The sequence below is a fragment of the Pristiophorus japonicus genome, chromosome 1, assembly GCF_044704955.1.
Source record: "Pristiophorus japonicus isolate sPriJap1 chromosome 1, sPriJap1.hap1, whole genome shotgun sequence".
NCBI classification, from domain to species: Eukaryota; Metazoa; Chordata; class Chondrichthyes; family Pristiophoridae; genus Pristiophorus; species Pristiophorus japonicus.
The window spans coordinates 166793524-167036881 of NC_091977.1; the positions used below are offsets into that span (position 1 = coordinate 166793524).

Here is a 243358-nt window from a genome sequence, read left to right on the forward strand (position 1 = left end):
AAAATAAAACCATACAATATATATTATTATGTTACAGGGCACTGAACAACAATGAAACTTCTTTACCGCCGCAAATTTCGGCTCGGGCGCACAAATTCCGTTGTGTAATGCCTGACTTGACGCCAATGATCCTCCAACGTACATTTTCACCGAAACTTGCAGTCGGAGGTGCAAACTATTTTCAGGCGCTAATTTTAACACCCCGCCGCGATTAACGCTCCAAAATCCAAAAAGCCCAAAATCCAGCCGATTAATTTTCTATTATCAAAATATACCACCTTACATTTACTGCCATTGAATTCTATCTGTCACTCATTAGCTTTGCTTTATGTTTGCCAAATCCTAACAAATGCAGAGCAATGCTGAGAAAAAATGTTCTACTTGAACCAGGATGTATACTTGCTATGTATCTTACTGAATTGCCTGGTGATGGACAAAAATGATCAACTTAGAGGAGACCCACTCATATTTAACATTTTACGAAGCATACATTTTGGAAGGAAGAATAAGGAAAAGAAATGTACACCTTGGAAATTTTGCATTTACTGCCGTGATTATTTGCTTGTGGGCGACAACGAGTTGCACATTCAGGGAGTTGAATCCCTATCAGTTCCGAAACAGCTGAATCCTGAAAAGGTGCTCGCAGGGCGATGTGCATACAGTCTATTGCTCCCTGCACCTTGGGGAAGTTTGCTATTCTCGAGAAACCCAAAGCCCTCTCACTCTGTGCCTCCCCGGTCATAGGGAAGTTTATAACGTCCATCCTGCGAGCGTAAGGGGCTTCAGCCACCTGTCGAATGCAGCAATGTGTGGCGTGCTGAGAGATACAGCAAATGTCATCAGTTGAGGCCTGAAAGGAGCCCACTGCATAGAAGGAAAGTACCGCAGTAACCTTGACCTCAGTGCGATCCTGATGGTACTGGTATGCTGCAGGTCTCCCTTAATTAGCTGGCATATCTCACTGATGACCTCTTTTCAGAAGCGCAGCCTTCTAATGCACGTGTTATTGGACAAGTCCAGGATTGATCGGTTATCCCTGTAAATGCGTTGGGTGTAAGGTCTCCTCCTCCTCCTCAGCAGTCTGCCACCTCTTTGATTGGGCACATAATGCTCTTCAATAAACCTTCTCCCTTCTTTATTCTGCAGCATCTGAGTAGTCATCAATACTATTACTCTAAATGGCCTATTCTGTCTTCAAAATTATTAAATTGTCCTTACAAATGCAATAGAAACTCAAAATTCACCACAATGTGATTAGATGGTTGTCAAGAGATTTTAAAATGACCTTAAAAGCACTCACAAATTACTTCAATGCGCCCATGAACTTGAAGCAGCCTTTTATGAAAAGTCCTCCGAATTACAAAATGGCGTCCAGACCGCTGAGTTAAGGTTTGGTGAGTGCAGCTTTTCTTGAACGTCTTTTTGGGTGAGCGATCATTTGGGCGGTATATGGGCTAGATGCCGAAAGTAGCGCTCGGCGATAATCTGGGCGGTATTTGGGGGTTAGTTTCCATTATAAACAGTCTTCTGGGCGGTGCACGAGTGATGACGTCAGATTTTATTTTAAAAATATGGGTGGGCGGTTCAGCTAATTCCCGGCATTAATTGTATGCCGAAAGTTATGCCAGCGATAACTGGACAATAACTGAGCGTTTGTTTCCATTTATAATCAAATATGGGCATTGAACTCAATCTCAGCAGTTAAATGGGCAATAAATGGGCGGATGTATGATGGAAGTCTAGCCCTAAATGGTAAAACTTTGAGTAGACGAGCAGAGACACTGGGGGGCTAAATTCGATTAGGCTGGAAAACAGGCGCAGGGATCGCGATGCGCGATCTGCCCAGATCCATTGAAAGTAGTGCAGGCAGTATGCAAAATTCGTGCTGCCCTCTCATTATAATGATTGGAGCACTGAACTTTGCTAAACGTGCTGCTGGTTGGCTCAGCGCTTAACATTTAAAGGTTGCCTGCAGAGTCATAGGCTCTTCTCAAAGGGGAGGTGCTCCGAATCAGAAGGACTTCATTGTTGGTGGAGCTGGTCATTGTTGGTGAAGCTAGTCATTCTTGGTAAAGCTAATTAGTCTTGGTGGAGCTCGAGCAATAAATATGTCTCAACAGGACAGAGAGTGTGCACCTCGGTTCTCAGCAGCACTGGAGGCCTTGGCGCAGGGAGTGTACACGAGACAGGTCCTGTCCCCGCAGGGGGGGGCAGGAGGTCTTTCAGACATGCTGTGTGAAGGCAGTGGGAGGAAATAGCAGAAGCCGTCAGTGCCATATGTGTTTCCCCCAGGACAGGATGGCAGCTCCCTAGGGAGCTCTCCCTGAACAAATTTCCCCCTGGCCATCTGCTGCCATCCTTCACTCTTCTCTCCCCCAATCTCCCTCTGCCACCCTTCCACCCCCGGCCCTAATAGTGGGTGCATTTTCTACCCCTAAAGTATATACCCTACCCCTAAGACCCGTGCTGCAAGGGCAGCTACCTGGGCCCACAGCCCATCCCCCAACCATGCTTCCTCACCTTCATCTATGGGCATCGGACTTACCTTCCAGATCGACCTTCCTGCTGCCAAGACTTTCCACCTGGGCCTTCCTGCTACTAAGACTTTCGCTCCCCACTGGACATGGCAGATTCAGCTGCTTCACCCAGTGAGCATCAAGGCATCCAGTGACCCTCCGATCAGCTCCGACCACAGGTCAGATGAAGGGTTCTGATAAAGGATCATCGACCTGAAACATTAACTCTTTTTTTCTCCACAGATGCTGCCTGACCCACTGAGATTTCCAGCATTTCTATTTTTATTTCAGATTCCAGCATCTGCAATATTTTGCTTTTGATGCAGTCAAAAATCTTCCTTTACGAGCCAAAGTTTCCCAACTTTTTAAATATCTTACACCAAAGTACTATTCAAATAAACTGGACAGGAACCAGTACAAAAGCAAAAAGCAACTTACCTGTTATGCTCATAATAAAGTAATGTAACTGAATACTGTAGACATGAGCAAGTGTGACCTTAGCTCCTTTATTCAAACTCCAGAGTGTTGGTACAGTGTGGGTGGGCTGCTTATATACAGTGCTCCCAAGGGATGCTGGGATCCCTTGGGACTCCAACAGGTATGCCCTCTGGTGGCGGTATGATACAGGTTACCTAGGGTTGCATACATAATAACCTCAAAGTTGCATTATGTCCCTATAAGTAGTGCTGGTGGATGGTCCATCATATGCGTGCTTAGCAGAGGGCGTGCAGTGGAGCAGTGACGTCTAAAATTGCAGGCCGTGCGTCAAATCAGCTGATCTGTCACATTTGTATTGTTCTGCCACACACAGGCAACGGCCACACTAATATGGCAGAAGTGTGGTGAGCTCCAATTTTTTTTTCAAACCAGCCTTAACAGCCGGCGCTAAATATGGGAATTTCGCAGTCTTAATGTTTCAAATACACAAATCTTTAACAGCGGGAGGCAATTTCAAATTCACACCATCCCCCCCAGTTGTGTCCAGCTTTCCTATTTTAGGAAGGATATCAACGCCATGGAGAAGGGGGGGTCACTAACGATAATACAAGGGATGAGAGTCTTTAATAATGAGGAAGTCCTTGAGAAACTGAGCGTCATTTCATTAGAACAAGAAATTTAAGAGATCTGACTGAGAACATAAGAACATAAGAAATAGGAGCAGTAGGCCATTTGCCCCTCAAGCCTGCTGCACCATTTAATAAGATTAAGGCTGATCTGATCTTGGGCTCAGCTCCACTTCCCTGCCTGTTCCCCATATCCCTTCACTCCCTTAAGATGGCCAAAATTATGAGGGTTTTTAATAAGGTTAAATCAGGAAAAATTATTCTATTAGTTGCTGAGTCAGTAGCTAAATGGCTTAAATTTATCATCACCAAAAGAACAATTTTGTTTTTTACACACGGATTGTTAGGACATGGGATACCATCCCAGAAATAGTGATAGAAGCAAAATCCCTAATATCCTTTAAATGGGAAGTGCATAAATATTAAAAATTTAACTAGGTATGGGGAATAAGCAGAGGAATGGGATGGAGTGGATGATGCCTTCAGAGAATCTGCACAAGTATGATTGGGTGAGTGGCCTCGTTCTATGGGGCTGAAAATCCGTAGGGATTTTGCTAGTCTCCCACTGTAACTCTGCTGGGAAACCGGTGGAACCTCCTGAAAAATGGCAGAGACCTGGTTGCGCTAGGAGATCTTCATTTCCAAGAGTTTACCACATTACTTGTAAGGGCCAGAATCTCCACCTGTCCTGTAAAAGGCAAACATCGTCAATGGTGGCAGACCCAGGAGAGGGTAGTCCCTATGCCAGTAGTTCTTGCAGGTCAGTGCGCTGAGTGAGTCGAGGTGTACTGGTGTCCAGATGGGCAAAAGTGGACTCTGCCATTGGGGTCCAGGCCAGCAAAGTGCTCTGGACCCCTGAAGATGGGGTATATCATTTTATTTTCTAGATCAGCACCCTTTCACAGGGTGTTGAGGGGGACACTTGCGTCAGCCTACCTCATGCACATTACGTGCCCTCATACTGACCGTGTCAACTCCAGCAGAGTCAGCACTGGAAGGCATCGGCAAGCGCAGTGCCAGGATCACGTTCTGAGAAGCTTGGGGCCCTGTGAGTCTTTGATTTATATTTGTGAAGAAATCATTTGAAAAACATTCTGGCTCTAAAATTATGCTGTGGATTGATGAGTCCAAATGCTTAACATATTCGTGTGGAATTCATAAGAACATAAGAATTGTTAAACAAAAAAAAAATCAACATCCATCTAGCTCGCTTTCTACCATCCTGGTAGTTGCATGATACAACAATAATGGAGTTGTTGACTAATCATAGCAATGAATCTCTATCACTAAATACACAACAGACCCAGACATGAAATGAGGAAGACCCCAGTGGTAGAAAAAAAATTCTCCCTCTGTTATTTCAGTGGCTCTGTTAACCCACTTATTTTACCAGGGTAACACCTTTACTAAAATAATGTAGAGAGGAATCATAGAAATTTATAGCACAGAAGGAGGCCATTTCGGCCCATCGTGTCCGCCCCAGCCGACAAAGAGCAATCCAGCCTAATCCCACTTTCCAGCTCTTGGTCTGTAGCCTTGTAAGTTACAGCACTTCAAGTGCATGTCCAAGTACTTTTTTAAAGTGGTAAGGGTTTCTGCCTCTACCACCCTTTCAGGCAGTGAGTTCCATACCCCCACCACCCTCTGGGTGAAAAAAATTCCCCCCAAATCCCTTCTAAACCTCCTACCAATTACATTAAATTTATGACCCCTGGTTGATTACCTCTCTACTAAGGGAAATAGGTCCTTCCTATCCACTCTATCTAGGCCCCTCATCATTTTATACACCTCAATAAGGTCTCCCCTCAACCTCCTTTATTCCAAAGAAATCAAACCCAGCCTATCCAATCTTTCCTCATAGCTAAGATTCTCCAGTCCAGGCAATATGCTCATAAATCTCCTCTGTACCCTCTCTAGTCCAAGCACATCTTTCCTGTTTTATTTCACTATTATTGAATTGCCTTTTGTTCCATTTTTCCTCAGTTCTTTAAGCAGTACTACCTTAATTTGTGACTAATTGAATTCAGTTAGGTTTTCTGGATAAATAGTTAGCTTCAAACATTAAAAAATTATTTGGATTCCATTCGTTGTCATATAAGTTCACAAGACTTCCATCTTTTGCAGGAGGCCGAATATATTTTGCATCTCCTATAATATAATCGCCCACGACATCTCGAGCAAGAAACATTGCTTTAAATTGTAACTTCCACTGATGTGGTGCAGACGAGGACACCACCACCCCCGGAGGTTGCAAGGGTGACCTGTGCTTCTCATCAGTATGGCAGTAATAGCTGGAGTACAGAGAGTCACGAGCAAAATAAATCCCTTTTCCGTATACTGTAGCATGCACTCCATTTATTCTCCAGTCAAAATTCTGTGAACATATTGCTTCTACAAATTTGTTGCCCGTACCATGAAAAAGTATTCGCTCATTCAGTTCAATCCCATTTCTCATCTTCTTCAAATGAACTTTTTTTCTGCAATAAAATTCCCACAAGTCTAAATTATGAATTCTTTGAATTTGCTTGATTCGATTCTGATCCATTGTTTGTCCAAAGAGATTTGCGACTTTCTGATATTCATTTGAAGCTTTGTGCAATGGACTAAGCCGATAAGGCTGTCTCTGTCTATATTCTCCCAATGTAAAGGTATGTGGACTTCTTTATTTCCACATATTAAATTGAAAGCAGTGACAGAATAGGCCGTGCGTTTCACTGGCCGCTGCTTCCCTGTTGCTGTATTGGTTTGCTGCATTGTTCTGAAATCTAATGTGTTTTGCAGTGGAAAATGAAACACTGCGATGTGAATTCATCCTGAAAAGCCTTTCAATATCTTCACAGCTCACAGGAATTTCAGATGAACATATTACGAATGAATACTATCCCACTGTGTAATTTTAAGACCCCAGTGTGTATTAAGATGACATTTTCAGTGTTTAATCACTGTGTTTGTCTTATTTATCTGTGAGCTGCGAATCAGCTGATGGATCAGCTATTGCCGTGCTATCTAGCAAGATCATTCACAACCAATCTGCTGGGTCACAGCTCACAGCCCATGGCTCCAATCAGCCCTATCACAGCTTTCACTGTGCTGATCTCAGCACAGCTGCAGGTCTATAAATTCAATTTCCCTGCTGACAGAAATTTAAATCACGAGACCATGGAAATGTAATCTTCTAAAAATGGCAAGTTTTCAGCAGTTGATTTGGAGGAAATAAAAATGGGGCTTAGAATTTAAAAAAAAGAGCAGCCCACCTCCCAGGTACCTGGGTGGTCGAGATAGTGAGACATAAATTGTGTCATTAACATTGATTTCACAATTGAAATGTAAAAAGATATCAAATTAACCAAGGACATTAATGTGAAATTCCATTGTAAGCTCTATTGCGTTCCTAACACAGATGAGACTGCACACAGGGAGGTTAAAGTAACAGCGACCTCAGTCTTTAATAAGACACTCCAGGGTGAGGAACAGACCTTAGGGGCCGGCTTATATATAGTGCTCCCAAGGGATGCTGGGATCGCTTGGGACTTCAGGGGATGAGCTCCCTGGTGGCGGAATATGGGAGTGCATGCTTTACAGATACACAACAAGCTTCCTTTTAGGAATAAGAATTCAGAAGTTGACTTTGATGACATTCACATGCATAATGGCCAAACTTTAAAAGTGGTCAATTATATGGACTCAATGAAGCTGAAGATGGATGACCAGAAACCTGAAATGTTTGGTTTCAATTATGTGCAGTAGAAGATCTGAAGTTGAGCCTTATTTCCCTTTCAGCACTAAAATGCCGTTACAGTTTTGAAATTATGCACATTATGGTTATAGAAGTGTGTAGTAACCACCAGAGGCACACCAACAAGGAGTAGACACACTCCACAGTAATAATTGGGCACAAGCTTATTTCTACTGAAGAATTAAGTACACAATGGCTCAAAGCTGTGAGGGCAGCCTAACCTTTCAAAGCTAAGCTGTTTCAGGCTTTTAAGACAGACAGCTTCTTGTTGCCGCTACAGAAATACAGACCACTCTGTGTCTGAGGGAGAGAAAGTGAAAGCTCTCTTGAACCTCCACCGTTTAACTGATGAGATGGGGTCCAAGTCCATCATGTTAGGGTAAATGCCTATCCATTGATATATGAACAGGAGGCTCTCTAGCACGACTTAGCTGTACAAATGGAATGGAACAATATGTAGACTTAGGTATCGTTACATACTGATCTATTCACAATAACAAATGTTTGAGACTGTACATAATGACCCGATATTTGTAGATAATATTTAACATTTCAACTCCCCATTGTGAGCCTGAACATTTCATGATGCTGGCTTATTGTTGAGTGTCAGCTATGGCTCAGTTGATAGCACTCTTGCCTCTGAGTCAGAATGTTGTGGGTTCAAATTGCACTGTAGAGACTTGAACACAAAAATCTTGGTTGACACTCCAATGCAGTACTGAGGGAGTGCTGCACTGCTGGAAAGTCCACCTTTCAGGTGAGATATCAAGTCTCTCAGGTGGACGTAATCGATCCCATGGCGCTATTTTGAAGTACTGCAGGCGAGTTTTCCCTGGTGTCCCAGCCAATATTTATCCCTCAATCAACATCACTAAAAAAAAAAAGATAATCTGATCATTATCACATTGCTGTTTGTGGGAGCTTGCTGTGCACAAATTGGCTGCTGCATTTCCTATCACTCTTCTTCTTAGGCCATCCCCCAGAGTCGAGGATGACTTGCTTCCACATTAAAATTAGTTCTAAGATGACTGATGCCTGATGTTCCAGGTCCCAAACTTGATTTTAAAGGGTGGAAAATGCCTGTGTGTGGATTATATTACAACAATGACTACAAATCAAAAGTACTTAACTGGCTGTAAAGCATTTTGGGATATCCTGAGGTTGCAAAAGGTGCTGTATAAATGCATCCTTCTTTTTGAGAATAAGTGCTGAATCTAGCATTACAGAAAAATTGGGAGAATTTTAACCCCCGCCCCCCGCCCCCCAGGACATGGTGAGTGTGTCAGGGGCAGGTAAACCTCGGAAAAACCTGAAACCTGATCCCAGCGTGCCTACTTCCGGTTTAATTGGGGCGGTTGTTGTTGGCCGGGGGGGGGGGGGAAGTGGCAGCTGAGTAACCTGCTCACGGGAGGCAGGCCAGTAATTTACATATGCTAATCAAGGCCCTGTGCCAGATTGTAACAGACCTTTATACTTAATGGCTGCGGGGTGGGTTTCCCAGGATTTGGGAAACTCGGCAGCTGAATGGAGGCGAGAACAGCCAGATGCACCAGGCAAGTGCTTTTCATCACTGCTCGTGGGCAGGAGGAGCAGGAGTTTCCCCTAGCCTCCAAAATAACTTGTTGCGACCGACCCATTATCTGCCCCGACCCGAATTTCCTGCTCTCTTGCCCCTCCACCACCTCCAACAATCTCTCCCTCCCTGCCTCCTCTCCGCTCCTCAGCTGTAGCCTTGTACCACAGGCCTTCCTGCCCAACAGCCTTCTAATCTGTTAGGCTGCCGGCTGGGAAACAGCGAAAAAAATTCGGCAGGACCTCTGCATTACTTGCATTTCTGGGTTTACTGGCCGCTACAACTCTGCCGCTCCCCAACCACCTCCCCGGAAATATCAGGGCCATCACGAGTGAAACAAATCCAGCTCAGGCAACCCAATGTGCCAAAGTACTAAGGTTATTCGTCATGAGCATGGGTGATATATGCATTTATCTGAACACTGTGTCAGTCAACCTTCTCGATCCGCCTCAGGGCTCACTCCATAAGGAGCATAAGGTCTTTGCTCAAAGGTCTGGCCTCTGTTTTGCCATCTGGATTAGTAACACCTCAGGTGGTAGGAACCTTGAGATTGGACTTTTCCTTTCCCAGGAATGTGGTTGTGTCCTTGTCTTGCAGGAAATATGTGGACTGGCCAATGACCATTGCCTCAGGTTCTGTGGTTACTATATAGTTGGAGGGTCTATTGGCCCAGATATGAATGGGACCGATCATTAATCAGGACCTACCTACAGTTGAGTTGAGGTTTGTTCAGGTATCTGGGTCTGGAAAAAGATATGTTAAGGGATCTTTACATTGGCTTGTGGAGTCAGTATATATTCCTCAGAAGTTGCATAGTGCTGAGCCCCAGAGCATCCTCAAGTCTGTAGGTATATCCCTGAATGCCTTACTCGGAACATGCAGAATCGGTGCTCAAAATCTCTCTGGCAGCAATGATTTGTGCTTCCTTTCTGAGACTCACCAATTATGTGGAATTTATAGAGATATGGAAATTGATCATGCAATTGTGAATAGCTCGCGGCATCCTTTATTTTCCAATTATATTGTTCGACATTGTTGGGAGTTGAGGCGACTCCAAGGTAACACAACTAGTATTGGAAATTTGAAACCAAGTGAATACTGTGTGGCAAACTCGATATTTTGAATCAGGCATTTCTGCAGCTCTCCAGTGCAGTTAATGATTGGCCAGCTAGCCCGGCTCACTAATGGAACCTGGAGAGTAAACCCGTCACTGGAGGTTGATATTTTTCCCACTTCACTCATGATAACCTTGTAAGTCACTGTTGTACAGATAGTGTGGTCCGAGTTGGACAAGCAGAGCAGTGTTTACTAATGGTCTTTTTTGTAATTTTAGTTAAAACTTCAAAAGTACCCCTATCCCTAAGCCATGGCTCTGCCAACCTACACCCAAGTCCGGCCTTAGGTAAATGTGTTATGTACCTATAGGGGGAAGTGTGTACGCTGTATTAGAAAGACAGAAATACTACAGGTACAAATTTCTTTGTTATTTGCTTTCGAGACTCAAACATGGTAATGGCTTTCTGTACATGTCAGACACCCTGCTGACCAAAAAATAATTTTCATTTATAAATATTTGTGGGTTTCTGAAGATAACAGTCATTAAGTAGAATTTGAACAGCACATACAGCTATAGAAAATGTGAAATTGTTCTTTATATTAATTCTCGGGATATGGGCACTGATGGCAAGGCTGGCATTTATTGCCCATCCCTTGAGATGGTAGTGGTGCACCTTCTTCTTGAAGCACTGTAGATAGCAGTTTGATGTTAGGCCACTGAATTGCTGGGCCACTACAGAGGGTAGTTAAGAATCAACCATGTTGATGTGGGACTGAAGTCACATATAGGCCAGACCGGGTAAGGATGGCAAGTTTCCCTCTATAAAGGACATTAATAAACCAGTCCGACAGCTTCATGGTCAGTTTTACTGAAACCAGCTTTTTATTTTCAGATTTCTTTTCAGCTGTGTTCAAAATGCCTTTGTGAAATAAATCAAAAATCTGGAATACTTGACTTCAGCTCTGGACTCAGACCCATTACTCGTCTTTCTCTTTTTTTCTCTTGACCTCTCTATTTCCATAGTTTTGATCACAGACAAGGTCATCTCTGACAACATCCTTGCATCCCTCATCACCCACATCCCCCTATCCCTTTAGAATATCATCTCCACCCCAGAAAAACTCTCTTCAAACTCTCTCCCCTCCACCTTTGATGCCTTTGTCCCTAGCAAAATCTTACTCTTTAGTCTTGTGCATCCCCTGTTCCTTTAGCCCCACCGTTGTGCCTTGAGACGCCTAGTCGCCATGCTTTGGAATTCTTTGCCTGAATCTCTCCATTTTTTCTCCGGTTTTAAGACCCTCCTTAAAATCTACTTCTTTGGCCAGGCTTTTGTCATCCCTTCTAATATCTCCTTCTTGGGTTGGCATTAATTTTTCTAGGTTACACCTTTGTAAAGCACTTTGAGATGCTTTTCTATGTTAAAGGCTCAATGCAAATGTACGGTGTTATTGGAATAGACGGAAGTGAGTTCCATCTTCAACTGGTGGGATTGGAGGAGGAGGAAATGAGTGCCAGCTTGAAGTGGGGAGAGGGAAGAATACTGCAAGTTTGAACAGAGTGAGCGGGTAGAAGAGTGCAGATTGAATTGGAGGAGAGGGAGAAGGGGAGGAGTGCTAGATTGGATTGAGAAGGAATGGAAGAAGAGTGCCAGTATGATTTAGAGGACGAGTGTGTCTCCGTGAAGGGTAGAAATTGGATGGGGTATGGTGCCTCTATGAACTGGTTTGAGTGAGGGAGGCAGGGAGTGTGTGTGTGTGGGGGGGGTGATATTGGAGAGACTGAATGTTAAGATAACCTTTACGGAAGTAATAGTCTAGTTGAAAATCCAAATGTCAACTTTATTTTTTTTTAATATTAAAAATGTGTCAAATACTTAAAATTAACCAGAATGTTTAATTTTTAATGTAAAAGCTCAACATTTTCCAGGACAGCAATTCTGTGCCTTCAACATTTGGATTACGTTCATCAGGCTTTCATTTACTTGTGTTTTTCTCTAATTCAAATGGCATAAGGTATAAATAATTTACATCACAGGTTTATAATCAGGGGCATTCTCTGGTTTTCAGCTTTTTTGACACAATTGGTCAGATTTTGCTAATTTGCTAGATCACCATGTATGATACTGATCTGAAGTCCTATCTTAGAAGGCAGAAGCTCAGGTCCCTTCTTCCTCACTTGCACACACGCATCAGAATTAAGTAAAATGCTCTATTAGGTTTACACATAGTTTTGCATAAATGCCACACCTTCTCCTTTGTAACGTATTTCGCAGTTACCTATATGATACGTATATTGCTCAGGTAATAAAACAAATGTCACCAATTATTGGTGAAGAGCCACGGGACCTTTGCTTGCACACCACTGAGAAGTGGCTTCAGAAGACTTTGACGAGCCACGTGAGTCACTTCATCCCAAGCATTGCTATTTTCACAGACATTGAAAGTGGGGTTAACCGGATCCAAAACAAAAGGTCTGGAATTGAAAACAAACAATATTATCATTTACACTTATTTTAATGTTTGAAATTCTCAAGTAAGGGTCCTAAAAGCCCTGAGACCAGCAATCTTGGCACTTATGCCAGGAACCTTCAATGCCAATCAGTGAACTTCCTCAGGTGTGGGGAAGGTTTCCTAATTTACTGACAAATGGTGGGCATCTATGCCACTAGGGGAACATGGCCTTTAAGACTCTGGAAATACTGGAAGCTGTTGTCTGGATCGGTCATGTATTGACCGATTCCCCATCTATGGCAGATGCACAAGAAGCGCCCATGGGTGCCTGCTGGCAGTATTCAACTTAACTGACCCCGCTCAGATGCTAGATATTTTGGTGATGTCGGGAATGGAGGTTACTGATACCTACACTACTGCACTTCTGCACTTCTGCTAACGAAGCAGGGCCAAAGATATTTAGCCCCTTTGTCTTCACAATGTGGTGATCACTCCTACTATTGCTCTCATGGTTAGACATATCTGCAATGGTTAGGTTGATGTGGATGAGGTCAGGTAGGCTACTGCTCCATGTTGGTTCTTTCGTCACCTGATGCAAGCCTAGTCTGGCAGCTTTCACAACTTGACCAACTCTGTCAGTGATGGTACTACCACGTCTCACTTGGCAATGGACATTGAAGCCCACCATCCAGAGTATAATATGTGCTTTTGCTTCCTTTGGTGCTTTCTCCAAGTGGTGTTCAATAATTGAGATGGGGGGGGCATGAAATGTGGTGATCAGCTAGAGGTTTTCTTGGCCTTATTTGATCAGCTAACTCAGCATAGACCAGGAATCAAATCTGTGATACTCTGGTTTGTATGGCCTAGTGTCGTATCGGGCAATGTCTTTACCTACTCGGACTCTTGGGCTAGACTTACTAAACTTATCATAGGTCATCTAAACACTAAGAGGAGGCAAAGTATAACATAGTAGGAGGAACTCAATGACACTAATTGTAACTGTACATACGTGCTATTATTGCATTTAAAGGAGCACCTGAATTAGAATGTTTTTTTTCTAAATGAGTGCAGAGGCTAATTCAGACCACTGTAAATTCATGCTTCAGTTTTGTTAACTTATTCTTAGTTATTTACCTGCTTTGTTTCTGAAGAACTTTTTTCACAATATGAAAGTTTTCATCATAGTGATCACACCAGATGATAAAAATATCAGTGCAATTTACTAGGAACTTGAGTACTGCTTGGAGGCCTTGGACAAAGCTGAAAAATATGGGCTTTCCTGCCAACTGCCAGACATAGATGGTGATGAGTTCCATGGCATAGGAAGAAGGATGCCTCCGGAATCTATGAAGAAATATTAAATTGACTCAGTAATGGGTATCATACTCATATCAGGTTGAGAAACTGGCTTTATTTTAGAGCCAAAAAGGGCACTACTCCATCTAATACATCAGCACCTTAAGACCACTAATACTGCATTCAGATTGATTGCCAGGAACACAATTCTGCTGAGCATCTTTTAACTAGTGACACATGCAGGACTAAGAAAGAGGTACTTTTGAGAGAGTTTGAACAGCAGAACCACAAAGGTAATAATCTCTGCATTATTACCTGAGCCACGAGCAAATTGGCATAGGGTCAATAGAATCAGGGAGATGAATGCGTGGCTCAGAGTTTGGTGTGGGAGAAGTGGGTTTCGATTCGTGGGGCACTGGCACCAATACTCGGGAAAGAGAGAGCTGTTCCGTGGGGACGGACTACACCTGAACTATGCTGGGACCAGAGTTCTAGCGAACCGACTAACTAGGGAGGTAGACAGGGCTTTAAACTAAATAAGGTGGGGGGAGGGGGTGCGTGGGGGAGGACGGTCGCAGTGGAGAGAAATCTAGAATGCTAAAGAGGAACGAAAAGGAAGCAATGCAGGAAAGTGATTGTGGTAATCACTTATGTCAGGAAGGGACAGAGCATACAAACAAAAGAAAGAATGCACTAACAAATAGGGTCCAGGTAAGAAAAAATAGTGATATGACAAATAGGGCTATAGTACAAAATAATGTTAACATGTCTAATAATGTTAAAAAGACAAATCTAAAAGCATTGTATCTGAATGCACGAAGCATCTATAATAAGGTAGACGAATTAACAGTGCAAATAGATGTAAACGGATACGATATAATTGCAATTACGGAGACATGGTTGCAGGGTAACCAGGGTTGGGAACTGAATATCCAAGGATATTCGATATTTAGGAAGGGCAGGCAAAAAGGAAAAGGGGGTGGTGTGGCGTTGTTAGTAAAAGATGAAATCAGAACAATAGTGAGAAAGGATATTGGCTCAGAAAATCAAGATGTAGAATCAGTCTGGGTGGAGCGAAGGAACACTAAGGGGCAGAAAACATTGGTGGGAGTTGTCTATAGACCTCCAAACAGTAGTGGTAATGAAGGTGATGGCATCAAACAGGAAATTAGAGAGACATGTAACAAGGGTATTACAGTAATTGTAGATGACTTTAATCTACGTATAGACTGGCCAAACCAAATTAGTAATAATACTGTGGCGGATGGATTCCTGGAATGTGTACGAGATGGTTTTTTAGACCAGTATATTGAGGAGCCTACTAGGGAACAGGCTATCCTAGACTGGGTATTGTGTAATGAGAAGGGGTTAATTAACAGTCTTGTTGCGCGGGGTCCTTTAGGGAAGAGTGACCATAACATGACTGAATTCTTTATTAAGGTGGAAGTGAAGTAGTTCAATCCGAAACTAGGGTCCTAAATCTAAACAAAGGAAACTACGAAGGTATGAAGAATGAATTGGCTATGATAGATTGAGAAGATTCATTAAATAGGCAGTGGATAGGCAATGACTAACATTTAAGGAACGAATGCATGAATTGAAATAGTTATACATTCAATTCTGGCATATACACACAAAAGGAAAAGTGACCCAACCATGGCTAACAAAAGAAATTAAGGATAGTATTAGATCCAAAGATGAGATATACAAAGTTGCCAGAAAAAGTAGCAAGCCTGAGGTTTGGGAGCAGTTTAGAATCCAGCAAAAAAGCACCAAGAGATTGATTAAGAGCGGAAAAATAGAGTATGAGAGTAAACTTGCAAGGAACATAAAAACCGTGCAAAAGTTTCTACAAGTACGTGAAAAAAAAAGTGAAGACAAATGATGGTCCTTTACAGAGAGAAATGGGAGAATTTGTAATGGGGAACAAGGAAATGGCAGAACAATTAAATAAATACTTTGGTTCTGTCTTCACGGAAGAGGACACAAATAACGTCCCAGAAATGCTAGGGAACGAAGGACCTAGTGAGGAAGAGGAATTAAAGAAAATGATTATTAGTAAGAAAATAGTGCTGGAGAAACTAATGGGACTGAGGGCCGATAAATCCCCAGGGCCTGATAATTAATCTGCATCCCAGAGTACTAAAGGGAGGTAGCCATAGAAATAGTACATGCATTGATTGTCATCTTCCAAAATTCTATAGATTATGGAACAATTCCTGCAGATCAGAGGGTGGCAAATGTAACCCCACTATTTAAAAAAGGAGGGAGAGAAAACAGGGAACTACAGACCGGTTAGCCCAACATCAGTAGTAGGGAAAATGCTAGAGTCTACTATAAAGGAAATGATAACGGCACACTTAGATAATATCAATGGGATCAGACAAAGTCAGCATGGATTTATGAAAGGAAAATCATGTTTGACAAACCTACTGGAGTTTTTTGAAGATGTAGTTGATAGAATAGATAAGGGAGAAATAGTGGATGTAGTGTATTTGGATTTTCAGAAGACCTTTGATAAAGTCCCACATAAGAGGTTAGTGTGCAAAATTAAAGCACATAGGATTGGGGGTAATCTACTGGCATGGATTGAAAATTGGTTAACTGACAGGAAACAGAGAATAGGAATAAACGGGTCTTTTTTGGGATGATGGGCCATGACTAGTGGGGTACCATTGGGATCAGTGCTTGGGCCCCAGCTATTCACTATATATTATATAAATAAATGATTTGGATGAGGGAACCAAATATATTATTTCCAAGTTTGCTGACGACACAAAACTAGATGGTGTAGTGAGTTGTGAGGAGGATGCAAAGACGCTGCAAGGTGATTTAGATAGGTTGAGTGAGTGGCAAACACATGGCAGATGCAGTATAACGTGGATAAATGTGAAGTTATCCACGTTGGTAGGAAAAACATAAAGGCAAAGTATTATTTAAATGGGGATAGCTTGGGAAATATCGATGTACAAAGGGACCTGGGTGTTCTTGTACACCAGTCATTGAAAGCAAACATACAGATGCAGCAAGCAGTTAGGAAGGCAAATGGTATGTTGGCCTTCATTGCAAAAGGATTTGAGTACAGGAGCAAGAATGTCTTATTATTGTTATACAGGGCCTTGGTGAGACCACACCTGGAGTATTGTGTGCAGTTTTGGTCTCCTTACCCAAGAAAGGATATACTTGCCATATAGGGAGTGCAACAAAGGTTCACCAGACTGATTCCTGGGATGGCAGGACTGTCACATGAGGAGAGGTTGGGTTGACTAGGCCTGTATTCACTAGTTTAGAAGAATGAGAGGGGATCTCATTGAAACGTATAAAATTCTGACGGGGTTGGACAGACTGGATGTGGGAAGGATGATTCCCTTGGCTGGGAAGTCTAGAACAAGGGGTCACAGCCTCAGGATACGGGGTTGGACATTTAGGACCGAGATGAGGAGAAATGTTTTCACTCAGGAGGGTTGTGAACCTGTGGAATTCTCTACCACAGAAGGCTGTGGAGGCCAAGTCACTGAAATGATTTGAGAAGGAGATAGATTTCTAGACATAAAAGGCACAAGGGGTATGGGGAAAAAGCAGGAATATGGTGTTGAGATGGAGGATCAGCCATGATCATATTGAAAGGCAGTGCAGGCTCAAAAGGGCCGAATGGCCTACTACTGCTCCTATTTTCTATGTTTCTATGTCAAGGCAGCCTTAATCACATTCACCTACGACATTCTCTGTGACAACAACTACTGTGTGCTTTCCTACCCTGTCGTCTTAAGCCTCTCCACAAAGAGCAACACAATCAATGACTCCATCCTACTCCACTATCTCTCATTTTATTTTAACTTTGGGGGATTGCGCTCAACTTGTTCCACTCCTTGACCCAACAGAGTCAGTCTGCAGTAACAGCTAGTCCTCTCACCCCTGCAGTCACTTCCAGAGTGTTATGTATGGAAACAATACCAAAGTGTAAGACTTGCTACCAGTGGGCGCACCTGAGGGAGACCCAGGGGTCACCTGCATACCCTGGGCAAGGAAGGATAAAAGGCAGACTACCATGCTGCCTCCGCACTCTGGAGTTACAATAAAGAGACCAAGGTCACAGCAGTTCGAGCTTAAGATATACAATCTTGTAGAGTTATTCTAAACGTAACAATTGGTGACGAGTAACAGATCACGAACTTTCACATAGTTATGGCTGCCGTTGGTATTCTTGAGAGATTTGTTGAGGGTGATTATTGGGAAGCCTTCGTTGAGCGTCTTGACCAGTACTTGGCCAACTAGCTGGAAAAGGCAGAAACCGCGATCAAGTGCAGGGCGATTCTCCTCACCGTTTGCGGGTCCACGATATATGGCCTCATCAAAAATCGGCTAGCACCGACGAAACCAACAGACAAGACATATGAAGAGTTGTGCACGCTGGTTTGGGAACACCTCAAGCCGAAGGAGAGCATCTTGATGGCCAGGTATCGTTTTTATACGCAGCATCGCTCCGAGGGCCAGGACATGGCGATCTATGTCGCCGACCTAAGACGCCTTGCGGGACTATGCGTATTTGCTGAATTTTTGGGGGAAGTGTTGTGAGACTTTTTCATATTTGGAATTAGCCACGAGGTCATTCTTTGCAAAATGCTGTCTGCCGAATCCCTAGATCTGAGCAGGGCCATCACGATAGCCCAGGTTTTTATGTCCACGAATGATAACACTAAACAGATATCATTGCAGCATCGGAACTCACTGGCAAGTACTGTGCATAAAATAACGCCTTCAACAGGCAGAACTGTACATGGCAGGGCCTACACGACCGCAGAAGCCAGACCTAGACCAGAGTCCACCGTGGAGTGTGAATGTGAATCCATTAGCACCGTGTTGGTGCTGCGGGGGTAATCATCGAACCCATCAATGTTGATTCAAGCACTAAGTTTGCAAGGGCTGTGGAACAATGGGGCACCTCCAGCGAATGTGCAGACGTGCTGCGACTCACCACGTGGCAGAGGCGGCAGAAGATGACCGATCCGGCGCGGATCACGCTGAACAAGTAAGAGAGGCAACTCAACCCGAGGCTGAAGAGGAAGTGTATGGGGTACACACCTTCACCACCAAAAGCCCTCCAATAATGTTAAAAGTCAAATTAAACGGCATTCCAGTTTCCATAGAATTGGACACGGGGGCGAGTCAGTCAATTATGAGCCAGAAGGCTTTTGAGAAATTGTGGGGCAACAAGGCACAAAGGCCAAAACTAAGTCCGATCCACACCAAGCTGCTCACTTACACCAAAGAGCTCATACCAGTCATTGGCAGTGCAGCAGTGAAGGTATTGTATGATGGAGCTATGCATGATTTACCACTATGGATTGTGCCAGGCGATGGCCCAACGTTGTTCGGCAGAAGCTGGCTGGGAAAGATCCGATAGAACTGGGATGACAAAGCACTGTTTTCGAAGGATGACGCCTCGTGCGCCCAAGTGCTAAACAAATTCCCGTCGTTATTTGAGCCAGGCATCAGCAACTTCACATCAGCATCTGCGCCAAAGTGCAGATCCATCTTGAATAAAGAATCTGATCAGATACTGTAAGCTTAAAGTAATGTGAGACCATAGTCCTTTAATACAGGTCTCCCAGGGTGCCTCTCCAGCCTGTGAGGCCTCCTTATGTACAGGTGCTCCCAAGGGATTGTGGGATCCCTTGGGACTCCAGGAGATGAGCCCTCTGGTGGTTAAACAAGGTATTTACAGGTTTACATATATAACACTCTTCCACCCACTCCCCCCCCCCCCCCCAAAGTCAATAGCGTAACTATTTACAATGCAAGTTGATCTGGGGCCTTCCTTTCCCTGGTTGATTGTCTTGGTGCAAATGCTGGTTTTGGTGGGTCTCTTGTTGGGCCCTCGCTGGGCTGCTGCGCAGCTGGCCTTGCTGGGTGTGGTGAGACCTGCTGGGCTGCTGCAGGTGATGGGTTCTACTTTGTGGTCAACCGCTGGGTCGGTTGCCACTTGTGTGTTGGGGGGGGGTCGAAAAAATGTAGAGTCTATTGTGGGTTGTTCTGGATAATCCGTGAATCTGAGTTTGGTTTGGTCCGGTCCAAGTGTTTTCTGCAGGTGAGTCCATTTGAAAGTTTGACCAGAAACACCCTACTCCCCTCTTTGGCCATGACAATGCCGGGAAGCCACTTGAGACCTTGTCCATAGTTCAACACAAATACAGGATCATTAATCTCAATTTCGCATGACACATTTGCGCGATCATGATACGTATTCTATTGAAGCCGCCTGCTCTCTACCTGTTCATGTAGATCAGGGTGGACTAACGAGAGCCTTGTCTTAAGTGCCCTTTTCATGAGCAGTTCAGCGGGGCGAACCCCAGTGAGCGAGTGGGGTCTTATGCGGTAACTAAGCAGGACTCGGGATAGGTGAGTCTGCAGTGAGCCTTCAGTTACCCTCTCCAAGCTCTGCTTGATTGTTTGTACTACTTGCTCTGCCTGACCATTGGACGCTGGTTTAAACGGGGCAGATGTGACATGTTTGATCCCATTGTGGGCCATGAACTCTTTGAACTCGGCACTGGTGAAGCACGGCCCATTGTCACTCACAAGGACATCAGGCAGGCCATGCATGGCAAACATGGCCCGCAGGCTTTCAATGGTGGCAGAGGAAGTGCTTGCCAACATTATCTCACATTCAATCCATTTGGAGTATGCATCTACAACCACAAGGAACATTTTTCTCAAGAATGGGCCTGCATAGTCGACATGGACCCTGGACCACGGTTTGGAGGGCCAGGAGCATAAACTTAGTGGCGCCTCCCTGGGTGCATTGCTTAACTGCAAACAAGTGTTACATTTGTGCACGCAGGACTCTAAGTTTGCATCGATACCGGGCCACCACACGTGGGATCTGGCTATCGCTTTCATCATTACAATGCCTGTGTGGGTACTGTGGAGGTCACTAATGAAAGTGTCCCTGCCCTTTTTTGGCACCACCATCCGATTACCCCATCGGAGGCAGTCTGCCTGTATGGACATTTCATCTCTGTGCCGCTGGTACGGCTTTACTTCTTCCTGCATCACTAATGGGACACCAGACCAACTCCCGTGGAGCACAGTTTTTTTTACTAAGGATAATAAGGGGTCCTGGCTCGTCCTAATCTGTCGGGCGGTAACAGGTGATTGCTCACTCTTGAATGCTTCCATTATCATAACTAAATCTGCGGGCTGTGCCATCTCCACCCCTGTGGTGGCCAATGGCAGCCTACTGAGAGCATTGGCACAGTTTTCTGTGCCTGGCCTGTGGCAGATGGCGTAGCCGAATGCCGACAACGTGAGCGCCCATCTCTGGGTGCGGGCCGATGCATTCGTATTTATCCCCTTACTTTCAGAAAAGAGGGATACAAGTGGCTTTTGGTTGGTTTTCAATTCAAATTTGAGCCCAAACAGATATTGATGCATTTTCTTTACCCCATAAACACAGGTGGAAGGCTTCTTTTTCGATCATGCTGTAGGCCTTCTCAGCCTTAGACAGACGTCTGGATGCATAAGCAACCGATTGCAATTTCCCAGATTCATTAGCTTGTTGCAATACACACCCGATACCATATGACGATGCATCACATGCTAGTGCCAAATGCTTACATGGATCATACAACACAAGCAATTTGTTTGAGCATAAGTTTCCTAGCTTTCTCAAATACATTTTCTTGGCTTTTACCCCATACCCATCTATCTCTTTCATGCAGTAAAAAGAGTGCAGTGGTTCTAACAATGTGCTGAGACCGGTAAGAAGTTACCAAAGTAGTTCAGGAGTCCTAGAAACAACCACAGCTCAGTCATGTTTTATGCTCTCGGTGCGTTCTTGATTGTCTCCATTTTCGAATCGGTGGGCCTGATGCCGTCCAAGCGTTTTAACCTGAGCCCCACACGATTAAGCCGACTAAGAATCTCCTCCAGGTTCTGCAGGTGCTCGACGGTGTCTTCCAAGATGTCATCCTGGAAGATGTTAATTGCCTTGCATTCACCACCCTTGATGGTGGACTCCGAGACATCTGCGGATGTGCAGCGGCTGTCATGTGAGTCCTGCCCTGTACGTTACGATTCGAAAACATTACTTTGTTCACAGTACTTGCAGCAGCGCTCGTGTGCTGAGAGATTTATTTGGTATTGTCACTGGTGGCGAAAGACGCCTGGGCTATCGCTATGGCTTTACTCAAGGTTGGGGTCTCTACAGTCAAAAGTTTGAGAAGTATTACTTCATGGCCAATGCCAAGTACAAAGAAGTCCCTGAGCATGTGCTCCAAGTGTCCGTCAAATTCGCAATGTCCTGCAAGGCACCTTAGCTCGGCGATGTAGCTCGCCACTTCCTGGCCTTCAGACCTGTTGTACGTGTAGAACCGATACCTCGCCATCAGAATTCTTTCCTTCGGGTTTAGATGCTCCCGGACCAGTGTGCACAAATCATCGTACGACTTCTCTGTGGGTTTTGCTGGAGCGAGCAGATTTTTCATGAGACCATACGTTGGTTCCCCGCAAACAGTGAGGAGGATCGGCCTTCGTTTGGCAGCGTTCGCTTCTCCTTCCAGCTCGTTGGCCACGAAGTATTGGTCGAGTCGCTCCACGAAGGTTTCCCAATCATCTCCCTCCGAAAATTTCTCCAGGATGCCCACAGTTCTCTGCATTGTTGCGGTGGGGTTTTCATCTGTATCTCGTCGCCAGTTGTTATGTCTTGAATAAAGAATCTGACCAGATACTGCAAGCTTAAAGTAATGTGTGACCGTAGTCCTTTATTACAGGTCTCCCAGGGTGCCTCTCCAGCCTATGAGGCCTCCTTATGTACAGATGCTCCCAAGGGATTGTGGAATCCCTTGGGACTCCAGGGGATGAGCCCTCTGGTGGTTAAACAGAGTATTTACAGGTTTACATATATAACACATCTAGTCCCTGCTGCACAACCCGTTCATCACAAGGTCCGAGCAGTTTCATACATGATGCGAGAGAAAGTCGAGATCAAGCTGGACAGACTTCAATGAGAGGGGATCATATCGAAAGTCGAGTTCAACGAGTGGGCCAGTCCAATTGTTCCGGTGTTGAAGAGCGATGGGACAGTCAGAATCTGCGGGGACTGCAAGGTAATGATCAACCGAGTCTCGTTACAGGACCAGTACCCACTACCCAAAGTGGATGACCTGTTTGCAACGCTATCAGGGGGAAGTCGTTCACCAAGCTGGATCTAACCTCTGCTTACATGACATAGCAGCTGGCTGAACCTTAGAAAAAAGTGATGTGCATCAACACGCACACAGGATTGTTCATATACCATAGATGCCCCTTTGGGATTCGTTCGGCGGTGGCCATCTTCCAGAGGAACATGGAGAGTCTGCTGAAATTGGTTCCGTGCACCGTGGTGTTCCAAGATGACATCTTCATCACTGGCTGCAACACCACCGAACACTTGCACAACCCGAAAGATGTTGTCAAGTAACTGGACAGAGTGCAACTCAGGTTGAAACGCTCCAAATGTGTTTTCCTGGCGCCAGAGGTCGAATTTCTGGGGAGAAAGATTGCGGTGGATGGCATCAGACCCACGGACTCAAAGACGGAGGCCATCAAGAATGCACCCAGACCATAGAATGTGACGGAGCTGCGTTCACTCCTGGGATTCCTCAACTATTTTGGTAACTTCCTACCGGGGTTGAGCACTTTGCTGGAACCATTGCATTTATTGCTACACAAGGGTGACGACTGGCTTTGGGGTAAAGTTCAAAAGACAGCCTTTAACAAGGCCAGAAACCTGCTATGTTCCAACAAGTTACTTGTATTGTATGACCCGTGTAAACGTTTAGTACTAGCTTGTGATGCATCTTCGTATGGGGTCGGTTGTGTGTTACAGCAGCCAATGGGTCAGGTAAACTGCAAACGGTTGCATATGCGTCCAGAAGCTTATCTAAGGCTGAAAGAGCCTACGGTATGGTTGAAAAAGAAACATTAGCATGCGTATATGGGGTTAAGAAAATGCACCAATACCTATTTGGGCTCCGGTTCGAGCTCGAAACTGACCACAAGCCGTTCATTTTGTTCTCAGAAAGCAAAGGTATTAACACCAATGCTTCATCCAAAGATGGGCACTAACGTTATCTGCGTATGATTATGTAATCCGCCACAGACCAGGCACAGAGAACTGTGCGGATGCCCTCAGTCAGCTACCATCGGGGTTGAAATGGCGCAACCCGCAGACTTTCTCCTTGTAATGGATGCTTTTGAGAGCGAGGCGTCACCCATCACTGCTCACCAGATCAGGACCTGGACCAGCCAGGACCCGGTGCTATCACCAGTAAAAAGCTGTGTCCTCAATGGGAGCTGGTCGGCGGTCCCAGGGGCAATGCAAGACGAAATTAAGCTGTTCCACCGACGCAAGGACGAAATGTCCATCCATTCAGACTGCCTCCAATGGGGGAATTGTGAAATTTTGCCAAAAAAAGGCAGGGAAGTGTTTATACGCGACCTTCACAGTACCCACCCAGGCATAGTCATGAAGGAAGCTATCGCCAGGTTGCATGTTTGGTGGCCTGGCATTGACTCGGAATTGGAGTCATGTGTACACCAATGCAACACTTGCTCACAGTTGAGCAATGCACCAAGGGAGGCCCCACTGAGTCTGTGGTCATGGCCCTCCAAACCGTGATCAAGGGTCCACGTAGATTTTACTGGCCCCTTTCTAGGAAAGATGTTCCTAGTAGCAGTGGACGCTTACTCTAAATAGATTGAATGTACAATAATGTCGTCATGTACCACTGCCACCATTGAAAGCCTCCGGGCCATGTTTGCTACCCATGGTTTGCCCGACGTCCTTGTTAGTGACAATGGACCATGCTTCACCAACTCGGAATTCCACGAGTTCATAACCCGCAATGGCATCAAGCATGTCAGGTCTGCGCCGTTTAAGCGGAATGGGCAGTCTAAACCATCAAGCAGAGCTTGAAACGCGTGATGGACGGTTCCCTACAGACCCGGCTATCTCAGATTCTGCTCAGCTATCGCACGCGACCCCACTTGCTTACCACGATTCCCCCTGCAGAATTGCTAATGAAGAGAGCACTCAAAACCAGGCTCTCCTTAGTCCACCCAGATCTCAATGATCATATAGAAACCCAGCGTCACCGGCATAACATGTACCACGATCGTGTGACATTGAAGTTAATGACCCTGTGTTGGTTGTTAATTATGGTCATGGTCCCAAATGGGTTGCTGGCACTGTGTTAGCCAAGGAGGGGAATAGAGGGTTTGTTGTCAAACTTTGGATCAGACCAAACTGCGGTTCACTGACAACCAAGAACAGTTTGAAGAGGACATTACCATCATTGATTCACCCACACACACCCAACCAGCAATCGACCTCGCGGTCAGCCACGAGGATGAACCCACCATGCCCGACAGTCCGATCAGACCAGCCACACCGCAGCGCAGCAATGATCCAACCGACTCACCCATGCCAGGACTTCAACTCAGGCGATCAACCCGGGAATGCAGAGCCCCGGATCACCTCAACTTGTAAATAAGACTTTTGGGGGGGGGGGGGCGGCGGAATGATGTTATGTGTTATGTATATAAACATTACCAATGTGTAAGACTTGCTACCAGGTGGCGCACCTGTGGGAGACCCAAGGGTCACCTGCACACCCTGGGCAAGCAGGTATAAATGGCAGTCTACCATACTGCCTCCTCACTCTGAAGTTACAATAACGAGACCAAGGTCACAACAGTTCGAGCTTAAGATATACAGTCTTGGAGTTATTCTAAATGTAACAGAGTATCCCAAGTATCCATTCTTAGAACAGTCCTTTTCCTCATTTATATGCCACCCACTGAAAAAACTATCCACGGATATGAGGTCCGTTTCGATATAGAAACATAGAAATTTACAGCGCAGGAGGCGGCCATTTCGGCCCATCGTGTCCGCTCCGGCTGACAAAGAGCCACACAGCCCTTGGTCATCAGCATCATATGAAGGTTACATATAAACCTATGAACAATGAACAATGGCGGAAAGGTAAAGACCACACAGCCCAACACAACTGCGACACTCCTTGCACTGAAATGTTCTACACTCCACCCCGACTCTATGCTGATGACATTCAACTCTACTTCTCCAACACCACCCATGATCCCAAAATAGTTAGTGTTGTCTGACATCAAGTATTAAATAAACTAGAAAGAAAAGACTTGCATTTATATAGCACCTTTCATGACCACCGAACGTCTCAAAGCACTTTACAGCTTTAAGTTCTTTTTTTTCCCAAGTGTAGTCACTGTTGTAATGTCGGAAACACGGCAGCCAATTTACGCACAGCAAATTCCCACAAACAGCAATGTGATAATGACCAGATAATCTGCTTTAGTGATGTTGATTGAGGGATAAATATTGGCCAAGCACTGGGGATAACTCCCCTGCTCTTCTTCAAAATAGTGCCATGGGATCTTTTATATCCATCTGAGAGAGTAGACAGGGCCTTGATTTAACATCTCATTCGAAAGATGGCACCTCGGACAGTGCAGCACTCCTTCACTACTTGAGCCTAGATTTTTGTGCTCAAGTCTCTGGAGTGGGACTTGAACCCACAATCTTCTGACTTAGAGGTGAGAGGGCTACCAACTGAGTCAGCTGAATATTCAGAAAACTGAAGTCACCTTATGTGACTGCTGTCAAAAATGACATCTCCTTTTGCTCTTGACTCTACTTCCTTACCTAACTTCTCAGTCAAGCTGATGCAGATAACACACATCAGTATGCTGCTTCACACTGAGCTGAGTTTCAAATCACTTGGCCTATCCATTGCCAAGACAGCATACTTCAACCTCCATAATACTGTCCACTTTTATGTGTATTTCTCCCCTCCACGACTCAAACATTTATTCATGTTTTTTTTAACCTCAAACTTGACTTCTTACTGGTCTCCTGAACTCCTCCCTATATAAATTCCAACTTGATCAAGATTCTGCTGACTGTATCCTGTCCTGCATTAGGTCTCGTTCGCCCATCAACACTGTCCTTACTGGCCTTCACTATCTCTCTGTTGCTGAATTTAAAATCCTTGTTCTCATTCACAAACCCCCTCAATAATTTTGTTCCATCCAATCTCTACCGACGCTACACCCAACTTATCCCCTATGGTTAACTGAAAGCAGGTTAAGTTATTAGAATTTTGCATCTTTTATATCTTATATCTATGTTTCAAGTATATTTGCACTGGCAGCAGTACTAATCATCTTCATACCTGGATGTGATAATGAAGTAGTATTTTTTCCTGTTACATTACCTCAACTAATTTTCCTTTAATTAAATGTTTGAAATAATTTGAAAGATTATTGCCTCAGATTGTAACTGATCTATTCACATTTAATATTTGAGATACAGGAGATGAGAGACAGCAATACTAGAACTTCAAAAGTATTGAACTACCAGGATCATAACCATAGGGTGGTAAGTACTGTTGGCGATGTTATTGTGCAGACATTTAATTTGCTTGTATCAAATTGCTCTCTCTGCAATTTCTCTACATTACAACAATGAATAAACTTCAAAAGTATTTCATTGGCTATGAAGCCTTTATGACATCCTGAGGTTGTGAAAGGCACTATATAAATGCAAGTTCTTTCTATGAATGATCATATTAAATCATTTATTTTTTAGTAGTTTAATGCCTCCGTGAATATGGTTGAGAGGGTTCTGAAACAGCACGATCAGCATTCACATAAGTAATAACTATTATATTTGATAGTTTACCAATTTGATATCAATTTTCTAAAGCTAAATAATCTCATTGTACTTTTATTAAGCATTACAATATAAAAATAATCTAGTGCAAATATATACAAACCTATTAGCGTCAGTGGGCTTAGCGAGTGAGGTCTTAAACCAGTGTTTAACCAGACGAATCAGATCCTTTACACCAACAGTAGATACCTTCACAAAATCCACCTGGTATTGCAGCAAAGAGATTGAATAAAGCTGGATTTTTACATCGTCCCCACAATTGTACAGTTGTCGATATAAGCTTCTTTTAACATCTGTACAATAAAAAATAAACCCGCTTGAAAAAGATATCAACATCTGTTAGAAGAATCTCAAAGATCTGCACAATTAATTACTGTGAAGTGCGACAATTGCTTTTAATGCAGAGACAAACAGAGCATCCATTTTGCACACAGCATCCTACAGACAGTAGAGGAATAAGCAGTTACAATCTATTTTTGGGGTGCTGTGAGAAATCCCTGCCCTTTTATAAATAGTGCCATGGAATCTTTCATATCCACCTGAGCAGCAGGCAGCTTTGGCTTCAGTTTAATAATTCACTTGAAGTACAGCATCTCTGACAATGCAGCACTCCCTCACACATTGAAGTGTGACTATATTATCAGTTTAAGCCCTGGAGCAGAGTTTGAGCTCTCAATCTTTGACTCAAATGCAATAGTTCCAATAAAGCCTGCATTTAAGAGGTAAAATAAAAGTGATAAAACAAAAACAAACTTGCCTATTTAGTTTAAAAACAAAATAGTTATGAAGAATCGTGATTTACTTTAACACCCAATTTTACTCTAGTGTGAAACATAGCCTACAAGTGCAGCAGAAAGGAAGTTGCATTGAGGTCTTCAGCAGGTCAATCTCAGGAGTTAGCTACTTTGAAACAAGGACTACTTAAGTCACAGGAGGCACCTATAGCAACTCAACCACCTCACACGGCATTGGGATATCGCACAGATGAACCAAAAGCTAGGTTTAACAGCACATTCTTTATACACTGGCACCAAGGGAAAGCAGTGTAAGAAGAAACACAAGGCGCACACATATGATTTCACATTAAAAGTAGGGTTGCATTCCATTTGTTGTGCATGCAGATTGGCATTGCAGTAATCAGATATTATAGTAAAGTGAAGGGGGCCGAAATTGCCCACTACTGGAAACAGGCCGTTTCTAGTATTTTTACCACCATGATGGATGAGGTGGCTTTGAGTGAAATTTCGCTCTTTGGCTTTTTTTAAAAACCCGGCGGTCACTCATAATGGGGGCGGATATGCAGCGGTGAGCACACTAGAGGGGCAGAATTTGGGGGAGGGGTGTAGTGTCCGTTGCTGTCCGTCATCAGCATAGCGCTGATGATGTCATCATGACGCCGCATCACCACGGCTCTCCTCTTCATTTAAAGGGGAGAGCCTTCGCAATTTTTAAAATTTGGTCCACTGGGCCACCAGGGAGGGTTTCGGCCAGGTCAGCAGCCTGGCATCCAAGAGGGGGTGCCGGGCTGCCAACACCGACCCCAGGGACATAATTGTTGGGCCGACATGAAAAAAACATGGTGGCAGTGAGTCTTCCTCTTTAATGGGAGCCGTACTGCCATTTTAGAAGACCACATCCTCACAGGAAAAGCAGGTTTTGGCACCGCCCAGCGGGAGGAGGATTCTCTCGGTGGAATTTCACCATCGGGGAGTGGGGGGGGGGGGGACATCGGCGGTGCACACTCTGATGACGCACTTATGACGGCTTGGCAGCAGCGGAGCAGTAGTGGGGGTTAGTGGGGTGGGCGAATTTTGCTAATGGTGGCCATTGCACTCCGCAGCATGTCTGCCAATTTCCGGTGATAACAGGCGTTAAGGGAAGGGGCAATTTTGGTCCCAAAATCTTTTGAATAAGTCTCTTGGAGTTTGCAATGGGTTGTTTTCTGCTACTCTTACTGAACATCTTGCAAGTGAATGTTGGCTTCTCTGGGAATGGCCATGATGCCTTCATTTTAAGGCAATCATGCCAGAACTCCTTGAAAACTGTCTAGTTTTTGACGCCACAACCTGAGCACTAGTATAGTGAGGCTCCATTTCTCCACCATAATCCGAATTGACTAACTAAACTATGAGAAAGTGAAATATTTTTCTATTGACATAGACTGAGGCATCTATGACTCCTTGGACCTCTGGGAATCCTGCCATTCTCTAAAACTGTTGTATCATGTCGCACTGCTGCCAATTGCCTATTGGGAAGGAATGGAAACTTCTTGCTCTGACAAGCAATGCATCTGTGACTTGCTTAATGTGTCTGTACACAGATATTGAAGTTCCGCATCTAGTGACAGCCTGAAATGATCCCATTGTATGAAAGTTCAGGACGGTTGTAGTTATTGTAGTCAAGAGAAGGTTTCTAGTATGAGAGTAGCATGAATGTCTGTTGAAGATGGCAATAGGCTGTCCTCTGCATCATCTTCAGGCTTCTGCTGCTACTCTTGCTGCTTGTACCTCTGAAATTCTATCATGAAGACTAGATGGGCACACAAAAAAATTCAGGCGACTATTTTGGGAGAGCAGGGGAGTGTACTTCTGATCTTGTGTCATCACCCACTAATAAATATGGAAAAGTAGCAAGGAACAGGAAAAAAGGCAAAGCATTAAGAAAACATTAAACCAAGATCTTATTTTACACAATAAGTTAAAAGTAAAAATAGCCGTATGGATAAAAATACAGTAAATAAAATGAAGTGACCAACAAAATAAAATATTACACAAATAAAATAAATCACAAACAAAATCTGCTGGTATACAAGGAGGAATATGCCAGAAAATAAATTACCTTCACTCCCATGTGATGAGTTATTGTTTAGTTTAATTTATTTTACAAATTGAATAGCGATAGCTATCCCATTCAAAGAAAAAAAACACCTCTTGCATAATAAAAAGAAGATAATGGGAAGAGTTAAATACAAGTGCTGAAGTCACAAGCAGGTTATGAGGGTCTTTCTCATTTATGGAATATACCTGATCTCTCACTGACTTGGAGAATGAGTGTTGCGAAAGTAAACCTAGGAAATGGGAGGTCATGTTTTGGTATTCCACGTGTGCCTTAAATGGAGAAAAATTAAGGCAATAACAGCTCTACTTGGAAGCTACCATGGAAAAAAGTATCATATTAATTAATTTGCTGCGAAGAGTAAAATATTTCCCCCAAAATGTGTATAAAAAGCCATCATATGAAAGATATCATGGAGTATTTCTTTCATTGTTCTCAATCTGTTAAATAGCTTGAATATGTTTTCAAAGCTGTATTCCTTTGAATACTTTGCCTACAGCAAAATGCATTATGTGCTCAGATGTAAATAACAGTGGGAAATAAAATGCAAACCTTGGGATGGAATGGATCCTAATAAATCATAACAAAGCATAACATCAAAGTGGTGAATATGCAGATCTTTGAAACACTTGAACTGAAATCGAAGAGAAAGTGAAGCCTTCTTTTCCATCAATATCCTGAAATTAATAACAGTTTGGATCATATATGTGTGCATCACATTTAAGGTAATGGGCTGATATTATTGTGCCTTCTATATATCACACAATGCATTCATGAAATGTACACATTTTGTAGTTAGGGTGTGGGAATAGGCAAAAGGGGTACATCTCCAATGAAAGGGTTTGGGAAGAAGCTTGTAAGAAATTGCCTCAGAGACAGAGGTAAAATTTCCTTTTGATTGAAAAGTTAAGTTTTCATACTCCTCTGTAGAGGATTTGTTGTCTCAAAAGATGGAAAGAAGGGAGCTTTTCTTTGGGACTGAGGGAAAGAGGCCAACAAAAGAAATGGTCCAATCACAGTGGAAGGAGGTGACCAGTCATGCTCCTCTGTATTTCATGGTCTACCTTCCAAGCATCAATCTAGACACACCCACCTGGGGGAGCCTTTAGTGAGCCTGAGTGTTATACACGGGGTAATGTGCAGGGCACGAGTGGCTAGAAGGAACAGGGATGGATGATAAGAAAGCACTTATTGTTGACTGGAAGATCAGGGGGATATCTGCTTTTGGTTAAGGAGCCTTGGGGACCAGATCTCAGGGGTCTGACATTTAAAATAAGGACATGTGTAAAGCATCAAAAATAAGTACATGCATTGGGGATGGTGTCCCGGAATGTGCTGAAGTTGGTGACTCAGTTGAAGGAGTCATACTAACCATATATGCTACATCATGATGGATGTGCGCTCAATCATGTGCAGTCAAATATGAGCACATGGCAACTCCAGAATAATCTGTAGCAGAGGCCTCCTAAAAAAGGGTCCCAATGACAGTTGTATCTTTTGGCATTGAAACTATGGCTGCTGCTCGATACAGTCAGTGGGAGGCAAAGTAGTTTCAGCTGTTTTTTTCACTTCTAAGTGATTGGGGTTGGAATACAGATAACAGCTTTAACAATCTGATTGGCATCATTGGCTATTGAGTCTAGTGGCAGAGACACCAATCTCACAAACTGCTATGTCCTGGATAGTGTCAAACTTCTTAAGTGTTGCCACAGCTGCACCCATCCAGGTGAGTGCTGCGTGTTCCATCACACTCCTGAATTGAGCTTTGTCGATAGTGGAGAGGTCAGGAAGTGAGCCATTTATTGCACAGTACTCAGCCTCTGGCTTCTCATGTAGCCATGTTGTTGATATGGCTGATCCTGTTAAGCTTCTGGACAAGGTGACCTTTAGGATGCTGATTGTTGGGGATCGGCGATAGTGGAGCTGCTGAAGATCAGGGGAAGATAGCTGAGCTTTCTCTTGATCATGATGGTCATTATCTGGCATGTATGTAGAGTGAATGGTACCTGTCTCTTGTCAACCCAAGTCCGAATGTTACCCAGATCCTCCTGTAGACTAGCATAGGCTGCTTCATTATCAAAAGGATCTGAATTCTGTGGAATTATCAGTGAGTATTGCAGAGCTCCTCATATCTATCAAGTAACCTGAAGCACTCGTTTAGAATGTCAATAGTCTGTTCTTAGGATTTTGGTGCCACCATGACCATAACAAATAGGATTAGGAGTAGGCCATTTGGCTCTTTGAGTCTGCTCTGCCATTTAATAAGATCATGGTTGATCATTTACCTCAACCCCACATTCCCGCACTATACCCATAGCCCTTAGTATCCAAAAATCTATTGATCTCTGTTTTGACTATACTCAACGACTGAGCATCCATAGCTCTCTGGGATAGAGAATTCCAAAGATTCACAACCTTTTTAGTGAAGAAATTTCTCCTCATCTCAGTCCTAACTGGCCGACCCCTTATTCTGAGACTGTGACCCCGAGATCGAGACTCACCAGCCAGGGGTAACATCCTCCCAGCATCCATGTTGTCAACCCCTTTGATATTTTCTATGTTTCAATTAGATCATTTTTCATTCTAAACTCTAGGGAATATAGGCCTAGTCTACTTAATCTCTCCTCATAGCGCAATTCCCTCATCCCAGGAATCAGTCTAGTGAACCTTTGTTGCACTCCCTCGAAGGTAAAAACTATACACAGTACTCCAGGGGTGGCCTCACCAAGGCCCTATATAATTGTAGCAAGACATTTTTACTCTTATACTCCAATCCCTTTGTAATAAAGGCTAATATATAATTTGCTTTCTTAATTGTTGTTGTAGCTGCATGTTCACTTTCTGTGATTCATGTACAAGGACACCCAGGTCCCTCTGAATACCAACATTTGACAGTCTTTCACCATTTACAAAGTATTCTGCTATTCTATTTTTTGTACTAAAGTGGATAACTTCACATTTCTCCACATTATATTCCATCTGGCATGTTCTTGTCCACTCACTTAACCTGTCTATATCCCTTTGTGCCCTCCTCACAGCTTACTTTCCCAGCTAACCTTGTAGTCACCAAACCTGGATACATTACACTCGGTCCCTTCATCTAAGTCATTGATATAGATTGTAAATAGCTGAGGCCCAAGCATTGATCCTTGCGGTCGTCCACCAGTTACAGCCAGCCAATCTCACAATGACTTGTTAATTCCTACTCTAAATTTTCTGTCCGTTAACCAATCCTTAATCCATGCTAATATACTACTCCCAATCCAATGAGTCCTAATTTTGTATAATAACCTCTTATCAAATGCTGTCTGAAAATCCACACACATTACATTCACTCATTCCCCCTTATATATCCTGCTAGTTACAACCTCAAAAATCTCCAGCAGCTTTGTCAAACATGATTTTCCTTTCATAAATCCATGTTGACTCTGCCCAATCACATTATGAGTTTCTAAGTGCCCTGTTACCACATCCCTAATAATGGATTCTAGCATTTGCCCTATTACTGATGTCAGGCTAACTAGTCTATAGTTCCCTGTTTTCTCCCTCACTCCTTTCTTGAATAGTGGGGTTACGTTTGCCACCTTCTAATCCATAGGGACCATTCTAAAATCTAAAATCTGGAAGATCAAAACCAAGGCACACACTATCTCTGTAGCTTTTAAAAACCTAGGATATAGGCCATCAGGACCAGGGGATTTGTCGACTTTTAATCCCATTAATTCCTCCAGTACTATTTCTTTACTAATAATTTCTTTAAGTTCCTCATTCTCACTAGACCCTTAGTTAACCAATATTACTGGAATGTTATTTGTGTCTTCTTTCCATGAAGACAGATACAAAGGGGCCAAAATTGATGAAGGCCAAGCCCGTCCAATTGCCGCCGAGAGACCGGGCGGTACTTTGCCTGGAAGATTCCTCTAAAAGAGGTGGCAGTACCGCCTGGTGACCAAACAACGGCTTAAGTCATCAATCTGGGCCGACAGCAGGTAGGAGCTCGAAATCTCGGCAGCAAAGGCTCTTGCCGCCGAGGATGGAGTTTGTCCCAGGAAGGGTGGAAGAGCTGCAAATAAAAATCATAGGAAACCAAAAAAAACCCGGAACACCTTCAGGGGACCCCATCCAGGTAAGTCTCTGTAAAAAAAAAAGTTAAAATATTTTCACTAACCTTTTTTTCCCTTCTTCGTACTTACTGTCGGGGTTAGAACAGCCTCCATGCAGCGATCCTTCCCCCTGCTGGCGCCGACTCCCGCCCGGCACCAATCTGACATCTCGGCGGGCGGGAGGCCATTTGCGCTACTTGGCTGCCAGAGGACGTCAGCGGGTGGTTCCCGGTGGTACTCCCCTCCCGTCCGCTCCAGCCCAAGTGGAAACTGGGAGAGGGGGGAAACCGGAGGCAAAACTCGGCGGCAGCAGGCCACCAATATCGGGCCCATAGTCACCATTTCTCTATTCCCCATTATAATTTCTCCTGTCTCTGCCTCGAAGGGAACCATGTTTACTTTTGCTAATCTCTTCCTTTTTATATATCAATAGAAACTTTTACAATCTATTGTTTTGTCTTTTGCAAGTATACTCTTTTCTCTTTCTTTATCAATTTCTTGGTCATCCTTTGCTGAATTCAGGCTTACTATTTTTTTACAACATTATAAGCTTCTTCCTCTGATCTAATACTATCTTTAACTTCTCTTGTTAGCCACACAGTTGGACTATGAATTCTATGGGATTTTTATTCCTATTGGTAACCAATTATGAAGCTCTTTATATCAGCGCTCAACTGAGGCCCTACTGAGCTGAATGTGGGTCATAGGCACTGCTGCAGAGGGTAGGCCTAATTTCTAAGGAGCCACCCACAAATCTGCCTATCAGCTGCAAATAGTGGCGGAATAGTGACAGAGGGTGGAGAGAACACCCGACATAACACAATACTACTAAAAATAGATAATACTGGAAATGTACAAGCAGGCCTGTTAACCTCCCTTTCTCTTTCTGATGCTAACTGATCAGTGTGATGAAGAATCCCACCTGAAATATTAACTTACCTTTCCAAATGCAACAGATCTGCTTTGCATTTCCCTATTATTTTCTATTATTATTTCAAATTTCCAGGGATAAAAATTGGCCAGATCAAAAGGTTACTGCACAAGATAAAAGTTCACGGGGTTGGGGGTAATATATTAGCATGAATAGAAGATTGGCTGACAAACAGAAAAGAGAGTCGGGATAAACGGTTCATTCTCTGGTTGGCAATCAGTAACAAGTGGGGTGCCGCAGGGATCAGTGCTAGGACCCCAACTATTTACAATCTATATTAATGACTTGGAAGAGAGGATTGAGTGGACTGAGTGTAGCGTAGCCAAGTTTGCTGATAATACAAAGATGGGAGGAAGGGCAATGTGTGAAGAGGACATAAAGAGGCTGCAGGAAAACATAGACAGGCTAAGTGAGTGGGCAAGAATTTAGCAGATGGAGTATAATGTTGGAAAGTGTGAGGTCATGCACTTTGACAGAAAAAAATCAAAGAGCAAGTTATTATTTAAATGGAGAAAGACTGCAAAGTACCGCAGTACAACGGGACCTGGGGGTACTTGTGCATGATACACAGGGGGATGGTATACAGGTACAGCAAGTGATCAGGACGGCCAATGAAATCTTGGCCTTTATTGCAAAGGGGATGGAGTATAAAAGCAGGGAAGTCTTGCTACAGTTATACAGGGTATTAGTGAGACCACACCTGGAATACCGTGACAGTTTTGGTTTCCATATTTACGAAAGGATATACTTCCTTTGGAGGCAGTTCAGAGAAGGTTCACTAGGTTGATCCCGGGGATGAGGGACTTGACTTATGAGGAAAGGTTGAGTAGGTTGGGCCTCTACTCATTGGAATTCAGAAGAATGAGAAGTGATCTTACAGAAACATACAAGATTATGAGGGGGCTCAACAAGGTGGATGCAGAGAGGATGTTTCCACAGGTGGGGGAGACAAGAACTAGAGGGCATGATCTTACAATAAGAGACCGCCCATTTAAAACTGAGATGAGGAGAAATTTATTCTCTGAAGGTTGTGAATCTGTGGAATTCGCTGCCTCAGAGAGCTGTGGAAGCTGGGACATTAAATAAATTTAAGACAGAAATAGACAGTTTCTTAAACGATAAGGGGATAAGGGGTTATGGTGTGCGGGCAGGGAAATGGAGCTGAGTCCATGATCAGATCAGTCATGATCTTATTGAATGGCGGAGCAGGCTCGAGGGGCCTTATGGCCTACTCTTGTTCCTATTTCTTATGTTCTTATGTTATTTTAACTCCCCACCTTTTCTTCGAAATAGTGTCATGGGATCTTTTACATCCACCCGAGAGAGCAGACGGGGCCTCGGTTTAACGTCACATCCGAAAGATGGCACTTCCGACAGTGCAGCACTCCCTCAGTACTGCACTGGAGTGTCAATCTAGATTTTTGTGCTCAAGTCTCTGGAGTGGGACAAGCCCAGAATCTTCTGACTCAGAGGCGAGGGTGCTACCAACTGAGTCACTGGCTGACTTTTAAAAACAGTCCTTGATCTCACCTGCTGGTCATTACAGATATCTTCAAATTATTCTCCAGGCCACATAGCACGTATGATATCTTCTCTTTGCAGTCATCAATGCTTGTAAATGAGGAACTAAATATCACAACATCAATATCAGACCAACCTCTGGTGTCTGTCCCTTTGAAGTAAGAGCCACCCTGTGAAGATTTATTACATAAATTATAATACAGGAGAGAACAACTTGCATTTATATAGGACGTTGCATGACCTGTGAATGTCCCAAAGTTCTTCACCGCCAATAAAGTACATTTGAAATGTAGTCACCGTTATAATGTAGGAAATGTGATAGCTGACTTTCACACAACAAGCTCTCATAAACAGCAATGAAATAAATGACCAGATCAATTTTAGGTGTTGGTTGAGGGATAAATATTGGTCAGGACATCGAGAGAACTCCTCTGCTCTCCTTCAAATAGTGCCGTTGGATCTTTTACGTCCACTTCAGAGGGCATTTGGAGCCTCAGTTTAATGTCTCATCTGAAAGATGCATCTCCAACACTGTAGCCTCCCTCAGTACTGCACAGATATGAAGGCCTAGATTATATGCTTAAGTCTCTGGAATGGGGCTTGAACCAACAGTCTTCTAACTCACACTTTCCAAACCCATTTAAACAATTCCTGTAAATATATCAGGGTTATTGTACAAGTAGCATTCCTGGTTTATTTTATAAGACTCATGGGGCCGAAATTGCCCACCGCCCGAAACTGGGCAAACCTACTGATTTCGATGAGTTCCGTCCGCCCCAATGCATGGGTTGGGTCGGAGTAACCGCCACTAGCGGGGCAGAAGTGGGGGCGGCTCGGAGTGGCCACGCACCAAGTCATCAGCGCTGCGCTGATGACGTTATCGTGCTGGCCTGTCACAACGTCCTTCTCCTTCAGTTAAAGGGGAGGGCCGCTGCTAACTCGGCAGCCACTTTAGTGGCAAACACTGGGCCACTAGGGAGGGTTTCAGCCGGGCCAGCGGCCTGGCACCCAAGAGAGGGTGTCAGGCTGCCTGTTGGCGGCCCAGTTGAACCTGCGAGCATAACTGTCGGCCCGAACTGGCAGTCGGCCGACAAGAAAAAATAAAATGGGAGTCATTGCCAGTGCCACCTGCCCTTTAGGAGTAACCATGCCACCCAGCCACAAAGGGTACCGACAGAAAACGCTGTCAGGAGCAGCAACCGGCGGCAGCACCGCTCCTGCAAAGCAATTCCATAAAGGGGGTCACCGCTGATCGGTAAGGGGCCGACGTGTGCACAATGCAGCAGGAAAACATGCGGGGCAGTTCCCTACACTGCTCCAAGACTAAAGGAGGGCACTATTCAAAATGGCAGCCCCTCCATGGTAACTCAGCAGCCAATCCACACTGACCCATGACCTCTGCTTTCAGGCAGCCATGAGCCTCATCAAAAGAGGCAATTTCAGCCCCATAATTTACAAATCAAGTTTTTAGGAATTTAGGTAAAGGTTATAAGTTAACAGAGCACTTAAATTGTTCCTAGCACAAACATCTCCCTGTGCATTAGCTGATAACAGTTTAGTCCGAAGTCTCTTTATCCTTCTGTTGTCCATCAGATAGCTAGAGGCTTGTGGTGCATCCCTGCCTGTAGCCATCTCTCTGGTTCATCTTCACTTCCGGGCACAGCTATCCAGCAAGGTTACTGCAGTAATATGCCTATATCTCATATCATACTCAGAGGCCAGAGTTTAAATACTGTGGTGATAAATGCTATGAGCTTTACTTCTGCCAGTTGAATACAAAGCCTCTATTCAGTTTACAACTCCAGCTCTTAAAGCTGGTCTTTTTGGCTTGAATTCACTCTGGTAACTGGATGTAGACTTTTAGCTTGCTCTGGGCCTGACTTTACCGAAGTGCTTGACTGCTGTGAGAAATACCCAACCAACTTACTGACTTCTGCCTCCTGCTACTAATTGAGTAAGTCAACTGTCTGAGCTGACTGAACAGACTGAGCTGAGTGAACTGACTTCAATCGACAGTCCTTTATAAATCATAAATTTCACTGATGAACCCTTTTTCCATATTCAAAGCCCAATGCCAGTTAAGATGGATTAATGAGGTCACTGAATCACATTCAATCTACCAATCAATTCTGAAAAGGTATATGTCAGAAACACAGGGGCTCAATTTTCCCCAGTGATTTGTGCTGGTTTTTGGCGGTGTGCTGCTTATTTTGGCCTCAATGTAAAGATCCAAGTTTCCCCAAAGATTGTGCGCCAGCGTAATTCAGTTAGTTATGATTTTTTTTGCGTCATAGGGGGCCGTAACCTGATGTTTGCGCTAGTTTTTCACATTTAAGCAAGTTTGGCCAATTTACAATTCTCCTAGGACGGAGTATATGACCACTCCCAAAAAACCTTCTGGGCACTTAAGAAAAACCAGCGCATATCAAAAAATCAGTGCAGAAAGACGCCATTGTTTTTAGGCGAAGTTTTGGAGCGAGTCAAGAACACAAATATGCATCATCAAGCTTAAATTTTTCCAACTCAAAACGCAGAAAATGGAAGTTTCATTCAATTCTTTAAGTTTGGATTTTTTTTTTTATAAAGTGCCACGCCACCACCGAAGTGGGCTCGAGGGTCGGTCGGCAGAATCGGTCCCTCGCCCGGACACGGGGGGGGGGATGAGGAAGCTGAACTGAAGGGATGAGAAGCCTTACACTATTCAGCAAGCAGCATCAAATGAAGCCCAGGGGGCTTGGGGGGGGGTAGAAGTGGAAGCCCTATATAGCAAGCAGCATCTAATGAAGCCCGGGGGGGGGGGCGTTGTTTCCCGATGCAAGCCCATTGTGCATGCTCAGATGTGGGTGTGGTCCATATTAAGGCGGCGACCTTGGGGAAAGAGACAACAAAGAGGCTTGTCCTGCCTGCCATTTTGAGCTTCTTGCAACGGTACAATTTAAGCATGGGGGCAATATTGACAATGCCATACCTCGTGCAAGCCTTCTGCATGATGGTGCTGCAGAGGCGACAATTGATTTGATGTCATCGCATGAGGGACCTCAGAGTACGTCGGATGCTGGGCAGGAGGCCTTACCCACATCGGGTATATCGAGACAGGCGTTCATACCTGCACCCAAGTGATGCAGACTGTGTCAGAAGGCTGCGTTTCTGCAAAGAAGTTGTAACTGAGATCTGTGAGTTAGTAAAAGCAAACCTACAACCTATAAGCATCAGGAGGACTGCTTTGTCAATTGAAGTGAAGGTTACAGCTGCACTTTCATTCTATGCATCTGGGTCGTTCCAGACCACAACTGGAGGTGTGTGCGCCATTTCTCAACATGCAACACATATCTGCATTCGGCAGGTGACTGCTGCACTATATGCCAGGAGGAATGATTCCATAAAGTTCCCCATGACCGCCCAGGCAATGCTTGAAAGGGCTGTGGGCTTCTCCAGGATTGCTGGCTTCCCAAAGGTACAGGGCTGCATTGATTGTACTCACATTGTCTTGCGAGTACCCTTGGATGATTCCGAGATGCAGAGGAACAGAAAAGGCTTCCACTCCGTTAATGTGCAATTCGGGTGTGATGACATGCATTGCATCATGTCAGTTGATGCAAGATACCCATGCAGCACCCATGATGTGTTCACCAGACGCGAAAGCGTTATATCTGCCATGTTTCAGCAGCAGCCAGAAGGGCAGAGCTGGCAACTGGAAGACAAAGGGTACGGGCCTCGCCACCTGGCTCATGAATCCCCTACGCGTAATCCAGACGGAAGCTGAGCGGGAATACAACATGTCGCATATTGCGACGTTCAGCATAATAGAGAGGACCATTGGCATTTTGAAACAGCGTTTCCGATGCCTGGACCATTCCGGAGGCTACTTGCTACACCGACGAGATTGTCGGTCAGTTCACTGTTGTGTGCTGCATGCTGCATAACTTAGCCATCATGAAGCAGCAGTAGCTGGTAGTAGAAGACCCACCTGAGGTGAGAGTGCCTGATGATGAGGAGGAAGATGCAGATGTGGATGAGGAGGACGACGAGGACAAGGAAGCCATGGAACTACCTGAACACTGAGCACGACAGCAGAGGAGGGCGGGCCGTCATGCCCCTTTAATGACTGCTCGAGCCTTGTGCCAGCAGCTCATCCTCAACGCTTTGCTGCCTGAAACCTCAGCAGCAACTATTCTAAATGGACCATGTTTAGTGTTTGTGTAAAGTCCTGACCCTGCAGTACAGACTTACATGAGGCATATGCTGAAGTCAAGGTCACTCTGCACCTGCACCTTTATTTCACAGCTCTGGAATGCCTCACTTGCCTGAGACCTGCCTTTATATACCTGTGTGGGACAGGTGTGTAGTGTCTCCTGCAAGTGCACCCCTGGTGGTAAAGTATGCTTGTGGTTACAGGTCATATCTAGTTACAGTCATGTATAGCATGGTGAGATAGTTATATACAGTGGTGTGAGATACATGACATCACCCTCCCCCAAGGTATTATTGTCTTTATATTCAGTCTCTCAGGTGGTCTATGCTCTCGCGTGGAGCATCTTAGTTGTGGTTCAGTTGTTTGCCTTGGTGCCTGTTTTTCTTTCAGTGATTGCTGGTATCTCGCCTGGGCTGTCTGTTGAGATTGCCCTTTCCTCAGGTTGTTCCCTCTGTCTGTCCACCAGGTGTGGTGTGAGTTCCACATTGTAGTCTGCCTCTGGTTCTGCAGTGTTGTTGGTGAATCTACTTTTTACTTGGTCTACATGCTCCGGCAGGTTTGGCCTTTGTCCATTTGTGCAACCAGTAGCCTGTTTCCTTCCTTGCCTGTTACTGTCCCTACAAGCCATTTGGGACCCCTGCCATAGTTTAGCACAAACACTTTGTCCCCCCCATCTCATTCCATCTCCCCTTGAATTTAGGTCATGGGACTCAGTTAGCTTCTGGCGCTTTACCTCAACAATTTCATGCATGTCTGGGAGGATTAACGAGAGCCTAGTCTTTAAGGTCCGTTTCATCAATAGCAGCGCGGGGGGAACCCCAGTCAACGAATGCGGATGAGATCTGTATGCCAGCAGCAGTCGTGACAGGCGGCTCTGCAGCGTGGGACCTTGGATTTTAAGCATGCCTTGTTTAATGATTTGCACTGCTCGCTCCACCTGGGCATTGGAGGCCGGCTTGAACGCTGCCGTCTTAAAGTGATTTATGCCGTGGTCAACTATAAAATCTTGGAATTCCGCGTTGGTGAAGCACGGGCCATTATCACTGACCAATGTCAGGAATTCCATGCGTTGCAAACATGGTTCTAAGGCTCTCCACAGTGGTGGAGGTGGTGCTCGAGTTTAAAATGGTGCATTTGATCCACTTTGAAAATGCATCGACGACTACGAGGAACATTTTGCCCATGAATGGGCCTGCATAGTCTACTTGCGCCCGCGACCACAGTTTGGTGGACCAGGGGCGCCTCCTTGGGAGCATTGCTGAGTTGGGCACAAATGGTGCACCGCCGGACGCAGAGCTCCAAGTCCGCGTCAATGCCAGGCCACCAGACGTGGGATCTGGCTATGGCCTTCATGAGAACGATCCCCGGGTGCTCGCGTTGGAGCTTCCGGACAAACGCCTCTCTGCCTCGCAAATGCATGACTACTCGGCTGCCCCACGTCAGGCAGTCTGCCTGTAGTGATAGTTCATGCATGCGCCTATGGAAAGGTTTGATCTCCTCGGGGCAGGCATCACGAGCCTCTGCCCAGTCACCAGTTAAAACACATCTTTTTACTAAGGATAACGTGGGGTCGCTGGTCGTCCAGGTTCTGATTTGGCAAGCTGTCATGGGTGAACCTGTGGACTCAAAGGCATTGATTGCCATGACCATCTCACAGTCCTGTTCGTCAGACCCTTCCGTGGTCACCAGGGGTAGCCTGCTAAGCGCGTCGACACAGTTGTCTGTGCCTTATTGTGTAGTCGTAAGACGCCAGCAGTGAGTGCCCACCGTTGAATGCGTTGCCGTTTATTGCCTTGCTCTCGGATAGCAGGGACGTGAGGGGTTCGAACGCGAACTTGGCCCCGGAAAGGTATTGGTGCATCTTTTTGACACCATACACGCACGCGAGCGCCTCCTTCTCCACTATACCATACCCGCGCTCTGTTCGCAAAAGTGACCTGGAGGCATAAGCAATGGGTTGTAATTTACCCGCACCATTGACATGCTGTAAAACGCACCCAACCCCTTATGCTGACGCATCACATGTAAGAACTAGTTTTTTTTTTTTACCAGAGTCAAAAAAAGTCAAAACACTGTTGGAACATAGAAGGTTGCATGCCTTATTGAAGGTGCGTTCTTGGGCGTCCCCCCAAAACCAATCGCACCCCTTTCTGAGTAGCACATGGAGGGGCTCCAGCAGCATGCTCAAGTTCTGCATAAAGTTCCCAAAGTAATTGAGTAGCCCGAGAAAGGTGCCCAGTTCTGAGACATTCCTGGGCCTGGGTGCCAGACGAATTGCTTCGGTTTTGGATTTGTTGGGCGGATTCCAGCAGCGGCAATCCTTCTGCCCAAAAATTCAATCTCAGGCGCGAGAAACAGACATTTGGATTTCTTAACTCTTCGGCTACCCGATCCAATTGCTTTAGTTCTTCTCCCAAATTGCAGAGATGGGCATCGGTGTCCCTGCCCATGATGAGTATGGCGTCTTGAGACACAACCGTCCCCGGGATGGACTTGAGCAGACTCTCCATGTTGCACTAGAATATAGCAGCTGCTGACCTGATGCCGAATGGGCATCGATTATACATGAAAAGGCCTCTATGTGTTGATGGTGGTAAGTAGCTTAGACTCTGTCAGTTCTTGCGTTATATACGCAGATGTGAGATCTAGTTTCGAGAAAAGTTTTCCTCCAGCCAATGTGACAAATAGGTCTTCCGCTCTGGGCAGCAGGTATTGGTCCTGTCGGGAGACTCTGCTTATGGTAGATTTGTAATACCCACAGATTCGTACGGATCCATCAGGCTTCATGATGGGGACAATGGGATTTGCCCAGTCGCTAAATTCCACAGGTGAGATAATGCCTTCCCGCAGAAGCCGGTCCAGTTCATGTTCAATCTTTTCCCTCATCACATAAGGCACAGCTCTAGCCTTGTGATGGACCGGTCTGGCATCCTGCGTGATGTAGATTTTAGCTTTAGCCCCTTTGAAGGTGCCCACACCTGGCTGAAAGATGTTCAAAATCGACTTCGAACTGTTGAGCAGGAGGTCCGTTCCTCTGACGAAATGGCGTGAACATCATCCCATTTCCAACTTAGTTTTGCCAACCAGCTTCTCCCCAACAGTGCTGGAAGATCTCTGGGGACAATCCACAGGGGAAGTCGGTTCACCGTCCTTTTGTGTGTGACTGAGAGCATGGCGCTGCCAAGGACTGGGACGATTTCTTTGGTATAGGTCCTTAGGTTGGTGTCAACCCTTGAGAGTTTTGGTCTGTTGCTTTTGTGCGGCCACAGCTGTTCAAATTGTTGGACGCTCATGAGAGATTGACTCGCTCTCGTGTCCAGTTCCATGTTGACGGATATCCCGTTGAGTAGGACCCTCATCATTATTGGAGGCGTCTTGTTGTAAGAACAGTGGACATTGATCGTGTTGACCCACTGTACCTCGGTGTCCCAGGCACTGTCCCCACCATCTTCTGGTCCGCTTTCCGACCCTTCCGATTCGTATACCAGCCGAGCTGCTGTTTTTCTGCACATGCGGGCCAGATGCCCTGTATAGTTGCAGTTTCTGCAAACGGCATGCTGAAATCAACACCCCCTTGATGAGTGCCTTCCCCCACATCTCCAGCACAGACCGCTTCCATTGTTTCCGAAGGATGAATGTGTCTGGCTGATCTCTCTTGAGCTTCTCTCAGTCTGTAGTTGATTGCTCGCATTGTGGGTTGATGAGGTGTGAACGGCCGTTCATGTGGCCCTTGATGGCTTTTGGCGCCACTGCCTGCTGTTGAAGGCCTGCTCTCCTGCCTTTGTCTGTGTGTGGGGGTAGCGGCTTGTTTCACGCTGTGACCCCCTTGTTCCGATGTTTCGTTAGTTGTCGTACCCGCAGTGTAGATCAACCTCCTTTCTTCTTCTCCCTCCAAGAATGCCTTTGTGACCAGTGCTGCTGCCTCTCGGGTCAAGTTCTTGGTCTCTGTGAACTTTCGGAATATGCCTGCGTGGCCTATTCCTTCAATAAAAAAGTCTCTGTACTTCTCTCCTTAGTTCATCGGAGAACTCACATAAACTAGCCAGCCTCCGAAGTTCCGCCACAAAGTCGGGTATGCTCTGGCCCACACAGCGTCTGTAGTTGTAGAACCTGTGTCTGGCCATGTGTCGGCTGCTCGCTGGCTTCAGGTGGTCTCTCACTAGTGTGCTCAACTCTTCAAATGACTTGCTTGCTGGTTTCTAGGGTGCCAGCAGGTCCTTCATTAAGGCGTATGTTTTCGAGCCACAGCTGGTCAAGAGATGGGCTCTTCTCTTGTCTGCCTTATTGTCGCTCAACCAGTCTTTGGTTACAAAGCTTTGCTGGAGCCTTTCTATAAAGTCCTCCCAATTATCTCCAGCATTGTATTTCTCATCTGAGCCGTTGGTCGCCATTCTGTGATCCCGTAACTCGTCGCCACTGTAAAGTCCCGACCCTGCAGTACAGACTTACACGAGGCACATGCTGAATTCGAGGTTACTCAGGACCTGCACCTTTATTTCACAGCTCTGGAATGCCTCACTTGCCTGAGACCTGCCTTTATATACCTGTGTGGGACAGGTGTGCAGTGTCTCCTGCAAGTGCACCCCTGGTGGTAAGGTATGCTTGTGGTTACAGGTCATATATAGTTACAGTCATGTATAGCATGGTAAGATACAGTTATATACAGTGGTGTGAGATACATGACAGTTTGGACCTGTTCCATAATGTTGTGTTGTGTTAATGGAACAAATAATGGAAATGATTCAGTTATAATTTAAAATATATTTTATTCAAAAGTTTAACATTTGTTTGTACCAAACTTAACTTTAATAAAAATATTCTTGTATCAAACTTGAAAGCTTTCAGATAAGATCATTTAAAAACTTTTAAACTTATAAATTTACATAACTTACAAAAAACTTTTAATTTGAGAACAGTTACAACAGTAACAATAACAACAACAACAGCGGCAAAGAAAGCCTGCACCCATCTCTCCTCCACCTTATTCTAAGATCGCTCGCTGCGCTTGGTCTTGTTAATTCCGCCCCGGCCCGCACGCAGTGGCGCAGCGTTTCTCGGGTTATTATTCTTTCTCAGCTCGGGTAACACGCACTTCTTGATGGCGGGGGAATGTAGGGGGCAGCCGATAATGTGGAAGGCCCGGCTTGGGCCTCTTCAGAGGCTGGCCTGGGGATTGGAGTGGGAGTGGCAGTCGATTCCGTCAATGGGCACAGGGTCTGGGCATGTTCCCTTATTGCAACAGCTAACTCCGACATTTCCTCCCTCACGTGCTCAGACAGTGTGTCAACTACCTGCAACATTCTCTCTCTCATGTTCGCCAACAGTGTCTCAGCTACCTGTGACATGCCCTCCCTCATGTTGAGCAACAGTGTGTCAACATTCCCTCTCATGTTCACTGACAGCACATAAGCCACCTGCGACATTCCCTCACTCATATGCATCGACATTGTATCCGCTTCCTGAGACATCCCTCCCTAATGTTCCCGGACAGAGTTCCCATTTCTCGTGAGATTGCTGTTACTTCTCCCGACACCTCATCACCCCCCCACTGATGGTGTCCAGGAGTGATCGTGTAAGGTCAATGCTCTCCGCACTCGTTGCCATCATCTGACCCACATCTGTTCGATCCTGCATCTCAGGAGAGCGCTGTCAAGCTCTCCTTCCCCTCCTCACCCTGGGTGTGGCTCGCTGCATCCCACTGGGACCCGCAGCCTCAGATGTTGGGGCCTTGGGTGTGGGCTCACTGCATCCCACTGGAATCCCCAGCCTCGGACTGTGAGAAACCATGGAATGCCCCAGCAACACTCGTACCACTCAGGAAAGGGGCTGGCACCTCAATGGGGGGCACCTGCACCTCCTCCAAAGTGAGTATAACAGTGGGGGCTTCATCCTACCCCTTCCCCTGACCCCCATGTTCTTGGTCTGGAGGGTGGGATTGGAAGATGTTCTCCTCTTCAGGCTCGTCCGCGTCTGAATTTTCTTCTGCATCGTCAGGGTTAGCCTCTAGTTCTGCCAAATATAACAGAACAGACAAATGGTTAGTAGCAGAGGAGAGGACAGGATGGAATGAGTAGGCTCACACAGCGCAGGCAACAGATTCATTTGAAAGACCACGATGAATGATAGCACATTGCATCAACCGAAGCGTAGCTGACAGAGACATCCCCAGGAACCGAAGCCTGGCTAGCCCGCGCAGTACTTAACATTTAGCAAAGCCAGACTGTGGAATATGCAGGACTTACCCTCTCCCTCGAGTGTGGGCCCAGCTTGTGCAATGGTGATTGCTTTTCTCCAGGCAGGACCCATCAAAGCAGCGACCCTCTCTTCCAAAGGTGCCAGTGGGTGCAGATTTGCCGGGCCTCCTCCTGTTCGAGTTCTTTCTCGTTTGTCATATGCCACCTTCCTCTGCAAAGATGAAAATATAACTTTTTAGAGCGGGTGTCTTTCTGCTGGGTGGGACATATACAGATGGTCACATTTACAACTGGAATTCCACTGAATAAATGAAAATATTACTGACACTGACTACTTGACCAAGGTCCTGCCAATTCTTTTTGCACTGGCCTCCAGATCTTGGGGTGGTCACAGTAATCTTCTGCAAGTTGGTTCCAGCGTTTCTTCATTTCTTTTGGTGAAACTGTTATGTGACTTCTGCTGGTGTCCAGCTCGTGCCACCTGGCCTCAATTATAGTAACCAGTGCCTCCACTTCATCCTGTAAGAAATTCTTGGTCCTTGAGCCATGTTGCATCTTGTATTGCAGCTCCGATTTTTCGAATGAGAATTAAAGTTCTCACACACATCTGGCTCTTTAAAATTGGCGAATGCACACCGGGAGCTATACAGGGCATGCGCGCCCATGGCAATCACATCAAAAACGTCCTTTTTTTTCGCGCATGCACAGAAGTGGGGGCATCATTTTTTGGGTGCAGACATTAGGCTCCACCTCCCAAAGTTACAGGACAGGCTGCTCGGCGCCAATTTCAAAAAATAGAATGGGGAAACTTGCTACTTATTTTTTTTGGAGTAGTTGGGGCCAAAAAACACAGGCGTAACTCTGGCAATGCGCCAAAAAACGGTGTTGGGGAAAATTGAGCCCAATGGATGGTTAATTGTTACATACACTGATGAGAGCAGAAATCCTGTCCATGTTTTTATCCTTTTACTTCCAAAAGCATTTTAACCACAACTGCAGCCATAAAACTGCCTTCGATGTTTTGGTAAAGGCCAGCTCTGCAAGCTGCTTAACTGGTTTGAGAAACCAAATGATCCAGATATAACCTTAGTGGCCCCAAGTCATCTGTTGCCTGCCTGCGAGAAGTGCCGCTTCTTTCTCAAAGTTGTTTTCTCAGAATTCAGCATTAACCCTTCGTGTTTCCCCAAATCCCATAATGTGATTCAGAAAGTACACTATGCTGAGCAGGGCTCTGTGCTGGTACCCCAGCTCTTTACTATATACATTAATGATTTGGATGCAGGAATTGAGTGTAATATCTCCAAGTTTGCAGATGACACTAAACTGGGTGGCGGTGTGAGCTGTGAGGAGGATGCTAAGAGGCTGCAGGGTGACTTGGACAGGTTAGGTGAGTGGGCAAATGCATGGCAGATGCAGTATAATGTGGATAAATGTGAGGTTATCCACTTTGCGGGCAAAAACACGAAGGCAGATTATTATCTGAATGGTGGCAAATTAGGAAAAGGGGAGTGCAACGAGACCTGGGTGTCATGGTTCATCAGTCATTGAAAGTTGGCATGCAGGTACAGCAGGCGGTGAAGGCGGCAAATGGTATGTTGGCCTTCATAGCCAGGGGATTTGAGTATAGGAGAAGAGAGGTCTTACTGCAGTTGTACAGGGCCTTGGTGAGGCCTCACCTGGAATAGTGTGTACAGTTTTGGTCTCCTAATCTGAGGAAGGATGTTCTTGCTATTGAGGGAATGCAGCGAAGGTTCACCGGACTGATTCCAGGGATGACTGGACTGACGTATGAGGAGAGACTGAATCAACTGGGCCTTTATACACTGGAGTTTAGAAGGATGAGAGGGGATCTCATAGAAACATATAAGATTCTGACGGGACGAGAGAGGTTAGATGCGGGAAGAATGTTCCCGATGTTGGGGAAGTCCAGAACCAGGGGAGACAGTCTTAGGATAAGGGGTAGGTCATTTAGGACTGAGAGGAGGAGAAACTTCTTCAATATGTGTTACACTCTTGATAGAGATTACTTTGGATCCTGATTATGAGACACCATTTTGCTGCACGTTGATGTACCTGACATTTTTGGATCAGGTTGGTAGGTCTTTACATTTCTTATCCTCTTGACCGAGAGCACCTAATCAAATTAGGAGGACCAACTTCTTCTCAGAGAGTTGTTAACCTGTGGAATCCCCTGCTGCAAAGAGTTGTTGATGCCAGTTCATTGGATATATTCAAGAGGGAGTTAGATATGGCCCTTACGGCTAAAGGGATCAAGGCGTATGGAGAGAAAGCAGGAAAGGGGTACTGAGATGAATGATCAGCCATGATCTTATTGAATGGTGGTGCAGGCTCGAAGGGCCGCCGAATGGCCTACTCCTGCATCTATGTTTCTATGTTTCTTTCCAGAATTCATTACTACGTTTTGGGGAACCCACTATGCTACAGTTTCTACCCAACAGGCATATCACCCTCGGCATACCTATAGCAAACCAGGGTGCCTCCTATTTCACAGCAAAGCAAAGAGTACCACAGACATCTATGAGTTTTGAGGAGGAAAGACTACATGGTCCTCCTAATTTGATTACATTTCTTATCCTCTTGACCTAGAGCACCTAAAGACCTACCAACCTGATCCCAAAATGTCAGGTACATCAACGTGCAGCAAAATGGTGTCTCATATCAGGATCCAAAGTAATCTCTATCAAGAGTGTAACACATATTGAAGTAAGTTAAGTTCAACTATAAAGGCAATTATTACCATAATTTCTTCAAATTGTAGGCCAAATCCATAAAAAGAGAGAGCCATATTTCCCCCGGCACACATCACGAAATTAGGACCACTAGTGGTACAGATGAACTGGTGTATAGTAGATCCAATGCAGGATTGTGAACTTGCCTTTATGTAAATAATTACGTGTGTAAATTTTTGGGAATGGCTGTCTATATACCCTTCCAATTCTCAGCTGAAAAGTTTGTTAAAATTGGCCATCCACATCCTTTGAAACTAATAACTATCGAACTATGTCCACAGAAAGCAAAATAGTGCTATTTCCATAAAAAAATACAGACCAAATGCAAATTGTCTAACATTTCCCACAATTCACTGCCCCCAAATACAACATTTTTGAAGATTGCACCCATTACCTTGATGAGTCGGGTCACAGATGTAGGACAGCACTCTTGAATTAAGTCAATGAGTTTTTCTACTTCTCCAGCACAAGCCATTCTCATGAGTCCAATCTCTGGTCGAAGGTATGTTTCCATGAATTTTTGTAATAGCTGTGGGCTTGTGTGATCCAATATACTGTCCAGAGAGAATGCTGTTGACATTCTTGCTATAAAAATGCAGTCAAAAATTCAATTTTTTGTTTTAAGAACCTACATAATTGGTAAATGAAAGCTACTTAAAATGCTTAAAAATAGAAAAAGCACTTTGTATTACCTATTTGAAAAGCTGCCAGTTTGCATCAAAGATCAAGTTGTACACCTTAATCCTTGTGTTAACTAGCACAGTTCAATCCCTAGAAATACTCAACTATGCTGCTAATAAATGTTATATTTGATTTGGAATGCACCATACTCCATTTAATTATATTATTCAGTCTAAAAAAGAAATATGAAAATACTGAACAAAAACATTTTGCAGAAACTTATTCAGATGTCTAAAATGCGCAGCTGTAACTGGGTGAAAGTTAACAGTGCGCTGACTCAAGAGTATACCGAAAATTCAGAAATATTTTATATTTGTGTTTTAAGTTTCATGTTTGGATTAATAATAGAGTATAACAGAAATTAATGGGAAGTGGTTTTCTGCACTGGAATTCCCGGTTTAGATTGCTTACTATGGGGGTAATTTTCTGCATGTGCGCTGTCTTGTGCATATCAGAAAATCACAGGCTCAACACTGGGGAAGACCAAAGCCATAGACTTCAGTCTCAAATCAAGGTCTCTGGCCGAAATAGACTGTTTACAATCTTGGTGCCCAGTTTGACCTCAATTGAGATTCAGCTCCCATATCCTCTCCATCACAAAGACTCTAATTACAGCTCTATAATACTTTCTGACTCCACCCCTACCTCTGTGCTACATGTGTCAGTGAAACCCTTGTACAGTACATGCCTTTCTCACATTAGACTCAATTATTGCAACACTCTCCTTGCTGCATATCCTCCACCCCCATAAACTACAACTTGTACAAAACTCTGCTGCATGTATCTTATGCCACACTAAGCCCTGCAAGTCCATCACACTGTCCTTGCTAACCTACATTGGGTGCCCTTCCAACAACACCTTAAGGGGCTGGATTTTTGGTTCTTTTGCACCTCTGTTTGCGCCCCAGTGGGGCGGTAAATGCTGTTTTTAGGCGTTACGCCAGGCGTCCAGCTTTTAGCGCCTGGCCAGTAAATACGGCCCCGCCCTCTAGTTTCACTGAGATCATGACGTCAATCGTCGTGCAACGCTGCGCTAGCGCCCCGGATGCAAAATGCGGCCCCAACCCCTCATTAAACGCCTGCCCCAGGATACATCTGAAAAACCAGGCATTCCCAGGGTGCAGCAGGCAGTATTGGCAGCGTATTTAAATGGAGGGATGAGGATCCTACATCGCAGGTCACATTGACTGCAACGGTTGTGCACAGCACGCTGCGTGAAGCTCCAACTTGCAAACAGCCATTAGTGTCCTTACAAGGTGAATGAGAAAATTTAATGGGGGCATTACTAGTTCGCCAGCATATCATTCTCCATGTAATTGCCAAGCGACATCAAGCTAGAAGAAGGGCTCTTGGCCATGTCGGATGAGAAGAGTCCGAAGACGTCTGGGGAGGAGGGATTACCCCCCCATGGGTTTACAGGCACCAACGCTCATACCTCCAGCTCTCTGAGAAGCAGTATGTGAGAAGGCTGCACCTCCGAAAGGAAGTGCTAACAGAGATATGCCATTACCTACAGGCAGACCGATGCCAGGATCGCTCTGGAGGCAGCCTTCAATACTCCCCTCAACAGGTATCCAAATTCATTGTGGCGTGCTGCATGTTGCACAACTTGGTCATCATGAGGGGCCAGGTATTGTCAGGAGGGATTGCAGGCCCACCTCAGGAGGAGGAGGACGATGAAGAGGAGCCTGGCAAGGCCTCCATTGGATAGTCACACCATCCATGGGGTAGGCAGCATGGAGATGCTGCCGGACCAAGAGTCACACGTTGCAGCTCATAATGGACTGACTCTCCTAAATGGAGGAAATTGAGGGATGGAGCTAATACTGGACACGCTATGTGCCCCCATAAAGGCACATCCCCGGTGAACGTTGGAATGATGCACAAGACACCAATGGCAAATGATGAACCATAAATTTTACTGCAACAAAGTCATAAAAACTCTCCCCACCAAAATAAAACCATATAATATACAACCTTTTGTTGCAGGGCACTAAACAACAAAACTTTTTTTTTTTATAAAACGCTGCGATTTTTGGCTCAGGCGCACAAAGTCCATCGTGTAATGCCTGATTTAATACCCCCGATCATGGATCCTCATTTTTTGCTGAATTCCCCAGTTGAGGGTGCAAATTTTTTTTCAGGCAGTATCTTTACTGCCCCACCACAATTAACGGGAAATCGGGAAAGCCGAAAATACAGCCCCTTAAGTTTAAAATCCTTATTTACATCTCTAAACTGTTCCATGGCTTTGCCCCATCCTATCTCCACAACCCCCTCCAGCTCTATATCCCCAAACACTTTATTCCTCTGACTCCAATCACCTGTGCGTCTCCCTCCCTTTCACCTCACCATTAATTTGCAAGGCCTTCAAGCACTGGGGTCCTACCTTCTGAAATTCCCTCCACCTTTCTCTCCCCATCTACAAATTTCCTCAGAAATAATTTGTTCAACCAAGCATTTGGTCACTCTTCATTATGCTTGAGAGTCTGTTTCTCATTCACTTATTCTGCAAAGTGCCTTGGGATTTTTTTTACATTAAAAGTGCTATATAAATGGAAGTTATTGTTCTCCATTTTAATGGACAGAGAATCATAGCGAGTATCGCATGCCCACAATTTATTGATATGCCCAGCTGGTCCCCTCGTTAGTAGTATCAACTTAGAAAAGTGGCACTTATTCATTTCTAATTGATAACGTACCATATTGAAAATAAATTTATAATTTAAACATTCAACTTTACACAGGAAACCAAAATAAAATGATCACATTTTATTTTCAAAGACTATTTTATAATAATTTAAGAACAAACTGCTTTATTTCCCCCCTCCCATTCCCAGCCAAAAGGCAGCGAGGTCACCTGCTTTTACATTCCTTCACGTCAGTTTGGTTAACAAATTAAATGATTCAGCTTTTTTGTTTGCCAAACTTTACTGCTCTTTTCTCCCGAAGGCCTTGAATATTAATGGGTTACAGTTCCACAGGCATCAGATGTTAAATGTAAATGTAGATTATTTTCTCTCAATCTGGTTCAGTGAAATTACTGAGTCGAATACCGATTGTGCTTTCAACAAAGCAGTCTTTATTCTCCGGCCGGCGAGACTTATCAGACAGAAGGTATACTCTCTCGGTAGAGCGTACACACTTCCAACGGATAAGCAAAGTTGGTGAGAGGCGAGAGCGGCCTATAAAAGGCCCAGCGGGAGATCGAGAGACAGCGGCAGTTGGAGAGAGGCGGGAGCGGCCTATAAAAGGCCCAGCGGGAGATCGAGAGCCAGCGGCAGTTGGTGAGAGGCGGGAGCGGCCTATAAAAGGCCCAGCGGGAGATCGAGAGCCAGCGGCAGTTGGTGAGAGGCGGGAGCGGCCTATAAAAGGCCCAGCGGGAGCTCGAGAGTCAGTGGCAGTTGGTGAGAGGCGGGAGCGGCCTATAAAAGGCGCACCGGTGCAGCTACAGCGGGAGAGAAAGCAAAATAGAAGTAGAAAGGAATCAAAAGGTGACGTCACAGCCAATGGGGTAAGTGATTGGTGAGTAGCTTTTCTTTTTATTTTTTATATCAGTAAGTGAACTGTAACATTGTTATTACCAATTTAAGGGTATCTAAGGGTTAAGGCATGGCAGGAGAGCTCGGTCACGTGATATGCTCCTCCTGTGCCATGTGGGAACTCAGGGACGCTTCCGGTGTCCCTGAGGACTACGTGTGCGAGAAGTGTATCCGCCTCCATCTCCTGACGTACCGCGTTGCGGAATTGGAACTGAGAGTGGATTCACTCTGGAGCATCCACAATGCTGAGAATGACATAAGTGGCACGTTTAGTGAGTTGGTCTTACCGCATGAGAAGGAGCCACAGCCAGTTAGGGAATGGAAGACCAGCAGGAAGAGTAGTACAAAGAAAGTAGTGCAAGGGTCCCACCTGGTCATCCCCCTGCAAAACAGATACACTGCTTTGAGTGCTGTTGAGGGAGATGACTCATCAGGGGAGAGCAGCAGCAGCCAAGTTCATGGCACCGTGGCTGGCTCTGTTGTACAGGAGGGCATGAAAAAGAGTGGGAGAGCGATAGTGATAGGGGATTCAATCATAAGGGGAATAGATAGGCATTTCTGCGGCTGCAATCGAGACTCCAGGATAGTATGTTGCCTCCCTGGTGCAAGGGTCAAGGATGTCTCCGAGCGAGTGCAGGACATTCTAAAAAGGGAGGGAGAACAGCCAGTTTTCGTGGTGCACATTGGTACCAATGACATAGGTAAAAAAAAAAGGAATGAGATCCTACGAGACGAATTTAAGGAGCTAGGAGTTAAATTAAAAAGTAGGACCTCAAAAGTAATAATCTCGGGATTGCTACCAGTGCCACGTGCTAGTCAGAGTAGGAATCGCAGGATAGCACAGATGAATATGTGGCTTAAGCAGTGGTGCAGCAGGGAGGGATTCAAATTCGTGGGGCATTGGAACAGGTTCTGGGGGAGGTGGGACCAGTACAAACTGGACGGTCTGCACTTGGGCAGGAACGGAACCAATGTCCGAGGGGGAGTGTTTGCTAGTGCTGTTGGTGAGGAGTTAAACTAATATGGCAGGGGGATGGGAACCAATACAGGGAGACAGAGGGAAACAAAAAGGAGACAAAAACAAAAAACAGAAAAGAGATGAGTAAAAATGGAGGGCAGAGAAACCAAAGGCAAGAAACAAAAAGGGCCACTGAATATAAAAGGGCTGCAGGAGGGGTAAAAACTAAAAATCATGGTTTAAAAACGAAGATGAAAACACTCTACCTAAATGCACGCAGCATTCGAAATAAAGTAAATGAGTTGACGGCACAAATCATTACAAATGGATATGATTTGGTGGCCATTACAGAAACATGGTTGCAAGGTGGCCAAGACTGGGAATTAAACATACAGGGGTATCTGACGATTCAGAAAGATAGGCAAGAAGGGAAAGGAGGTGGGGTAGCTCTGTTGATAAAGGATGATATCAGGGCAGTTGTGAGGGATGATATTGGCTCCAATGAACAAAATGTTGAATCATTGTGGGTGGAGATTAGAGATAGTAAGGGGAAAAAGTCACTGGTCGGCGTAGTTTATAGGCCCCCAAATAATAACTTCACGGTGGGGCGGGCAATAATCAAAGGAATAATGGAGGCATGTGAAAAAGGAACGGCAGTAATCATGGGGGACTTTAACCTGCATATCGATTGGTCAAATCAAATCGCATGGGGTAGCCTGGAGGAGGAATTCATAGAATGCATACGGGACTGTTTCTTAGAACAGTATGTAACAGAGCCTACAAGGGAGCAAGCCATCTTGGATCTGGTCCTGTGTAATGAGACAGGAAAAATAAACGATCTCCTCGTAAAAGATCCTCTCGGAATGAGTGATCACAATATGGTTGAATTTGTAATACAGATTGAGGATGAGGAAGTTGTATCAGAAACGAGGGTACTATGCTTAAACAAAGGGGACTACAGTGGGATGAGGGCAGAGTTGGCTAAAGTAGACTGGAAACAAAGACTAAACGGTGGCACAATTGAGGAACAGTGGAGGACTTTTAAGGAGCTCTTTCATAGTGCGCAAAAAAAATATATTCCAGTGAAAACGAAGGGCGGCAAGAGAAGTGATAACCAGCCGTGGATAACCAAGGAAATAAAGGAGTATCAAATTAAAAACCAATGCGTATAAGGTGGCCAAGGTTAGTGGGAAACTAGAAGATTGGGAACATTTTAAACGACAGCAAAGAATGACTAAGAAAGCAATAAAGAAAGGAAAGATAGATTACGAAAGTAAACTGGCGCAAAACATAAAAACAGATAGTAAAAGCTTTCAGATATATAAAATGGAAGAGAGTGACTAAAGTAAATGTTGGTCCCTTCGAAGATGAGAAGGGAGATTTAATAATGGGAAATGTGGAAATGGCTGAGACCTTAAACAATTATTTTGCTTCCGTCTTCACAGTGGAAGACACAAAAACAATGCCAAAATTTGCAGGCCACAGGAATGTGGGAAGGGAGGACCTTGAGACAATCACTATCACTAGGGGAGTAGTGCTGGACAGGCTAATGGGACTGAAGGTAGACAAGTCCCCTGGTCCTGATGAAATACATCCCAGGGTATTAAGAGATGGCTGAAGTTATAGCAGATGCATTCGTTATAATCTACCAAAATTCTCTGGACTCTGGGGAGGTACCAGCGGATTGGAGAGCAGCTAATGTAACGCCTCTGTTTAAAAAAGGGGGCAGGCAAAAGCCAGGTAACTATAGGCCGGTTAGTTTAACGTCTGTAGTGGGGAAAATGCTTGAAACTATTAAGGAAGAAATAGCGGAACATCTGGATAGGAATAGTGCAATCAAGCAGACGCAGCATGGATTCATGAAAGGGAAATCATGTTGAACTAACTTACTGGAATTCTTTGAGGATATAACGAGCATGGTGGATAGAGGTGTACCGATGGATGTGGTGTATTTAGATTTCCAAAAGGCATTCGATAAGGTGCCACACAAAAGGTTACTACAGAAGATAAAGGTATGCGGAGTCAGAGGAAATGTATTAGCATGGATAGAGAATTGGCTGGCGAACAGAAAGCAGAGAGTCGGGATAAATGGGTCCTTTTCCGGTTGGAAATCAGTGGTTAGTGATGTGCCACAGGGATCAGTGCTGGGACCACAACTGTTTACAATATACATAGATGACCTAGAAGAGGGGACAGAGTGTAGTGCAACAAAATTTGCAGATGACACTAAGATTAGTGGGAAAGCGGGTTGTGTAGAGGACTCAGAGGCTGCAAGGAGATTTGGATAGGTTAAGCGAATGGGCTAAGGTTTGGCAGATGGAATACAATGTCGGAAAGTGTGAGGTCATCCACATTGGGGAAAAAAAAACAGTAGAAGGGATTATTATTTGAATGGGGAGAAATTACAACATGCTGTGGTGCAAAGGGACCTGGGGGTCCTTGTGCATGAATCCCAAAAGGTTAGTTTGCAGGCGCAGCAGGTAATCAGGAAGGCAAATGGAATATTGGCCTTCATTGCGAAAGGGATGGAGTACAAAAGCAGGGAGGTCTTGCTGCAACTGTATAAGGTATTGGTAAGGCCGCACCTGGAGCACTGCGTGCAGTTTTGCTCACCTTACTTAAGGAAGGATATACTGGCTTTGGAAGGGGTACGAGACGATTCACTCGGCTGATTCCAGAAATGAGGGGGTTACCTTATGATGATAGATTGAGTAGACTGGATCTTTACTCCTTGGAGTTCAGAAGGATGAGGGGTGATCTTATAGAAACATTTAAAATCATGAAAGGGATAGACAAGATAGAGGCAGAGAGGTTGTTTCCATTGGTGGGGGAGACTAGAACTAGGGGGCACAGCCTCAAAATACAGAGGAGCCAATTTAAAACCGAATTGAGAAAAAATTTCTTCTCCCAGAGGGTTGTGAATCTGTGGAATTCTCTGCCCAAGGAAGCAGTTGAGGCTGGCTCATTGAATGTTTTCAAGTCAAAGATAGATAGATTTTTAACCAATAAGGGAATTAAGGGTTACGGGGAGAGGGCGGATAAGTGGAGCTGAGTCCACGACCAGATCAGCCATGATCTTATTGAATGGCGGGGCAGGCTCGAGGGGCGAGATGGCCTACTCCTGTTCCTAATTCTTATGTTCTTATGTTCTATCATGACCATACCCAAATGGTCATTACTCATATGAGAGATTTGACTACGGTGTCAGCAGTGTATTTGACATAGGGGGCATTACAGCTGAGCATGATCCTGTCCTCACACTCACACTCACACTCACACTCACACTCACACTCACACTCACACTCACACTCACACTCACAACCAGTAAGCTTGGCCAGAACCCTACTACCAACTCAGCACAGATTGGGGGATTGATTAAGAGTCCTTCCTGACCTGCATGGTTCAGCTGCACTTGCTGAGCCACTGGAGCACCTATCTCCAGTTTTCTAACCCTTTACTGTAACACAGTCGTAACATTAAAGAAAGTTAATTTCCTTCTTTCCATAGACTTCTAGGTTTTCATAAAAATCTACTATTAGAGCATTCATTCTGCTGGAGAGTTTAGGTTTCCATTATTTGATTTCCCGTAACTTGAATGGTTATTTTTCCAATGCCTTCTTGAATCTTAATGCAATTTCTTTCTTTTTAAAAAGTGACTTTTTAAGCAAATCCCAAACAGATGTGCAGCCGGATTCATTACAAAAAAGTAGAAGACGCCAAAGGAAACTAAATGACATTTTTATATCAAAAGGAGATAAGGGCCTCAATTTCCCCGCTCCCCCCCCCCCCCGTAAGAGTTGATGGAGGGTTATTGCCAGAAGTGCGTCAGGAAAGCACTCCTGCTTGCTGATATGAACTGCTCTGACCTCAGTTGCATTCTCTTGGGTCAGTTTAATTTTAATGCTTTGGGCAGGCTGTCAGTGATATTCCCTTATCTAAAAGCAAAATACTGCAGATGCTGGAATCTGAAATAAAAACAGAAAATGCTGGACATATCAGCGGGTCAGGCAGCATCTGTGGAAAGAAAAATAAAGTTAACTTTTCGGGTCGACGACCCTTCATCAGAACTGCCAAATGTTCGAAAAGAGCACATTCTTAAGCACTGAAATGGGGAGGGGAAGAAAGAACAAAATGGAAGGTCTGTGATAGAGTGGAAGACAGGAGAGATTAGAGAGACAAAAGGGATGATGGGCTGTTGGGGTAAAAAGACGACTTTTCTTCAAGGTGGACTTCCTGAAATAAGGGATCGACACCTGTCCATATAGCGGTCACGGAATCAATCAGACGAAATCTTAGATTCACTTTTTCAATCTTTATTCAAGCATATGCAGGGGAAGCATTCCAAATGAACCTTCCATGATTGATAGTTTTAGTTATACAGTTCTGAGGTGTGCGACCCGCTTGCAAAACCTACTATGACCACCGGTTGGTTTACAGCTGATTTACGAAGCTATATTGATTCATTAACCCTCATCAGACTGGCTGCCGAGTGGTTTCGCAACCTCTCCATCTCATGGGCCGATCTCAGCCTTTTGGAATGTGTTGTTCCACAGTCTTAACCTTGCTCTGGCGCATAGTGGTGAGTGTGGATCCCACGATGTGGCGAGAGCACTGGTTTGAGGAACGTTAATATTCCCTTTACTGGGGGAGCTTTCCATGGGTGGTGGGCGGGGGAATATGGTGCAGCATTTAATTGGCTGCTGCAACTTAAATTGGTAGGCCAGCCATTATTTAATTCAAGAAATTGTACTATTGTCAGAAAAGAAAGAGGACTAGAAATTGCGTAGTGCCCCGTTTGGGGCAATAACTTTTGCGAGAGTGTAAAGTATCGGCAGGTGCTACACAATTGATTCTGATGGAGACTTCTGGTTTAGCACTTCAAGAGGGAAGTGGAGTGTTAAATCAAGCGCTACCACTTCCCTTCGAGCACCACAGGGAGTGAGAGGGGCAGTATCGGCAGAGCTCTGTACAATGTTCCGTGCAGCGCCGACAGTTTTACAGACTCCTTCCCTTCCTTAAAGGAAAGGGCTAAAGCAGTGTTGATTGAATCCTAAGGCTGTCAATGTTGGGCGAAGGCATCTGCGATACGCGCATAGCAGCCCCAATCACAAGAGTGCAGGGCTGTGCAATTGTGACCTACAAGAAAAGCAAAATCTAATACACTGGGAACAGAATTAAATGTTGGCCTATCTGACCACCACTGCCTTTAATTATCGTTCCCCAAGCGGCCAGCCAAGGTGACAATGCCTCCTGGAGCTGCCGTTGTTGACGCCTGGCAATGTTGCAGGGGGCGGAAGTTAATATTACATTGGGCAATGGGGCGACGCACACCGGATGACGCCATGATCTCCGGGGTGCAAGAGATCAAGGTGGTAAGTCTTAGCGCCAGCGCTAACCCGCCGTAGAAGTTCGCGGGCATCGGTGATTCCGCCCCACCCGGTCGGTAAGCCCTGAGTGCCCCGTCTCGATCGCCGGAGGTGCTAATGGAAGATGCAACGGAGGCCAATTTCTCCCCCAGAATATCTGACACTGCTACATCAGATCACAGAGTCCCCAATTTTTCTGATTCTTTCATTAAAGGTAAAGTAAGGCAATCTCTGGCACTGAGGGAAGCAGACCAACTAAAGGGACGGCGCATGCCCAGTGAATGGAAGTGTTCGTAATTGGGTTGCTAACTCTGGTTGGAGGCATTATTGGAAGTTTGATCACATGACATGCTGATCACATGACATGCTGACCACATGACACCTACAAATGTTAATGCATTTATCTTACAACGGTTGTGTTCCCTGTAGTTGAGTATCTTTGCTCGTGGTTCCGCGCTAGTAGATATCGTGCAAGAACCAGTAGGCCACCAGCAGGTGACAGAGGGAAACCGAGGGTGGGGGAGGGAGTCGCAGGGGGAAACCATAGATGGGAGAAACTTTGATTACACCAGTAATTAATAGTAACTCAATGAAATTGCATTGATGATTAATTGCAATAGTGGTGGCACTCAGATTATTCTCAATCAAAAATAACTCACTGATAGTCTATAGATAACTGGTAGCAATATATGTATCCGATATCCGACCTGCAATTAACTGTAATCCTATAACCCACTTATATTCACTCTATAACTACAGCCTAATTCTCCCTGCACTGCACAAGGTGCGGTCAGGCTCCCCAGGCGACACCATCTTTAACAAGTCCCATCTCTCTTCCTATCTCCTTGGGTCCTGGTTTGGACAGGTTTGTGAAGGTGACAACTTTGAGCTGAGAGCCTCAGACAGCACCAAGAAGTACTTGGAGTTCACATGTCAAAACTGGCCAGCACAGGCTGACCTGAACCAAACAGAGATCTCTCACAAAGGGCAGTGGACTCATTGTTTGGGGGACTTCTCACAGGGCACATTGTATTGAAGCATCCCATGGCCCTCAGTGCAAAAATCTTCCAGTGGGAATCCTATTTCTGTCCCCTTGTTCCCCATTCACCCACCAGTAGAATCAATTTTTCGCAATGTACCCAGAGTAAAGTCCCAGGTCTTAACTCACACCTTTAATGACTGATCCTTTCTCTGCGCTGCTCTCACTTCCACATTGTTACTGCTGCTATTGCTCTGAGCTCTGCAAGAAATGCTGAACCCCACACCTGCCCCATTCCCCAGTCCCACTCATTCCCCTGCCTGAACCAGCATGGATTGGTTGGGCCAAATGGCCTGTTTCAGTGCTGTATATTCTATATAATTTTATGTAATCCCAATGCCTCGATCCCCATTCTCCAGTCCCAACTCCCCCAAGTCCCCATTTTTCTAAGTTAAAGGTGCTATATAAATACAGGTTGTTGTTGTTGATGATGAACTATGCATTTCAAGCAAACAATACCTTACATATCAGCGGACAGTTAAATTTCTGATGTTGTATATGTCCCTAATACAGCCTGAAAGAAACTGCATAGAAGTTGAGTGTCATTGTGACTTTGACTAATATTGGCAATTTAGTGCCTCTGGCAGAGGTAGGCTCCAGGTCTGCACTAAACTGATGGAATTACTCCTCTATTGCCTCAATGGAAACCAGGGCCAAAATCGGCCTGGTTGGGGGCGGTAACCTTTCCGAGGCTGCACATTCTGCACCCAGCGCAAAAATGCTGCCCCAGAAGAGAAATTGGGCTTACTGCCCGACAAGAAGGAGAGAGCAATGTCACGTGTTCCACTTTCTCTCGGGGCGGAATCGGGGGCATTACCCAAGCGAACGTCGGAATGCTACACAGTCTCTCCGCTCAGCGCTGATGCATTCCCCAGGCCCTCCTATTTCCGTTAAAGGGAGGGATGCTGCGAGCTCTGCAGGCCTTTTGGTGGGCCTCCACTCTGCCACTGGGGATGCGAAGTGCCATGATCTCAGCCCGGTTCTGAAATGGAGTGCCGGGCTGCAAGATCATGGCACAGACCCCGCAAAATCAGAAGAGAAAGGGCTGACTGGCACGGCAGCCGCACCTCCCCTTTAAGTTTCGCCCCGCGATCGGTGTGCGGCCCAGTTCACAATTCACAAGGCTGGCGCTGATATTGCCTGCGGCAGCCTCACAGGCCGCTGCCCAATTTTTGCTGCGGGACAAAAACAGCCCGCCACGGGTCGAACAGGGATCTCCGTGTGCAATGATGACATCATCATCGGAGGTGCAGCCACCCGGGCGCTACCAGCGGGGGATGTGGCACTATCGCTAACTCCCATTCAATTTCACAGGAGCCAGTTGCACCACCCCACCTCCCCCCGGAGGCGCTAACAGGAGGCACACAACAGGGGAATTTTGCCCCCGCAGTCTTCTTGTGTTCTACTGATTGGAGAGGTTTAATTATCACTGGGTGTAACTGTAAATATAGAAGTGTGGGTGCCAGACACTTCCAGTCATGCTTGATCAGCCTAGCTTCCCTGCATTGGCCTCCTGATCTTTCTCTTTAAAGCACAGGTAAAAAAGAGTTCCAAATGGAAACAGTGTGTTCTGTGCTTATGGTGAAAAATACAACAAAGCACAGCAGGAGCAATTCTAAATGTATCCACAAGCTCGAGATGGAAAAAGCTGAAAAAATAAAATAGATACATCTTCAACAGTAAAGTAGTCGCTACTATAAATCTTCAGAAGATGGCCTGCATATCCACATCCACCTGTCGGAATGCCTCTTTTATATTGGTGTTGTTTTTTTTTTTAAAAAGAGGTGAGTCACAGGCAACAAGGGATGGAAATTCAAAATGGGATATTAATGTAAAATGTAAGTACAATTTGCGTGCATCGAATTGTATTTTAGCAGGAGCTAGATGGTCATCAATATCGTTTTCAGAGGAAAATTGTCACGGGCTATCTATGAACAAGGAGTCAGCACTGCAATTTCTTCCAGCCACCCTAAATCCACCCCAAAAGCAGATGGTAATCACAAGGAAAAACTAGGTCTATGAGTTAGAACTCTTAAGTAACAGTAAAATTTTGAGTTAAGTTTACCCACACCAAATGGTCTCCTTCCTGATAAGCTTGTACATAACAAAGTAATGGGATTTTTTGAATGTAGTTTACCTCTTTGGCTGGCTGTAAAGTGATGATGTTGCCTCTCATGTTGCTCCCTGCTGTGGATGGTTCCAAACACTCTGCCACACATCCGGCAAGACACACACTTTTCTGATGCCACAAACTTGTCCTCTCGTTGCAGGGGTTCATCCCAGTATGGATACTCATACGACAAATTACATTTATCTTTGTAATGTACGGTCTACAGTTGAAGCACAATATATTGACTACATATAGTTTTAAAATATTACTTTCAGCTACCAATGTACAAAACAAAAAAGTTAGCAGTGTGCTTACTGGTTGTGATATTGTACAGTAATGAACATATTTCCTGTGCACATTACAAAGAAATTGCAATTTTTTTGCCTCATTTTATTGAAATCATTACATTTTCACAAAGATGTTGCATAAATACCTTAACAAAATGCTGGCAATTTTTCTAAGTAACGCTTAAAAAATAGGATTCTGTTTTATTTGCCAATCCTTTTGAGGTCATTTTTAAGGCCTAAGTTGTGCAGTTTCAAATTTAGTTTTCAGAAAACATGGATTTGGTGAGTTAGGAACATAGGAACAGGAGAAGGCCATTTATCCCCTCGAGCCTATTCTGCCATTTAATGAGATCATGGCTGATCTGTGACCTAACTCCATATAGCCGCCTCTGCCCCATATCCCTTAATACCTTTGGTTATCAAAAACGTATCAATCATAGATTTACATAGGCTTACATAGGATATACGACGCAGAAACAGGCCATTCAGCCCAACCAGTCCACGCTGGCATTTATGCTCTACGCAAGCCTCCGACTGTCTTTCCTCTGCCCGGGCACTTCTGACCAGAAGAAGTGAGAGCCCCTCAAATCATCAACTGACCCAGCATCAACTGCCATTTGTGGAAGAGAGTTCCAAACTTCTACCACCCTTTGTGTGTAGAATTGTTTCCTAACTTCACTCCTGGCTCTAATCTTTAGGCTATGTCCCCTAGTCCTCGACTCCCCAACCAGCGGAAATAGTTTCTCTCTATCTACCCTATCAGTTCCCCTTAATATCTTAAAAACTTTGATCAAATCACCCTTTAACCTTCTAAATTTCAGGGAATACAACCCTAATTTGTGTAATCTCTCTTCGTAATTTAACTCTTGGAGTCCGGGTATCATTCTGGTAAACCTACGCTGCACTCCTTCCAAGGCTAATATATCCTTCCTAAGGTGTGGTGCCTAGAATTGAACATAGTACTCCAGGGCTAGTCTAACCAGGGCTTTATATAGCTGTAGCATAACTTCTACCCCCTTGTGTTCTAGTCCTCTAGATATAAAGGCCAGCATTCCGTAAGCCTTTTTGATTATTTTCTGTACCTGTCCATTACATTTTAATGATCTATGTTCCTGAACCCCCAAATCTCTTTAGACCGCCACAGTTTCTAGCTTTTCACCATTTAGAAAGTACTCTGACCTATCCCTTTTAGAGTCAAAGTGGATGACCTCACAATTGTCGATATTGAAATCAATTTGCCATGGTTTTTCCCATTGGCTTAATCTATTAATATCTTTATAATTTCATGCTTCCATCTACACTGCTTACAATGCCACCTGTCTTTGTGTCATTAGCAAACTCAGATATGTGGCTTTCTAATCCCATCATCTAAGTCATTAAAAAAATATGGTGAATAGTTGAGGCCCCAACACAGATCCCTGTGGGACACCACTAATCACATCCTGCCAATTAGTGTACCCACCCATTATCTGTACTCTCTGTCTCCCTTCACTGAGCCAATTTCCTAACCAGGTCAATAATTTGCCTTCAATTCTATGAGCTTCAACTTTAGCGAACGATCTCTAATGAGGACCTTTATCAAATACCTTCTGGAAGTCCATATAAATAACATCCATAAACATTCCCCTGTCCACTATTTTTTTTTTTTTTATTTGTTCCGGGATGTGGGTGTCGCTGACAAGGCCAGCATTTCATGCCTATCCGTAATTGCCCTTGAGAAGGTAACTTTAGTCATCTCTTCAAAAAATGTATTAGAAAACCAGATGGCCAGTTTCTTTTAAAATGAGAGAACCTAATGAAAATTGACTACAATGTTTAGTACAATAAAAGAACAGTTGATAACGGAAGAGCAATATGCTCTCAATACCCCACTTGACTTGTATCACATCCTTTACCAGACACTTCAATTGAAATCTCAAAGCCCATTCTACCAACTGCAGGCTCATTCTTGCTGACCACCACCTTTTTCTTCCAGTTACCCTTATTTAAAAATGGATATTTGCATTAAAACAATCAGACTATCAGCATGTTGCTTTGGCAATGATCACGTTAGAATGTTAGAGTTTGTAGCAGTTTTATCACATAACTGGAATTTATAAAAACACAAAACATGATATATTTTTATACATTTCAGCCAATAGTGCAATACTACATTGTTTTCATTAATGTTTCGATTCTTTTCTAAATTCCTGGCTTGTGCATATGTCCATAGAATGGTTATCATCAGCATTTGTTACAACTAAGTGCTTCAAAATTTATTATATATTTGTAGCAAACCGAATGGTCCCAAAATTCCCAGGTTGTGAGAGAGCCTAAGTTTGATGTTCACTGGGGGGTGCCTCCCAGAACATGGGATTGAAACCAGTTCTGCTGGGGTCCACTCTGTTTAGATTAAACCTTCACATTCCAGTCGGGATAGAGCAGTGGGGGGGGGGAGGGGGTTGTAGCAGGTCTTCCGTTGAGTCACCATACGTCAAGGGGGCGCACTGGGATGAGAGTTCTTGGGCTTTGACAAGAAATTCTTCCCTTTACTCCCTTGAAATGTCAGTTGAGACCAAGCACGAGTCCCTTTGAGGCCACAAACCTTGACTGGAATGCGATACCCAATCCTGGGTGATCAATTATCCTCTCTAGCAGCAGAGTGGCTCCCATTGGAGTAAAAAGACTTAGGTATTTTTTTTTCCCTTTGGCCCATTTGAGCCTCTGGTTGTTTCAGATGGACCAGCAAGGCAACGCTCCACCTTAGGAGGATGGAGTGGGATAGGATGGGTTGGGGTGGGTGTCAGTGATGCACTAGGCAGGTGCAAGCAGCCTATAAAAGTAAAAAAGAAAAGACTTGCATTTGTATAGTGTATTTCATGACCTGAGGTCACCCCAAAGCACTTTACAGCCTATTAAGTACTTTTGAGTTATATTTCCTGTTGTAATGTAGGTAACGCTGCAGCCAATCTGGGTACAGGAAGGTCCCACAAACAGCAATGTGATAGTGACCAAATAATTTTTTTTTAAACTGACGTTAGTTGAGGGATAAATATTGGTCAGTACACCAGTGATAACTCCCCTATCTTCTTCGAAATTGTGGCATGGGATCTTTTATACCCACCTGAGAGACGGCACCTCCGACAGTGCAGCACTACTGCAGTATAGGTACTGCACTGAAGTGTCAGCCTAGATTTTGTGCTCAAATTTCTTGGAGTGGCACCTGAACCCACAACGACCTGATTCAGAGGCAAAAGTGCTACCACTGAGCCACAGTTAACACTGTAGCCAGATATACAAATTACCTGGTTCCAATCTGGGACTAAGGCAGGTAGGGGCTCTGCTCTGTTGTACTTACCCAAGCAAAGAAGGTTCCCAGAGATTTTCAGGGCAATAAATTCAGAGTTAGAAAATATTAAACCAGAAAAGAACAGCTGTTTGAAGTTTTAGCAGTATTTCCACAGCATTTTCAGTTCAATTTAGAAAAAGAATTGATATTTAATGTTAAAATGGTGATCTCGGAATTCCAAAAAAAATGTACAGCACAGGACATACTACGCTTCACAACCTTGAAAAGTGACATGCTTTCTCACTAAATGGTCTATGTAGATCTAATCAGGATTAATTTGTCTCTTTTACAATTCCTAACTTTTCTCACTTGTGGAGCTCCACTGTATACTAGATGATAAATCATGGAGAATACTACGGATACACACCTCTTCATGTTCCTTCAGTTTTTCTCGCAGCACTTCAATCCCACACTTGTCACAGTATACTCTTCCAATATGTTTAGCTTGAAAGTGATGCTTTAGGGCTGTTTGACTGGCAAAGTAATTGCCACAACGCACACAGTTGTAGGATTTAATAGCCTGCATTATTCTGTGACACTTCCATCAGTTTCTGAAAACCATCTAGAAATTCTGCAAATATTCAAAAAACATCAGATAAAACAATTATATGAAATGCAAGCAAAATTGTAATTTGATTGAAAATGGCAGAAAAGACTAATTAACTGGGGTTGCTATTTGGAGACAGAAACATCTAGGTGACCCTTCTATATATGCCTTCGGTTAAAAAATACACATCTGCAGAAAAAATTCAAAGCTGATGGTAAAATAACAGTGGTTGAATTTCCATGGGGGTTCTCCCAATCATAAGATTCACAGAAACCTGGAGAAACAACAAGAACATTGTGTATGCCATTCCTCCAGAATTTCTGCAGATCTTGTGTCAAAGTTACAACAATTGGGAGAAGCCCCACGGAAATTCTCCCCCACTTAAGGCAAGGTAAAATATAAAGAAAGAATACAATAATGTATGGAACAAGGAAAGGCCCATCAAGACTATTCCTGCCACAGGCCATGTACAATTTACTCTGTCATGGATTCTGTTTAAATCACCCAAAGATAAAATTCTTAGCTTATCACCTCCAAGTGGAACTGCAGCACAAAATCTTGCGCTACAGTTCCTGACGGGGGCAGGACCAGGGACGCAAAGTTTCCACACTACACGGTGGGACACGTAGCGCTGGTGAGTAGACAGGGCCCTTCCCTTTCATTAAAGGGGAGGGCCAAGCTGCCGACTCTGTCGGCTGGACCACCAGGGAGCAGGGTGTCGGGCTGCAAGATCGCGGCACGGACCCCGCGATCTACAATCAAGAAGGCCACGACCAGTAAGTCGGCCATTTTTTTTTTACTACCGCACCTCTCTTAATTTTCATCCGCGAGCAGTCTACAGCCTGGTATGTGGCACGGGGCGCTATCAAATTTTCGCTCTGGGGTGAAAACGGGTTGCTGCTCACGGTGATGATGTCGCCATCGCTGGCGCAGCGACCCGTAGCCTGTGGAGAAACTGTAAATGACAGACCGCAACTTCCTTCAGGATTTCCGCATTAGGCCGCGCATGCGTTAAACCCTGAAGTTGCGGTCAGTTTCAAAGGCGCAATGAGAGCTGCTAGTCCACCATCATCAGGACCGCAAATTCCGGGCCACTGTTTAAGACCATACAAATTGCACTATAACTTTTAATAATACGCCAGCATAACATACGGATAGCCTTCATAAGTATACTCACTTGTACTGTTTGCCAGCAGTGTGCTGTGAGTTCTGCAGCAATTGCGGTAGCGGAGAGGCCTTTGCCTGCGCTCCTGCTTTGTTTACATCAGTAACCAACACCTGAGCACCAGCTCTCAGCGTTTAGGTGGCGCCTTTATGCAAGCTAAAAAAGCAACCGAAAGATAAGCAAAACAGCGACTGTGCAACTTTAAATGCAGAATCTTAATTAGCAACAGTAATCAGCAAGCCGCCCCGTTGTCAGGGCCAAGTGGAATGAGATAGATCATAAACAGAAATCGGCAGCCGAGCTCCCGCTGGTCACAGCTCTGCCTCCCGGGGAGACCAAGCGACAGAAATGTAGCGGCTCCCCCTCCTGGTGCCAAAGCCGAGAGCAGCTGCTGCTCAGCCCGGGCCACTTACTCTGCCAATATCTCCCCGCACTACTCGCTCTGTGTATGTGTTCGGCTGATGAATGGGTGGTTACAGCTCAGTATTTCCAAGCAGTTCCTCCTGTTTTATTCGCAGATTGCATTTACACACCGAGGCGCATGTTATGTCCTCTCGTCCCTTCACCAGTCTAACTGCAGATCCCAGCTAGTCCTCTGCAGTTCCGATTCACGCCTCCGGGGAACAGCATTCCTGAAGCAGGCGGCATTAAAAAAAAAATCAGTGCGCTTCAAACCCATTCGAAAAACAGGAAGCGAGGGTTGAGAAAAGTCAGTGTAAGTCAGCTTCTCAGCCCTTCAAGGAACTCAGAAGCAATTCACACTCACTGCACTTGGGGACGGGAAATGCACTGTTAGAAAAAAAGTATGGTTCAATTTTTGCTTAATGGATAAAATTATTGTATAGGAACAGGAGTCGGCCATTCAGTGCCTCGAACATGTTCTACTATTCAGTTAGATCATGACTGATCTCTCCCTGGACTCCATTTACTCACTTTTACTCCATAAACCTGGATACCCTTTCACAACAAAAATCTATCGATTTCAGTCTTGAAAATTTCAATTGACCCAGTGGTACATGGCCTTTTGGGGTAGTTCCAGATTGTCACTATCCTTTGTGTGAAAAAGTGCTCCTACAGGGACTTGCTTTAATTTTAAGATTATCATCTCATGTTTGCTCTATTTTCTCTGTCACTATCCTATTGAATCACTATTATTTTAAAATATCTCTATTAGATCACCCCTCAACCATCTAAACTCAAGGGAATACAAGGCAAGTTTCTGGAACCTGTCCTCATAATTTAACACTTTAATCCCTGGTGGCATTCTAGTGAATCTGCAAAGTACCCCCTTCAAAGGCCAGTATATCCTTCCTGAGGTGTGGTGCCCAAAACAGAACACAATACTCCAGGTGGGGTCTGACCAAGGCTCTGTACAACTGAATCATCACTCCCTCACGTTGGAATGAATTCCCCCAGAGATATAGGCCAACATTCCATTAGCCTTTCTTTTTGTACCTGCAGTGATTTGTGTATGTGAACATCTAAATCCCTTTGCTCCTCCACCGCATCTAATCTCTCTCCATAAAGAAAAGGTTCTGATTTATTTTTCTCAGATCCAAAGTCGGTACCTCACATCTCCCCACATTGAACTCCATCTGTCATAGTTTTGCCCACCCACTTACACATTTGAAATGACAGGTATTTCCAGTTTGGTGCAACCTCACCAGAAGTGTTTCATTGATTTCTAACTTTACTACTACAATTTGTATTGATATAGCACCTTTAACAAAGTAAAACATCCCAAAGCCCTTCACAGGTGTGTAGAAAACAAAAAAATTGACAAAAACCTTTGAAACCAAGCCACATAAGGAGACATTAGATGACAAAAAGCTTGGTCAAAGAGGGAGTTTTAATGAGCACCTTATAGGAGAAAAGAGAGATAAAGAGGCAGAGTGCTTTAGGGAGGGAACACCAGCATTTAGGGCCTAGGCAACTGAAAGCAATGCCATCAATGGTTGAACAATTAAAAACAGGGATGCTCAAGGGGGCAGAATTAGAGGAGTGCAGATATCTCCGGGGATTGCGGGGTTGGAGGACATTACAGAGATAGGGAGGGGCAAGGCCATGGGGAGATTTGAAAACAAGGATGAGAATTTTAAAACTGAGTTGTTGCTTAACCAATCAATGGAGGTCAGTGAGCACAGGGGTGATGGCTGAACAGGACTTGGTGCAAGTTAGGACACAGGCAGTCATAACAAAATAAAAAATAGGAGCAGGAGTAGGCCATTTGGCCCCTCGAGCCAAATGAGACCAGTGCAAACTAGACGGTCTGCACGTGGACAGGACCAGAACCAATGTCCTGGGGGGGGGGGGGGAGGGGGAAGTGTTTGCTAGTGCTGTTCAGGAGGAGTTAAACTAACATGGCAGGGGGATGGGAACCTATGCAGGGAGACAGAGAAATAAAATGGAGGCAGAAGCAAAAGATAGAAAAGAGAATAGTAAAAGTGGAGGGCAGAGAAACCCAAGGCAAAAAACAAAAAGGGCCACATTACAGCAAAATTCTAAAGGGGCAAAGTGTGTTAAAAAGGCAAGCCTGAAGGCTCTGTGCCTCAATGTGAGGAGTATTTGGAATAAAGTGGACGAATTAACTGTGCAGATAGCAGTTAACGGATATGATGTAATTGGCATCACGGAGACATGGCTCCAGGGTGACCAAGGCTGGGAACTCAACATTAGGAAGGATAGACAGACAGAGGAAAAGGAGGCGGGGTGGCATTGCTGGTTAAAGAGGAAATTAATGCAATAGTAAGGAGGGACATTAGCCTGGATGATGTGGAATCGGTATGGGTGGAGCTACGGAATACCAAAGGGCAGAAAACGCTACTGGGAGTTGTGTACAGACCACCAAACAGTAGTAGTGAGGTTGGGGACAGCATCAAACAAGAAATAAGGGATGTGTGCAATAAAGGTACAGCAGTTATCATGGGCGACTTTAATCTACATAATGATTGGGCTAACCAAACTGGAGGAGGATTTCCTGGAGTGTATTAGGGATGGTTTTCGAGACCAATATGTTGAGGAATCAACGAGAGAACTGGCCATCCTAGAATGGGTGATGTGGAATGAGAAGGGACTAATTAGCAATCTTGTTGTGCGAGGCCCCTTGGGGGAAAGAGTGACCATAATATGGTAGAATTCTTTATTAAGATGGAGTGTGACACAGTTAATTCGGAAATTAGGGTCCTGAACTTAAGGAAAGGTAACTTTGACGGTATGAGGCATGAATTGGCTAGAATAGACTGGCAAATGATACTTAAAGGGTTGACAGTGGATAAGCAATGGCAAACATTTAAAGATCACATGGATGAACTTCAGCAATTGTACATCCCTGTCTGGAGTAAAAATAAAATGGGGAAGGTGGCTCAACCGTGGCTAACAAGGGAAATTAAGGATAGTGTTAAAACCAAGGAAGAGGCATATAAATTGGCTAGAAAAAACAAACCTGAGGACTGGGAGAAATTTAGAATTCAACAGAGGAGGACTAATGGTTTAATTAAGAAGGGGAAAATAGAGTACGAGAGGAAGCTTGCAGGAAACATAAAAACTGACTGCAAAAGCTTCTATAAATATAAAGAAAAAAAGATTAGTGAAGACAAACAGAGGTCCCTTGCAGTCGGATTCAGGTGAATTTATAATGGGGAACAAAGAAATGGCAGACCAGTTGAACAAATACTTTTGTTCTGTCTTCACAAAGGAGGACACAAATAACCTTCCGGATGTACTAGGGGACCGATGGTCTAGTGAGAAGGAGGAACTGAAGGATATCCTTATTAGGCGGGAAATTATGTTTGGGAAATTGATGGGATTGAAGGCCGATAAATCCCCGGGGCCTGATAGTCTGCATCCCAGAGTACTTAAGGAAGTGGCCCTGGAAATAGTGGATGCATTGGTGATCATTTTCCAACAGTCCATCGATTCTGGATCAGTTCCTATGGACTGGAGGGTAGCTAATGTAACCCCACTTAAAAAAAGGAGGGAGAGAAAGCGGGTAATTATAGACCAGTTAGTCTGATATCAGTAGTGGGGAAAATGTTGGAATCAATCATTTAAGATGAAATAGCAGCGCATTTGGAAAGCAGTGACAGGATCGGTCCAAGTCAGCATGGATTTATGAAAGGGAAATCATGCTTGACGAATCTTCTGGAATTTTTTTGAGGATGTAACTAGCAGAGTGGACAAGGGAGAACCAGTGGATGTGGTGTATTTGGATTTTCAAAAGGCTTTTGACAAGGTCCCGCACAAGAGATTGGTGTGCAAAATCAAAGCACATGGTATTGGGGGTAATGTACTGATGTGGATAGAGAACTGGTTGGCAGACAGGAAGCAGGGAGTCGGGATAAATGGGTTCTTTTCAGAATGGCAGGCAGTGACTAGTTGAGTGCCGCAGGGCTCAGTGCTGGGACCCCAGCTATTTACAATATACATCAATGATTTAGATGAAGGAATTGAGTGTAATATCTCCAAGTTTGCAGATGACACTAAACTGGGTGGCGGTGTGAACTGTGAGGAGGACACTAAGAGGCTGCAGGGTGACTTGGACAGGTTAGGTGAGTGGACAAATGCATGGCGGATGCAGTATAATGTGGATAAATGTGAGGTTATCCATTTTGGGGGGAAAAACACGAAGGCAGATTATCTGAATGGCGGCAGATTAGGAAAAGGGGAGGTGCAACGAGACTTGGGCGTCATGGTTCATCAGTCATTGAAAGTTGGCATGCAGGTACAGCAGGCGGTGAAGGCGACAAATGGTATGTTGGCCTTCATAGCTAGGGGATTTGAGTATAGGAGCAGGGGGGTCTTACTGCAGTTGTACAGGGCCTTGGTGAGGCCTCACCTGGAATATTGTGTTCAGTTTTGGTCTCCTAATCTGAGGAAGGATGTTCTTGCTATTGAGGAAGTGCAGCGAAGGTTCACCAGACTGATTCCAGGGATGGCTGGACTGACATATGAGGAGAGACTGGATCAACAGGGCCTTTATTCACTGGAGTTTAGAAGGATAAGAGGGGATCTCATAGAAAGGTATAAGATTCTGACGGCACTGGACAGGTTAGATGCAGGAAGAATGTTCCCGATGTTGGGGAAGTCCAGAACCAGGGGATATAGTCTTAGGATAAGGAGTAGGCCATTTAGGACTGAGATGAGGAGAAAATTCTTCACTCAGAGTTGTTAACCTCTGGAATTCCCTGCCGCAGAGTGTTGTTGATGCCAGTTCATTGGATATATTCAAGAGGGAGTAGATATGGCCCTTACTGCTAAAAGGATCAAGGGGTATGGGGAGAAAGCAGGAAAGGGGTACTGAGGGAATGATCAGCCATGATCTTATTGAATGGTGGTGCAAGCTCGAAGGGCCGAATGACCTACTCCTGCACCTATTTTCTATGTTTCTATGTTAATAAGATCATGACTGATCAGGACTTGGCCTCAACTCCACTTTCCTGCCTGCTCCCCATAACTCTTGACAACCATGCCATTCAAAATCTCTCTCTCAACCTTAAATATATTCAATGACCAAGGCTCCACAGCTCTCTGGGGTACAGAATTCCAAAGATTCAGGACCCTCAGAGCAGAAATTCCTCCTCACCTCAGTTTTAAATGGGCAACCCTTTATTCTGAAAATATGCCCCTAGTTCTAGATTCCCCCACGAGGGGAAACATCCTCTCTGCCGAGTTTTGGATGATCTGAAGTTCACGTAGGGCAGAACATGGGAGACCAACCAGAAGTACATTGGACTAGTCAAGTCTGGACTTTGTAACTCTGGGACTCATCTAATTTCGTACATTTAAATTTTCCCCATTGCTTCTAACTAACTTCATAAAAATTCTGCCCGTGACCTAACTCGTACCAAGTCCTATTCACCCATCACCCCTGTTCTTGCTGACCTCCATTGGTCCTGGTTGAGTAACGACTCAGTTTTAAAATTCTCATCTTTGTTTTCAAATCCCTCCATGGCCTCGCCCTTTCCTATCTGTAATTTCCTCCAGCCACACAACCCCCACCCCCGAGATATCTGCACTCCTCTTATTCTGCCCTCGAGCATCCCTGATTTTAATAGTTCAACCACATTGGTGACTATGCTTTCAGCTGCTTACTTCGGATCTACTTTGCTGTAACTAACAGAATAGATAAGGGAGGGGGACCAGTGGATGTGGTGTATTTCGATTTTCAGAAGGCATCCAATATTATGAAGTCTGCTTCTGAGCGAGAGATGTGGAATTGTGGGGTCAAAACTCAGAAGTTAAATGAGTGGGTCGGTATCTGCAACCTTAACTCAATTATACCAATTAATGTGACTTTTGGAATTTGCATCTCCAAATTGCACAGCGGGCATGTTGTGCACCTGCATGATGTGATCTCAGCTGTAGTTAAAGTGAGAAATGGAAATTGGAGGTGTTTAGAATAAATGGTGAACATAGAGCAAGGGCAGCACCCAAATTCAATGACACCTCGCTGGAATTACTGCAGGATGCAGTCTGGAGCAGGAGCACGAGGGAGATCAGCTGTTGATGATTCTGATATTCCCATTTCCATCTCCTCCAGACCAATATTCCTTCTAATTTTGTTTGATCCTGTGCGACCCCTTTAAGGCGCTGTGCAGGGGGATTCAAAGTACTGTGCTGGTACGGTTTTTGTATTGAAAAGCCAGCAAGCTGGCTGCACATTTGTGCAGCTTACAGAGAACATTGCTTTAGACTCATCTTTTGTTTCTTTATTTGTCCCATTACCATCTCCTTTTGCCTTGCACCATATTACAGACCTTCCCTTTTGTTCTTTCCTCCCCTCTCTTTCCCTGCCTCTGCACTTGCTTAAAACCTGTTACATCTTTAACCTTTTCCAGTTCTGACCTGAAACGTTAACTTTGTTTCCTGTCTCTCTCCATAGAGGCTGCCTGACCTGCTGAGCATTTCCAGCATTTTCTGTTTTTATTGCAGGAGGGACATACTGCTCTCATCAAGAAGGGGTGGTTGGAGGTGAGCAGGAGCATTGTGCCCTGGTCTTGGATGCAATGTAGGAAGCGGTATAATGATCCAACTGGGTCAGGAAAAGTGAGTACATTTGCTGATTCAATTACATCCTCTTCTTTAAGCAACCCCTCCACCACCCCCCCCCCCACCCCCACACACTTCACTGTCTTGCTAAACGTACCCCATTACATCACTTCTCACTTCCACTCAAATTTCAGCAGCACTTAGCCCTCATTTTCTATGCATTTCATCACCTCCCCATTTATTCATCCACCATTGCGACTCACCCCAATCCTTATACAATGTGATACATGTGTCTCAGTCACCTTCACCAAATGCACTGCATCCATCGGGTGAATACGTCACGTTCATTCACTCACAGGTTTGTTTTTTCGCCCCTTGTAAAAGAGAGCACAAAAAACACAAGCAGACACTGGTGGTAGGGGCAGCTGTGGAGAGTCCGCATTAGCGGGGCACAATATTCTCCAAGCTCTGCTCAGCTGACCACAGATGCTGAATCCCGGGGGCTATCGTTAAGAAGAATGCATCAGCAACTTAGCCAGGTACTGACAGATGTGCCACGCACATTCTCCACAACAGCAGAGGGGATGGGAGTCCAACTCCATCATCGGCAGATTGTAGGCACAGGGAATTAGGAGAATGTCTGCCATGGAGAGTGGCCGCCTCCAAGGAACTTCAAGCGTGGCTCTCAAATGAGTCCATGCAGGACATGATCACGGTAGTGCAGATTTTCAATGCCAATTTGTCTGCTCCCTTAAACAGGATGACAGATACCGTATCCATGGCCTTCTAACGTGTCACTGATCTCCGCCGAGCTGGGCTGCAGCAGACTGGTAGGAGTGATGTGGCCCTGGCCGAGGAGAGGGAGGGAGGGAGGTGAAAGGGGACATGGAAGTGGGAAATCCACTCAAAGCGCTTCCAATTCTTACCCATTGCCTCGGCCCCCAACCCCCGCCCAGGCCATGCCCCACATGCTGCCTCATCTCCCGAGGGCCACGCCTGCCCCTGCACAGGTGGAGCAGTATTTGGCAGGGGCGCTAAAACCCAGAGGGTGTAGGCAAACAGCATCTCAGCAGTCAGGACAGGGATGTGAACAGCCTGCCTCTACTTTGCTGAAGCCACATAGGATGCACCATGTAGAAGTGGTAGGAAGAGTAAAGTCCAGAAATTTAATTCACCAAGGATATGCACATTGGATGTCTGACAAAAATGGTGTTTTTTTTTTTAATAAGCGCATAAAATTTATTGATTAGCATCACTTCCATGTTTTGCTCATTATTACATCCAGTGTCAACTTGCCTGTTCACATGTTTCATGACGATTGTCAATACTAGACAGGACCCTTTGGGCTGATGTGCAATGGGTGGATGAGTGGATGAGTGGATGACGCACGGTTTAGTGCAAAGGAGGGAGTTTGGTGGGCGGAGCGACCGCAGGATTTTATTTCTTTTGTTTCACACGAGATGAACCTTCGTGATATTAGGGCATCCCTGACAGCAATGTAAGCAGCTGGTCTGGTGATGGGTGCCCCATTTTCATCCTTCTGCTCCTGGTCCAAAAATGAGTGATGAGTTCCTTTGTCACCCTCCACCCGCAATCCTCTCTGCTGCGCAATGTTTTGCAGGACGCAGCACACCACTATCATGCTGGAGATTCTGGCAAGTGGGTACCAAAGGGTGCCTCTAGTCCTATCTAGGCACCTGAAGCGCATCTTCAACATTCCAATGGGTTGCTCGATGACACATCTGGTGCTCCTGCACATCACTGATGGGGCTCCTCAGACGCCACATGTGAAGGGGGTATCCTTCGTCTCCTACAAGTCAGCCCATAAGTCAGCTTCATGGAACGAAAAGGTCTGGCATATTTGAATGTCGCATTATGAAGGCATCATGACAGCTACCAGGGAATCTGCCACACACCCGCAGGAACCTCTTCTTGTGATTGCACATCAGCTGTGCAGTGATGGACAAATATCCTTTGCGAGTTATAAAAAAAACTCCTGGTTGCTGCAGTGGTGCTCGGATTGCCACGTGTATGCAGCTGATGGCCCCCTGTACCTGTGGGAATCCAGCTGGAGGTGCGAATCCGAATGTCTGCTCATTCTGGCTATTGTCATCACGGGAAATTTACATAATTGTCAGCCCTGACGATCAATCCATCAGCGACCTGCAGTATTCTCCAACTCGCATTCCTTTCCCTGGTCAGTTCCCTGAGCCCCGGGAAGCCCGCGTTGCACAAGTTAAATTTGGAGTCAAGTTAAAAACAATTTGCTAAAAGCTAATTAACGTCCCCCAAAGACGTTAATTGCGCCACTAAGTATCCGCCCGCATCCAACAATTAAATCACTGATTTCGATGACTAGATTTCTCGCCCGCGTCCAAATGCGCAACCATTAAACCCAGAAGTTGAAGCCAGGTTGTGCTTCCACTCTAAAAAAATCTTTTTTTTTTAAAATCCCCTCACCCACTTCCAACCCACCTGTTAGAGGAGTTAAAATCCCCCCCCCCCCCCCCCACTCCCACTGTGTTGCAGCTACATTTTAACCCTTTCTTACACATTTACTAATGATACCACTTAGAATTTTGAGAACTTGCATAATATTTCTCCTTTTTCCAGTCTAAACATTCGAAGCTTACCTGGTCTGTCCTCCCAGCCCAAGTGTCTAAAGCTCTAGTATGTTCTCACTGTAGTGCAGTGACCAGAACTGGATATTGTACTATCACCTCAAGAAAGGCCTTGAAATAATTAAGTGAGTTACTATTATATAAGCATTTAATTTGGAATTACAAAAATCCTCAGTTCCTATTTTAGTGGAGGCATGAAGATAAATTTGTTAATGCTGCTGCTAAAATAGCAGAGACATTTCAGACAAATCCATTAAGCTACTGTCCTGCAGCATATTTCAAGACTCTTGATTTTATTCACCTTATTTCTACACTGCACTAATTATTTCAACAAATGATACATTGATATCCCCAGATTTCCCTCCTGTGTTGTGTCCTGTACTTCATTCCCGTCCTTTAACTACTTCTCCCCCTTGGAAGTCTCAGCACATTTGCACATGTTAAATTACATGCTACATCAGCCCAATTTCCCACTCATCTTTTAGAGAGTTCAAAACTACATTCTCATTCATTTAAAAGTATTACTCAAGACAAATTTATCTTGATAGGCGTCAAGTGCTGCAGCAGTTCAAGGCAGCACCCATCTTCTCAGGGCAGTTAACGACAAGCAACAGGAGAAAAATAAAAGAAATCTAGAATGTGATTGAAGTAAGAGGAATGTATAGGTATTTTTGCTTATGAGAATGTTTTAGAGGGTAAGACCTTTGGTAAGGCAGAAAGCAGAGAGTGGGTGCAGAGAAGATTTACAAGGATAATACCAGAAATGCGAAGGTATACATACCAGGAAAGGGAGAACAGGCTGGGATGCTTTTTTCTGAAAAAAGGCTGAGGGTTTACTGAATAGAGGTCTTTAAAATTATGAAAAGTTTTGATAGAGTGGTTAGAGAGAGAATGTTTACACTTGTGGGGAAGAGCATAACTAGAGGCAATCAATACAAGATTGTCACCAAGAAATCCAATAGAGAATTCAGAAGAAACTTATTTACCCAAAGAGTGGTGAGAATGTGGAACTTGCTACTACAGGGGGTGGTTGAAGTGAATAAGTATAGATGCATTTAAGGGGAGGCTGGACAAGCATATGAGGGAAAACAGAATAGAGGATCATGCTGATAGATTTAGAGGAGGAAATACAGGAGGAGGCTCAAGTAGAGCATAAACTCCAGCGTGGCCCAGTTGGGCAGAATGGCCTGTTTCTGTGCTGTATATTCTATGTAATACTACGTAAGGGCAATATTAGCAGAGGACACCAAATCAAAGTTCTCTCTTAATCAAAGACCAGCTGAACCTCAACTCCTAGAAGTCAGGGGATTACACCAACAGTAGTGGACTACAGTGAATCAATGCCAATTTTAATATCACAGTATCACAGACTGCACTCAAAGTCTTTTTCGGAGAGTACTTTCAATATATTTGTTGTTGAGAGACTTTAGGACCTCCTGGTTGTCAATCTGGCAGGGGAGTTATCCCCAGTGTCCTGGCCAATATTTATCCCTCACTCAACATAAAAACATATTGGGGCCAAGTTTCGGCCTGAGTTGCTCCTGTTTTTTTGGAGCAACTGGTTTAGAATGGAGTATCTTAGAAATTGCAATTCTCGGCATTTAGTTTGCTCCAGTTCTAGTCAGTTAGAACAGTTTCAGTTTGGAACAGATTTTATTTTTCAAACGGGGGCGTGTCCAGCCACTTACGCCCATTTTGAAAGTTTAGGCAGTGAATACTTACTCCAAACTAACTTAGAATGGAGTAAGTGTAGATTTTTGTACGCTCAGAAAAACCTTGTCTACACTTAGAAAATCAGGCGTAGGTTACAAATCAGGCATAGGGAATGGGGGGGGGGGTGAAAAGGGAAGTTTACAAACATTAAACACTTCAGTTTTACAAATAAAGAGCCATCATCAATAATAAATGATAAAAACATCAATAAATAAAACATTTTCCACTTATCGACTGCAGCACCGGGAGCCCTCCAACAGCGTGCTGAGATGCCCCCCCCCCAGTGTGCCTCGGTCAGTGTATCTCTCTCACTCTCTGTCAGTGTCTGTGTTGCTGACAGCAAGGGGGGGGGGGGGGGGGAGGGGGAAGGGGGAGAAGGGGGGAAGAGAAGGGGGGGAAAGAGAGGGGGGGCGAAGAGAAGGGGGGAGGGGGGAGGGGGTAGGAGAAGGGAGAGGGAGGCTGAACGGGCTGGGCCCAAGACTTCGGGCAGGGCCCGTCCCCAGCACCAGATTTACAGGGAGGTGGCGTTGGGTCGGGTCGGGTCCGGGGTCGGGTCTGGGGGGGGGGGGGGGGCGGAGGGAGGTCGGGTCGGGTCGGAAGCAGGAGCTGGGCATGGGAGGAGCCTTATGCACGCAGCCCCAGTGAGGCCATTCGGCCAGAGCTAGGGGCTGCGTGCTTCGGGCCCCTCCCACACAGTTTTGGGCGCCTGGAGCTACTACACATGCGCGCCCACTGTAGCGCGCATGTGCAGAAGTCCCGGCACTGTTTTCAGCGCAGGGACCTGGCTCCGCCCCCCACAGCTCGTGCTGCGCCGCGCCCAGCTCCAGAGGACCTACAGGGAGCCGGAGAATAGGTACGTTTTTTTTAGGCGCACTTTGTGACGCGAAAAACGGGCGTCCAGGTTGGGGCTGCGCCATTCTAGGCGCGGCCCGAAACTTGGGCCCATTATCTGGTCATTATCACATTGCTGTTTGTGGGAGTTTACTGTGCGCAAGTTGGCTGCCGTATTTCTCACATTACAACAGTGACTACACTCCAAAAGTACTTGCATTGGCTGTAAAGCGCTCGGAGATGTCCGGTGGTCGTGCAAGTCTTTCCTTTTTCTTTCTATTGCATTGGTGTAATTTTATATCTAGTGTACTTTTCTAACTTTGCTCTCCCAGCATAGCGTTCCATTGGAAGCACAAAATCAGATGATCACCCATATAGGGTTAGACTTTCCATTATTTTTGCATGCATACCGCCCACTTAACATCCATTTTAACACTGAAATGAGGTATAATGCCCATATATCGCCCATTTAGCCACAAAATGGAAACGAATGCCCATTTCTCGGCCACTTATCGCTGACCGTTACTTTCGGCATGAACTTAATGCCGATAAAAAATAATACCGCCCGCCCACTTTTTTGGGACGGAAAGATCAGAATGGGTGTTTAATATCGCCCAGCGTTACTTTCGGCATCTAATTAACGCTGAGATTTAATAATACCGCCCGCCCACTTTTTTTGTCGTAAAGATCACATTTGCCAAAACTAACCCCCAGAAAATCAGCAAGCGTTACTTTCAGCACCTCGCACACATCTCGCCGACAATATCGCTCACCGATAAAACTGCTGTGATAAAATTGCGCTCTCCTGAACTAATCACAGCAGTATGGACACCATTTTCTAAATTACAGGTCGCTTCAATTTCGGGGGAGTTTGGATGTACTCTGGAGTTCTTTTAAAGGTGATGTGAACATCTGAACAAACCTATCATACTGTGGATGATTGGAATTTAGTTTAGGTGTCTTAGTGGGGACATTTATTGTTTGTGAACAATAGGTCTATACTGATACTTATTGGAATGGGGCCTGTCATTTCTTGATGTCTTGATGACTATGCACATGCTGCAGACTAGAGATGGCAGGAGGTATATTCAACACCATTATGTGCCCAATTTAAGATGTGCCAGACTGATCAGGACGACAACATCTTACACCCCCTGCACTTACAGGCAGAAGCGGTCTTACCTCAACTTGTCCGATATCACCTGCCTTCGGAGACTGCACTTCCACAAAGAGGTTATCAGTGAGATATGCCAGCTCATCAGGGGAGATCTGCAACCTGCCAGCACCATCAGGACCGCACTGTCCGTCGAGGTCACCGCGGCACTTTTGTTCTACGCGTCGGGTTCCTTTCAGGCCTCAGCTGGAGACATATGCGCTATATCTCAGCATGCCACATATTGCTGCATTAGACTGGTCACTGAAGCGCTTTATGCACGCAGGATGGACTTTATCAGCTTCCCTATGACCGGGGAGGCTCAGACTGAGAGGGCTTTAGGATTCTACCGAATAGCTAACTTCCCAAAGGTGCATCATCATCATCATAGGCAGTCCCTCGAAACGAGGATGACTTACTTCCACGCCAAAAAGTTCACAGATATTTCAATGAAGGACCTAATATTCCAGGTCCCGAACTAAATCTTGAAGGGTGGAAGATGCCTGTGCGTGGATTTTTTGAATATGTGGTGACCATTGCACACCAGCCACCACACGGGCTTGACAGAGTTAGGTCTTGGTTCAGTGGCAAGGATTAACCAAGACGACGGGAGACCAGTTCTACTGCGCGGATCTAGTGCGCACACATATTGCAGTATGGGCTGGGTGGTGCTGCCCCTGGGCCCTCGCCTCTTCTGGGCCCCGAACTCATGCCTCTGCTGGGCACCAACCATGTCGCTCTATGATCACTCGCCTCTCCTGCGTCCCAACCTCGCCGCTCCTGCTGTACCTGACCACGCTCCAATCAGCGACCGAGGTGCATGGAGCAATAGACTGTACACACATCGCGATGCGGGCACTTTTTCAGGATGCAGGTGTTTTTCGGAACCGAAAGGGATTCCACTCCCTGAATGTGCAACTCGTTGTTGACCACCAGCAAATAATTATGGCAGCGTATGCCAAATTTCCAGGCAGCATCCATGATGCTCACATCCTGCGTGAGAGCGCTACATCTGACATGTTTACCAATCAGCCACAAGGTCAATGCTGGATGCTTGGTGACAAAGGATATGGCCTCGCCACCTGGCTGATGACCCCCCCTGCGTGGCACCCACACCGAAGCAGAGAAGTGACACGAGAGCCACACACGATATCATCGAGAAAACCATTGGAGTGATAAGCAGTGCTTTAGATGCCTGGACCACTCAGGAGGCGAGCTTCAATACCACCCTGAGCAGGAAGCTAAACTGTTGGTGGTGTGCTCCATGCTGCACAACTTGGCTATTAGGAGGGGACAAGAATTGCCGGTCCACCTCAGGAGAGAGAGGAAGAAGAGGATGAGGAGGTAGACGCTGACCTCGGGCCAGACAATCAGGCGGACACTGAAATCATGCCCCTGCCCCCCTCCAGACCGCAGGAAAGGGCCCGTGGTGGCTACATAGCTGCAAGATTCTTACGTCAGCAACTCATAAATAAGTGCTTTGCTTGAAAGAACGTTGTTGTTATTTACAAAGCTGCAATACTGCTGGGTGTGCAGTTCATACATCAATGGTGTGCATCACCTTGATGACAGTTAAAGTTTGTTACATAACATAAGAAATAGAAACAGGAGTAGGCCATACGGCCCCTCGAGCCTGATCCGCCATTTAATACGATCATGGCTGATCCGATCGTGGACTCAGCTCCACTTCCCAGCCCGCTTCCCATAACCCCTTATCGTTTAAGAAGCTGTCTATTTCTATCTTAAATTTATTCAATGTCCCAGCTTCCACAGCTCTGAGGCAGCGAATTCCACAACCCTCAGAAGAAATTTCTCCTCGTCTCAGTTTTAAATGGGCGGCCCCTTATTCTAAGATTATGTCCTCTAGTTCGAGACTCCCCTTTCAGTGGAAACATCCTCTCTGCATCCACCTTGTCAAGCCCCCTCTCATAATCTTATATGTTTCGATAAGATCATTTCTTATTCTTCTGAATTCCAATGAGTAGAGGCCCAACCTACTCAACCTTTCCTCATAAGTCAACCCCCTCATCTCCAGAATCAACCTAGTGAACCATCTCTGAACTGCCTCCAAAGCAAGTATATCCTTTCGTAAATATGGAAACCAAAACTGCACGCAGTATTCCAGGTGTGGCCTCACCAATACCCTGTATAACTGTAGCAAGACTTCCCTGCTTTTGTACTCCATCCCCTTTGCAATAAAGGCCAAGATTCCATTGGCCTTCCTGATCACTTGCTGTACCCTGCATACTATCCTTTTGTGTTTCATGCACAAGTACCCCCAAGTCCCGCTGTACTGCAGCACTTTGCAATCTTTCTCCATTTAAATAATAACTTGCTCTTTGATTTTTTCTGCCAAAGTGCATGACCTCACACTTTCCAACATTATGCTCCATCTGCCAAATTTTTGCCCACTCACTTAGCCTGTCTATGTCCTTTTGCAGATTTTTTGTGTCCTCCTCACACATTGCTTTTCCTCCCATCTTTGTATCGTCAGCAAACTTGGCTACGTTACACTCAGTCCCCTCATCCAAGTTATTAAAATAGATTGTAAATAGTTGGGGTCCCAGCACTGATCCCTGCGGCACCCCATTAGTTACTGATTGCCAACCAGAGAATGAAACATTTATCCTGACTGTTTTCTGTTAGTTAGCCAATCCTCTATCCATGCTAAGTTGATTCAAGTTTAATTATACCCTTTCATGTTAAGGAATCACCAGTGTGCAACGGTGCAGCTATCTGAGACAATACGCAACAAGCTAATGTTAAATAAAAAACAGTTAATCCGAACAATTGCATGAAATCATAATTATAACTAAATAACACCCCACCCCATAACAAATATCATCATATTTACATCATTCAAATGGTTAACATTTCCAGCAACACAGAACACAAATGCAAACCAACAAAGTAGCCCCCTCGCCCATTCCCCCAACCCTCCCAACAAAATATCAGCAACAACATAAAACTATACCCAAGACAACACCTGCGGCCATGCACCTCACTTTCTTTCTTCTCTCCCTCTCTTTTCCGCCCCCCCCCCCTTTTCCTCCCCACCTCTACCACTTCCCCTCCTGACTCCAAGCCGCCTGGCTGAGGAGCTCCTCAGGCACTGCTTCACTGGGGGGGGGGGGGGGGGGGGGGAGGCATGATGGCAGAACTGCTGCTTGGACGGATATGGGAGAGGACGGTCCCAAGGTGGGAACATGCTCTGAGCCAGAACCAAGATCTTCCTCCTGGCTCTCACGTGTCGTTGGCAATGAGGGTGCAGCACCTTGGGTTACAGTGCCGCGCTCCAGGACCACTGGGGGGGCCTCTGCCACCAGTGTTCCTGGCTATCAGCTCCAGAGCCTCCACCGTCCGTGGCAAGTACTCAGTCATGGTGGCGGACATGCTGGCCAGCTGGTGGGATATGCCCCCCATTGTCTGGAGGATCTGCTGACCTATGTCAACATTCCTCCTGGACAAGCGTACCATGTGCCTGCTCAGATCTGTCGCTCATGGAGCAGACCTGCCACATTGAACCGACTTTCACTTGGTCGGCGCTGTCCTGGAGGCACCTTGGGTGCCCTGTGGCAAGGTGCTTGGGCCCACTACCTCCACAGTGGAGGTGGGAATGGCTGCAGGAGCACTAGATGTCATCGGTGTCGAATGGATTATGGAACTTGGCGATGCAGGCTCCTCAAAGTCGGTACTGTAATCCGTTGAGAAGGGACCCAGCAGTGCCACAGGCGAAAATCAGAGCTCCTCAGCACAAGATGGAGGATCCTCTGGCGAGTCCGGTCCTGCGCCTCCACCGTGTGGGGTCGGTGGTGTTGCATGGGGCCGCACTGCTGGCTGAGTTGCAAAACATAAATGAGGTTATTAGAGAAGAGGGTGCTAAGGTCACAAGGTGATTCCAGCGCTACACACAGCATATGCATGACAAAAGCACCACCGCTATCAAGATCCTCACAAACATCACATTTCTGGACCATCATCGAATCCTGCATTGCAATGATTCTCATGAGACCATCATTATTTAGAGAACACTTTTATGATTCATCTATCATATTATTGGTCGGATGTAAGTGGGCGTGACATCTATTGAATTTACATCACGCAATGGTGTATACTTTACTCACGTGGCATCACATCAGGTTCTGCAGCCGCATGCGTGGCCGACCGGGGGGTGGCTTCCCTCTAGTGCCAGCACCCGCTCCTCGATGTCAGTGAGGTCGATGATGACTGGTGACCCCCCCCGCCACCCGTTCACCTCTGCTCGGCCCTATTCTTGGAAAGCTTCTTCTGTAAAAGGTAACAGCAGCACGACATGGCATGAGATCATTGCGTGATATCATTGCTAGGTACTGTCACAGAGACTGATACAATACATAACCGACAGATGTAATCATGATTATTATGAAAATTATTCTTTACCTAAAGACGTACATCGTGAGCGCAGGCTTTGAGTACAACATTCCCGGTATAAGTGCAAGACATCACATCTGATTTTAATCACTTATTACACTTACAATTCAAATTATATAAATATATATGTAAATAAATGTAATATTTAATCTGGTGGATCCAACAAGGTCGTTCCAGTGCTTGCAGCACTGGTTGCCCTCACTCACCTCGTTGATCGCCGACGAGACTACCTTGGCTATGTCGGCCCATATCTTCTGGCAGGCCTTTGAGGTGGGCTTCCTTCGCCCTCCCTGGGTCAATTGACCCAGTGTGACTCGACCTCCTGCATGAGGGAGACATTTGCCTCATCCGAGAACCTCCTCGCTCTTTTTCGTCCTCCCAATTGTTCCTTTCCCAGCTCACTGCTTTCGCACAGCGTGCTGTGTCGCCTCCTCCATCCCTTCCATTTTAAATATTTTTTCGACAAAAACTCAGTGCCAACTACTATCTTTGTGCTCATTAGGCTTTTTGTTGCTGGTAGAATCGCCCTCCTGCCTCCCAAAACAGCCAAACAAGCACACATCACACCCACTTTCAGTTCCTCTCTGCTCCCTCGCTCTCCGTCTCCTCTTCTGCACATGTCATGATGATCCCTGACCTCCGAAAACGCGGGTAACGACCGTTGCCATGCCATTGCTATGGACGCCGACACATTACAGCAGAAGGTCAAAAGAAATTAACGCTAACGCCATTTCAGATCGCTCGCGGTAACGCCCATTTAAAAAAATGGAAAGTTAGGATTTTTTAAAATGGGCAATAATCTGGCGATCTCAAATCCCAGATTTACCGTCCACACTGGAAATAACGCCCATTTTTGGGCGATCTGCACAAAAGTGGAAAATCTAGCCCATAGTCTTTAGGGTATAGTAGAGTTTGCCTTTCTCAATAGTTTGCTTTCTGTCATTGAGCAAGAAATGATTCTGCATTACATTTGCAACATGGCTCTTAGCACATTTGTTTGCAAAATGTCATTTTTATTTGTTCTGTTGTACATAGCCTACATTATTATCCAAAAATATAGACATAAAAAGATGAAAGATAATGATGTAAAAAGTGTGCCTGGTGTAACTATATTGGGAATATCACAGCAGTATGGTACAACACAGTCTACCAAAAACATGGCTTTCAGGCTAGAGATTATGACCAGCCCAAGTCATTTGGAGATTTAGCCCTCAACCAATATTTTCAGGTCAAATTAAATAAGTTAAGTAAAATGCAATTATGCAAGAGTTTATAAAAGTATACACAAAACAATTTCCAGAGTTATCTATTCAGAAACTCCATCAAGTAATTTATTTCTACTTCACAAAATGCACCACAGTATTTTTGTATTACATGTCTTGTTTGCAGTTCAGTAATAAGTAAATACATTAGTTCAAAATTCAAATAAAATTTATTAATCTGCTGCATAGGGGAAAGAACGGAAAAAGAATAGTACTTTAAAACATGTTTTCATTGTTTGTAGACCTTACTTATTACAGGCAAATATTGTGCAATCATACAAGCTTGAAAGAATACAAACCAAACAGCTTAAATACATATATAACACTTTGGAAATTTTAATTAAAAGATATATTTGCTTTTTTTTTTTTAAAAAAGAACGCTGTAAATTGAGATTCACATTTTTATGAAAATCTCAAAATAACATGTACGCTTCCAAATTGCAGCACTTCTGTTTTCACTCTAAAGCATTAAACTGCTAAACCACAAACATAATTAATACATTACCACTTTACACCTGAGATGAGCAATGTCAATACAGTAGCAACATTTTGGGTAGGCGCTATTATCTTTCCTTTCTGTTTTTCCAATTTTGTGAATATGGCTTCCATTTAACTTGCACACGTGTAGGGTAAACCATTTACCACATATTTCTAGTTTTACCACCAAAAGCAACTTTAATGATTAGAAAAGCCACTTTGGAAATTTGCTAATGGTAATTAAAGAAAAAAAAAAGTGCTCACCTGATAGGAAAAAAAACCAGGAACAGAGTAACGGTCAATACACAAATTACTTGCCATAATTGTACTTCTGAAGATTAATTTCTTATAATCAGTATCATTTGTACAGGCCCTCTCATTTTCCTCAGACAATTTACTGAGAGCATGATTCTATGCATTATTTGTAACCAGCCTGACTTGTCAGTTAACATCCCATTTAGCATTTCTTAATCCACATTATTAATGAGGTCAATACCTGAGGTTAATAAATGAGCCCAACACTAGAACTAGCTACATTCTTTGCATACTCTTTTAGATCATTCTCATAGTTCGAAAGCAGTGCCCAACTTCTATAATTTGCAAATTTATTTTGCATTGACAACAGAGGATTACTGTTTGTTAGAATAGTTATTGCAGTACATTCTGATTTACAGTACAGAACTAGCTTTTTTAATAATCCTGTTAAATTCTGATTGGTCTTGTATAAATCACAAACACCAATTGTATTTAAAACACAAATCTGTCAAATACATGTAGATGGCTGTCGGTGAGGTGTAGCGCTAATTCAGTTGAGTGATTCTGTTGACATCATAACTCATGATAGCAAAGCTCAATTATTCGTCATAGAACTCTGGGATAAAAACTGCTATCATAAATTCAGAGCTTCAGTTTTTCATCAAATATAGTCTATAGGTTAAAAAAAATTATTTATACATCATTCAGTAGAGACTGCATGAGGCAGGTGATGAAAAACACCGAAAATGTATAAAAGCTAGGGACACTGGTTTGCAATAACTCTATTAAGTCAAATTCTTGTTTTGTGGGATTAAAGGATTTTCTTTTTTTTTTAAACTGTCATTCTTATGATTTTGTTCTTTTCTGTCAAAACAGTGGCTTTGATAAAGATGTAGTAATTGAAGATATATAGGTTCATATGGCTGGTATTTCTAATGCAATACCAGGAAAAGACACCATACACTATATATTATGATTTTTGTTTTTGTGTCATGACTATACTTTACAATGGAGTGAGTCTCCGCTTTGCAGTCGGTCATTATTATGAGGGCCAGCAGCAATATGACACTCAAAGCATTGTCCTAATAAGTCTAAAACTTAATTGCAAAAAGCACCCTTTACTGCAAAGCACATGGTAAGTTAAGTTGCCAGGTCAGCTGAACATTCTGTCTTTATATGCTATATGGCACACATCTTAACCTTCCCACTCACATACTAAATGGTTGGATCCAATAACTCAAGACAGTTTTGCTTAATAAAATGCTTTTTTTGCAAATACCAATACCCATCACCAAAGCTCCGTAGTTTGGTCTATAGCTCCTTGCAATCACAATTAAAATACAATGATCAAACAAATAACAGTTGCCCTGAGCTAACTACAACCCTCCAATAGTGCAAACTGATGTTGTTTCGAGTGACAACTGACTTCATCCTGCTTTATACTACTGCAATTTAGCATCATTTATCACAAGGTGTATTAATTTACTGAAGAGAGAGAATAATTTCTATAGCCACATTTCCAGGTTTTTCAAATTTTTGTCCATCCATTGAATATTCAGGCGAATTATCTCAAGTGCCTCTTGGACAGTCCGCAGTTGTGAACTCTTGTCCGTCAGTGAATCAAAAAATGTTTGGACCTGTGATTAAAAAGGTTAGTTTTATTTAGAAAATAAAATGGAAAATCAAAAAATAATTTCTTGATCAGACTGTAGGATGCAAGAAGATTTTCTTTGAGTGATTATATAAGACATTTGCTTGTGCTCACATCTTTTACTTACATTTAGTACATGCAAGTTCTATAAACTGCTCTATATAGGTAATCTACTGGATAATCTCTGACCAATTTCACAAACTGTCCACATAACCTTACAAGAGATAAGCACACGAGGGAGATTAGTTGGTTAGCTCAGACCAAAGGCAAGTGAAAGAGAAAGATTGTGATACAGGTATTGTCTGGCATCCAGGAGTTGGTTGGGATTCTAGCCTTTTCTATCTGAAGAAAAGATTTTTCTTTGTTCGTGACAGTTGAGGGAAAAGATAATATAATTGTTCTAGTGTTCGGTTTCATAATATAGACCGTACTTGATGCTACCACAAGACAGATAAGCGTGCATGCACGAGAGAGAGAGAGAGAGAGAGGAGAGAAGAGAGAACGAGTGAAAACAGGTTTATATGCGCACACACACACACATATGCATGCATACAATTTTCAGCAAGTACAGTTTTTATTATCTCAAATGTCCTTACCTGGATCAGACTATAATTAATAAGTCCATTCCCACCTGCTCTGGATTCTGTTTTACAAGGAGCTATTTAAGCTATGACTCTTTTGCATGCCATGCGTCGATAAGTATACAGATGGCTTCCTCATGACAGAGCTTATAAGCAGCTAAGCACTAAACCACAATTACTATCCTGAAAAATTCTCAAATGTAATAAATAAATTAGCTGACTGGTCTGGGAGAAGAAAACATGGACCAATCACAGAATTTGCATCCGGTCAGAATATTTTGTTTTATTTCCTAATTTGATCCAGGACCTGGATTGGCTGAGATAAAAGTTAAATATGGCATACTCATGACAAATCATTTGATCTGGGCAGCATTCGTTTCCTTGAGATACTTGACATAACCACTGCTATATGCAGTTTCATCAGTGTTTGTAAGGTAAACCTGATGAGATGATTAATTATAAAAAGCAGGATTTAAATATAAATTTAAGAAAAAAATTTAAAGCACACCATATTTTAAATCTTTAGGCGATAGATCATTCCCCATTCGACAAAACATGCTGGCAACCCCCTCTCCAAGACCTCAGCTATTCTTAATCAAGCTACAGGGATACACACGAGCTTACTAGACAAATTCATAGCACAGTCAATTGAATTCGTACAACACATCCAAGAAAGATTAAAATGTTTAGTAATCTCTGCACAATTAAAAAGCCACTGACCTCAGACAGATGACTCTTTGTTGAAAATTGTGATGTTGTTTCAATAATAATGATTTGAATAGAAAATGATCCAAGGTGAAACCTAATAAGAGTTTGAAAACGTAAACATTTTCATGCAATACAAATTACAGTATGTCCAATAAAAAAGTTGTAGAAAACATTTAAAATGCATCAGGTTAAATACAACAACTTGCATTTATACAGCATCGTTAACGTAGAAAAAAAACATTCCAAGGCACTCAGTGGCACAAGGAAACAATGCATGCCCAGCCAAAGGAGAAGATATTTGAGGATTGACCAAAAGCTTGGTTGATGTGATCTTTTTTTTAAAAAAGTCTTAAAAGGAGATGGAGGTGGAGAGACTGAGGGGTTTAAGGGAGGAATTGCAGAGTATGGCAGCCAATGGTGGGAAAAGGGAGGGGACAAGTTCATAAGAGTCAGTCAGAGGAACACATTTCAGGAGTGAAGGGGTTGTAGGACTGGAGGTGGCGACAGAGATAGAGGGGAGCTCTGAAGGGACATAAACACAAGAATGAGAATTTTATATTTGAAGCTTTGGGGGACCAGGAACCAATATACGCCAGCAAGGATCTTGGTGATAGTTGAGCAAGACTTGGTGAGGTATAGGATACGAGTGAGCTAAAATTTATAAGACAGGAGGCTGCCTAGGAGAGCACTGCAAGTTGAGTCTGGAGGTGTCAAAAAAATTGGATGACTGTTTCAGCAACTGATGGAGGTGACAGAGCTGGAAGCCAGTGGTCCAGGTGATGGAGAGGGTATGAAGTGAGAAACACTGGTCAGGGTGAACAGGACACAGAGGCTGCCAACAGTCTGGTTCAACTTCAGACAATGGCTGAGAAGGGGAATAGAATCAGTGGCTAATGTAAGGAAATGTGGATAATGGCTTTGATCTTACCAATGATTAATTGGAGGAAATTGCAACTCATCTAGTACGAGCAGTTGGACAAGCAGCCCGATAACACAGTGCAGTGTCTGGAGGTTCCGCATAGCCCAGGACAGGCTTTTGAATGGGATGTTTCACATATGCATAAAAGTTTGAATGAACTGTGCAGTCCGTTAAAGGGGGCGTGCACCCAAAAAGAAATTAGGGGGAACATTAGTCAAGAGAGGGGGTAGTAGTGGATATGAGTGTAGTTAGTGTGCATGTGGTGCCTGACTTTGTGGCTTCAATTTTAATGAGCCCATGCTGGGGTGTGGGCAGCTGTTAAAATGGAGCAGCAGCAAGGCTCTTACACCCACTCCTTTCCCACCAGAACTGACCACCTGCAATTTTATATTAAAGATGGCAAGGACACCCATCACACACCATCGTGGCCTGATCTGCCATTTAAACTTATAGTCCGAGCAGGGCTTCCCCGATAGGCCAAACATGGCGGGAACTGAATCAGGGATAAGTTCAGATTTTAATTTTTTTTTAAAAGCTTTCTTGTGGGCCAGGAGGAGTTGGAATGCTCCTTTGGGCCCCGCAAAGATACCTTGCACCTCACCTACTTAGGATTCCGCACCCCACCTCCCCCATCCAGGATTCTCCACCCATCCATCCAACCACTTACCCCAGTGGGGACCATTCACTCAGGTGATGGCCAAACAGGCACAATTTTAATGGCCAGGCAGCTGCTTTCTGCCAACTTCCTTGCTGTTTTGCTCGACAACCGAATTCGAGCTAGCTGTTACAATCAGCTGGGTCTTGACATCACTCTGACTTCCAGTGCGTCAACACTTTGGGGCTTGCATGCACTGTTCCCACACATAAGGGTCTATGTTGTGAGCCATGATGTCGTGGAAGGGCAGCTTGGAGGAATAGGAGGGGGCCAAGGATACATCCTTGGGGACTACAGAGGTAACAGTGTAGGGTGAAAGAGATATCATTGCTGAAGATACACTGGATAATTTTGAGTACTTTAATGCTTATCCTCTTTGTTCAACCTCCATGAACACAGCCGCTGGTGAAGATCTGGAGCCTGTAACTGCATGCATATTCAACCATTTTTTCCCAGCTAACAACTTGGATAGCACCTTTAATGTAGAAAAATGTTGCAAGACGTTTCACAGAAGCGTAGTGATAAAATAATTGACACTATGTAGTTGATTGAGCATCTTATGTTCTGACATTTACCATTGAAAAGCCCCACCTACAGATGTAACAGCTATTGCAGTTAAATGCTGACAGCTTTACAATGGGTTTTGTCATTGAAGCACCCAGCCAACATCCAGAGTGGGAGGGAATAAACAGAAGAAACAAAACAGTCCCAAATTCAAAGCATTTATACATATGAGAAATAGGGATTATTTCCAGAAAATATCATCCTGGGAAGTTAGAAGACGGTAGTAAACCATTCAAACATAGTCTTCAGAGCGTGCATTATCCACATTATGCCTTTTAAACTGAAACAAGGCATTCAGAGGAGTAAACTGCATCTATGCAAGTACCAGTAATTAACAGGTGATTGTCTTTTATGGATAACTATTTGACAGGCATTTTCTATGATGCCAAACAGACCCACATAATTTGCATAATACTGCATTGTAACGGTGCCTGAGAAATAGAGTTAGATATCACAGAGAAGGGGAATGAGATGAGCGATATTAAGATGGATTAAAAAAAACCTTATCCAAGTTAATTAAACTAAAGGAAAATAAAGTGTCAGGGCCCGACGAAGATGAAGATGAGGGGGAAAAATTGCGGATGCCCTAGAATTTATATCTCCGGGCTCTACTGAGTGCTGGAGGACCAGAGATTGGCCAATTTAATATCCAACGTTAAAAACGGACACAGCTCATCCTAGTAATTACAGGCCAGTTAGCTTAACATCGGTGGTGGAGAATTTTTAAAAAAAAATTAGTTCTTGGGAAATGGACATCGCTGCTAAGGCCAGCATTTAGTGCACATCCCTAAGTGCCCTCGAGAAGGTGGTGGTGAGCCGCCATCTTGAACTACTGCAGTCCATGATGTGAACGTACTCCCACTGTGCTGTTGGAAGGAGTTCCAGGATTTTGACCCAGCGATGATGAAGGAACAGCGATATATTTCCAAGTCAGGATGGTGTGTCACTTGCGAGGTGGTGGTGTTCCCATGCGCATGTTGCCCTTCTCGGTGGTAGAGGTCACGGTTTTGGGAGGTGCTATCGAAAAACCGTGGCGAGTTGCTGCAGTGCATCTTGTAGATGGTACACACTGCAGCCACGGTGTGCCGGTGGTGGAGGGTGTGAATGCTTAAGGTGGTGAGTGGAGTGCCAATCAAGTGGGCAGCTTTGTCCTGGATGGTGTCGAGCTTCTTGAGTGCTGTTGGAGCTGCACTCATCCAGGCAAGAGGAGAGTATTCCACCACACTCCTGACTTGTGCCTTGGAGATTGGTGAAAAGGCTTTGGAGAGTCAGGAGGCGAGATACTCACCACAGAATACCCAGCCTCTGACCTGCTCTTGTAGCCACAGTATTTGTGTGGCTGGTCCAGTTAAATTTCTGGTCAATGGTGACCCCCAGGATGTTGATGGTGGGAGATTCGGCGATGGTTATGCCGATGAAAGTCAAGGGGTGGTCATTAAACTCTCGCTTGGTGGATATAGTCATTGCCTGGCTCTTGTTTGGCATGAATATTACATGCCATTTATCAGCCCAAGCCTGAATGTCAGCCAGGCCTTGCTGCATGCAAGCATGGACTGCACCATTATCTGAGGAGTTGCGAATGGAGCTGAACACTGCAATCATCAGCGAACATACCCACTTCTGACTTTATGATGATGGAAGGTCATTGATGAAGTAGCTGATGATAGTTGGGCCTCAGACACTGCCCTGGAGAACTTCTGCAGCGATATCCTGGGGATGAGATTATTGACCTCCAACAACGACAACCTTCTTCCTTTGTGCTAGGTATGACTCCAGCCAGTGGAGAGTTTTCCCCGATTCCCAGTGTCTTCAATTTAACGAGGGCTCCTTGATGCCACACACAGTCAAATGCTGCCTTGATCTCAACACTCTCACCTCACCACTGGAATTCAGCTCTTTTGTCCAAGTTTGGACAGGACTGTAATGAGGTCTGGAGCCAAGTGGTCCTGGCAGAACCCAAACTGAGCATCGGTGAACAGGTTATTGGTGAGCAAATGCTGCTTGATACTACTCTCGACTACACCTTCCATCACTTTGTTGATGATTGTGAGTAAACTGATGGGGCGGTAATTGGCCGGATTGGATGTGTCCTGCTTTTTGTGCACAGGACATACCTGGGCAGGTTTCCATACTGTCGGGTAGATGCCAGTGTTGTAGCTGTACTGGAACAGCTTGACGAGAGGCACAGCTAGTTCTGGAACACCCAGGGCTTCAGTACTACAGCCAAATTGCTGTCAGGGCCCATAGCCTTTGCTCTATCCAGTGCATCAGTTGTTTCTTGATATCATGAGTGAATCAAATTGGCTGAAGACTGGCTTCTGTGATGGTGGGGTCCTCAGGAGAAGGCCAAGATGGATCATCCACTCAGCACTTCTGGCTGAAGATGTTGCAAACGCTTCAGCCTTATCTTTTGCCATCGTATCCTGGGCTCCGCCATCATTGAGGATGGGGATGTTCATGGAGCCTCCTCCTCCTGTTGGTTGTTTAACTAACCACCAACATTTACGACTAGTTTTGGCAGGAGTGCAGAGCTTTGATCTGTTCCATTGGTTGTGGGATCACTTAGCTCTGTCTCTTTATAAAAAGTCTTTAATCTAGACATGTGGTCATTTTATTCTTAGAGAAAATAGTTAGAAGTAGCTGGCACAGATTTCTAACTGAACAATCATGGTCAACAAACCTCAATTGTTTGAGAAGTTAACGGGCATTATATTTGAATGGAAGTAATCTTGGTGCTATGCAAGAGCAGAGGAATTTGGGGGTACAGGTTCACAAGACATTATAGGCAGCACCTCAGCTTGATAAATCGATAACAAAAATAATGGAATTCTATTTTTTTTTAAATCATAAGATACAAAGTAGAAAAGCTAAAAGGGAAATAAAACATATGAATTTCTATGTATAACAGTTTGTAAAGTGATATGAACATTTTCATAAAAAGGATTTATATTATGAATGAATACACAAAGTGAATTTTATTGTAATGAGGCCTTAACGTACATATTTACTGTCAATGCAAAAGAATATCAGTATCAGGAACCTACTTTTTAACCAGATTATCCCAATTTTCCTTAACAAAATCCCAAGCAAAGAGATATCCGACTAGGCTTCTGCTGGAAGCAGCAAGAATGGAGGGTAGTTCCTGCGTCCTTATCACACCATGTTGCAAGCTCTCATACATCAACCTAGGAAATGAAGCAATAATATTCTGTTTAGTATCTACAAAGCAATACCTAAAAGTAAACAGCTTTTAAGGAGGAATGATCCAGAGATATGTGGACTGTTAAAACCATAAGACAATTTAGAAATTCAATCAAAACCTCTGCTCTTGGTCTAATTTGCTTAGTTAAAGATTTGACTACTTAATTTTAAACAGATAGGAGGAGGTTTCCTCTGAGCTATTTGTAGAGAAATTCTAAACTTTTGTTTCCAACTTAGTTACAATTTTGTTAATAGCACAGAGGAAATCGCCATCCAAAATGCCTGCCTTTCCCAAGGCAAATAAATATGTAATTATTTGAGGGTCTTATGAATATTTTTCTAGAAAGCTGAGGACTTCATTCATTACTTGAGCTTTTTAAATTAAAAAATCAATTGCGAGGAATTTTGACCAAGAGCCTATTGTTTTGTTCTGACATCTTCAATCAATTTTTCTAACATTTTGTCTGAACAATGAATGCGAAGAAGATTTAACATGCAGTTATACATTACTTGGGTTCATAGTTTTGTCCATAAGGGCCAATAGTAATAGAGTATTTCTTAAAAAAAAAACAGAAAATGCTGGAAACACTGAGGTCAGTCGCATTTTTGAGAGAAGAGATGAGCTAACATAACACGTATCGATCCTTCATCAGAGTTGAAACGGAACAGAACAGAAAAGGAAAGGGGAAATAAATGCATGTTGGCACTGTTTCTATGCTGATTGTGAATATACTCTTATTTCAACAAATAGTTAGTAGGCATGAAAATGTAGAGTTGGTGTTCTACAAACCAGATCAGATGCTGAGCATTGTTACTTTTTGCCATGGCCATCAGTATTTTCCTTTTCTCTGCCGCCGACTGCAAATAATGATACATCTCGAGTATGAATTTCCAGCCCTCGACGTTACGTGCTCCAACACTGCAGATCGTTGTCGTGAGGTCAGATGGCTGGCTGCAATAAAAAAGCTAAACTGATAAACATACATACATAAAAAAGGACTAGGTGGAATGAACGTGGGAAAACGTTACCTGTACTGAAAAAGGAACAGTAAATTTAGAGACATGGTTGGAAGCTAGGAAATCTGGAAGTGTAATGGAACTTGAGTATCTATTTCACATTAATTGTACACTTATGGAATAAATTGTCTACAAGTTCAGGGAATGTAAATCCAACTGAAGCATTCAAAACAAAAAGGGAGAAGAAGCTGGTGTCTAAACATAAAACAGTCTGAATATGCCCTGAACGTGAATTTAAATCATTCAGATAGGCTGAATGGTCTCTTCTTCACCCCCACCCCCTCCCTCCCATCTTCAGTTTCTATAAAACAAGCTCTTTGAAAGCACAGAACAGTTTTGTTAGCAATGCTGTTCACAGTAGTTTCAGAATTGGGATCAATTTTTGTATTAACAACATCGCAGAAGTTCAGTTACATGTACCAATTGTTTATTTACAAATCTATTTGCACGATTAATATTCTATTTGTGGTCGCAAATAAGAACTAAATAAAATCATCATTCAGGTCTCCCCTTCACAAATACAAAAGTCACCATTTTCAAACAGCTGAGTAGGTCTCTGAAGGTTAGATGCAGCTTCAGCAATAGCTTTCCTATCTTGATAAAAGTGGATATAGCAACGGCCAAAACACATGGCTTTTGGAAAGGTTAACCAGGAACATTCAATTAGTTTGACCAGATACCAAAAAGGTAGAGAAAGTTTTCGCTGTTTGGAAGTAAGGAAATGAGTGTGGCCTGAACAGGAATTTGGCAATGAAAGCAGAGTGGGCCTCAATCTGCAAAAACAGGCAGGTGAGGGAATGCATGCTGACTATGTTGAGAGGATTTAAGTGACTGTACAAATAAAAGGCAATCAAGTTGCAAAAGGCCAGCAGATGGAGAAGGCAGGTGATTTGAGTACAGGGAGTTCGGCCTGAACTCAAGTTTAGCACTGAAACATAGCTGGCTTGAGATTAATGTTATTTGAGTTTCTAAATGCTCCGAGGCCATTTACTGTGGCAGGACAGTGGGAACCTATGTTGTGCAGAATTTACACAATATGCGAGTTTCCGATAACTGAAAGAGTGCAGAAACTAAGTGCCGAGGACAACATTAGGTGTTTCAGGTGTCTCCACTTGGATTCACTGAAGCTGAAAGTTACTGAACTTGAAAAACACTTGGAGAAGGTGGTCAGTCCATAGGTAGAGAGGGATACCGAGAAAGAGGACTCGGGTCGAGAAAGTGCCACATGAGGGTTTGCTGCTCTGATTAGAGTGTTGGTTGCCTATGATGCCGACGAGAACGAGAGAGGAATCACCAGCAATGTAGCAAGTGCTTACAAAAGAGCAGTGTAGGAATGTAATGGTAGTGGGAGATTTGATGGTGAGAAGTGTAGAGAGTTGCTTCTGTAATGTAAACATGAGTTTTGAATGATATATTGCTTCTCTTTCAGGTGACAGGGTAATGAGCAGAACAGCTGCAAATGATCTTGGAAAGGGAGAGACACCAGCCTGCAGTTGTGTATGATGTCAGAGCTATTGATGTAGGGAAGAATACAATTCAGGTCCTGCAAAGAAAGTTCTAGGAATCAGGGGGGTCCAGAGAGTTGAGACTCATCAGCCCTGTAGGATTTGATGAGCATCTCCAGAGTGGTGTTGGGACATTCAAGGGCTATTTAGGGGACTTCAACGACCAAATAGGGGCCTCGAGAGGCAATTTCAGTACTATCATCCGTGCCACACACTAGCCAATGCACAACAGCCAGATCAGGGAGTCAGGAATCTGACTGAATCAGGCAAGACCCTCATTAATCAAAACGGAGTCGTATGAAGTACATAGGACCAATGTTCCCTGTAATTTATTTGGCCCCGCACGGCCCATTCAAAATATCGGGCAGTTGTTAAACATTGAAAAGTCAGCGAGCCGACGACATATGTTCACTGGAGTGCCCTGCAGCCGCACAGCTTAAAGGGAACATTGCAGAGGACACCAATGCAGTTTTGAAGGCCTATTGGTGGAGCGTGCACCATGGACACTCCACTTGGTAAAGCCTCCTGCTGGTCAAGTGGAAGAGGCCCCAATAAAATGATATTTGTGGAGTCAGGAGCAGACTCGGTTTCCCCCCTCCCCCTGACCTACCTTCTTGCTGGCCGATACTGCCCTGGCACGGTGTTGGTGAGCTGCAACTGGGCACCAGGGCATGCATCTCGCTGGTAGCCACCCATTCCCCTCCACCCACCCCGCACTAAATGGACTGGTCCTCCCACTGGAGGGAGCCATTGGCCGGCCTGCCTATTCTGCCAGCAGACCACCTAATAATTAAATTCATCCCTTTTAAATCTAGAGCATAGAATACAAAGGCAAGGAGGTTAATGTTGAACTTGTGCAAGAGCACAGTTAAGAGTATCATGTAGTTTTGGGCACCCCACTTTAGGAAGGATATAAAAGCAATGCAAAAGGTAGAGTAGATTACTAGGATGTTACAAGGGTGAGAGGATCACAATTATGAAGAGATGCGTGAGAAGTTTTTGTCAGTAGAGCGGAGAATGTTAAAGACTGGCCAAAGAAATCTGCTCAATTATGAAGGGTATGATTAAGCAAACAGTAACAAATTGTTTTCAGTGGTCAGCAAGGCAGTAACAAGGGGCACAAACTTAAGATAATCAGAAAAAGAATAAAAGGAGAGGTTGTAAGACATTTCAGAGGGTGGTTGAATATGGAATCCATTCTTGAAGTAGAGTCTGTAAATTCTTTTAAAAAGGAAATTAGATAGTTGGTTCCAAAGGGAAATATCTACAGTTATGAGGAACAAACAGGAGAGATAGACTAGATATCACATATTGAGAAATACGCCGACACAGATTTGATAGGCCACCAAATGGCCTGTTTCTGTGGTGCAACATTCTTGTGTAAATGAGTCTACCAGCTAAACATTCGGGGGCTTAATGCCACCCCCCTTCCGCCAACTGGTGGCGAGTCCCATGGTGTCCTCCATTTTCGATGTCCCGGTAGTGCTGCCAGTAAGTAACAGTGCCCTGCAAAAACAATGGCAGAGTGCACGCCAACTTAACGTCACCATGGCCAACATTGACCCTAGCACTGAGTTCAGCGCTGGGCCATAACCACGCCAGGGAAACCCGGTGTGCAAACAGACTCCGAGGCGCTGTCAGCGCCTCTTAAAAGGGACATACACACCATTCAAATATATAAATGCAAGTCTTTCTTTCTTCAGGTAAGTTTGCATTTAAGCTATTGGACAGAGTTTAAAAAAAAATTATTGAAGTAGTGGCTTACTGCAATAGATGCTAAAAGTTTTTTTTTAAAAAGCATGCAGGGAGTGCTGCTGGTTGCTTTCAAGGTCTCAGATGATAAAGGAAGGCTTCTAAGACAGAAAATACTGCAAATACTCAACGGGTCAGGCCGCAACCATGGAGAGAGAAACTGTGTTCACGTCTCAGGTCGAGATGCTGCCTGATCAGCAAAGTATTCCCAGCATTTTACACTGTCATTTCAGATTTACAGCATCTGGTTGCAGAGGAAAGAGGAAGAAGCAGAACCCCTTTCTGACTGGGATATCCAGGATGGAATCATCTGCCTGTGGTCCCAGTGAACACGAGCCCAATTCCCCTTTCAACATTTGTCCTATACCTAGGCTAGTGATGCAGTTGGTAGAAGGTGGCTTATGAAGGTGGCTTATGAAGGTGCATTCACTGATCTTGACCAATGGTCTCAGGTCATGAAACTTCTTTGGGCACGAGAGCCAGGTGGTGGGGGTGACACTGCTGGCAGTGACTGCTTCGATGGTGTGGTCCCACATCCTTCTTTCTCGGGGGTCCCCAGGCCCCTGTGGGTAGAGAACCTTTCTTGCAGCGTTGACCCTACACAAAGCGGGAGTGCTGCATGCCAGACCCTGGGTGCCCCTTCCCTGGCTTGCTGAGGCATTTGTATTTGCGCTGAAGCACTTTTCCCATTTTTTGAGGTTCGGAAGGGAATTCAGCTTTAAGCATAGAAGAATCCCATTTGGGACTTCTTTTTAATCACTAATTTTTTTTATTGAAAGACATTAAGGATGAAAGCTGCATTTTTTCACTGCATTGTAATTTTTATTAGTTCTGAATGCATTGCCACTTTAATTCATAGCCCCTTTAATTGCCCACTATTCCTTGCGAGCTCCATAGCCTCACTCCCAGAGGATGAAAGAAGCTGCAAAGCCGACTGTGGACCCCACCTTACAATGCAAATACTGCTGCATTCGTCATCATATTGAAGACAATGCATAAGTCAGCCAGGCCAGCTGGATTGAGATTGTACTACTATAATCATGAAAGTCATGTGATTTAATTAACTTGTTAAAATCTGTCTAGATACTCATCGAATTGGGTAGCATATAACTACCACCCCCAAATCTCACACCACAGGGTAATAATTCAGTAATTCAGGCACAGCACAAAGTTAACTAGGATTTTCAACTATGATTTTGTCATGAAATGTTTGATAGTGTGAATTTTCATTGCCTAAGCTTCACATTGTGACAATAACAATCCTCACACGAAAAAAACTGGTTGCCAGCCAGGCTGTAATTGAACGATTTTGGATTACTTGCTGAAGTTTCTGACTTGTGAGGCACCAGTGATCACACAACATGCAAAATCTGTCAGAGACAGTGTGAAAGAGAGTGATAACTCAGTCAAGTCAGCAACACATGCAGTGCAAACCCAGCCAGGAGCACTGGTCATAACACAAGGGCTTCTCCATCTGGCTATGGACATTAGGGTACCACCGAGTATTCCTAAATTTAAAATATAATCTTGTTCATGCATAAGCATCCATTTGAAGGGAGGCAATTTAAATGAGATGGACTCTTAATGATACTATCCACTATAAGTCAGATTTATGACAAAGAATCAAATGTACTAGTGATCTTTTGCATTCTTCAGAAGCAGGTTGTAGAGACTATCTACTAGGTCCTGGATCAGTGGATGGAGCCCTAGGGTAAAAATGGATCTAAGGCAAGTATACTCAGTTGTACAGACCCAAACAGTAACATGACAAATTTTTAGGTACAAAAAAGCAAGTTTCCAACAGACAGCTTGCCAGCAAAAGGCCAAAATCACTAGTTTCCATAAAATATTTAACAAATTGAAAAAAGTAAACCATGATTTGCAAGTACAGTCCCCACCGCTTACAGATAGTGAGATGCTGGCTGATGTGAGATATAAGTGATGGTGTGAAGTAGTGAAATCATAAAAGAACTTAGTTATGTTCAGCACATAGAGAGGGTGATTCAGAAGCCTGCACTAACAACCGATACATATGTCAATTTTTCTGAGATTAAAACCTTGGAACTGTCAGCTGTCTGTTGAAGGGCAAGTTAAAGGGCCGGGTGTGTGCTCTCATCTGAAAACAGAGTTTATAATGTGTCATCTCAATTCTTTATTATTTTTAAGTTGGATCATACTTACTTTCCAAAATTTAAATGTGTCCAACTCAGCAAGCCAGCAAGAGGGCTTGCAGCAATGACATGCATTCTAGAGGCCTTAATCACATTTTAATTGCCAGAAATAGCTGGCCCTATTTCGGGCAGTTAAGTGGCTCTTTTGTAATTGCCGCCTATAGTAAAGATAAATAGTCCAATACAGGTGGCTGTCTGGGATAAGCTGAGACGGTGCAAGTACTGGGGACTACAATTAAATAAACACATAGTTACTTAAGCAGGGTGAATTACTAGAGTCTATGAATTCCCTCTGTACTTCCTCTATATTACATTACAGTGACTACACTTACTATTGGTTATAAAGCTCTGTGGGACGTCCTGAAGTTGTGGAAGGTGCTATATAAATGCAAGTTTTTTTCTCTGTTCTCTCTTTTTGAATTGCACATTAAACTATGGCTGGGCTATACTACACATGCATCCTGGTGATAATATCTCATGGAGATTTTTAAAAAAAATCAATATGTCACATTTGTAAGACACACCGAAGATGACACAGATGAAGTTCAAGTATAAAAATGAAATCTATTTCTACAAATATCAAAAGAAAAGAATCATTGGAGACACAAAGTAGAGCCTGTAGATCTTTTGATACTTGAAAAGGCAAAAACAGCAAAAAATAATGTCAGCTTAATGACTTACAGGCTGAAGTCTTTAGCATCCTTCCACTTCGTAAACAGTTCATTTGCATCCCGGACACAATTACCATAGTTGTAATCACAAGCTAAATCAAGAAGTATGGAACGAAGTTGCCTTTCAGACAATGATCCATTGTTACTCCAGGTTTGCTGATCAATCAGGCCTCCAAAAATATCAAAAATATATTTCTGCAATTGGGTAAGACACACCAAAGTTAAACCAGCTCAGCAGTGGCAATGATCACATTCCACAACACAGTCATATTGCACTACAATTCCAAGTTCTTCCAGAACTACTCAAGACCTCTAATATACTATACAGATAAATATAAAGCCCTCCCCACCTTAGACACTGGAAAGAGTAAAAACTGCTCAGAAACATATTTGTATAAAGTAAAAAGGAATGTTGAGAGAGTGGTTTAAAAATGAAACATTGGCTACCCCCAACTTTGCACTCTAAAAAGTAACAAGCAAATGAGCATAAGCATCATTACACATTGACAAAGTTGAGAAAAAAAACACTGTTTCCACAATTAAATTAACCTTACAGTTAAGATTCAGTTATGTCTATGGAGCTATATGGCAGATAAAATACAACAGTTCCACAAAAATGTTGCACGACTCTGTTCCAGAGACCATATAAATTTACAAGACACTAAGAATAAAAACAGCAAATACCTTCATCCGAGCAGCAAGCAGCAGCATTCCTCTCTTTTGCACAAGCCTATAGATATGGCGGAGTTGAAGCAATGTTTCAGTTATTGGTGCAGTACTGCTTTCATTCTTCATGTATTCGGTCACGGACAGTGCCTTTCTCACTGAAATTTTCCCTGCACTAAGGGTAATTAGAGAAAACACATTAGTCCACACAAGTCTAGAGTCCAAGAATGTATTTTTAAACTGCATGTAGCATGTAAAGCATTATTCACAGCTAGAATAGTATTCACAGAATCATCTCTCTTAGGCAATCCCTCGGAGTCGAGGATGACTTGCTTCCACACTAAAAATCAGTTCTCAGGTGACTGATGAGTCCATTGCGGGACCTACAGTCTGTCACAGGTGGGGCACACAGTGGTTGAGGGGACAAGGTCCGTGGGTTGCATATGCTCCTTCCGCTGTCAACGCTTGGCTTCAGCTTGCTCCCGGGTGATGAGACTCGAGGTGTTCGGCGCCTTCCTGGATGCTTTTCCTCTACTTTGAGCGGTCTTAGGTCAGGGATTTCCAGGCTTTGGTGGGGTGCACGTTTTCCAAGGAGACTCTGAGGGTGTCCTTGAAGCGTTTCCTCTGCCCACCTGGAGCTCGCTTGCCATGTCGAAGCTCCAAGTAGAGCGCTTGTTTTGGGAGTCTCGTATCGGGCATGCGGACGACGTGGCCCGTCCAATGGAGCTGTTAGAGCGTGAGTAACTTTTAACATTGTTGTTGCCAATTTAAGTGTATCTAAGGGTTAAGTCATGGCAGGAGAGCTCGGTCGGGTGTTATGCTCCTCCTGTACCATGTGGGAAATCAGGGACGACACCAGTGTCCCTGACGACTATATCTGCAGGATGTGTGTCCACCTCAAGCTCCTGACGGTCCGCATTGCGGAGTTGGAGCTGAGGGTGGATTCACTCTGGAGCATGACGTATCACGTGTAGCGAGTTGGTCGTACCGCAGGGAAAGGGTCCACAGCCAGATAGGGAATGGAAGACCAACAGGAAGAGCAGTGCAAGGAAGGTAGTGCAGGAGTCCCATGTGGTCATCCCCCTGCAAAACAGATACACTGCTTTGGGTACTGTTGAGGGGGATGACTCATCAGGGGAGGGCAGCAGCAGCCAAGTTCATGGCACCATGGCTGGCTCTGCTGCACAGGAGGGCAGGAAAAAGAGTGGGAGAGCAATAGTGATTGGGGATTCAATGGTGAGGGGAATAGATAGGCGTTTCTGCGGCCGCAACCGAGACTCCAGGATGGTATGTTGCCTCCCTGGTGCAAGGGTCAAGGATGTCTCGGAGCGGGTGCAGGACATTCTAAAAAGGGAGGGAGAACAGCCAGTTGTCGTGGTGCACATTGGTACCAACGACATAGGTAAAAAAAAAGGGATGAGGTCCTACGAAACGAATTTAAGGAGCTAGGAGCTAAATTAAAAAGTAGGACCTCAAAAGTAGTAATCTCGGGATTGCTACCAGTGCCACGTGATAGTCAGAGTAGGAATCGCAGGATAGCGCAGATGAACACGTGGCTTGAGCAGTGGTGCAGCAGGGAGGGATTCAAATTCCTGGGGCATTGGAACCGGTTCTGGGGGAGGTGGGACCAGTACAAACCGAACGGTCTGCACCTGGGCAGGACCGGAACCAATGTCCTAGGGGGAGTGTTTGCTTGTGCTGTTGGGGAGGATTTAAACTAATATGGCAGGGGGATGGGAACCAATGCAGGGAGACAGAGGGAAACAAAAAGGAGGCAAAAGCAAAAGACAGAAAGGAGATGAGGAAAAGTGGAGGGCGTAGAAACCCAAGGCAAAGAACAAAAAGGGCCACTGTACAGCAAAATTCTAAAAGGACAAAGGGTGTTAAAAAAACAAGCCTGAAGGCTTTGTGTCTTAATGCAAGGAGTATCCGCAATAAGGTGGATGAATTAACTGTGCAAATAGATGTTAACAAATATGATGTGATTGGGATTACGGAGACGTGGCTCCAGGATGATCAGGGCTGGGAACTCAACATCCAGGGGTATTCAACATTCAGGAAGGATAGAATAAAAGGAAAAGGAGGTGGGGTAGCATTGCTGGTTAAGGAGGAAATTAAGGCAATAGTTCGGAAGGACATTAGCTTGGATGATGTGGAATCTATATGGGTAGAGCTGCAGAATACCAAAGGGCAAAAAACGTTAGTGGGAGTTGTGTACAGACCTCCAAACAGTAGTAGTGATGTTGGGGAGGGCATCAAACATGAAATTAGGGGTGCGTGCAATAAAGGTGCAGCAGTTATAATGGGTGACTTTAATATGCACATAGATTGGGTTAACCAAACTGGAAGCAATACGGTGGAGGAGGATTTCCTGGAGTGCATGAGGGATGGTTTTTTAGACCAATATGTCGAGGAACCAACTAGGGGGGAGGCCATCTTAGACTGGGTGTTGTGTAATGAGAGAGGATTCATTAGCAATCTCGTTGTGCGAGGCCCCTTGGGGAAGAGTGACCATAATATGGTGGAATTCTGCATTAGGATGGAGAATGAAACAGTTAATTCAGAGACCATGGTCCAGAACTTAAAGAAGGGTAACTTTGAAGGTATGAGGCGTGAATTGGCTAGGATAGATTGGCGAATGATACTGAAGGGGTTGACTGTGGATGGGCAATGGCAGACATTTAGAGACCGCATGGATGAACTACAACAATTGTACATTCCTGTCTGGCGTAAAAATAAAAAAGGGAAGGTGGCTCAACAGTGGCTATCAAGGGAAATCAGGGATAGCATTAAAGCCAAGGAAGTGGCATACAAATTGGCCAGAAATAGCAGCGAACCCAGGGACTGGGAGAAATTTAGAACCAAGCAGAGGAGGACAAAGGGCTTGATTAGGGCAGGGAAAATGGAGTACGAGAAGAAGCTTGCAGGGAACATTAAGACGGATTGCAAAAGTTTCTATAGATATGTAGAGAAAAAGGTTAGTAAAGACAAACGTAGGTCCCCTGCAGTCAGAATCAGGCGAAGTCATAACGGGGAACAAAGAAATGGCGGACCAATTGAACAAGTACTTTGGTTTGGTATTCACTGAGGAGGACACAAACAACCTTCCGGATATAAAAGGGGTCGGAGGGTCTAGTAAGGAGGAGGAACTGAGGGAAATCCTTATTTGTCGGGAAATTGTGTTGGGGAAATTGATGGGATTGAAGGCCGATAAATCCCCAGGGCCTGATGGACTGCATCCCAGAGTACTTAAGGAGGTGGCCTTGGAAATAGTGGATGCATTGACAGTCATTTTCCAACATTCCATTGACTCTGGATCAGTTCCTATGGAGTGGAGGGTAGCCAATGTAACCCCACTTTTTAAAAAAGGAGGGAGAGAGAAAACAGGGAATTATAGACCGGTCAGCCTGACATCGGTCGTGGGTAAAATGATGGAATCAATTATTAAGGATGTCATAGCAGTGCATTTGGAAAGAGGTAATAGGATAGGTCCAAGTCAGCATGGATTTGTGAAAGGGAAATCATGCTTGACAAATCTTCTGGAATTTTGTGAGGATGTTTCCAGTAGGGTGGACAAGGGAGAACCAGTTGATGTGGTATATTTGGACTTTCAGAAGGCTTTCGACAAGGTCCCACACAAGAGATTAATGTGAAAAGTTAAAGCACATGGGATTGGGGGTAGTGTGCTGACATGGATTGAGAACTGGTTGTCAGACAGGAAGCAAAGAGTAGGAGTAAATGGGGACTTTTCAGAATGGCAGGCAGTGACTAGTAGGGTACCGCAAGGTTCTGTGCTGGGGCCCCAGCTGTTTACATTGTACATTAATGATTTAGACGAGGGGATTAAATGTAGTATCTCCAAATTTGCGGATGACACTAAGTTGGGCGGCAGTGTGAGCTGCGAGGAGGATGCTATGAGGCTGCAGAGTGACTTGGATAGGTTAGGTGAGTGGGCAAATGCATGGCAGATGAAGTATAATGTGGATAAATGTGAGGTTATCCACTTTGGTGGTAAAAACAGAGAGACAGACTATTATCTGAATGGTGACAGATTAGGGAAAGGGGAGGTGCAAAGAGACCTGGGTGTCATGGTACATCAGTCATTGAAGGTTGGCATGCAGGTACAGCAGGCGGTTAAGAAAGCAAATGGCATGTTGGCCTTCATAGCGAGGGGATTTGAGTACAGGGGCAGGGAGGTGTTGCTACAATTGTACAGGGCCTTGGTGAGGCCACACCTGGAGTATTGTGTACAGTTTTGGTCTCCTAACCTGAGGAAGGACATTCTTGCTATTGAGGGAGTGCAGCGAAGGTTCACCAGACTGATTCCCGGGATGGCGGGACTGACCTATCAAGAAAGACTGGATCAACTGGGCTTGTATTCACTAGAGTTCAGAAGAATGAGAGGGGACCTCATAGAAACGTTTAAAATTCTGACGGGGTTAGACAGGTTAGATGCAGGAAGAATGTTCCCAACGTTGGGGAAGTCCAGAACCAGGGGACACAGTCTAAGGATAAGGGGGAAGCCATTTAGGACCGAGATGAGGAGGAATTTCTTCACCCAGAGAGTGGTGAACCTGTGGAATTCTCTACCACAGAAAGTTGTTGAGGCCAATTCACTAAATATATTCAAAAAGGAGTTAGATGAAGTCCTTACTACTAGGGGAATCAAGGGGTATGGTGAGAAAGCAGGAATGGGGTACTGAAGTTGCATGTTTAGCCATGAACTCATTGAATGGCGGTGCAGGCTAGAAGGGCCGAATGGCCTACTCCTGCACCTATTTTCTATGTTTCTATGGTCAATGCTTCAACGCTGGGGATGTTGGCTTGAACAAGAACGCAGACGTTGGTGCGCCTAACCTGCCAATGGATTTGCAGAATCTTGTGGATGCAGCGTTGGTGGTACTTCTCCAGTGTTTTGAGGTGCCTGCTGTACATCGTCCATGTCTCTGAACCATATAGGAGAGCGGGTATCACTACTGCTTGGCGCCGGGTTTGAGATCCTGGTCTTCGAACACTCTTTTCCTCAGGCGACCGAAGGCTGCACTGGCACAATGAAGGTGGTGTTGGACTTAGTCATCGACGTCTGCTCTTGTTGACAGTAGGCTCCCGAGGTGTGGAAAATGGTCCATGTTGTCCAAGGCCCCGTCGTGGATTTTGATAATCGTGGAGGCAGTGCTGTGTGGCGGGGCAGGTTGGTAGAGGACTTTTGTCTTACGGATGTTTGGTGCAAGGCCCATGCTCTTGTACACCACAGTGAAGGTGTTGACGATGGCTTGGAGTTCAACCTCCGAGTGTGCGCAGACGCAAGCAACGTCTGCATACTGTAGTTCAATGGCAGAGGATGGGACAACCTTGGATCTGGACTGGAAGCCACGGAGGTTGAACAATTTCCCGTTTGTTCCGCATATTAGCTCCAGTCCAGCGAGGAGCTTACTAGGGATGAGATGGAGCATTACAGCAAGGAAGATCGAGAAGTGCGTTGGTGCGATGACACAACCTTGCTTGACCTCAGTCAGAATGTGAATTGGGTCTGTGGTGGATCGTTGGTCAGGATCACGGCTTGCATGTCATCGTGAAGCAGGCGAAGGAGGATGACAAACTTTTGAGGGCAGCCAAATTTGAGGAGGATGCTCCATAATCCCTCACGGTTGAGTGTCGAAGGCTTTTGTGAGGTCAAAGGCAGCCATGTACAGGGGTTGGTGCTGTTCCCTGCATTTCTCTTGGATTTGCCGCGTGGTGAAGATCATGTCCATTGTACCACTTATTGGGTGGAATCCTACCCCCTTGATCTATCCCCATAGCCCTGCAAAGTTTTCCTTTTCAAGTATATATTCAGTTCCCTTTTGAAAGTTACTGCCGAATCTGCTTTGACTGCCCTTTCAGACAGTGCATTCTAAATCCTAACTAAATTTATTCCACATCTCACCTCGGCTCTTTTGCCAATACTGTAATTGTGTCCTCTGGCTACTGACCCACCTGCCAGTGAAAACAGTTTCTCCTTATTTACTCGATTGAAGCCCCTTATAATTTTGAATACCTCTATTAAGTATCCCCTTAACCATCTCTGCTGTAGAGAGAACAATCCCAGTTTCTCTCGTCTCGCCACTTAACTGGTATAATTCTGATAAACCTCCTCTGCACCTTCTCCAAGGCCTTGATATCCTTCCTAAAATGTTGGGCCCAGAACTGGACACAATACTCCAACTGAGACCTAACCAGTGATTTATAAAGGTTTAGCATAACTTCCTTGCTTTTGTATATGCCTCTATTTAAAAAGCCATGGATCCCATAAGCTTTTTTTTTAAAAAAAAGTGCTCTTTACTTTACTAAAATATCCAAGAAAATTGAGCTTTCACCATTATAAATACAAATCATCATCTGATGGGATGCTGTTTGACCACCGAAGTAAATTTCTTCACATCTCTGGGAATCTGGAACGCCTTTAGAACCCTGGATGCAAGTATAATACTGGAGAAGACCAACATTGGAAGCACAAATTAAAGACATTTAATTTATGCTTCTGTTTGATCTGAAGCTTGATCAAGAATTGCTCATACTGAGAAAACAAATATATCAGGAGTGTGGTCACCAGAATACCGCCACTCTGGTCTGAAGCACCAAGTAAACGATGCTGTTCCAGGGCAGGTGAGTAAAGTATTACATAGTATATACAGCACATAAACAGGACATTCAGCCCAATAAGTTCATGCCGGTGTTTAGACTCCACACAAGTCTCCTTCCACTCCTCTTCATCTAACCCCATCAACATATCCTTCTATTCCTTTCTCTCTCATGTGTTTATCAAGCTTCCCTGTAAATGCACCTCTGCTCGTCACCTCAACTATCCTTGTGGTAGCGAGTTCCACATTCTAACCGCTCTGGGTTAAAAAAAATTGATTCTGAATTCCCTGTTGGATTTATTAGTGACCATCTTATATTTATGTCCTAGTTCTGGTCTCGCCTGCAAGTAGAAACATCTTCTCTGCATCTATCCTATCAGATCACCATTCAGTCTCCTCTATTCTATAAAAAAAGAGCCCCAACCTGTTCAATCTTTCCTGATAAGCATCAGTTTTGTTCTGTTCCTGACAAGTATAAGCTCAGTTCTGGCATCGTTCTCGTAAATCTTCTTTGCACCTTCTTCATTGCCTCGATATCCTTTATATAATATTGGGACCATCATCATCATAGGCAGTCCCTCGGAATCAAGGAAAACTTGCTTTCACTCTAAAAAGGAGTTCTTAGGTGACTGAACAGTCTAATACGAGAAACACAATCCCCATCACTGGTGGGACAGTCGTTGAGGGAAAGGGCAGGTGGGACTGGATTGCCGCACACTTTTTCCTGCACTTGATTTCTGCATGCTCTCGGCGATGAGACTCGAGGTGCTTAGCGCCCTCCCGGATGCACTTCCTCCACTTAGAGCAGTCTTTGGCCAGGGACTCCCAGGTGTCGGTGGGGATGTTGCACTTTATCAGTGAGGCTTTGAGGGTGTCCTTGAAACGTTTCCTCTGCCCACCTTTGGCCTGTTTGCCGTGAAGGAGTTCAGAGTAGAGCGCTTGCTTTGGGAGTCTCGTGTCAGGCATGCGAACAATGTGGCCTGCCCAGTGGAGCTGATTGGGACCAGAACTGCTCACAGTACACCAAGTGTGGTCTAACCAAGTTTCTATACAAGTTTAACATAACTTCTCTGCTTTTCAATTCTATCCCTCTAGAAATGAAATCCAGTGCTTTATTTACTTTTTTTTTTTAAAATGGCCTCACTGATCTGCTTTTAGTGATTTGAGTATCTGTACTCCCTCGACCCCTTTGCTCCTCTACCCCATTTAAACATTTATTTTCCAAGGAGTATGCGTCCTGCTTATTTTTCCTTCCAAATTGTACCATCTCACACTTACCTATATTGAAGGTGTGTGTTATTAGGGTGGCCCCACATGCAAATGGAGCTACAAATACTGGAGAGAAAATTAATAACCAAAAGAATATATCCCCTTTGGAGGTAGCAGATACCTGACTTTAGAAATACAATAAGCAAACTTCCCACAGTTGTTCAGGGCTGAAGGACAGCTTTCATTGTTTGCCTGCTAGATCCAGTTGCAGGGAAGGCAGGTTTTGGGCAAAGGGTAGAAAGCAGCATCAAGACTTAGGATGAGGATGTGCTCTGGGCTGAGGTATGCAGTGTGCAGATTGCAAGGCCAAGCATTGGGGAGGTGAATACATTTAGAAAAAAATGAAATGTAAAAGCTTGAGCCAGAGAGTGGAGCACAGACAGGCCTGAAAGGGCAGTACAGGCAGAGGTTAATGTAGGCTGTTTAAAATTGAATCCAAAGCCAGTGGGGGGAGGGCTTAAACATTTCTACTCAAGCATAAATAGCATTGCAGACTTGTGAAGGTTATCTAGCTGCCTTTTTAATTCCTCAGAATATTTAATTCTAATCAGAATTCGCAACATTTAAATCACCACCAATATCACAAAGCTTTCCTCAAGCCCAAGTTGAAAGGTAGGGTATAAAGGGTCATGGTGGCCGAGTCATGAGGCGAGGTTTTGCTGCAGTGAGATTGAGCAGATTATTTTTGGGGGCCGGAGCGGGATGAAATGGGAAGAAAGGAGTTACCCAGTAAGATTGGTAAATAACTAAAGTATAAAATAACCAATTCGAGAAGTAGAATAACTAAAGACTTAACCAAATGATGAAGAAAAGACATTTAACCCATGAGCAAGAAAATTTGACTCAGACTTGACTGTTACGACAAACAGAAGAAATATTAAAGATACTGATGAAGTCCTTCTTCTATCAACTATATTCTATTTTTATATTAATTAATTTGTTGCTCAACATACCTTGACTGAAACAGCAGAGTGATGCTAATTAACAATCGACAACAGTACAAAAGATATATATACTGCAATGTACTGAAAGTAGACAATAATACTGGAAGATAAAAGGGTCAAAAGCAGCCGATTACCTTGCAAGCATAAAGGCATTATTGATGAAGTCAGCTCGGTCCTGGGGACTGAGAGCTAAATGATTATTTTTTAATAATCCAATTAATTCCTTGGAGGTATTCTCTTCATAATGTACAATGTAATACCCACTCATATTCAAGTTAAACTTCACCCAGGTCACATTTGGTTCTTTAAGGTCAATGGTGTCTAATGGAAAATAAAATGCAGCAACATTTCAATGAAATTGTTAGTTCGCTGATGAAACTCGACTCTAATGAGAAACATTAATAATGTCTGATGAAATTAATTCTAGTATAGAAATACAAAAGCAAAATACTGCAGATGCTGGCAAGCTGAAATAAAAACAGAAAATGTTGGAAATACTCAGCAAGTCAGGCAGCATCTGTGGAGAGAGAAAACCAGAGTTAACGTTACAGGGCGATGTCCTTATGAGAAGGATAATGGTATGTACACAAGGCATCAAAACCTCGACAGGGCTGTGTTTGAAGTATTTAGCTTGTCTGATGGTGCAGAAAATGTATTCAGTGAACAGCTGAGTCATACATACCAGGAAGATGCCAGGTTCAACTTCAGCCAGAGCATGGTTCAATGCTAGAATTGGCCCCAGTGCCCCATTTCAGGGAGGGGAAAATGGGCTGAGCTTCCTGTTCCTGAGTGCTATCCAGCAATCTCTGGTATAAGTCTACACATGTGGATATCAGGGAAGGACATGGTCAACTTTAGCCCTGATGGCCCAGTGGCAAAACTGTACTGACCACAATCAAGGCTTATCTGTAGTTTGGAAGACACCCTGTATCTCAGCAAGACTGCAACATCTTTTGCGGGGTGAGGGGGAAGGTTGGGGAGAAGAGGGGAAACAAAGAGACCAATATATAAAACAACTGGCTGGGAGGAAGACTTAGAGGATGTACCAATGAAGGAGTTTAAATGGAATCGTAAACTGTGAGCACAGCTCAAGTGGGTTATTTAGTCAGAACTCCAAGATTGTGTACAAGTCATTTATCCACTCCAAGTCAGTTTTACAATAATTCTTACAAAACCTTGCCTTTCCCATTATGTGGTTTCCTCTGCCGCTGCAGAAAGGAAGGCAGGGAATCTGCCCTCTGATTTTTGTTAATGTTGCTGTTTTCGCCACGAGGAGGTACAGGAGTGTGGTCTGGGTTGACCGTTGCTTTTACTTTCTTCCTTCCTGGTTGGAAATACATGTTCTTGCTCTGCAAATTCCCATTGTAGAGATTGGCAATTCACCAAGTACAGAATCAGGAGCATGGAGCTGTACGTCACTACTACTCTGGAGTGCAACCTGCTGGAGCTCCAGCAAATGGTGCCACCAAGGGGTCACTCACTGTGATTACATTTTTATTTTAACACTGGCCTGCACATTTTGAATGTCGGGTAGTTATCAACTTGCCACTTTGGATTCAACTCATGTCACAGGAATGGGGGTGGGGTGGGGTGGTGCACAATAAATTCATGACACTGTGTTCTCTCTGGCAGAAAAATCACATGATAGGAACATCCAGTAATACGAGTAAACTTTCTGCAGTGGGTGTATATGTAAAATGTAATGCGAGAGAGTTTGGATGACACTTCACATTAAACCAGAACATTATGTGGTCAATACCACAATGTTCTAATTACTCTAATTATATTCAATTTTAAACATACTCTGCAGCGAGACTGCAAATTGCTGAGCAGTGGTTATCCTCCATAATCAAAAGAAAATAGAAAGACTTATCCTATTAACACCAATCAAAAATATACTTAATTCATGTAATAATGTATAATTTGAAATATTATGTACAATGCAAAATGTTATTACTTTTCAAATTAAATAACTTTCTTTCCTGCTTTGGCTGGATAAATACTTGATCAGCATGGATAAAATAGGGTAGTATACTTTGTTAATACATTAAGATTGAACATTAGTCAACAGTCAGGAACCATTAAAGTGCAAGAATGGAGGATTTATTCTTCAGTCCAATAGGGTAACAAAAAGGTTACATTCTACGAATAAATGAAAATGCTCGTCAACAGTTTAAGGGGGAAAAAAAGTTTGCTTAAAAGTGTAAAATGTTTAATTCTGAACAACGGTATTTAGCTACATACAGAGACTCGGACTTTAAGATAATTGAAAGCATGAGTAGAGATCAGTCTCATATTCCCACACAACACCAGTGTGATCAGTAACCACAGCCCCAGTAAAACTTGCCTGGCCACTCACCAAAGCCTAACTAAAAGCTGCTAAGCAGAGGCTTACCTTTACTGTACTTCTTGAAGTTAAAAATAATCACCTGTTTTGTTCTTAAGAAGCCATGTTTTGATGCATTTGGGTTGGCTATAATTGCTACAGCTGCTGGTGATGTATGTCAGTGGAATATGCCACAGGTAACTGAGAAAAATCAAACCAGAGCTTCAATTAGTTTCACCTTGTTGAAATGACTAAATAAAGTTTAGTCTGGAGAAACAGCTAAATAAACTAAAACATGTCAGAGAACATTGAGAAATGAATTTTAAGTTTTGAGCTGTGGTACTTATAACCATTGGGCTAGAAATTCGGTGGGGTATTGCCCCTTGCGAGAGTTGGAACAGGGGCGCGAAAGGGTTTATAGCCGCAAACGCCGGCATTCACACCACTCGGCAATTTCAGTGTGCCGGAACCAGCGGCGCAGAGCATCACCGCCCAGGAGCGTTGTGCTGGTGTACAACGCCCCCAGAATCGACTCGCAACCAAAATTTGTTTTGCGTTGCACCGGTAGCGCCCTGTAGTGACACGGCCAGAGTGAGCTGGCATGCAGAGCTGTCCCAGGGCGGTAAGGGAAGGAGTGACTGCATGAGGCAAGTGCGATCGATTTTATTTTTCATTTTTTTGAGATTTACCTTTATTGGGGTGGATTATGTACAGGGAATGTTTTTTGTTCCGATAGTTGCAGGGAGGCCTCTCATGGGGTGCTACGAAGCTGGCTCTTTAGTTCGAGATATTCAGTTGCTCATCCGGCCAAGCACCTCAAGATAAGTGTGGAACGCTTCTCTTAGTGCTTCACTCCACTGTCAGGGCGCAACCACTGAATTTGTTGGCTGCCGACGCAACCCATTTCCTAGCGCTAAATTTATCCAGAGCCACATATGAATGCCTTAAAAAAACCTTCAACCTAATTTCCAGCCCATTGTCTCTCTAATGTAGTAGAGAGACCTTCTGTGCTAACAAGTTGTATTTATATACCACCTTTAACATAGTAAAACGTCCCAAGGTGCTTCACAGGAGTATTCTGTGCTGAAGGAAAACATATGAAAAATTTAGTATTTCTATGTACTATTAAAAGGATCCCAACTTAACTAGTTATCATAATATATTAAGTTGTGTTACAATGTGTGGCACCAAAACTCTTAAAATAAAAGTAAAATACCCAGTCTCTTGAAGCAACCCATTCTAATGATGCTTTATAAAGAAGGGCTTCTATATGACAATCATTTGTTGCATCCTCTTCACATTATCCCACGTGTTTCTCAACATTTTAGTCACAAGGTCAATTATAAAACTTGCATTATGGCGTTTGGTAATAATTAATACCAGATGTCAAAATTAAGGGTAGATTGAAACTGAATGCTCTCAGCTGGAAAATAATGGTGTCTGGTGTTTGTAAGTAATTACTTTTCTTCAAAGTTCAATAGCTTAGATAATTCCTCGTATAACATATTTTGACTCAGGAAAGTGGAGATCCAAGTTCTTTTCAAGGTCAGCAATGTATTGAGAAAGAGGTCCAATTCATCAAAAATGTGTTTCGAGTCCACTGATGAGAGGAAGAGTATTGTTGGACAAAGTGTTTGAATAGTTACAATTGGCTAGCCTCGATGCTCCTTTAAACTTGATTTCAGAAATACGAGCTTCCTGTGGCATGAGTGTAACTGTGCTCCTCATACTCTAAATTAGGCTTCTTGGACCAGAATGGGCATTCCAAGGAAATGGCATGCTCCGAGCAGATTTTATGATGCAAGATTTGGATCCATGCCTTTGGAGCTTATATGCATAGCTGTTCACAATTACTAACAGAAATTCACAAACCTTCTTCAAACTCAACTCCAAGGTAAATTTTTTGTAATACAAAAAACAACGTTGCGTACATCTTGGTTTAGATTTTCTTCTATAGCAGATCCTGGCTCATCATCAGCAGTGAAGGAGTTCTGACCATCACAAGGATACAACCTTGACTCTGACAGATTTCCTGGGTTAGGGTCATTCAGGCAGTTGCAGCACAGCCCCTCTACCTCCAACTCCTCCTTTAAGACACTCCTTAAAATCTACCTTTTTGACCAAGCTTTTGATCACCTGTCCTAATATTTCATGTGGCTCGGTGTCAAATTTTGATTTATAATGCGCATGTGAAGAACCTTGGGATGTATGTTAAAGGCACTAAATGAATGCAAGTAGCTGTTGTAGCATGGGATGGCTAAAACACTGATTTTTTAATTTATTTTGACATTAATTTTTCAGAAAGGAAAAGAGAAATATGCTACCCTAGCAAAGCTAGACACGAGGGGGCCAAAACTGCCCCTTCCCATAAGGCTTGTTACCACCACAAATTGGCGGCCACGCTGCGAAGTGCAATGGCCGCCGATTTTTGGGGGAATGGCCGCAATTTTGAAAATTCCACTCCTGCGGCATCCCGACGGTGACCCACTCCCCCCACTACCGCTCCGCTGTTGTCGATCCATCCCAAGCCCGTCATCATAGCTCGTAGCGCTGATGTTCCTCCCCCCACCCACCCACTGAATGCGAAATTCCACGGAAAAAGTCTTGCTACCGCCGTGCGATGCCACCTACAGCTTTTTCTGTCGGTGTACTGTGCTTGGAATGCTTCTAAAATGGCGATGAGACTGCCATTAAAGGGGAGGGCGCATAGCCGTGGCTGGCAATTTTTTTTTTTGTCTGCTGACTGCCGGGTCCAGCCAACAATTATGTCCCCAGGTTCGGCTGGGCTGCCAACAGGCAGCCTGGCACACTTCTTGGGTGCCAAGCTGCTGGCCTGGCCGAAACCCTCCCTGGTGGCCCAGTGGACCCAACTAAAGGAATCGTAGCGGCTCTCCCCTTTGTGAAGGGGAGAGATGTGGTGACGCACCAGCGTGATGATGTCATCAGCACGACGTTGATGAGGGACAGCGGCAGACACTCCGCCCGTCCCCCACTTCTGCCCCTTGTGTGCGCGAACTTCCGCCCACCGCCACACTTCCACCCTCATTAAGACCGACTTACTGGAGAAAAAAAGCAGCCAAAGAGCGGAATTCCGCTCAAGGGACCACCGCATCCACCGCGCTGGTAAGAACAGCTGAAAAAGGGCAAGTGCGCCATGTTTTCGGCGGGGGGGGGGGGGGGCAATTTCGGCCCCTAGGTGCCTCTTGCACCCAGTGTCACAACAACATAAATGTCTTATTTCTGTCACTTACCCACCCATGGGTGAACATCTTTTTGCTTCTCGTCACTTTTGCTAGGGGATCCCAAAAAGTGGTGGGGGCTATCAGGGGAAACCAGGCTGGTGGCTCTCAAAGAACTCCCGCCCAACCTAGACCTTCATTTTTATACATGGAACTGTTTCACCAACAAAATGCCCATTGGTTCTCTTATATTCTAAAAGTGCTCTAAAGATTTTGATAAAGTAAGTCACATGTTAAGCATCCTTAAAAATTAAATCAAAATCAAGTTAAAAATGAGCATTCTGAAAAGCTCATCTACAAAAGTATTAAGAATAGTGATTCCGTTTCATGTTTTCATGGTCCGTGTGCAGCAGGTGCTCTTCAATGTGGATAAGTGCATTTGGGCTTTGGAAACTCCAGACATGCATGTACAATAAAGGGGCGCCCACTAAAGGTTACAGAGCACGTGGGGGACCTGAGATCTTAGTTGATAAATCATTAAAAGTCCCCAAGCAGCTGTGATGAGTTCATTAGGAAGGCAAATTGGGTTTCAGGTTGTATTGTTAGGACAGTGAAAATTAAAACTAAGAGTACTATATTGAGGCTGTAGAAGGCCTTGGTACATTTAAGAGTATTGTACCCAGTTTTGGTCCCCACACGTAGCAGGTGATAGAGACCATGGAGAAAGTACAGAGAAGGGCAGCCAAAATGATAGCCAAGACTGGGTATCAGGATAGGCTGAGAGAGTTGGGGTTATTGTCATTACAGAAACACAGCCATAGGAGACATTATTTGAGGTTTTTAAAATTATGAAGGGATTATATTCTGTCCAATTGGATAGGCTGTTGGTAATTATGATTGGGATGGAAGAACTAGGGCACATGAACACTATGCAAAGACTTAGGTTAGATGTTGGGAAGCATTTTGTTTTCAGAAATGTGTCAGAGTCATAGAATGGTTACAGCACAGAAGGAGGCCTTTCAGCACATCAAGCCCATGCCGGCATGCCGGCTCTCTGCAAGTGCACTTCAGCTAGTCCCACTTCCCCGCAGCCCTGTAAATGTTTTTCCTTCAGGTAAGAGGCCTCTTTAAAAGGCCTGTGGAACAGATTACGGAGGCAAGTATAGATTACCGGCGGTACTTTAAAAGTGTTCTGGACAAATTCCCGAGAGGAAGTAATTTCAAATTATAAAAGATTAATTGCGGAGTTGCTAGGAATAGCGAGACTCATGAGTTACTTCAATCTCTTGGAGATTGCTTAATTACTTAAAGGTTGGACAATAATTTCCTAAATTTGCCACACCATTCTTTTTGGCTTTGTGACCAGCAAGGGCTGGGGGGGGGGGGGGGGGGGGGGGGAGTGGAAAGAGAGGAGAATGAGGGGTCAAAAAAGTATATGCGGCTGCAGTATGTCTGGATAGGACAGACTTGATGGACCAGCTAGTCTCTATGTTTGTATGAAACAACTATATATTTGTTCTTTTACATATACAGTATGTCAGGATCACTGAGATGTGTTAATTAGTACTGCAACCACATTAGTCACAGTATGGAACATTCCACAAGTTAATGCTGGCAAAACCACCTAGAATTGGTTCAAAAAGTAACATTTTGGTAATTTTGAGAGAATGTATTGTGTGAACAGAATAAATGTTGGGGATTTGAAGTTTATTAAAAAATAAACTAATCATGTCATTCACGCCATAACCCCTGAGCATCCTACTGCGTATGTCTCTTATTTCAACATGAATGGAGAAACCAGACATGCAGGCTGCCCATTTTACAGTCCTAAAGTTTTATACTTTTTTTGGTGAACGACTGAACTTGCCCAGGTGAAGGATAACAGAACACATTTTCTATTTCGGTCATCCAAAATTAACACGAAGTACTTCTAGACCAGGTATAGTACAGATTCTAGAGTAACATTTCTTAACCCTAAACTCAAACAGCAACTTCTACTGAATCAAAAGTAGGGCTGTTAATCCTCCCAGCCTTTCTGGTAGTCTTCAACCACTCTGAACAACATGGGATAAATATGCAAGTAGAGTTGATGGGCATGGTCAATGAACCAATGAGAGGAGGGAGAACTTTGACCAGCAGGTGCCAAGAACAATATGGCCAGGCTGGGGACGGGTTTCCAGTAGCAGATTAGGCAGTGCTGGAGCCCGCCATGTTTCTAGTCTCAGGCTATTTGTAGGAGGTCGTTGAGCGCTATAACGGACTTTCATCCCAACATTGACGCTTGATCAATAAAGGGAAGGAATGTTCTGCTGTTGCAAGCTGCTAAGGAAGACTCATTTCCATTGAGGCTGCAGAAACTGCTTGTGGAGGTGCAGAAAATGGTCAACAGCAGCAGGTGATCAAGGTTTCCCAGGTTGAGGAGGTGGCTGTGGTAACACTCCAACAGATGGAGCTGAGGAAGTAAACGGGAATGGTAGCAAAGTGGCTATAAGAACATAAGAAATAAGAGGAGTAGGCCATACAGCCCCTCGAGCCTGCTCCGCCATTCAATATGATCATGGACTCAGTTCCACTTCCTCGCCCGCTCTCCATAACCCCTTATTCCCTTATCGTTTAAAAAAACTGCCTATTTCTGTCTTAAATTTATTCAATGTCCCAGCTTCCACAGCTCTGAGGCAACGAATTCCACAGATCCACAACCCTCAGAAGAAATTTCTCCTCATCTCAGTTTTAAATGGGCGGCCCCTTATTCTAAGTTCTAGTCTCCCCTATCAGTGGAAACATCCCTCTACTTCTAGTCTCCTATATCAGTGGAAACATCCCCTCTGCATCCACCTTGTCAAGCCTCCTCATAATCTTACAGGTTTCGATAAGATCACCTCTCATTCTTCTGAATTCCAATGAGTAGAGGCCCAACCTACTCAATCTTTCCTCATAAGTCAACCCCCTCATCTCTGGAATCAACCTTGTGAACCTTCTCTGAACTGCCTCCAAAGCAAGTATATCCTTTCGTAAATATGGAAACCAAAACTGCACGCAGTATTCCAGGTGTGGCCTCACCAATACCCTGTAGAACTGTAGCAAGACTTCCCTGCTTTTATACTCCATCCCCTTTCCAATAAAGGCCAAGATACCACTGGCCTTCCTGATTACTTGCTGTACCTGCACACTATCCTCTTGTGTTCCATGCACAAGTACCCCCAGGTCCCACTCTACTGCAGCACTTTGCAATCTTTCTCCATTTAAATAACAACTTGCTCTTTGATTTTTTTTTTTGCCAAAGTGCATGACCTCACACTTTCCATTATACTCCATCTGCCAAATTTTTGCCCACTCACTTAGCTTGTCTATATCCTTTTGCAGATTTTGTGTGTCCTCCTCACACATTGCTTTTCCTCCCATCTTTGTATCGTCGGGAAACATGGCTACGTTACACTCAGTCCCTTCCTACAAGTCGTTAATATAGATTGTAAATAGTTGGGGTCCCAGCACTGATCCCTGTGGCACCCCACTGGTTACTGATTGCCAACCTGAGAATGAAGCATTTATCCAGACGCTCTGTTTTCGGTTAGTTAGCCAATCCTCTATCCATACTAATTTATTACCCCCAAACCCGTGAACTTTTATCTTGTACAGTAACCTTACATTACGAGACTAGTAATCCAGAGGCCTGGACTAATGAGACAGGAGTTCAAATCCCACCACAGCACCTGGATGTCTATTAGGGAAGGAAATCTGCTATCCTTACCCGGTCTGGCCTATATGTGACTCCAGACCCACAGCAATGTGGTTGACCCTTAACTGCCCTCTGAAATGACCTAGCAAGCCACTCAGTTGTCAAGAAAACAGCTCCCCACCATCTTCTCAAGGGAAATTAGGAGATGGGTAATAAATGTTGGCTTTGCTAGCGATGACCACATCCTGTGAATGAATTAAAAATAGGTTATTTTCCCTCAGAATGGTGAGGAAGGCACCATCTCCATTTACAAGCTCATTCGATGCGCAGATCAGCATCCTGTATGACTGTCAGAGTGATACCAACACAAAGCATCTGAACCCCTGGGGTGAGTGAAGACATGACACAGATGGCATCTGGCCTCATCCCATCAGCTTTCAGGTGTACATATGCGGTGTCACTGTATTCTTCCCCCTGCCCTGCACCCCCCTTCCCTGCCTCCCCCTCCCCACAGTTGTCCAAGCAGTTCCTTTTTCCATCCTCTTCCCCTACCCTATCCTACCCTCACCACCTGCCCCCACCCCCCAACATTTTGTTACATCTTTTTCTAAGTCTGTAGCCTGTGAGGGAACTATCCCACTGCTGGATATCACTACCCTTCCCCCACCCTTCTGAATAAACTTTTGTCCGTCATTTTTCATTGAAGGAGTGTAAAATGGCAAATAAGTTCCCATTGTTCAGCTCCCAGTGTCTGTGTATGTGTGGCAGAGTTACCAACCCTCCTGCATTACAGATGCTGTCTGACTTGTTGAGTATTTTCAGCATTTTTGGCTCATGTTTGAGGTTATAATGAATTGACTACCTTTGATTTCTCAGAAGTGATGGAAGATCAGAGGGTGAAACTCTCAGGGGTGGTAACAAACTATCCACGGGAACACTCAGGAAATTTTCAATACCCAGTCTACCCCACCAGTGAGCAAAAATATATATATTTTTTTAAAAATAGGCTCATGAGGATCAAAGACATTCAACTACAGGTAAGCAAGTGTCACATCGTCAAACCTCCAGGAATACGCCCAACCAGATTTGGCCATCTTACACCAGTGTGAATTTTTCCATTTCCCCATACCAACTATCCACATGGGTCATGAATAACCAAACTCACTGAATTCACCTACAACTAACTGAAAGACTTTTACTCTGTCAGTCTGAATCTTATTCAAACCCAGATCCAAGGGTTTATACAATAGTGTAGTGCATTTATTTACTTTGCTACCAAACTCCCCTCCCCCCCCACGTTCCAGGTCTACATTCATGAGAAAGGGGAGTAAACACTTCAATCTCTCTGTGTTGATATGTTTTATTTTGCCAGTAAAATGATTGCATGTTATTGGGAGGGGGCAGAGATGCTGGGTTCAAAAGTGACATAAAAACCTACAATGCCAAGTTCCCTACTGGTCAATTTAGAGGAGCAGTGGAATTAGAATAGCACCAGATAAATGTTTCTTACACAAACTCTTCGCATGAGGAGCTCAAAAGGCAGAAGACAGATTTTGAATCTTCAACAACACTTTAAAATTATTTTCAGAAATTGCACGGGTTGTACCTGGAATCGGGAGAGGATGATGGATCCTGTAAAATGGAGATCCTGAGGAAACGTTCTTGACTGAGGTGAATTTTATTGGCAGTTGTATCTAATTTAACAGTGACCACTGGGAACCCTGTCTGCAGTGTCCAAGTTTTCATCATTTCTTTCATATTTAAATCTATACTTTTAACCTGTGAAATAAATACAATGTACTGAGAGATTAGACCAAATCACAGCCAGGTTACTCAGCTGAAGATTAGTTATCTAATCAGCAGCATACAGTATAAATATTGAAAGAAAATGCATTTATTATTTTAACATTGCTTGTACCAAGACTAGTTACTGGTGCAATATTTAGAATTTGATAAATACAATTAAAAAAAGACATGGGATAGAGCTAGTTTAACAGTTTCTAGTATTGAGAATGCACAATACCACCACCACCAACTGAATTCAATAGCACCACTGCATTACCGTGGTTCTCACTGATTTGTCAGCAAGCTTGTGGACAAAATTACAAAGATTTAAAAAAGACCTACACAATCCAGACCTGTTTTCCAAAGTACTTAAATACCAACACCTTTGGGGGATTTTCATTTTCATTCATTTGCCATCTGTGCAGACCTGGTCAAGTTCAGAGAAGCTACTTGAATACCATGCAAGACCCATGCTAGCACTGCTAGATTCCAATGCACAGGTTACAACCCGAAGAAAAAACTGCTAAATTTAACCAGACTGGCAGCCATGAGTACCTATGCAAGCACATGGGAGCCTGTGGATGGTGATATTTTCCTTCTCATTTTTCCCCTCCTGCAGGCTTATGGCTCCACATGCACATTCAAACTACCATTCTTCATGAAGCTGAACAGCCAGCATCAGCAGGCTATTCAACTGGGGTGGGAGGCATCACAGGTGAGCCCAATACCTTCCACGCACAACATGTGCACAAGCACATTTCCATCAGGATTTGTTGGATAGTGGCAAGGAATGGGAAGCCTGGCATATTCCCCTGCCAGCAACCAAGGAGTGCAGAGCAGTTGTAACACTCCTGCTATCTCTACAGCTAAAAGACCAAAGAAAAGCAGGCTCTTTTTTGGCTAGCAAAATGGAATATATAGGAGATATTCTAAATATCTCTTTTAATTCATTGGTTTTGGGGGTGAAGAGATGCTCTTTAAATTCAAGCAATTCATCCTGAACTGTTGAGCTGGTTTAACAGTTGAACTTTTATCAGGCAACATCTTAAGTCAGTCCTAAACTCTTTAACGCAACAGTTTAATATATATGGAATGCATTAATTACAAGACCCTTACCTTAGGAAAGGTGATAAAATTTAAAAGCACACCTACCAACTTCTCTGCACTCATGATTGGTGTGGTGTTTACTTTCAGAAGTATTAGGTGAGGAAAATCTTAATAGAACATTTCCCACTCTCCCGTCAAATACATTGCAAATATTTGCTAGAATTGAAATGGGATAGATTGGTTGAAATAGATGTGCACCCACCCCTCCCCTGCCCCAGAGTCGTACTTTTTCAACCTAGTACCACATATGCTTTCTACAAAAGTTTTCACTAAATGATCTAGGCCGACATATCTGTGCAGTACTGAGGGGGTGCAGCATTTTTTTGTCTTTCAGGTGAGATTTTAAAGTGCGATCCTGTCTGTCGGTTCAGGAAGATCCCACTGCACTAGCCACAGAGGAGCAAGGGAGCTATTCTTTGTGCTCTGGGCAACATTTATCCCTCAACTATCACCACCAAGACAGATGAACTGGTCATTTACTATTTGTGGGGCCTTGCTGTGGGAAAACTGGTGGCCACATTTGCGACCAAACAGCAACTGCAAAAAGTCATTAATTTTATGTGAAGCACTTTGGGATAGTCTGAGAATATGAAAGGCACTATATAAATGCAACTTCTTTCTTTTCTTTATTGAGAAAATACTGCAGGAGCATTTGATTATGTAAACTAGACAGACTACTGCATCTTATTTATTTTGTCATCATTACCAGTCATTGGAAACTGTAGAGTTTAATCCGGTCTACACTATTCTAACCTTTCTAGGAGGTGAAAAAAAAGACATTAATCTGATTTACCAAATCCCTCAGCAGGCACCTTGAGCAGTCATATGCAGATGTGGCTTAGTTCCTATCTGCTGTCATTTAGATTCTCTACATTTGGTTACTAAATAATGGCCTAGAATTTGCTGGAGCGGGGCATCTCGGGGTGTGTCCCAATAATTATTCCCTCACCCTTCAGCTCGAAAAATGTTTACACTGTAAGGTGATGGAAGTGCGAGGCATCTAGGACCTTAATGAACAACAGTGTATAATCTTAATCAATGAGATTTTGGGATTGAGAAAAAAAGTGGAACGACGCAGAAGGAAGGTGAATTAAAGTGAGTAAATTAGTATCAAATCAAGTACAGAAAGAGAAATAAAGAGAGGGAAAAGAAGAGTGGATTAAGTGAGGGAGGTGAAAAAGGGACAGGGAAGGAAAGATTTTTTTTACATTTAAAATGTTTTCAAAATCTAAATTTGCATTTATATACATGCACCCTTAACATAGTAAAACGTTCCAAGGCACTTCATAGGAGCGTTAACAAAATAGGACACCAAGCCACACGAGGAGTTATTAGGACAGGTGAACAAGTTTGGTCAAAAAAGTAGGTTTTAAAAGAGCATCTTAAAAGAGGAAAGAGAGGTAGAGGGGCAGAGAGGTGCAAGGAGGGAGTTTCAGAGATTAGGGCCAAGACAACTGAAGTCACAGCCTCCAATGGTGGAACGATTAAAATTAGGGATACACAAGGGGCCAGAATAGGAGGAGCGCCGCGATCTCGGAGCATTGTAGTGTTAGAGAAGGTTACAGAGATTGGGAGGGGTGAAGCCATGTAGGGATTTGAAAACAAAGATGAGAATTTTGAAATCCAGGTGTTGCCGGACCAGGAACTAATGTTGGCCAGCGAGCACAGGGGTGATGAATGAATGGCATTTGGTGCAAGTTAGTATGCAGGTGGCAGAGTTTTGGATGAGTTTAAGTTTAAGTTTATAGAGGGTGGAAAATGGAAGGCTGGCCAGGAGAGCATTGGAATACTCAAATCTAGAGGTAACAAAGTCATGGATGAGGATTTCAGCAGTTGTTAAGCTGAGGCAGGGGCGAAAGTAGGCGATGTTACAGAGGTGGAAGTAGGCAATCTTGTTGATGGAGTGGATAAATGGTCGGAAACTTAACTCGGGGTCAAATATTTACTAACAACAATTTACTACATGTTGGAATGAGACCCCGCTGTTTAAATTGTTCCCTTTCTGTGCCAGAGATGTTGATTGGCACTGCAGAAACATAAGTGCCATTAAAAAGGTACTTCTGCTGTTAAGTAGCAGCTCTGACTTTCTGCAGCAAATTTAATTGCTAATTAATGTGTAAATGCAGCAACTTCATAAAACTCATGGGGAGATTGAGGATAAGTTGTCATTTTCAGGAGGCTAATGGTACAGCTGCACAAGATGTCCAGCAACTTGTGAAAATTTGCAATTCACGAGGTAGCTGTACCTCGCCACAAGCTACTAGACGATTTACAAGTTAGAAATGGTGTACATCAAACTCGCCAATATTTTGGCACCAAATTCTGGATCAATATTGTTTCATATGAATATCTATTACTGCATTTGAAAATATTAAAATATTTAGTCTGAATTTACAATAAATATTAAGATAAATACATACTTTCGCAATACTGTTCCACAAGTCTTCATTTTTAGCGTTCCCATACTGATGTTCATTCAAGTATCTCACAATCCCTTGCTGGAAAACTGTTTCAGTAAGGAAGTTCTTCAACATTAACAGAATGGATGCCCCCTGAAGGAGAAAAGGAGATTTTTCATTTTAAATGTCTTTCTTCAAATGCAAATTGTTTTGATTCTGAAACAGTTGGACTTTACAGAATTCCACCATTCTTTCCTGCAGTTGCAGGCTCAAAAGCAATATCCTTTCATTAGTGTGGGTTTGTAGACACTTGTATGTTTCTGTTTTTCTGACCAACAGAGACTGCAATTGACATCAAAATTCAATACTGAAATTCAGTTGGAGAATTAATGACAACTTTCCTGAAAAACACAAATGAGGCAGTTGCAGTGCTGTATAGAGAAGACCTTAAAATAAACAAGGACCGAGTCAAAAGGTTGTGGATTTAAGTCCCACTCCAGAAACTTGAGCACAAAAATCCAGGCTAACACTCCAGTGCAGTTCTGAGTGACTGCTGCACTGTCGGAGGTGCCATCTTTCGGATGCTCTCTCAGGTGGATGTAAAAGATCCCATGAAATTATTTTGAAGAGCAGGGCAGTTATCCACGGTGTCTTGGCTAATATTTATCCCTCATTCAACATCACAAAAAAAAACATATTATCTGGTCATCATCACATTGTTCTTTGTAGGAGCTTGCTGCGTATTTCCGATACCTGTATTATAACAGTGACTACATTTCAAAAGTACTTAATTGGCTGTAAAGCGCTTTGGGACGCTTGATGTTGTGAAAGGCACTATATAAATGTAAGTCTTTCTTTTTCTGTCAGCAATAGCACGGCGTTTGAACACTGGCTATATTGAGAGGCTGGTGCACCACCTAAAATTTATCAGTGTACTAATGGAAGCATTTTTGGTGCCACTCAGCTGTATCAATAGCTTCTCAGGGAAACTAGGAATGGGTGATCAATTGGCAGCGACATCCACATCCATCGAATGAATTCAAGAAATACCACTAGCAGTGACTGCTCTCTTATCCTGCTTGTGCTCATGTTTAAGAACGGTATTGTTTGTCAGTTGTGAAATACTGGACCACAGTATATTCCAGCACAAACAAGCCATTTGACCCATCAAGTCTGTGCCCATGTTTTTCTCCATATGATCTACCTGGTTCAACCCTGCTTTTCTGCCATACAAGTTAATATTCATTTTTTTCAACCTACTATCTAAATCCATTTTAAAAGAACGTTTGGACTGCTTGCTGTAGAGAATTCTAAACACCTTTATTTCTTATTCTAATCTTCCCTTTAATTCCTTTGGTCCATCCTAGGAGCCTTCTGCAATCTTCGCTGCAATATGCCTTATCCCCCCACCCCTCCTCCACCGCATGACACAAACTTAGTGCGATCAACAAATTTCAATATTGTTCCCTCAATTCCAAGTCCAAATTATTTATGTACATAGTAAATAAAAATATCTGAAACAGAGACTACTATGGAATACAACATATTAAATTCGAAGAAACTTTGTTTGACTGCTTTGCTCTGCTTTCTGCCCTCCAATCATGTTTATCTCCATGTGGGAAGATTCTCCCCAATTACATGTGCCATTATATTTTCCATAATTCTCTTGTGATCAAACGTTTTGTGAACACAACATAAGAACTAGGAGCAGGAGTAGGCCATTTAGCCCCTCGAGCTGCTCCGCCATTCAATAAGATCATGGCTGATCTGATCTTGGCCTCAACTCCACTTCCCTGACTGTTCCCAATAACCATCGACTCCCTTATCGTTCAAAAATCTTTCTAACTCCAACTTAAATATATTCAATAACCCAGTCTCCACAGCTTTCTGGGGTAGAGAATTCCAAAGATTCACGACCCTCAGAAGAAATTCCTCCTCATTTCCGTTTTAAATGGGTGACCCCTTATTCTGAAACTATGCCCTCTAGTTCTAGATTCCCCCATGAGGAGAAACATCCTCTCTGCATCGACCCTGTCAAGCCCCCTCTGAATCTTATTCGATTCAATAAGATCACCTCTCATTCTTCTAAACTCCAATGAGTATAGCCCCAACCTGCTCAACCTTTCATAGAAACATAGAAAATAGGTGCAGCAGTGGGCCATTCGGCCCTTTGAGCCTGCACCACCATTCAATATCTTGGCTGATCATGCAACTTCAGTACCCCATTCCTGCTTTCTCTTCATACCGCTTGATCCCTTTAGCCGTAAGGGTCATATCTAACTCCCTATTGAATACATAAGAACATAAGAACATAAGCATTAGGAACAGGAGTAGGCCATCTAGCCCCTCGAGCCTGCTCCGCCATTCAATAAGATCATGGCTGATCTGGCCGTGGACTCAGCTCCAATTACCCGCCCTCTCCCCGTAACCCTTAATTCCCTTATTGGTTAAAAATCTATCTATCTATGACTTGAATACATTCAATGAGCTAGCCTCAACTGCTTCCTTGGGCAGAGAATTCCACAGATTCACAACCCTCTGGGAGAAGAAATTCCTTCTCAACTCGGTTTTAAATTGGCTCCTCTGTATTTTGAGGCTGTGCCCCCTAGTTCTAGTCTCCCCGACCAGTGGAAACAACCTCTCTGCCTCTATCTTGTCTATCCCTTTCATTATTTTAAATGTTTCTATAAGATCACCCCTCATCCTTCTGAACTCCAACGAGTAAAGACCCAGTCTACTCAATCTATCATCATAAGGTAACCCCCTCATCTCCGGAATCAGCCGAGTGAATCGTCTCTGTACCCTCTCCAAAGCCAGTATATCCTTCCTTAAGTAAGGTGACCAAAACTGCACGCAGTACTCCAGGTGCAGCCTTACCAATAACTTGTACAGTTGCAGCAGGACCTCCCTGCTTTTGTACTCCATCCCTCTTGCAATGAAGGCCAACATTCCATTTGCCTTCCTGATTACCTGCTGCACCTGCAAACTAACTTTTTGGGATTCATGCACAAGGACCCCCAGGTCCCTCTGCACCTCAGCATGTTGTAATTTTTCCCCATTCAAATAATATTCCCTTTTACTGTTTTTTTTCCCCCCAAGGTGGATGACCTCACACTTTCCAACATTGTATTCCATCTGCCAAACCTTAACCCATTCGCTTAACCTATCCAAATCTCTTTGCAGCCTCTCTGTGTCCTCTACATAACCCGCTTTCCCACTAATCTTTGTGTCATCTGCAAATTTTGTTACACTACACTCTGTCCCCTCTTCCAGGTCATATATGTATATTGTAAACAGTTGTGGTCCCAGCACCGATCCCTGTGGCACACCACTAACCACTGATTTCCAACCCGAAAAGGACCCATTTATCCCGACTCTCTGCTTTCTGTTCGCCAGACAATTCTCTATCCATGCTAATACATTTCCTCTGACCCCGCGTTCCTTTATCTTCTGCAGTAACCTTTTGTGTGGCACCTTATCGAATGCCTTTTGGAAATCTAAATGCACCACATCCATTCGTACACCTCTATCCACCATGCTCGTTATATCCTCAAAGAATTCCAGTAAATTAGTTAAACATGATTTCCCCTTCATGAATCCATGCTGCGTCTGCTTGATTGCACTATTCCTATCTAGATGTCCCGCTATTTCTTCCTTAATGATAGCTTCAAGCATTTTCCCCACTACAGATGTTAAACTAACCGGCCTATAGTTACCTGCCTTTTGTCTGCCCCCTTTTTTTTTTTAAAAACAGAGGCGTTACATTAGCTGTTTTCCAATCCGCTGGTACCTCCCCAGAGTCCAGAGAATTTTGGTAGATTATAACGAATGCATCTGCTATAACTTCTGCCATCTCTTTTAATACCCTGGGATGCATTTCATCAGGACCAGGGGACTTGTCTACCTTGAGTCCCATTAGCCTGTCCAGCACTACCCCTCCTAGTGATAGTGATTGTCTCAAGGTCCTCCCTTCCGAATTCCTGTGTCCAGCAATTTTTGGCATGGTTTTTGTGTCTTCCACTGTGAAGACCGAAGCAAAATAATTGTTTAAGGTCTAACGAACTGGCCTCAACAACTTTCTGTGGTAGAGAATTCCACAGGTTCACAATTCTCTGGATGAAAAAGTTTCTCCTCATCTCGGTCCTGAATGGCTTATCCCATATCTTTAGATTGTGATCCCTGGTTCTGGACTTCCCCAACATCGGGAAGATTCTTCCTGCATCTATCCTGTCCAATCCCGTCACAATTTTATATGTTTCTATGAGATCCCCTCTCATTCTTCTAAATTCCAGTGAATATAAGCCGAGTCGATCCAGTATTTCTTCATATGTTAGTCCTGCCATCCCGGGAATCAGTCTAGTGAACCTTCGCTGCACTCCCTCAATAGCAAGAATGTCCTTCCTCAGATTAGGAGGCCAAAACTGTACACAATATTCCAGGTGAGGCCTCACCAAGGCCCTGTACAACTGCAGTAAGACCTCCCTGTTCCTATACTCAAATCCTCTCGCTATGAAGGTCAACATGCATTTCTCTTCTTCACCACCTGCTGTACCTGCATGCCAACTTTCAATGACTGATGAACCATGACACCGTCTCGTTGCACCTCCCCTTTTCCTGATCTGTCACCATTCAGATAATATTCTGCCTTCCTGTTTTTGCCACCAAAGTGGATAATCTCACATTTATCCACATTATACTGCATCTGCCATGCATTTGCCCACTCACCTAACCTGTCCAAATCACACTGCAGCCTTTTAGCATCCTCCTCACAGCTCACACTGCCACCCAGTTTACTGTCATCTGCAAACTTGGAGACATTACATTCAATTCCTTCGTCTAGAATCATTAATGTATATTGTAAACAGCTGGGGTCCCAGCACCGAACCTTGCGGTACCCGACTAGTCACTGCCTGCCAGTCTGAAAAGGACCCGTTTATTCCAACTCTTTGCTTCCTGTCTGCCAACTAGTTCTCTATCCACGTCAATGCATTACCCCCAATACCATGTGCTTTAATTTTGAACACTAATCTCTTGTGTGGGGCGTTGTCAAAAGCCTTTTGAAAGTCCAAATACACCACATCCACTGGCTCTCCCTTGTCCACTCTACTAGTTACATCCTCAAAAAATTTCAGAAGATTTGTCAAGCACAATTTCCCTTTCATAAATCCATGCTGACTTGGACCGAGCCTGTCACTGCTTTCCAAATGCGCTGCTATGACATCTTTAATAATTGAATCCAACATTTTCCCCACTACCGATGTCAGACTAACCGGTCTATAATTCCTTGTTTTCTCTCTCCTTTTTTAAAAAGTAGGATTACATTAGCGACTCTCCAATCCATAGGAACTAATCCAGAGTCTATAGAATGTTTGAAAATGACCACCAATGCATCCACTATTTTGAGGGTCACTTCCTTAAGTACTCTGGGATACAGACTATCAGGCCCTGGGGATTTATCGGCCTTCAATCCCATCAATTTCCCTAACACAATTTCCTGACTAATAAGGATTTCCTTCAGTTCCTCCTTCTCGCGAGACCCTTGGTCCCCTATTATTTTCGGGAGGTTATTTGTGTCTTCCTTCGTGAAGACAGAACCAAAGTATTTATTCAATTGGTCTGCCATTTCTTTGTTCCCCATTATGAATTCATCTGATTGACTGCAAGGGACCTACATTGGTCTTTAGTAATCTTGTTCTCTTCACATCTCTATAGAAGCTTTTCCAGTCAGTTTTTATGTTCCCTGCAAACTTACTCTCGTACTCTATTTTCCCCCTCCTAATTAAACCCTCAAGTCCTCCTCTGCTGGATTCTAAATTTCTCCCAATCCTCAGGTTTGCTGCTTTTTCTAGCCAATTTATATGCCTCTTCCTTGGATTTAACACTATCCTAATTTCCTTTGTTAGCCACGGTTGAGCCACCTTCCCCTTTTTATTTTTACGCCAGACAGGAATGTACAATTGTTGTAGTTCATCCATGTGATCTTTAAATGTCTGCCATTGTCTATCCACCATCAGCCCTTTAAGTATTATTCGCCAGTCTATCCTAGCCAATTCACGTCTCATACCATCGAAGTTACCTTTCTTTAAGTTCAGGACCCTAGTCTCTGAATTAACTGCGTCACTCTCCATCTTAAATGAAGAATTCTACAATATTGTCACTCTTCCCCAAGGGGCCTCGCACGACCAGATTGCTCATTAATCCTCTCTCATTACACAAGAACTTGTAGGGTGGCCTGCTCTTTAGTTGGTTCCTCGACATATTGGTCTAGAAAACCATCCCTTATACCGTACAGGAAATCCTCCTCCACAGTACTGCTACCAGTTTGGTTAGCCCAATCTTTTTTAGATTAAAGTCACCCATGATAACTGCTGTACCTTTATTGCACGCGTCCCTAATTTCCTGTTTGATGCCATCCCCAACCTCCCTACTTCTGTTTGGTGGTCTGTACACAACTCCCACTATCGTTTTCTGCCCTTAGGTGTTTCGCAGCTCTACCCATATAGATTCCACATCATCCACGCTAATGTCCTTCCTTACTATTGCGGTAATCTCTAACCAGTAACGCTACCCCACCTCCTTTTCGTTCCTGAATATTGAATACCCTGGATATTGAGTTCCCAGCCTTGGTTACCATGGAGCCATGTCTCCGTAATCCCAATTACATCATATCCATTAACAGCTATCTGCGCAGTTAATTCATCCACCTTATTACGAATGCTCCTTGCATTGAGACTTAAGAGCCTTCAAGCTTGTTTTTTTTAAACACTCTTTGTCCTTTTATGTTGTAATGTGGCCCTTTTTAATTTTTGCCCTTAATTTCTCTGCCCTCCACTCTCGTTTGTCTCCTCCCTACCTTTTGCTTCTCTTTGCCTCCCTGCGTAGATTCCTACCCCCTGCCATATTAGTTTAAACCCTCCCCAACAGCACTAGCAAACACTCCGCCTTGGACATTGGTTCCGGTCCTGCCCAGGTGCAGACCATTCGGTTTGTACTGGTCCCACCTCCGCCAGAACCGGTTCCAATGTCCCAGGAATTTGAATCCCTCCCCCTTGCCCCATTCCTCAAGCCACGTATTCATCTGAACTATCCTACTATTTCTACTCTGACTAGCACGTGGCAATCCTGAGATTACTACCTTTGAGGTTCTACTTTTTAATTTAACTCCTAGCTCCCTAAATTCAGCTTGAAGGACCTCAACCCGTTTTTTTACCTATATCGTTGGTATCTATATGTACCACGACAGCTGGCTGTTCACCCTCCTCCTCCAGAATGTGCTGCAGCCGCTCCGAGACATCCTCGACCCTTGCGCCAGGGAGACAACATACCATCTTGGAGTCTTGGTTGTGGCCGCAGAAACGTCACAAGACAACCCTTTCATCTCAGCAATCAACCTCGTTAACCTTCTCTGAACTGCCTCCAATGCAAGTATATCCCTCCTTAAATAAAGAGGCCAAAACTGTTCGCAGTACTCCAGGTGCGGTCTCACCAACAGTTCTAACAGGACTTCCCTACTTTAATACTCCATCCCCCTTGCTATAAAGGCCAATGTTCCATTTGACTTCCTAATTATGTGCTGTACCTGCATGCCAACGTTTTGTGTTTCACGTACAAGGACCCCCAGATCCTTCTGTACCACAGCATTTTGTAATCGCTCACCATTTAAATAATAATTTGTCATATTTTTACTAACAAAGTGGATAACCTCCCACTTCCCCACATTATACTCCATCTGCCAAATTTTTGCCCACTCACTTAGCCTGTCTATATCCCTTTGCAGAATCTTTGTATCTTCCTCACAAACTTGCTTTCCCACCTATCTTTGTATCATCAGCAAATGTGGCTACGTTACACTCAGTCCCTTCATCCAAGTCATTAATATAGATTGTAAATAGTTCAGGCCCCAGCACTGATCCCTGTGGCACCCCACTAATTACTGTTTGCCAACCTGAAAATGACCTATTTGTCCAGACTCTGTTTTCTGTTAATTAGCCAATCCTCTATCCATGCTAATATATTACCCTCAACCCCATAAGCTTGTATCTTGTGCAATAACCATTTATGTGGCACGTTATCGAATGCCTTTTGGAAATCTAAATACACCATATCCACTTGTTCCCTTTTATCCACCGTGCTCGTTACATCCTCAAAGAACTCCAGTAAATTTGTCAAACACGATTTCCCTTTCATAAAACCATGCTGACTCTGCATGACTATTATGATTTTCTAAATGTCCTGCAACTACTTCCTTAATAATGGACTCCAGCATTTTCCCAATCTCAGATGTTAGGCTAACTGGTCTATAGTTTCCTGCATTCGGTCTCCCTCCTTTCTTAAATAGGGACTTTACATTTGTGGTTTTCCAATCCGCTGGGACCTTTACAGAATCCAGGGGATTTTGGTAGATTACAACCAATGCATCCACTATCTCTGTTACCACTTCTTTTGGGACCCTAGGATGCAGGCCATCAAGAGACTTGTCCACCTTTAGTCCCATTAGTTTGCTAGTACTTTTTCCTCTAGTAATAGTTTGAATTTCCCCCCTCCCAATAACCCCTTGATCATCAATTATTGGTATGCTTTTACTGTCTTCTACCATGAAGACCATACAAAATATTTGTTCAAAGTCTCTGCCATTTGGGCATGATCTGATAGCCATTAGAGACTTGATTGCAAGGTGACCAGGACTGGAAACTAAATATTCAGAGGTATTTGACAATTCGGAGGGACAGACAGAAAGGGAAAGGGGTAGCTCTGTTAGTAAAGAATGAGATCAGTGCATTAGTGAGAAACGATATTGGCTCAAAAGATCAAAATGTTGAATCAGTTTGGAGATAAGGAATAATAAAGGGAAAGAGTCACTGGTGGGTGTAGTCTATAGGCCCCTTAACAGTAGCTGCACTGTTGGACGGTGTATAAATCAAGAAATAATCGAGGCTTGTAAAAAAGGAACAATCATTGGCCGATTTTAACCTTCATATTGATTGGACAAAGCAAATTGGCCAAGGTAGCCTTGAGGAAGAGTTCATAGAGTGTATCCGGGATGGTTTTCTTGAACAGTACATTGCAGAACCAACCAGGGAGCAGGCTATCTTCGATCTGGTACTGAGTAATGAGACATGATCTCGCAGTAAAGGATCCTCTAGGATTGAGTGACCATAACATGGTTGAATTTCAAATTCAGTTGGAGGGCGAGAAAGTTGGATCTCAAACCAGTGACCGAAGCTTAAACAAAGGAGACTACAAAGGTATGAAGGCAGAGTTGGTTAAAGTGGACTGGGAAAATGGATTAAAGTGTGGGACAGTTGATGAGCAATAGCAGACATTTAAGGAGATATTTCATAACTCTCAACAAAAATATATTCCAATGAGAAGGAAAGATTGTAAGAGAAGGGATAACCAACCGTGACTAACTAAGGAAATAAGGGATGGTATCAAATTGAAAACAATGGCATACAAAGACTAGTGGGAGGCCAGAGGATTGGAAAACTTAAATGCCTGCAAAGAACTAAAAAAAATAATAAAGTAAAGGAAGATAGATTATGAAAGCAAACTAGCAAGAAATATAAAAACAGATAGTAAGAGTTTCTACTAGGTACATAAAAAGGAAAAGAGTGGCTAAAGTAAATGTTGGTCTCTTAGAGAATGAGGCTGGAGAATTAATAATGGGGAACACGGAAATGGCAGATATTTGAACAAATATTTTCTATCAGTCTTCACGGTAGAAGACACTAAAGACATCCCAATAGTGGATAATCAAAAGGCTATTAGGGAGGGAGGAATTTAATACAATCACTAAAGTAGTAGTACTCGGTAAAATAATGGGACTAAAAGTGGACTAGTCCCCTGGACCTGATGGCTTGCATCCTAGGGTCTTGAGAAGTGGCTGCAGAGATAGTGGATGCATTGGTTGTAATCCACCAAAATTCCCTGGATTCTGGGGAGCTCCCAGAGGATTGGAAAATCGCAAATGTAACGCCCCTATTTAAAAAAAAGAGGCAGACAGTGAGCAGGAAACTATAGACCAGTTAGCCTAACATCTGTCATTGGGAAAATGCTGGAGTCCATTATTAATTAAGGAAGCAGTAGCAGGACATTTGGAAAAGCATGATTCAATCAAGCAGAGAAAGGGAAATTATGTTTTGCAAATTTGCTGGAGTTCTGAGGATGTAATGAGCAGGGTGGATCAGGGGGAACCAGTGAATGTGGTGTATTTGGATTTCCAGAAGGCATTTGATAAGGTGCCACATAAAAGATTATTGCACAAAATAAAAGTTCATGGGGTTGGGGGTAATATATTAGCATGGATAGAGGATTGGCTAACTAACAGAAAACAGAGAGTCGGGATAAATGGTTCATTTTCCATTTGGCAAACAGTAACTAGTGGGGTGCCGCAGGGATCGGTGCTGGGTCCTCAACTATTTACAATCTATATTAATGACTTGCATGAAAGGACCGGGTGTAATGTAGTCAATTTTGCTGATTTTAAAAAGATGGGTGGGAGAGCAAATTGTGAGGAGGACACACAAAATTTGCAAAGAGATATAGACAGGCTAAGTGAATGGGCAAAATTTGGCAGATGGAGTATAATGTGGGAAAATGTGAGGTCATCCACTTTTGCAGAAAAAAATAGAAAAGCAAATTATAATTTAAATGGAGAAAAATTGCAACGTGCTGCAGTGCAGAGGGACCTGGGAGTCCTTGTGCATGAAACACAAGTAGTTAGCATGCAAGTACAGCAAGTATTCAGTAAGGCAAATGGAATGTTGGCCTCGATTGCAAGGGGGAGAGAGTATAAAAGCAGAGAAGTCTTGCTACAACTGTACAGGGTATTGGTGATGCCACACCTGGAGTACTGTGTACAGTTTTGATCTCCGTATTTAAGAAAGGATATACTTGCATTGGAAGCAGTTCAGAGAAGGTTCACTCACTAGATTGATTCCGGAGATGAGGGGATTGACTTAAGATAGGTTGAGTAGATTGGGCCTATACACATTGGAGTTCAGAAGAATGAGAGGTGATCTTATCGAAACATAAAAGATAATGAGCAGGCTCGACAAGGTGGATTCAGAGAGGATATTTCCACTCATAGGGGAAACTAAAACTAGGGGTCATTGTCTCAGAATAAGGGGTCACCCATTTAAAACTGAGATGAGGAGGAATTTCTTCTCTGAGGGTTGTAAATCTGTGGAATTATCTGCCCCAGAGAGCTGTGGAGGCTGGAATATATTTAAGGCGGAGATAGGCAGATTTTTGAGCAATAAGGGAATAAAGGGTTATGGGGAGCAGGCAGGGAAGTGGAACTGAGGGCCCAAATGGCCTACTCCGATGTTCCTATGCCCCGTTTCCCCATTATTAAATCCCAGTCTCATGCTCCAAGGGACCAATGTTTACTTTAGCTACTCTCTTCCCTTTTAATATATCTGTAGAAGTTCTTACTGTCCATTTTTATATTTCTTGCTAGTTTAGTCTCATAAAATATCTTCTCTCTTATTTTTTTTCGTCGTCCTTGTCAACCACATCCATTACATTTTCTTTATCCAACCTGCTATTTTTTGAAAAATTGTCAAGTCTGATCTGCTTTTTAAAATCTACACTGACTGGCTCCAATTAATTTGTGTTTTTCCGATTACTTAGTCATTTCACCCCATAACAGACTCTAGTCGTTTACCAACAACGCAAAGTATTACTAACTGGCTTATAATTTCCAAGCTTATCCTTGTCTCTATTTAAGGGGGGCAGTCACATTTTCATCCTCCAGTTATCTGGCACCATTTTTCTTTCCACGGTATTATGGAAACCTGTTGTAAGGACATCTGCTATTTCTTCTTTACCTGCCTTCTGAATTTTCTAATGCAGAGTCAGGTCCTAGTACTTCATGTACGTTTAGTTTAATTGCCTCCTTTAGTTGGTCATGGGTTCAAGCCACACCGCAGAAACCTTAACATGTAATCTAGGCTGACAATTCGGGGCAGTACCGAGTAAACAGAAGTCCTGTTTGCCTTCATACTGCCCAAGAAATGCTAAGATTGTAAGTGGGGGGGGCCATACAGCCAGAGTTAAATGACCTCAATTCCTTGGATCAAGTGGGAGTTCAACCAAAGTTACTCTGAAGACCAACTGTTTTAAACTGCCATTACCCTCCTGCTCTCTGCTTCTCACATTTGGCTTCCGAATCCCTGGACTTCTCTGGACATCAAGACTGCAGTAGAATTGCCATGTTAGCAATTCCATGAGCTGCAGGAATACTACTTTACATCAGAATTATTCTAGAATTAATTGTAACGATTTTACATACATTCAAAATTTATGGGGGGAAAAAAAAGACTAAAAGATGTTAAAATCCAATAAGCAAATATATATATTTTTTTAAATTTTCATGATTATAATGTCTAACAGTTCTATAACAAACAAATATAAGCTGGGGAAAGGAGTAAAAAAAAAAAAAATCACCCAAAAAGTATCATCCACTGATCCCTTTTGGAAAGTGTGTGCGCGCGCATGGCAATGCCCTCCACTATCGGCTCGCAATCCTTGTCTCGGCAAACACTTGTAGAATGAATATTTGGGAAAGGTGCTTGAGGGCAGCTGGCACCCATTAAAATCATTGATTAGGTGATCAGCACCTCCATGAAAAGAGAGCAAAAAGACGACAAATTTGGCTTCCGAATTCCTGGACTTCTCTGGACATCAAGGTAACGTTTCTGTATTGGACTACACTGGATCACACCACTTCATTTCTGCATTGGGCTACACTGGCTTACACCACTATGCTTCTGCTCTGGACTACACCGCAAGACTCATTTGTTGTGTCAAACATTTGCTGCTAAAATAATGATCTTCCCCACTGTGGGTGTCTCTGTACTGAGCTGGGTGACTCGTTCATCTGGTTTTGCAGCCCTGTTGGTCGCTGTCTTGTGCGGTTTTACATTTTCTCCGCTGCTTCTGATCTACCGTGACCTCTAACTTCAGGTCAACTTTCCCATCATCTTTCTGCACCTCAACCGATTCTCTCATTCCCACGGCAATAACCACCATCCTTCAATGCGCAACCCTTCAAATCGCTTTGAATTTCACTCGCCCACTGCACCAGTCACCAAACTTGGACAACAGTGCGTCGATGCTCCATGCCGACTCCATCCTACCGGTCAGCTTTTGCACTCCATGGCACCTCAGACTTTATCTCTGGACTCCTTACTATTGTCACCAACCTATTCCTGTTACTATCAGGAAATATGCATCCCTATAATTGCTACATAACCAGGCCTATGTAACTTTTTTCCCTGTCCATTTGAATGTGCCACTCCAGACCCAAGCCATTCACTTCTAATTCCACCTCTTTCTCCCCCATTTTCTTTTCTCTCTATCTCTATCTGACCAGTCTCTCCAGTCGTCATGCTGCCTTTCATCTCTCCTCTCTCGGATACTCTGCCCTCCCAAATCCCTACCCCCAAGCCTTCATTACTCTTCGACCTTCCTAGGCTTGACTCCCTCTTCGATAAGCCTACAGCTTCCCTCTCTGGGCATCCTACGAAGGGCCCACCATGGCACTCGTCGCTGTCTCCTCACGATTAGCAACCCCAACTGTCCCCTCCTACTCGCTCGTCGACCTTCCCGCCCAGCACGCCTGCTGGTGACCAATAATGCCAATCTCCTCTCCGTCCAACTCACCCCTCCCAGTGCTGACCCCGTGGATGCTGGCAGTGGATCAGCCATCACCGACACTCTCCACATCTCCCTGCAGAATGTCCGTTCACTGGTGACCAAGGCCCTTGACATCCATAAGCTTATTGTGGATGATTGCATCGACATCATGGCCCTACCGGAAACTTGGCTGTGGGGTGATGACTGCTTACTCTTAAATGAAGCCTCCCCCGCCTGGCTATACCTTCCACCACTTGCTGCGCCCAGACCACCGTGGTGGTGGTGTGCCTCTCATTACCAAATCACACCTTCGTCTGTCCCCCTACTCCTCCCGCACTTTCTCCTCCTTTGAGCATCTCACTTTGTTCCACCCTGCTCATATTTAAAATTCTTGTTCTCTATTTCCCACCCAAGTATGATAAAAATTTTATCATCGAGATATCTTCACCGTTTTCCTCTGCCTCTGCACCGAGCGACTTCTCATCCTTAGTGATTCCAACCTCCATCTCAATTCATCATGCTCACTCTCATCGGAGTTCACTACCCTCCTATCCCTCCCTTAATCTCTCCCTCCATTTGAACTTCCCAACCCCTATTCGCGGCCACCCCCTTGACCTTGCCATCTCTTGTGGCCTCACTACTCCCATCATGTCAATCGCAGAGGTGGTCATTTTTGACCACTTCCTTGTATCACTCTCCAACCACATTGCTTCCCTCCCCCACCGCCCCCACCAACTCGACTTCCTTCTGTGACCGCCCTTGGAAAAAACTCCCTCTCAACTGTCTTGCAACTGCACTTATGAAATCGCAATTGTTCAGCCTTTGGCTCGCCATTCACCACGGCATTTCTACAGCTACCGATCTGCTCAACCACACTTTCAATGCCCTAATCCCTATACAAACCATTAAACTCTCACGCTGGCCGCTCCCCCTGGTACTGCTCTCAACTTCGCTCCCGCCAGTCCAAGGGACGCAAAGTTGAACGGATATAGTGGAAAGCTGGTTTAGCCATTCACCGCCAGATCTGGTTGGACCACAAAGTATTATCGGGTTCTATTCTTGTCTGCCAAAACTGCTCACTATTCCAGGATCATTCTGGAATTCAAAAGGTAAAACTCAGATACTATTCGCTACCACTAACCATCTTCTTAAGCCCCTCTCCCCTGTCCCCCCCACACTCTCCTCCAACAACAAGCGTGAGGAGCTCGTGGACTTCTTTGTCTCCAAGACTGAGACCATCCGATCAGCTCCCTCTGCCACTTCCCTTCCTTCCCCTAGCCCACTGGGCCAAACTTCCTGTAAGGTTCCTGTCTGACCTAGTCTTGAACTCACATCTTTCTCTTCAATCTTCCCTCTTGACCGCTCCATGCTCATCTTGTCCATGAAACCCACTTCCTGCTCCTTCGACCCTATTCCCACCAAACTGCTGAGCACTCAACTTCCTTTTCTAGCTCCCATGTTAGCCGACATTATTAACGGTTCTCTCTCCTCAGGTACTGTCCCCCTCTCCTCAAAAAAACAACCCTTGACCCACTGTCCTTGCAAACTACCCCCCATCTCCAACCTCCCTTTTGACTCCAAAAGTCCTTGAATGTGTTGTTGCTTCCCAAATCCGTGCCCATCTTTCCCAGAACTCCATGTTTGAATCTCTCCAATCAGGTTTCCGCACCTGCCCCAGTACTGAAACAGCTCTCAAAGTTACAAATGATATCCTTTGTGACTGTGACAAAAGTAAACTATTCCTCCTCGTCCTTCTTGACCCGTCAACAGCCTTTGACACGGTTGACCACTCCATCCTCCTCCACTCCCTCTCCACCATCGTCAAGCTGGCTGGGACGACACTCGCCTGGTTCCATTCTTATCCATCGAATCGTAGCCAGAAAATCAACTACAATGGCTTCTCTTCCCACTCTCGCATCGTTGCCTCTGGGGTCCCCCAAGGATCTATCCTTGGCCCCTTGCTATTTCTCATTTATATGCCGCCGCATGGCGACATAATCCGAAAACATGGTGTCAGTTTCCACATGTACACTGACACACCCAGCTCAAGTGGGATGGAGTATTGCAAGGGGGATGGAGTATAAAAGGCAAGTCCTGCTACAACTGTACAGGGTATCGGTGAGACCACACCTCAAGTATTGCATACAGTTTTGGTCTCCTTATTAAGGAGGGATAAACTTGCATTGGAGGCAGTTCAGAGAAGGTTCACTCGGTTGATTCTGGAGATGAAGGGGTAAACTTATGAAGAAAGCTTGAGCAGGTTGGGCCGATACTCATTGGAGTTTAGAAGAATGAGAGGTGATCTTATTGAAACATACAAGATACTGAGGGGGCTCAACAAGGTAGATGCAGAGAGGATGTTTCTCCTCGTGAGGAATCTAGAACTAGTGGGTATAGTTTATGAATAAGGCGTCGCCCTTTTAGAACTGAGATGAGGAGGAATTTCTTCTTCAGAGGGTTGTAAATCTGTGGAATTCTCTGCCCCAGAGAGCTGTGGAGACTGGGTCTGAATATATTTAAGGTGGAGACACACAGATTTTTGAACGATAAGGTGAGTGAAAGGTTATGGGGAGCGGGCAGGGAAGTGGAGTTGAGCCCAAGATCAGATCAGCCATGATCTTATCAAATGGCAGAGGAGGCTCGAGGGGCCAAATGGCCGACTCCTGCTCCTATTTCTTATGTTCTTATGTTCAACCTCAACACCACTTCTCTCGACCCCTTCATGGTTTCTAAATTGTCAGACCGCTTGTCAGACATGCAACACTGGATGAGCAGAAATTTTCTCCAATTAAATATTGGGAAGACCGAAGCCATTGTCTTCGTTCCCCGCCACAAACTCCGTTTCCCGCCACAAACTCTGTTTCCTAGCCACCGATTCCATCCCTCTCCCTACCATCTGTCTGAGGTTGAACCAGACTATTCGTAACCTTGGTATCATATTTGACCCTGAAATGAGCTTCCGACAACATATCCGCAGCATTACTAAAACCGCCTATTTCCAGCTCCGCAACATCGTTGATCTCTGGCCCTGCCTCAGCTCATCTGCTGCTGAAACCTTCGTCCATGCATTTGTTACCTCTAGACTTAACTATTCCAACGCATTCCTGGCTGGCCTTCCACATTCTTGCATAAACTCGAGGTCATCCTGAACTCGGCTGCCTGTGTCCTAACTCGCACCGTCCCGCTCACCCATCACCCGTGTTCGCTGACCTGCACTGGCCCTCGGTTAAACAACGCCTCGACTTCAAAATTCTCACCCTCGTTTTCAAATCCCTCCATGGCCTCGCCCTTCCCTATCTCTGTAGTCTCCTTCAGCCTCACAACCCCTCCCCCATCCCCAGATTATCTGTGCTCCTCAAATTCCATCCTCTTGAGCATCCCTGATTATAAATCGCTCAACCATCGGTGGCCGTGCCTTCAGCTGCTTGGGCCCCAAGCTCTGGAACTCCATCCTTAAATCTCTCTTTCCTCCTTTAAGGTGCTCTTTAAAACCTCTCTCTTTGACCAAGCTTTTGGTCATCTGCCTTAATTTCTTATGTGACTTGGTGTAAAAAGAAATTCTTAAACACGCCTGTGAATCACCTTGGGACGTTTTACTATGTTAAAGACGATATATAAATATAACTTGTTGTCGATGAAGATAAGTGTTTTTCTGCTTCTGTGTCTCCACTAGTTGTTGGTATTTACTAGCAAGGAGATGTGGCAAAGTAGATAGAAGGATACCCTCAGGGGAGGAGAGGGAGATAAAACAAGTGATCACATTTCCTAGCCACAGCAGGCTTACTGCTGACCTTTCAATTCTACCCATAGGGGGAATTAATCTATCTCACTCGCCCACATTGTAACTGCCCTGGGGAATTGAAAGGTCAAACACTACATAATAAAGCTTGGACAAAATAAAGCTTTTGTCATCATAGTGAAATACAAAGCAAACACATATCAACCAGTTTGGATCTTTAAGATCAGTCCTCTGTTCCCTGTGCAGATGGCAGCTATTTCTAATTGTGTAGCCTACGGTTGTAAGTCAAGCTCAACAGCATTTCAACTGATTTGATAAGGGTTTCTCAAACATGCAAAGTCTGCCCCCAATTGGCCGAAAGTGATGTAATAACTTAAATATATATCATAAATTGAGCAATATTAATTTTTACTCACTGGCTATTGCTATATATAAAGCATCAGCAAAGGACAATAAATATAATTGTTCCAGAGCTTGTGCTTGAAATCAGTCAAAATTAATTTTACTTTTTAACCAGTGATCCCAAACAGCTGCAGACACACATCGGTCAACAGCTGATTTTAAATAAAAGAAACTCAAAATGGACGTTGCATTTCAAGGGCTGACCTCAGTTAAATACAGCCGCAGCAGCAACCCATTAACCAGGCAAAATGTGCCAGATGACTTCACGGTTGGACCCAAGCACAAATAGGAGGTTTGGTTAGGTGACAAAAATGCATTTAAAGTTCTAATGTCTGTAAGCTTGTAATGTTTGTAGCTCCACACAAGATAATAAACAGAACCAGGCATGTTCCGGAGGCTTCCGACAGAGCTGCCTGCCATGTTAGAAGCTGTGTGTTGTGCTCTGTGAATATATAACATATGGCAGCGAGATGGGATTTTTCGGATGATTTAAAGCTGAAATTTTGTTGGTGAAGGATCCAGCCAGCCGACAGACACTTTGAAAGCTTGTGTCTTTGGAAAAAGCTACAAAATCCGAGGTAAAATACAGCACACTGTGTGAACAGCTAGAAATTAAAATGGTAGCACCTGCAGGTGTAATGGGACATTTGGGTGAACATGACCGGAAACGTTTTAAAGCGTATGTGGATCGGCTAGAAATGTATTTCACTGCAAATAACATAATTGAAGTTCCAGAGAATGCAGTCCAGAACCAGGCAATATTGGAACGTAAGAGAGCGATCTTATCAGAAGCTGGACTGGAATTGTTGAAACGGATAAATCTGCTTGTACCTGTCGCGTCAAATGACACAACACTTAAGAAATTTTAATGAAGCTGGAGCAGCACTACAACCCCAAACCGTTAGAAATTGCTGAAAGCTATCGTTTCGGTATACAAAATCAAAAGGCTGATGTTGGTATCAGTGATTACATTGTAGCATTAAAAAAAGCTATCGATTCACTGTAATTTCAGAAACTTTCAAAACCGAGCATTACAGGATCGTTTTGTTTGTGGGGTGAAAAATGATGCAATCAGAAGAAAGTTATTGACGACGGATGATTGACTTTTGAGATTGCTTGTCAGACAGTGAGGTCGATGGGCATGGCCGATCAATATTGCCAAGAATTTAATAATAATTGCGGTCCTCAGTCAACCGAGGTAAATCACCTGCAGGTTCAAAGCAAAAGGCGGTAGGGAGCCAAAGTCTCAGAAACTGGAAATGTTAACAGAGCGTCGAAATCGTACTATAGGTGCCTGGGACAACACATTGCTCAAAGGTGTCCACATGTGAAGGCAATGTTTCTTCTGCAGAAAGACTAGGCATCTTGCGAAGGCATGCCGACTGATGGGTAAACCAGTTTTACAAACTAGGAGTAGAAATCCTCAGACGACATAGCATAGAACAACAACAACAGGACATGGAGATGTTAGAGTTACACGTCATCAGAAGCACGAGGTTAACGGACAGCGATTCGGAAGGTATCAAAATCCACATAGATGTTGCGGAATTCAAGATACCAATGGAAATCGACACGGGTGCATCCGTGGGTCTAGTACTGGAGTCGCTATACCTCAACAAATTGCGGGAGTTCCCATTGCAGAAATCCAAGATAGAGCTGCGAGGCTACTCGGGAGAGAAAATTCCTGTGGTAGATCGTATCACCGTACCAGTGAAATATAAGGATCAATTTCAGAACTTGCCTCTAATAGTAGTGAAAGGAGACAAGCCTGCCTTACTAGGAAGAAATTGGTTGAGATCACTGAAGCTGGATTGGAGTGAGAGTTTCCACGTGGAAGCGAGATTTTCATCAATGGATGATGTTATTAAGCGATATCTGAAGGTGTTCTGCGAAACGGGCAGTCCGATCCAAGGCATCAAGGCGAGTGTCAGGGTACAGAAGGACGCTAGATCGGTTTACTACAAGCCACGTTCCATACCATATGCACCCAAGGAGAAAGTTGAGCAAGAACTCAAAAGACTAGAGACTGAGAACATTATTTGTAAGATAGATCGATGTAATTGGGCTACACCCATTGTTGTTGTACCTAAGTCCAATGGTAAGGTAAGATTGTGTGGTGATTATAAAGTAACCGTAAACCAGGTTCTAGAGGGTAATGTCCCCAATACATTGCCAAATATAGAAGATTTGTTCACAACACTGACAGGTGGTCAGATCTTCTCAAAACTGGATCTTACGAATGCCTACTTACAGTTTGAACTAGATGAGTCCAAGTCATGCTTGACTATAAATACTCATTCTAGGCCTATATCAATTTAATAGGCGACGGTTTTCTGCCCCTGCCATATTCTAAGGGTGATGAACCAGATTTTGCAAGGTATTGAAGGGACAGTATGTTATTTAGATGACATACTAATTTCAGCACCGAATAGGTAAATTCATAACAACATATTGAATGAAGTCCTCTCACGGCTACAGAAGCACTGGGTACGACTGTCTGCTTGGAGGGAGAGTTATTTAAAAACTCAGTGGAGTACTTAGGGGTACAGAGTAGACAAAGATGGTTTACATCCAACCATGGGAAAGCTGGATGCAATTAGAAATGCACCCACTCCCAGGAATGTCACTGAACTTCGTTCATTCTTGGGTCTTTTGAACTATTACAGGAAGTTCCTACCAAATTTGGCTACAGTATTACATCCACTGAATGAACTCTGGAAAAAGAACAGGTCCACTGGAAGTGGTCAAAAGAATGCGATACAGCATTCAAGGAGTGTAAAAGCAAATTGGTAGAGAGCACCATGTCAGTTCACTATAACATATCTAAGGAGATTAAGCTAGCATGTGATGCCTCTCCGTACGGAGTTGGGGCAGTGATCTCTCATGTATCACGTAGTGGGGAGGAGAGACCAATTGCTTTTGCTTCACGCACTCAGTGCCAGTGAGAGTAATTTTGCACAAATTGAAAGGGAAGCTTTGGCATTAATTTTTGGGGTCAAGAAGTTTCACAAATACTTTTATGGTCGTAAGTTTACCATCGTTACGGACCATAAGCCCCTAACAGTAATCCTCCATCCAAGGTTCCCAGTTCCAACATTAGCTGCAGCTCGAATGCAGAGATGGGCTTTGATTTTGTCAGCATATATATATGATATTGAATTACAGACGATCAGCTGATCACAGTAATGCTGATGCAATGTCTAGACTGCCTTCCCCATCACAAGTTACACCGGATAGGGAAGAAGTGTTCTATTTTTCATACATTGATGAATTGCCAGTCACAGCTGAAGAGATTGGTAGAGCAACCAAACGTGACCCACTGATGTCAATGGTGTATGATTATATTGCAAATGGATGGCCAAACCAGGTAACAGACAAAGATATTCATCCATTCTTCATTCGAAGGAATGAATTATCAGTCGATAAAGATTGTATCATGTGGGGTGCAAGAGTGGTTATACCAAATAAATTCAGGTCCAAATTATTAGGAGACTTCCATGACCAGCACCTGGGAATGTGCTTGACCAAGAGTTTTGCACGCAGTTACTTATGGTGGACAGGTCTTGATAAAGATAGAGTGTACATCGTGAGTCAGTGTACGACATGTCAATCGATAAGCAAGCAACCACCACCAGTACCATTACAGCCATGGAAATGGCCTCCCAAGGTGTGGCAAAGGCTACATATTGATTTTGCTGAGTTAGAAGGACAACAATTGTTCATTGTGATTGATAGCCATTCGAAGTGGGTTGAGGTGTTTCCAATGTGGAAAATAACAAGTAAAACATTAGACATTTTGCGAAGTTTATTTTCTTCATTTGGCCTTCCACAAGAAATTGTTTCGGATAATGGAGCACAATTTCGTTCCGAAGAATTTGCACAGTTCACGAGCAAAAATGGAGTGAAACATATCAAGGTTCCACCATACCACCCAGCTTCGAATGGTGCAGCAGAGCACACTGTACAAATTGTAAAAAGTGCCCTCAAAACAAATGTTAGATCCAAATCCAAAGAAACGACAGTTGTCATTGGATCATAAATTGGCTAATTTTTTGATTACATATCGTAATACTCCTCACACAACCACTGGTAGAACACCAGCAGAGTTGTTTCTCAAACGACAGCCACGAACCATATTCTCGTTGTTAAAACCAAATTTGGCACAGTCCGTAGAAGAGACACAATTAAGTCAAAGAGAATCATGATAGAGGTAGAGTAAAAGAGAGAAGTGTGAAATTAAACCAGAAGGTGAGAGTGAAGAACCATCACCATAAATGGGTAAAATGGTCACTAGGAAGAGTAGTGAAGATATGTGGTCCTTGCATATATTTGGTAAAGATGTTTGATAATGGACAGGTTAGGTTTGTTCATATTAATCATATTTTACCTACAGACTTGGAAGGAGTTGAAGGTGGGAAATGATTCAATTATTTCTGACTCATCAGATAGGTTTGATAGCAAATCCTACATCCACTGTACTGGAAACAAATCCAAGAGAAAATCAGAAGTCTGAGTCCGAGTCAGGAAAACAAACAGTCTGAAGTTAGAGTGAGTTCAAATGAAAATCAAGGAAATTCTATGGAGGAAAACATTCCTCAGGATGAGCCTCGAAGGAGTTTAAATTCGACACCATGTTTGGAAGGTTCTGTTTGAGATTGAAGGTATCCTCTTCGAAACAGAAAACAAGTGGTTAAGTTAAATTTGTAAATATGGAAAAAAATAAGTCTATATCCTGTGTTTTATATATAAACATGCAAGTTATGTATGATGTTGTTATAATAACTTCTTCATTAAGGAGGGAGAAGTGTAATGTCTGTAAGCTTGTAATGTTTGTAGCTCCACACTGTGGATATGGACGTATTCTGTACTGCAACTACAGAGTTACTAATAAACAGAACCAGGCATGTTCCGGAGGCTTCCGACAGAGCTGCCTGCCACGTTAGAAGCTGTGTGTGCTGTGCTCTGTGAATATATCACAAAAGTCATGAATTTTAAAGATGATTTTAACAGTGGGGACAGATGTGGCAAGGAGGTGATTAAACCAAGAAAGTTTGAATGTGGGAACTTGCTGAGTGAATATGCATTAATTTGCACACAAGGTCCCACAAACAGCAATGTTATGAATGACGAGATACATTTATTTTGATGGTGCTGGTCAAGAGCAATATTGGCCAGGACATTCAAATAAATCCTCAGCCATTCCTAAAATACTGCCGTAGGATCGTTTACATCTACCTGAATGGGAAAACTGCACTGAAGTATCAGCCTAGGTTATGTGCTCAAGTCCTGGGATAGGGCTTAAACCCATGACCTTGTGACACAAATGTCAAAGAACTACTACTGACTAAGGCAGAGGCTACAGGCAGGGTGCAAGACTGGATGAGATGGCTTGAGAATAGTGGAAAGATAAAAAGGGACAAGGTTGCAAAGGAAATTGAAGATCAGGATTTTAAAATTAATGCACCAAGGAGTGGAGATTGGCGATGATTGGAACTGATAGGCAAATAGAGTTTTATTCAGACCAGGATGCAGACAGCAGAGCTCTGGATGATGTTGATTTTATTTAAGGTAGAGCACAGGATGCTAGTGGGTGGGAGGGGTCAGGGTATTGGAAAAGTTGAGTCCAGAGGTGACAAAGACCGAGATAATGATTTCAGGTGCAGTATACAAGACACAAGTTCAAGGATAGTCTGTTTAAGACACAGGGAATACAGCAGTTTTGACAGTGGGGGAGAACAGTGATTGGAGAGAGGAGACAATTGAGAAGGGAGGGATTGCTCTCATGTTTTTGTCAGATGGACTTCTGACGCACATGGAAATCCTTCATGTTTTAAGATCCTCCAAATCAAGCGCTACACCCGCATGTTGGAATTATGTTTGCCCAATTACGGATGCACACTCTTCCATTGAGACACATTCCACTTGCCCACGTTCGCAGAGCCAAGTCTTCAGAGCCCTTTCAAGCTGCTTTCTGCTGCTTGCCCAGCTCTGATCATCCTGTTCATTGGGCACTAGCTTCCAGGGTTATCTAGAATCAGATGGAAAGAATTCCAGGCCCAGTGACAAATCTACCAAACGGCGGTGGTACAGATGTGGAGCTCATCTCAGAGTTTAACATGACAGTACGCAACCTCAGTATCAAGCACAATTTGAGTCACTGCAAACAGTGATCTGCATGCATGGATCTGCTGTTACGAATGGCCATAGACAACTGGAGATTGACGAGGGCATTATAAACTGACTTCAAATATTCTCTCCCTCCCTGCGAAAAAATACTTTGCTGCCAATCCCATTAAATGTCCAACTGCACTCGAACTCCACATGTAGAATCACTGGGTTTGAACTACTTGTCATCTGGAGACAAACCTACAACTTAAATACCAAAAAAATATTATGGGCTTTACTGAAATACCTTTTCATATGAAATTGAATCAAACATTTCTTCAATTTGCTCATCAGTTTTAACTGGAGTGGAGAGCGGATGGGACAAATTCATTGAGTCCTTCTCCATTGCCCTGAAGCGAGTATGCAAAAAGCGGTCACCCTGTAAACAAAGCATAAAAATAAAAAGGAATTTATTAAGGTTAGAAATTAGCAATACTATGTTGCAACTCTATTTGCAACATGCTTCTATGGAGTAAAGTTACCTGCTGAGTGCATGGGACCATTGAAACTTATTCTATAATTTCCAGTGATCACAAAACATAGAAAGTGCAGAACAAAAAAGGCCAGCGAATCAAACCTATCCCTTCTACACAATGTACAATTTGTCCTCACATGCACTCTACTCGTCTTCAGTTTTTGCCTGACCCCTTCTTCCATGCACCCCAAAACAATCAAACAAAATTCACAGCATCTATTTGACCTTTCATCTTACATTATACATCCTGGATCGATTGCTTACCAAAGATGTAATTTCCATGGTTGTAGCAAATGTTTCATTAAAAAAATATCCTATCTTTATATTATCTTTGTACATTTCTCCATAGAATATTCAAACTTCTATTTATGTTTTTAATAGAGTGTATTCGGCATAGTTTCCTTGAACAGTACGTTGCGGAACCAACCAGGGAGCAGCCCATCTTCGATCGAGTACTGTGTAATGAGGCAGGATTAATAAATTATCTCGAAGTAAAGGATCCTCTAGGGATGAGTGCACATAACAAGGTTGAATTTCAAATTCAATTGAAGGGTGAGAAAGTTGGTTCTCAAACCAGGGTCCTAAGCTTAAATAAAGGAGACTTCAAAAGGTATGAGGGCAGAGTTGGTTAAAGTGGACTGGGAAAATAGACTGAAGTGTGGGACGGTTGATGAGCAGTGGCAGACATTTAAGGAAATATTTCATAAATCGAAACAAAAATATATCCCAATGAGAAGGAAAGACTGAGAAGAGATAACCATTTGTGGCTAACGAAGGAACTAAGGCATGGTATCAAATTGAAAACAAGGGCATACAATGTGGCCAAGACTTGTGGGAGGCCAGAGGATTGGGACATTTTTAAAAGCCAGCAAAGACCAACTAAAAAAAATGATAGAGAGGGAAGACAGATTATGAAAGTAAACTAGCACAAAATATAAACACAGATCGTAAGAGTTTCTACAGATACATGAAAAGGAAAAAAGAGTGGCTAACGTCAATGTTGGTCCCCTCGAGGATGAGACTGCAGAATTAATAATGGAGAACAGGGAAATGGCAGAGACGTTGAACAAATATTTTGTATCGGTCTTCACGGTGGAAGACACTAAAAACATCCCAATAGTGGATAATCAAGGGGCTATAGGGAGGGAGGAACTGAATACAATCACCATCACTAATGAAGTAGTATTTGGTAAAATAATGGGACGAAAGGGGGACAAGTCCGCTGGAACTGATGGCTTACATCCTAGGGTCGTAAAAGAAGTGGCTGTAGAGATAGTGGATACATCGGTTGTAATCTACCAACATTCCCTGGATTCTGGGGCAGTTCCAGCGGATTGCAAAACCACAAATGTAATGCCTCTATTTAAAAAAAGGAGGCAGACAGAAGGCAGGAAACTCTAGACCAGTTAGCCTAACATCTGTCATTGGGAAAATGCTGGAGTCCGTTATTAAGGAAGCAGTAGTGGGACATTTGGAAAAGCATGATTCAATCAAGCAAAGTCAGCATGATTTGACAAATTTGCTGGAGTTCGCTGAGGATGCAACAAGCAGGGTGGGTGGATAAGGGAGAACCAGTGGATGTGGTGTATTTGGATTTCCAGAAGACATTTGATAAGGTGCCACATAAGAGGTTACTGCACAAGATAAAAGCTCAAGGGGTTGGGGGTAATATATTAGCATGGATAGAAGATTGGCTAACTAACAGAAAACAAAGAGTCGGGATAAATGGATCATTTTCCGGAGGGCAAACAGTGACTAGTGGGATGCCGCAGGGATTGGTGCTGGGTCCTCAACTATTTACAATCTATATTAATAACGTGAATAAAGGGACCGAGTGTAATGTAGCCAAGTTTACTGATGATACAAAAATGGGTGGGAAAGTAAAATGTGCAGAGGACACAAATAATCTGCAAAGGGATATAGACAGGCTACGTGAGTGGGCAAAAATGTGGCAGATGGAGTATAATGTGGGAAAATATGAGGTTATCCACTTTGGCAGAAATAATAGAAAAGCAAATTATAATTTAAATGGAGAAAAATTGCGAAGTGCTGCAGTACAGAGGTACCTGGGGGTCCTTGTGCATGAAACACAAAAAGTTAGTATGCAGGTACAGCAAGTAATCAGGAAGGCAAATGGAATGTTGGCCTTTATTTCAAGGGGGAATAGAGTATCAAAGCAGAGAAGTCCTGCTACAACTGTACAGGTATTGGTAAGGCCACACCCTGGAGTACTGCGTACAGTTTTGGTCTCTGTATTTAAGGAAGGATATACTTGCAAGAGAGGCTGTTCAGAGAAGGTTCACTCGGTTGTTTCCGGTGATGAGGGGGTTGACTTATGAGGATAGGTTGAGTAGGTTGGGCCTATACACATTAGAGTTCAGAAAAATGAGGGGTGATCTTATTGAAACATATAAGATAATGAGAGGATATTTCCACTTATAGGGGAAACTAAAACTAGGGGGCATAGTCTTAGAATAAAGGGCCGTCCATTTAAAACTGAGATCAGGAGAAATTTCTTCTCAGACGGTCTTGAATTTTTGGAATTCTCGGCCCCAGAGAGCTGTGGAGGCTGGGTCATTGAATATATTTAAGGCGGAGATACACAGATTTTTGAGCGATAAGGGAATAAAGGGTTATGGGACGCTGGCGGGGAAGTGGAGCTGAGTCCATGATCAGATCAGCCATGATCTTGTTGAATGGCACAGCAAGCTCGAGGGGCCAAATGGCCTACTCCTGTTCCTATTTCTTATGTTCTTAGGTTCTTAGGTTCTTAGGGCTCAATTTTCCGCAACCCCTTTTTTCGACGCACTCATCTGAGATGCGCCGACTTTGTGCGTTGATAAAATGTGCCCCCATCCTGGCCGCTCTGTTGCGTGGCCCGTGGCTTGGCGCAGCCTGGCCAGTCGATTGTGGGGGGGGGGGGGAGGGGGGGGCGGAGCTAAGGCCCTGCACCAGAAACTCTGCACCAGCTTTCCGCATGCGCATTGGTGTCGGGTCCGATGTGCGCACATGCTCAGTAGCGCCGAGACTTGGCACTCGGCCATTTTTAAAGGTAATCGCAGCTGTTTTGTTTACGTGCCAGATGGAGTGCCATGAACTGAGAATTGGGTCTTGTGACCTCTCTCCCCCTCCCCCTCCCCCTCCCCGGTTGATTTAAAGGGCAAAATCTCTCTCTCCGCCCCCACTGATGCCACATTCGGTCACTCTGCTTCTGCATCCCCCCCACCCCCGCCCGAGCTCATTTGCAGCTGCCCCTAGCCCTGGCTGACTGGATTCCCAGTGCACGCCTTGCCACCCCTATCCCAGGCCGGCCCGCTGTCTTCCCGGGCTGACTTTAAAGATCGCGGTAGGATTTACTTGATTTCTATTAGTACTTTAATTGTTTGAGCTTTTCCTTGCAATGTTTGGTGCTTGGTTGTTTAGTTTCAGGTCTTCTCCAGTTCCCTTCCCACCCCTATCCAAGGCCGAATGACTGCCGATGTATTAATGTGCGCCGATTTCTTAACTGCCCGCAAGGCTTTTCAGAGCTAGCCACATACGCTGACCTAAGTTAATTTGGAGTAAGTTTTAGCTGGCCAAAGTGGCATAAATGGCCAAAACTGGCATAAGTGGCTGGGAATGCCCTCTTTTGAAAAAAAAAACTCAACTAAAAAAAAATCGTACCTGACTGAGTTACTCTGGTGCAAGTTGATTGGGGAAAGTGGTGTTTTTTTAAACTTACGCCAGAAAAGCCAACTTACTCTTTAAAAAAAAATTGGAGCAAGTCATGTCCAATTTTGAGCCCACTATTACTGTGAGAATCCTTTCCACACTTCCACTGTGGGGATAAATATTGTGATGCCAGTTTTCAATCCAGAAAGCTAACTATACCATTAATTCTATGACCCTTGTCTCACATACAATATTTCTCAATAATGCTTTTAGAATCCAACACAAATGGATATTCGAGCGTTTCCAAAGTACATCGGTCACCGCTCTCTGATTTTTGAGTGCACTTCCTCACCCCTTTCTTCTTTGTGCTGCTGAAGAACATGGTTAAACAGACTGGCTCCATTGATGTTAAAGTTGGCAGCTCCATGGAGGATAATACTGCGAGGCTGCCAATGGCACCACTGGAGGGGACCACATACTTCCTATAGCACATGTTTCTGTAGCTTGGGAACATATTGTTCGGGTTGTGGAGCATTTCTAGGTTAGCTGTCTGGTTTGTTGCAGGTTCTCAGGTGGGTGCATTGGGAGATGTAAGCAGACAGATCAGCTACTTGATCAGCTGTGCAGGGCCAGTTAATTTTTCCAACAGGACCAACAGAGCTGAGCACTGCTAAGAATTAGCAATCACTTCTCCTTCTCTCAATCATTTTCAAATAGAATTGTCCTCAGTTGCACAATGATACCAGCAGCACAGTTGAACAGACTGCCTGCCTCCCAACCAGATGGTCATGGGATAGATTCCAAGGCCAGGTTGTTGCTTAGATTACTAACATATTTGAGAGAGTTTATTTAATTTTGACTGCTAGAATGTCTCAAGCCTTTTTATTTCAGAAACAAAAATTGGGATGTAAAATTATATTCTTGTGTCTCCGTTACTTTTAATATAGACCACACCTAGCTCCATGCATGAACTGTAGTCATGGGGAAGAATCAAAAGAGTCTCAAAACAACCTATTCCCCTTTAATGACAACAAACAGCAGTTAAAAGATGAACAAGAGGAAACGCAAGGTGAAATTTATTTGACTTACCACTTGGAGTTCAGGGAATATTTTTTCAAGTGAAAAATATTCCATAAAGGTGGCAAATCCTTCATTTAACCAAAGGTCGTTCCACCATTCCATAGTCACCAGGTTACCAAACCACTGAGGAGGAGAATAAAACAAATTAAGGAAATGCAACTATTTTACATTCCATGGGCCCAAGTTTCAGATGTCCTCCCAGAACGGCGCACTCGGAGAGGCCCGCCTATTTTTTTTTAAAGAATAAAAAAAGCAGCTAAAACTTACCTCGCGATTCTCCGAGTCCAGCAGGCCTGTTTCACATTCAACGCAGCGCAACACAAGCAGCTGGGGGTAGAGCTACAGCCCTGCACCAAAAAGAGTGCCTCTTCGGCGGCGGGGCCCGCCCAACCAACTTTTCGGCAAGCTGTTGAAGGGCTCCCGGTGCTGCAGTAGGTGAGTAGAGACTTTTAATTTATTGATTGATTTTATTTTGTTGATTATTTTTACTTTTTAATTTAATTTTTAATTTTTTTTTTGATTGATTGATTTATTGGTTGATTTATCATTTATTATTGATGATGGCTCTTTATTGGTAAAAGTGAAGTGTTTAATGCTTTGTAAAATCCCCTAACATCCCTTTAACTTCCCTTCCCCGCCCCCCCACCCCCCGTCGCCCCCACACCCACCCCAAACCTCGCTGCCTGCACCTAATTTATAAAGTGTAAGCAAGGTTTTTCCTGAGTGTACAAAAATCGACACTTACTCCGTTCCAAGTTAGTCTGGAGTAACTTTTCACTGCCTAAACTTGCAAAACAGGCCGAAGTGGCTGGGAGCACCCCCTTTTGAAAAAAAAACTGTACTAAAACAAAACTATTCTAACTAACTAGAACTGGAGCAAACTAAATGCCGAGAATTGCGATTTCTAAGATACTCCATACTAAACTAGTAGCTCCAAAAAAATAGGAGTAACTCGAGCCAAAAATCTAAATTACAATGCAGGACGAATTCCCCATTAAATAGGTTAAGCACCTCAGTGCTGACAAACTCCCTGGATATTTTGGACAATGGTCACCTAGGTCATTTAAATGAAAATAAAAACGAAAATAATTAACAACTTGTACGGTCCCAGTCTTTTTTTGTAAACTTACTCAGTAAAATCTAGGAGAAAGACCACAAGCTGTAGGCATTGGGAAATGTGCATTAAAGCCAGGTGAGCCAGCATGGGGGCATGTCACAACTCATTTCAAACCGATACCAGGATCTCTCGTCTCATCCCTAAACCCATTAGCCAACATCACCAGGGATGTTAAGCAGTCCGTCACTTTGGCACAGGTGGTCAACAAATACATGCCCATTGTGAGGATCATTCTATACATGTGGGCATGGCACAAGGACTCTGCAGAATATGAAATCTGGAAAAAATGGGGAGTTGGTGTGGGTCGACGGACTCGTTTGCGAATCCCTACACAAGGTGGTCAGAATTAACAAAATAAAAAGGAAATCACTGGTCCGGAGCAGTTGGGTTCTAACAAACGACTGACACACACAGCTCTTGGGCTGGAGCTGGAAGCTAAAAATACAGGAGATCTGGTCTTGCGGTTAGCAGAGAGAAAGGAATGCTAATAAACAAATCGGCCCTTAAGGGACAAGACACAATTTTTTTTTCATTGTTTTCAAGGAAATGGAGAGATTAAGTGGAATTTGCTTTGACTGCTAAACTCTATGTTCACTTGCTCTCTGATATAAAGCAGTTCAACAATTCATACTTGGCCTCGTCTTACCAGACTAAGTTTGCCTTCAAAAATATTGGAGAAGCACATGAGAATACATGGAAGAGATATATCATATCATATTTAGATCATAAGGGGATCCTACCATTACACCTCTAAGCTACACTATTGTATAGTTAAATATTGGGCAGTATGGGCACACTCCTGAGCGTAAGACACTCCGACCCATTAAAGGAGTAACTAGCACTTCTGCACGAGAATATCCAAGGCAGACACACAAAACCGTACCTCTGGGCTTGGTGCCAGTCATCAAGAGCTCTCCTGCAGATGGCTGCAAAGTTGCTACCTGCTGCACTGCAATTATGAAATTCCCTCACACATTGCCGAGTGGTTGGACTCACACTATTGTATATGCTCGGACAACCCTTCGTGTCTCAGATGATGTAGTAACGGCCTTTTGCTCATTAATCTTCTCCCTTCTGAGTAGAGGCCTGGTAGGGTACCAGTCCATTGCCCAAACAGCAGTTTAACACCTTGGTTAGGACCATAGATGTTCCGCAGAGGCCATCTCCATGCTCTCCTCCTGCTCACTTGTGATCAGTGCTTCACCTGGTGCTAAAGCCTCAATTTTAACTGGGGTAAGGGGAGAGTGTGGGACCAATGGGGCAAACATCTGATTCACTCCAGCTCTCCCACGCGAGACACAGGCCATTTTAGTGCCCGGGCTTCATTTAAATAGGTATGGCCTGATCACATCAAAACCTCGGGTCAGTGATGTAGTGCCAGTAGACAAACACAGCAGAAGATCACTGTTCTGAACCAGCAGAAACCATCTTTTAGAATCCAACACTTTATTACTATTGGGACCCAAGTCTCGAAAAAGGGGTGGGGGATTTCCGGGGGGCGACTGGGGCATCTCCCGCATGATGCTGCAACTCACAGTTTTCGTTTGCGCCATGTGTGTTAAGTCCCAATAATAATCAAAAAGTGTGCAAAGGTGCGTACACATACCTTGGTGCTCATGATACCCCTAAAATGATTATTCATTTGCCACCCCCAGGCCTGGATGACACTCACTCATCGAGCTACGTCCAGCCAGGCATCCTCAGTAAACAGGGGAAGTTTTTCCAAATATTTCTTTCAAACTTTTTTCTCCCACTTTACAACTATTTATTGTACTTGTGTTCTTTTATCCTCAAAAAAATACCCACCCTTTTAAGGGCAAGCAGTTGCCTTTTGAGCCTCACTGGGTTTTCCTCCACCCCCAAGTAATTGTGCTGACCAAGCCCCAGACACTCATTTAGAGCCCATTAAAATTAAGACAGTCTGGCCTTACAAAATCCAAAGAGGCCAATTCTCACTCCACTGCAAGTAGAAGTCTGACTGCACCAGAGGGGCCACCGCTGATTTGGTTCAATCATCTAATCTGGAATACTGTAAAACTACTAACAGGCCTCAAACAAAATGCACAGTAACTGTTTAACTACCTTCTTTATAAACATATTTGTATTCACAATATTTATATGCATTTTCAGAAGAATATATTTCCCCCCCTTATCGACTGAATCTTGATTTCATCTCATTAGCACTTAACACTTCAAAAGGAAATACATTGTTCAATATATTGATAACTTCCTCTGATCTCTAGCTTCTCGCACTCAAAAGTCAGTGGTTAAAAGCAGGTTTTGATGTAAATGTTTCCCACTTACTGAACATGGCAGCAATTGTTGAGGAGAGAGCATCATACATCTATCAACAACTTAGCAATATCACACTGCCTGCTGAGGTTTGAAATTATATTAAAAGATTGTTAAAGGATGTTAAAAGGCTAAAAATTGGGTTGCTTGGCGCTATCGGGCCGCTAACCGCTTACCGGCCGAGCGCAGTGCTGTCAGTGCCTCTCACGAGCTTCAGTGGAGGTTTAGCGGCGGCGCTAAATTAGTGTGCAATGCCCCGTTAGCGCCGCGATCGCAAACTTGAATGGTTTTGCCTGCCATAGGTCCTGCCGCTAAACCACAAAGGGAAAACCGGCGTTTCGAAGCTCCCGGGGAGATATTTCAACAGATGAGCAGGTGGGTCTTTAAAATTGACTATTTATCTCCATTTAATTTTCTTAGCTGTTCAACACTGTTGCTAATGTAAACATTCCTCCTTCCATTTTTTTTTAAGTTTTCAGGTGGTCCAGCTGACCTTCCCTTTAGGCGCTCGGATGCCTAGAGCCGGTTTCCTAGAGCCACAACTTCATCAGCGCTCCCGCAATAGCGCCCGAAGAACCAGGGTTTGCACCCCAAGGGGAGTGTGGAATGCTTCCCTCTTGGGGCGCTGAAAATCAATGTCCCGGTTGGAAGTGGTAAACATCGCCCGGCGCTGAAGTTCGCGACCAGGCGGTATCACCGCCTCAAACCGGGCTACACTGAATTTTTAACCCATGCTCTCTACCTTTACCCCCACATACTGTTAGTCCTTTAAATCAAAGTAAACCAGTTTCTCAGAATAGACTATACTCATTAAAAAAAAAAAAGGCTTTCCAGACTGACACTTAGAACTTGAGTGTGTATTTTTTTTTTTTTTATTTATTCGTAGCCAATCTTTCCAATTTTTTGTCAAATCACAAACGCCAGAGGTCACCTTGCACACATCAAGGATCACTCTGCGCCAATGCTCTTAGCCAAAAGGCCGAGAGCCACTGCACCGTTCCTGGAAGTACTGCAATACCAGGTTCATGCCATGGAGGTGGATGGGTCAGGCCCCCCACACACCTCCGTGGAGGTGGATGGGTCAATCCACCCCACCCACCTCCTATTTCCAAAAAGCATAGGAGAACGACCTTCCTGATTCAGGGAGAACCACTTTGGGGTCATGGTTACTCCCCTGTCAGGTCAGTTATGCATGATCTTAGCCAAAAGGCCGAGAAGCGATTTAAGTCAGCAACAAGTGTGACACCTGCTACTGTCAAAACAGTTGATAATTAACACTTGCCCATCTAAAATTATTTGCTTTTGTACCGAGCTGAAATGTTAAGTGATCCTGCATTATATTCAGGTACTGAGAATGTTCTCTGTATCACATTGTAATGTTCTATCTGTGGCTTGTACAATGTTAATGGGAGTAGTGCAGGGCACTCAGTACCTGGACTGGAAGGACCCAAGTTCCCAATACCACAGTGCTCAGTTCCTGACCCGAGCCATCCTAAGCAGGGAGATGCACAAAAGACTGATAATTTCTATGGAGGGGAGAGGGGTGGGGATGGGGCAAAATAAACAGAAACAGACAAGATGGTAGCTCACACACTCCAGCATCTACCCAAGGCGGACGCGGGCAGAAGTTTCCAAACAGGCCAACTAAACCCCTTGTCAGGTCAGCTGAACTGAGGAAACACAGGGGTTACTCAACACATGGAACAATATCAAAAATGAGACAAATGTTTATGTTAATAGTGATTATTTTCACTTCTTTATTCTTACAAAGCCATACAAGTAGAACGTCCCAAAACCGGAAACCTCGGGACCGAGGCCCTTCCGTTTTTTTCCGGATTTCGGAGAAGACATCAGATGTCCCGAATCCGAAAACCCTTGGACCTAGTTTCGAGTATTTACGGATTTCAGAGCCAAAAATCCGACTGCCCGAATTCAGAAACTTCGTGGCCAGACCAGGCCGTGTATTTTTCCGGATTTATCTTTGAAAAGGTATGTACAGCTTAAAAGGTACTTAAAACATGAAAAGGAATGTACTCAAAGCATGAAATATAATAAATAAAGTTTATTTGTTAAACAGTACAGGTATGACATATAATAAATAAAGCTTTTTATTTATTAAACAGAGTATAGGTATGAAACAAAATACAGGTACTGTACCCTGTAATGTATAGAGAATAATCTCCCTTCCTATGATGCACTTCGTAAGTAAGCTGCACAGAAATAGGTATAGGTTACAATTGGCTGGAGATGGAGGGCTCAGCTATGATGTCTGGGGCTGAAGATGGGCCAACAATAGGATTTTCAAATGTGGAAATTGCTGGTGTAGTTGCAGGCTGTAGGTCTTAGGCACTCTGTTGCGATACTCTTCGAAACATATCGACTAATTTTAATTAAGTAATTTGGGCATTTGTTTGATTAATTTTTCCCAAATTTTATACACCTGCATTATTTCCTCTTCACTTATGCAGTTTAGTTGCTCTAGGGCAGTAATTCATCTTGACAAAGATCGATAGCTTTGTCAATGGACACTTTTTCGACTTGATCATCACCATCAGCATCGTCACCCTCACTGCTTTCATCCTTTTCCTCTGGATGCAAAACCATGCCTGTGTTTCTTCATCTGTCACTGCATGCACAACGGGAGCATCATTGTCTATGTCCATGTCTTCATTCAATGCTACTGCAGCTTCACAAGTCAGCCCTTTTGCATATTCTAAAAGTTCAGCAATCATTTCTTTCTCCCTGGATACATGAAAGCCTTCAAAGTTATCAGCAACATCTCATCTTCACTAAACATAGTTGGTGGCCAGAGGTTAGGCTAAGCATTGGCCAAGATGTCTCTAGTTACCTCATTCCACGCGTCCGCAGTTACCCATATGGCGTCCTTTAGAGAAACCTTTTGAGAACGCTGTTATTCCCATGCCTCTGTTCACAGCATTAAGCAAACATCTCATGAATTTGTTTTTGTAGAAACACTTCACTGATCTCAAAATTCCTTGGTCCATTGGCTGTACCAGTGATTACATTGGGAGGTAAATAGATTCCATGGATATCATCCTTTACTAGAAGCTCAGCATCAGGATGTGCTGAGCCATTGTCTAGCAGCAAGAATATTTTGCAATTTTCCTCAATGCCAGCTGCTGTGCAATGAGCACACACCTGGAGAACAAAATGCTTCTCAAAGCAGTTCAGAAAGATTACCCTGGTTACCCATGCTTTCTTATTAGCATAATACTGCACTGGGAATACTCTCACGCCCTTGAAACATCTTGGACGCTGGCTTTTCCCGATGACCGTTAGCTTACACTTGTGTCGCAGCCGCATTTGCACAAGCAAGTACACTCAGTCTATCCTTGGCGACTTTTACACCTGATTACTGTGATTCTTCTGCTGTTGCTAATGTCTTTCTAAGTACGTAGCACCAAAAGTGCTGTCTCGTTGGCATTATAGATTTGCTCAACCGAAAGGTTATCAGCAATTAGTTTAACAAACTCATCGATATAACTTTCAACTGCCTCATGATCTACTGAGGCTTTTTCACAACACACTTTCAATTGCCTGATGCCATGATGCCTTTTAAATTTGATTAGCCAACCTAAAAGAGTACTTGCATGGAGTTTCAATCTCCAGTTCTGCGTGGAATATCTTGGCTTGTTACATCACCATTGGGTCAGACAAAGGAACCTTTTCACTTCTCCTCTGTCGCTACCACTTCATCAAACACGAACGATGTCTCCGCAAGATCCTGCAAATCCGCTGGGAGGACAGACGCACCAATGTTAGTGTCCTCGACCAGGCTAACATCTCCAGCATCAAAGCACTGACCACACTCGACCAGCTCTGCTGGGCGGGCCACACTGATCGCATGCCTGACACAAAACTCCCAAAGCAAGCGCTCTACTCGGAACTCCTACACGGCAAGCAAGCCCCAAGTGGACACAGGAAACATTTCAAGGACACCTCAAAGCCTCCTTGATAAAATGCAATATCCCCACCGACACCTGGGAGTCCCTGGCCAAAAACCGCCCCAAGTGGAAGAAGTGCATCCGGGAGGGCGCTGAGCACCTCGAGTATCATCGCTGAGAGCATGCAGAAATCAAGTGCAGGCAGCGGAAGGAGTGTGCGACAAACCAGTCCCACCCACCCTATCCTTCAACAACACTCTATCCCACCTGTGACAGAGACTGTAATTCCCGTATTGGATTGTTCAGTTACCCAAGAACTCACTTTGAGTGGAAGCAAGTCTTCCTCGATTTCGAGGGACTGCCTATGATGATCATTACTCGATCCAACTCACTTTTAGGCTTATGCATAGTTCTTCTCATACTCATTTTGTTTTGAACTCTACTTTCTTGGCAATTGACAATGAATTATGCTTCCTCTTTGCACTATCGGTTTTACCCATCGAGATATCTGTTGGCCTTTTTAACAAGTTTGTAATCAATGGCAAATACCACAAATTCACAATATCCTGTACTGTACCTGTACAGACCTTTAAATTGGAAAAACCACACCGATTGAGTCAGTTTGGGTGGGACCTGATCAAGGGGAGTACCTCGGACAGGTGGGCGTTGGCTCGGGTCACACGTGGGTCAGGATGGGGCATTCCGAAAGGCTCAGGGAGCAGGTCTATACATATTTGCGCCGTTTATAAAAAAAAATGTACTGTTTTCAGAACAGATTTCTGGATTACGGACGCCAATTCTTACGATCTGCCCAATGTCCAGTTTTCGGACAATTATGGTTTTTAGAACTTCGGATTTCGGGCGTTCTACCTGCACTAACAGCAGAGCTGGCAAGTGCCCTACTTGGATCAGCACTATAGCGGTTTGGTGCAAGACTTCACATAATGCTTGGAGGGCTCATGACAGCCACACACTGAACATCCACAGGAAATAAGGCAGCACGTAATCTGCCAGACAATGAGCCTTCCTGGCAGATTGGAAAATTTGAGATGTTTACATCAAAACCTAATTAATGTCACAAAACACTGTCATTTTGTTTCATCATGATTCGATTTGCCAGTAACTATTCCTGTCTAACTGAAACAGACAGTATTTTGTTACAGTAAAAATATTCCTGCGGTGCACTACAGCTTAAGCCCAATGCATGAAAATTTCAAGCAATATAATGCTCAGACACTGAAGGCAAATTTTTGGTAATCTTTACAAAGATATTAATCTGCTTGTACAATAAAGTTCCAAAAACAAACTTCACTAATGGTGATCAAGCAAGGCAGACTAATATAGGTTAATGAGAGATACTAAAAACATACTGTTAAGATGCCTGATCAGCCTCCACAGTCCTATTTCTTAATGAAATGGTTGAATTTTATACTCTTCTTTAAGCAAGACTGCAGTTATATTGCACATAATTTTTTAGTTACTTGTATTGTATGCACTGTAGCTCATGGTTAAATCCCTCATCACCTCACCCCTCCCCATTTTTGTAACCTCCTCCAGCCCTACAACCTCTCACCCACAAAGCATTATTTGTTCCTCGGACTCTGGCCACTTGTGCATCAATCCCCCCTCCCCTCGACCCCCTCCAACCCCCTCCACTCCATGGCGGCCATGACTTCAGTCACCTAGGCCCCATGCCTGAACTCTATTGGATCTGCACCTCCCTGAAGACCTTACTTAAAACCCTTTTTGAATGTTCTTTTGGCCACCCCTTATATTGGGCCTGAAATTCCGATCGAGGTCTTCCTGCAGGCAATCGACTGAAAAAATTAAAAAGGATGCGCACCTACTTGTTCCTGCTGCGCCCGTTCGAACTTCCGAACCGGAGGCCTTCACTCCTACGCATCGGAGCGCGTGCACGTCAGGACGTGCGCAGGGCTGGAGCTGTAGTCACATGGCTCTGGGCAGCCAATCAAGGTACAGTATTTTCTCATTCATAATAATGGGAACGCCGTAAGTTGGAGTTCCCATTATTATGAATGAGAACCCCCCTCCCCCACAAATACACAAAACACTAATTGTAAAAAATAGAAAAATACACTACATATTTAAGAAGCATTTAAATTAAAGTTCTTATAAAAAAAAATATTTTTCTGACTTTTTTTTTTAAAAAGATGCCTTAAAATAAACTTATCGCAGTGGGGAGGGTTTTTAAAACAATAAAATGTGATTTTGTAACTTTAAAAAGACACCAACATTTTAAAATAAATACTTGCGCCTGTAAAAGTAGGCTATACGCTTACTTTTTCATGCACATGATTTTTTTTTGAGGACTTTCGCTGGATAAATATCAGAAATCTTGCCCTGCAAGTATCCTCGCTCCTGATATGCACGAGATCTGCCAAGCCAGAAACTTGACAGATCGGAAAACTGGTTATCAGCACATGCGCATTGCGCGCTGAAACCCTGCTTTTCCAATGCCTTCCTGGGTCCGTAGAAACTTCGTACAGACCCGGGGACATCGGAATTTCAGAGCCAATATCGCCTCCTTTGGTTGGCATCCATTTATTTCTGATTACACCTCTATGAAGCTCCATGTGACATTTTTCTACATTAAAGGCGCTATATCAATGCAAGTTGTTGCTGCACTGGTTTCGGTATGCAATATCAGCCGAAAGGGAGTCCCTCCAATATGGAAGTTCTACTGTATACAAAATATTTTACCTTCGTCAAATTCAAACATTAAATAGAAATGTATTTTGTTTCATGCCAGTATAGGAAATGTATAAGGTGCCGACAGCAAATGTATAACGCACAAGACACATTGGATATAAACAAAGGCCATAATCTTCAAGGCCACTCATTGCAAAGGATTTTTTTTTTTACATAAAGGGGTAGAAATACCCCAGTTTCTGGCCCAGATTTCGTGCTGCACAGTCCACGTGCTCCCCAACCGAGGGCCAGTCCGAAATTGGGCCTGAGGCCTCATTAGCATTTTAAGCGAGTTGCTGGCGCCTGTCATGCCTTCATGGGCAGCTCGCACATTGCAAACACCGAATGTTAGGTTGCTTACTTTTCGTTGGCAGCTGCTGGGGATGCTGAAGAATTCTGAACGGGACAGGCCCGGCACCTGCTCCGCTCAGTCAACTATTTTACAGACGGGTCCTTCAACAGGTGCTTGGCCCCTAATTTAAATATGCAAGGGGCCTAATGCCTGCCTTAGGCAGCTGCCTGCAATGCCACTTACACCAATATAGTGACACTCGTAACGCTGATTGGACTGGAGCCCCAAAATTGGTCCCTTCTGCCCCCATTTTTTGCCCACAAAATGGGTGCAAAGAGGACCAATTTCTATTGCAAAAGGTTATTAAAAGTGAATTCAACAACAAGCCTGGAATATGCAATAAATCTGTCAAATCACAGCATGTGGTTTTATCTTGGTTCGCATTGACTAACTTGTGCAGTTGCCAAAAATATCATGCATATGGTATAAACATTGTACATCCCATAAACACAGTACAGCAGTTAATATTTAAATAGTTGAACTTTATAATTGTTATATTTTATAGTTTCTCCACCCTGATGCAAACTGGTGTGAAATTTTCTATTTCCCACACCAACTATGCCATGGGCTCTCTGAATAAGCTTGACAATTGATGATAAATTAGGTCCAGTGTAGTGCTGTAAATTTCTACCGAGGAGGGACTGGTTGACACAGTCCAACCTAATTTCACAGTGCACCCACATATTTGGCAGAGGGGAAACTCATGCCACCTGGCTGGATTCCAAGACAAATCCCAGAGATCAAATGGTGGCATTTTAATCCTCTAAACCTTCTATCCCAAAATTCCTGGTCAATCCAGCTTTTCAATTAAGATAACAAGTGCAAATATTCTAATCAGTTTCCCTTTTTTTCTACCATCAGCAAGTGTTTACCTCTCTTTCCTAGCAAAGACCAATCCCTTGAGGGAAAGCCAGAGTGCTAAAGTTAGTGTGACAACTTTTTTTCCCCAAGGAGCTTTAGATAGGGCAAACATATTATTGTGTTAGTCAAACACCAACAGGTAGCGAAGAACTTCTGCTATCAGAATGAAAGTTAGCTCACTTTGTAGGCACTGCATTTCTGTAACAAAAGAGGGAGAAACAAAAGATTGCACTGGTGATGTATTTTCTGCAAGTGGAATAATTGAGTTATGGTGCAGGACAGAAGAGTCCTTAGGCAGTCTCAAGATGCATATTGCAACAGGACACAAGCACTGTGCATAGAAGTTAGCACCATCAGAATTCAAGAGCTTTAATCTATAGAAATATTCATGAGACAAATTCCTTAATTAGCTATTATACATCTGTTGTGGTTTATCATTAGCTGTTTAAAACATTTCAAAATACATTATTGGATTAAGCTTCAAATACCTGATGAGCCAATTCGTGAGCTATCACCATGGTAACTATCTGTTTGTCCAGTATTGATGCGGTCTCTTCTCTGTAAAGGAGTGCTATTTCTCTGAAAGTGATTAGGCCCCAATTTTCCATGGCTCCTGCTTCAAAATCAGGGATAGCCACCAAATCTAGAAAAGGAAAATAATATGTTTTTCATCCAAGGAATGACAAATGTGAATGCATTACAGGCAAATTTAATTAATAAAATAATAATCAATACCATGCCTTCCACAAGATTAGTTTAGTGAGCCAGAGTTCATTAATCCCCTCCTAGTCAACAGAATAGTATTTCAAAATAAGTGCTATACCAGCAAAAGATTCTTTTTTGGGGTATCATTTTGAGCTTGTAGCCCATTAAGTCCAGCTACTATCTACAGACAAGGTTTCTTGTACACTATACTCAGTTTAGAATCCAAGGTTGCTGGTGACCCTACCATAATCGACAGGGACAGTGAACAAGGGAAGGGTGTCAAGGGATATGGATCAAAGCAGATCCGCCATGATCTAATTGAATGGCAGAACGGACTTGAAGGGCATACTTCTGCCCTTATGTTCAACCGAACATTGTATCTCGGCACAGTGGAACATCATTCAAAATTCATACTGCATGTCATGTATATGTACTGAAGTTTTCTTGATTTTTGTTTCAAAATGGGCAACAAGAAAGTTTCTTACTTATTTGTCCACTATCTTTAATTTCAAACCTCGGCATATGTAAGCAACTACCGTACAGAATAGCGATGAGCTTGCATGATTCATGCAGATCGATTGATTGATTTCTTTGAACGGTACATGTTTTGAATAGTTGATCAAAACAAGGACACGAGGACAGGAATGATAGAGGTGATGTCCTGGTTTTATTGACAACTACAAGAGTATACACAAAGACTCCAGTTTGACATGTCCTTGCCCAGCAGACTGACAGAGCTATAGAACAAATAGCACACTGTTGAAAGAGGAGCACAAGACAGAGAAATTAAGCTGTAAGAAACCATAGGCCTGCTTTAGTTTGGGCAATAGCTTGTGTGAACAGAATTCAGTAATAGCTTGGCAACAGCTTGTGTGGTGAAACAAGGAACAAGGCTACAAGTAAAGCAAAATATGTTAATGTTAGATATGCTGACCTCAACTGCCAATATTGTATAATAGCTTAAGGCAACCCATATGGGCCAACGGTCAGGCCAACTGTGCTGACCACACTATCTAAAAAGTGACTGATGAACTGTCATCTGATGCTAACCGCAAATGCCTACTGTCTTTTATCTAAAATAAGGTGGACCTGATTGCAACAGAAATGACAACTAATATTGTAAGACTAAATGGAGTGTTTTAGAAGGTGGGAGGAGACATTATACAATGCGTCATGTGTATAAATATCTGTAAACTGCGTATCAATTTGGAGAAGCTTGGCTACAGACAGAAAGCAGGTCGTCTCCCCACGCACGCGAATAAAAATTATTTGAACTCTTGATGTCAGACTTGTGTTGAGTATTGTAAAATATTCCACAACAATTATTATCATGGGTACAGAGATAGTGAAACAGAAAGGCCAACTTCCTTTCTTCCTTAATAATTTTACAATGTCCGCTGCATTTACTGTTCTAATTTGTATACACTTGGTTCCAACCTTTGACCCATATGCCTTTCAGAACATAAGAACATAAGAATTAGGAACAGGAGTCGGCCATCCAGCCCCTCGAGCCCGCTCTGCCACTCATCATCATCATGGTTGATCTGGCCGTGGACTCAGCTCCACTTACCCGCCCGCTCCCCATAAACCTTAATTCCCTTATTGGTTAAAAATCTATCTATCTGTGATTTGAATACATTCAATGAGCTCGCCTCAACTGCTTCCCTGGGCAGAGAATTTCACAGATTCACAACCTCTGGGAGAAGAAATTCCTTCTCAACTCGGTTTTAAATTGGCTCCCCCGTTTTTTTTAGGCTGTGCCCCCTAGTTCTAGTCTCCCCGAACAGTGGAAACAACCTCTCTGCCTCTATCTTGTCTATCCCTTTCATTATTTTAAATGTTTCTATAAGATCACCCCTCATCCTTCTGAACTCCAAGGAGTAAAGGCCCAGTCTACTCAATCTATCATCATAAGCTAACCCCCTCATCTCCGGAATCAGCCTAGTGAATCGTCTCTGTACCCTCCAAAGCTAGTATATCCTTCCTTAAGTAAGGTGACCAAAACTGCACGCAGTACTCCAGGAGCGGCCTCACCAATAACCTGTACAGTTGCAGCAGGACCTCCCTGCTTTTGTACTCCATCCCTCTCGCAATGAAGGCCAACATTCCATTCACCTTCCTGATTACCTGCTGCACCTGCAAACTAACTTTTTGGGATTCATGCACAAGGACCCCCAGGTCCCTCTGCACCGCAGCATGTTGTAATTTCTCCCCATTCAAATAATATTCCCTTTTACTGTTTACCACCCCCCCCCAAAGGTGGATGACCTCACATTTTCCGACATTGTATTCCATCTGCCAAACCTTAGCCCATAGAGACAGAGAGACAGAGCTCTCAGAAAATTTACAGTATAACACAATACACTGTCAAAACAATACAGTGCCACAGAAAACCAATTTCTTCTCTCTCCATTAAGGGAAAATAGAGAGCTTAGTTTCCTGGTTCAAAATCTCCTCAGTACTGATGAAAAAGTAGGAGGAATGTGAGGGATCATTACCCACAATACGTCCCTTAGAGTGCTCCATGTAGAGTTTAAATTATTTGCTTACGATCTCGCACAAAAAAAACGTTTCTTGTTCTGTTTATCTCCAATATCAGTACAACATGCCACGCTTCAAACAAGATAAGGAAAAATGGAAGCTTGAAGCAATTAAGCTGATCAGACACTGGCTCAGCAACTTTCACACTTTTGGTACTAAAATGAAACCATTCAAGTACTGATTATTCAAAACGCATTTCAATTGGGAGACAGTCACGCCAGTGCAATTTTGTGGTTTCCCAATGTATTAAACCTGGCATAACATTAATAAAGGCTCAGTCTCAGTGAGCCTTCAGAGGACTGAAAGAGTGAAATGCCGAATCAAACACTGGCTCTGATTTTACCACAGGGTGGGATCAGTCGGTGTAAGGGACCTGGGCTCGTATGTTGTAACCCAGAGATTTTAACTCCCGAGCATATTTTAATATTCAGTACTCGACTCCAGGCTAAACCCAGTCGAAATCACTTCCTGGCCTGCAGCCAGGAGTAGGAATTCCCAGCAGCCCGCTGAGTATTAAGATGAACTCCAGATGAGATTGCGATTGGGGTGGGGTGGGGCGGAGAACCGGGGTGAGGACGGCCCAGTTTCTTTTTTGGGCCTCAGAAAGAAATCCTCCTAAAAATTAAAACTTACCTTACCCTCTTCTGACACCTTGTGGCAGGTTTGGCCTGGCAGGGGGAGGACAACGATGGGTTTCTCCAGCCTGGGATAGTGGTAGGAGACTAGGAAGGCAAAGGAGTAGTGATGGGTTGGCCACTACTAGGGTGGCTTAACTGTGATGTGACCCAACAAAAAATAAACTGAATTGGCAACTCTCTACCCACCTGCAGCAACAATAAATTTAACTACAATCTCCAAAGAGTGCTATTTCCCTCAAACTACCTCAGAGTGAGGTTACCAGTTTAGTGCTTAATTACAGGTACAGGTGCAACGTTCCTAATCCGTTACAGTTGACATTTAGCAATGCAATTTCTAACATGCAAAATTTAATCTTAAACTCTGAAAATAAAAGAACAGATACTTGCTCTCTTTGGCAACATGGATTGTCAGCCAAGATGAAGTGCACTTTTATGGTGTGCTATGGGATCAAACCATGCAGATAATCCCTGCAAGTGCACATCCCCACACAGAAGTCATCAAAGGGAACATGGAAGTTGGCCAGTTTATGACTCTTCTGCTCACAAGTCCAAATGGTGCTACTTTAACAAACTCAAAATGTTTCACTGCATTGACTTTGCCGAGTTATATTTTGTAAAATCACACCCAACTACTCCATTCAGGCTGAAGATTTTCTTCAATATACTAGAGAACTACACACAAGTAGGGTATACCTTGAAGGCTTGTATGTGCATTCACAAGTTAATATATAGTCAGTAAGCTAAAACTGGAGTGAGATCACAGGCATGATTCAGTTTTAAATCCTCCAGTGTTGGGGCATGCCAAAATTTAATCTGGAGGTACACCATGACATTCCAACACTTTGCCAAATGTCATTCATGCAGTCGACATTAGGGCTATTATCAGTCTCAGTTATGGTCAGGCAGCAGCAGTGTGCTCATGCTTTATGAATAGCTGTTTTTATTTGACCTTACCTAGTTTCTGTAAGGGATAGGATATATTGAAGTAGCCCTCATAAAACTTCAGAAGCTTCACTGCTGTGTCTAATGCATAATGCAATTGATCCATCTTGTCAGGAACAGCATACACAGATACCTAATCAAGTTCAAAGGAATAAGAATATTAGAAGTATTAAATCGGAATTGTCTAACCACATCATCGGAAAACCTCTTGAATGAGATGAGTCTACAGAACATTAGCTTTTTAAATACAAACACTCGTTGCCATGGTCAGGACATCCTTGGTTATGCAGTGTGTCAGTACTGTGCCAAGCTCGAAGCCCAAAACTGAACATCCATGAGTCAATGTGGGCCACAAGCAGCAGAATTGTAGATCATCACAATATGCAACCTCCTGGTCCAGCACATCGCTTATTCCTTGATCCACCATCAAGCCAAGATACCAACTGCAGTTTATTCCAGAGTGTGGAAAGAGCAGCACCAGGCATACCTTAGAATGAGGTACAATTCTCTTGAAGCTACAACACAGGGCGATCTAGATGAAAAACAAAGAGCTAGGCAGTCTCATAATCAGTGAATCAGAGAAAAGAACATAAGAAATAGGAACAGGAGTAGACCATACGGCCCCTCGAGCCTACTCTGCCATTCAATACAATCATGGCTGATCTCATCATGGACTCAGGACCACTCCCCTGTCCGCTCCCCAGAACTCCTTATCTTTTAAGAAACTGTCTATTTCGGTCTTAAATTTATTCAATGACAAAGCTTCCACAGCTCTCTGAGGCAGCGAATTCCACACATTTACAACCCCGAGAAGAAAAAATTTCTCATCTCAGTTTTAAATGGGCGGCCCCTTATTCTAAGATCATGCCCTCTAGTTCTAGACTCCCTTATCAGTGGAAACATCCTCTCTGCATCTACCTTGTCAAGCCCCCTCATAATCTTATACGTTTCGATAAGATCACCTCTCATTCTTCTGAATTCCAATGAGTAGAGGCTCAACCTTTCCTCATAAGTCAACCCCCTCACCAACCTAGTGAACCTCTCTGAACTGCCTCCAAAGCAATTATATCCTTTCGTAAATACGGAAGCCAAAACTGCACGCAGTATTCCAGGTGTGGCCTCACCAATACCCTGTATAACTGGAAAACTGAAGCTCTGCAGTTTTACCATATCCAGTTGAGCACAACCAGGCAACTAGCAAGAAGAGGAGGAGGACAACCAGAAACTAGCAGGAAGAGGTTGAATGAATATCCATATCCTCAGCCTGGTAGAGTCCTGCATGAGTGCACAAGACTAGGCTGAAGAGTATGCAAGTGTCCTCAACCAAAATTACTAAGTGAATGATCCGGCTCAGCCTTCTCTAGAAGTCCCCATTATCATAGATACCAGTGCCCAGCTAATTTGGTTCACTTCACATTAAAAGGAGAAGTGGCTAAGTGCACTGGATGCTGCAACGGCTACGGGTCTTGACAACATCCCAGCATTAATAATAAAGACCTGTGTATAAAAGCTAGCAGCTCCCTCAGCAAATCTGTTCCAGTACAGCCAGGATACTGGTGGAAGATTGCAAGGTATGCCCAATCAACAAAACACAAGAACTCTAACTTGGTGAATTACCACCATAGTGGCCTACTTTCAATCATTAGTAAAGTGATGGAAGGAGTCATCAATAGCACCATCAAGCAACACCCAATCACCTATAACCTGCTCACCGATGCTCAGTTCAGGTTCCATCAGAACCACTCGGCTCCTGACCTCATCGCAGCTGTGATCCAAGGACGGCTGCAAGAGTTGAATATCAAAGAGAGGCGACGGTAGCTGTCCTTGACATCAAGACATCCAACTGAGTATGGCACCAAGGAGCTTCAGGTGGGGAGGAGTTAAACTAATATGGCAGGGGAATGGGAACCAATGCAGGGAGACAGAGGGAAACAAAAAGGAGACAAAAGCAAAAGACAGAAAAGGAAATGAGGAAAAGTGGAGGGCAGAGAAACCCAAGGCAAAGAACAAAAAGGGCCACTGTACAGCAAAATTCTAAAAGGACAAAGGGTGTTAAAAAAACAAGCCTGAAGGCTTTGTGTCTTAATGCAAGGAGTATCCGCAATAAGGTGGATGAATTAACAAATGTTAACAAATATGATGTGATTGGGATTACAGAGACGTGGCTCCAGGATGATCAGGGCTGGGAACTCAACATCCAGGAGTATTCAACATTCAGGAAGGATAGAATAAAAGGAAAAGGAGGTGGGGTAGCATTGCTGGTTAAAGAGGAGATTAATGCAATAGTTAGGAAGGACATTAGCTTGGATGATGTGGAATCTATATGGGTAGAGCTGCAGAACACCAATGGGCAAAAAACGTTAGTGGGAGTTATGTACAGACCTCCAAACAGTAGTAGTGATGTTGGGGAGGGCATCAAACAGGAATTTAGGGGTGCATGCAATAAGGGTGCAGCAGTTATAATGGGTGACTAATATGCACATAGATTGGGCTAACCAAACTGGAAGCAATACAGTGGAGGAGGATTTCCTGGAGTGCATAAGGGATGGTTGTCTGGACCAATATGTCGAGGAACCAACTAGGGGGGAGGCCATCTTAGACTGGGTGTTGTCTAATGAGAGAGGATTAATGAGCAACCTCATTGTGCGAGGCTCCTTGGGGAAGAGTGACCATAATATGGTGGAATTCTGCATTAGGATGGAGAATGAAACAGTTAATTCAGAGACCATGGTCCAGAACGTAAAGAAGGGTAACTATGAAGGTATGAGGCATGAATTGGCTAGGATAGATTGGCGAATGATACTGAAGGGGTTGACTGTGGATGGGCAATGGCAGACATTTAGAGACCGCATGGATGAACTACAACAATTGTACATTCCTATCTGGCGTAAAAATAAAAAAGGGAAGGTGGATCAACCGTGGCTATCAAGGGAAATCAGGGATAGTATTAAAGCCAAGGAAGTGGCATACAAATTGGCCAGAAATAGCAGAGAACCCAGAGACTGGGAGAAATTTAGAACTCAGCAGAGGAGGACAAAGGGTTTGATTAGGGCAGGGAAAATGGAGTACAAGAAGAAGCTTGCAGGGAACATTAAGACGGATTGCAAAAGTTTCTATAGATATGTAAAGAGAAAAAGGTTAGTAAAGACAAACGTAGGTCCCCTGCAGTCAGAATCAGAGGAAGTCATAACGGGGAACAAAGAAATGGCGGACCAATTGAACAAGTACTTTGGTTCGGTATTCACTAAGGAGGACACAAACAACCTTCCGGATATAAGAGGAGTCAGAGGGTCTAGTAAGGAGGAGGAACTGAGGGAAATCCTTATTACTCAGGAAATTGTGTTGGGGAAATTGATGGGATTGAAGGCAGATAAATCCCCAGGGCCTGATGGACTGCATCCCAGAGTACTGAAGGAGGTGGCCTTGGAAATGGCGGATGCATTGACAGTCATTTTCCAACATTCCATTGACTCTGGATCAGTTCCTATCGAGTGGAGGGTAGCCAATGTCACCCCACTTTTTAAAAAAAGGAGGGAGAGAGAAAACAGGGAATTATAGACTGGTCAGCTTGACATCGGTAGTGGGTAAAATGATGGAATCAATTATTAAGGATGTCATAGCAGCGCTTTTGGAAAGAGGTAATATGATAGGTCCAAGTCAGCATGAATTTGTGAAAGGGAAATCATGCTTGACAAATCTTCTGGAATTTTTTTGAGGATGTTTCCAGTAGAGTGGACAAGGGAGAACCAGTTGATGTGGTATATTTGGACTTTCAGAAGGCTTTCGACAAGGTCCCACACAAGAGATTGCAAAGTTAAAGCACATGGGATTGGGGGTAGTGTGCTGACATGGATTGAGAACTGGTTGTCAGACAGGAAGCAGAGAGTAGGAGTAAATGGGTACTTTTCAGAATGGCAGGTGGTGACGAGTGGGGTACGGCAAGGTTCTGTGCTGTGGCCCCAGCTGTTTACATTGTACATTAATGATTTGGACGAGGGGATTAAATGTAGTATCTCCAAATTTGCGGATGACACTAAGTTGGGTGGCAGTGTGAGCTGTGAGGAGGATGCTATGAGGCTGCAGAGTGACTTGGATAGGTTAGGTGAGTGGGCAAATGCATGGCAGATGAAGTATAATGTGGATAAATGTGAGGTTATCCACTTTGGTGGTAAAAACAGAGAGACAGACTATTATCTGAATGGTGACAGATTAGGAAAAGGGGAGGTGCAACGAAACCTGGGTGTCATGGTACATCAGTCATTGAAAGTAGGCATGCAGGTACAGCAGGCGGTTAAGAAAGCAAATGGCATGTTGGCCTTCATAGCGAGGGGATTTGAGTACATGGGCAGGGAGGTGTTGCTACAGTTGTGCAGGGCCTTGGTGAGGCCACACCTGGAGTATTGTGTACAGTTTTGGTCTCCTAACCTGAGGAAGGACATTCTTGCTATTGAGGGAGTGCAGCGAAGGTTCACCAGACTGATTCCCGGGATGGCGAGACTGACATATCAAGAAAGACTGGATCAACTGGGCTGGTATTCACTGGAGTTCAGAAGAATGAGAGGGGACCTCATAGAAACATTTAAAATACTGATGGGTTTAGACAGGTTAGATGCAGGAAGAATGTTCCCAATGTTGGGGAAGTCCAGAACCAGGGGTCACACTCTAAGGATACGGGTTAAGCCATTTAGGACCGAGATGAGGAGAAACTTCTTCACCCAGAGAGTGGTGAACCTGTGGAATTCTCTACCACAGAAAGTTGTTGAGGCCAATTCACTAAATATATTCAAAAAGGAGTTAGATGTAGTCCTTACTACTAGAGGGGTCAAGGGGTATGGCGAGAAAGCAGGAATGGGGTACTGAAGTTGCATGTTCAGCCATGAACTCATTGAATGGCGGTGCAGGCTAAAAGGGCCGAATGGCCTACTCCTGCACCTATTTTCTATGTTTCAGCAAAACTGAAGTCAATGGGGACCAAAGGGAAACACCTCTCTGATGGATGGCATCTTACCTGAGCTAAGGTAGATGGGCCAGTCATTACAACCCCAGGACCTTACAGCAGGAGTTCCTCAGAGAAGTGTCCTTTGCCAACCATTTACAGCTGCTTTATCGATGATCTTCCCTCCACAGTACAGTCAGGGGTGGGGCTGTTCTTTGATAATTTCACAGCATTCAGCTCCATTTACAACTCCTGGTAATGAAGCAGCCAATGTCATCCAGACTGACAAGTGACAGGTTACATTTGCACCACATAAGTGGTGGGTTCTGATCATCTCGAACAATAGAAAGAGCCAAGCCACCTCTCCTTGAACTGCACCACCATCACCAACATCAAATATCCCAGGGATCACTATGCACCAGAAGCTGAACTGGACCAGCCATATCAACACTATGGCTACAAGAGCAGGACAGTGGCAGGATATTTAACTCCTGCTCCCTCAAAGTCTCTCAACCACCTACAAGTCAGAAGTGTGATGGAATGCTCATCACTTGTCAAGATGCACATAGACGCAACTGTGAAAACATTTGACAGCATCCAGTTCACTTGGTTAATGCTCCTGCTACTGGAGTCAACACCCACTCCTTCCGTCACTGGTGCACAGTGGCTGCAGTATGTATACTCTACAAGGTGCAGTACAGCAACACCCCACTGCTACTTTGTTAGCATCTCCCTCCCGTGACCTCTACCACAGGAAAAACAAGACCAGCAATATTGTGGAAACAATCACCTCAAAGTCGCATATCATCTTGACTTGGACCTATATCATCCATTTCTGCATCATCATTGAGTCAGAATGCTGGAATTCCTAGCCAACACCATTGTGGGAGCACCATTAGCACAACTGTGGCAATTCAAGAAGGCCCTCTATCACCTTCTTGGAGCAAATAGGGATGGATAATAACTGCGGCCCTGCCTGCATCACCCACATGAAAAAAACACAGTAGGGGACTTACCAGCGTTCCACTTGCAGTTGCCTGGCTGACGTTCTTCAAATCAGCCACAATAAAGGCCACCAGATAAGTGCTCATGTTAACACTTTCAATAAACGTGTCTTGATACAGTCCATTGTCAACAGGAGTTGTGGTATCCTGGAACACATTGCAAACCGATATATTGAACATTATTGAAAATATCCACAGTGCTTTAATCAGATTTTGCAGTTTTAAAGAAAACCTAGCTTGCCAAAAGGAATATATTTCTTACATTTATTTCATGCTGAAATTGGTGGTTTAGATACAGAGAACTGCATGCTCAGCTGGAGAACTAAATTGAAAGCCCAGTACTGACATTCACACTTGGGCTGAGGCTGGGGGTGGGGGGGGGGGGGGCGGGGAGGGAAGGAGGTGGAGCACCTTTTCACAAACTGTGGAGGATAGAAGGTGTCTGAAGCTTAATTTACCCCTCCATACCTACCCTTTTTGGGGGAAAGACACAAAGCGAGGATTTTTTTGTTGTTAAAATAGTCATTTTAAAATAGGAGCTTTGGAAATTCAATAGTTTTTGTGAACTCTCATCATATTACAGCTTTGAAGTCAAAGTTTGGTTCAGTGTTGTATGCAGCACTAACAATTCACCATGGTGCGCTAGCTTTAGATTTTTTTGGTCAGCCTAGTGTCTGCCACATGCCAAGCCACCACTCCCTACATAGAGACACAGTCATTTACCTAAACCCAGAGATTTAGGTACAGGTTAGACAAATCCAGATTCTAGGGATGCCAAAATACTCAGGAGTTTAACCAATTAAAACTGCACAGCTTAATTGACAGCATCTCTAGTATTGTAGACCTGCCTTCCTCGGGTATCAGATTAGAGTCTGTAACAGAGGATAGAGCCATTTCGCAAATCTCATCACAAGTACCATCTTGGAGCCACTACCACTACCTGGTAATTTTAGACAACTGATATATGTGTTTAAACAAACAGGAACCCATGCTAAGCAGCAGTGAACAACACAACTCACCATAAAATGAAAGATTTTTGGATTAAGCTTCAAGATAGGAGCTTGAATACACATTAATGAACGTACTGAGCACACATACAATTAACATACACAAAGGGTTCAACCTAAATGAAAGCAAAAATGGTTAAAACCACAAAGAGGGTTTGTTACAAGAGGGCTGGAGGCAACTGTGTATTTCCACTGTCACAAATTAGTATTCGGAGTTTACCAGAATCAGAACAATTACAAATATAGAATTTGGTGACCAGTTGAAGGACCACTTGATGGGTGGGGGGCATCGGTGTGATTTTCTGGCACATCCTCATTAATGTGGTAGGCAAGCAGCCAGCAAAGACCCGCTTCCCATAGGCAGCTTGTTGACCTGGGGTCTTCCAAAGGTCCTTCAGCAGCAGTTTAAAGGCGAGATTCATTTTGTGCATGGCACAGAAGAAACAACACTGTGGAGCAGCAGGCAACATGAGTTCAGGACTTAGAGCAGCTACAAGCACTTTGAAATACGGTGTCATTTCTAACAAACTACTAACAAGCCAATGCAAAAAAAAAAATCTCCAAAAGCTCTCGACAGCTTCACTTGTGGACATGTCTTTAGATAATCACTGCACATGGCACCTCTCAACTTGTAGCGCCCATGGTTTTTGGGCAGAAGCAGCAACTGGCAGTAGTCAAACGTTGAGTCCTGAAAATAGTATTGGACTCTGAATTACATCACTTAACCCAAATTTTCACATGTTAGTGAGGTTCCCGCCTCTTTCAGATGGAAGCTCTAGCTGCCAGGGTACACATTTGGACAAAAATTAGACCGCATGCAAAAACAGTAGTAAGTGGACTGGACCAGTAGCCACTCATCTTTGGGCTACTATTATTGCGTTTTGAGTGCAAATGGGGTGGTTTTAACTGGACAGAAATTGTCTCAATTTTTAATTGATTGTCAAAATATATTTTTTAAATCTCTAGATTTGCACAGACACTTTGATAGAACAGGTCAGAATTGCACAATGTGTTTTGATATGCTTAGCTACGACAACCTGTTGATATTCAGCATTTAGGATGATTGTTAATTCATATTTTGGCAAGGTACCAGAGAGCCAACGATGTCCATAGAACCATACCCCAGCAGGAGTTGGCAGATCTCAATATCTGTATTCAGATTTGCATGGCATGGAAAGCAGAGTGCTTTACTACTCTGGTTACTGCTTATTGATTATCTGCAAAAATGGTGTGCAACATGGGTTTAAAAACCCCTGACTTCAGCACTATGGAAAGACCAGCAACATCATATGGAGAAAGGAGTTGCCATTAAGGTTAGCTCGGTCAATCAGAATAACTGCTCCAGGGCAGTGGAAAAAAGAAAGTCCAACCAATAACAAGCAGTCCCAGCAGGACAGGCCATGGCAACATCCAGCTGTGATCTATGTAGGTAACAGGAAGAAGTTCTGGTGCGTTTTGTTGTGCGAGTCAACATTCTCAACAATCACTTTGCTGAAGTCAAAGTACCAATCACAACTGCTGGGCAAAAAACCTAGAAGCTGCACGAAGGTGAGCTGTGTCTGATCAAGTCATGTTGGTTTTCCAAACGTTGGTGAAGAAAAAGAGGCTACATGGTGATATAAGTTTATTTTCAAATAAATATACATATCAAGTACATTAACCTGTATTGCGTGCAAGGTGTTTTCTACTATAAATAAGCATTTGTGGCTAAAATGCTGTTGCCATAGCCACTCCTGTGGCTAATCAGTGACTTTTATTGGGCAAAACAGATTTAGACATTCACTTATTATCCACTTTCAAACATAGTTAACAGAATTCTAATTTTGAGCATTTGCCAAGGCCAAATAAATCAGAACCTGAGCAGTAGTTTCGTCTCTTACCATGTTCTTTTCAAAATGCTTTTTTTGGTCTCTATATAGGACTAGACTTTCGGCACATTTAGCGCCCATATAAGCGCTGAGTTACTGTTTAGCACCCATATTTGATGATAAATGGAAACTAGCGTCCGATTATCGCCAATTTATCGCCAGCGCAACTTTCGGCATACAGGAATGAGCTGACTCGCCCGGCCTATTTTTTAAAAATACAATCCGACGTCATCACTCGTGCAAGGCCCAGAATACGGTTTATAATGGAAACTAGCACCCAGATTATCACCGAGCGCTACTTTCAGCATTTTGCCCATATTGTGCCCAAATGATTGCTCGTCTAAAAAGACGCTCAAGAAAAGCTGCAATCACTTGACCTTAACCCGTCAGTATGGACGGCATTTTGTAAATCGGAGGAAGTTTAATAAAAGGCTGCTTGAAGTGGATGCACATTGCCCTACGAACACCTTTTCAGGATACCAAGGTGTTTCGGAACTGAAAGAGATTCCACTCCCTGAAGGTGCAGCTCATTGTCACCCACAAGCGAATAATCATGGCAGTAAATGCAAATTTTCCAGGGAGCATCCATGATGCGCACATCTTGCGTGAGAGCACTGTCTCTGACCTGTTTAAGAGTCAGCCACATGGTCACGGTTGGATGCTGGGGGATAAAGGATATGGCCTTGCCAGCTGGCTCATGACCCCCATGTAAGCCAGACAGAAGCTGAGAAACGCTATAACAAAAGCCATATAGCCACACACAATATTGTCAAAAAGACAATTGGCGCTTCAGATGCCTGGACCGCTCAGATGGCAACCTACAATACCACCCTGAACAAGTTACCGAGTTCATTGTGGTGTGCTGCATGTTGCATAACCTAGCTATCAGGAGAGGACAACAATTGCCAGATGGGGCTGCTGGTCCATCTCAGGAGGGGAAGCAGAAGACGAGGAGGGAGGGAGGGGGATCTCAGGGAGGACAATCAGCCTGGAGATGAACTCATACCCCCACCACCACTGGAAAAGCCCCGTGGTAGTTACGCAGCTGCAAGACTGTTGCATCAGCAGCTCATAAATGAACGCTTTGCTTGAAGTTATGTTGGTGACAGTTACAGTACGTTTCATCCTTGCCTGGCCTGTTCATTGTTTGCAACCCTTGTATTGATGTTTAACCGTGCGTTATTAGAAGGCACTGCACAATTGGAAAGTTCAATTAAAAAATTTTAATAAGTTAACAATTGATGTAAAAAAATGTATAAACAAACTATAACACTCATCTCCGCCTCACCCCAACAGTCAACAACATTTTTCACCCAACAATAAATTTTAAATAATGATAACACTACAAAAACACCCTCCCACTACCCCCAACATTCAACAAATTTTTAACAACAGGCAACAATTTTAATTAAAATAGATTAGGCCCCGCCCTCCCCATCTGCAGCCACGCTTCCCTCCTCTACCTTTACCCCCCCCACCCCCCACTTAAATCCCTAGTAACGGGGCCAAGTCATCTTGCAGTAGAGCATCTCGAGGGCTGCTGCTGGGGGGGGGGGGGGTGACATTGATCGATTCAATTCAGGAGGCCGAGGAGAAGATGTTTCCGAAGAAATGTCTTGTAAGTCAGAAGCAACTGCTTCCTCCTGATTCGCATCCGTCAACGTTGTTGATGGTACGGCACCTTAGGGTGCAGTGCCGTATCCCGAAACCATCGCCTGCCGCACGGCATCGACAGAGTTGGCGGTTCGCCGCATTGCCACAACCACCTGCCCCATGTCCTCAGAGATTCTAGCAGACAGTGTGGCAATGTTGCCGGTCAACCCACCAAGTGCTTGGAGGAGCTCTCGACCAATGTTGACGCTTGCCCTCGACAGAGACGACATGTTCACATCTGCCCATCGCTGCATGTGCCGACCTCGCCGACCCAACCTCCGCGGGGTCAGCGTGGGCACTGGACGACTTGGAGTGCCCTGCTGTAAGGCATTTGGCCCCGTTACTACATCCGTTGAGGAGGACGTGGCTGCAGGTACTGCAGATGACCCTTGAGGCTCATCATGCTGCTCAGTTGCAGCTTCTTCTTCACCCGTGGTCAGCACGACCTGCAGCAACTGAGGTGATGCTCCAGGGGCCTCCCGTTGCACCTGGAGAGCTGGACAACATAACTGAGAAGGAGAGACATGAGAATGCTTGTGCTGTGCAGGCATATGTACGAGGAGCAACACTACTGCAATAAGTGTGAACGAGACATTTCAAATAATTAACATGAGAGTACAGAAGCTGCATGCATAACATTACATCATTCATGTATTATAATCAAATGGCATTAAATTACTTTACATTACCACTAGTTTACACATTACTCATGTGGCGCAACAACGAGATCTGTACCACCACGGGTGGCAGAACGCTCCTCCAGTTCGGTCAACTGCAAAAGATCTGCAGGCCCTCCTCCAGTCTGCCTTTGCTCTGCCCTATTCTTAGATATCTTTTTCTGCAAACGTGACAAGAGCATGGCATAAGCTAATTGCCTAGGTACCATTAGGGAAACATAGATATTGTAATCCACAATTAGTCATCGCACATGCTAGTCATCGTTAATGTTATATGCTAATACGGTTTGTATGCAATTGATGCATGGTTATAACGTCTACATTCAGAGAAGAAATTTACCAAGATTGTGGTTAGGATCTAATGTGTGACACCAACCCCTCGCGTAAAATCCCCAGGAAAGGCCCCATCTACCGCCTGAGGGGAGGGAGGCAAGTTACTGCAATCGATGGAGGTCCCTGAGGGGGGCATGGAAAAAGAGAGAAGAATCAGGACCACTGGTGAGCTCGGCAATGGCAGGACCATGAGGGGAGGGTGCACCGTGTCCCTGGGCTGTGCTCAGACACCTCCGTGTGGCTGGAGCTAATGTCCCAAGTGTCCCAGGGCAGACAATGAGCCAAGGCAGCTCGCCCCCAGTCCATGCTGGGTCACTGTGTGACTGACAGCAGCAGGAGAGACACTCAGTCTGGGCAAAGTTGAGCGGCCCCCTCAGCGCTCAGTCATGCTCCCATCCACCAACCTAACCAAAAAAGGAGATTGTGCCCAAATTAGAGTTGCTCACAGCACACAAGCAGTGATATAATTTAATAATTCTCCTTCTGAACTAAAGTGGTAGAAATGCCGAATGTTTGCAGTCTGTCTGTTTCCAGTCATTCCTTTGGCCCCAATTTTCGATCAAAGTGTTTAAACAATAATAGTGTTGATTTAGTTTAAGGCATCTCAGCAAGATTATGAATGCACATTTGTACAGAATGGTTCCTGGGCCCTATCCTCTCTGGGTTAGAGTCCTGGGGGCGCAGGTTCCGACCCCAATCCAAATCTTAATAGGGATGCTACCCAAGATTACCTAACTTAATTACAATCCGGTAGATTTACATTCTAATTAATGAGTCAGTGCATTATTACAATGATAAATGTAATAATTTAATACTTACTCTTGCAGATGTCACCAGACTGTTCCAGCACTTGCGGCACTGGTTTGGCTCTCACGCCGTGGATTGCCGAAGTTACCACTCTGGCGAGGTCCGCCCATATTCGCTGGTATATCCAGAGTGGGGGGGGGGGGGGGGGGGGAGGGGGGGTTTCCCACACCTACCCTGGGTTAATTGGCCCCACCGAGTCTCCACCTCGTGGATCAGAGCTTTGTTGGCTTCATCAGAAAAGGCTTTCGCCCTCCTTCTCCCTGCAACCTCCGCAACACTCTCTCCCAACTCACGTTCCATCTCCATTACCTCGACACAACCTTCCTTCTCTCTCTCCCCCCCTCCCTGATGACCCCGATCTCCCGAATCACGGGAAAAGTTAATTGACTGAAAAAAAACCGCACTTGCACAGAACGGCCGTTGCTATGGGCGCCGGCCTTGCACGACTGAATATATCGCTATCGTCCATTTCACATTGCTATGGCTATCGTCCAAATTAAAAAAGGTGAAACCAGCTGTTTTTAAAATAGCCGATATTCCAGCAATACTGAAAAATAAAACATCGGAAATATCGCCCATTTTTGGGTTGTAGCAATAATAATGGAAAGTCTAGCCCTATGTGTTTAGGTACTCTGCTCACTGGAATGGGGGAAGAGGAAGGGGGTTTATTGGTCTTGATGATGGGGGTGGGGTAGAAAGAGTAAGAATCCTTGGAGAATTTCTCCTCCTGATCTCATTTTCTCTGTAAATACTGAGAATCAAATCTGTGTTTCTCCCAGTGGCAGTCAAGAATTAGCAAATTAACTGTTTCCAAATTGCATCAATAAACCTGCATTCCACCACTTTGTAGGCAACCATGCCCAATATAGATTGTTCCTGGCATGCATGAAAGATAATATGCCAAGCACCTGACCCCATTTGACTCCAGCTGCCAAAGATTGTGCTCTTGGTAAAGACCATTATTAATGGCCTCTTCTTGCCTTCAACTATCAAAATATAAAAATACTTCCAATTTTCTCTTCTTACAGCCGTCCCCATCTTATGCGGCATCTCCACTTGGAGTGAAAAAGGCAGACAGACTACCTACTTCTGGGCCTCGGACAATCCTGCTTCATCATAACCTCAAGTTCAAAAGATATTTCAGCACAGAAGTACCACTTCCTCTGCCCACTTTCCTCAGTCATAATTCAATGCTAAAAACAGTTCTGCTGGTTACAAATAAAGAGGTAGAAAAACTGCAAATGCTAGAAATCAGAAATAAAAAACAGAAAATGCTGGAAATACACATCATCTGTAAAGGGAAAAGGCAAGTTAGTGTTTTGGATTGCTTTTCTTTTTGCAGATGTGTATTTCCTGCTTTTGCTTCTTGTGTTTATTCTTAGCTTATTAGATGTGGGGTGCGGGGAGGGGAGGAGGAGATGGTAACACCAAGTAGCTGTTGCTTTATTCAGTGAATAACGAAGTGGAAGCTGCATTTTATCATGTGATACCATCATGGGAAGGTACAGAGTGGAGACAGGCACTTCCCCTACATTGAGGGAAAGGGAAAAGCAAAAAGGTCCAGTCACCCTGAGCTGCTTTTATACTCTAGCTCGTGGCCAGCTACAGAGCACCTTTGGCGTAGGCCTGGGAGGAGGACTCCAGTAAAAATATATGGGGAGCCAAGTACCGGCCTGAGTTGCTCCTGTTTTTTTGGAGCATCTTAGAAATTGCAATTCTCAGCATTTAGTTTGCTCCAGTTCTAGTGAGTTAGAACCGTTTCAGTTTGGAACAGATTTTTTTTTCCCCAAAAGGGGGCGTGTCCGGCCACTTACACCCGTTTTGAAAGTTTAGGCAGTGAAAACATACTCCAAACTAACTTAGAATGGAGTAAGTGTAGATTTTTGTACGCTCAGAAAAACCTTGTCTACACTAAGAAAATCAGGCGTAGGTTACAAATCAGGCGTCGGGAACAGGGGGGGGTGGTTTAAAGGGAAGTTTACAAACATTAAACATTTCAGTTTTACAAATAAAGAGCCATCATCAATAATAAATGATAAATACATCAATAAACCAATCAACAAAAAAATTTTTATTTTATTTTTTTTTTAAAAACAACAAAACATTTTCTACTTACCGACTGCAGCACCGGGAGTCCTCCAACAGCGTGCTGGGATGGCCTCCCCCGTGTGTTTCTGACAGCAAGGGGAAGGGAGCTGGGCGGGGGAGGGAGAGAAGGGAGCTGGGCGGGGGAGGAAGAGAAAGAAAGGAGAGGGAGGCTGAACGGGCCGGGACCAAGACTTCAGGCTGGGCCCACCCCCAGCACCGGATATACAGGTAGGTGGCGTCTGTCCGGGGTCGGGAGCGGAGGTCGGGAGGGTGGGGTCCGGTCCGGGGTCAGCAGGAGTCAAGTCGGGTCAGGTCCCGCTTGGGAGGAAGCAGGAGCTGGGCGTGGGAGGAGCCTTATGCATGCAGCCCCAGTGAGGCCATTCGGTCAGGGCTAGGGGCTGCATGCTTCGGGCCCCTCCCACAGAGTTTTGGGCGCCTGGAGCTACTGCACTTGCGCGCCTCCTGTAGCACGCATGTGTAGAGGTCCCGGCATGGTTTTCAACGCAGGGACCTGGCTCCGCCCCCCACAGCTCATGCTGCGCTGCGCCCAGCTCCAGAGAACCTGCAGGGAGCCGGAGAATCTAAGTTTTTTTTAGGCGCACTTTGTGGCGTGAAAAACAGGCGTCCAGGTCGGGGCTGCGCCGTTCTAGGCGCGGCCCGAAACTTGGGTCCATGGTGTGGAGAGACTGGAGGGGACAACCAAAGGATAAAAGCAAAAACAGACACTACTTGTGCATGTAGGTAAAAATAAAATATCCCTGCACTTTCCCGCGTATGAAATGCTTTGTAATGTTAACAGTTTGGAAAATAGCCTTATCATTAACATGAGGGACCACGACAGCTTTGGTCTTTGCATAATCAGCTATTCCGACTTAACATTTCTAGTTCTTCATAGAATTTTTGAACACTTGTAATAATGATGCAGGTTTTATAATTTTTGCCAGCATCTCATACCAATCTTTATGACAAGAATGTTATCAAGTGAATTTGTTGCCTGATTTAGGTATTTGAAATGGAATGCTTAGTGGAAGAATATTTTAATTTTTTGACTTGTATGAACACAGCGGTTCAAACAAGCGTGGTACATGTTGAACCTCCCTTATCCAGAATTTCCTTATCCGGAACCACCACTCGTCCAGAACAATTCCCGGACACCGGTTGGCGCATGCGCAGAACTCTGAATAAATTGAAGTCTTTCCTCGCTGGCGACTCCCGCAATCACTAGCCTGACCCCGCCATCCACCGTTTCTTCCCCCCCCCCCCCCACTCCCCTCTCCACTGCTTCCCTCCCCCCACCCCATGATCTCTCTGCCGCACTGCCAGCCTCAATCCAGCCAGTCCCGGTACCACCCAATTTAACGTGACCACCACTCGTCCAGAAAAATCCCTTATCCAGAACAGGCCAGGTCCCAAGGGTTCCGGATAAGGGATTCAACCTGTACCAGCTATCGTGGATACAAGACAAACTGCATGGCGATAGCGTGTCACTCCTGCTCATTTTTGCTGATTTAGACACTTCTGTACTAATTACTTGTTGCTCCCAGTTTTATGCTCTAGGGAATGCATTCATTGCAGAGCCATTATTAATTTAAATGCCACATTTCCCTCGCCCCTCACATTTGTGTCAAAAGGAGATTGTTTTGTTAAGTGCAGTATAACAGCATCAATTAAAATGAGCACTGCAGTTCACACATACATTATATATAGTTGCTTCAGTTCTCATCTTTTAAGTGAACTTGCATTGATCTAGCTAATAAAAAACAAAGTACTGCAAATGCTGGAAAACAAAAACAAAAAAGCCTAGAAACAACAGGCCAATAGCCAAGCCGATGCAAGTTGTAGATGCCGAATGCTTTAATCTGATCAATTTGCTCATGAAACACTTATCAGACTCTTGCTAATGTAAATGTTTTAGCACAGTCCTAAACTGCCCTTTTTCATTACAGGAATGTACACGATTACTACCACTGGACTGAGTAATCGGAGTCAATGCCACAATCACTAGGAGACATGCATGAATTAAATACAAGTGAGGGGTTAAAATTTAGTCTCCCCTCTTATTCTTAAGGTATCAATCACGATATGGTACTGTTGTGTGGGTGTGAGGAGCCTGCCAGTATTTTGCTTAAGTAGCCACTTTTCATCAGTGGGTGCAAATGAGTGTTAAGATTACTTGACATAGCTGGGGGAGTGAACATCACAGCAAAACCCAACATCTCAGCTTCATGTGACATCTAAACATGCACTTTACAACAGAGATCATTTGATAGTTGATCAGTTTAGAAATCTTGATGCTTTTTCTTCTTCCTAACCACTTTTTCTTCTTCCTAACCAAAAGGACACTAGATGCAGTTCCAGCATCCCTCTCAATCCAATCTTTATTTCCCTCCCTTTATTTTTCTTTCTATACTTGATTTGACCATGAATGCAACCACTCAAAATCACCCTCCTCAGTCCTTCCTCTGTTTGTTTCTCAATCCATTAATTTCATTGGTTAAGGTGATATACTTTGTCCCGTTGTTCACCAAGGTCAGAGATGCCCTGTTGCTCTCACCATGCCGTTATCAGCTTGCACTTCAGCAACTGTGGGCAAAAAAATGTAAAACCTAAAAGTGCAATTGTTAGTCTAACTAATGGGGCACACTCAAGCAAAATCTGGCACATTATTTTTTGAGGGAAAATAATTAAAAGAATAAAACTTTTCCTTGAAAGGTACCTTCTGCATGTTGGATAATGAGATGTGGTCAGCATCCCTGGTTATCTTGATGCTAAATGTGGCCTTAAATGCTGGTTCATCAAAGCATGGGAAAGCATTTCGTGCAGCAAATGGCTCAAACTGAGTGGCTGCCAATATTCTGTCAAAGGAGAGAAAAACAGCTTAAAAAAAAATACTTTTTCTGAACAGATCGAGTACAGTTCTTTACCCCACGAAAATGCAATTTAAGATTGCAGCGATTCATCATGCAAAGCTCCAATAAACTGTTAATTCCCATAACATTGCAGCCTGCCTCAGTCACTGAAGCCTTCATTACAACAGTGACTACACTCCAAAAGTACTTATTGACTATAAAACGCTTTGAGACGTCCAGTGGTTGTAACAAGCGCTATATAAATCCAAGTCTCTCAATTTACTCAGTTGATGACCTTTTTGCAAAATAAGTCAGATGATCATTAGATAGCAGAAAATGACAAATTCAGTAATGAAAAGAAAATACCTAGCTGCCAGGCAAAGAACTGTTATGGGTTCCATGTAGTGACAGCAGAAACACATTCTTTTCAAATACGTATACACTAAACATCATGACCACCCTCTTTCTCTCCTTCCATCCCCTCCCCAGTGAAACTTCAAAAGGGGCAACATTCACTTTATGCCACAAATAGAAACATTTGCAAGGACCCAGGACTGATCCTTTGCTGAATTAGCTGACCCCAACTAAATAGTAGAAATGCTATAACTGCCTCTTCTAACTGTTAATCAGAGATACCTTCTGGAAAGTGTGCGTTGATATGCACATGCGCTGCACCACACATAGGGCAAAGACACAGTTTAAATTGTCTGTTAGCCACCCGCTCAGTTGAAAAGACAGCCAGATTGGAGGGCAAGGTGCTGAAAACTAAATGAAAGCTAACCAAACCTATTGCATTTGCAGCACAGAGGACATTTGCATTTTGTTTGAATTCAGGTTCACAATATTAAACCAGTTGAGAAAGCCCATGCTAGGTCAGATTTCTTTATTGTTTAACATCCTTTTGGGAAACTAAATGACCAACCTGAATTCAGATTTGTCCGAGACTCAGCTCATACACAAGATTCAATCCCAAAAGAATTCCAATTCCACTTGCTGTTAAGCAGGTACACAAGTCTGACAACTAAACACTGTACACCAAACATGATCACCACCTCACTCAAACTTTTCTCTCCCTCCTGTAACTAGTTTGCAATCTTGTGTCAGTGAACAAGACCAGATGAAGAAATCTGAAGGTCGAGATGAATTTAAAAAAAAATGTTTAAGCAAGCACAGCGCAGCGCTTCTTAAACACAAATCTAAACTTTAGGTTTCTTTAACTTCTACTCATGCTGTGGCCAAACCACAATGGGGAAAAAATGCTATGCTGAGCTTGTGAATCAGTCACAGAATGGAAGGAATGGGTAAAGGAGGTGGTGGTCATATTTTCACCCTTCCTTTTAGAAAAATAATTGTTGGAAAATGCTGACTAGGCCACACTTGCTAGAACACTTCAGAGGGCACTAAGATTCAACTGTGTAATGTGGACTAGAATCATGTGTAGGCTAGACTGAGTAGGGATGGCCAGTTTCCTTTTCTGAAGGAAGCTCTAGCGCTCGCCCACAAATGACCAGATTTACTGAATTCACTGTGAATTGCCAGTTTTTGCAGTCACTAGGCACATTGCTAATACTGAATGGCATACTTTGAGGAAAGTAACAGAGGCATCAATAATGGGGTACAAACAGCTGCACTGTAAGACAACAGTGCACTAGACTAAAATCAAACAAGTGAAGAGACTTAATTCCTTCAAAATTTCTTTAAAGACAATATACAAAATGTAACCCATCAGGAAATAATAATTACATCTTTAAGAAAAACAGACAGACAGACGAGTTGGTTTACCTTTTTTTGTTTTTATCTTGATAACTGCTTTTGTAAAATCCAGAAAAATTATCAGACAGGTTTGCTGAATATTCCAGATTCAGAATATATTTTTCGCCTCTTGACAGTACTGGATTAAGCTTAACTGCAATTTGCTGATGTGGTGGATACTCCAAAACCTGGACATCCTTTGGCTGACTGGTTGCTTCAGGAGTAATGGTTGCCTTGGTGATTCTGAGACCCACGCTGTGGAGAGTGATGTTGTTGGTATCCTCATTGACTTGGAGGCTTATCTGCACAAAGCCTGTGAAATTCATGGTGGTGAGATTGGGATGCAAAGCAAGATCATAATGTATTGGTACAACAGCATTAGACAATCTTATCTTTGGCCAAGGAAATACCTGACCATTGGTTGCCAAGGGATATACGAATGTTAGAGTTGTGTTCTTTTTATGGCAGCCTTCTTTTGTGAAGGTACATTTTGGCAGAAAGTAGACTACCATAGCTATAGAAAGTATAATCACCACAACAAATGCTCCAACAAGTACAGTCCGAGCAGAAGGTACTGAACAAGGTCCCCCTGATGCTTCCCGGTTATAAGCCTCTGACATGTTATTGCGGTGATTGGAACTCCTGTTCATGAATGACATGCCTAGCAACCTTGCAGATGATTCATAGTCTTCTTCATCATCCTCCAGGTCATGTTCTCCCAAGCCACGCACCAGCAACCGTGAACTATGTGGCTCATATTCAACTTCATCGGGTTCCAAAGGATGAAGGCGTGGTTCCTTGGCCAAATCGACGACATCAGGCTCTTCTTCAAACATGCTGTTTTCAATCATGTTTCTGGGCAACTGGGCACGTTCTGAAAGACAAAATGGTTTCAACTATATTCAGCATATTTTACCCACTCTGGTACGACACTAATTACCTCCAGCAGGTTCAAGGCCAGATGTTCCACTGGTGAAAGTCAATTGTATTTCCATCAAACTACAAAATACAATATTGGATATTGAACATAGCTCATACAATTAATACCCTGCATATTAGAGGTCAATTCTTTCGAACAATCACCCATAACAACAAATTCATTTTTCAGACATGAAATTGTATTGGGACTCCCTAAACAGCAAGGAGAGGAGGGAGTAAATTGGATGGGGGTGGGAGGGGAAGCAAGGTGCATTAGGAGACCATCCGAGTCAGTACAAAAAGTAATAATATTTCAGATTAAATAATAAGTGTTAATTCAATGTGATTTTTTTTCTAAGTCTATAGAGCACAAGATTTGACAGGTTTGAAAACTATTATAAATTCTGGTGACTTGTGCAATTCCAGGGCTCTCAGATCCACAATGTTTGAACTATAGCACTGAACCTTGCTAGTGAAGTTCCACAGAAGGAAGCAATTGTACTAAATGGCAATAAATACCACCTTCACAATTCTCTCCCCTCAGCTTAAAGATGGAGGATAAGGTTCCATAGTATTAATACTCAAGTATCAGGCCCAAGTACTTGTAGTCATTATTCACAAATCCTGCTTGCTAAATGTGAATAGTGAAACACTTTAGCAGGTGTTACTGGATGGTGATCAGAGCAACATTTCTGGCTCATTCCTTGCCTCCTTACTTGAACACTGTAGTGCCACCACTGCTGAAACCAAGAAGGTTCTAGGTTTAACCCCATTCAGTGCTAACCCAGCATCGATCAAGGACAAAACCTGGATCTTTCTGATGAAAATTTGGCATAATACCGTGATAAGTAGTGTAAAAGTTAGAACGCAAGATATATCTTTTACACAATAAGCGTGCTGATATTCCACACAAATCTGTACACAATGGTCCTGGTCAGATTCAATGTGCTGTATAAATATAATCATTATGATGTCAAGTGGACATTCTCTAGGTGACACCACAGATAAGAATACAGACTGATCAATTTAGGCAATACAGTACTGGAGTCTTGTTCCCCTGACCTGCCTTTTCCTGTTAAAGTCTAATCATAGCAGGTACAGTACTTCTTAGTAATGAGCAACCACATTTTCTAAATAGTCAACAAGTTAGTGCAGAATCTTTTGGACAAGTCGAAACAAATTCAGATACCTGCAGTTTTAGCAAAAACCATCAACATACCAACGTTCTGACATCAGTGGATAAATTAAAGTTAAATAATGCAGGATTGTGTAAAAAAACAACCGGTACAATTTACTAAAAACTTCTAAAATGGCCAGAAATAGATTATAAGAGGAAGCGAGGGACCTATCAGTTGACCTTTATTAAAGGTTTCTGTCTGCAAACATAACAGAGTTAGTGCATTAAAAAAAATGTAAAACAAAACTTCAAACTTATTTTAAGTTCCAATCAGCAGCCGCTGATATATAGTCCAATAATGCCAATTCTACTATCATTACCCTCCCGAATCCCTCTCCAGCTGCCATGGATAATAAACTCTCTGTCAGAAAAGAGTCCGAGGCTGACAACAGATATTTAGACTCAACATCGGGCTGGATTTTCAAGATATTTGTTTTCGCCGCAATTTGACCCTCCGCGGTGAAAACCCAGTCGATGGGATCCTCGGGTACCTCTTTGCTGTGGTGCTTTCAAGTACGTTACCATCATACTTTTAAAATTATTTTTCAGCGATTTAGTAGGTAAGCGTTTTGTGAATGTTTTTTGCAATTTTGTGTGTGTTTGTTTTCCCCCCTCACAAGGCCTCTCTCGCAGCACAACCAGCTTTGGACTAAAGTTGCCAAAACTCGCGGTTTGCGCCGCGAAGCGTCGTGCAATGCCTACTTTACCGATGGTGCATACGTAAAGGATGAAAAAGTTAGGCCTAAAAACGGTAATTTTAGCGTAAAACTACCGTTTGCGCCGAAAACCGACAATCCAACCCAACATGTTTAACTATTCTCCTTTCAATATGTGGTAGGCACCATTCACTACCCAATAGCTTTTCCAATAGTTGATACAAGACAGAAAAAAAAACAGGAAAGTACCCCAAGCACCAAACGCAATAAAATAACAGAACTAAACCACATTTTAAATTTGTAACAATGGGCTCAATTTTCCCCAGTGTGCTGCACCGTTTTTTTGATGCACACCATTTTTTTTGGCCTAAATTAAAATATCCAAGTTTCCCCAGAGATTGTGCGCCAGTGTAACTCACGTTAGTTACGATTTTTTTAGGTTAACTTTTTTTGCGTCATAACCTGATGTCTGCACCAGTTTTTCCACATTTATGCAAGTTTGGCCAACTTACATTTTTCCCAGGGCGGCGTATCTGACCACTCCCAAAAAACCTTCTAGGCACTTAGGAAAAACCAGCGCACATTAAAAAAAAATTGGCGCAGAAAGACACCATTGTTTTTAGGCAAAGGTTTGGAGGGAGTCAAGAACACATTAAATATGCACCATCAAGCTAAATTATTTCAAACTTAAAACGCAGAAAGTGGAAGTTTAATACAATCCTTTAATTTTGTATTTTTTTCCCCCAAAGTGCCACTCCACCACTGAACATCTACAAACCGGACTCGAGGATTGGAGCATCGGCCGGCAAAATCGCTCCCTCGCCCGAACACGGGCTCGGCTTCAAAATAAGCCGGGGGCGTGGGGGTGTGTGGAAGCAGACCTGGAGGGATGAGAACTCTTACATTATACAGTAGCATCAAAAGAAGCATGGGGGCGGAGGGGGGGGTTGTTTGCTGAGTTCCGGTGTCCGGGCAAGGGAGCGATTCTGCCGGCGTACCCTTGAGCCCAGTGAGGAGACGTTCGATCGGTGGTGGGGTGGTACTTTGAAAAAAATTTAAAATTAAACAATTGCATTAGACTTCATTGCCCCAAATGTCCTCATTTGAATGCCTAGCTTCCCGTTCTAAGCAAAGCTATTGCACATGCACATTCCAGGATGTGGTCCATACTAGGACATCGACCTTGGGGAGGGAGACAACAAAGAAGCTTGCCCTGCTGTTTTGAGTTTCTTGCAAAGGTACAATTTAAGCATGGGGGCAATACTGACAATGCCGTACCTTGTGCAAGCCTTCTGCATGATGGTGCTGCGGAGATGATTGTGGTTCCTCATGCGATGATGTTGAATCAGAGCACGTAGGATAATGGGCAGGAGGCCTTACCCATGTCGGGTATATTGAGACAAGCATTCATACTTGCACCTGAGTGATGCAGACTGTCAGAAGGCTGCGTTTCTGCAAAGAAGTTGTAACTGAGATCTGCGAGTTAGTAAAAGCAGATCTGCAACCTTGAAGCGTCGGGGGCACTGCTTGGTCAATTGAAGTGAAGGTTGCAGCTGCACTTTCATTCCATGCATCTGGATCATTCTAGGCCACAATTGGGGATGTGCGCGCCATTTCTCAACATGCAACACATTCGGCAGATGACTGCTGCACTATATGCCCAGAGGAATGACTACATAAAATTCCCCATGACTGCCCAGGCAATGCGTGACAGGGCTGTGGGCTTCGTCAGAATTGCTGGCTTCCCCAAGGTACAGAGCTGCATCGATTGTACCCAAATCGCCTTGCGAGTACCTTTGGAGAATTCAGAGATTCAGGAACAGAAAAGGCTTCCACTTTGTGAATGTGCAGCTCGTGTGTGACGACATGCATCGTATCATGTCAGTTGATGCAAGATACCCTGGGAGCACGCATGATGCCATGTTTCAGCAGCAGCCAGAAGGGCAGAGCTGGCTACTGGGAGACAAAGAGTGTGGCCTCGCCACCCGGCTCATGACGCCCCTACACGTAACCTGGACGGAAGCTGAGCAGGAATACAACATGTCACACATTGCAACGCGCAGCTTAATAGAGAGGACCATTGGCGTCTTGAAACAGTGTTTCCGATACCTGGACCATTCCGGAGGCTACTTGCAATACTCCCGAGATTGTCAGACAGTTCATTGTTGTGTGCTGCATGCTGCATAACTTGGCCATGAGGCAGCAGCAGTTGGTAGTAGAAGACCCACCTGAGGGGAGAGTGGCTGATGATGATGAGGAAGATGCAGATGAGGAGAAGGAGGACGAAGAAGACATGCAACTACCTGAACCCGGAGCACAACGGAGGAGGAAGGCAGGCCGTCGTTCCCCTTTAACAATTGCTCGAGCCTTGTACCAGCAGCTCATCCATGAACTTTTTGCTGCCTGAAGGTTCAGCGACAACTACTCCAAATGGACCGTTTTTACTGTTTGGACCTATTCCGTAATGTTGTGTTGTGTTAAAGAAACAAATAATGGAAATGATTCAGTTATAATTTAAAATATATTTTATTCAAAAGTTTAGCACTTGTATGTACTTAATTTAACTTTGATAAAAATATTCTTGTACCAAACTTTAAAGTTTTCAGATAAGATCACTTACAAACTTTGAAACTTGTAAATTTACATAACTTACAAAAAACTTGTAATTTGAGAACAGTTACTACAGTAACAATAACAGCAGCAAAGAAAGGCTGCACCCATCAAAGCAGCGACCCTGTCTTCCAAGGGTGCCAGTGGTTGCAGATTTGCCGGGCCTCCTCCAGTTTGAGTTCTTTCCCATTGATTGTGTGTCACCTTCCCCTGCAAAGATTAAAACACAACTTTTTAGGTGTCTTTCTGCTGGGTGGGACATATACAGATGGTCACATTTACAATTACAATTTCATTAAATAAATGAAAATATTACTTACACTAACTACTTGACCAAGGTCCTGCCACTTCTTTTTGCACTGGCCTCCAGAGCTCGGGGTGGTCACCATTGCACAGTAATCTTCTGCAAGTTGGTTCCAGCATTTCTTCATTTCTTTTGGTGAAACTTTTGTGTGACCTCTGTTGGTGTCCAGCTCGTGCCATCTGGCCTCAATAACAGTAACTCGTGCTTCCACTTCATCCTGTAAGAAATTCTTGGTTCTTGAGCCAAGATGCATCTTGTATTGCAGCTCCGATTTCTCCACTGAGAATTAAAGTTCTCTCACACAACTGGCTCTTTAAAAATGGTGGAATGCAGACGGGGAGCTGTACAGGGCATGCGCGCCCGTATTAATCACGTCAAAAACGTCCTTTCTTTTTCGCGCATGCGCAGAAGGGAAAGCATCATTTTTTCAGTACAGACATTAGGCTCCACCCCCCCCCCCCCCGAAGCCACAGGCCAGGCTGCGTGGTGCCAAATTCAAAAAATAGAATGGAGAAACTCGCTAGTTAGTTTTTTTTGTTGGAGTAGTTGGGGCCAAAAAAAAACCACAGTACACCAAAAAACGGCATTGGGGAAAATTGAACCCAATGTTTTGGCTGAAAATGATTTTATATTTGGCGTGCTTTATGCACTTAGGATGTGGATGATGCTGGCAAGACCGCATTTATTGCCCATTCCTATGGGGTGAACGTTTTGGACCTGTTTTGAACTACTGCAGTCCTTGTCCCGATGGTGGTCTAGTGGTGGCATTGGGAAGGGAATTACTGTATTTTGACTCAACGATGTTGTCAAAACAAACATATATGTCTAAATCAGCATGGTGTATCATTTTGGAAGGGAATTTTTAAGCAACGGCATTCTCATGATGTTGCTGCCCCTTGCTCATCAAGTAGTAGAGGTCGCAGGGCTGGGAGATGCTGTTGAAGTAACCTTATGAGTTGCTGCAGATAATACATACTACAGTTAGTGATAGAGGTGGATGGATATTGAGTTCAATGGCACAGGTGATATCAAGTGGACTCGGAGACTCAAGGAGGCCACTCAGCCAGGGCTAGGTGCCCTTGCTACCCTCAGTGGTTCAACATGGAGAAGTACTGATACATCAGCTGAGGGAGGGGATCTCATAGAAACATATAAAATTCTGTCGGGACTGGACAGGTTAGATGCAGGAAGAATGTTCCCGATGTTGGAGGAGTCTAGAACCAGAGATCACAGTCTAAGGATAAGGGGTAAGCCATTTAAGACCAAGATGAGGAGAAACTTCTTCACTCAGATTGGTAACCTGTGGAATTCTCTTCCGCAGAGATTTGTTGATGCCAGTTCGTTAGATATAATCAAGAGGGAGTTGGATATGGCCCTTATGGCTAAACGGATCATGGGGTATGGAGAGAAAGCAGGAAAGGGGTACTGAGGTGAATGATCAGCCATGATCTTATTGAATGGTGGTGCAGGCTCAAAGGGCCGAATGGGCTAATCCCATTCTATGTTACACTCCGATCCTGTACCTTTCTTAAACGTCAGCTCATCCAAAACTATGCCAGGATCTGTTCTCTCACACCCAATCACCCATGTCCTTTGCTCCCTCAAATTTAAAAGAAAAATTATTAAGATTTATTTAAATTTGAGGGAGCCAATGTATGCATGCATTTTCATTTTAAATGCAATAGTAGTAAACCAATGACATTCATACATTGCTGACTGCTGAAGATCTGTATCAATAAAATTGTTGCATCTCTAGAAAAGACGACTTGCAAAATACGCATGTGGATATTAATGTTAGTGAGGAATATAATTTAAATTTGTCAGACTGTATGGGTTAGACTTACCACTAGGTGGCTAAGACCCAAAAAAATGGGCCATATTCCAGCTATGTGGGACGTCTCGCCCATTCTGATCGCCTGCACTAGTCCCATTTGTTTTTTTGCGATTTTCCACTCGGCCTTACCCCGGCGATGTCAAATGGGTGATCTGATTTTTCAGCAATCTCATGATCACCCAAAGAAAGCAGAAGCCAATTTTTAAAAAAAGCTTCCCTAGCAACACTATTGTGCGCATGTGTGGGATGTGTTTTTTTTGGTTGATTTTTTTTGCCGCATTTGGAGAGGTCATGGGTCATCGCACATGCTCAGAAGCACAGGGAGGGTCAGAGAGAGCGGGAGAAAGGGAAGACTTGTTCGTTTGCTCTGTTAAATATTTGACTAATCTAGTATCTGAAAGTATTTTAAAGCAATGTCGATGCAACTACAAAAGGAAAGGGAGAGTGAAAGAAGAAGGGCCAAAGCCTTTAGTGAGGAGGCCATCGAGGCCCTTGTTAATGTAGTGATAACTAGGTGGGAGGACTTGACACAGAGTGGGCATTGGAAATCTCCACCCTGTGCATATCGCCGAATATGGGTGGAGATTGCCGATGTTGTGACATCGGCATCTAATGAGGTGCGGACTGCTGACCAGTGCTGCCGGCAGCAGCCAAAGTAAGTTGCATTTTATATTCTATATTTAAAACATATTTAAATATCATATTTAAAATCATACATATGTACTGTTTAGTTGATGTTTATAAATTGTAATTAGAATCCTTAGTCATTTATTTATAATATAAAATAATTAAATTATAAATACATTTATTCACCATAACAAAGTTGAAACTTATAGTATTAAAAATTATTCATATGCACTGCAATGTTAAGTAATAATTGAACATTTAAATCCATCAGTCTTAAATGTTTATTGTCAAGTCCATTAGCTTATGCCATGCAATGTTATCTTATCACTTACAGAAGAAGCTAACTATCAACCGCGTGGAGCAAAGGACGACGGGTGGCGGCTTCACAACAATGCACATACCAACACAATACGAGGAGCTTGCGGTGGCCTTGGTGGGGCCTTAAAACCGTTCATCACGACCCGTGGTGTGGCCAATCCCACCCTTCAGTCTCGTGAGTAATGGGAACTGTGCAATGTGTAAAACATTACTAAATACATACCAAAAATATCGTAGTTACGCATGTAATGCAATGCAATAATAATTCAATAATTTTGATGTACTCTTGATCTACGAATGAGGCCAAGTTACCCCGACTGAACCCTTGTGCATAAGGGGTTTTGAAAAGTATTGCAATGTTTTGGGTTATTGAAATATTTTGTTATAAGTGGTTTAGAAATTTCATTCATCTTTCTAAGGTCCAACAACAAAAACAAGAGGACGAGGACGAGGAGGGAGATTGTTTTTGTGGGCTGGGGGGGGGGGGGGGGGGGGGGGGGGGAACAATCTGCGGCCATCTGAATTGAGATGGACGAGGGACCGGGACCAAGCGGTGTGCAGGTGGCGATGCCAAGACGCGTAATTTTGCAAACACCATGGTAGGCAATTGCTGACTGGAGGGCCAGACTGAGAGCTTAATATCCCTGTCCAGGGAGATGGTCGCAATTGGTCACGACCTTATCTAGGGTTTCACGGGATTCTCTGCCAACTGGAGCCAGATCTCTGCCAACTGGAGCCAGTTCTGCATGAATTTCTCCAATTGGTCTTCCGAGCAAGCACAGACTGCAAAGGAGACGTTGGAGGCCATTCGGCAGCAGACAGCCGCAACCAATGCCCTATGGCATGCGTTGCTGGCTGGACACGGCGCTGCACTTCAAGGTGTCGTGTCTGCTCGCAGCGAGACCCCGAGCACGCAAGCGAGTACGGAGGACACGGTTCCTCCCGACTCGGAAGTGGAGCTTCAGGCTTCCGCTCCATCACCTCCACCACGGCAGGAAGTCTTGCCGTCCCATTCTGCACAACGTCTTGGTGTCGGTCTGCATAGACCAAAATGGACGGGTGGGGTACGTACACGGGGTGGGACTGGACTTGGAGGGAAACGTGGCCGCAGGTAGGGGGGGGGGGGGGGGGGGGGGGGGGGAAAGTGTTTCCAAAACTTCATTCATTCAGTGTTCACTTGTGCAATTGTTCTTGTTGTGTTAATGGTTAATTGTTAAGATTTTGCATATTTGAGGGAAGGGTGGGATGGTGCGGGGGGTTGGATGGATAGTTTATTCAAGTTTTTATTCATATTTGTTAATAAACAATTTTTTACTTCAATAAATTGTGCGCGTCTTCTCTTAGTTACATTAGTTATCAACTATACAGTTGTTAATCCATATTTGTTTATTCTTTTACTATACAAGTACTTTACTTACACTAAACTTTATAAAATAAGCATAAATTCTGATATGTCTTGCCTGCACAGGCCTCAAGGAAACCCCACACAATTGAAACTTTTGATTAACCCTAACTGTAAATCAACATCTGAATGTCCACATTTAGCAAGTGGAACCCCTTTCTGTTACGAAAGACCTCCATGTTCTTTTGGGGTTCTTTGAGGGCAATGTGCGTACAGTCTATTGCTCCCTGTACCTTGGGGAAGAGTGCTATTCTCGAGAAACCGAAAGTACTCTCGGTCTGTGCCTCCCTAGTCATTGGGAAGCTTCTGAAGTCCTTCCACGAGCTTAAAGAGCTTCAGTAACCTGTCAAATGCAGCAGTGCATAGCGTGCTGATGTCTAATTTTAATAATCTCTCAACAATATCTAATCACTGTACTCTGCACTCTTGACGCTGTATACCAGTCAGTTTGATAGGCCCCAAAATCAGTAAATAACTTCACTATGTAAAAGCTATTTACAAAATAATTTCAATATATAAAAGCTATTCACCAAAAATAACTTGATACCTATTTATATTCCCTGTCGCAATATTCTGAGTACAATTATCTTTAAATTAACTCTCTAAATAACTCACAACTAATCATCCAACCTTCCTCTGAAGTTCAAAATGGCATCTGTAGTGCCCATTTTCCTTCTCTTAGGACCAGAAAAGGCAACTACTTCTCAGCACTCTTTTGGGCCTTGCATTGGCCCAGCGAAGTACATGCTAGGTGCTGAAACTTGGGATGAAGCACAGAAACGTTATAATGAAAGTCACATAGCGACTCACAATATCGTTGAAAAGACAATTGGAGTCCTAAAGCAGCGCTTCAGATGCCTGGATCATTCTGGAGACAGCCTGTAGTACCACCCTGATCAGGTAGCAGAGTTTATTGTGGTGTGTTGCATGCTGCATAACCTAGCTATAAAGAGAGGACAAATAATGTCAGATCATGCTGCAGGTCCACCTCCAGAAGGAGATGAGACAGAAGAGGCAGCCAGCAAGGATGAAGAGGAGGAACAGGCGGGAGAGGACATAGGGGAGTTTAATCAGCCTGGCGATCTAGCACCGGTACCAGCACACCTTTCCCGAGGACCGGTAGCCAGTGGTAGTTACACGGCCGCTAAGCTTTTGCGTCAGCAGCTCATTAATGAACACTTTGCATGAACTATTATCGTTGATATTCAAATGTTCAATTACAGTTAGGGTTAATCAAAAGTTTCATTTGCGTGGGGTTTCCTTGTTGTCTTTCCTGCACTGGCCTATCATCTGAATTAGTTGAAATAAAGTTTAAAGTACTGGCAAAGTAAAAGAACTGGTATGAAAAACAAATATGCATGAAAAACTGTACGTTTGAAAACTAATGTAACTATTAACTAATGAACACCCGCCCCCCCCCCCCCACCACCCTTCCCTTCAATCCCCAAAACGTTAGAAGAAGAAATTGAACATTTAATTAATAATAACAAGTGAGCATTTAAGTTATTAAGTGATGAACCGCCGCCACCACCTGCAGCAGCAGCAGCGGCTCCTCCTCTGGCTCTTCTTCCTGTAAAGTTCCAGAAGGGTCAGTGGACTCCACGGACACTTGCTGACCTTTGAACGACAAATTAAATTTATAAACAACGTTTAACAATTCAAATCAATACATCTCAATTTTTCAAGAACTCAAAACATTACAAGCTTTCCATTACCCCATATGCAAAAGCGATCACCAGGCCTAACATGACCTCATTCGAAGATCAATAGTACATCTCAATTATATATCAAATTACATTATAATTGCATAAGATTACCTGCGTAACAAATGTAGTATTTGCTATTCATTCACACATTGCACAATGCACAGTTCTCATTACTCACATGACTCAAGGGTAGGTTCGGCCACACCACGGGTTGTGACCGAACGGCTTTCTGGCCCCACCAAGGCCACTGCAAGCTCCTCGTAAACACTTAGAGACTGCAGCATGGCACAGCCCCCACCCGTCCTGCGTTGCTCGCGGTGGTTGATCGATATCTTCTTCTGCAAATGATAAAATAACATTGCACGGCATAAGCAAATGGATTTGGCAATAAACATTTAAGACTGACTGATTTATATGTTCAATTACAAATTTGCATTCCATTGCATAGGAATAAAATATTTCATACTATAACATTCAACTTTATGTTGGGGTGCATAAATGTATTCATAATTTAGTTATGTTTAAAAATTACGAAATAACATTGCAGATTCTAGTTACAATTTCCATATATTAAAATAATACATATGGATGATTTCAAAGATAAATTTCAACTTACTCTGGCAGCCGCCAGTAGCCTGTTCCATCTTTTGCAGCACTGATCCGGTGTCCGCGCTTCATTTGATGCTGCGTGACCACATCGGCAATCTCTGCCCAAATCTTCTGATATGCACGGGGTGGAGGTTTCCCATGCCCACCCAGTGCCTGATCCTCCCATCGCGCGCTATGTTCACGAGTGCCTCATTGGCCTCCTCGCTGAAGGGCTTGGCCTTTCGCCTTTCCATTGATCCCTCCATTTTTGAAATATGGGTAATATTATTATATAAATTCAAACAATCCAGTAACTGCTTTTTCCTTTCTCTGCTCTCTTCCCGACCCTCAGAGCTCCTGAGCATGTGTGACAACTCCTGACCTCTTAAAACGTGGCGAAGAAAATTAACCTAAAAAAAAATCAAGCTACACATGCACAGTATAGCGTTGCTAGGGAAGCTTTTTTTTTCTCATTCACTTCTGTTTTCTTTGGGCGATCATGAGATCGCCGAAAAATCACATCGCCCATTTGACATCGCTGGGGTAAGGCCAAGTGGAAAAATGCAAAAATAAAATTGGGCCTTGTGCCGGCGATTTGCACGGGCGATACGTCCCACATGGCTGGAACAAGGCCCATCTTTTTGGGCCTTAGCCACCTAGTGGAAAGTCTAGCCCTATATTCCTTCCTATCATTAATATCCACACATGCTACACATATTCACTAAGAGTGACCCAGTCACATCAGGGCCACAGATGGTAGTTGACTCGAGAAATTACATAACTAGCACACAACTGGTTGTACTAATGTTATTCAATTTTTTAAAAACTTTATGTAAAATAAATATTGTTCCAGTGAAGAAAGGGACAACACTGGACAAAGATATATTTGATGCAAAATATATTCATTGCAAAGTGATTAAAAGTTGCAAGATTTGCATTCTATTTATAACTTTAAACTCAAATGTATAAGTGATAAATGTACAAGTGATACATTTTGCAAGGAAAAACTATTTAATTTGACAAAAGATTAATGAAATGCATTATTAAAATTTTCAAAAGTAACTATTTAAGTGGAAACCATGAATTTGAGGTAATTAATATTCTGAAAGAAAATCTCAGTGGGGATAACCCCCACAGGGTCATCCTCAGAACGGAGTGTTACAGCAGCCACAGCGCCACTGGATGATGACCCTAATATTTCCCTCAAGGCTCTTTCGCAGTCTGCCACTTGATGCCATGTCTAAATGACAACATTTCAGAGCAGTAAAGGTAATCTGTTTTTTACAAAATGTGCAGCACATTGAGAGTGGGCCAGCAGCAACAAAATATCAAGAGAGTACTCAAATCTTCTTGCACATGACTGAAGGCACATTAAACAATTTGCACAAGTTGATTGAGCCTCCATCACTTGGCTCAGTGATAGCATCCTCATCTAGAAGTCAGAAGGATGCAGGTTCGAGCCCCACATCAGGATTCGTATACGTAATCTAGGCCGATCCTCGGTACAGCACTGAAGTGTGTATTAGAAACACAGAAAATAGGTGGAGGAGGCCATTCGGCCCTTCGAGCCTGCACCACCATTCAATAAGATCATGCCTGATCATTCACCTCAGTACCTCTTTCCTGCTCTCTCTCCATACCCCTTGATCCCTTTAGCCATAAGGGCCATATCTAACTCCCTCTTGAATATATCCAACGAACTGGCATCAACAACTCTCTGCGGTAGAGAATTCCACAGCTTAACAACTCAGTGAAGAAGATTCTCCTCATCTTGGTCCTAAATGGCTTACCCATTATCCTAAGACTGTGTCCCCTGGTTCTGGACTTCCCCAACATCGAGAACATTCTTCCTGTATCTAACCTGTCCAGTCCCGTCAGAATTTTATTTGTTTCTATGAGATCCCCTCTCATTCTTCTCAACTCCAGTGAATAAAGGCCCAGTTGATCCAGTCTCTCCTCATATGTCAGTCCGGCCATCCCAGGAATCAGTCTGGTAAACATTCGCTGCACTCCCTCAATAGCAAGAACGTCCTTCCTCCGATTAGGAGACCAAAACTGAACACAATATTCCAGATGAGGGCTCACCAAGGCCCTGTACAACCGCAGTAAGACCTCCCTGCTCCTATATTCAAATCCCCTAGCTATGAAGGCCAGCATACCATTTGTCTTCTTCACCACCTGTTGTACCAACTTTCAATGACTGATGTACCATGACACCCAGGTCTCATTGCACCTCCCCTTTTCCTAATCTGCCAATCAGATGATATTCTGCCTTTGTGTTTTTGACCCCAAAGTGGATAACCTCACATTCATCCACATTATACTGCATCTGCCATGCATTTGTGCACTCAACTAACCTGTCCAAGTCACCCTGCAGCCTTTTAGCATCCTCCTCACAGCTCACACCGCCACCCAGTTTAGTGTCATCTGCATACTTGGAGATATTACACTCAATTCCTTCATCCAAATCATTAATGTATATTGTAAATAGCTGGGGTCCCAGCACTGAGCCATGCAGCACCCCACTAGTCACTGCCTGCCAGTCTGAAAAGGACCCGTTTATCCCAACTCTCTGCTTCCTGTCTGCCAACCAGTTCTCTATCCACGTCAGTACATTACCCCCAATACCATGTGCTTTAATTTTGCACACCAATCTCTTGTATGGGACCTTGTCAAAAAGCCTTTTGAAAATCCAAAATACACCACATCCACTGGTTCTCCCTTGTCCATTCTACTAGTAACATCCTCAAAAAATTCCAGAAGATTTGTCAAGCTTAATTTCCCTTTCATAAATCCATGTTGACTTGGACCAATCCTGTCACTGTTTTCCAAATGCGCTGCTATTTCATCTGTAACAATTGATTCCAACATTTTCCCCACTACTGATGTCAGGCTAACCGGTCTATAATTACCCACTTTCTCTCTCTCTCTCTCTCTCTCTCCCCTTTTTTAAAAAGTGGTGTTACATTAGCTACCCTCCAGTCCATAGGAACTGATCCCGAGTCGACAGACTGTTGGAAAATGATCACCAATACATCCACTATTTCTAGGGCCACTTCCTTAAGTACTCTGGGATGCAGACTATCGGCCTTCAATCCCATCAATTTCCCTAACACAATTTCCCGCTTAATAAGGATATCCTTCAGTTCCTCCTTCTCACTCGACCCTCGGTCCCCTAGTACATCCGGAAGGTTATTTGTGTCTTCCTTCGTCTGCCATTTCTTTGTTCCCCATTATAAATTCACCTGAATCTGACTGCAAGGGACCTACTTTTGTCTTCACTAATCTTTTTCTCTTCACATATCTATGAGAAGCTTTTGCAGTAAGTTTTTATGTTCCCAGCAAGCTTCCTCTCAAACTATTTTCCCCCTCCTAATTAAACCCTTTGTCCTCCTCTGCTGAATTCTAAATTTCTCCCAGTCCTCAGGTTTGCTGCTTTTTCTGGCCAATTTATATGCCTCTTCCTTTGATTTAACACTATCCCTAATTTCCCTTGTTAGCCACAGTTGAGCCACCTTCCCCATTTTATTTTTACTCCAGACAGGGATGTACAATTGTTGAAGTTCATCCAAGTGATCTTTAAATGTTTGCCATTGCCTATCAACCATCAACCCTTTAAGTATTATTTGCCAGTTTATTCTAGCCAATTCACATCTCATACCATCGAAGTTAGCTTTCCTTAAGTTCAGGACCCTAGTCTCTGAATTAACTGTGTCACTCTCCATTTTAATAAAGAATTCTACCATATTATGGTCACTCTTCCCCAAGGGGCCTCGCACAACAAGATTGCTAATTAGTCCTTTCTCATTACACATCACCCAGTCTAGGATGGTTCCTCGACATATTGGTCCAGAAAACCATCCCTAATACACTCCAGGAAATCCTCCTCCATCGTATTGCTACCAATTTGGTTAGCCCAATCAATATGTAGATTAAAATCGCCCATGATAACTACTGTACTTTTATTGCACACATCCCTAATTTCTTGTTTGATGCTGTCCCCAACCTCACTACTACTGTTTGGTGGTCTGTACACAACTCCCACTAACGTTTTCTGCCCTTTGATATTCCGCAGCTCCACCCATACAGACTCCACATCATCCATGCTAATGTCCTTCCTTACTATTGCGTTAATTTCCTCTTTAACCAGCAACGCTACCCCACCTCCTTTTCCTTTCTGTTGATCCTTCTTGAAATGTTGAATACCCCTGGATGTTGAGTGCCCAGCCTTGGTCACCCTGGTGCCATGTCTCCATGATGCCAATTATACCTATGCATTAATTGCTGCCTTTGCAGTTAATGCGTCCACCTTATTACGAATACTCCTCGCATTGAGGCACAGAGTCTTCAGGCTTGTCTTTTTAAACACACTTTGCCCTTTTAGAATTCTGCTGCAATGTGGCCCTTTTTGATTTTTGACTTCGGTTTCTCTGCCCTCCACTTTTACTTTTCTTCTTTCTATCTTTTGCTTCTGCCCCTATTTTACTTCCCTGACTCCCTGCACAGGTTCCCATCCCCCTGCCATATTAGTTTAACTCCATATTGCACTGTGAGATGCCTCATCTACCTTTCAGGTGGACGTAAAAAATCTCATGGTAATATTCGAAGAAAAGCAGGGGCGTTCTCCCAGTGTCCTGGTCAACATTTATTCCTCAACCAGCATCACTAAAAACATACAAGTGATCATTTATCTCATTGCTGTTTGTGGGACCTTACTGTGCACAAATTGGCTGCTACATTCCCCTACATTACAAGAGTGACTATACTTCAAAAGACCTTTATTGGCTGTGAAGCACTTTGGGATAGCTGGAGGTCATGAAAGGCACTATATAAATGCAGGTTCATTCTGTTTCTCTGACATAATTGGGCAAGTGGTTTTTCTGTGGGGTCTAAAACCATGGTGTGTAGACAGAAGGGACAATATTAGCATAATCGGTTTGATGTATTTCTCAATTTGTTAACGCCATGGAAGATCTTTTTCTGTGCATCCTGTCATCCGACTGCAGAGCCAAGTTTACGGGCTTCGTTGTTGGTCTCAGATACAATTGGTTCTTCCAAACATTACATACTGTTCCTGGGGGTAAATTGACCACTGCCTCCTTCTAGATTAAGTTTTAACCAAAAAACATTTTCCTACAATGCACATCATAAGCAGTTGGAAATGTCTCAAATACTGCACAATGAATTACTTTTAATGTGATAAGGTGCTAAGTATACTGATCATGGTACCCTGTTGTGTTTACCATGATGATTTGAAAGAATCCTCTGTTGGAACATAACAGCAGGAGTAGGCCATTCAAAAACTCAAGCCCGTTCATGATTAATCTGTATTTTAACTCAATTTACCCACCATGGTTCCATATCACTCAATTCCCTATACTCAACAATAATCTATCAATCCCAGTTTTAAGATTTTCAATTGATATAGCCTGTACAAAATTTTGGCAGAGTTTTTTTTTAGACTTTCACTATCCTGTGTAGAAGTGCTTCCTGACTTCACCCTTAGCTCTATTTGCGCACCAGAGGAAATAGCTCGTTTCTATCTACCCGATGAAATCCTTTAATTATCTTTAACTCAATAAGATCATTTCTTAAATCTGCTATACGCAACAGAATACAAGCATAGTCTATGCAACCTGTCCTCATAATTTAATCATTTTTAGCTGTTGAAGCAGATGGGGAAAAATTGTTTAATTCACATCAGGTTATGCATTATTGAAGAACAAATCACAAAACGATAAGAATTTCAAATATCAATCATGAGAAGCAAATTATAAGAACATAAGAATTAGGAACAGGAGTAGGCCATCTAGCCCCTCGAGCCTGCTCTGCCATTCAACAAGATCATGGCTGATCTGGCCATGCACTCAGCTCCACTTACCCGCCCGCTCCCCATAACCCTCAATTCCCTTAGTAGATATAATTGCTTCAACATTATACAATATATACATATGGAAGTGTCAATATTGCACAGCCCAGTCATGGCTCAGTTGGTAGCACTCTCGTCGGAGTCAGAAGGTTGTGGTACAAGTCCCACTCGAGACTGGAGCACAAAAATCTAGGCTGACACTCCGGTGCAGCACTGAGGAACTGCTGCACTGTCGGAGATGCAGTCTTTTGGGAGAGTCATTAAACCGAGGCCCCATCTGCTCTCAGGTGGACACAACAGATCCCATGGCATTATTTTCCAAGAAGAGCAGGAGTTCTCCCCGAAGTCCTGGCCAATATTCATTGCTCAGTCAACATCATTAAAAATAAACCCAGATTACCTGGTCATTATCACATTGCCATTTGTGGGAGCTTGCCGTGCACAAATTGGCTGCCACGTTTCCTACGTTACAACAGAGATGACACTTCAAAAGTACTTTGTAAAGCATTTTGGGACGTCCGGTAGTTGTGAAAAATGCTATATAAATGCAAATATTTCTTTGTTAGTTCACAAAATAAAGCGAAATGGAATGCCCACCAGAATCAGTAATGTCAGAAGAGGCACCAAGTCCCGACTCCAGATATTGAAATATTACAGCTATTTATGCCAAGATCTTTTTCTTTGAGAAAATCATTGCTATGCAGCACCATAAACGTGTTTGCATTATTTTGCCTCAACACGTCAATCATTAATAAGCTTGCAACAGTCATCAACACATCACCTATCACTTTTTAATTATTTGGCCATTATCTATGCTCCCATTTAAAGGCTATCTTGTGTGTATTTCTTTTTTGTTTCTGGAAATTCATGAGTAAATTATTAAATTGTTTCACCAAAACATTAAATGTCAGGTAGGAAAAATGTGGTTTGTGCTGTGTATGTTACTTCAGTACCACTTCCCACGGTTTCTTAGCAATCTTGTTGTGCGAGGCCCCTTGGGGAAAAGTGCCCATAATATGGTAGAGTGACAAAGTTAATTCAGACACTAGGGTCCTGAACTTAAGGAAAGGTAACTTCGACGGTATGAGGTGTGAATTGGCTAGAACAGACTGGCAAAGGATACTCAAAGGGTTGACGATGGATAAGCAGTGGCAAACATTTAAAGATCACATGGATGAACTTCAGTAATTGTTCATCCCTGTCTGGAGTAAGAATAAAACTGGGAAGGTGGCTCAACCATGGCTAACAAAGGAAATTAAGGATAGTGTTAAAGCCAAGGAAGAGGCATATAAATTGGCTAGAAAAAGCAACAAACCTGAGGACTGGGAGAAATTTAGAATTCAACAGAGCAGGACTAAGGGTTTAATTCGGAGGAGGGGGGGGGAATAGAGTATGAGAGGAAGCTTGCAGGGAATATAAAAACTGACTGCAAAACCTTCCATAAATGTGTGAAGAGAAAAAGATTAGTGAAGACAAACGTGCATCCCTTGCAGTCGGATTCAGGTGAATTTATAATGAGGAACAAAGAAATGGCAGACCAGTTGAACCAATACTTTGGTTCTGTCTTCATGAAAGAAGATACAAATAACATTCCCAAGGTACTAGGGGACAGTGGGTCTAGTGAGGAGGAGGAACTGAAGGATATCCTTATTAGGTGGGAAATTGTGTTAGGGAAATTGATGGGCTTGAAGGCCGATAAATCCCTGGGGCCTGATAGTCTGCATCCCAGAGTATTCAAGGAAGTGGCCCTAGAAATAGTGGATGCATTGATGATCATTTTCCAACAGTCTATTTACTCTGGATCAGTTCCTCTGGATTGGAGGGTAGCTAATGTAACACCACTTTTTAAAATAGGAGGGAGAGAGAAAACGGGTAATTATAGACCGGTTAGCCCGACATCAGTAGTGGGGAAAATGTTGGAATCAATCATTAAGGATGAAATAGCAGCGCATTTGGAAAGCAGTGACAGGATCGGACCAAGTCAGCATGGATTTATGAAAGGGAAATCATGCTTGACAAATCTTCTGGAATTTTGTGAGGATGTAACTAGCAGAGTGGACAAGGGAGAACCAGTGGATGTGGTGTATTTGGACTTTCAAAAGGCTTTTGACAAGGTCCCACACAAGAGATTGGTGTGCAAAATCAAAGCACATGGTACTGGGGGCAATGTACTGACGTGGATAGGGAACTGGTTGGCAGACAGGAAGTAGAGAGTCGGGATAAAGGAGTCCTTTTCAGAATGGCAGGCAGTGACTAGTGGAGTGCCGCAGGGCTCAGTGCTGGAACCCCAGCTCTTTACAATGTACATTAACGATTTAGATGAAGGAATAGAGTGTAATATCTCCAAGTTTGTGGATGACACTAAACTGGGTCGTGGTGTGAGCTGTGAGGAGGACGCTAAGAGGCTGCAGGGTGACTTGGACAGGTTAGGCGAGTGGGCAAATACATGGCAGATGCAGTATAATGTGGATAAATATGTGAAGTTATCCATTTTGGGGGCAAAAACACAAAGGCAGATTATCTGAATGGCGGCAGACTAGGAAAAGGGGATGTGCAACGAGACCTGGGTGTCATGGTTCATCAGTCACAAAGTGGGCACGCAGGTACAGCAGGCGGCAAAGGCGACAAATGGTATGTTGGCCTTCATAGCTAGGGGATTTGAATACAGAAGCAGAGCGGTCTTAATGCAGCTGTTCAGGGCCTTAGTGAGGCCTCACCTGGAATATTGTGTTCAGTTTTGGTCTCCTAGTCTAAGGAAGGACGTTCTTGCTATTGAGGGAGTGCAGCGAAGGTTCACCAGACTGATTCCAGGAATGGCTGGGCTGTCATATGAGGAGAGACTGGATCAACTGGGCCTTTATTCACTGGAGTTTAGAAGGATGAGAGGGGCTCTCATAGAAACATTCAAGATTCTGACAGGACTGGACAGGATAGATATGGGAAGAATGTTCCCGATGTTGGGGAAGTCCAGAACCAGGGGACATAGTCTTAGGATAAGGGGTAGGCCATTTAGGACTGAGATGAGGAGAAATTTCTTCACTCAGAGTTGTTAACTTGTGGAATTCCCTGCCGCAGAGAGTTACTGATGCCAGTTCACTGGATATATTCAAGAGGGAATTAGATACGGCCTTTATGGTTAAGGGGATCAAGGGGTATGGAGAGAAAGCAGGAAAGGAGTACTGAAGGAATGATCAGCTATGATCTTATTGAATGGCAGTGCAGGCTCGAAAAGCCGAATGGTCTACTCCTGCACCTATTTTCTATGTTTCTAGCTTCGAGTGGAAAAAGTAGTTTGCAGATGTCGAGTGACTTATTTCTGATAGTTTCAGATGGTATATTTTTAGTTGGCTATTGGATGTTAAGTGGAAAATATTGTTTTGATTCATTTTTCTCCAGAAAAGAAATATAAAATCTGGCCAAAATGCATTTCTACCAAAAATCGGAAAATAGCATCTACATTAATAGCTATCATACTAGACCCAACTGAGAGGAGGCAGACCCAATAGGCAGTGATACGCCAAGCTTTTTCAACCAGCCTGCCAGAGGTAGAATTATGTTCTGTTCCAACAAACTAACACAAAGTTCCGCCCAACTCTAGCCAGCACAGGAACCACGCAACTAACTCAAATACAAAACCACAAGCATGGGACTGTGAACCAAGTAGGTGTGATTACCAAGCAATTTCTAGCCCACATACATGAAGGGGATGCTGCTCTTTATTCTTGTGTGAAGTTCACCACTTTGTATTTGCAAATAGGCTCCCTTTCTTCCATACTTTACTCTAAACCAAGATATCTCAAAACAATTGAGATGTACTTTTTGAAGGTCCAAACTTTATGATCTAAAATATATTAGAAAATTACATGCTAAGCAAAAGCCCAATTAACTATGAGAAGCTAATTCCATTAAGAGTTTACATAGACAATTTAAAAAAATTAAAGCATGTTATTGCTGCAAATGTACACGTTGCATTGAAGACGCTTAAATGTGACCACATTGTTGTTTTTTTTTTTAAAAACAGTAGTGCAATAAGCAATCTTCAAAATGACAGCAGTTCAATTTGTTTAAAATGGCCACAGTACTTCCTCCCTTCACCAACTTCCTTAAAATAGACCGATTTGATATGGTCTGTTTGCAGAGCACAAGCCATGTAGACTCAACTGCTGGGAAACAGGCAACAGTCCTAGCAACATTTCCAACACCATTTAATGATTACGAGCTTTCAGAGAAAGATATAACAGTTTTCCACTGAGGCAAGATTCAGTAGCAATTAGCTCACCTGCAAAAATTAACAAAGGAGCAGGTTTTATGAACATACAAAATTCACAGGTAGGAAAAGACCAGCTGGTTCATTGACCTGCCCCATACCATGTGGCCGGAGCATTATGACTACGAACACATCTCCATCCCACTGCCATGTAATTGCCTGGAAGTTTTGGTAGCTTGTATATTCAAAATGAATTTGCTGCAATACATTAACTGGCTCAGTGTCAGCATTGACAGGAGGATACTGCCCAGCAGCACAGGCTCCAGGCAGACTGAGTGCCCATCCAACCAACAACCAATGGTGCTTTAAAATTTTACAGCATTCGCCATCTGAGCAGCACTCCACTCCCAATTCTTCAAAACAAATGAATAGTCAACAGTTGAAAAGCCATCTGTAGATTTCATTCTCCCTCATTGAAAACCTCATGGCTTAGTTGTTTAAATTCAGCCATGATCTTATTGAATGGCGGAACATTCAATGGCTCGAGGGGCCGAATGGCCTACTCCTGCTCCTATTTTTTACATTCTTATTACAAGTACAAAAGGTGGTCAGAAGTAACCAAAAAGTTAGTTTAAATATAATTTTCAATACAAATACAAGTAGACAATGCATACAAGTTTTTTTTAATTCAAATTTCTAGTTTGATCTTGTTTCTTAGTTTTGAAACTCAGAAAGCAGATTACACATATAGGGACAAACACTTTGGTTCTAACGCCATAAATCACATTCATAATCTGGACATGGCAGTTAATGAATACGGTTGAAAAAAAAAATCACTTCTGTGCTCAATTTTGAACACTTCAGAGCTTGGATTAAAAGGGCCAGCCATTACTTGATCGGCTAAGTGGTTAAGACAGGAGGTGGGAAATCAGCATCTATTGCTGGCGAGTCCTGATGGTCTTGTCTGCATAAAACTAGCCAAACAAGTCCTATTGAACAGTCACCATAAGAAGACTGAGGTAATTAGCATTTATACCTCACTGATGCTTCAACAAACAAATGGTAATGGGGAGAATGTTTTTTTTTAAATAGCAGAAAATATATGCTTGCGTGATAAATTTGATCATTTTGAGTCAGGTTGCTTGCTGCAGCACTTCGTATTAGCATATTGCTCCACTATGGGATTTGGGAAGCAGGGATCAGGTCCCCAGATTAGGAGTCAGAAGCCTGGTCCAGAAGTAGATCAATGTAGCCATCACAACAAAGTAAGCGCTACATTAATATACCCAGTCAGCCAGAGGAGTAGCACTAGCAGCTGTAAGATAAAAGACTGTTGTCTGTCAGTCAGATATGAAAATAAAGCACAAACTATTTCTAGAGAGACAATTTCAAATGAGAAATAACTGATTCCAAACAATGTTATATGTATTAATGTTTACAGCCTACAGTATTTCCATTGTGGCTATTCTTGTTTGTTGTGAGAATGTTCCAGACCTTGGAGGTCAAGATGTTTTGAGCTAAACACTGATCTTTGTTTTGAATGGTGAATCAGCAATGACCATCAGTAACCAGGTTACTGTAATTTAATTAAGTTCCCATTAAAAAAATTAATTAATTAGGATGAGATCATTATGGAGTCAAGCAGCAGACCGCACTCAAAATGTAATTATTTCAACATCAGTCTCCCGTATACAGCTGAAGGATTTGGGGCGGGGCGGGAGGAAAGAGATTGTAGTCTTGACGTACAACCTGGACAGCTCAGATTGAATTAATTCATCCCATCAGTTTCATCGGGGTCAAGTTTTGGCTCGAGTTGCTCCTATTTTTTTGGAGCAACTAGTTTAGAATGGAGTATCTTAGAAATTGCAATTCTCGGCATATAGTTTACTCCAGTTCTAGTGAGTTAGAACAGTTTCATTTTAGAACAGAGTTTTTTTTCCCCAAAAGGGAGCGTGTCCGGCCACTTACGCCTGTTTTACAAGTTTAGGCAGCAAAAACTTACTCCAAACTAACTTAGAATGGAGTAAGTGTAGATTTTTGAATGCTCAGAAAAACCTTGGCTACACTTAGAAACTCAGGCGTAGGTTACAAATCAGGCGTAGGGAATGGGGGGAGGGAAGTTTACAAACATGAAACACATCAGTTTTACAAATAAAGAGCCATCATCAATAACAAATGATAAATCAATCAAAAAAATTGTAAAAATCCAATAAATCCCTCTCTCTCTCTTATTTATTGATTGTAAGTGCATCGTTTCGGAGTATTGTTTTTTAAAATTTCAAAAATTGCACACTATTTATTTTGTAAATGTGCCAAAGTTGAGGGGGGGGGGGGAGGAGAGGGAGAGAGAGGGGGGGGAGAAAGAGGGGGGGAGAAAAGAGAGAGAGAGAGAGAGAGAGAGAGAGAGAGAGAGAGAGAGAGAGAGAGAGAGAGAGAGAGAGAGAGGAGAGAGAGGGAGAGAGAGAGAGAGAGAGAGAGAGAGAGAGAGAGAGAGAGAGAGAGAGAGGGAGAGAGAGAGAGAGGGGAGAGAGAGAGAGAGGGGAGAGAGAGAGAGAGAGAGAGCCGGCCGAAGACGTGAACAGGGAGCAGACCAGACCTGAAGGGGGGGGAGCCGGAGCAGGTGTTGGGGGAGCGGCAGGCAGCGGAGCAGGAGCTGAATGGGGGTGCAGGAGAGCGCAGGAGCGAGAGAGAGCCAGAGGGAGCGGGAGCTGAACGGGGGGCAGGGCGGGGGAGCCAGAGCAGAAGCTGGAGGGAGGTGCAGTCCGATCTTCGCCACCCCAGTGAGCCCATTCAGCCAGGGCTAGGGACGGTGTACTTCGGGCCCCTCCCACACAGTTTCGGGTGAATGGAGCTACTGCACATGCACGCACACTGTAGCGCGCATGTGCAGAGGTCCCAGCACTGTTTTCAGCGCCAGGGCCTGGCCCCCCACCCCCCCCGTTCAGCTCCTGCTCCGCTACCTGCCGCTCCGCTCCGGCTGCCCCCTTCAGGTCTGGTCCGCTCCCTGTTCACGTCTTCGGTGGGGCCCGCCCGCCCGGCATCTTGCTGGGGGCGAGCCCCGCCCAAAGTCTTCGGCCCAGCTTCTACTCGTCGGCCGGGCCCGTAGAGCTCTCTCTCTTCTCTCTCTCTCAACCCCCCCCGTACAGCCCCCCACAGCTTGTGTTGCGCTGCGCCGAGGGCCTGGATCGACCCGAGGAAGTGGAGAGTACAGAGATAAGTTTTCGGCACGGTTTTGAGTGCGGAAATCAGGCGTGGCTCGTGGGGCTGCGCCGTTCTAGGCACGGCCAGAAGCTTGACCCCCATAGTAGCTGGTCTGTCAACCATCTAATCTGTCTGACCTACCAGTAGACTTGATGGAATAAATTTCTAATCAAAAATATTCTGGTACATAAATTCACTTTAAAATTACAGATTGCAGAATCATCGATTCTAGTGACCAAAGCCAGGCTTTAGTTAATAAAAAGAGGAATTTCAGTTATACTCCATGCAGAATTGTGTTCCTCTTGAGGCAATGTGAAAGTTTTACGTGTGTAAAGTATCCAGCATTTTTAAGTGGATGAAAGAGCATTGATATTATAACCAAGAAAATGTTATTCAACTATACACATCAAGCAACTTAATTTCTCCACCTAATTTCCAGAGAAGCATTATTGAAGAAGTTACTTTCTAATTTCTCAACTTTTCATTTGGCACATTGCTTACACCAAAGAGGTTGGGTGAACTGCTCTTTAACCTTGACTTATGCACGAGTCAGCCACGAGAATGCCCATGGAGTGGGTTGAGATACATACCCTCCCTGACTTTTCCTTCTTCTGATCCTGTGCAGAGGTACTGTGTGCGCTGGATATTTCCTAAAGCAACATAGCTGAGTGCAGGATCTAATCCATAGGGTATGGTAGCATAGTGGTCATGTTACTGGACTAGTAATCCAGAGGCCTGGACAGGAGTTTAAATCCCACCACAGAATTTAAATTCAGTTAATTAAATAAATCTGGAATTTAAAAAAATTAGCATCAGTAACGATGACCATGAAACTACCGGATTATTGTAAAAAACCAATCTGGTTCACAAATGTCCTTTAGGGAAGGAAATCTACCATCCTTACCTGATCTGGCCTATATGTGATTCCAGACCTACAGCAATGTGGTTGACTCCTAACTGCCCTCTGAAATGGCCACTCAGTTGTATCAAACCACGGACTGCAGATGTTCAACAAGGCAGCTCACAACATCTTCTCAATTTTTAAACTCCATTTTTAAAAAGCTTATAAACAGTACTTATTCTAATCACTAGCCAATTCCAATTACCTTAATGTGCTTTAAAAACAGTTAAGAAATACGTGCTACTCAGTTAACAATGAACAGGTACATTTTATATCCTCCTTGTACACAGCCCCACAGTCATCTTTCCCAGAAGTTCAAATAGCAGTTATCTGTAATTACTTCAATCATAAAACTGGCCTTTACACAATCAATAAATCCAAGCAAGGACAACAAGTTGGACTGCAGATAGGGACTCTAGACCACGATAATGCCGACACAGTATGACTTTGCCACTGGAATACTACAGGCAAGGCTCTTAATGTTCCGAAGTAAGGTAGAGATCTCAATGATTTCTATCTGCCGCATTTGCCTCTAACAGTAACAAGCTTCATGACTATGCTTTCAAAAAGTAAAAGGGCCAAGTCATTTTGAAACCTTTCAGCAAAAGATGTTTTTAAAACTGTAATTCTACATTATTAATTGATGCCCTAAATTTGAGAGAAACAAAGTCACAAGTGTTGAGCTCACATTGCTCTGCACACTTTTTTTAAAAAAGGTACATACATTTTAAATATCTAACCAATGATTGAATCAAGCTGCAGAATCTTAAGTGCATTCACATCTCTCTCTCCTGAACAAAGCTCCAAGACAACTGTATTTTCTTTTGATAGAATAATCTACAAAATACTTCTCCAGCCATGCAAGCTACAACATGTTCAAACCAGTTATATAAAGCGAACTTATTTAACATAAGTAAAGGAGTAGGCCATACAGCCCCTCGAGCCAGCACTACCATTCAATAACATGACTGAACATCTGCACCAACTCCACTTTCCCGCTCTATCACCATGTCCCTTAAATTCCCTTCGTGCCCAAAAATCTATCTACCACAGTCTTATATATACTCAACAACTAAGCATCCATTGCCCTCTGGGATAGAGGATTTCAAAGATCCACAACCTTGATGGAGAAATTTCTCCACATCTCAGTCCTAAATGGTCGACCCCTTATCCTGAGACATTAGGCTAGAAATTTGGCGATTTTGTGACCAGGTTTTTGGTGCTTTTTCACCCTTTTTGGCAAAATCCCAGTCGACAGGAAATTCGGTGACATTTTGCGGCAGTGCTTTCCACATACCGCTGGGCTAAGGAGCGCTGCCGTGCAAGACCCGAAATAGCGTTTGCCAAAAATTTGTCTCTCTCCACACCCATATTCTGCACTCAGAATACCGACAGGGAAAAACCTGTTGTAGCAGCCCTGCCAGCAGCGGTAAGTATGAAGATCTGCAAAAAGGCAAGTTAACATTTTTATTTTTTTAATTATTTTTCAGCGATTCGTTAGATAAGTGTCTCGTAAATGTTGTGTGAATTTTTTGTTGTTTTTTTCCCCAATTTTTGGGGGGTGTTTTTCCGTCTTCCCAAGGCCTCTCTTGCAGCGGTATCGGCCTCAGACTAAAGTTGGCAAGGATTCGCGGTGCGCAATGGCAATTTTTACCCCTGTGCAAATTAAAGGTTAAATTTCCGGCCTGATAGCAATAGCGGAGCAAAAACTGTAATTTTGGCAAAAAAAATATAGTTTCGCTGAAAATCACATTTCTAGCCCTATGCCCCCTAGTTCTAGACTCTCCAGCCAGGGGAAACAACCTCTCAGCATTTGGCCCGTCAAGCCCTCCAATAATTGTATATGTTTCAATGCGGTCACCTCTCATTCTTCTAATCTCCAGAGAATATAGGCCAAATTACTCAACCTCTCCTCATAGGAGGAACTTCTCATCGCAGGAATCAATCTATTGAGCCTTTGTAGAACCCCCTCTGAGGCAAGTGTATCATTCCACAGTAAGGAAACCAAAACTGTGCACAGTACTCCAGGTGTGGTCTTACCAAAGCCCTATATAATTGCAGGAAGACTTCTTTACTCTTATACTCCAACCTCCTTCCAATAAAAACCAATATATCATTTGCCTTCCTAATTGCTTGCTGTACCTGCATGCTAACTTTGTGATTCATGAATACCAATATTATATTGCACGACTGATCTAGCTCATAGTTAGCAAATTTTCTTGTGAAATAAATAACAAAAAACAACTCGCATTTATATAACACCTTTGATTTAGAAAAACATCCCAAGGTGCATTATGGAAGTAAAACCATCAAAAAAAAACAACATCCAGTCAAAGAAGATATTAGGAGGGATGACTAACAGCTTGGTCAAAGAGGCAAGTTTTAAGGAAGGTCTTAAAGGCAGATTTTGTGATGGAGAGGATACGAGACCGGAAGCTAAGCTCGGGGTCAAACAATAGAGTTCAGCCCAAGACAGTCGCTGGGTAGAAAGGCATGGAATCAGTGGCGAAGGAACATAGTTGTGGGGGGAAGGGGGTGGGGGAAAGAAAATGGCTTTGGTCTTTGCAATGTTTAATTGGAGGAAATTTCAGCTCATCCAGGATTGGATATTGGACAAGCAGTCTGACAACATAGAACAGTAGTAGTAGAGCTGGGTGTTGTCAGTGTACATGTGGAATCTGACGTCACGTTTTCAGATGATATCAGCGACAGGCTGCATGTAGATGAGGAATAGGAGGGGGCCAAGGATCGATCATGGAATACTCCAGAGATAACGGTGGAGAAGATAAGTTCAGAGAAGGCATGGGGGAAGATGAGAGAAACAAGCGAAAGATGCGGGTTCAGGGCTAGGTGGGCAAATGAAAGTGATGACTACAGCAGAGGCAATTGACCAGATGTTCTCAATATTAGCGACAAAGATGTCCATTGGCTCTTTCGGGAGCTGAGAGTAGAGAGGGTTTACAGAAGGAACGGGGTAACACCCTTTGTATTCCAGGATGATTCTGGAATAGTGAGCAGTTTTGGAAGAGCCCGGTAGTGCTTGAATGTTCTCTAGCCAGATCTGGCGATGAATGGCAAAACTGGTTGTTTGTCAAATATGGAGGCCATACTAGGAGAAACAATCAGGGTGGGAGAGCGCAAGAAAATGTTATATTTTTCATGAATGCTACAGCTGCAAACCGTATGGTAATATAGCCAGCTCCTCCTCCCACATGCAGAATATTAGTATGAGCAAAAATGAAACAAGAAAGCCAAGACCCACAGTAATGGATTATTTCTCGAAGTAACTTTTCTTCCTCATTTTAGATCAAACTGACAAGATTTAAAGCATGGTAAGCAACAAGCCATCCACAAATTTAAGAATATACGCTCAAGACAGAAGGGGTTATGGACAACACTGAGGCTTGAATTTCCTTCTTTGATGACAAACAGAAACTATAATTAGCCGTCACTATTATTTTGTTAATTTTGGCCGAACACATCCAGAAACAATGATTATTTCTATCTTTACACCCAATTACACCAACCAATCAGTAGTTAAACGCTGTAGTTACAGTTACATGTTGTCTGGAGCTCCGACTACATGGTGGCTTAAGCCTAAAATTATACAGCACCATCATGTGTAAATGGAAGTGTTTTATGGATTATCCCAGAACTGTAGTATTTGGTGGTCTGCTGAATCAGGGATCCGAAACATACAGGAAGCAGTATAAACATCACCTTCAACCTCAGTACATCAGCCACCAATGTGATATATTTCTATTTCCTTGATAGCGAATATCCAAGTTTCATTTTTAAACATAATATTCATAGCACAAGTGCTCAAAAAATGGCTCAATTAACTAAGAAATTGATCCTATAATGGACAAAATCAACATGAAATTTAAAAAAAACACCTTATAAACAAATAAAATTCTAGGATCTCTTGTTTACAAATCATGTTATATATAATGGTCACAAATTTGCGGTCACCGGCAAAGCAAAGGCATTCTCTGCGGACCCCGAAGTAAGTTTCGCACAAAGATCTCGAATCTAGTGGCGAAAATGTTGGGTTTTCCAACGTGGAAGTGAAATCAACGCAAGTTAATGGGGACTCCCATCGAAGAGCTGTTGTGAAGTCAACAAGCTGTCTGAGCAGCCAATCAAAACACACGATTCTCAGAGTGCGAACCGGGATATGGGTAAGCTTCTTTGATTAGAATTTTTTTTTAAATGTTAGAGAGCGCAAAACAAAGATTCGGGCTTTCACATGGGGAAACTGCAAACCTGAAATAAAGATGAACAAACTTTATTTTTTTTAAGTTTCTTAAAAATTTTAAATTTGACACTCCACAAAATTTAAGTGTCATTTTTCAAGGCCATAACCTTCATTTACCCCAGTTACACCCAATCCAACTTTTAATGAGGTATTTAACAGCGTGATTACTGCAGAAATGCCAAAGTTTTCAGCGGTTTCCATGATTTGAGAGATTTCACTGATTGGCAGCTTTGGGCAGGCACAGTGCAGCCTGTGGAGGACCAGTGAATGATAGACCACAACTTCAGGATTTCCATATTAGATGATACATATGCACCGCAGCCTAAACAAGTTATTCATCCTGAAAGGCACAGTCCCAAGCAATAGTTTTACAATACACTCTTGGAAGGGGATTCTTTATCCTTCTGCCTACAAGCTGCAACTAAGTAAAATGAAATACTATAAGCTGCTTAAGCATCTTGAGCAGCTGGAGGGAGGAACCCAAATGATAACAGGTTTCCTGAAGAGGTGGGAAAGGGGACCCTTGCCTCCTAGGATGCTAGTCTAGAACAGAACCAGCTAGTGTAAAAGTAGGTGCTGACAGCTCATGGCTTATATTCACTGATGAGTTAACCTTAGGCATTTTAAGTAATTATATATATGGTGTGAGAGAGGGTCCTTTCTAAATGTCTGAATAAAACAGATATTAAATTATTTATAGCATTTTGGGTAGTTGCCACAGCCATCTCTTTTTTTTTTTTAAGTACTGTCTGAAAGGGGGATGTCAGGCTGGTTATACTGTGCTACCAGTCTGCAGAGAATAGCTCTGGACTGGTAAGACTGCAGTTGTACAAGGGGCTGCACATGAATCATATTCCTGGCACCATGAGAGTGCTCAAAAAATGCACTGGTAAATTTTGAGTACAGATGAAAGTGTCCGCACGCAAAAACAAATTTTTATAAACATTTAAAAAATATTTGACCCAATAGAGCCTGTGAGCACATATATCCATATACATACACACAGATGCACATTCCATTCAGCTAGACAACTTAAAAACCCCACAGGATTGTGGACAGAGATTTAAGAATATAAGCAGAAACCAACTATTATGATTCAACTTGGTATTTGTTTGAGCAGAATCTACTCAATGAGATATTACCCATTCTCTTTGTATTTGAAAAGTCTCCAAAGCATCCTGGGAAGACTTCTGTAGAAATCTTCACAAGCTGCTTCACAAAGGTTGAAATTACAGAGGCAGCAAAGTGTTGCACTCAATTAAATGATCCCCTTCTCCATTCAAGATTTCATTGTAAAGGTGAGATTTCAATTATTGAATCTCTATCTTTACCAACGCATCGATAATGCAGTGAGGACAAGACATAATTTACAGAAAATGATGTTAATTTAGATATTTCTGTATTTTATTTCCATCCCATCTCTCCACATCATGGGCTATATCTCAGCCAAGAAAGATAGAAACATAGAAAATGAGTGCAGGAGTCAGCCATTCGAGCCTGCACCACCATTCAATAAGATCACAGCTGATCATTCACCTCAGTACCCCTTTCCTGCTTTCTCTCCATACCCCTTGATCCCTTTAGCCTTCAGGACCATATCTAACTCCCTCTTGAATATATTTACCAAACTGGCATCAACAACTTTCTGCGGTAGATAATTCCACAGGTTAACAACTCAGTGAAGAAGTTTCTCCTCATCTCGGTCCCAAATGGCTTACCCCTTATCCTTAGACTGTGACCCCTGGTTCTGGCCTGCCCAAACATCAGGAACATTCTTCCTGCATCTAACCTGTCCAGTCCCATCCCGTCAGAATTTTATAAGTTTATGAGATCCCCTCTCATTGTTCTAAATGCCAGTGAATACAGGTCCTGTCGATCCAGTCTCTCCTCATATGTCAGTCCTGCCATCCCAGGAATCAGTCTGGTGAACCTTCGCTGCACTCCCTCAATAGCAAGAACGTGCTTCCTCAGATTACGAGACCAAAACTGAACACAATATTCCAGGTGAGGCCTCACCAAGGCCCTGTACAACTGCATTAAGACCTCTCTGCTCCTATACTCAAATCCTCTAGCTATGAAGGCCAACATACTATTTGCCTTCTTCACCGCTTGCTATACCTGCATGCCAACTTTCAATGACTGACGTACCATGACACCCAGGTCTCGTTGCACCTTCCCTTTTCCTAATCTGCCACCATTCAGATGATATTCTGCCTTCATGTTTTTGCCACCGAAGTGGATAACCTCACATTTATCCACATTATACTGCATCTGCCATGCATTTGCCCACTCACCTAACCTGTCCAAGTAACCCTGCAGCCTCTTAGCATCCTCTTCACAGCTCAGACCACCACCCAGCTTACTGTCATCTGCAAACTTGGAGATATTACACTCAATTCCTTCATCTAAATCATTGATGTATATTGTAAATAGTTGGGGTCCCAGCACTGAGCCCTGCGGCACCAACTAGTCACTGCCTGCCATTGAGAAGGACCAGTTTATCCCTACTCTTTGCTTCCTGTCTGCCAATCAGTTCTCTATCCACATCAATACATTACCCCCCAATACCATGTGCTTTAATTTTGCACACTAATCTTGTGTGGGAACTTGTCAAAAGCTAAATACACCACATCCACTGGTTCTCCCTTGTCCATTCTACTAGTTACATCCTCAAAAAATTCTACAAGATTTGTCAAGCATGATTTTCCTTTCATAAATCCATGCTGACTTGCACCGATCCTGTCACTGCTTTCCAAATGTGCTGCTAGTTCATCTTTAATAATTGACTGCAACATTTTCCCCATTGCTGATGTCAGGCTAACCGGTCAATAATTCCCCGTTTTCTCTCTCCCTCCTTTTTTAAAAAGTGGTGTTACACTAGCTATCCTCCAGTCCAGAAGAACTGATCCAGAGTCGATAGACTGTTGGAAAATGATCACCAATGCATCCACTATTCTAGGGCCACTTCCTTAAGTACTCTGAGATGCAGACTATCAAGCCCTGGGGGTTTAAAAATCGACCTTTAGTCCCATCAATTTCCCCAACACAATTTCCTGACGAATAAGGATTTCCTTCAGTTCCTCCTTCTCGCTAGACCCTCAGTCCCCTAGTATTTCCGGGAGGTTATTTGTGTCTTCCTTCGTGAAGACAGAACCAAAGTATTTGCTCAATTGGTCTGCCATTTCTTTGTTCCCCATTATAAATTCATCTGATTCTGACTGCAAGGGACCTACGTTTGTCTTCACTAATCTTTTTCTCTTCACATAGCTATCGAAGCTTTTGCAGTCTGTTTTTATGTTCCCAGAAAGCTTCCTCTCATACTCTATTTTCCCTCTCCTAATTAAACCCTGTGTCCTCCTCTGCTGAATTCCAAATTTCTCCCAGTCCTCAGGTTTGTTGCTTTTTCTGGCCAATTTATATGCCTCTTCCTTGGATTTAACACTATCCCTAATTTCCCTTGTTAGCCACAGTTGAGCCACCTTCCCAGTTTTATTTTTACTCCAGACAGGGATGTATAATTGTTGAAGTTCATCCATGTGATCTTTAAATGGTTGCCATTACCTATCCACCGTCAACCCTTTAAGTATCATTCGCCAGTCTATTCTAGCCAATTCACGTCTCATACCATCAAAGTTACCTTTCCTTAAGTTCAGGACCCTAGTCTCTGAATTAATTGTGTCACTCTCCATCTTAATAAAAGAATTCTACCATATTATGGTCACTCTTCCCCAAGGGGCCTCGCACAAGATTGCTAATTAGTCCTTTCTCATTACACATCACCCAGTCTAGGATGGCCAGTCCTCTAGTTGGTTCCTCGACATATTGGTTCAGAAAACCATCCGTAATAAACTCCATGAAATCTTCCTCCACCGTATTGCTACCAGTTTGGTTAGCCCAATCGAAATGGAGATTAAAGTCGCCCATGATAACTGCTGTACCTTTATTGCGCGCATCCCTAATTTCTTGTTTGATGCTGTCCCCAACCTCACTACTCCTGTTTGGTGGTTTGTACACAACTCCCACTAGCGTTTTTTGCCCTTTGGTATTCCGCAGCTCTACCCATACAGATTCCACATCATCTAAGCTAATGTCCTTCCTTACTATTGCGTTAATTTCCTCTTTAACCAGCAACACTACCCCACCTCCTTTTCCTTTCTGCCTATCCTTCCTGAATGTTGAGTTTCCAGCCTTGGTCACCCTGGAGCCATGTCTCCGTAATCCCAATTATATCATATTTGTTAATAGCTGCCTGCGCAGTTAATTCGTCCATCTTATTATGAATACTCCTCACATTGAGGCACAGAGCCTTCAGGCTTGTCTTTTTAAGACACTTTGTCCCTTTAGAATTTTGCTGCAATGTGGCCCTTTTTGATTTTTGCCTTGGGTTTCTCTGCCCTCCACTTTTACTTTTCTTCTTTCTATCTTTTGCTTCTGCCCCCATTTTACTTCCCTCTGTCTCCCTGCATAGGTTCCCATCCCCCTGCCATATTAGTTTAACCCCTCCCCAACAGCACTAGCAAACACTCCCAGAGGACATTGTTTCCGGTCCTGCCCAAGTGCAGACTGTCCGGTTTGTACTGGTCCCACCTCCACCAGAACCGGTTCCAATGTCCCAGGAATTTGAATCCCTCCCTCCTGCACCACTCCTCAAGCCACGTATTCATCCGAGCTATCCTGTCATTCCTACTCTGACTAGCACATGACACTGGTAGCAATCCTGCTACCAGACCTCTGGAAATGCCAATCAGTAATCAGCCAGAAGAAAGCACAAAAGAATAGGGTGGGTGATTTGTTCCATGATTAACTCTGGGCAAGACAACATTTGACTATTCGTAAACTGCTTTATTCCACCATAGGCAAGACAAACAGAACACAGAATATTGAGACACACTTGGCCCAATAACTAATAGCTTCTGTGAGGTACCATTACAAAAGAACACATATCTGGCTGGCCTAATTAGGCCCTTGATTTAACACACAACCACAAAATCTACCTGACCAGGCTAGAGGTTCCACTGCTGACTGCCTTTCTGGTGTCTGTATTCTGATTGTTAAAAGCCTCTCGGATAGCCTCCATAGAGATGTGGAGACTTTTTGAATAACCAAGCATGGTTCACCAGTAATCCGTTGGGAACTTTCCATCGAACATTATAATCACCATTCATCAAGGCCAAAAATCCCACACCATTGGTCATTGTTCTGGAATTTTCTCCCGAAGGCACGGTTGAATTTGAAGGGAGATTCACTTTACAAGTATTCACTGGAATAAAAGCACCTGTGATCTGTGGATCAAAACATTCATGCCTCCCTAAATTTGATGTTCTAATGAACTACACAGATCACATTGAGCCAACTCCATTATATGAACCCTGCTGAAAATCCAAGGTCCCACAAGCATTTTTTTTTTTTTAAATTGAAGTTCAGCATTTGCTTAGAGGATCTAAACCGTTAAATCCTAAATAGTTTCATTTAATTCCAAAATAGTGAGCTTTTACACAATAATAAAACCTTTTCTTTCCTTTTACCTACTTCATAAAATTGTAATGAAGCACATCCCCAAAACACAACTACAAAAGTATTGTAGCTGGCTGTGAACCAGCCTCTATATTTACATCTATAGCCCTGTCATGAATCTGGCAGGAGTGATGAAGGACTGAACTGGTTGGGCCCCAACCTGGCTCAAAATGTCATGCGGTTTACAGTTACAAGCCCCGAATGGTGTACTGACTCTCAGCTGCCTTACCTCCCGCACAATTCAGCACTTCGCTTTGCGATTTCGGGGATCAGGGGTCACCCGCGCATATGCAGTGAATTGAAGGGGAGGGAGAGAGTAAGAAGGAGCAGCTAGTCGACGGACAGTTACTTGAAAAATACCAAATATATTCTTACCAACTAATAATTCTTCAGTTTGAAGATTCAGAAGAGATATTTAACAAAGCAAAAATCAGACATCGAAGCGCAGGAACATCAAGAAGGAGGGGAGGTTGAGGGCACCTGCCCTGTGCGCGATAGCAACCGTGCCACCACCGGCATTGGAGCTGACCCACTCACACAAGATAGTAAGTTGAATAAAATGCAGTCTGTGTTGCGGTCTTCTCATGTCATGTAATGTAACTGTAATGTTGGCCTCATGTGATGTACTGCAATGTTGGGGGCATGTAACACAATGCATATATGGATTGTCTGTCTGCGATATGTAATACAGTACTGCAGCAGTGGACAAACTGCGATAAGTCACTCTACTATGTACTAATGTAACTCTGGTGCCAAGCTTTTTTAAATGTTGTTTTGTACTTCCAGACTCTGATGATTCAGACCACAGCGACAGACGCCATGGGTTCATCTCAAGCTCATCATCCTCCTGTCCCTCCTTTTCCCTCTTCTTCCTCCTCCATCTCCATCTCCTCAGCTGTCCCCGCATGATTGCTAAATTATGCAACATGCAGCACACCACTGAACTGAGCAACCTGCTCAGGGTGATATTGCAGCCTGCCTCCGGAGTGGTCCAAGCATCAAAAGCACTGCTTCAGCACTCCAATCGCCTTTTCAATTATGTTACGTGTGGCTATATGGCTCTTATTATATTGTTGCTCAACTTCTGTCTGAGGGTTCCGCATTGGGTGGGGGGGGGCGGGGGGGAAGGGGTGTCAAGAGCCAAGTTGCGAGGCTGTACCCTTTGTTCCCCAGCATTTACCTTGTGGCTCAACTTCAACAGGTCAGACACAGTGCTCTCACACAAGATGTGCGCATCATGGATGCTCCCTGGAAAGTTGGTATTCACTGCCATTATCCGCTGTGGATGGTCGCATACGAGCTGCACGTTGAGGGAGTGAAATCCCTTACGGTTTTAGTACACCTTGCCTCCTGTAATGGTGTCCACAAGGCAATATGGGTACAGTCAACAGCACCCTGCACCTTGGGGAAGTCGGTAATGCGTGCAAATCCCAAAGCAATCTCACTCTGTGCCTCCTGGTCATTGGGAAGTTTGTAAACTCCATCCGGCGTGCACACAGTGCTTCGGTTACCTGTCGAATGCAGCGATGAGTAGTGTGCTGAGAAAGAGAGCATATATCCCCAGCTGATGCCTGAAAAGACCCACATGCTTAAAAGGAAAGTGCCGCAGTCACCTGCATCTCAACAGAGAATACAGTAATGTTGCTGGTACTGGGCTGCAGGACTGCCTTAATGAGCTGGCAAATCTCAGTGATGACCTCTTTCGGAAGCGCAACCTTCGGACACACTGTCGAACGATCAGGTCTAAGTATGAACACTTCTCCCTGAAGATCCTTTGCGGGTAAGGCCTCCTCCTGCTCTTCCTCCTCATCATCATCATCATTCTGCGACCTCTTCCATTACCCTTAACTACACTGAGTAAATTTCCTCACATCTGGTTCCTCCATTAGACAGGTTGTCAGCAGTACAGGCTGAGATAATACAGGCACCATTCTTGAAAAAAATAACTAAAATGCCTTTCTATCTTGATAAGTTACTCAGCAATAGTAAATATACCTTTTCCAATCAAAAATCGCACTGTAAAATCACTTCAGAAATACAGAGCTGCTGCTTTAGCTGACAATTCCCAAATGTACACCATCCGCTATGCACTCCGCCCACTCACCATCGCGTAAAACCACCTTTTCCAGGACGGTATGCAGCTCCAGTGGTATGCCGGCGGTATACGATGAAAATCTGACTTTTTGGGTGGTGTGTGAGTGGTCCTGCACAGCGGATGGTGTACATACCACTCGGCGGTATGTTAATGATGAATATTCCGCCGAGCGGTATGTCAAGCAGTATATAGCTGTCTTCTGACCAAAATCACATTTTTGGGCGGTAGGGGGCAGTATGTCGACTAATTACAGCCCCCATGTGTTAGACATTGCCCCTTCAGATCAGAAAATTTGTAAAGCGGCAGCCAACAAATTCTTTGGTAAGTTGTTTCTTAAAAAATAAAAATGATTGGGTGCAGCAGGGCTGCACTGAGGGCGGGGGTGGAGCTGTGGCAACTAGATACCTTTTGAATGCAGTTCTCCCATGTGAGCGAGCACTCAATCCACCGGACATTCACCCAATGTATTTTGATGAACAAAATCCAGAAAGATGGGCCAGTTCAGCTAAGTTCACACACTGTTAGCTACTGCTGGGGTGAGAGGGGAGCCACAGGAAGGAAAAAAAATTCCCCTCAAATCTAATGTTTGCATACTTTAGGTCCAAAATAAAAGCTATTTGATTTGAAGAATATACAGGTGAAATTAGTATGCAATGTACGAGAGGTGAATGGAGTGTCAGGGTCAATTTATTTTGCTGCTGCAGTTCAATCATACCCAACTTTTATAAATTCTAATTGCATCTCAGAATTACACAGCCAAGGGTTTGCTCAGCCCAACTGGTCTATGTCAGTTTTTATAATCCATATGAGCCTCCTCCCATTCTAATTACCTCTTTTCCACTCTGCCCCTATCACTCTTTATTCCCTTCTTCCTCACATATGCATCAAACCTACCCTTAAATGCATCAGTGCAATCTGCTTGAGCCACTCCACAAGGCATAATAAACATAACATAAGAAACAGGAGCAGGAGTAGACCATACAGCCCCTCGAGCCTGCTCCGCCATTTAATACGATCATGGCTGATCTGATCATGGACTCGGGTCCTCTTCCCTGCCCGCACTCCATCGCCCTTTATTCCCTTATCGTTTAAGAAACTGTCTATTTCTGTCTTAAATTTATTCAATGTCCCAGCTTCCACAGCTCTCTGAGGCAGCGAGTTCCACAGATCCACAACCCTCAGAGAAGAAATTTCTCTTCATCTCAGTTTTAAATGGGCGGGCCCTTATTCTAAGATTATGCCCTCGAGTTCTAGTTTCCCCTATCAGTGGAAACATCCTCTCTACATCCACCTTGTCAAGCCGCCTCATAATCTTATACGTTTCGATAAGATCACCTCTCATTCTTCTCAATTCCAATGAGTAGATTATTGCAACCTTTCCTCATAAGTCAACCCCCTCATCCCCAGAATCAACTTTGTTCCACCAGAGTTCCACATTCTCCCCACTCGCTGTGTAAAGAAGCACTTTATATACAATAAATAATTTGGATGTGCAGTGACTGCTGTTATGCAGGGAACATGCCAGCCATTTTGATCACAGCAACATGATAAATGACCAATTAATTTGGTTTTGGAGATATTGATTGAGGGAGAGATGTCAGAGACATCAGGAAAACTCCTTGCTCCTCTTCAAATGATGGCATGGAGTTTAACATCAATCTATACCACTGGAACGGCCAATTGAGGCCAAGGTTTAAAATCTCATTCAGAAGAACAGAACCTCTGACAATGCAGTACTCCCTCAGTACGACACTCGAGTGTCAGCCTAGATTATGTCCACAACTTTCTGACCCAGAGGCCAAGCTAACACACTTGCATTAATACTTTCTCACACACAAGCTGAAGGACTTGAGACCATGAGTGCAAGTATTATGCTTTTTATATTGCAGACAGATTTCAAGTCCTGCAGCAATCAATGAAAAACAGATTTTTAAATATATGTAATCAAAGCTATATCAAATATAACTAAATTGAAGCCAGCAACAATAGGAACGGAAATAATCAATTCATTGCGCCTCTCTTCAGCAGACAGCATCCAAGTCACTCACACAGCAGAAAGGCAACAATCAATGTTCCCGCTAAGCTGTGCAGCCACACAATTGTCTGGAGGTTATGCACAGGGTGCTTATTGGCTTTTCAATTGGAGATTTTACTTGTGTACGAAATTTTGAAATGAGCCATGGAGCCCAATAAAGGGCCCACGTATCCCAAAAAAATTAGGGGTAACATTGGCAACAATGTACACCTAATGACACCAAACAACAACCTTTAATATAGTAAAACATTCCAAAGTACTTCACAGGAGCATTATCAAACATAATTTAACACTGAGCCAAATAAGGAGATATTAGGCCAGATGACCAAAAGCTTGGTCAAAGAGTTTTAAGGAGGACCTTAAAAGAAGAACGAGAAAGAAGCAAAGAGGTTGAGGACGGGAATTCCAGCGATCAGGGCTTTGGCAGCTAATGGTGGAGCGATTAAAAACAGGAATGAGCAAGAGGCCAGAATTGGAGGAATGCAGGTTGTAGGGCTGGAGGAGGTTACAGCGATAGGAGGGATGAGAATTTTAAAATCGAAGCGTTGCTTATCCGGCAGCCAATGTAGATCAGCGAGCACAGGGGCAATGGGTGAACAGGATTTGGTACAAGTTAGTACATGGGCAGCAGAGTTTTAGATGACCTCAAGTTTACAGAGGGTGGATGGTGAGACACCGGCCACGAGTGCGTTGGAATACCCAAGTCTAGAGATAACAAAGGCATGGATGAGGATTTCAACAGCAGATGAGCTGAGGCAGGGGTGGAGTCAGACAATGTTATGGGGTCAAAATAGGCAGTCTTAGTGATGGTGCAGATATGTGGTCGGAAGCTCATCTCCGGGTGGTCAGCCTCAGACATTTGCCAGGAAGAGGGATGGAGTCAGTGTCTCGGGAACAGAGTTTGTGACCGGGACGGCTTCAGTCGTCCCAATATTTAGTTGAAAAAGGCGAAGGCAGCGCACACTCCCAAAAAGATCTGCTCTTAATACATGCTCCCAAGAATAGTGCTGCCTTTGACAGCAACATTAATCCAAAAACAACTATGTTTATGGGTGCTGTAAACTGCAAATAAAGATGCATTTAGATCCAATACAAAATATTAAATCTAAATTAAAATAATGGCAAAATTTCAAATTAGTTGAACAATCTGTGTTTACTGAATGAATTGAATATGGTCATTAAAAATGTTTTTTTTTACAACCAAGTTAATAAAAGTTGTGTGTTTCATCTTATTTCAACATTTTTTTTTTACAACAAAAAATTAAATGACGTTCAGTTTCTAAAAGTGGTTCCCTTGGCCATTAGCGGTCAGTGTTTCTCCATTGCTGGTGATCAAGGGGCAAGGCCAATGCCAAGTGCTGGCATGCTCTGTAAATGGTGAATCTTGTCAAGTCGTTAAAATAAAAATCTGCTTGCTGAAGACCAACCTACAAAATTATGTTCACCCATTAGATAAACAAAATTGACTAGTGGTGAAAAAAACCATGCAAACCACCCATAGGAGGACACACCCAATGCAGTCAGCAACTGTGCATACATGATTATCAGTTGCAGAAAGGAAAACAAAAATTGACAAATTAACTGCGCACAGGAAGCAATTTTAAAAACTATTTCAAATACTAAGAAAAGAAAATTCCAAAATAGATCACAAATAAAATCATTGTGATACTGTATCCAGTTAGTGACCTCGTGTGCAGGATAGGCTGAACCATAAGGCAAAAACAAAAACTTTCTAAGGCAATAAAATGATCTCAAACCCAACATAGAGCTAGGGAGGGAATTGTAAACGACAAGGAGAAAGTTAAAATTGAGCTGTTTCTGGGCCAAGAGCCAATGCAGGTCAGCAAGCACAGGGGCGATGGGTGAGTTAGGATACAACTTCAGACTGGAGATGGCCTCCAAACAAGTGAAGCAACTCAAAAAGGCAAAAAAAAATACCAATATCATAGGCAAGTTTAAATCAGGTCAGGAAATATGCAATTAAAAATAAATGTTTATTGTAGTTGAAACCATATGTTTCCATATTATAAATGAGAAAACAAACATGGAGGCAAAGGATTTTCAAAAGACTATTTTGGGGTAATTCAATGGTTCTACTGTTGTTAGGTTTTGCTCATGCTTGATTCATTGCGTCCATACATCCTCAGTAGTATTCCACAAGTAGCTTCCCCAGACACTATGCTCACATTTGATGTCTATGCTCTCTATCTCTTCAGTTATTGCTGTTTAATGTATATAAAATTTAAGCCAATCAGGGGCAAGTGTTACAGAAATAGAAATGCATGATACACTTTGGGAGGCGGGGGGGGGGGGGGGGAGGAGAGAGATGAGAAGGTAAGAGAAAAAAAGGCCAATATTTTACCATTTAATATTTCTCCAAGCTTCAAATAAGACCCTCTCTTCACATCTCAACATGCAAGTGCCAGTCCTTTGCTGAGGAGGCTGGACGTTGCTTCATGGTATACAGTACAGGGAACTACCCCAATATGCATTACTTATTACTGGATTCTACTCATTTGTTCCTCAAGTTTTTCATTTGGGATAAATTCTGCTAAAAGAATTTGAATTTAAAAATGGAATAAAAATGTTTTTTGGATAAACTGTAGTGAAGTCTTAGAATTCATAAACACAAGCAGACTGGGATACCTCAAACACACACTGGGATGTGGATCAACACTCCAGCTGCTTGCACAGCTAGGGTGCAGCCCATAAATCAGAAAACACTTGAGCAGATGGCTTTATGGAACACCTTCTGACCTTTACAGGGCGTTACACACCCGAAACAAAAGTACCTTTCTTTTTCAATCGTGCAAGACAAACTGCCCTCCCATCAAACACAATGTTCATCTGCACTTACAATCCCTCACTTGAATAAGGAATGACAAACTAAACTACAACAGCTGCCGTTGACTAAAATACAGGCTCTTTTTCCGATCATACAAATTATTGCTTTAAACTTGTAATGCTGTCATTGTTTCACTGTACAAAAATAATTATTTTGAAATTCCTAGTTTTAGTTGAAATGTTTGGAGCAAAACTTATATATTGCTTAATTGTGTTTTATTGTTTTCTTCATTTAAAAATCACAGAATGGTTGGAATGTTACAAAGCCTTTACTACATGCAGAATTTAACAAACAGTTTAATCATCCGCACTGGCTTTATAGTCTTAAGCATACTTAGTCAAATATTCATATCATTTTCTATATTTTTAACTACTGCAATTTCTCCATTGGATTTTATCTGGATATTTTTATTGCCACAATCAACTTTTCCTTTCCCATTGCTCACTAGCAAAACTAGTTTTGACCTGCAGATTTAAATCACACAAGGAAATGAGAATGGTTTGCTTCATTAATGCTCAATTATAGTTATGAATAGGATCAGCTGGCAGAAAGAACATGTCAGAGAAATAATAGATACTTTGAAATAAAATTTGAAAAAATGTGTTTCTGTGAAGCCCTCTCTTATGGACCCTGGTTTAGCATCAGCATCATTATGTTGTAAAATACAACCTCGAAGTTCAAGAACTATCCCAACAGTAAGAATGGAAGTCGAGACACAAGGAAAATGGTGAAAGGTATCGAATTACAAAAAAAAACAACGCGTGTTTCAAGGCTGAAACGTAGAGTACTGAAGTTCTTCCGATAATGTATGCAGATCGTAAACCGAGTGCATAACATAGCTTTGCAACAGATTATCTCTGCACACATGTATTGTATTTGGGTTATTTTACCACTTTGATCTTGCGCACCAGCATTTGCCTGTTGATAGGAAATTACATATATTCTAGGGGGAGGGGGTGAAGTCTTGTTGAAAAGAAAAGCGAGGGATGTTGGCAGGGAGAAGCATAGACTACCTAGGAAAGTGGGAACAGACCGATTTATCAAATTGCATCAACATAGACCGGGAAAGAACTTGGTGAAATGAGAACATTATATACATTCCGCATACTGCAAAAAAATAAGATGAATCTAACCCAAAACTAAAGCAAGAATCAAACTAAAATTTCCTCTTGCCTTACCGAACTGGAAAAGTAAAAGAAACAGATTTCACAAAGAAACCCATAACTGCAGGGGTTTGGATTTGTAAACACCCAACACAATGCGCCTGGGTGCTTCTGGGTTTCTCCTCCATCACTTCCAGGGTTCCTCGCCCAACAGTTGCGACCAACTTTGCAACATTTTTACCAACCATTCGGCCAATGTCACTGCCATAAATGCACTGGCAACCTCCAGCTGCTGCACTCACCGCTCTGGAAATGTGGCTCCATGACCGTGCCCTGGGCTCCTTGTCGCGGGCGGATGTCTTGCCCCACAGCCGGTGACAGGCAGTGCAGAAAGCGCACTGGGAGGGAGGACAGGCGCCGCCGGCTACAGCAGCCAATCCATAACGACTCACAATTACACTAGAATGCCAGCCGTTTATTTGGGGGGAAATGATTAAATATACAGGGCTGCATCGATGATAAGAAAGCGTCCCTGTTTACATGGCCGTCTCTTCTTTCCCAATTGCACTGTTTAAAGCGAGCCCGCCGTCAACCATCTTAACTTAATCTGTTTCCTTCCCCTTTTTGCACTGCCAGGCTGTGCTGCTTCCACACAGGCTCTATGGGTCGATCGACGAGCAGTGTTGCTGCACACTGCAGGCACTGCCTGCCACTCACCAAGTTTCCTTTTAAATATCCTGATAAGCCAAGTGGCATTCAGCAGGCGACTTGCTCGGGCGTTTTATTTTTCTCCCATCTATTTCCATGTGGAGAAAAAGTCTTTAAAAAAAATAAACACAGTTCTTCCCCGCCACCCCCGTGTTTTATTGGAGCTGCAGTCTGCGCCAGGCTTGCTGGTTGGAAATATTCAAACATTTGTCCCTTGTTGACAGCTGTGTATCAGCAACCCCCAACCCCCTTTGCTTTTATTTGGAGGAGGAGCAAGCATAGAGATGTTAAGTTGCAATGACTGTTTACATGTTTTCAGAGCGGTTAGCAGTGAATTTGCTAAACTACCCCAAATACTGAGCTTGACCCTGCTCTCACCTGATTTCTACTTTGCAGGAGATGCATAATCCCTGATTGTTTCCCCCTGTCTGGTTTAGCAGCACTAAAAGCAATTGTAGCACTTGAATCAGCTAATTCAGTTCTGGCCAGAATTAACCCCAACAACTTGCTTGTTCTATATGACTCAGCACCACATCACATGTGTTTACCCACTGAGCTGAAACTGTTGAACTTCAAGTCGTCTTTTCTATTCACTATACAAAATATAAATTTTAGGCATCTAATATAAATAATGTATTTATGGGGCTGTTTATATTATTTGTAAATGATTTCAATGAGGACATTACAAAGATAAGAGTAGAAGTAATCAGCAATGTTATTAAATGTTTAACATACAAAATCCCTCTCTTGCTGCTTTAACCTGTATGTATGCAATAAAGGTTCACACTGAGTAATGTTTAACTAAGCAAAGTACAACCTTGGCTCTGCTTTACTTCGGCCCAACGTGCCTGACTCTCAAAATGGCGGGCCTTTTATACCAGAGCAGCACCATATACGTGCTGCTCAGTGGCCTCCAACAATGACACCATCTGGTGGCTACAAACAGAATGTACATACATGACAAGACCCCCCTCTGAGATCTTATCACAGTCTTTCACAGGTTGAGACGGTCCGGTGCTTTGCGCTCCCGGGTTGACCGTCAGTTTGATTCCAGCCTTGGGTGAATGTGCGGAGTCTGTTGTGGCTGATGGCTGGATGACTGACTTGTTGGGGGTGGCAGTGGCCATGTCAGGAATTGCAAGTCCATTTTTATTGAACAGGTCCGTGATGGAAATTCCGGGTTCACTGATGACCCTTGAGTCCTCTGAAGACTGCTGGTAGGCTGGTTGGTCATCGATGGTTTCTTCGTCCGACTGTTCTGGCTCGTCTGTGTGCCTCAGTTTTGTCTGATTCAAGTGTTTCCTGCAGGTTTGCCCATTCTTGAGCTTAATAACAAATACTTTGTTGCCCTCCTTGGCCAGGACCATACCAGCGATCCATTTGAAACCCTGACCATAGTTCAACACATATTCAGGATCATTAACAGAAATCTCGCGTGACACAGTTGCACGATCGTGGTACCCTTGTTGACTTTGTCTTCTGGATTCAATATGATTATTTAAATCCGGGTGTACAAGAGATAACTTGGTCTTACGACCTCTTTTCATCATGAGTTCAGCAGACGAGACCCTGTGAGTGTGTGGGGTCTTGTTCTGTAACTCAGCAGTATGCAGGACAAACGGGTCTGCAGTGACACTTGGGTTACTCTCCTCATGCTTTGCTTGATCATTTGTACTGCACATTCTGCTTGCCCATTGGACGCAGGCTTGAACGGTGCTGACCTTACATGTTTTATGCCATTAAGTTTCACAAACTCCTGAAACTCCTGACTGGTGAAGCACGACCCATTGTCGCTCATCACTATGTCAGGCAGACCATGTGTCATGAACATGACATTGAGATTCTCTATGGTTGCCGTGGACGTGCTGGATGATATGATTATGCATTCTATCCACTTCGAATAAGCGTCCACCACCACTAAAAACATTTTGCCCAGGAAGGGACCTGCAAAATCTACATGGATCCTGGACCAAGGTTTGGATGGCCATGACCACAGACTCAGCGGCGATTCTGCTGGTGTTTTGCTGAGTTGCATGCAAGTGTTGCACTGATGCATGCGTGCTTCCAGCTCAGAATCAATTCCTGACCACCATACATGGGACCTGGCAATGACCTTCATCATCAGTATACCCAGATGTGTGCTGTGTAACTCATGCACGAACTTCTCTCTCCCTTTCTTGGGCATTACAACGCGATTGCCCCACAATATGCAATCTGCTTCAATAGACAGTTCGTCCTTGCGACGAATGTACGGTTTAGCCTCCTCGCACATTTGCTTAGGTATGGCAGACCAATGCCCTTTGAGGATGCAACCATTTACCACTGATAATATCGGGTCCTGGCTGGTCCAGGTCTTAACTTGTTGAGCCATGACAGGGGTTCCTTCACTCTCAAAAGCATCCATGATTAACATTAGATCCGCCGGTTGTGGCGTTTCCACCTCCTGTGTGGGCAACGGCAACCGGCTCAAAGCATCGGCACAATTCTCTGTGCCAGGTCTGTGGCAAATGACATAATCATAGGCAGATAATGTCAGTGCCCACCTTTGGATATGGGATGAAGCGTTGGTATTGATACCTTTGCTCTCAGAAAACATGAAATGAGCGGCTTGTGATCAGTGTCTAATTCAAACCTGAGACCGAACAGGTATTGATGCATCTTTTTAACACCGTACACACACGCTAAAGCTTCTTTTTCTACCGTGCTGTAGCCTCTTTCCGCTTTAGACAAACTTTTGGATGAATACGCGACAGGATGAAGTTTCTGCGACTCATTGGCTTGTTGGAATACGCAACCAATTCCATATGACGATGCATCACAGGCTAAAACTAAACGTTTATATGGGTCATAATGTACCACCATCTTGTTTGAGCAAAGCAAATTGGTGGCTTTCTCGAAGGCTCTGTCTTGCGATGCGCCCCACACCCAGTTGTCGCCTTTTCTCAATAGAATGTGCAGTGGTTCTAGTAAGGTGCTCAATTTGGGTAGGAAGTTACCAAAGTAGTTGAGTAGATCCAGGAACGAACGCAGCTCCGTCACGTTCTGCGACTTGGGTGCATTCTTGATGGCCTTTGTTTTCACGTTAGTAAGTCTGATGCCATCAGCGGCAATTTTCCTCCCGAGGAATTCGACCTCCGGTGCCATGAAGACGCACTTTGCGCGTTTCAGTCTGAGTCCCATTCTATCCAAATGCAGTAGAACCTCTTCCAGGTTGTTCAGATGTTCCTTGGCATCACGACCGGTGATCAGGATGTCATCTAGGAACACAACGGTTCTGGGATCGGACTTCAGTAGACTTTCCATATTCCTCTGGACTATTGCTGCAGCTGAGGGAATTCCGAAAGGGCACCTGTGGTAAATAAACAGTCCTTTGTGCATGTTAATGCACGTAAGTCTCTTTGACGTCTCGACCAACTCCTGTGTCAGAGAGGTCGACATCAAGTCCAGTTTTGTGAACAACTTCCCTCCGGCTAACGTCACAAACAAGTCATCAGCTTTCGGTAACGGGTACTGATCTTGTTTCGAAACCCTGATCGTAGACTTGAACTCTCCACAGATTCTGACTGTGCCATCATTTTTCAGCACAGGAACAATGGGGCTGGCCCATTCATTAAATTCGACCGGTGATATGATCCCTTCACGCTGGAGTTTGTCCAGTTCAATTTCGACCTTCTCCCTAAGCATATACGGCAGTGCCCAAGCTTTATGATGGATGGATCTTGCATCTGAGTCCACGTGGATCTGCACCTTGGCTCCCGTGAAATTGCCGATACCCAGTTCGAACAGCAAGGGGAATTTGCTCAATACTTGGGCACATGTATCTTCCTCCGACAACAACGCCTTTATGTCGTTCCAGTCGCATCTGATTTTCTCCAACCAGCTCCTGCCGAGCAGCGTTAGGCCATTGTCTGGAACAATCCACAGCGGTAACTCGTGAACCACACCTTTATATGACACATTAATTTGTGCACTGCCAATCACCTTATCAGTTCTTTGGTGTACATGCGCAGCTTGGTGTTAACAGGGCTCAGCCTGGGCCTCACAGTCTTAGTATCCCACAGCTCATAAAATGTTCTCTCGTTCATGATCGATTGACTTGCCCCCGTGTCCAGTTCCCTCGATACCTGTATCCCATTAAACTTCATATTAATCAAAATTGGTTTACTCTTGGTTATGAAGGAGTACAGTCCATATACTTCCTCCTCTGGCATCTCAGATTGCGTATCCGGATCCGCGCTAGTCTGACTCTCATCCTCCACGTGGTGTGTCGCAGCTCGCTTGCTCATCTGCAGACACTTGCGCTGGAGATGCCCCACTCTCAGACAGCCTTAATCGGCACTGCTGGTGCCGATGGTTTGTCCCACAACGCCAACACGGAGAAATCGGATACATTCCCGCTGGCGGATTTTGGGCAGCCACGACCAACAGGAATTTCTACTCTATAATTTTACATTTTCAGATACTAGCAAGTTTTGTGAAAGCTGGTTGTTTAAAAAAAAAGAGTTTAAGCACAGGTTAAGGCATGCTAAGAGCGAGTATGGGGGAAAAATCAAAACACATCAAAAAGGAACGATAAGGTATTTTACCAAAAAAAATCAGTAAAACAAATGGAGATGATTGCCAATTTGAATAGGATGATAAAAAATGGCAGAGGTATTTAATTACTTTGCATGGATTTTATTAGAAAAGGTATCGGAGAGGTGGTGAATCCTAAAGTGGTTGACAACAACAACTTGTATTTATATAGTGCCTTTAACGTAGTGAAACATCCCAAGGTGCTTCACAGGAGTATTATGTGATAGAAATTTGACACCGAGCCGCATAAGTAGAAGTTAGTGCAGGTATAGCTTGGTTAAAGATGTATGTTTTAAGGAGTATCTTGATGGAGGAAAAAGAGGTGGAGGGGCAGAGAGGTTTAGGTAGGGAGTTCCAAAGCTTGGGGCCTAGGCAACAGAAGGCACGGCTACCAATGGTTGAGCGATTACAATCAGGGATGCTCAGGAGGACAGAATTAGAGGAGCGCAGACATCTCGCAGGGGTTGTGGGACTGGAGGAAAATACAGAGATAGGGAGGGGTGAGGCCATGGAGGGATTTGAAAATAAGGATGAGAATTTTGAAATCGAGGCATTGCTTAACTGGGAGCCAATGTAGGTCAGCAAGCACAGGAGTGATGAGCGATCAGAACTTGATGCGAGTTAGGACACGGGCAGCCGAGTTTTGGATCACCTCCGGTTTACGTAGCGTATAATGTGAGAGGCCAGCCAGGAGTGCGTTAGAAGTCACGTCTAGAGGTAACAAAGGCATGGATGAGGGCTTCAGCAGCAGATGAGCTGAGGCAAGGGCGGAGACGGGTGATGTTACGGAGGTGGAAATAGGTGGTCTTAGTTATGCTGTCAAATATGACACCAAGGTTGCGAACAGTCTGGTTCAGCCTCACAGGAGTTAGGGAGAGAGATGGAGTCAGTGTCTAGAGAACGGAGTTTGTGGCGGAGACCGTACACAATGGTTTCGGTCTTCCCAATATTCAATTGGAGAAAGTTTCTGCTCATCCAGAACTGGATGCCGGACAAGCAGTCTGACAATTTAGAGACTGTGGAGGGGTCGAGAGATGTGGTAGTGAGGTAGAGCTGAGTGTTGTTGGAAACGGCTGTCTTGCTCTTTTCGCTTCGTTGCTTTTAATGTTGAAGTATGCACACACTCAATTGTAGTAAAGGCAGGATCGTCATTTATTTAAACATTCATACTAAACAAACCAAATGTGAAAGTTACTGAGATACTTCACGAAGGCAGCTTGCTTCGATTTCCGTAGCTGCTTGTGACACACCTTCTGAGATTCCAGTGTGTGGTGTCTAATATCAAACTCCCATCTTTATACTGAAAAAGCCTTTGAACTCTTATTTCTTTGCATACTAAATTTAGACAACATGCAGACGATGTAGAATTGTCCTGAAACCATGGCGAACTGCTTTCTGAATTACTATTCTGAACTGCTGACTGAATTACCAGATCATTTCCTTGTATAGTTACAAATGGCACATTCAAATAATTAACATACAGACAATATGAATTGCTGTACACAAACCAGGTGATCGGCATGCATAGATAGTATCGATGATACATACAAATATTTAACATACAGATGTCATCAAATCTTAACATGGTTTATTCATGAATTATTATTATTCCCACCGTAACAAGGTACTCAAATATTTAACCTCATTTAGTT

The 243358-nt window shown here is 43.6% G+C and overlaps 2 protein-coding genes and 2 pseudogenes across 4 annotated transcripts; all 4 read right to left on the reverse strand.

Moving 5' to 3' along the window:
• Window positions 1–5593: 5593 nt before the first annotated feature.
• On the reverse strand, window positions 5594–6334 carry LOC139235121 (protein mono-ADP-ribosyltransferase PARP11-like; annotated as a pseudogene).
• Window positions 6335–12249: 5915 nt separating this feature from the next.
• Window positions 12250–67823, reverse strand: LOC139259126 (2'-5'-oligoadenylate synthase 1-like; the record flags this gene model as incomplete). Its single annotated transcript, XM_070874877.1, has 8 exons — window positions 12250–12418; window positions 13531–13740; window positions 27546–27735; window positions 30830–30954; window positions 36842–37002; window positions 50363–50553; window positions 63692–63884; window positions 67647–67823. Coding segments are annotated over 8 exons (1404 nt in total), but the record flags the coding sequence as incomplete, so codon positions are not given.
• Window positions 67824–88119: 20296 nt separating this feature from the next.
• On the reverse strand, window positions 88120–237333 carry lnpep (leucyl/cystinyl aminopeptidase). 3 transcript variants are annotated; one of them, XM_070884469.1, is made up of 18 exons: window positions 237141–237333; window positions 192286–193129; window positions 190371–190509; window positions 179234–179368; window positions 173294–173414; window positions 168944–169098; window positions 157229–157342; window positions 152261–152392; window positions 128088–128219; window positions 124382–124554; window positions 116024–116121; window positions 113729–113915; window positions 104780–104936; window positions 104106–104290; window positions 97770–97931; window positions 96823–96963; window positions 91653–91734; window positions 88120–90337 (listed from the first exon to the last, which is right to left on the reverse strand). In XM_070884469.1, the coding sequence occupies exons 2-18, from the start codon at window positions 193104–193106 to the stop codon at window positions 90206–90208; spliced, it is 3066 nt and encodes a 1021-aa protein (XP_070740570.1). In that variant the 5' UTR covers window positions 193107–193129; window positions 237141–237333; the 3' UTR covers window positions 88120–90205. The 3 variants fall into 3 exon arrangements, with proteins under 3 accessions (XP_070740570.1, XP_070740563.1, XP_070740578.1); XM_070884462.1 differs by lacking the exon at window positions 237141–237333 and adding an exon at window positions 236726–237105; XM_070884477.1 differs by lacking the exon at window positions 237141–237333 and adding an exon at window positions 203986–204067.
• Window positions 161613–161850, reverse strand: LOC139279226 (U2 spliceosomal RNA; annotated as a pseudogene).
• Window positions 237334–243358: the final 6025 nt, after the last annotated feature.

Excerpts from the sequence above, each read along its gene's own strand:
- lnpep (XM_070884462.1), bottom strand. The coding sequence starts at position 236,747 with ATGGAGCCACATTTCCAGAGCG. Across the intron at positions 124,555-128,087 it reads TGTGGAACAGTATTGCGAAA|GTTAAAAGTATAGATTTAAA; the intron begins GTATGTATTTAT and ends TTTATTTCACAG. Across the intron at positions 116,122-124,381 it reads TCATCCTCTCCCGATTCCAG|TTACCTGTGGCATATTCCAC; the intron begins GTACAACCCGTG and ends GATTTTTCTCAG.